Below are 245,491 nucleotides of genomic sequence, written 5' to 3'. Positions count from 1 at the left end.
CCAACACTGATATGTAGCAGCTGGGCGCCTTGCTGTGAAATCTGGCCCAGATGTCCACTCTGACAATGGATCTGAGGGAAAACAAATGCCAACCAGGGAGGGTGGAAGGCTGGAGCTAGGGGCGGTCTGGCTTGGCAGTGGGGGGAGGGTGGGCTCCAGTGCCTGCTTGCTGGGTAGATGCATACAATGTGTGCAGGCACACATGTGAGCCATGTGGGATTCCTCTTGTCAAGCCCTTCACTCTAAAAGGACAAGCGGATTATAGTCTATGGAGTTGGGTCTGTGTGTAATTCCGGAGAGTCTCCTTTTGTCTCTCATGTGTCCCCCACCCTTTGTCATCCCCAGGGGTGTAACTCCTCTTATCACCGGTCCACATTACTAGCCTGGTGGTCATGATCACTGAGAATTTAAGAACACAGAAAAAATGAGACACGGAGATTGTGGACTGAAGGCTGAACAGAGCAGTAACGTTAATGTACATGGATGGGATTCACTAGCTCCGAGTTTTAGATTAGATCTACCCATGTGTTGTCTCCAGGAGACTGAGAGGGTTAGGGGTATGTTTAGTGCCGAATAAAAGATTTTCAAGACATTGAACAGGGCAAGTGGGATATTAATATATTTTGGTAAGAGGAACACCATATTAAGATGTGATGATAAACACCAACATCTTAAATACATAAAATAAGACAATGGAGAAATAGACAACAATAATTAGAGATTTATTCTCTTCTCAGAAATAGGTCAAGCTCAAAGAAGCAAGATACAACTTACACAATAAGCTGTAGTTTTTACACGCGTAACAGTTGTTCATTGAGTGGGTGTACGCACTCATGCATGTGTAGTGTAGATGTAACAGTTGTTCAGTGTGTGGGTGTATGCACTCATGCATGTGTAGTGTAGATGTAACAGTTGTTCAGTGTGTGGGTGTACGCACTCATGCATGTGTAGTGTAGATGTAGGTGTGTTTGCAACAATCAACTGTGTGTTAACCCACAGAATCCCATGGTTTTAAAGAATACAGGTCACAGTTGGTCCTAATAAGGAGATAGAATAGCCCCACCTCTCAAATCTCTGCTTACTGATAGAAGCCAAAAACTCACTATTAAAGGGCTCTTAGGACAAAGAAGGAAACGAAGAAGTCAAAAGTACTTAGCACCAAAACTGAGAAATTTCAAAAAGTAAGGTCATACTTAGAAAAAACAAGTAAAAATAAAGGCTGAACTTGAAACAAAACTTGTGAGTCTGTGCAACAGAGGACTGAAACCACTTGAATTAAAACAAGAAGGGCGGGAATGGTGATTAATGTGTAATAGCAGGAGAGGGCAACACAGTTAAGTAGGAAGAGAAAACTTAGGAAGGTCCAAACTGGGTGGTGGTGGCTCACACCTTTAATCTCAGCACTCCAGAGGCAGAGGCAGGTGGATCTCTGAGTTCAAAGCCAGCCCTGTCCACAGAGTTCTAGGACAGCCAGGGCTACACAGAAAAACCCCATCTCTCCACTAAATTTCTTCAAAAAGATTGCTGAAATTATAGGCATGCAGGAGAAGCCAGGAGACATGGAGAGGAGACAGGAGGTGCAAAATGGAGGAGAGGTAACCACACGATAGAGCGTAGATTGATATAAATGGGTTAATTTAAGTTGTAAGAGCTAGTTAGGAACAAGCTGCATGCCAAGCTTTCATGATTAGTAAGAAGTCTCTGTGTCATTATTTGGGAGCTGGTTGGTGGGACGGAGAAAGACTTATTATACCAAACAATGGCAGAAGAGATGCAAATGAGGGGTTGAGCAGCCATTGGGTACATCACAGTCCATGGCAATAGGGGCATCCCCATGCAAAGTGGCCCAGGGTGGGGTGTGGGGTTAGCGGGGCTATGGGGGAACGCCCTCCATGCAGAGGAGTTGATTTAATAAGCAAACAGCAGGGTAATGACTGTCATTCTCAAGACAGGGTGCTATAAACGGGAATGGAAAAGGTTCTGTTCTCTGATACTGCATGGGGATGATGGTGTTACGGTGAACTTTTGGGTTTATTTGAGTGGGTTAAAATAGGAAATCATACATATTTCTCAATGTTATTATATTTAATTACCCTAATACCTTTAAAAATATTAGAATAGAGAAATTCAATGAGATGATATGAAGGTAATTTATAGCAACCATAGTGGAGAACCTGGGTGTGTTACACCTGAGAGACCAGCAGTCATTTTGCTGCCACAGGAAGGTTGGGTTAGGACAAGCCATTGCATTAGGATGGGAAGGCACAGGCTAGGCTGAGGGAAGTACCCAGGGTCAGCCAGCTATGAGAACAAACACGGGCCTCAGCACAGACACAGTGAGAGAGTGTTCTCATTCGCTGGCACTCATGGAGTAGGGGGCAGCTAACAAGTTAGGACTGGACTTTTATGCAAATTCCACTACGGAACACAGGAAGCCGGGCAAATGAAATGTGTTATCACTAGAAATTGTAAAGATGTTGACTTTCCCAGAATGTATAAATTAACTCTAACCCCAGAATCTTCAATTCCAGCAAGACTGCCATGATTTAAAATTTCTGCACTAGCGTTACTAACTTGAAAGTATTTAAACCAATTTGGGGGTGGGGAGGAGTTGAAAGGCAGCAGGGAGCTGCTGTTTTCCTTGCTGATAGGAGACACTGGGAAGTCACATGAAGAAGGTGGGATCAGACAGACTACAGCAGGAAATGGTCTCTGAGCAGATGGAATTCACGGAACTAAGTGGAAACCATGGTTGACAAGCCGAGGAATGAGCAAGGGAGGGGGTTTAGTGGGAGGTGGCAGGAAAATTAACCGTCTGTAAGGAGAGCACCTGAACCCTTAGACTAGACAGGTGGACTCCGGGACTTTTTTGTTTTATTTTTGATTTTCAAGACATGTTTTCTCCATGTAGCCCTGACTGTCCTGAAACTGACTCTGTAGACCAGGCTGGCTTTGAACTCAGAGATTTGCCTGCCTCTACCTCCCTAGTGCTGGCACGAGTGTCACCACCGGCTTGATTCTGGGACTTTTAGAGACTGAAGAGTGGAAAGACAAAGCCATAAGGCTGGAGAAGAGAGTGCAGGAAAACAATTCTGCATTTGGGATGAGACAGCACTTTAAAAATAGGACCACTCATAGTTAAAGAAAACACAACCAGAGTTGACCACGAAAATCAAGGATTTTTGTCCATCAAAGCATTCCACACATCAATGTTAAGAGGGAGAGAAAATTACAACCAAACTGACTGGGGACAGTAGAGGAGAGAGAATGCAACAAGAAATAGAGAAATGTAAAACTGATCCTGAATGAGGACAGCTTTATAAGATAATAAATGGACACATATGAGTAATAGCCTGTGGCTGGAGAGTTGGCTCAGTAGTGAAGAGCACTGGCAGCTCTTCCGAACCCTGGTTTGGTTCCCAGCACTTACATGGTAGTTAGTTGCAACCCCTGTTCAAAGGCTCTAATGCACTCCGCTGGCCTCAGCCAGCGCTGCACTCACGTGTACAGGTGTACAGACTACACGCAGGCAAATCAGCCCGTCCACAAAGAAATCTTAAAAATATAATGCTAAGATACAGAAAGCTAGGGAAGCAACCACTGCTGTGAGGCAGACACAGAGACAGTGAGGGTAACTCGCCATCCCATGACCCAGCATCCCCATCAATGAATGCTAATCCAGGCAAGTCCTGCTTGTGATGTTACACATCCCCTGTGTGCCACAACTCCACAAGGTTCGAGGCCGGCCTGGTCTACAAAGCGAGTTCTGGGACAGATTCCAAAGCTACACAGAGAAACCCTGTCTTGAAAAACAAAACAGAACAAACAAACAAGCAAAAAGGAATCCAAGACAGTTACTATGAGCTAGATGTACATGTAGGAACACTCACAGTAAACGGGAAATAGTTATGCTTTTAATGTAACTATACAATTAAAACACTTTACAAACATACACATTCAGTTCCTGTATCAGACCGTGATGCTTTGGGGGAAGATTAGAATTGGGATGGAGAAGAAAAGAGATTAAAGCTGCTGAGAACATCATAGCATCCTGGCTAAGAGCCTGGACCGCTGAGGCTGGCTACCTGACTTTCGACCCCATTTGTGCCTCCTACCAGCTCTGCTAAGCCCCCCTATTCACAAAGCCTGAGAATCTCTCCCTAGATGGACTCCACACAAGTTTCTCTTCTGGTCTATAAGCTCCTCCCACAGGAGGCAGAACCTATGACTGATTTGACCTAATGGATGACTAATAGGATGCTAAGGCAGGTCCCGCTTTTGCAGCTCTGGGAAGGACAAAGGGTGACATAAAACCAGGTTGCTGGATCGAGAGATCGTGGAAGATGACCTGTGCCATCCGACCCTGTGAGGCTCTGTGCAGGAAGCGCATGGCCCCGGGGAAAGGGATTTAGTGGTGGTTTTCGACTTCTAAGTTTTGTTACTGTAGCCTTAGATAAAGTTGCAGTGAGGCTGTTTTCCACTTGCTGGTTCACTGGAAGTGCCTGGTACTATGTGCAAAAAGAACCAGGACCTGTGCAGACTAACAGTGACACAGTGTCTGGGAATTCGCAGGTAGCTGCAGGAATGTAATGAGGCTCTGTGTCCCTTAGCCGGTACCTAGCCATATGCATTGCTTCTGGCGCTCATGGCTAAACATTGTAACCCTCTTTGCAATAAGCCAGTAACAAAATGCTCCCAGGCTCCAGACACAAACTGACTGATGTCCCAGGACTAACAACCTGAACAACTCCAAGGAAGGAGCGTGAACCCAGCACCCAGGAGCATGACATGTGAAATAAGAAACTCTTCTCCTCCCAGCCCAGCACCCCAACACCCCAATGGGGGTGCAACCACAGTAGTGACACCATGGACCTAAACGTATGCCTAATTCTTTGTATTTGATATTCAGAAAGAAATAAAGTCTTTGCTAGAGAAAAATGCGTAGGCAAATTCATAAAGGAAAGAGTGTGCCCCACAGAAAGATTATCTTGGCTGACAGGATGGTTTAGTGGGTCAAGCCTGACCACTTCAGTCTGATCCCAGAGATCCACGTGGCAAAAGAAAGAATTAACCTACACACATATGGCATGTGTGTGCCCACACACATACATTCACACATAAAACAGATACATACATGTCGGAGGCTTTTTTTTTTAATGTTTAAAGAGATATCTCTAAGCAAGGCAAGGGTCTTCAGTCCTGTCTCCCCTGGGGACCTTGGCACAGAATTTAGCCTTTAAGGAAGCCCTAGCTGTGTGACCTCATTTCTGGGCATGCAGACATGGGTGAACTATTTGTTTTCCTCTGGAGTTTAGAAGAGCTGGATTTTTATCTATAATGAATTCTCAATTAGCTCTAGGCTCTATGATAAATACAATCTACAGATAATCCAAAGATCTCAGGTCAGTGATTTCAGAGTCCAGGAGGGTCTTTTCATACACAATGCTTAATACAGAGATGTGGTTTATTTTAAATGGGTTCCTCTTATTTAAAAAATTTCAACAGAATTTGTTTATAGTCTTTCAAAAGCATTACCGAAATTATTCATCAAAATCTAGGCTAGGCCCAGTGTGGTGGTGTACAGCTTTAATCCCAGCCCTTGGGAGGCAGAAGCAGGCAGAGCTCTGTGAGTTGGAGGTCAGCCTGGTCCACATATCAAGTTTCAGGCCAGCCAAGGCTACATAGTGAGACCTGTCTGTCTCCCCACACCTCTAAAGGAATTCCAGTTAGGAAAAATGGCTCAGGAGGCTATCAGCGGTGAGTGACGGAGTGCTTTCTGTGGCTGTGATAAAACACTGATCAAAACCAACACAACACGCAAAGGAAAGGGTTAATTTCATCCTACAGCTTAGACCAGTGGTTCTCAACCTTCCTAATGCTGCAGCCCTTCAATACAGTTCCTCTTGTTGTGGTGACCCCAATCATACAATTATTTTCATCGCTACTTCTTAACTGTAAGTTTACATTATGACTCGTAATGTAAATATCCGTGTTTTCTGATGATCTTAGATGACCCCCGTGAAAAGGGTCATTGGACCCCAAAGAGGTCACGACCCACAGATTGAGGAACACTGGCCTAGAGGCAACAATTTATCCCTGAGGGAAGTTAGGGCAAGGACTTGAAGGCAGAGACAATGGAAATTGCTTTCTGCTAACTGGCTTCCTCCCCATGGCTTGCTTGGTTTACTTTATAGAAGCAGGACCCTGTGCCAGGGGTGGCACCCCCTCTTAGTGGTCTGGGCCCTCCCTCATCAACCATTAATTAAGAAAACGCATCCCAGATGTGCCTATAGGTCAATCTGAAGGAGGCAATTTCTTATTTGCGGTTCTCTCTTACCAGGTGACTCTAGTCATGTCAAGGTGACAGAAACCAAAGAGCATAAGATCCTTTTTCCGTAATTGTCAGCCGTGGCATTGAGGAATCAGGGTCTGAATTCAGGTCATTTGGGTTTATACCCGGCTCTCGTCTACTCTTGCTTCATTGGGAAACGGCTTCAGTCACCAAAATCTACCATAACAGCAAACAGAAGGACAGAATGCCCCCAAGCCAACTTCTAGACACTGAGGCTGTTGCTTAGCCAATAAAAAACAGCTGCCTGGGAGCCCACAAGTTTCTGCTGGACTGCCTCATCTCTGAGTGGTAGCAGTTGCCTAGGTATCACTGTCCAGTGCCAATTTCTCATGACTCCATCACTGAAGCATCGGGCTTCTGTTGAGAGGTCTTCTATTCTTGGCCAAGAGCAATGTCAACCCACTTCCATCACGGTTCCAACTTTCACTTCCGTAAGCAATTCCAATCCCTCCCCCCAAGCCTGGGCCCAAGACCCACCCTACACCAAGCTTCAGAATCACTATTTTTCTCATCGAGTATTAGGAAGTATAAACTGTGTGGTTGGTCTTCAGTGGCTTCTAGAATACTGGATTGAAGTGGAAAGAAAGCATTTGCTGACTAATTTCTTGCCTGTCATTTCCTTATGGGGTTCTTTTGGCCTCTGCCTTTTTAAGTGTGGGGAGCTGGGGAAGCTGTGTGGGGTATCTTGGAAGGCTGATGGGATTCCAGTCTAGGGTAAGGAAGTAGTGTAGGCCATAGCTGGATGGAGGGCCGTGTGTAGAAGGACAAGGAGCACCTGGGAAAAAATGGGGCTGGCCACTGATCTCAAGTGTAGAACAAGGGTTTCCTATTTCTTCCTCTGCCTCCTCCATGCTTCAGATGGCTTTCACTGACAATGAAGTGGCCATGGCTATAGCTCAGGAGAAGGTGCCAATCCGAGGCAGCATCCTGGCAACTGGTGCAAGGGGACTAGGACAACTCAGGGCAAAATCAATTCCAACTCAGTCCTTTTTATTGACTGTTGGACCTTACAGTTCATCTGGGAACATGCTGTAGAATTCGTGTGCATGTCCCTTGTCCTCTGCTCCTTGCCCAGGTGAGGACACTCGGAAGCACATGCAGGCAAGGACATGCTGGACTTGTTTGCTGTCTTCCTGTCACACATGTTTGTTTCTCTGTGACATCCTCAAGAGAAATGACGAGGGAGAGAACATGGCTCTGCTCAGATAGAAATCATGGGTCTTCGACAGCTTCTGTTTGCCTCCGTATTTGGAAGCAGAGCGTGAGGGCAGCAGGAGTGATGTAGCAGCCGCTGACACCTTCTAGCGTAACAGCACTCCTGTAGACCGTGGGAATCTGATTCTTGGTCCTACAGACTCACCGTTCCTATACAGGCCCAGAAAACTGGGACTCATCGTCCCCTGACTAGCTGGCAGAGAAGCTTCCGGGCAGGCCTAGGTATCAGGATCCCTTTTAGCCTCGGGTCTGAGATTCTTGGCCCTAAAGCCATGACAGCCTTCTGGAACTCAGGGTGAGTAGAGCCTGCAGTGTCTTCTCTGATCCATTCCCACCTTGTATCCATCGTTCTCTCTGCTCCCTGACCTTTCTTCCTGTCTCTCTCTGTCTTCCTTCCCTGTTCTCAACCTGTTCAGTCGCCGCTGTTTCAGCTGTCAATCAGCCAGGCCTTGCTGCTTTCACAGATGGACGTGTCGGCCGCTCGGCTCTTCTACTGCTACTCTGCTGTCTTTCCTTGGCTACAGCTCACCCTGCACCACTGGAGTGCACCAGAAAAGATGAAGCCTTTTACGAAACTTCCCATTGCTGGACCAGGGGAGGCAGCACAGGACTGCCTTAAACGAGTTCTAGCAGCCTTACCCAGGCTGAGACAGGATCATTGGCCCAGCCACAGCCGGTTTTTGGTTTTTGTTGTTTTAGCCAATCATAGCTTTGACTCTTTAGCATTAGTCACAGCCACGAAGATTCCTGTTTGGACCAGTCACAGCACTCCCTCTGTTAGGTAACCAGAGGAAATGCCCTCCGCTGTCCCGGATGGAATTGGTTGCAGGGTCATCTAGGTGAAGGCTGTGGTAGTAAAAACTTCGATACAGCCCTGGATGAGGCTGTTGCTGTTTTGTTTGCTTGTTTTTTCCAGACAGGGTTTCTCTGTGTAACAGCCCTAGCTGTCTTGGAACTTGATTTGTAGACCATGCTGGCCTTGAACTCACTGTTGCTTTTGAGGTGAAGCAATCAGCTGTGATTTTTGTGTAGTTGTTTCAAGTGTCTGTGGACTGCTAAAGACAGCTGGTAACAGAATAATGGTAGTTTGACTGACTGTTTGATGGACAATCCTACTCAAGATGGCCAGGGAGCTGCCATCTAGGGAGTCATGTTGTAATCCCAGCACTCGGGAGGCAGAGGCAGGTAGATCTCTGTGAGTTCAAGGCTAGCCTGGTCTATAGAGCGAGTTCTAGGACAGGCTCCAAAGCCACAGAGAAAGCCTGTCTCAAAGAGAGAGAGAGAGAGAGAGAGAGAGAGAGAGAGAGAGAGAGAGAGAGAGAGAGAGAGAGAGAGGGAGGGAGGGAGGGAGGGAGGGAGAGAGGGAGGGAGGGAGGGAGGGAGGGAGGGAGGGAGGGAGGGAGGAAGGGAGGGAGAGAGAGAGAGAGAGAGAGAGAGAGAGAGAGAGAGAGAGAGAGAGAGAGAGAGAGAGAGAATCAGAAATGGGTGCTGATGCTGATGGATGATGGAGGCTCTGGGACTCTCACTAGGAAAGCCATTCTCAACCTGTGGGGCATGACCCTTGGGAGTAGCAAAAGACCTTTTCAAAGGGGTCACCTGTGACCATCAGAAAACACAGATAGTTACATCACAATTCCTAACTGTAGCAAAATTACAGTTATGAAGTAGCAACAAAAATAATTTTATGGTTGGGGGGCTCACCACAGCATGTGGAACTGTATTAAAGGGTTCCAACATTAGGAAGGTTGAGAACCACTGCACCATGAGGTCCAGGCACCAATGCTATTCTTGACTAAAGAGGTGCCCTCCTCATCACCCCACATTCAGCCTTGTAGGGGGGCCTCTGCTTTCCTTCCCGGTGGTGGATTCAAATTTATAGGAAAGAGGCCTGGTAGAGGTATAGTACCAATGTGCACTCCTCCCCAAAGCCCCAGGGAGGCGCTAGGAACAGCCCTAGATTTAATACTGTTTTAAATCTCATGACCCAAGGCAGCAGGAATTCTCAGCGACCTATCTCAGCAGATCTCTCAAAGCTCCCCCCCCTTCCTTAATTCATAGAGGCGGCAGGAAGAGAGGGAATGGACCGTTCATGAAGGTTGTGCCGTTCACTTGAGTGGTGCCACTGCTTCCCCTGACAGCTCAGGGCCCAAGGCTGGATGGACGTCATTTATCAAGTATATTGCAGTGCAGCAATTCACAAGCTACCAAGCTGGACTCTGCTGAGGAAATTTAAATGTGTGGCAGCTGCGTGCAGCCAGCGGTGTCCAGCATTTTAAGAAGGTCAATTAAGAAACGGTTGATGGTGGTGCGGCTAATGACAGCCCAGAGGGGTGAGCAGGGCCGTGTAAACAGTAAGGCTGAGACCTGTATTAGTGGAGCTGAAGTGTCGAAGGGAAACGTGGTGGAGAGGAAAGCTATTGTCATAAGCCATAAAGCACATCTGACTTTTCCAGGGAAGATGGTACAGCTGTTTCCCTCCCTGGGCAGCGCAGGGAACAGCCTGTGAGAGGACGGTTTGGCCCACTAAGGGGACAGACAGATGCAGCAGCTTCATCAATCTGCAGACAAAATCGTTACCCTCCCAGCCTCTGCCTGCCTCTCGGTACTCAGGCTATCCGACTCAGGAGCAGGAGGCGGGTGCTGGAGTGGTACCCAGAATGTAGGTCATGTTCCAGAGATCCATATTTTTAAGCTGGGTCAACCTTCTCACCCTGTGCATGTTAGGAGTGGGTGGACAGGTGGGAACCGCCCCAGCCTGTGTTTGCCTCAAAGACATCTGCTCTTGACTTCAGTGGGCACACAATGCGGGCTAGGGGTCAGATATCTCTGCTGTGGCGGATAAAAGGGAGACAGGGAGCCCTTAGACAAAGTCTATTTTGGCCTGTGACAGAATTGGCTCTGTGACTGGGGAAGGGAACTGTGTGGCACCCTTTTCTTTTTAAATCTGACAAAAGGGTCTTCCACTAAGTGCAAGGCTGCTAGAACGGGCTTTATTGTCACAACTACCTCTCAGGCAAGAAATCCAGGAGAACGATGGGAATGCTAATTGATATGCAAAACAGGTCTAGGATTCCTAGAAGCCACCCCATCCTCGGTTCCCTGCAAAGGCGGAATGAAGACGTGAACTGAGGCGAGGCAGGGACAGGAACAGCCGTTTGGTTTTGACATTTCCATTTTGTAAACCTAGTCGGGAAACTATAAAGGTTTTAGGAATTAAAAACGAAAGAGTATCGCATCAGTAAGGCTTGTCTTTCACACACCAGGTATTTATTATTAGAAAATAGCTTCTATCAGCTGTCAGTACCAAACAAATTGAAAGGAGCGAGCTTCTCCCCCCATTTTCCTCCTTAATAATATTTAAATAAACAGCTCACTGTGTGGCGAGTGGCCACGCCTTTCTTTTCCCTTTAAAAACTGCATAACTGAATGAGGTTTAGTACAAAACACCCCTCAAACGTGACCTGTTCTGCAGTAATTATGCTGTCGCCTTGAGTAAGGGACATGAGAAAGATGAAAAAGACCACTCAGGCTATCAAGTTAGCCACCAAAGAATCCACAGTAGAAACCGGGAACTGAATAAACTAACCCAAAGAAAACCCAATCCAAACCAAGAAACCAGTTTGTACGTTGGCTTTTAAATTTTGATTATCATCTAAATTATATATTTATATATATTTGAAATAGGAATAAAAAAGGAAGAATTGAGTTGCATCCTCAGCAGGACAACCTCCCTCATATGTTAACGAGGTGTTCAGGAAATTCCATACAGTATCTGCTAAATAGACATGTTTGGCAGCTTAGCGAGTATCGTATGAGTGCAGCATCCATGATTTTGAAGTCAAACAGCATTTTGCTTCCTTCTGGCCGGCTCCGTGACTCAGGCGATGTGGTAACATGGCTCCAGATGGTCTTAGACCCACAAGACTAAGGGAAGGGCATTGGGGTGGTGGCCCAGCCCAGGGCCCCAGTGCAGAGACTTCCAAACCCCCACGATGGGTCTCCCCGCTGACCACACAGACATCAAACAATGGTCTCCTTTGAGTTCCTCTTGACTGAGTGGAGCCCCAGCAAGGACTGTTGATGGGAAGGTACGTTGACAGACTTTGGAATGAGGAGAATCACCCTCTGATTGGTCCGACGCCATTCATTGTATAATCGGCAGTGGTACCTGAATGACACCTGGGGCAGGAGAGGAAAAGAAAGAGTCAGAAGTGGCAGAAGTTGACAGTCAATTAAAAAAATAAGCATGCCCATTTAAAACAGTGCTAGTGTGGGGCGAGGCCTCTGGGCAGGGGTTTCCAGCAAGCAGCCGAGTGCTGGGATGCTGGGTGCCCACTAAGTCCCCTGGTGGGGCTGGCAAGGCTGCTTCCTTTTCTCCTCAACAGACTGGGAGAGATGGGGAGGACAGCAGGAAAATGGAGTTCTTTCTGAGTTGGGATTTGTTTCCAGTCTAGTGGTGCCCTGGCTCCCAAAGCCTCAGTTGTGAGGAACCCTGACAGGAAAGAGCTTCAGGCCCTGTGCAGCTGTGGACCCCAGGCGATGCAGCTGTCTGTTCCCCATGTTGCTCAGGCAGAGGGGAGGGGTGCTGGGACTCCGTGCACTCTTCAGCAGGTTAGACACTGCACGGTGTGAAAGATCCCGTTCATACTCAGAAACAAAGGACACCCTTCCACCTGTGCCGTGACAGTCTGCAAAGCTGTGCTCTGAGCTGACCATGGTATGGGGTCCTGTGGTTAACACTGTACTTGTCTCTCCTCATGGACTTCCTCATGAACTTTCCGAGTCTTGGGAGCAGACCCAGCACTTGGGAGTTGGCCCAGCACTTCTCACAGTGTTAGATAGACACTTTGGAAGTTGCTGGAATATGCTGAGTGAATGAGTGAGATGATCCCATGCTTTCTCACCAAAACACTGCTTCAAGCTTCAGGACTTAACAGTACCTTACAGTGCTTGCTTTTTGTCTAAATGCTCTAGAATGAGACACTCAGGCCTGTTTGCTTTAGAAAAGGCCTTCTGAAACTGATGGCCTGCCCAGAAAATTCAGACTGTGTTTTTGAAGGTGTACTTTTTTGTTGTTGTGTCCCAGCTGAAGACATACTTTTATAATTGGGGGTGAGGACTGGGAAATGACTCAAGCAGGCCACCAAGCCTGAGGACTTGAGCTCGATTTCTGGGACCTACATGGTGGGAAGAGTAAGCAGACTTCCCCTGAACCCCTTCCACCCACAAGACAAATAAGTGAATGTCAAAACAAAACAAAGCACCAAACTGGGGGAGGTTTCAGTGTGAGTGCATCCAGATTTCTTAGTTTGTGACCCTGAGCTCAGAGTGACAAATCACCAGTCTGGGCTGTTTAACAGCCCTAGGATGGGGGAGTTCTGAGACCCCAGGAAAGGTCCACGGGAGTGGCCAATCTGATGGTGTGAATGCAGTTTCTCTGTAAATAAAGGAAAACACGAGCTTTGATCAGAAAGGCTTGTGTGGAGGACCAGGAAATCCAATGCTAGGCCTAACATCTTGAGGTGAGGAAGCACATGCCCAGCTGAGTGCCGGGGAGGTCTGGGTATGAAAAGTATAAGCTTTCAACGCTCACAGATGCACTTCTTCCAAAATGCCCCGACCATGCTGGAGTGAACCCATTTTTTTTCCCCCTGGAGGCAGGGCTTCTCTTTGTAGCCATGGCTGTCCTGGAAATCACTCTGTAGACCAGACTGGCCTCGAGATCACAGAGAGCCATCTTTTTTTTTTTTTTAAAGCTTGATTCTCTTGTATCTATTCTATGATGCTGTTGCTGGTGCCTCCCTGCTGCCCAGGGCCAAGAGAAAGAAAGACAGGAACACAAGCAAGTGCTGAAGGAGGGTGAGCAACCCGAGAAGTCCCGACCCCGGAATCTGCTGAAGCTGGCTCTCCAGTCAGCAGGCCCTCAGTGCTCAGCGCCAGCGTCAGCTGGAGGTAGCGCCGCGTGTGAGAAGGGACTGTGGACCAGGCAGGCAGCAAGCAGGCACACAGGGCTGGAGTGTCCCTCCTCCACCTAGTGGCTGCCTACCTTTGTGAAGTTGTCACCTACAAGCTTTATAGACTGTGCACCTGAGGTGCCCGCACACTCTTGCATGGACATCAGTGTTCTGGTCCTGGGTTTGTTTTTTTTTTTCCAGATTAGAAATATGAAAAGGATGGCAATAAGTTTGTGACGGCTTCCTGAGGTACTGGAAAACCGAAGAGAGGTTGAGCTGTTTCCTTTAGGCCAGCTCAACGTGGGAGTGTGTTAGAACTGGAGAATTCTGGCCCCCACCCAGGCCTACGGGATCAGATTTGGCCTAACAGGACCCCAGGTGATCTGAAGGGACACTCAAGTCTGAGAGGTGCTGATCCTAGGGACAGCAGGTTCCCTTGTTCTGTGATCACACACATACACTGGCTCATTTGTGTAGACAAACAGATGAGACCATATCCATCTATTTAATTACTGTTAACTACCGAAATCTGCAGGCAAATTCAATCAATGAGAACATCTTGAAGATGACTTCTCAGGGAAAATAAGGGAAGTTGAATACAAGGCAGAGGAGACCACACGCCTGCAGTGGCCCCAGGCTAATCTTTGCTCCTGTTTCCAGATGCTCCAAGATGCCCCCTCCTTACCGTGCAGTCTTATAGTGGGGAGAAGGGAAGTCACTTTAGAGACTTGAAGAGAAGTGAGAAGACCGCAAAGATGCTGCGAGGAGAGAGTCAAGAGCCTCACTCCAATTTTAATCTCTGGGGTTTTCGGGAGAGGGTGGAGGATTGTTATTTTAAACTACTATTGCTTATGGATTGATTTCCAAAGTTTATTAGCTCAGTCACCTAAGGACATTAAGCTCCTCCGGATGGGGTCTGCTTACAGTGAGCTCTGATCACATGAAGGTTGAAGGAAGGGGATGTTAGCAGCCACACCTCCTTTCAGGGAGGCAGCTGAGGAATTGAAGGCCCGTGGTGACATCCTGGAGCCTTTGGGAAATTTAACAAATCTTCTCTTGGGGAGTTTTGGCATGACTAAAACATGCGGATGAGCCCAGGTTCTGGAGTGTCCTTCCTGTAGTGGGCCCAGCTCACTTGCCTGGCTGTAGCACTGAAAAGGAAAGGACTGTGGGAAAAGTCCTGCTTGTGCCAACTACGCTGACAAAAGCAGGGGAAGATCTCTGCTCTGGCTCCTGCCTGTAATCCCCAAACTGCAGAGACTGAGGGATGAGGATAGCCATGGATCAAGACCAGCCCAGGCCACAGAATCTGACAACAAAAACCTTCAACCGCAAAGAACAGCCACCCCCACCAAAAAAAAAAAAAGCCTGAAGAAAATGTTGTGAGCCAGCTCCTCAGTGAGCGTGGGCTGGCAGGATGTAGAACTAGAGACTCCTTTCACATCCAGAATTTAAATGATCAACCATGGGACGAGGAGTCTAGACAGGGACTGGCCCTTCATTCATTGGGTTGGGCCTTGCAGCATTAGTAATGTGTCTTATGGAGAGATGCCTGGTGCCACGGCACTGGACTCTTCAGCCTGTACGAGGCTGACACCCAGTTCACCAGTGTCTTTATGCTACCTGCTCTCAGCTGTCTGTTCACAGACTTAAATTCGTGTATCTCCCCCTAAACCCTGGGGAGTGGAGACTCTTGAGGGCCTGGCCTCCTGTGTTCAAGGTGGGTTTATAGAACACAGCAGATTGCCTGCAGCAGGCCTCCAAGGCCGCAAGATGACAGGGTCCTTGTCCTTGTGGCCATGAGTTACCAAAGGCACTTGGAGGTTTGTAGTGTGAGTGTTTGTCCCTTGTCACAGCACCTGGCTGAGAGGCTCTTTCGGGAAGGGCTCCTCTGAGGAGCCAGGCCTGGACTGATGCCGTGTTTGTTTATCTGAGACATTTTCACAGCATATTCTCCTTAAGCTTGACAGCTTGTTTACAATGGGCTGCTGCCGGAGGGCACTTTCCAAGTGCTGTCAGCTCCTGAATTACGGCTTTTGCCAGGGCTGCTCAGTGCGGCATTTATCTAGGAAAGAATTATTCTATATTCAGTGACCTATTGCTGAGCTGACTGCACCGTGTGTGTGTGTGTGTGTGTGTGTGTGTGTGTGTGTGTGTGTGAGAGAGAGAGAGAGAGAGAGAGAGAGAGAGAGAGAGAGAGAGAGAGAGAGAGAGAGAGAGAGAGAGAGAGAGAGAGAGAGAGAGAGAGAGAGACACCAGTCAAGGTGGAGGAGAGTCATTCTTCCCCTCGTGTTACTCTGAATCTTCTGGCAGGCTGGGGGAAGGTGGATGTTGGAGGAGTACATTTTCTACCCATTTTCCCCTAACTATTCATCATCTCTCTCCTCATTTCTCCATCACTCCTCCTCGTTTCTTATCTGGCAGGGGTACACTTTACCCCGCATGTTCTTAAGATCTCAGTTGGTTCTGGAGGCTCAACACGTGGACTTCACTTTTCTTCACTTTTCACCGTAGATATGGCTCAACGAAAAATCACAGACCCAGAAAAACATAAATGCGGCATAACAAAAACTCCCCTGCGCTTAACTGCTACTTTCAAAGTAGTTTACTGTGTACTCCTTTGCTTCTACTTCATGATACCAAGGGAAGGGGGTCATGAGAGGGATGATGAAGGCTCAGAGAAGTGACTTTACAGTGGGCAGCAGACAGAGTGGGGTGTAGTTAGACTGCTCAGCAGGTGTGTGTGTGTGTGTGTGTGTGGTGTTTCTGTGTGTGTGGTGTATATATGTGTGTGTGTAGGATGTATGTGTGTGGTGAGTGTGTGTGTGGTGTGTGTGTGTGTGGTATATATGTATGTGGTATATGTGGGGGGGTGTATGTATGTATGCATGTATGTGTGTGTAGGGTGTATGTGTGTGTGTGTGGTATATATGTGTGTGGTATATATGTATGTGGTGTATGTGTGTGTGTGTATTTTTATATGGGGTGTTGGGGATTTGAATTCAGCTCCATTGGACTTATGTACTCTTACCCACCGAGCCATCTCCCCAGCCCTGCTTAATTTCTTATTTCTAGGCATTCTCTTATCACAGTGGAAGCCTGGGATCAGTTTCCTTGTTTCATTTATAGAGAAACAGGATACATTTTAAAAAAGCGTGGGCCATCACAGGAGGAGAAACTAGTAGGGCTTCATTATCTGAGAATTGAATTTCTTAGCCAACCAGAAGTCTCCCTGAGCCCTTGGCATCAGAATGCACCCTGTTTACTACTGTTTAAGTCATGTCCCTCTTCCAGAGGCTGAAATGTGTCTCCTGACTGTCTGAACATCACCATGGGAGGGGAGGGCCAGAGCCGGAAGAGCTCATGATGAGTAATAGGGAAATGAACAGAGGGTCTGATTGGCGGCGGAAGGGGGGGTGGGGAGGGAGGGAGCAGGGAGCCAGGAACACTGTGAGGCGTGGACACGGTGCTATGGGACTTGGGAAGGGCGCACTATTGACAGGAAATACTACTGAATAACAATAGGACGTGCTCAGATTACAACAGAGCCACACAGCAGACTCAAGTCAGGAAGCAGGAGGCTGGCTGGCCCGTGGACATATTCTGGAGGGTGGCAGCTTCCCCCCTCAGCCCTTCAGCTCCCACTGGGCAGCTCAAAGAGGGAGCAAGTGGTGAGCTTTGTGGGGGCCTCCAACTGGTGTCCCAGCAATTGGTTTATTGCATGGAGTTTAATGAATGAAAAAGGGAATGCTTAAAAATTCTTCTTCATACACAGCAAGGACACTTATTGGGAAATTGCTTTTCTTCAGTGGCAGCGAAAGTCTTCTCAACTAGATAAATTAGTGCCTTTATGGGCAGTGGACTCAATATCCCAACGCACGGAATAATCATCAGAGAGTGCAGCATCACGTCCAGTAAAGACTCTAGACTGTCAGGACGCAGGAAGGAAATAGCCAGCAGGCAGGATTCATGATCTGTGCAGGAGGCTGCAGCGCTGCAATCCTTCATAACCTACCACCGGCCCAGCAAAAGCGAGAAGCAGCTGCAGACAGCAACCGCCATGCCTCACACGCATTGGAATCCTAGTCCTCCAGAGAGGACTATGGGGCGTGGGTCTGAGTGGTGAGGGCTGGGAACCTGGTTTTCTTTATTGGATGTGCTCTTCCTTGCAGTGTGTTTACACATACGCTCCCGCTCATATTCTCAGGGCCCCCAGCACCTCCAAACCACACAGGTGCGCCATGCCAGCATTTGAAGGCCGGTTCTCAATTGGGCCGGTGAGATGGGCTGCAGACACGAGGGAGGTTTGTGCCTGCGGTGCTGCCAGCTCTAGCCACCCAAACCCCAGCCACGGACCATACTCACTAGTGTCCAGAAGAGGTAAATAGTGAAGAGTGCCACAGTGAGTGCAATCAGTCCAACGGCCTCCAGCCGACTACTAAAGTGCAGGTGGTCCACGGCGCCCCGCAGGCACAGCCAGCCTGAGATGGTAGCCAGGGGTGTTATAAACAAGAAGCACACCATGTCTCCGAACAGAGTCCGCTTCTCGTGCTGGGGGCCAGGGTTTCTGAGCCACTGCCAGAAAAAAAGACAGAGAGAAAAAGTAAGGAGAAGGTTGGGTAGCAGCAAGGGGTGGGGGCTCTCAAGCTGTCTTTGCTTCGGGGTCTGGGCAAAGGCGCTCTTGACCCACCTAAGATGATAAGGAAGCATCGAGGGCTTGCTCTCACGCCTCCGTCCCTCGAATAATAATGACTACAGTTTGTAATGTCCTTGCTGAGGATGACCTGCTTTCTGTGAAAAGAGTTCAATGGCTGCTGCTATGAATTGCAATGATCCTATGAGGGCAGAGGAAATGTAACTCTACTGTGTTCTGCAGTGAGAGGTCCCCCAGATTTTCATATGCGAGGCCGTGGTCCCAGGGTGGTGATGTGAGGTACTCTGGAACTCTGGGAGGTGGTGCCTCAAATGGAGGCAGCTGCAAAGGTTATCAGGGTCATGGCCTCCAAGGAGGTCATGGAATGTGGGTTTCATTCCTTTGCTTCCTTAGGATGATACCACTTGCTCTGACACGTGCTCTGATCCTGATATGCTGCCTCATCAGAAAACCAAAGCAATATGGCTGTCAACCTTGGCCTTGCACCCTCAGAATCACGGGCTTGAGTAGAACTTTCCTCTTAAGTATTGATTGCTTCAGGGATTGCCTGTCAGTGATGGGGAGCTGACTACTGCAGACGGTAACAGCCAAGGTCCGAGCCCTGTGCACATGCACCCTCGGCTTTCCTGTGCCTTGACTTTGAGAGTGTGTGCAGAGGAGGGTTAGCTCACTTAAGACCACCTGTGACTCCCTGATAGTGCTGCGAGAGTGTGCGGATAGACCAGGATGAGAGCGTCTTGTTGAAGGACTATGAAGAAAATATGGACTGCTGTAACCCCACTTGTTAAAGGATGAAGACCTGGAACTGCTTCCCCAAGCACAGTCTACAGAGGATTGTAATGCAATTCTGCATTTACATATTGGTGTCAGCATTTACCAGAAATGAAGCCCAGTGGCTTTTCTAAGATTACCATGAATGCACAACCTATCACACTTGTCCCATGTAGTGAAGAGGCCAATTAGGCCTGAGAAGTGAGGTTCTGTAGGACAGGTGATGGGGTAGGCTGGATTGACATTGTGTACTCTGTCTTCCATCGTGTCCCCAACAAGTGCCTGCATTGTTTTTCTGGTGGCACATGCCCAGAACTGCCATTTGATGGTACCAAAGAGAAGCCCTGAAGGGTGCTGAGGAGAGACCCTCCACTGGCCAGGGCAGTAGTTCCTACGACACTGTGATGGGCTTACAAGGGAGATGGAATGCCTGGAGAGGAGAGGGAGGGAGAGTCACACGTGAGGACAGAAACAAAACACAGCGGCTGCTCAGAGGGAAGGCAACTGGGGCTGGAGCGGCAGAAGCCTCAAGAATAAACAGAAGGGGCGGGGACAAGGCACAGAAAACGACTGTCCTTCTCTGTGGTTGCCTGGATCCTAGCACACCAGCTTCTAGTGACCCCCTGGAAAACTGGGTGGGATGCCGGAAGAAGTTAACGTCAGCTCAAAAGTGGGCCCGAATTAACATTAGGACACAGACAACAGGGAGTCTGCTTGTTTGTGACTATGAATCCCACATTATGAAGATTTAACACAGATACCCAAACGATCAAGAGCAGTTATATTAACCCTGCCACGTGCTGTCATGCCACCTCACACATTTCAGAAACTTCAAAGAGCTCTCATTAATTAACATTTTCTTGCCTAAATACTGGCATTGCCCCTAAGAAGTAGAGAATATACACAGGGCATTATTATCCCAATTTTACACACTCTGTAAGGCTGAATGGTTGTGCCATGTGACCCAGAGGCTGCAGTGAGGAGATGACCCGTCAGGCTCTCTCCATTCTCCATGTCATCCACATACGATTATTAGTAAAATATTTGGAAATTTAAATTGCAAGACATTACTCAGGCTCCTAAAACAATGGTGCCCAAAGTTTAGCAGAACAGTCCCCTTAGAGCTGGGTTTTCCCAGACAGGAAGTTGGCACACTCACCTCTGCACCCATGGTTACAGGAACACGGGCCTCAGTAAACGTGCTACTGTGTATGGAGACTGGCTCATTTCCTTGGCTGCAACTTCCCTTTCTATTACTGGGGAATTCTGAACATGCTTTATCTATTTAGAGACAGGGTCTATGTATCTCTGGCTGGTCTAGATCTTGCTCTGTAGACCAGGCTGGCCTCCAGTTCACAGAGATCCATCAACCTCTGCTTCCAAACATCAGGAATAAAGGTGTAAGCCACTATGCCTGGCTGACCATATTTTATTACTGTACTATCTATAAGCTTTCTGACAATATCCTGTACAACAGATGGTCTGGATATGGAAGGAAATAATTATGAATCAGTGTTTACTTGATAAACATGTTAGATTTCTATTTATTTGTTTATCTAATCTATCTTTGTGCGTGTGAGTGTGTGTGTGTACATACTATGGTGCATATGTAGAAGTCAGAGGACAGACATGGGTGTTGGTCCTTTCTTTTTACCTTATTTGAGACAGGGTCTCTTAGTTTATACTGGTGGGTGCACCAGGCTAGCCAGTACATGAGCTCCTGGGATTTTCCTGTATCTTGACCCCATGTTCCTGGAGTATGACAGGGGAGGCAGGTTACGGATAGATATCACTGTATCTGCCTTTGTGAGGTTCTAGGGATCCAAACTCTTGGTCTTTACCTTACACATGGCAAGTGCTTTAAACACAGCACCATCTCCCCAGCCCTATATTTATCTGGTAAAACAAAGACACAGGGACTGAGGATGAAGTCAGAGGAAGAGGGAATGAAAAGCTTGCACAAGGCTTGCACAAGGGTTCAATCCTCACTGCTTCCCTTCCTCCATAAAAGTGAAAACAAGTGCGTGACAGACACAGTGGAAACTGCCTGTCCCTGGGTCTTGTGTTGTAACGGCTCCCTGATTTTCTGTTCCCTAGTGCAGCCCACGTTGTATGTCTCCGATTGTACTGTTTTTGGGAGGACCTGCTTACTTTGTTGATTATATTTTGATGAGGTGTTCTTAGTACTCTTATGCAAAGTATGTGTTGTCTTTGAACCCCATGTGTCACTCGCCTCTCACTCTCCAAGCAAGAAGTGTGGCAGTAATTTGCTGTTGAGAAAAAAACAGGGATAAAGACCTGTATACACCAATGCAGAGGTATTCATTCAAGTAGAGTTTGTAACAGAGTATTTGATTAATTTCAATTTCTAACACTATGACATCTAAATCAATTATAGAATTTACTTAAAATCATATTATCAAGTGATAATTTATAAACATGGTATACTGCTGAGCAAAAAAAAACCTCTTCTGGACAGAATACATACTCTGAGCCTATGAATGTAGATATATCTACATGGACAAAGAAATTTAAGCTTACTTAGACATGTTATATTGCATGGACATGACTAGAGGGGTACTCAACAAAATAGTAGCTATACCTGGAATGGACTTATGAGATTATGAGTAGTTTTAAGATTTTATGAAACATATTTTGTTTTTCTGAAATGAACATGAATCATATGGCTGTACCTACATTTCCTTTGTACAGAACACACACACACACACACACACATTTGGAGGGAGTGGGGAAGGGAAGGGGAAGAAGGAGAGAGAGAAAGAGAGGGGGAGAGAGACACAGAGAGAAACAGAGAAGGGGGTGGGGGAGATTGAAGAGTAACAGACAGTGGGGTAGGCAGGTGTCTAGCTAGTGCACAGCTCCAATGCATTAAAACACTGGAGTCACAGCTGGGGCAGGCTCAGTGCTAGGAACTTGGTGTTCATTGTGTATCATCTCACAGAGTGCTTACAACACAGCTATGGCATTGAGCCTGCAGTGTTCCTCACCTCACAGATACAGATACGGGGAGCAGAGGCCTTCATAACCTAGCTAAGGAGAATGAATGTTAGAGGTGGGATTCAGACTAGCCTCCACTTGTTATTCCTCGATTTCCATATTAACATTTTCATTTTACACCAAATGAAAACCGTGTGTGAGTACATGTGTATGCTAGGTGGTTTTCAACTTAGGTGAGACATGGTAAGTCATGCTAATTTTATGGTGTGCAAAGCAGGGTTTGGGGGGATGTAAATAAAGTTGCTGAATGGTTGGCTGTCCAGGATGTGATCATGGTAATTTTACAAAATTTCCTGGGCTGCTGCTTTGATCTGTGTTAATTCTTTTATCTAACCAGAATGGGGTCCAATTTCTGGGCATTTAATCTCACAACATTATCATGCACATTGGCCTAATTCATAACAGGCAAAGGGTTGATCTCAATTACTGTGCTTTGCTTTTCTGTTCTTTGTATGACTTCTGCTTCTCTGTCAGTCACACGTTCTGTATACCGAGGGAGGTGCAAATTCTGCATGCAGGAAACGGCAGCAGGGAAGGTACAAGCAGCCTTGATTTTCCTGCTGGGTGTCATCTATACTAGCATAGCCTAGGACAGTGCTGGCTGCATACGGGGTACTTAATCCTCAACCAATGATAGCAGCTTGTCTCCTGAGCCCTCACTATACATTATCTTATATGTGACATATAATAACTCATACAACAGTTTTTGAAGGAGGTAAGGTGTACGAGAGTGGCCTTGGCTTCTGTCTCGGGTAACCTAGCTCTAGTGAGTGTGCTCAGAACCATTCTACGGTATCCTCTCCTTGGCAAACACCGAGGTGGGAGAGAACGATCACATCCTAATAGTTCTTACCAGTACAAAGAGCATGTGCTCATGGTGCTTACCCCAGTGTGAGACAGCACCATGGTCACCAGTGATGGACGGTTTAATCTCCCTCCTCAGCTCACACCTGGTGGTTAGTTGCATTTTAAAGACTAAGGTCACTGCCAAGGGGATACTAACCAGTTTGGCATCTTTCATCTGACAGGCAGACCCCAGCGGCTGCCAGAGGCATTCTTCCTGTCTTGTTTTCTCTGGCACCATACAAAAAGGAGGCATCCAGGCATGATGACTCATGTCTACAGCCCAGCATTTGGGAGGTAGCAATCATCTGGGGCTACCAAGTGAGATCTTGTCTCAAAAAGCCCAAACAAACAAATGAACAAACCAACCAACCCATAAGGCAGACAAAAGCTTTTTGCTGTTGAAATACCCAGCAGCTAGTGGAGCTGCCCACTTTTCTATGGAAATCCCATTTTAATCACCAACTTGTTCCTGAATCATGATGCTGATCTATTCTTGGAAATAAGTTCAACCAACAAACAAACCAAGGAGAAACCCAACTGTAATTAGCAGATAGGGCTGGAGACAGTCTGGGGAGTGAGTGCAGTGGTCTACTACGGGTGGCTCGGTCTCACTCCCTGACTGCGATGACCCTCTCAGGTGGGTCAGCTGTGGGTTCAACCTAATTACAGTGGCTCTGTGTTAGGTCCCTAACTGGAGGGTGGGTGTGAGGAGATGATAGTAGACTGGGCCTTGAGGACTCCAAGTTAATCAGCTTATGTGTCCAAGCTAGGAAGGACGCCTAGTAGGTGAGTGCACCAGAACCAGATCACATTCTGGTGGTTGATAGTTCCAATCAATTATAACCCCCCCAAATCTCCTTAATGAGAAGCCATCATGAAAATGAAAGAAACTGGGAGAAGGACATTACCACAAGTTCCTGGAGCTGGACTTGAAGCAAAGTTGTAGAGTGCACACCCACTCAGGGAGCTTGTCTGAAAGGCCCTTGGCAGAATTATCAACCCAGCGCTACTGTTCTTGGGGTAGTTTTTTTAAATTTTATTTATATTTCAAGTACATTGGTGTTTTGCCTGCATATATGTCTGTGTAAGATCCCCTGGAACTGTGAGCTGCCATGTGGGTGCTGGGAATTGAACCCCGGTCCTGTAGAAGAGCAGCCAGTGTTCTTGTTGGGATACTTCTTACTTGGGGATTGCACGCATTCTAGGCTGAACTGTCTCAATTTGTCCGTGGAGCTGGAGCATGGAGTGGGGGCAGTGTGATGAAAAGTGATGTCAGGTCTGCTGTAAGTTTAAAAACCGAAGATGAACCTGAAAACCACGCTTTTTCATTTGCCTGCAATCAAGAAGAGGGCACGACCAAACACTCCTACCAGCGTTTGAGCCTCTGAACCCCACAGGCTGGCAGTGTGTTTTCTGGTCAGCTGGAGCTGGGCAGCAAGAAGCCTGACTCTAGGGATGCTGAGGAGATGCTTGAGGCAGATGCCGGTGCAGCCGGGCCTGAAGCAGCGCACCTCACATCATAACTTATCAGAGGATTGCTGAAGCCTTGGCCTCCTTCCAAAGCTCTAGCCATACACATCCGACAGCCCACTCAACATGGCTGCTACGATGAGTAACAGACAACTCAAATGTCATCTGTCTGACGGAACCAGCCTGAGCCTTTATTTCCAAATCTTCTATTTATCAGTAAACGACAGGACTGCTGCCCTCCTCACTGAAGAGTCCTGTTTCCTATCCCACTCTTGTAGCTCTCCCGGAAGTCCTGCTGTTACTACCTTAAAAGGACAGCTATGGTCCCCACCGCTACCAGGTCATCTGGTCCCTATCATGCCCTGCCTGGAGACTATACCTCCTGGCTCCATCCCTGGCCAGCCAGAAACAACAGTGATTGTCATCTGGAAATACAGAACAGAGCCTGTACCATTGATTTACAACTCCCCAGAAGTCAGGACAAAATCCAACCTGCTGGGAAATACCCTGCCATCCTATCCTGCTGTTCTGATAGGCTCCCACTAACTTCCCCTTCATTTTACCCTTTACCCGTAGCTGCTCCCACACAGAGAACAGGGTTCAGCCATGTTCCTTATCATTTAATTCTTAGCTCATGGAAAATGCTTCTTACAGGGCTGGGGGGATGATTTTGGATCCCCAGTACCCATGCAGAAGCCAAGCATGATGTGTGTTCATGTCGCCCTAAAGCTTGGTGGGGAAGGGAAGAGCAAAAGGCAGAGACAGGAGATCCTGAGGCTTACTGAAGAGACCCTGTCTGAACCAATAAGGGGGACGGCAATAGAGGAAGACACCTGGCGTCCCCATCCACCCCACAGTGTTCACACGCACGAACACACGCACGCACACGCGCACACACACACACCTGTGAACACGTGACATATTTTCTAGAGGATACTGAATGACTGTCTCTCTCTCACACACACACACACACACACCTGTGAACATGTGACATATTTTCTAGAGGATACTGAATGACTGTCTCTCTCTCTCTCTCTCTCTCACACACACACACACCTGTGAACATGTGACATATTTTCTAGAGATACTGAATGACTATCTCTCTCTCTCTCTCTCTCACACACACACACCTGTGAACACGTGACATATTTTCTAGCGGATACAGAATGACTGTCTCTCTCTCTCTCTCTCTCTCTCTCTCTCTCTCTCACACACACACACATATACAAATGCTGAGTATATTTAGTGCAGCTTGTAAGTATATGGTTTCAGAAATTCTCCACTTTCCATCCACCCAAATCTATACCCCCCTTTTTCCCCAGTAGAAAACAGTCATCTGAAACAAAAATAAATAAAATAAGACAAAAATAAAAATAAACCAGGATAGTACAAAACAAACAGAAAAAACAGAGCCAAAGAAAAAGGTCACAACAAACACATGTTGGGCCTAAAAAGGCCCGGGCACAAGGCCTGGTGGAATTTCCTGAGCCTGGCTAGAGTTCTCTGCATAGGAGTATCTCAGCAAATCTGCCTCTGCCCAGCTACTGCTAATGTGGTGGAATGTTATTGACCCTCACCTCACCCCATCCTGAGGTCCCCACCCTCTTTCTCAACCCCATATAAGCACCGGTGACTAGGAGGGGGGTCTGGGTCGTCCACACTCACCATGCTGCTCAGCCCCCGGGAAGTGACCGTCTGGACTGGCCCTTCCCACAGCCCTGACTGCCAGAGGCCCCGGCAGAGTGGCGCCCGAACAGGGACCCTGGCAAGCACATAGATGTAGAGACATGGTATGGAAATCCCATAAAAATCAGAGACCATAACATATAAACAACAGACCTATAAGTAATATGAGACCCAAAGTAATCTGAGACAAAAAAACCTCCAAAAATGCCATTCAGTTTGTGTTCTTTTATGTTTTGTTTTGTTTTTAAAAATAATCATTTTTGGCTGGGTGTGGTGGCACACACCTTTAATCCCAGCACTCGGGAGGCAAAGGCACGTGGATCTCTGAGTTTGAGGCCAGCCTGGTCTTACAGAGGGAGTTCCAGGACAGCCAGGGCTATACAGAGAGTAGATGTCCTGAAACAAATATTAAAAAAACAGCTCATTTTTAGTTTATGTGTATGAGTCTTTGTGTGTATACCTGGTTCCCTCGGAAGTGGTGTTTTGGATGGTTGTGAGCCACCATGTGGGTGCTGGGGACTGAATGAACCCTGGGTCCTCTGCAAGAGCAGCAGACATTCTGAACCACTGAGCCATCTCTCTGGCCCCAGGGACTTTGTTCTTGTTTATTTATACTTGGCTTGGCCTGTAAGCAGTGCTGGGACATGTTAGACACTTAGTGAACATGAACCAGTATATAAGCTGTCAGCATCCCTGACCAGAGATGATCCTATGGCATTAGTTAGACTAATTAAATTGACTGGATTTTGCTGTGTGCAGACACCAAGTCATCAAGTTCATTGCTTTTAGTCTTCTAGACTAAAGACAACCATACACAGAAAAATCTCACTTGATTTCTGAGACAAATAGCTACTTTGTTGTTGTAAGATGAAAAACCTTTAGCTTCTATTCAAGCTTTTTTTCTAAGATGAAAATGACCACAGGTCATGAAATAGCATGAGAAACCCAGAAAAATTATTCAAGGTCCTTAGTACTCATTTGATTTCCCTCCCTCCCTCCCTCCCTCCCTCCCTCCCTCCCTCCCTCCCTCCCTCCCTCCCTCCCTCCCCTCCTCAGAAACTGCCTTGAAATAACAGAGAAGTCCACAATACCAAATATCCATCTAAAAATTAAACAACTCTAGTTTAACCAGAAATATGCACTGATTGTTTCTCGAGTGCCCACTGTTTTGCTGAATGTAGTAATGCTGGCTAGTGTCATTATTCCTGTTCTTGATAGAATATTAAGAGGTCGAGTCGCCTGTTCAAGGTCGTCTGGGTGAGGAGCCCGTACTTGAAGGCTCCACTCTCTTAGTGCTCCTTTCCCCTTGCTTTTGCTCTACCTGAACTCCTAATCTTTATTTTTCATTCTTTCCTACGTAGATAGTGTTGAGGAGGCGGTGGACAGAGGATAAAACGCAGGCTTGACAGAGGGCGTGGGACACAGTTCCCTTGTTCCCATGTAGGTTTCTCTGACACTGGACTTTCATCAAGTTCTTTCACCTCTTAGGGAGTAAGAAGTGGGAGTCTTCCTTAGCGGGGAGTAGAAGGAGCGGCTCTTTCATGGAGAGACGAAGACCCTCCCTGCTTGTCACAGAGACGACACAGAACTTGTAGGCTCCCACTTGATTTGGAAACATCAGGCTGACTAAAGAAAGCACATCATCCTTCAGGCCTCCCCTCTACGAGCTCTGGGTGTGTGTGCGTGTGCGGTAGCTTACTCTATACCTCCCCACGTGTGGAGCAAGTAGCTGAAATCTCACGAGGCAGACAACGGAACAAAGAACTCACCATCCACCACTCCAGGGAACCCATGTCTCTCTCAGATTGGGACACACCAGCACGCAGCAGCACCAGTGTAAATGACCCCAGTCCTACTTTCCATTTCTTCCTCTCCTCCCAGCCCACATCCAGTCTATCAGCAAGTCCTGTCTTCTGGATGAGTGCCTGTCTCCCAGTGGCATTACTTCCTCCCCCACCCCAGTAGGTTCTCACTGCTAACGCAAGCCGGCTTCAGATTCGGCATTGGTTGGCCTTGGCCTCCTGTGTGCCGAGAGACTGACAGCAGTAGCACCTGCTGTTAATGCCATTTATTACTTTCCCCCCAAATTTCCTTTTTGTTGCATACTATTCGATAATACTGTGTGAAGATGTTTCTGTCCTTCCTCACCTGCCTGAGGCATCTCCTGATTGGTTTAATAAGGAGCTGAATGGCCGGTAGCTAGGCAGGAGAGGACAGGCGGGACTTCTGGGGAGAGAGAGGGACTTGGGGGAGAATCTGAGAAGCTGAGATTCACTGGCAAGACACAGTGGAATTGGGTGCACTGTACCGAGGAGAGGTAGCACGCCGCGTGGCGGAACAGAGATCGGCATAAACAGGCTAACTGAAGTTGTAAGAGCTAGTTGGGAGCTAGCCTAAGCTAAGGCTAAGTTTTAATATTTAATAAGCAGTCTCTGTATCATTATTGGAGACTGGCAGTCCACAGAAAGACCTGTTATACCTTTTTATTTTCTTTGCTGAGCCACACAGTAATCTTTTTTTTAAAGATTTATTTATTTATCACATATACATGTTCTGCCTACATGCCAGAAGAGGACACCAGATTGAATTGTAGATGGTTGTGAGCCACCATGTGGTTGCTGGGAATTGAACTCAGGACCCCTGGAAGAGCAGTCAGTGCTCTTAACCTCTGAGCAATCTCTCCAGCCCCCACACAGTAATCTTTCACACTCCTCTGTTCCTGTTATCCTAGAAGCCAGTTTCTATAAGTAGCAAAACTGTACCACTTCTTATGCTTAAAATGCCACATTCTCTAAAGATTCTTGAATGTTTTGGTATTTATATACACAGACCCAAGGGATTCATGGTAGGCTTACAGGATCTATGGTTTTTGATAGGGGAAATCTCATTTTTAGTTTTACAAACTCTAACTGCAGAAAATCTCAATGTCATTAGCAGTACTTGTCACCTCCAAAGCCATAGACCTTTCATGTCACATCACAACTGCCGCAAGTAGTTTGAAATATTGCTATTTCAAAGATAATTACTTGGTGTGTCACAAAATGTATTAATGAAGAAGAATTTGCCTTTTATTGCATCACCGCCTTTTAAATATTTTGATAACTACATTTTAATGTAATTTATTTTCTTCACATTCCTATATAGTTATTCTTATGCAGTTAAAAAATACAGGACTCCAGCTGGGTGGTGGTGGTGCACACCTTTAATTCCAGCACTCGGTAGGCAGAGGCAGGTGGATCACTGTGAGTTCGAGACCAGCCTGGTCTACAGAGCGAGTTCCAGAACAGGCTCCAAAGCTACAGAGAAACCCTGTCTCAAAACCAAAACCAAAACCAAAACCAAAAACCGAAAACAACAACAAAAAAACTAAAAAAATAAACAAAAATACAAGGCTCCCACAGACAGCCAAAGGTCCAGGAAGAAGTTCAAGCATGTCTAATCTAGCTCTGTATATTTCTTCCTGTTTCTGCCCTGGGACCTTTAGAGTGTCTTTCCTTCTGCTTGGAACGTCCCTATCCCTGCCTCTTTCCCACAGCCGGGCCTTCACTCGCAGCTCTTATCCACAGGACTTTCCAGAGCTCTACCCACACCTCCGCTGCAGCCATTCTGTACCATGAGTGCTTCTTTCGGTGCCTGTATGACATTTCTCAGCTTCAGAAATGATCTTATTTGCATGCTCTTTTCATCCTGAACCTTCTATCCTAGCCCCTAGGCCCTCTTAGAACATTGCACACATGAGTCCTGTTTCCTAGAATCCTTAACTTCTGCTTGACAAACACTAGCTGAAGAAATAAACAGGCCTTGCAAGCCAGAGAGTTTCTCTGGGTAGAATTCAGGTGAACAGAACACACACACACACACACACACACACACACACACACACACACACAGTAGCATAGACTCATTCCATCAAATATAGTAAAGTAGGCTTTTCTAGCTACACCTGAAGAATGCAAACAGAGACAAATGTTTAGGAAGATGTAGCTGAGCTTACTGACAATAATTACAAAGAGGGCTGGGATCCTCTCAAGGCTCCACTTGAGGCAATGGCTTAAATTCACGAGCTGTGCTGGTGCTTCCTAATGCTGCTTGATAACTCTGCGCTCCAATTTCAGGGACGTCACTACTGCAAGAGTGTTCTGGGCTGTGTTGCACATCTGCATGTGCATTGTGTGAGCTGCTCATGTTCTTGGAGTTCAGACATGCTCCTCACTAGGCCTCACATAGAGACGGAAGATTCTCTCATTTGCTGACCAGCCGCCCATTCTTACTGCTCCCCATGCTTTCTGCTCCCATGGGGTTTGATGTGCAGATTATGAGAACTAGTGAAGATGTGACTCTGTCACTAAGTGGGGCAGTGTTGTTTATTTTGGTGGCATTACCTTATTATGTCCAGTACGGCGTTGTTAAACAGGGGTACTTTCAGGGAAGACATTCTTTTTTAAGACTATTATTGGTCTTGTGTGTGTGTGTGTGTGTGTGTGTGTGTGTGTGTGTATGGGTGCCTGCAGGGGCCAGAAGAGGGTATCAGATTTCCTGGAGCTAGAGCTACAGGTTGCTGTGAGCCATCCTACACAGATACTGGGAACTGAACTCAGGACTTGCATGAAGAGTAGTGAGTGTCCTTAACCATTGAGTCATCTTTCAGCCCCTAGAGAAGATTTTCTTAACGGGTAAGGGTGAGAGCTTATGTGCATAAGAGTGAGGACTGACGTGTGTAGGAGGACTTGGAGGACCCTGACTGGATGAGTAGTTGCTGTCTGGGGGAAACGTCTACTTTGGCTGGGAGGCAGACGTATTTTGAGCTTCAGAGCAGAGCCAAGTCAACCATGGAAAAACCAAATAAATAACTATCCCAGGCTCTGTGTGTGCTTGACTGAATAGTGGACTCTCCACTTACGACCACAAGTCACCCAATCATATGAATGTGGCCTTCTTGTGCGAGAGAAAGCTGCTGTGACATCTGAAAGTTTTTCTCAGTGTTCAGACTTTGGGTATTCTATGAGTGCGGGACTCACTTTTGGAGACAGATGTCTGTGCTCCCTTTCACTTTATAAACTTTTCAGATGAGGACCTCTGACTTAGGGTGAAGAGCTTGAGAAAAGCCATCATTCCTTTGAACATTTTTTGAACATAAGTGTTTACCAGACTCTCAGATACATCAGAGACACAGAAGAGGGTAAGAAGCAGTGTTTGAGAGTATTCCCATTTCCTTAAGATACTCCTTGGTCACAGTTAGGGAGCCTGCATGGGGCTGACCTAGGCCCTCTGCATATGTGTGACAGTTGTGTAGCTTGGCCTGTTTGTATGACTCCTAGCAGTGCAACCAGGACCTGTCCCTGGTGCTTAGTTGGCTTCTGGGAACCTGTTCCCCCTTGCCCAGCCTTGATGCAGGAGAAGGAGCTCGGTTCTGCCTCAACTTGATGTGTCATGCTTTGTTCAAGCCCATGGGAAGCCTGGGCCTTTCTGAATGGAGCCTGAGGGAGTGAATGCGGAGGGGGTAGATGGGAGTTGAGTGGGGAGGGACAGAAGGAGAGGAGGGAAGGGAAGCTGTGGTTGTTATGTAAAATAAATGAAAAAAGTTAATATACTACTACTACTAATAATAATAATAATACAAGATAATCCTTGGTCCAGTATAATCCTCTGGGGTTTGATGAGTTGGAGATGGGTAGTAGGGTTTGGTTACCTTAGAATCAGATTTCTCCTTAGTCTGTGAGCACCACACATCCTCTCAAAAATTAAAGGATCAAAAAAAGGCATAAAATGTGCGGTTTTACAAAAATTAACTCATAGGGCCGAAGAATAAGAAAGCAAGTACATTGAATAAACGAACGTAAGGAAAGAACTTGCTGAGCAAGAATGGCAAGGATTCAGATAATATGTATTAAAAAAACAATGTACAAATGATTTCCACGAAATGAGAAAGGATGTGAACAAGGTTTCATCATCTTAGCATGACAGTGAGAGAGCCAGTCCTGGAGGGAAAACTGCCACCCCTGCACTCACTTTCCACTCCTACCATGGAGGTGGCTGTCCCCATGAATAGGAGAGCAGTAGGTGCTTGGAACAGTGGCACAGGCCACAGCCACAGGAGATAACCGTGGGGACAGTGTGTGTAGAAATGACCAGCAATGAGGAGCAGGCAGGAAGTCCAAGGTCCTTTTCCTATGAATTCAAAGCTGGATCTTGTGAACAATGAGCCAAGAGAAAGAGGCCAACTGCAAAGGGCCTCGTCCTGGAGGCTGCAGGGGGATGACCTGTATGACATTTCTCTGGGAGGCAAGGAAAATTGGTTGTGGAGATGGTTATGTGGCTCCAGGAAAATGCTGAATATCTCTGAGTTGGTATGCTTTAAATGTGGTATTGCATGGCGTGTGACCTCTTACTCAATGCGTAAAGCTGTTACAAAAAAAGTGGAGACACGCCAGGTGGTGGTGGTGGCGCACGTCTTTAATCCCAGCACTTGGGAGGCAGAGGCAGGAGGATTTCTGTGAGTTCGAGGTTAGCCTGGTCTACAGAAAGCGTTCTAGGACAGCCAGGACTGTCTCACAGAGAAACCCTGTCTTGAAACCAAAACCAAGACCAAAACCAAAAGTGGAGACTTGAAAATGCCCTGTTTAAAAACACCCAAAGCCTTCTCCCATGGGTTCCCTCAAAGAAACCGTCCATCTTGCACAATGAGCCTTGCGGGTGTGTCCTGTTACCTTGTCACCCTTTACCTGACAGGTGTGTGTTCAGATGAACACCAGGTGTGTCTTACAGCAGCTGGGAATGTACTGTGACAAATGAGCGACCTCTGGGTTTCCATGCTAAAGTCACAGATTTAGGAATTTATCGATCCTCTAATCTCCACACATGTGTTACAGCATACATGCCAACACAGTCATGTGTACATGTGCATGCATACACACTAACAAATAGTGATGATGGTAATCTTAAAATGCACCAGGTTGAGTGCTGGGATCACAGTGGTTGGTGCTGCGCTCCCCCACCAGTCTCTTACACGCTAGTCTAACTGAGGAATAGATGTCACTGTGCTGCCCCATGCACAGGGAGAGAAACCGTTCTTGATTTCCAAGGGATTTTACCTGTCCTTTCCTCTCCTCTCACCTAGTCAGTCTGTCTCCACATTTGAGTCTCCATTCCACAGAGTCATTACATCTTCCAAAGGAGAGATTCAGTTAGAAAGGCAGGAGACTCCACAGTGTTGGGATCCTTGCCCCTCCTCCTGGGCATGGTGGTGGCCAAACAGAGTGAGGTTTAGTTTGTCAAAGACACTCACTGAAATAACTCATTCTGTCAAACTTCATCTCACAGCCTGTGAAAGACAAGCCCGAGTTTCCTCTGGAATTACTGTGTAATTGACTCGGTTCTCTGCCTCCCTTTCTTGACAAATGCAGCTGATTTGGGACAATCAGTTCTCCCTTCCCCCTTTACTTGGGTGCCGTTTGGATGCAGGCTACCAGGCTTTTGTGGTAAGTGCCTTTACCCACTGAGCCATGTTGCTGGCTCAGGGATTATCTTTTTTTTAAATTAATTACATTTTAGAGCAGTTTTTGGTTCATAGGAAAATGGAATGGAAAGTAGAGAATCCCCACACATCAGTGGCCCAACTCCCAGCATCCAATGAAATGCCCTCCTCCGCATGTTTGAACACTTGATACCTAGCCAATAGCACTGTCGTGGGAGTCTGTGGAACTTCGGGAAGTGAGACCAGCTGTAGGAAATGAGTTATCTGGAGAGGACACAGGCTCTGTGGGTCATGGCCTGACCCCAGTTTGGATCTGAGTTTTCTTCGTGTTTGTTGGCCATGATGTGAGCAAGCAGCCTCATTCTCCTGCTGCCATGGACAGGAGCTCACCCCGCTAGCAGGACTTCTCTGCCATAACGAGCTGTGTACCCCAAACCGAGGATAAATCCTTTTTCCCTTAAGCTGTTCTGTCACAGAAATGAGAAAAGGGATTAACACCTGCCTCTGTCAACGTCCCCTTACAGAATGGTACAGGTGTTAACCAACCTATACCAACACATCACTGTTACTCAAAGCCAGACCTGACTGGAGCTTACTCTTGGTCAGTTTACTCTTGGTGTCACACATTCTGTGGGCTTGGAAATGTGTGATGACATTTCACCATGATATTGTCATACTGAATTAGTTCCATTGCCCTAAAAGCGTCTGTGTTCTGTCTCTATATTGTTCCTTCTTAACAAGCAGCTCTGGATTTATTAGACAGACTCAGTATCAGTAGAAACCAGGGCTTTTTAAACAATGGTTTTCATTTCTCTCCCTCCCTCCTCTTCTCCCTGCCTCTATCCCCTGTATTAGGGGATGAACCCAGGGCTTCCCACACACCAGGCAATCCTGATTCTTCTCTTTCTGAAGTGTGTCCAGTTCTGTGGAAAGCCTGGTGATTGGAAAGGAAGCATGGCTCTGTGTGTGCACATGCATGTGCTCATGAGCAAAGGAAGAAAGAGCAGCAAACGGTCAGTGTGTTAGAGGTGGAGCCTTTGGGGGGTGGTCGGGCCATGAGGATGGGAACCCTCAGAAATGGCATTAGTGCCTTTTTAGAAGAGACCACTGAGAGCGAGATCTTCTGCCATCTGAAGATGTAGCAAGAAGTCAACAAGAAAAGGGCCCCTGCCAGAACCCAGTCATCCTGGCACAGTGGTCCTGGGCTTAAGAGGACCCCATCGTTGTAGGAAATAAATGTCTATTGTTTGTAAGTCACCTTATTTATGGTGTTTTGTTACAGCAGTTCCAACTGGACTAAGACACCAGGTATGAAGAAACAGTGTGGGCTTTGGTGAGAGGGGACCTGGCTTGTTTTTCTTCCTTACTAGCCCCCAGGTTGGAAGTATTTAAGATCTTGGGAGACTTTCTTAATCTTGCTGAGTTGCAGCTTGCTTATTTACCAAGTAGGACAAAGTTTTTGTTACTGTAGGAATACAGGTAACATTGAGAATGGATAACATACAATATTTTCTCCTTGTCAACAGGAAGGGAAAACCGGGGTGTGAATACCTTAAAGTTCAAATATAGGTGGATTCAAAGTAAATTAATGAATCCAGGTCTATTCTGGAAAGCGAGGTTCTTAGCACAATAGGGCACAACAGGGACTAAAGGCCCAAGCTCCCATCACAGCCTGAAAGATTTTCCACTTTGGCAAAGAGAAGTTACCATATCCGTGTAGCAATGCCTATTTCCAACAACAGTTGTCCATTAGGCAGCACCCACCTTTCTCCCAGTATTTCTCAGTGGATTTCTGTAAAGCCATGCATTTCTTCAGAATGGAAAGTCAGTTGTTGACTAAAACTGCCGAGGCACATGGGAGCTGGCATAAGCCCTCAGCAGGGAGCAAGGTGCACACTCTGACTGTGTTCCAGACACTCTGTCTCTCTTAGGCTCTAGCAGGTGCCTTGTACCTTGCACAGGCAATTCCGGAGAGTCATCTGTGCCTTGTTGTTTCAGCAGGATTCAGGAGGAAGATGACTGCCGGCTGCAGCCATTCAGTGACATTTTGCTGCTCCCCTCTTGGACTTCACTTTACAAAGCTCTCCTGCCAGCAGCCCAGGGACATCTTTACCTCCACCTCCCTGACTCCCATGTCATAGAATTTAGCAGCCTGCCTTTCAAAGACTCAACTCCTTAACAGGCAACATTTGCTGTACATACAGGCTCTTATATTGGAGTCAGCCATGGGAGTCCAGTGTCATTGTTCTTTCTCTCCGTCCAGATGTGCTTAAAGAAAATTTGGCTGGATTTTCTCAAACATGTGGGGATGGGTAGGGATGCATTTGTGCAGAGCACAGACACTTCTCTGCCACTGAGAGGCTGTTCTGGGAGAGCATGCTGCTAATATCTGGGCAGCAGATACACACCTGTTTGCTATGCTTTCCTTTGCCCCCTTTCTGCTTTTGGAAACACAGAGAAGTGAAAATAAAGCCACGTGGAGCAATTCTTGGTGTTTTCTCTCTTTGCATCTCATCCCACTGAAGTTTTCAGATGGGATGAAGAAGGGAGAGGAACCAGGTCTTAATGAGAATGTGGTTTCTAAGGCGTATCTCAACCCAAGTTCATACAAGTATCAGTACAATTTAAAATAATAGCATCCTCTCATGTAACTCATTTTATCCAGGGAATTGGATTTCCCCCCAAATTAATCCTTTAGCATCAACAAAAGGGCTGAAGGCACAGACGCTGAGCTCTTCGCTCACTTCCATCTGGCATGGCCATGTGAACACTCCGGTTGGCTTGCTTTTTTAATGAAGTGATTTTTAATGAAGCAAGCTGTGAATTTAATAGATACCTTAAAACGGCTTCTTTGTAGCTAAGCGTTAAGTAACGAAGCAACTGCCAAATTAGCCACCCAAACCAAGAGGAAATCATAAGGCCAATCAACTGTAGGATCTGGGGTTGCTGCAGCTTCTGGCTGTCAGACCTGCCGTCAGAATGACTGGCAGAGTCAGGATGGTGCCACAAGGTCCCCTGGAGGCAGGTAGCCTGATGGAAGGTCTGTTAAGTGACCTTGCCAAAGGTCAAGGGAATGTGTGCCTAGCAACAATTATACACAAGATCAAGGCATAATCGCTACTGCTATTCTCCCTACTGTCCATGCAAGGGTGCTCTTCTAGAGGTCCATTTACTTTGTGGTTATAGATTGTCCTCTCCAGCCTGATAGAGGACAAGAGGGAGGAAATCACTACATTCATCTGGAAGCCCCTCAAAGCAGATGGCAGTAGTAAGACATGCATAGACAACAGCCTGAAAGGTGGAAGAGACCACCCAATCTCACTCAACAGGAGGCAGGCAATGCAAGCCATTGGGAGGCTGAGAGGTGTAAGCAACAGGCAAACTGGGGAACTGGAAATGTGGGTCTCACCTGAAGCTATTCAAGCTCTTCGGTGAAAACCGAAGTTATGAATGGTCGGATTGTGGGCTACATACATGTCTTCCTCCCGGGGTTAACTCACAGACTGCGAGGGACAGAGAAGCTTGCTGGTGCTCCAAAAGCAACAAGATTCACCCCCTATTGTGTTATTTCCCAGTTACCCCATTGCCACAGGGCTTGCTGACGGACACACTAAAGCAAAACTCTCTCCTTTTCAATTGGATGAATATTAAAAATGAAAATAAAGCATAGTAAGAGTACAATATCATTTCTACCTAAGTCTGACATATATGAATAAATGTATATAATCACATATATGCAAAAATTAATACAGTATCCTACACATATACAACTATTCAATATTTTTGAAAGATTTAGTTATTTTTACTTTACGTATATGGACATTTTGCCTGCATGTGTGTCTGTGTAACATATGTGTAGTACCCAGGTGGGCCAGAAAAGGGTGTGAGCCTAAAAGTAGAGTTACAGACAACTGTGATCTGCCATGAGTGCAGAGAATTGAGACCTCGTCCTTTGGAGGAGGACTGCTGTTAATTGTTGAGCTATCCCTCCATCCCCAGAAGTAATCTGGAATATATTAAGTAGCAAGTGGCAATGTATAAAGTGGTTTCTCCACGTGTAGCTTTCTCTGCTCTGTGTGTAGTTTCTTCCTGCGATGTATAGTTCTCCCTGTTGTGTGTAGTTGTCTGCTCTGTGTGTAGTTCTCTCTGCTCTGTGTGTAGTCGTCTGCTCTGTGTGTAGTTGTCTGCTCTGTGTGTAGTTCTCTGCTCTGTGTGTAATTGTCTGCTCTGTGTGTAGTTGTCTGCTCTGTGTGTAGTTGTCTGCTCTGTGTGTAGTTCTCTCTGCTCTGTGTGTAGTTCTCTGCTCTGTGTGTAGTTCTCTCTGCTCTGTGTGTAGTTGTCTGCTCTGTGTGTAGTTCTCTCTGCTTTGGGTGTAGTTGTCTGCTCTGTGTGTAGTTGTCTGCTCTGTGTGTAGTTCCCTCTGCTCTGTGTGTAGTTGTCTGCTCTGTGTGTAGTTCTCTGCTCTGTGTGTAGTTCTCTGCTCTGTGTGTAGTTCTCTGCTGTGTGTAGTTCTCTGCTCTGTGTGTAGTTCTCTCTGCTCTGTGTGTAGTTGTCTGCTCTGTGTGTAGTTCTCTCTGCTCTGTGTGTAGTTGTCTGCTGTGTGTGTAGTTCTCTCTGCTTCGGGTGTAGTTGTCTGCTCTGTGTGTAGTTCTCTCTGCTCTGTGTGTAGTTGTCTGCTCTGTGTGTAGTTGTCTGCTCTGTGTGTAGTTCTCTCTGCTCTGTGTGTAGTTGTCTGCTGTGTGTGTAGTTCTCTCTGCTTTGGGTGTAGTTGTCTGCTCTGTGTGTAGTTCTCTCTGCTCTGTGTGTAGTTCCCTCTGCTCTGTGTGTAGTTGTCTGCTGTGTGTGTAGTTCTCTCTGCTTTGGGTGTACTTTCTCCCTGCTGGATAGCAGAAGATTACATTGAATCCAGAGCACACTTTAAAAATCATATTCCTATAGTGTCTTAAAAGAAATAAAGAGTCACAAATAAGAAAACTGGTAAAAAAAACATCCTTAACCATATTTCCCCAGCTTTATATTCGTTTATTGTAAGTAGCTGATACCTGTGAAAACAGTCCTCAGTTTCAATTTAGCTAAACCTTTGACTCACAGGGACACAATTCTTATCAGTTAGCTAGGTCAGTGTAAAGGAAATAGGAATATGGAAGCCCAACCACGCCCTCTCCGGTCCAGGAAGACAGACTCAGACAGTGTTTTTTCCCCCACACTTCTACCATTTTTGCTGCTTCATTTCAATTACTGCCCTGCTGAGCTGATCTCTAACTCCATGAGTTTTCTGGGCAAGGTGGCTATTATACATGCATGTCCTAGGAAGCCTGTGCTGGCACTCCATCCCTAGAACTGATGTTGCCAGCAGTTTATGTGCACACACACATAGCAATGTGGGCTTCCCTGGCAAAGTGGTCCATCAGAACCACTGTCATAGCAGCGTGGTGGAGCCCAGGCAATCACTGTGTGTGTGTGTGTGTGTGTGCACACGCGCGCGCGCACGTGTGTGTAATCAACTACCTGTATCTTACTCTTTGTTAAAAAGAGAATAGTATCAGACTTCACCTTATCAGGAAAACTAAAGAGGAGCCGGAAGGACACTATCAACTTCCCAGGCTAGTCACCTAGTGGTCCTCTTATGGTTGGTTAGTGAGTTATTTAGTCACTACATTCTAGCGGGCCAGTATTCTGGGGAGTAATTCATCTTATAAACAGCCTCTGGACACATTCTCATTGTCAGCAAACCCACAGCAGCTTGCTGAGGGCCAGGGTGCTTGTGAAGGTATGGGGTGCATGTGTGTTTGGAACTGCCGCCTGCTATGTGTCAGATAGTTTCACCATTTTCCTTTCTTTCAAGCCGTGCACGATTGGACACAGACCTCATGAGACGGTATTGGTTGGACCACAGCAGGAATTCATCCACATCTGACTTAATAAGATAGCTGCTTTGCCATTCTCATGGGTTGGAACTAACTTTTGTTTTACCAGCTTGCTTTGCAACAGCAAAATACTTAGGGCATAACGTCTGCAATGTGGGTGGGCAGGCAAGTTAGATACGAAGGTGAGATGTAAGCGTGCTCATTGAAAGTGTGGTTTGTTGGTTGTGTTGGGAACCCAGAGCCTCCTGCATACTAAGCAAGTGCTCTCCCATTGGACATTATCTAATCCCAGGATGTATTTGAAAAAGAAATCATAGGGACATGTAGCGTTATTGAGACCAAAAGATGTCATGGGAAGCTCCCTGTCTACCCTCTTCCACAGTGAAGCAGAGAAACTGAGCAAACACACAGATGGCCACACAGATGGCCAGTGGCTAAGTGGGAGGGGGTGCCCGGTCTGGAGGTTCTAATAAAAACCAACTATAGGTTTGGCCATTATGAGCAGAAATTCACCCTCTGAGGAGAAAACATTTCACATCACAGCCTGTGTATGCACAATAGTCCTGGGCTCTGGACCTTACATGAATGAATAATAAGTGACTGCAAGGTTCAGGAAAGGAGGCGAAAGAGAATGCCTCAGGAATGGGGAGTAAAGGGCAGTGAAGGGTTGCAATGAGTGAGGGATGGAAGGGGCTTCCCAAAAGTGCAAATCTGAGATGCCAAAGTAATTGCAGCTAGTGTTAGCATCTCGTTGCTGACAAATAAAACTTATAAATGACTTCTAAAACTGCTTCCTCCAGCAACAAGAGCTGTTATTGTCACATTGATTTTAAAATTAAATGCTATAGAATTTTCTTGCTTTAATGAGAAGGCAGATCCAAGTGGTAAACAAAGTAATGATTAAAGCAATTAAGAGAATAAAAATGAGAACTAATGCGACAATACTCCTAATCCTTAACCCAAATAGGCAGCTTTGGCTAGCATACCAAGAAGATGCACGCTCATCTCCAGATGAAATTATTGAGAAGCACTGGCTTCTGTGAATATGCTGCCCTTTGGTAAGTATGGGAAAAGTCAGTTAGCAATGTCACTTGTTGAAAAATCTGCCTGCACCTGGTTCTCATTTGTTCTCCAGCTGAGAAACCAAAGACAACTTTTTATTGCTTGTGGTCAAACAGCAAGTTCACTTCTCCATGGGATGATCAAACGGTCAGCCTCCCCCAGTTGGAGAGGGTTTGCCTTTCACTTTCAACTTGTTCAATCATCATTAACTCTGAAAATTGTCACATTCCATTTGTGCAATGAAAATTTCACCACTGGTGACCGTCTGGGTGAAGTTTTTGTAGGTGAGGCCCTAAATCTTGTTGAGCATCTCACACATTTTCAAGGTCATTTGCCTTGCTTAATGACAGTTGCTGACCATCCTGCCAGACCTGGGACCTGACACTGGCAACTTGGAAGAGCCTTCTGTATGCGTTACACTCTCTGAGATGGGAAAAAGATGGTGCGTTTTAAAAACTACAGTGAGCGTATGAACACACACCAACGGGCTTCTCTCTTTTGAACGTCTGTCAATCTGAAGATCGGAGTAAAGAAGACCATTGGAAACAATCCATAGAAAAGCCTGATTTCCTCACCCCGGGAAGCCAGCTCCCCTGGACAGGCTGCAATGGCAAATTGGGGAGATTCCAAAAGTTTCTGGAAAGGAGAAATAGATTTCTTTTTCCTTTTGCTATTGGGCTTGGAACATCTTTGTGTTCTCTGTTTATTATCTCATTGTATCCGTCTTTGCAAAGGAGCTCTGACATGCTAGGGTCCTGAGAACCTGGTACAGGGCCAGATACTGATGGGCAATCTCCAAATATGAATTTCTGAAAGTGACTGTCAAGTGGAAAAATGGCTACACAAAGAGGCCACTTGATGCAGCTGCCACAAAAGCAGAGTGTGTGGGGCAGGCCAAATAAATGGTGCACCACTTGGCAAGTAAGTCACAGACCAGATGAGCTCCAGTCATAAGTCCTGATTAAAGTTTCAAGGTCAAAACCATGAGAACGTCTACACAGAGCTTTCAATGTCTCAACGTCAGCATCTATTACACAGTCTCCAGGAAGGGCCTCTTGGTTTCAGGTTCTAGTTCTGTTTGCAGTTTCCCTGGGACAGCCTTGACACAGACATACAATTCTCAGCACACCTGTACTATAACCTCTCTGCCTCATAATGCATTAAAATTAAATTGTTGCAATGCTGGGACTTTAATTGACCTGCAGGATTCAGAGGTAGGAGAGAGGGCAGGAACACCCTAATAATCACTGTCCTCCAGTGAGTGTAAGACCAGCCCAGTCCCTAGGTCTCAAGGAAAATCCTGTGTGCCTTAAAACACAGAGGGAAATAGCCTGCTATTTTGGTGACCGAATTGACAGTGTCACCTTTTACAAAAAGAAATCCCAGTGCAAGGCAATTAATTCACTGAGAGATGTCAGAAAGTCCTTTGTTCATTCAGACATGTTCATGTTTCCTGATTCTAATTGTTTTATACTTGGTGATTGTTTAATCCTTACAGTGGTTCCAAGAAGTGAGATGACTTACCCTAGGGACAGAACTCAGGAAGTCTGGGTCTAATCCGCTATGCTACACAGCTATCTTTTCTCAAGATTTCCAGGGTATGCAACCCAAATGTCCCTTTGTGTATTGCTTCAAGGTGGGCAGATGGTATGTGGAGAGGGGTTTGATATGGTATGTTCTTATCAAAGGAATTAACAAATGGAGATCCTATTTCTGAAGTTTCCCTTTCTCTTTATACACCAAATTCTTCTTGCCCCCCCCCTTGTGGAGGTCACTCTTCTGTTGCTGGTTCCTGAGTGAGAAGGTAAGCTGTCCCTCTCTCTTTCCCCCTGCCCTCTCTCTCAGAGCTATCGCTGTGCTCCAGGGAAGCTCTCCAGGGTCTGTGACTGGACATAAAAGCAGACATCATTTACTCATTACGTCTAAGTTTTCGGGACGTGCTCCACTTACTGACCTCCACTAACGGCCTGGGTTTGCGCTCCACTGCAAACCTGAAGTGGCAGAGTTCACAGTAGCTGGTATTTGAGGATGACAGCCAATGCTCCAGGCAGCTCCGATGGATTGTCCCCAAGGTCCCAGTACATTCACATGGAGAGAGCAAATCCTCTTGGCTGCTGCCCTCATGGCAGATCCTGCACATTGGCCGGTCATTGAAGGGGCTGCAAGAGAAGGAGGGCACCTGCTGGTCACTGAGTGACAACCCACTGCCCTGGGGGGGCCTTGATTTGCATCATTTGGGCCCTCCCCAGTGGCAGCTGCTCAGAATACAAACAGCATTAAGCTCCTCTCTTACAGATATATGTGTGTCTGAATATATTTCCTCTAGACACTAGGGACTCCTGATGTGTTTTTGTGTGTGATGTCAGACACCATTGAGTCTTAATGACTTGACCTGTTTAATTTATTGAATAGATAAATGATGGTGTGTTCGTTTCTATCATTTTTCTTCCTTTATCTGTTGAAATAATTTTAGGTATAAACATTGCTTTCTACTTGGTTAACTAGTGGTTTGAATAGGAATGTAAGGACTTATAATTGTTTTATCAGTACTTGTTTGGAAAATAAAGGTGTGGTCCTCTTGTGTTTTCAAAGGGCTTGGTATCCCTGTGAATTGTGAGGTATAAATATGCCAATATGTTTTAATAATTTATAGTTTCTTTGCATGTGTATGTGTGCACATGTATATACAGGCACACATTCACGTGTGTAGCTAGAGGCCAGAAGTTGATGCTGCGTGTCATCATGGATGTTGCTCTCCATCTTATGTATTAAGGCAGGGTCTTTCTCTCTTGAACTCAGATCTAGCAAATAGATAAACTAGTCTGTTTAGTCGGACAGCTTTCACCAGTGAGTTCCCTGTCTCCGGATCTCACAAGAGCTGGGATTACAAGTGAGCAGCTTGCCTTTGATGTGGATGCTGGAGATCCAAACTCTGGTCTGCATGCTTGTGTGGCAAGTGTGTTAGCCTCTGAGCCATCTCCCAGCCCACTTCTTTCTTTTCTATGTTTTCCAGTACCATATTATTTTGTCTTGAACACAGAAAAAGTTCAGGCAAACCACCAATCAAAAAATAAAATTATGGGCTGGGGAGATGCTCCATGGTTAAGTTCACTTGTTCTTGAAGAAGATATGGGTTCAATTCCCAGTATCCACATGGTGGTTCACAAACATCTACAACTCAAGTTCCAGGAGATTCAATATCCTCTTTTGATCTCTGCAGGCACCAGCCACACATGTGGTGCATATACACACACATACACTCAGACAAAACACTCACACATGTAAAATACAATAAATCTACAAAAATCATTCATCACCATGAAGAGCAAATTCTTTCAAAAAGCTTTTAAGAGCTTGGTGATAGTGGCACATGCCTGTAATCCCAGCACTTGGGAAGCAGAGACAGGCAGATCTCTGTGAGTTCGAGGCCAGCCTGGTTTACAAAATAAGTTCAGGACAGTCAGAGCTGTTACACAGAGAAAACTTGTCTAAAAAAAACATTCCCCAAAAAGTTTTTTTAGAGTTTATGATTTAATTTTACATGTGTGAATGTTTTCCCGGCATGTATGTATGAGCACCACATGCATTCCTGGTGCCCATAGAGGCCACTGGATCCACTAAACTGGAATTATGGATTATTCTGAACTACCAGGAGGTTGCCAGGGACTGAACTGGGGTCCTCTGCAAGAGCAATGAGTGGTTTTAACAGCTGACTCATCTCTCCAGCCCCAAGAACAAATTCTTTTGAAATGCATCAGTGTAGTTTCTAGTCAGACAGCATCATTCGAGTCAGATGAAGGTATATGCAAGTTCCCTTCATTTCTCGTTTCAATACCCCAGGAGAGTGAGAACAGGAAGTAAACTGGTGACCGACCGACCCTGAAGCAGCAGACTGAGCTGGGCACAGAGCCGGGGTGTGGACGGCCCCTTGAGCTTGTGGAGATAATCCCTAGGATGCTGAAGGCACTGCAAGTGAGTGGTCAACATGTCTGACGGAGGTGGCCTCCAGAGTTCTGCATTCCAGTGGGAAAGCCACCCTCTCATATTTCTTAAGAGGGCACAGCATCACCAGTGGTTCCCAGCTCTGCAATCCGGCTGCCTGGGTTCAAACCCAAGCTTGAGAACTTATTTGTCAGCTAGCTATGAACAAGTAACTTCATCTCCTCATGCTTTAGTCTCCCGTCTCAATGGAATCAAAAGTGGAACCTTCTGTCTTGATTGTGAAGAGGTAAGAAAAGTTGGTCTAGAGCAGAGGCTTAGTTCTAAAAGACCTAGTTAATGTTAGCAACTGTCACTTGCAGAATGACTTGGGCTAAGAAAAATCAAGTAATATAGCCCTCATCATGTAAGTCTAATGGCAATATCAAATTAAGATGACTTCCTTTTTCAACAAGAGGGACCAACTGCCTCTATGACTGGCATTTTAAAAGAATATTGTCATGGCGTGTGACAACCCAGCCTCCTTTCACACTTTCTCCTTTCTTTTTTAAAGATTTATTTATTTATTTATTATGCATACAGCATTCTCTCTGCATATATGCCTGCAGGGCAGAAGAGGGCACCAGATTTCATTACAGATGGTTGTGAGCCATCATGAGGTTACTGGGAATTGAACTCAGGACCTCTGGAAGAGCAGCCAGTGCTCTTAACCTCTGAGCTGTTTCTCTAGCCCCACTTTCTGCATTCTTTCTCCCATGTTCTTCAGAGATGATGGTAACCTAGGTCCATGCCCCATGACTTTTTAACACTGTCTCTGATCCAAATGGAAACAGCTTTGGAAACAATACGGGTCCCCCAAAGGCTTTTCTGGGAATGACCCTGAGAATGAATGAAATAGAGGCAGCAGGATCATTCTTTCACTTGTGCAAGAGACCCATCCATGCTTTGGGGAGAGGAAGGTGAGAAGGGGACAGATGGCTTTTGTCTCTTAGCCTCTTTTGTTTGCTTTGATTCTTAACTGGGAAAAACTGTAGCATTTTTGTGTACAGTGATGTGTGGCTCAGGAGTAGCTGAAAGAGAGACACAGCACACACACACACACACACACACACGAGAGAGAGAGAGAGAGAGAGAGAGAGAGAGAGAGAGAGAGAGAGAGAGAGAGAGCTCTTGGTTACATTAACCAGCCTGTTCTTCTTGATAAGCAAAGAGATTGATGCCTGCTAGGATGCCTGGTGAACACACTGCCATCCATCCTTGGTTCACAGAGGGCCAATGACACCACCTCTTTATGCTCTGAGCCCTGACCAATTGCTGGAAATTCTCCAAGAAGTGGAAAACATACATTACATATTTTTCTTTCTGTCTTCTGTGACAGCTACACATATTTTAAAGATTGACTCTTATTATCTTATATATATATATAGTGTGTGTGTGTGTGTGTGCACGCGTGTGTGCACGCATGAGTACACTTGCCTAGGGGGGCCAAAGATGTCAGCCTCCTATGAGCCCCAACTGGAGTTATAGAGGTTGTGAGCTGCCTGGTATGGGTGCTACGAAACTATAAGTTTTTTTCTTTCTGAAAAAACAAACAAACAGGAGAATCCAAGGCACATGGTACACCCGGAGTCTGTAGCTCCCAATCTGCCACAGCAGCATAGGAGGAGAATTTAGGGACAAGGAACTGTCCGGAATGAGTGGTCTCCAGGCTGTTGAGCGCCCTTACTCTTCTTCACATGGGGAAACAAGCTGTGGCAGCAGTGCTTCCCATGTTGGGATTCATGGAAGAGGCAGGGGTGTGGCTGGAGAGTGAAGGAGAGGAAGACAGAACAAACACGGCAAGAGGAGAGCAGCCTGGACAGCTAACCCACTGGGGAACGCGGAACACTGGAAATGTGACTTTGAAGGCTTTATCCCCAAAGCCAGGAATGGTGGCACATGCCTCTAATTCCAGTATGCAAGAGGTGGAGGCCGGACCAGGCCTTCAAGGCCATCCTCAGCTACACAGTGAGTATGAGGCTAGCCTGGGCTACTGGAGAACTTATTTCAATCCCAGGGATCCAATCACTTGGGCTCAGTCACCTGAAGTCGGGTGACTTCTTCCTTCTGTCCTAACAAAGTGCTAGCTTTTTAGCTTCTGGGGACAAGAAGACAAAACTAGCCACAGCAGCGACAAAATAACAAATGTAAACAAGCAACCCCACATCTTGTGGCAGCTCTCCCACACCTAGCTCTCTACAGTGGCTTTAGAAGGAATGTGACAACATGAACTTCAGCATTGGCTGTATGCTCCTGCTGCAGTGGAAACAGCAACAACAGAACTTGGGTAGTCTTTGTGTGTGTGTGTGTGTGTGTACCCGCCCAGTATCTCCTTCTCTGACACAAAGACCTGAGCTACTACACGCCCTTCAGCATTCTCCACCTGACAAACAGCCCTTTGGGTCAGTTGCAGATCCCTTTATTTTAACCGTGGCACTACCTCTGGGTGGCAAGAGTCCGCACTACTGTTGACAGCAGCTGCCCGTCCTTGGCTGAAACTTGCATGACATACTGTGGCTGCCCATTCACTAGGCTGCCACAATCCTCCACAGTTTTCACCACAGGCGCGGCTGAGCTGGTGCAGTCTGGCAAGACTTCGGGCAGGTGACTGCAGCGGCTGGTTGTCATGGCAACAGACAGCAATTACTCTGTTAATGGCTTCCACATTCGTAGAGGATTTCCATCTAAGAGAGATCAGAGAACAGTTTACTTGGCCGGATGGTTAATGGAAAATGGAGAATTATGGGCCACCAACATCAGCATGTCATTATTTAATATAAATACTAGGGTAACTTAGATGTGACATTATTATCTTGTTACTATTTAACACAAGCATACTTGCATACATTTGCACACATAGACTCATACATACACAGGTCGCAAGAGTTATGAACACCTGCTTATGAACAAGACAGCAGGCATGTGTGCACACACACACATTCAGGAGCCCTGTTTTCTAGGAGGGGACAGAATAATGGCTCCGAAGCCCAGATCTGAAGAGAAGATAAGCAATTCTCCCACTCTGCACCCGAGACGCAATAAGTCTTTGTTGACACTCTCTAAAAGTTACTAGAATCATTATTAAAACTGTTCGCAACTGTTTTTTCTTGTAAGCAATTTATTCTCTATGCAGTTTTATTCAGAGATACTAAGATTAAAAACAGGGGGAAAAAAGGAAGGGAAAACAAAGAATTTAGCAAACTTGTACATTTTGGGACATCATTCCATCACTTTCGAAACTTGGCCACATCTGTGTCCTGTAATGCAACAATCTACCTCAAAAACCACAGACTAACTTCCTGTAAGAAGCTAACCCCTCTGAGTCAGTCTGAAACAGTTGTTCAGGCAATGATTAATTTGATGAACTGCTTTCTTTTTCAAATGGTATTATAATAAATACAGTAACATCGGCTTTTTGTTTGTTTACCACTGAACAGCCAAAGACACATTCACGAGTCATGAGGAAACCTGCAGGATGCACTGCACCCAAAGGTGACATGACTCGGTGCCACCACCCACTGTGCCCTGTGCACCTCATGCTTCACATGGTTCGAGCTCAGTACATGGGATTGGTTGACAGACGGAACTTTTTGTCAGCAAGAAGTCAGGGTCATCAAAGCTCAAATCCAGCTATTGCAAACTTTGTCATTCCCCCTCAAACTCAGAAAAAGATACTTGGGCACATTTTCACACACAGACTCATACATGCACAGGCCACAAGAGTTATGAACACCTGCTTACGAGTAAGACAGCAGGCATGTGTGTACACACACACATTCAGGAGCCCTGTTTTCTAGGAGGGGACAGAATGATGGCTCCGAAGCCCAGATCTGAAGAGAAGAAAACACCACTCCTGGAGGTGGTTTCTTCCCGGATATGTGTCTCTACTTATTACATTTTACTTGATCCTTACAGGCTGCAAAACAGGATCTTTCCAACTTTCACAATGATGTGCATCAGGGCAAGAACACAGTGTTTTTGTTTGAATGTGAGTGGACAGTTTCCCTCCTGAAAGGCCCGGGTCTCACTATTTGAGACACATGGCCATGATCCTTATCCTTGCTACTGAGGTGTGTGGCTGGCTTCCTTTTTTCTTGTTGCCAGAATTCTCCCAGGGTGTGTGTGTGTTCCTGTCTAGCTGCCTTCTAGAATCTATAATGGAGAAATGGCTGTGGGTACCAATCCTTGGTCAGGGGGTGATGTAGAAACATTTGCAGTGGCTGTCCATTCATGCCATTTATAGCACTGAATATTGAAAATTTGAATATACATAGATAGATAGTTGGTATAGAGTATAGTTTTTTCAAAAATAAGGTTTGTTGCGGGGTCTGAGGAGATAGCTTGCTGGATAAAGTGCTTGCTGTAGAAAAATGAAGACCAGAGTTCAGGTCCCCCAAACCCATATGCAAGCCTGGCAGATATGGTGGTTGCCTATTGTCCAGCACCCAGAAGACAGAATTAGGGGATCACTGGAGAAAGCTGGTTAGTTAGATCAACAGGCATCAGTGAGCTCTAGGCTCAGAGAGAGAGAGAGATCCTGTCTCAATAAATGAAGTGGAAAGAGACTGAGGCGTCAACTTTGGGCCTGAGTGACATACTCATGTGCACACCACATACACATGCTTATACATTTTAACATGCATGCACACCTAATAATAGGTTTTGTTGCTATACTATATATACTTATACATATATATATATATATATAATATCCTAGAAAGCATAGAGAAACTAATTTATGATCTCACTACTCAGAACCATAGAACTCTTACAGGGCAGATACCTTTTTGGGTTTTGGGCAGAATTTGCAGTGCGGAGATAGCTTGTAGCCGAACTGGGGAGACTTTTTCCCACTTTTAAATGGAGTTACAGTAGCTTTCAGGCCAGTAAACAGAAGGATGTGAAAAGATGGTCCTCCTCTAGAACAGTGCATAACCTACTCCTGTAGCCTATGCTGACAAACCCTCATTGACATGATTTTAGATTCTCATAATGCCTCCCAATCACAAAGTGCAGCTTCCTGGCACAGCTCTCTTGCTTCACAAAGCAGCCATAGATGAAGAGCCAGGGGTGTGTTGGCAGGAAAAGCAGACACAGTGACCTTCTGCTGCATGGAATCATTATGTCTGGGTGCACTCTGAGAGTCTATTTTTGGCTTTTGCATAACTCTGGCCCAGCGAGTAGAGTGCTCTCTCTCTATGCTTGATGAACTAAGAGGGGGGCAGGGAGTAGTGCACAGTGGCCAGTGGGAGCCAGGGCTACCCCTAGTTAGGTTACCCACTTCAGGCATGGCCATTCATTAGTATCGGAATAAGTTCTCCTGAAAGGAAGCAGTGAGTGACCTACATCCCCAACAGAATGCCTTTAGAATGTTCCAGAAGCAGTTTCTCCTGGGCTTGTTTTCTTCTGTGATTTAGCTTCTGAATGATATACTCCATTTCACACCTCACAAGCAAAAACATCTCATCGGCCTCTTGATCAGTAGGCACCCTTTGTAGTGGGTTCTGGGCACTGTGTTCAACACGAAGGGACACGGGGACCTCTACCTTGCCTCTCCTCCAAGCAGGCCTTGGCTCCCTTCTCATGTACCATGTGTATAGAGTCATGAACCCAGATCCTCTAAGCTGTCACTGAGCTTAGGAGTCAGCTGAAGAGCTATTCCAATGTAGCACTCTTGGAATAACAAATCAGCATTCCTGCTCTATACCACTGAATACCTTTGAGAGTCAAAGACTGTCATGCTGGCAGAGAATCCCACTAAAAAGGCTATTCTCTGGATCAAACTGGGGTGGGAGGATCAGACAGAGCATGAATGTGCTTGATCACAGTGGAGATGGTGGAGTGGTTCCAGCCTCAGATAAATGGATCCAATCACTTACTCACGAGGAGGAGGAGGGAAGAGAGCACGTTGTGCCCTGATCTTAGGAAGGAGGATGTTCAGGGGTTCAGACGAGGCATGGGTGGGCAGGAGTGGGCCTGCAGGCTGTATGCACCAATTGGCATGCGTAAGTTGCACCTGGGGCAGTGACAAATGGCCCAGCGCATTTCCCTGTCTTGGTCGGAGTCTCTTGGGAAAACATCAGGCTGTTGCCTTGGCTGCTCAAAGGAGCCGGGCTGTGGGTTTGCAGCTAGCACTGGTCTTCCACTGACCTTTCTGCAAAATCTCAAGCACCGTTTGACCGAATTCTTAGCAGTGCTCGCACACTTCTCTATGGGAAAGGAAAGTAGCTTTCAAGCCCATCTAAGAATTTTCATGTCTACAGTGCTGGGAAAGTTGGGTATGTGTAAGCTTGAAATCTCAAGCTGCACTGGTAGGATGGGTCCTTTGTTGGCTGGGTTTGACACTTCATACAATTTCATTCTCAGGTTGAGAATAAAGGATGATTTGGTACTGGACAAACTCAGCTGCACAGTGGGAAGAGTGGGCGTAGGTGGATAAGGGGGAGAGAGTGAAAACGGACCAGGAGGCTAAATAAATGAAAGCCTGATTAGAGAATTGTTAAAATAAAAAGGCTTGTCTGTTAAAACTGTGACCCTTGCAAAGGTCAGAGTACAGGTTTTTACAGAAGCAGGAGCCCCAACTAGGCTGCAGCTAATCATTGCTGGGTTTCTGGAACAGTGTGCCACTGGTAAGTGATTTCCATGGGAACGTGGCTGGCATCATGAAGATGCAGTCTCAGGACTGGGGAAGGGGAAGGGAAGCTTCTAGAAAGCATAACCAGGCTCACCTCTCCAACCCAGTGCCTCAGCCTCCAGAGAGCTACATGAGGATCACAAAGTAAAACAACCCCCACCCCCTAAACAAAAAAAGTTCCATCTCTGTTCTCAGAGGCACAGCATTCAACTGGCGTATCCAGTATGACATAATGTCACTTATAATATGTTGGGCTGTATTATCCTAATGAGTACTGCACCTCAGGTATGTGCAACCTGCTACCCAGACCACGTGTGTACCCAAGGTACACCACTTATTAGGATAAATGATGAAGACAGGACAGCCTTTTAGACTTCTCTGGGCTCTCCTGAATGTCTGACCTTTGAATATTCATATTTCCTGAGCCACCTTACCACCTTACCTGGTGGTTTGTGAGGCCTGAAAATAATTAGTGAGTTTTCCATTGCTATAACACCATACTTGGGGTTGGGTAGCTTGTAAGGAAAAGAAGTTTATTAAGATCATAGTTTGGAAGCACAGCGCTAACTAAAATAATGGCCTCCCTGACTGACAGCATCATGGTGGAACTCTTCTAAGAGGAGAGATCACATGAGGAGATAGCAAACTTTAGATCTTTCACAGGGTAAGCGCTTTTTAAACACAAAGCAAAAATGCTTGTACTCAGAGTGGGGACATGGCTCAGAGGGTTAAAGTGCTTGCTAAGCAATCCTCATGGCCTGATCTCAGAACCACATAAAACCCTGATGTAGTGGTGTGTATCTATAGTCCCATCACCACTCTGGAAAGATGGGAGACTTTCCCAGAAGCTCCCAAGTCAGCTAGCCTTGGTGTATTTGTAACAACATAAATAGCAAGAGACATCTCAAAGAACGTGGAAGACACCAACTTCTGTGAAGTTATCCTCTGACCTCTACATGTGCCTCCCTACACACATGTGCCTGCACACACACACACATACACACACACACACACACACACACACACACACTCACACACTCACACGAGGCCATGGCATGTGTATGGAGGTCAGAAGACAATTTGCAGGAGTTGGTTCTCTCTTTTGTCCATGGGAATCCTGGGGATTGAACTTGAATCGTCAGGCTTGGTAGCAGGCACCTTAATCCTCTAAGCCAGTGGTTCTCAATCTTCCTAATGTTTCGACCCTTTAATACAGTTCTTCATGTTGTGGTGACCCCCAACCATAACATTATTTTTGTTGCTACTCCAAAACTATAATTTTTCTACTGTTAATGAATTGTAATATAAATATCTGAAATGCGGGCAATCTGGTATGTGACCCATGTGAAAGGATCATTTGATCCCCAAAGGAGGTTCTACTTCTGTAATGTTTACCACCCACTGTCATTGCAACACCAAGGATCAAGCTTCTAACACGTGGTCTTTTGGGGGTACAAACTATATCCAGATAATGGCACAAGAGAAGAACATGCTTTTAGAGTTGGGGTCTAGAGAGATGGCTCAGCGGTTAAGAGCACTGGCTGTTTTTCCAGAGGATCCAGATTCATTTCTCAGCATCTACACGGCAGCTTGTAACTATAGCTCCAATTGAAGGGGATCTGATACCCTTTTCTGACTCCTTAGGCATGAGGTACACACGTAGTACATAGACATACATGCAGGCAAAATACCAATACACACAAAATAAAAATCTTTAAAACAAGACAGTAAAAGTTAAACAAAATTAATAAAGTGGAGACATGTTATGTTCATGTAATTTATGTTTTTAACTATGTCAACCTTAATTCCTATTCTTTTTCTAGCCTGGACTGCACTGATTTCTGTCTTCCTCCATGGTGTTCAACCTATTTTGTGCTGTATTTTTACACTGTACTTGAACTCTGACATCATGCCACTCCATGTGTTGGACAGGGAACCTTGCCCATATTCACTGACTTAATGTAGTGATGAAAATGTTATGATATCTGATCAACACTGCTGTAATATTGAAGATACCTGGGTCTACTTGCTATAGCAACCTCTTACTTCTACCTTAACTAATCTAGCATGTAAGAATGAACTAGAAAACAAAACATAAGCCTCTCCCAAGTTCCTTTGGTGGCTTGATTGTACCAGAACTGAATTTTTAGTACAAAGTCAACTTTAGTCTCTTGGGCACAGATTGAGAAGCAGGAGAAATCTGTTCAACTGATGATCTCTGGGTTTCTAATTTACCCACGAGGTTTACAGGTAGAATCACAAGCCTAATAATGTGAGTGCTGGCTAGTATTGAGCTGTGTGTGGTGATCTGGAGCCACAGTAGGACTTCACAGTCAACCTTAATGCCTAATTGTAGAGGTTTAAGAAGTAGTAACAAACTACAGCAATGGCCCCTGAAAGAATTGACTAGTTACTAGTCAATGGACATCAAGTCAAGCAAGATGAGTGTACCCCAAAGATCTGCTCTGTGATCCTGTAATCACAGTTAACAATAATGTATTAAGCACTTAAAAGTTGTTAGGATACCAAAATGAAGTACAAAGATAAGAGAGGTAGGAGTTACAGGTGCAAAATTGTCCTGGAAGGGTCTTGGGTCACCTTCACAACCAGAGCTGGCCAACAAAGCAATCTAAGAAAATCCACTAATTCATTCTTCCAGCTTAGTAAATCTTTAAATAGCTTTTGAGGACGTGTTAGCTAGTCCTAGGAATTTTCTGGCACTGTAGGGTGCAGCTATCTCAAATTGTACTTAACATTTCCCACAGAGAAGTGCAGGGAACCAAACATTCTGGAGCCCCAGGCCTCTTCCAGGTTGCAGATATCAGGACCTTCTCATTGCCATCTGTGTCCTTGATCATTCAGTGGACCCCGATGCCCTGACTTTGAGGGGAAAGACACCACAGAACTATGGAATGACTGGACATCTTCTTGTTTGCAGAGCTCCATGCTATCAGCACTGGCCCAGGATTCAGAAGCCTGATCTCAACTTCCCTTCAGAAAGGAGATGTAAAGTATCACCTAGCTTTCTTCAAGGGATGATACTCAAGGAGCATGCCTCCTCTAATGAGACCAATGAGTGGGCAATGTAGGGCAGAAGGTGGTTGAAATGAGAAAGCAAATACTGGTCTGTCTGTGAACTTCCCTTCTGAGGTATAGCTGGGCAGATTGGATTCTAAGAGAAGTCCCTGAGAATAGAAATGCACTTTGATGGAGCATTTCCTTGACTTCCCAGGCATGTTAAAAGCAGACAGTGCACTGCATGGCTGATGAACTTAGAGTATCTTGAATGTTCAGAGCAAATAAGGGGAGGCAGAAAATCACACAGTGACCTTCCTTTCCAACAAAAATGGAGCAAATGACTAATTTCAAAACCATTAATGCGTAAACGTCGCATATTTCTTCTGAGAACAGGACACAAAGGCTCTCTAAGGAGATTGCTGGGACACTATTACCAGCAACATTGAAGTTCTCAAAAACACGCCAAGGAGGCCATTCACTATGTGTGGAACCACAAAGTAGCTGCTTCATTACTTAAATGGCCACGGCAGGGCTGTGCTTACAGACTCCTGCTTCCAAATTATACATTTCTTTCTGGATGCTTCACCAAGCTCATTATGTAGAACACAGAGTATGCCATTCCAAATAAAGTGACCATCCAAGTTTTAATAAACCTGCCTGTCAGGCACTTGATGAGTCTCTAAAGGGAAACACTGGCTGACCCAGTAAGTGAAAAAAAAAAAAAAGACAAAACAAAATAAAACAAAACACCCCCACTCCTTTCTGTTTCATTGTTTTCTGTTATGTGCTTGTTGTCACACATACAGAGTATAGTATGCAAGTGAATTGCTTGTTCCTAAGTATAATGAAGGTTTTGACTGGGGGTAATGGTATTTTCTTGAAGAATGTGTAAATATCAGTGATGAGCTATAGGGAGGAAAAAGCTATAGACCAGTATAAGGGAAGGCAGCACAGAAGGAGTTCTGAAAACCCATTCCTAGTGCACTATGTTAAAGTTATAGTCAGAGTTATTTATCATTCCTTGTCCATGTAATTAATTCTGATTTGTAGCCACAAGAAGTATCAGAAGCATCAGACAAGCCTTATTTTTCTCATTAAAAATGACTATATTTTCTCTTCACTCAGGTAAAAACCTCCTCATTCTGCTGAAGGCAAATAAAGTACCAATTATCATATTTATACATATTTTCCCCCGAAGAAGTACTCATGAAATTAATTCAGATTTTGGAGGCTATCCATTTTTTCCATTTAATTTTAATTAGATAGATGAAAATGGCAATTAAAAAAAAATCCCATAACAGCCCCGTGTGTTCAAAGAACCAGCGACAGCTGAATTACACTTGTAAATAACAACTGGCTCCTACACACAGGGCCCCCCGCTGAGCTGAGGAGGAGGTGGGACTCTACAGATGAGTTTTGAGGGCAGGTCGGGAAATTTAAAAACACCACATTAGAAAATAGTAGGGGGGGCAGACAAAACACAGAGAGATGCTTATATGATGTCTCTTGGAAAGGAAATGTATAGTATATAATTTTCAAGTGACTCTCAGTGCCTTATGCCAACCAAACACACTCCTTGTCCAGCATGCACGAGGAAAGGGAGGCAGGGGACAGTATGCTGGCAAGAAAAGAAACTCCCTAGTAACAAGGAAGCTAAACACATTCTAAATGACAAGTTCCTAATCTGTTGTTAGATTCATGCTGATGCTCTATCAGCATGCAAGAGAGTGCCCGGCATTGAGGAAGTCCATCTGGGACTGGTCCTCAAGCTGTCCCGCCTTGCTATCCTCAAGCAACCCAGCATTAGTTGCGCAGATGTGCCAGCTCTTCATTTGAGTCTCCCGTGTTCCCGGATAGGGCCGACTACTGGCTTATTTTAAGCAAGGGTTGCGTGTGATCTTTCCTTTCCCCTGGTGCACTGAGACCATGGAGACATCCCTTTCTTGCCTCTTCACAAGTCCAAAGTTCTGTGTTCCACTAGAGGTGGGTGGTGGCTGAGGATCCATGAGGATCAAGCAAGACATTTGGTGGCCTGCCTCCTGTATACATAACTATAGTTACTCAGCTTGCCCAGGAGAATAGGGGGAGTGCAGAGTGAAGACCTGTTTGGATTTTGCGTTTAGGCCCTGCCCTTAGCATTATAGAGATGGGCTTCATATGAACAAGAGTCCTCAAAACACTAAGCTTCATATGGTCAATAGATGTTAATCTGACTAGGTCTTCAGCTGCGTGCATGTGTGCGTGCATGTGTGCGTGCGTGTGTGTGTGTGTGTGCGCGTGTGTGTGTGTGTGTGCTCGAGAGTACATCTGTTTTGACAGCTTTTATAAACATAAGGAAAAAATCACAGAAATACCTCCTCGGGGAATTGCTTTTCTTGGTCATAGACACTGCTCTCTGCCTCTCCTCTTCATATCCCCAAATTCACCAGTACTCTTTTGAGGGGTAGGTGGGGTTTTGCTATATATCTCAGGCTGGTCTCAAACTCATGATCCTCCTGCCTTACCATACCCAGTGCTGGGGGTGTGGGCATGTGCCTCACATCCCTTGGACTCATAGACTCTTTTCTATTGGTTCCTTAAAATGGCTCCATTTTTAAAAAATAAGATAACAACAAGCACAAAGTAAAGTAACATACAGCCAAAGGAGGCAGCCACCTGAGGTCACTTTATCACTTAGTCGCTTCAGTTTGCATCCTGGATTCTTGTGAAGCATGAAATTGGCCAATACAGTGTCTTCCTTGATTCTGGAACCTATTTCATGCCTACTTCGATGCAAAGCGTTTGCAATCTTTTCATAGCACCTCCCCACTCTTCTTTCCAATGAGCTCATCATTGTGTCTCCCCAGTACTTGCACCGTTGTTGACACCTGCCCAGCTCTCACTGCATGCCATCCCTTGATCTAGGAGCTTGCAGCAGTTCCCTGGGCCTCTCTTATTCCACACCTCTGGGGTGGTGGCTCCATCTGGTCTTTTTCCATGTGAGGCTGGGTCTGCATTCTCCCTGATCTTCCATGGTCATCACCCGTTGAATCCTGGTAGAAGCACCCTAGTGCACGGTCAGCTTACACAGAGGGCTGTCACCCACCAGAAGACCCCCGAAAGCCCTTCAGTTCCACAGAGGAAAGATCCTGAGTCAAACATCTGGTCTCCCCTTTCTCTGTATGTTCAACCCTATTAAAATTAATGACTAAGGCTCCTTAACTCAATTCAGCCTGTTTGACAGAAAGTGAAATAATTTTATATTGATATTGAATTACATAATCATCCCAAACAAAACAACTAAATAATGCACAGAGGCCCACATTTTAAATTGTATGCAGATTTCCTTCAAAAAAGACAGAAAAATCACATTATTAACGGCAACAGTGTGAGCATATTTTTCTACATTCATAACACTATTCATTTCCCTTTTTCTAAGTGCTTAATAAATACTGCAGGTCTTTACTGCCTTCTAGGGTGAAAATAATAGCCATGCCCCCACAGAGCTCATTCATTTGCTTTATGGGCTAAAAAAATCTCTGGTGTGTCACAAATTAACACAATGTTCCTGAGGACAGTGTTTTATTCTTGAGTCTCCAATTTCACTAATAAATGTGAAAAACATATGTAGTTAGATAAATCTCCAGGGACCAGCCACTGCAGATGCTGAAAAATAGAAAGTTATTCCAGCTAAGATCAGCACTAACACCCAAGACAGGTGCCCAAATTCTGCTTCAACTGCCTGGTGTGAAAAAATGAGTGCTTTGTAGTAAAGAACCCCAAAATGAAGAGTTTATTTAACTTTATTTTTAATAAAGGTGGTTAAAAACAATAAGAACACAACATCTCCTAATCATTAGATAATAACCTTTATCAAAGTCATAGGTCCTAATTTGTCTATAGGCAATGTGATCCCTACTGTTGTCCCTCAGAAATATTTCAAGCTTTTAAGACTTTTATCATGAAAACATCAACTAAATGAACATTGCAGCAAACCCACAGATACTGCATCATTTCCATGTAAAAGGTAATCAGAATTTTGCAGCTCTCATTTTGCCTTTCCTCTCTCCTTCTCTCCTTTTCTATTCCTACATCTTTCCTTCCCTCTCCCTTCTTTCCTATTAAGACTTCATAGCAAATTCCAGAAATCATGCCATTTCACTTCTACATCCTTCAGTATGTTTCTAAAAATATGAGCATTTCTGATTTCCTCCGAAAGTAATTATAACTAACAAACTTTATAATAAATGTGTTACTATGAGATATTTGTATCATATTCAAATTTCTCCAACTACCTTGAAAAAATTCATTTATGACAGGTTTTTAAAAATGATTCAAAAGAGTTGTACAAATCAAGTTGCATGTGTGTGAGTGTTTATTTGCCATGTGGAGGCCAGAGGCCAGCCTGCAAAAGACAGCTCCCTCCTCTCAATATGTGGGTCCTGACAATTGAACTCAGGCTGCTAAGCTTGGCAGCTAACACCTTCCCCGAGTCATCTCACTGGTTCCTTCCTTTTGCTGAAAATTTATAGATGTCCTCTGTAAAGCCCTATCTCAACTTACACTTTCTTTATTTCTGCTTTGTCTTGTGGTATCTTTGACTTATTCTAGCTCCTTTATTTTCTGGAAACACATGACTCAGCTTAGTTTCAGGTTCAACTCTTATTGAGAAGAGCTCATGGTGGGACCGTGTATGTAGCTTGTGGTATATCACACCAGGAGGCCAACTTCTAGTGAGTCCAAGAAAGTTACCAGTGTGGGCATTTTTAAAAAAGATCTAATGATCCTACCCATTAGTAACCTGTGCGTAAATTATTTCAATTGTGGACTATAGAAATAAACCCCAGTTATGCATCCCTTCTTCAGTTAGTTGCTGGAATTCTTTTGCAACAAAGAACTTTTCTTCATCAACCAATGTGACATAATTATCCTGAATTGGAATTTGTACACAGAAGGCAGGATTCTTGTTCAGTTCTTTCCTATGACTATCAATCTTCAAAGTGAGGAATTGGTGTCTTCCTATAGGAATTGGTGACAACCTATAGTAACTGAGTCATTTTATTTAGTTTATATTATTATTACTTGGTTTTCCAAGATAGGGTTCTATGTGTAGCTTTGGAGCCTGTCCTGGAACTCTCTTTTGTAAACCAGGGTGGTCTTGAACTCACAGAGATCTGCCTGCCTGTGCCTCCCAAGTGCTGGGATTAAAGGTGTGCACCACCGCTGCCCAGCTAGTTTATATTATTCTTAAAGGGCTCATTTGTGTCCAGTGAAATAAAGAATCAGATCATTCCATAGTAACAAGCTCTTCACTTTGCAGGAAGAGAACAGAGGCTTGCTGAGCAAGTCTGATAACTTGGATCTCATCATGTCCGAATTCCCAGAACTGCAAGGAAGAAGGAGAGTCTCCCAGAAACTCTTAGGCCAGCTAAGGTAGAGCATGTAACACAGCTCAAATAGGAGTGCTTCAAACAAGGTGGCAGACAAGGACTGACACCCCAGGCTCTCTTCTGACCTCTACACAAATGCCAAGGCATGCGCATGCCTTCATACACAAACACACACACACGTGAACAAACAAACAAGACTAGGAGAACCTGACTGTGGCTTTATGGACGTAAAATAAACTAGGGTCATGGTCTCATCATATCATAGCACTCTAGGCTGGAGGGCTAGACACGGTTTCCTTCGCCTGCTTTGGCATCTAAGACTGTTTCCCTTGTTGTTGGTGTTGTCTTCTCTCAAGCCTCATACTCTTTGTACACAGAGTGTAGGGAAAAGGGACCAGGCAAAGAAACACACCCTGAGCAGAGCCAAAGGAACACACTTTGGCCCTGCAACCAAAACTAAAGGAATGTACCCTGACCCTGAAACCAGGGCCAAAGGAACACACTTTGGCCCTAGAATCAGAGTCAGCGAAAGAAATGCACTCTGGCCCTAAAACTAGAGCCAGAAGGCTAAAAAGGACCAGAGAAAGAAACATACTTTGGCTCTGAAAGCAGAGCCAAATCTGACCCTAATCCTGTGCAGAAAACTTTTATCAATCTTTGAGCAGAGCTCTAGCCAATCTGAGCTCAGCACTAAAATCTAACCAATCCCCACCCTGGAAGCCCTATATAAACCCTGCGTCTGTTCAGCTTGTGTCTGTTCATGCTACCTGGCTGTCCTCTGCCACTCTGGCAGCCACTCTCCTGGATTCTTCCTTCCAATAAACACCTTTGGATGAGCCTCGGGTGAAGATCTTCTTTTGTGGCAGCTACAGAGCAGAGGCGACTCTGGGCAGAGCAGAGCAGAGCAGAGCAAGCAGGGCTGTAACACTTTTGCTGGGGGAAACCTTCCCTTGGCAGAGCTCCACTCTCCGGGAGCAGAGCTGAACTGTAGCAACTTCACCCGAGGAAACCTGCTACACTGGGCGAACATCCCCAGCTGGAAGACCCTGTCCTGCCGGAGAGGAGCCCATACACTGGGGAAGTCTTTCTCTGAGGCAAAGCTGTAATCAGCTAAACTTACTGCAACCTGTGGTGGTCCTTGGCTCCAGAGCTCCAGGATACCTTTCCATCTGAGCTGTGTAACACTCAGTATCCTGTGATTGCCGAGTGCCAGAATACCTGACCCACTCCTGTCCCATCCCCATCCTGAGTGTCCGAAATGCCAACACAGAGACCTTCTAAATTTACTTCTTCCGCAGGAAGGGTGAGACCAATCTTAAAACAGCTTTTCTTTTGCTTGCTGTTCTACATATCATTGGTGTCTCTTGCCCCTGAAGGCCTGTAATCTCAGAGTATTTATTACATACATCTGGAGGCACTCCAAGTTCATGGATAGTATCGGCAGAGGGATCAGTGGAGGCCACTTTGTTTGAGTGTTTAGACTTTGTGTTCCTGCTCAATGAAGCTTGCAGGTGGCCATACCCTGACCAGTGCCATGCTGGTTAACACATTAACATCCTGGGCAAGCTTCCACCAGGGGAAAAATCTGCACATGTCTGGGATACATTTCCTTCTCTTTTAACAAGGGGGAAAATGCTTATACACGTCATAGATAACCCCTGCAGAGGCATACATATGTCTTTTTAAACCACGGTTGACAAGTGTCTGTAGGGCAGGAACCCAGGATCTTTCTTTTATGTTCTCTTAGCGAGAGCATTTTTTTTGCCTATTATCTCCTTGTTTTACTGACAGGCATCTGTCAGTTAGACATTAAGACAGAATGATAATGGGAAGATAATATGGCGACTCTGTCCACATAGTTCAAGAAGCACTTATGAAAACCGTGTATTTTGGGAAACCTAGACACTCCAGCGCCCATCGGCTTTTCCAGCTAGTCTGAACTGAATGTAGACTAGCAAAGCAGTGGCAGGAGGGATAAGAGTGGCGGAATCGGAGGCCCTTCCTACATGGCCCTGTGGACACCACTGTGAGCACGGCTGCTCGATAGAGAGGGGAATAATAGCACAGATTCCAAGGAGGTGGGGCAGGATGGAGGAGTGTTTTCCTAGCTTCAGTGGAACTTACTAAGAGCTGTTGAACCAAGAAGAGGCAAGACACATCTTGCCTCTGTAAGTGAAGACTTTGCACACCTTACAAAAAGGCCAATGCATTCAGAAGTGAAGAAGTGTGAACTTCTCTTTTAGTCTGCTGTCGCTGAGAAACTGTCTAGTGAATGGCTCTGATTGGAGAGTGATGCTACACTTTAGTATTTACACCTCCAGGTCCTCACTTCTTTACTGATGTAAACAAAAGCATAGCATACACATGGTCCTTCTATGAGGCTATATTTATGCTACTATTAAGCATAGACTCTGAAGCATCACAGATTTAACCACAGACTTTGGGGACTAACTGAAGTATAATCCCTATTGTAAAATTCCAATATGGGCACATGGGAGGGAAGCAGGCGTCAGCAGTTAGGTGACTGGCTTAGTCAACTTGACTAGCACAGAAACCAGAAGACACCAGCTGCACCAGCAAGAAGGGGTACATACCCACCCTCTTTTGGACAGGGTCTTACTATGTAGCCCAGGATAGCTTTAAAGATCCTCCTTCTTCAGTTGGAATTCTGAGTGCTGGAATTCCAGTGTATGCTACAACATCCAGGTACAATTTCCCTTTTTGAAACAGCAGGGAAAGATTACCTGGTACAATGATTTGACATGTGAGCCTGCAGGTTAGGCACTTTGGGTTTGGATCCCTTTGCTCTTCCACTTATCAGTTATTTCTCTGTAAGCTGGGGACGAAATGGTGGCCATCACATCTGTTTGAAGATGAAGTGAAATACTGTGTATGAAGTACCTAGCACGGAGGTTGGTGCAACAGCAAACACTGCTGGCTGTGATTACTGTACAAGGGCCACCTAACATCAAATATCTCCAGGGGATTCACTTGTTTTCGGTATTTCTGTTTGAGCCAATACACATATCCTGTCTACTGACATTCATTAATATGGAATGCAAAACAGTACTTTGAGAGGCAAAGTAGATAAAGAGAAAAAATGTGGTTGGGAATGAGGAAATGGGGCTTTTGACACCAGATAGTAGGGCTCAATTATTTAACTCCTTCATGTATTGGAGAAAAAAGGAGATTGTCCTTGCTGTGAGTATTTACAGGGCCTTACCTGAGTAGGCCTAGGGTGAATGCTTGCTCTCTTTACCAGCAGAATGGCTGAGAAAACCTGTCACTAGGGTATGATCTTGGTTGGGCTGGTGAGGACCAGTCAGAACATGCCAGGGAAACATCTGGGTAAGATCAAACGCAGACGAGGTATACGAGAAACTTATGGACATTGGGTGTTACTGGAAGGTGAGAAGTGAGGAGAATGTTCCCCGACAACACAAGTGTCACCACAGCACAGGAACTTTCTCCCTGTGGTTATGCCTCGGGTAATAAATAGGAGGCTCTGGGAAGAGACAGATGGGCCACCGTAGTGCTTGGCACTTTCTCTTTGTCCTCTCTAAGTTTGCAGAACACCTGTGTACCATTTTGACTTCAGACTGAGGTAGCTACTCTGAAGCACTCAGTGTATCTGCACTTTTCTGATAAACAAAGCAAAAAACAAAACTGAATTCAGACCTGCCTTGGAGCCACCGATCCTAGCTTTTCTATAAGCCAGGAACACTCTTCACCCTGTTTACACAGTGCTTGCGCAGGCCTGCTTCCACGTTTACTAGGTATACTAGGGAGGAATGTATGGCTTCAAGAAACAAAATAGGGGCCTTTGCAACCCTTGGGTCTGGGTCATAAGAATATGTACTCTCGAAGGACACTGGACTACACTTTATCATGACTCTTTATTAAGCTCTACTTCCAATGCGACATAAGATATGTGGCCAAAGATAAGCCACAGCAGTGCGTATGCACATAGCAGTCCTTGCTTGGCTGATTCTTCCAGCTCCCTCTGTTCATAAACTGGACTCATTCCTCAGATTTACAAATGATGATCACTGTGGCAGATCCAATAACAGAACTTTCTGCTGTAAACATGGCATGCTCCTCAGCATCTTTTTACAGCCCTTAAGTGGTTCTGATGTACATGGAACTAAAAGCTTGGAGAATTAAAAATTACACAAATAATGAAAATGAGTTCCTAGGTGAATTACCCATTGCTGTGGTGGTTTTGGAATATTTTCATTAAAAAGAGAAAAAAAACCATCTAAAGATGTTTGTGTATCTATCTACAGATGATTGTGAAGTCATTTTCTTTATTTCTTTCTAATTCCCATAAGCCTCTTTTATTAGTTGTGAGGGAAAGAGCTCCAATCTGCTTCAGTAAACTGCATTAGTTTTTAAACTAAAGAAGCATTCATGGTTTCCTTACGTGAGCAATCTTTTTAATGTCAATGCAGTGATTGGGAAGATGGCACTCAAAGGCAGATTTCATGGGATTTCTCTCCATTTGATTGGTCCTTTCTACCGTCTTTTCTTATTATATTAGGACCTATTGCTTTTTGCAAGTTCCTGACATATAATGGGCACTTAAAGGTATTTGCTGGCTCAATGAATGAACAGATGAATTCACTATCTTAATATCAAATTTTGTTGTCATATACTCGTATGGGTGACACAGTCTTCCTACTTTGGAATATGACTTTTCTGACAATCTTACACATTCTTGTATCCCTTCTGCTATCTGAGGGCTGTCCTATTTCTCTCTTGAACTTTGAATGGCTTTTGTATTCATTTGCATATTGGGAATCAGTTATTCTTATTTTTTCACTGAAGAAAATGAGTAGGCAGGCCATGAATTTAAACTCAGCATAATAATGGCTGGCATATCTAAAATAAAGCTTTTTACCCCCACTTACACAGTCTTCTTAGTTGGCATGAAAAGAATTTGTTGGAAAAAAAAAAGCCTGAATGAGTGCAGAATTTATGGCTCATATCTGTAATACCAACACTCCGAAGCCTGAGGCGGGAATATTGCGAATTTGAGGTCACCTTTTTTAAAATGAATTTTTTAATATATGTTTTTTATTTAAATTAGAAACACGCATGCTTCAAATGTCTGTCCCGGCTCCCCCCTTCTCCCTCCACCAGTCCCCCCCCCAGCCCAATCCCCACATCATTTCCCAGGGAGGGTAAAGCCCTCCTTGGGGGGATCTCCAAAGTCTGTCATTTCATGCAGGGCAGGACCTAGGCCCTTCCCCATGTGTCCAGGCTGAGAGAGCATCCCTCCATGTAGAATGGGCTCCCAAAGTTCATTTGTATGCCATGGTGAACACTAGTCTACTACCCAAAGCCCCAGAGATTTTTGAGGCCTCCTCACTGACACTACATTCATGGAGTCTGGATCAGTCCCCTGGTGGCCTCTTAGCCATCAGTCTGGGGTTCAAGAGCTCCCCTTTGTCCAGTCAGCTGTCTTTGTGGGTTTCACCAGCACGGTCTTGACTGCCTTGCTCATGACTATTTTATTGCAATTAAAAACAATCTTATTTTACATACCAATCCCAGTTCCCTCTCCCTCCTATCCTCCATTCCCCCCACCATTTCCCCATCCCATCCCCCATTCACTACTCAGAGAGGGTGAGGCCTCCCATGGGAGATAATCAAAGTCTGTAGCCTCATTTGGGACAGGACCAAGACACTCCCTGCTGGATCTAGGCTGAGAGAATATCCTTCCATAGGGAATGGGCTCCAAAAGCCCTTTCATGCATTGGGGATAAATACTGATTCCACTGCCAGAGGTCCCATAGACTGCCCAGGTCCCCCAGCTGACACCCATGTTCAAGGAGCCTAGTTCGGTCTTATGCAGGTTCCCCAGCTGTCAGTCTGGAGTCCCTGAGCTCTCACTTGCTCAGGCCAGCTGTTTCTGTGGGTTTCCCCAGCATGATCTTGGCCCCTTTGCTCCTCACCCCTCCCTCTCTATAACTGGATTCCAGGAGTTCAGCCCAATGTTTAGCTGTGAGTGTCTGCTTTTGCTTCTATCAGCTACTGGATAAAGGCTCTAGGATGGCATTAAAGGTAGTCATGAATCTCATTATAGGGGAGGGTATTTAAGGGAGCCTGTCCACTATTGCTTAGATTCTTAGTTGGGGTCACCCTCATGGATGCCTGGGAATTTCCTAGTGCCAGGTTTCTCATTAAGTCCACAACTTAAGGCCAACTTTAGCTATATAGTGAAATCCTGTCTCAAAATTCAAGCAACCAAGCAAGCAAGCAACCAACCAACCACTCGCTCACCAACCAAAGAATAACAGAACATGTAGAAAAAGAACAGAACACTTCAGAGGGAAGGGAATCCCCATTTTCCCATCAACTCAGAATACTTCGATAGTACAGAAAAGGGAATTGCCATGTGCTAAATAAGATCATCTCACCCCACATAAGACCCAGGGCCTTTGTTTGCTGTGTGAGATGCGGTGTGAGCACAGGGGAGTGGTGTTTCCTAGCGTGGAACTCAAGGCTACACTCTCCCACTGGGGACAGAATGGCTGGGGAGAGTTGAAATGGTACCACAACTTCCATACTTTGAAATGTTATTTGTGATTGGGCTTTTATGAGCTGGTTTTAGTATCCAGTCACCACACAAGCCAGTCTTTTTTTTTTTTTTTTGTGGTCTCATACAGTGCCTGGCAGTGGAGGGAGGCCTGCATTCTGTTTTTGAATGATGTGCTGTGGACATGGCAAAACCACAAAAAAAAATCAACTGTTACAAAGAAAACAAAAAACTACTGTTTCAAACAGTCACCTGTAACTGTAGGCTGAAAGGACAGGCAGACAAAGGTGGCACCGTGCTGTGATGTATAATTTTGCATGTCATCTTGACAGGACCACAGGTGCTCAAATATTTGATTAAACATTATCCTGGGTATTTCTGTGAGGATGGTTTCTTTCTGGATGAGTTTAAAGTTTAAGTTGATAGACAGATCACCATCCTTGAAGGGGAAATCTAGAGGCCGGAATAAAATAAAACCATGGGAGCTCCCTGAAGAAGATGGAACTCTTCCTCTCAGCCTGCTCTCTACATGGACAGAAACCATTAACTGCCCTTGAGCACAAAGGCAAACACTGGCTCTGCTTGTGTCTTCAGCCTGCTAGATTTCAGACTAATGACATCATTGGCTTCTTGGGGGTACCAAGGGTGGTTCTCTCACACAGAGAAGCAGTCCAGGGTATGCATAAATAGTCTCGAGATTTTAGGACAATGTTTGAGGCCTTTCTTTAAGAAATATATTTTAAAAACATATTCAGAGCTGTTGGTGGCGCATGCCTTTAATCCTAGCACTCCGGAGGCAGAGGCAGGGGGATCTCTGTGAGTTCGAGGCTGGGCTGGACCGACAGCCTCCAAAAAAATACAGAGAAACCCTGTCTCGTAAAAACAAAAAAAACCCATATTCAGAAATACAAACAGAGTTATGCATAATCAGTAGTGCCTCTTTATACCCTGCAGTTTTCTTTTCTTGTAGCATGGTATGACATAATTGTCCAACAGTTAGGTAAAAGTTAAACAGAGAACCGCAATATCATGGATTATAAGTGGGACCATGTTTAACAGTACTAGGAAATAAAACATAAAGACTATGTAAGGAAAAGTAGGATGTGCAGTATTTAAACTTACACTTTCAAGACTAATTTATCAAAGAGAGAAAGATGCTTTATCAGTGTGTGAACTGATTCTCCCCAAGCAGCAAATGCTCCCTAGCTCACTTTTGTTGTTTATGCTTTTTACCTTCTTAAAAATAAAATATGTTTTTATTATATTTTAAAATATGGATGAACAAGTAACCCCCTTTTTACAGATCTTATAGGGGAAGCACATCAGACCACTTCCTGGGAAAACAGTAACTACTGAAATCAAGCCAGAGCTAGTCCAACCCAAACTTGAAAAGTATACACTTCCATCAGGGATTTCTTTTATCCCAGAGGTACAAAAGGACATTATAAATCTCTGGGGAAGAAATCCAGTAAGCTCTTTCCATGGTTGCCTGCTCCAGGAAACGCCCGAGTTAGTGAGTGGGGAGATGCTGGGTTGGGACCCACAGGCCCCTGGCTTTTTACTGCTGACTGGTTTTGGGACCACCAGCATGTCATTTACTGTCCCTTTGCTGCAGGTCTTTCATCAAGCACACAGAGACATTAAATCAGACTCTGAGCTATAGCAGATATTGTCAGAATAAAATGAAGTACAAGGCACTTCGGCCGTGTTAGCAAATGGTTATCAGAGTTCAGCACCAGGTTCACATTTATGTCCTCCTGTTCCTTGGTGGCAGCCACAGATGCTGGTAGTAGAAGGACAAAAAAGGATACTTTCTCTCTTTTTTTCCTAGCACAAATACAATGTGCCTAAATTAGAATTTGGTTGACTTTTTTCTTTTCAATCAGAAATATGCCAAATTAAATTAAAAATCCATATACTTAACTGGAGTCATATTCGTGTGAGAGGAGACAAATCTATAAACAGCAGCTCGCTGCAATGATCTGCCAGGCTTTTATAAGGCCACATTTATCATTCCTCTGTGGAATTTATACATCCAAATTGCCTGGCCAGCAGATGTATATTTAAATACATGGCCTCATGTGAATTGGCGGGCCTCTGTTTCATAATGAGGGAACTAAAAGCAAAGGGATTTTATGGTTTTCTTAGCACCCTAAAGTTAGCAGAACCTGATTAATTCAATTTCTGACCTCAATTTCTATGACCAGCTACCATTCTTATTATTCTCAGGCATGGATTAAATAACAGGGGCCTTCATATTTTTGTTTGGGGGTGGGTAAGGCTGGGATGAAAAGGAAACAATGGGGAGAGAGGAGCCCCCCATAAGTGAGCACTGTTGTTGATAATTCTAGTAATGACACACATAATCCACAAAAATTCTCCCAAGTTTCCTAACCACACTGAGTAGGGTTGCAGACTGAAGGAAAGCACATGCTCTTTTGATAAGACTTGAATTTCAAAAGGGGAAGAATCTTGGTATTTAACGCTTGGGCAAGGCAGTGTGAAAGGTTGTGGAATGTCCTGAATAAATTCTACAAAGTGTCCTGTGGTGCCGATCACCAACATGATGAGCACCTCTGCTTCCTCCAGCATAGTGGAGGAGTGTAGAACACAATCCTGTTCCACTGGTCTGCTTCTCCAGAAATCTATTTATTTGAACTAGCAGTGCACAAGCAGAGAAGAAAAACAAAAACACCCCACAAACACAAGGAACCTTCAAAGCAGACCCCGGATCCCCTCCTTAGTGTTCTCAAGGTTTCACACTGAAGATGCAGTCTCTTACATCTGTGAGTCATCGCTCATTTTCTTTAAGACATCAAAACTCATTCATGCTCCATCTTCCTCAATGATTTAGTTTCCCCCACAGCACTTTAGAACTGCAGGCAAGAAAGTTCTTGGAGCTGTCCTAGTGAATTACAGAAATTAGAATCTGGTTTGAGGGAAATAGCTTCATATGTGCATTACAATGAAGAAAATGTAATATTTCCTCAGTTTCTCAGGGGCCTAAACAAATAATTTCCCTTCCTTCTTACGCATAGCATAGGAATGCAAGTGATCTCCTCCAGCTTTTGAAATCACATACTTTGGAAGCAGAGGAGGAAGTTGAAGGCTATTTCTCACTGGGTAAAAGTGTACCAGAAACATGACAGATGGTTATCTTTCTTCACCTTACAGACGCTGCCAGAGTTTTCTTTTCCTCGATTCTGTGTAATAATTGAACACTTACAAGCTGCTCTTACTACCAACAAAAGTAACCCAATGCTATGGTGGATTTCAACAGGTAATGTTCAATTTAGATGGTATGATTATTATTTATGATTTGACAATGCCACCTCCTAGACATGTCTTCGGCACAGAAAAAGGTTACCAGCAACATGTCACTTACAAAACTCCTACTTTTATGCCTTTTCATTGGAAAAGAAGGCTTCCTCACATGGCATGAAGTGGCCATGAATGACAAATGGCCTAGGAGTCATCTGTATGAGAGCACACTAGTTTAGCACTACCCATTATTCCTCTTCTTCTCATCCCTGACCCTCTCTGTAAATGAGTACCAGTAATCACCCCTCACTCCGATTACTTTTGGAGCATGCTATAGAATTAATAAGAAATAGCACCGTGATTTTGTAGAAGAAATTTTTACTAGCATTTTTCGAAATAGTTGTAACTCTAACATTAGAGATTCTTCTGGACTAAGAGCATGTGAGCCTCAAATCTGAGATGAGAATAGAAAGAAATCTAAATGTTATGACTTTGTGTTATTTATCCATGGTAATCATATTCTATAAATTACAACAAACACTGAAAAGTGGACACTGAACCATTGCTCCTAAGGAAATATGGGGTTAGGTTCCTGGCTAGACCATGTTCACTTACAAATCAACATATAACATTGTTCTGTGAAGGATTAAATGTTAGTTAGCATACATTGGTGAGTCGTTAGTATTGAGCCCATGGTCCAAACACTGTGGGTCACAGCTGAATGAAGCTCATCTGTCACACTTACTTTCTCCATAAGGCATTAATCTTCTTGTACTCTGTGATACTCAATAGCACTTTAGCACAGTCCATGGAGGCTACTTTAAAGAGTGAGATCACCAACCCAAAGCCCAAAACTGTGAAAAATGGGGGAAAACGAACCACAAAAGGACACTTACAAAGTCCATTAGAGTTAAAACAAGAAGGCATTCGTTACCTTGCTTGACCTCAGCTGGACCATGTACATAAGGGTGACTCAAACTTTTTGCCACTCCATGTTTGTCTGTGAAAGACTGTGAAACTGCCTTGAGTATTGACTCGGGAGTTATAAATACATTTGAGTGAATAAGGGAATTTGCATATAGGGAAGGCTTGAATAACAAAGATTGAATGTGTGAATCCTTTTATTCAATAGCATATCCTATATTCTTTGTTTTTTCTTCCTAAAAATTTCTGATTCTCTTTTTCTCTGATACCCTCAATTAATCTTTCATGCTAAACAGAAACATTTTTGTTCTATGCAGCCACACAGTTGCAGTGCAACGGTGTCTTACTGATTTCTTTACACGGGAGTTAGGAGCTGGGATTTTTCAAAAGGGAAAGGATAATGTGGAAGGTGGAAAATACAGAGTGACAAGCTTACAAGACTCCATTTTCCTGCTTTAGAAATTAGGCAGTGTTGTGTCAATAAACAGAGTTTATTTTGTAAGCTATCAATGTTCAGTAACTTATTTGCTTCATAATTTTACAGAATGACAAGACATTACTAAATAGCACAGGAGGGGTGCTGAAAGGAGCACCTGGGGAAAAGCAAGGCCTCTGTTTCCTTTGTGTGCTAAACCACAGTCAGGAGCTTTCTGATACCTGGTAAGATTAGGAGTTCAAGCCTAGTTTTTTAAAAGTTGCCTTCCCTAAACCATTGAGGAAGGTTTTGACACCACCCACCCAACAAACAAGTACAACAAATAAAAACAAACAAAAACAAGTGAGAAAATTCACACTTGTTTAGAAACAGCTTTCAGAATTGTGCTTAGGTTTTCAAAGCCAAAATGCATGTTGTATGTGCTAATGGTTCCCTGAAGAGAACATGAATAAGGTAGGGTGGACTGGTACTTCCTCTTAGGCAGCACTGAAGTCAGATTCTGGCAGAGTGATTGTTTACATTTGGCCTGGGTCCCAGGAAACTGTATTCATTCTTTCAGTCATTTATTCGCTGGTTCATAGGTGAGAGCACCACAGGACTGGCTGTGGTCCCGTTTCTTTGTCTAAGTGGCCATCAGATTCTGACCCTATTGCCATCCATACCCACTGAAGATGGACACTAGTCCTTGTCCTGTGGATGGAGGCGTGAAGGAAAGAGAGGCACATCCTGTAAGGGCATGCCCACAGCTAGGCTACCATAGCTTCTAGCAATGCAGTTTGTCTCAGTGACTCCATAGAGTCAAACTCCAGAACTGCACCATTATCCCTGGCTATACAACTGCGGTGCTTCTGTGCTTCTGAGACCCCATGGTGCAGTCTTCCTAGTGCTTCATACCTAAAATAACTTCATAACCCCATTACAGTTCTCTTAAAGACTGAACGGAAACCCGTGAGTATTTTGAGCTATTTAATCACATTGTGGTTTTAGAAAATGGTATCAACACTGTTCCCACCACTTCCCACATGGGTTAAGAAGCAATAAAAACCTTGAAAGTCTCAGTGTAATCACTCAGTGTAATCACTGAGGTTTTTACTAATGACATCTTAACTCTTTAGGGGATCTGTCTTAGTTATTCCAGCCAGGACTTAGCAAACCTTTAGAAAACACTTTAGGTATTGCATACTGTATGGTCTTTGTCACAGTAACCTTACTATGACACAGTAGCATGGAAACAGTCACAGACACTGAACAACTGAGTACAGCTGTATTTCAATAGAATTTAATTTGGGACACTGAGATTTAAATTTCATATAAATTGCACATGCCACACAGTGTCAGTCTTTGTTTGAATTTTGTAAAAAAAAAACTAGGAATATGAAAATTATTACCATAGTCTGCAAAAGCAAATATAATCCTTTCCCAATAGGAATTTATCAACCAAAGCAAAGAACAAAGATACAGCCATAAAATAGAGAAATAACTACATACACAACATGGTAAGATAATGGTGAACTATTTCTACTAGATGGTTAAAATCTCATGGTTTTACGGGTGACAGTATTTTGCAAGGAATGTCTTAGGCCACTCAAAATCACGAGAAAAATCCACGTGTTTATTGGCTCTCATTCTAACTTGGTGACTGTCTTGAAATTTCAACAGAAGCACTTTATTAAGTGCCCAAGCACAAACATTGCATAGCTTGCGATCCCTGCTGTATTAACAGTACCATATTATTGGCAAGCCTTTTTTTTTTCTGGGATTTACATCAAGAAATGATGCTAAAATGTAACAGTATCTTATAGGAAACACTGGAAGAAGAGGAAGTATTGGAGGACATAAAAATAACAGTGCTCCTTATATGCTACTTGTAGCTCCAGACATCTGACTCCTATTATCTCAGTTAACCCTGTAATGATCCTGATACAGGAATTTAAAAAATTGCTATTACTGTATTAGTAGAAAGCTGTAGCACAGAAGGGTTAAGCTCACTGTCCATGGTCACACAGCAGAGTCTGAACTGAACCCATGCTCTCAGGAACTAATAATGCCACCTCCCAATACTGAAGGAGGGGGTCTGATAACTGGTAAAACTCTGTCTACTTGCTTGGCATTACTTTGCCAAACTCTTTTATAATATCCACTCCCCACACCATTTTCCTCCTAGTTCATTCTGTAGGGATCGAGTGGTATAATTTCTAAGAGCCAAAGTCAATTTGTAAGCTCCACCTGCCCAGGGATCAGGTAACTTCCTTGAATACTGGGAGTTGTAGTCACATGGGAAAAAATGGTGGCTGATACAGTTTTGTCGATAAGAAAGCCCCTACAACACCGAGTCTCATCGCCCTGACTGTGATTCCAGGAAGTGGTCCTGACCAGAGTCCATCCTGGTCAGTATTTAATTAAAGTCTGCTTCAAATTTGCCTCAAAACTGTGGAACTGTTTCCTTTCTCCTGAATCTCAGGATTAACCATTTCCCACTGGGAACAGGAGTGTTGTTCATAGGAACGCCACTCTGAATAGCAAGAGTGTGGGGCTGGGACTCAAGAGACTGCTTCCTGCTTAGATGTGAGCGCATGACCCTGCTTAGACCAGTTTAACTCTGGGGATCTGATTTCTTCACGGACAAAACAACAGCTGCTCTTATGGACGTGGTCAGACGGCCCCACATGTGTGGAAGTGTTTTATCATCTACAAGAACTGAATAGCTTTGGTAGTTATTTTTACTGCATGCCCAGTCTTCACTCCTGCCTCTTCAATTCCTTCTGTATTCACTATAAACAAGTACTACATTTGACTACCATACTATTTTGCACACTGTTTTTCTTGGCTGACCCTTCCTCCCCTATTTCTCCACTGAGGAGACACGACTTCTCCTCCTCATTCTGACTCCTATTCCTCATTAGAGATGACCAGACAGACACATCACGGTATTCTGGAGTCAGTTTATACTGCCTCCTCCAGTTCTTCCCAACTTCAATTCAGGGAAACCAGGCCTTGAAACTGGTGATGGAGGGAGTATTTATACAATGGAAATGACAAATTGTACACACCACCCTCCCTTTATCCTCCCAACTAGAAAACTACTTGCTACATACTTTGCAACAGACATCTGTATTTATAAGCAAAATGATAAAATATTACAAGTACTAAGAAGGAGAGCACAGAGTGGCTTGGAAGTGGGTAGGGGATTACCAGAGCTATGAGGGATGAACAGATGAACAGAGGCAGTCGGAGGAGTCCTTGAGGAATGGGTCTTAAACTGAGACAAAAAAACGGGGGTGGGGGTGATGGGGGGAGCCAGACAGACAAAGGAAATGGAAAAGTTCCAGGTGGCGGTAAAGGAGAGGGTTAGAGTAACTGAAGAAAATTCCTTAAGGCTTTGGTGTAAACTTCTTTGGAGAAGAGAAGAAGGAGGCTAAAGGGGTGAAGGATACAGCTTACCCCGAGGACTGTGGTTGTCTACTAGTGGCTTTCAGCAGGAATATGAAGGCTATAAGGATGGGCTCAGAGTCAGAGGCGTGGCATTTAGATTCTGGGTGTTCTAGCTGAATGATTTCAGAAGTACATTTGCCTCAGGTGACAGCTGAGCCTCACTTATAAAAGTGTGTGTGTGTGTGTGTGTGTGTGTGTGTGTGTGTGTGTGTAGGGTAGCCACAGAACTCTCACACCTGCTGGGCTAGCCCCCAAGGAGCAGGTTCAGGGCTCATCACAAAGCTTGGCTCATAGGAGTTGCTCTGGAGGTATCCAAGTACAGGCCAGCTAGCCAGCAAGCACAGGCACTCATTCTGTAGGGTTCTGTCTGTTATCCTCCCCTACCTAGAACACCCCAGGTCAGTGTTTCTCACACTCTGGGAGCTGCTGATTCATTTATTGAGCTGTACAGCCAGTTTATTGAGTCTTGACTAGCACTTTAACACACACACACACACACACACACACACACACACACACACAGAGAGAGAGAGAGAGAGAGAGAGAGAGAGAGAGAGAGAGAGAGAGAGAGAGAGAGAGAGAACAAACACCAAAGCTGGATGTGTGGTTCAGTGGTACAGCACTTGTGTAGCATGCATGAAATTCTGGGGTTCAATGCCTAGCACCACAAATATCAATCAAGCTGGGCGAGGCATTAAGGACCCCCCCCACCTTATTTTAACTAAAGTCATTCCCAGCTGTGAGTCAGTCTCAGAGACTAGAAGAATCTAAGGCAAGACACGACCTATAACTTGGCAGATGAAGGGACCGAGTATATGAAATTGCTTTTGGTTTGGTGTATCCCAGAAAGATAATTCTATATATGAACTGATTTTAGAATAATTTATTTTCAACATATGTCAAAACATATCCAGTTTGCCCTTTGGAGTTACAAACGCTGTTTGGCATTTCTTTTTCCTTTTCAATTTTAAAAATGGAAAACAGTGGTGGGGGCCTGACTAGTGCTTGGTAGAAAAATAAGCACCCCATGATGATTTAGTTTCCTGAGTCTCCACAGGGCTCACTCCCCAGGCATATGCAATTGGCACCAGATTAGCTGCCGACATTTATTGACAAAGGAATTAATCTTCACCAATGATGTTTCTTAAAGCCCATTCTTTACAGGAAGCAGGGACCGACACCAGGGCTCCTTTATTTATTTTCCTCTTTCTCTCCTTTTCCTCCAGATTAAAGTGGCTGAAAATAGCCCCTTAAGCCCTTGATTTAACTGAGAAAGGTACAGGAGAAAAAGAACATGGTGGCAGGGTTGGGTGACTGGTGAGCAGAGCATGGGTGCTTTTGCGCAGTGAAACTATTCTGTGAGGTACCGTATGGTGGATATGCATCATTACACATCTGTGTAAGCCCATGAAATTTGCTACACCCAAATGAACCCTGATACGAACTCTGGACTTGGGGTGATTATGCCACGGTGGGCTCAAGAACAGATGTGCCACTCCAATGGGAGATGTTGCTAATAGATGAGACTGTGTGTGGGGATGGGGACACTTTTCAAATATTTCTGTGAACCAAGAATGGACTTAGAAATAAAGATTTTAGGGGCTAGTGAGATGGCTCAGTGAACAAAGGCACTTGGGGCAGAGCCCAATGACCTGAGTTCACTTCCCAGAATCCACATGGTGATGAACGGGAGAACCAGCTTGCATAAGTTGTAGCCTGACTGCCACACTGTGCTCTGACATGTGCATGCCCTGTCCCCACACTAAATGTAGAAAATAAAATGAGATAATTTTAAAGTTAAAAACATAAACAAAAACAATACATATTCACAGATGACCAGCTCCTCAACCTCAAATCATCTTTTCCCTGGAGTACAATAACATATGCCCACTTCAGGCGGTCACCAAGACCACATGTATCATGACATGCCTCTCACACGGGTTGCAAGTGTGACTGGGGATAGACAATGTGAGAATAGATCTCAGCATGCTAACTGTGTACCTGGTCAGAGACATCTCACTTGTGACCTGCCTATGCCCAGTTCCTGAGTTAAGTGCCTTCTGCTAATAAGTGCCTCACTCATAAAGAAGCCACACCTACTTTCCAAATCAATAATAACTGATCTGGAAAATTCCCACTTCTATTGCCTAGACATCACCTGGAGCCCATACAACCTTGAGTTCATGGACAACTGCCATAGTCCTTGGATGTCTTCAGTGGGACAACTCATTTTTATACTTAGTGGTACAAATGTTCTGCTGAACATTCATCATGTGTACCAGGCTATGGCTTGTGCAGAAAAACACAGATGAATAAGAATAGAAACTTTACCCCTGATAAATTCCATATACTACAGGAAAGGAATGGCAACAATACACAGAACTAAAGAATGAATGAAGGAAACAAAAGCTGACAGCATTGTCAAGTGGTTGCCCTAGAATTTCCTTGTTACATGAAATTCTGTGTAATGATCTTTGGGCTAGTTCCTGGGTAGGGGATTATTTCTTAAGTGCCATGAATTTTATTAAGTCTGTAGTATAGGCCAGCAGTGTAGAACTTAGTGATGGCTGTAGACAAAATCTGGTGTGCAAGGAAGTCAGGGTCCTCAGGAAAATATACCTGTAGGTGTGACTACCATAGTCTTGCATTGATGTGGTATCTGAAGGAGACTTAAATATCCGCAGCCTCCATTACAAATGTCTGCTCAACTGTGCAGATGTTCAGTGAATTGAGTAAACTTTGAGTCTGGTTAATCTAGGTGTGTGATATTTTTATTTGTTTGCAAGTTTTTAAATAAAGTTTATTTTTTAAAAAATCCAGCATTTAAGAAAACCATCTATTCTTCCAGAGGTCCTGGGTTCAATTCCAGCAACCACATGGCGGCTTATAACCATCTATAATGGGATCTGATGACCTCTTCTGTAACGCAGGCATACATGCAGACAGAGCACTTGTACATAAAAATAAAATTTTTGTGGGGGTTTTCGAAACAGGGTTTCTCTGTGGTTTTGGAGGCTGTCCTGGAACTCACTCTGTAGACCAGGCTGGTCTCTAACTCACAGAGATCTTCCTGCCTCTGCCTCCTGAGTGCTGGGATTAAAGGGGTGCACCACCACCGCCTGGCAAATAAAATGTTTTTTTTTAACTATATTGGCAGGGGCAATCTGAGAAAGATGTCATGATAAGAGTGGCTTTCCTGGACAGGCAGCATTTGTCCTCAGTCTTCAGCATTTTTGAGGTTGTCTTTGTCAGCTTACATACAGCTAAATTGTTGGGGGAAGGTGAATCTGTGGGCATATAGTGAGAAGAAGGATTCTCCTTGTCTTGAAATAAAATCTGCCATGTTAATCAACAAAGCTTCTGGTAAAAGCATAAAAATTCTTCTGAATAGAAGTTTAACCCTATTAAGAGGAAGTCTCAGTGGAGAAAATACCTCAAAATACATTACTTAGGAGGTAAACGCAATGATAAATGCCTTCAGATCTAAATGCCAACGCCTACATGAACATATGTTAACAGAAACAAGACACTTACAGCTAATAAATAATGTGAAATCTCAAATTCATCCTTCCTAGAGGATTTAATTATCTTGTGAAATTGATTTGCCATTAACGATCACAACACACAAATCATTTAAACCAAGAAAAACACAAGGATATCATGATAGTGTTTTTACAAGTCACATTTACAGTGACTCTGAACAGGAAGCATAAAATGCCATCCAGGACAGAGTGGCAGATGGCATTCCATATTGCAAGAACTCTTTGAAGGTAGAACTACATCAGGGAAAATCCAAGCTCTTTTATCTTTGCATTCCTGGACCATGGGTCTAGAGCCCAAGCTGTAAAAGAAAAACAACAACAATGAAAGACTCTACCTTGCTCTCTTCTAGAAGTCCTTCATCTAAGACCAACAAGGAGGAGAGCTGCTTACAAGACCTATGAGGGACCGACATGTAACAGGTTGGCTTTCTTTTACTGCCCTTGTTGTTGAGGGAATCACAAGGTTCCCAGCATAACCCAAGGGCAGCCATCCACAGGTAACTGGGATCAGGGAGGTAAAGAGGGTTAGAAAGAACAGTTAGGTTTGGCTTGGGTGGTCTGAGAAGGAAGGGAATGAACTCTGCAAAACTTTCTGTGATCTAAGACGGAAACAGACAATTCCAAGAAATAGGAGGTAGCATTAGTAATAAAGACGTGTGACTTCCATGATCCTCCTGTCATAAAGGAGTCTTTGAGTGGTCAAATGAAATCTATATACTAAAAGCCGATGTATGCATATAACAGAATACCACAGGAAGCATCCTGTCCTGGGTGTCTGCCGCCTTTCTAACTCACTTCTACTACCCCAACACCAACAATCTTTGTTTCCTCGGGATCTGTGATGCATTGGTCTTCCCTCCTTTTCACCTCATGGCCTTCCATCAGCATCTCCCTCAAAACCCAGTGTAAACAGTGTGTCCCATCATCAATCAATCTCTTCTATGCACATAGCTACTTTGTCTAGTCTCCTAACAAAACAATGATCAAGCTCTTTGCTGAACCCATGCCTTTTTTTCTTTCTGAGGAACATGCTAGAGAAAGGCATCGGTCTTGAATCATACTTTAGATTCATAATCAAGAGAACCCTAATGTGAGGAAGCATTCCTTACTCCATTCACTTAAACTCGCTTTGGCAATTTCACATCGACCTTTCCTGACCCACTCTCAAATATCTTCTCACTCTTAGCTGACCTAAGTTTTCATGGAGAAAACCTGGGGGATCTAGAACTTCTGCAGACTCCCATGATCCCACTTAGCACAGATGGTGATATCTGTACTGGGGATGTTGTCTCTTACCTGTCCTCAATTCTGCACTAAATCTCATCACTCTATACGCCTTTCTACTCTACAATACCACTAGCAACCTGTGATAGAATATTATTTTCAGGTGTGACTTTTGTTTATGCTGCATTCCTTTAACTCTGTGAAGCTGTGTTACTGTGTCTGTCAGTGGTCCTAATAAAGAACTGAATGGCCTGTAGTGAGGCAGGAGCAAGGATAGGCAGGATTGGCAGGCAGAGGGTATAAATAGAGGGGACCTGAGAAGAAAAAGGGTAAGAGAATAAGGAGAGGAGGACATCAGGGGCCAGACACCCAGCTACACAGCAATTCATGGAGTAAGAGTAAGATTTACAGAAGTAAGAGAACAGGAAAAGCCTAGAGGTAAAAGGTGGACAGGATAATTTAAGATAAGAAAGCTGGCTAGGAACAAGCCAAGCTAAGGCTGGAGATTCATAGCTAAAAATAAGCCCCCATGTGTGATTCATGTGGAGCTGGATGGTGGGCTCCCAAAAACAGAAAAAAATCTTACTACAGCAACCATCTCCAATATCATCAATTTCTCCTTATTGCTGGACCATTCTTAACAGCACACAAGCATGTGGTTATGTCTCCGAGCTAAAAACAAGAGCTTGTTTTTGTGATATGTCTTTCTGTAGGTAATCATCTCATTAATCAGTTTCTTCTGCAGAAAATCTCCTTGGACAGTTTTTCCACTTCTTTCCTTCCATTCTTTTCTCTTTTCAGCTTTACCCAGATATCACTGACACATCAGAAGTTCACTAGTTGAAAGGATACAGTCTGATCACTTCTGACACATGTATGTGCTGTGAGACTTTGCCGCAATCAAGATAATGAACCTCCCTACCATGCCGCAGAGCATCCTGCTGCATCCTTCTCTTCTTTCCCTCCCAACCCCATATGCATCTGTCGTTGCCACCCTACCAGAACCACCTTTGTCAAGGTCACAGACTGTTCCCTTGGTTCCAATTCAACAGTCAACTCTGGTTCCCATTTGACCATGCTCCAGTTTGTGGCTGAGTTGTTTTCTCCTTGCATTGTGGTACACTTTCTCCACTTGTCTTCATTTCACTTCTCAGATGTTACAGTAGATTGTGTTTTCCTTTTCCCTCATGGATGCTGCCTCCTAACTTCTCCCCTTCTTGCTAATTATTTTTCACTAGAAAGGCACAGAGTTAAGTCCATGCCTTTTTTTTTCTTTTTCATGTGCACTCATTCCTTTGTGATCCTCAACTAATAACATGGTTAACTTGACAGATAATAGGCATTCAGTAAAACTTCAGCCAATAGCATATTACCCTTTATAGTAATCATGGGGTTGAAAATGGTAGAACATGTATAGTACTATTACAGGATTTGTACTCATGGAAGGTTTTGAATGATACTTCAACTAAAGCATCATCTTTTGAGGAATGATGAACTTGACTGGACAGCTTCGTCTTTGTTATTATAACTCTCCCCCTTCAGTGTGAGCTCACTCATTTCTCTGTTGACTGTATTCACATGACTCATCTCTTCTTTGTTGATGTAGGTAACATTTGACACAATTGGTCTAAGATTGATAAAAATGTACAAGGAGCTCAAATGGGAACATTAAAGAGTAGTATTATAGAGACGGAATATTAGGTTCAACCCGAGATACAGAGAACAGACTGATCTCTGAGTTCAATGCCTGCCTAGTCTACAGAGTGAGTTCCAACACAGCCAGGGCTACTCAGAGAAACCCTTTCTGGAAAAACAATAAACAAAACCACCACCAACAAAAAAGTTGGTTTCACCAATTGTTCAAAATCAGGACACAGGCCCATTTGCTTCATAGTCAAACTGCACATTTACTAAGGGGTTTTTTGTTTTTCCCAGTGATGCTTATTGCTTTTATTATTTTGTTGTTGCTGACAAAACAGTATATAGTTCACTTTAGTGCTAAGATCATGCAGATGTTTAATCAAATCATTATAGAAAAATCTATGTTCTTACAGACCCTGACTTCATGCTGTATCCAGTTTTCTAAACTTGGTGCTAGCCTGAAGGTTGTACTTTTATCAAATTTCTTGGGGTTAGGATTAAGATTCCTTTTTCTAAAATGTGTCTTCTAGGTCCACAGACCCAGGTTTTGGCATTGCATAATGACCACTTTACCGACTGCCTCTTTCCCCAGCTCCATGATTAATATATTATGAATGCTTTTTTTCTCTTTTGTAAGTTCCTTGCTTCTTTGGCTAGAGACTATTTTCAGTTTTTGGAAGAAATAATTATTCCAAAGATTTCCAAATTCTTTATTCTTCATATATACTGATGGATGTCCCAATAGAATATAAAATATAGGTTGGAAATCGTCTCCTTGAAGAACTTGGAGTTTACTGCCATGTCTCTGTAAAATATACCAGCACTATCCAGTCTGATTCTTATTTTTTAATCCTTCTCCTCAATTCTGTTAGCATCTTCTGTATCCTTGATGTTTAAATTTTCTTGTGTATCTTAAGGGCTTTTGTCATTCCTTAGTTCAGGGACATATCTTAGCATCTCTTACAGCTTATTCCTGCTTTGTGCCTTTGTTCCCTATTCCTGAGGCCCTTGCTAGCCAGATATGGAACTCCTGGGACTGGGTATTGATGTCCATTAAATATCTTATTCTATATTCTATCTTTTTGTTCTACTGTCTAGGGGTCTTAATTAACTTTCTTTTAAACCCAGGAAGTAAATGTTGAATTTCATTCACATTTAACTTATTACTTCTGTTTTTATTTATATATTTATATTTAATTTATTTCTTGCATGGAAACAAAATGTTCTTTTTATTTAAAAAGTCTAGTAAACAGAAAAAAAGGAGCCCACATATTTATAAATTAGGATTTTCAGGTTATATATTTTTGTCATTTGTACTTCAACTGAGTTTTCTATTCCTTAAAAGAGACAATATCTGAGATACACCCTGAAACTTCTGTATTCCTTTGCATCCACTGTCAGCCTATAACTCCTTCTTTCTAACCATTCTTCCCTTCCTTTCTAGGAATAACCACCATTATAAATTGTGCTTTTTCTGGCCCAAATTATAATATATTGGTGCATGTATAGTAGCTATGGATAAGACATGTATAGTTGCTTTGTATATTACAGTCACACAGTAGTATACATATTCCAAAACACCTTAGTTGACTCAATGCTGTTTCTGAAATCTATCCATGTTGCTACGTAACAATATACACATTTAATTATTTTTAACTGCTGTGTGCTTTAACAAAAGTTTATGTGCACCAACAGTGCTCCCCAAAATGTTCTAGAGGCTGGGCATCCCAAAGAAGCAAAAACCACAGTCATTTTGATTATCTTCTGACCCCTTCATTAAGAGGCATTGGGTTTTGGCATGGCAAGTCCACTTAGATGACTGTCCCTTTACAAGGGGTAAACATGGTGGAAAACATACATATTTCCACTTTTTCCAGGCATTTCCACCTTACTTTCCAAATAGCAGCAAGCTGGGAAAATTCTCCATTCTGTGTATCCTAGGGGAAAGCATCACTTCTTTATTTGTGCCTTTATGATGGTGAAGAGGGTACCTTTCAGTCTTAGTGTCTCTCCTAAGTGTCAGCAAAGGCCAGCAGCTCTTCTTCCAGTCATTGCGTAAATCTCCTCCCTTGTGTATTTCCTGATGATCTTCTTTGCTTCCCACTTTTGTAGCCAGTTGTTTCTCTTTTTATATTGATTCACAAGGATTCTCCAACTATACAGTATACTTTTGGTTTTATATGCTAAAAATATATTTTCTGCCCAAGGCTTGTCTCTTAACTTTATTTATAGAGGTTTTTGCATAAAAGAATTTTATCTCTTAATGTAATTTTTCCTTTATGAGCTATATTTTTTGTGTACTGAGAAAAAATCTCTCCTCTGTGGTCATATTCTTCTGCATTTCCTTCTAATCATTTTAAAGTTCTATTTTTCACATTTAGATTCATACCATATTTAAAATGTATCTATTTGTAAAGGATGAAACACTGCTACACTATTCTTTTTCATAATCAAAGCTAAATCATTATTAAGTAATTCCATCTCAACATTTTAACTCTTTGTCCACCATAAGCTAAGTTCCTACACATATTTGGGGGATTGTTGCTGGGGTATTTACAATCACAAATAGATTTCAGATACTTTTAAAGCAACTTTCTTCTGTTCTCTTAATCCAGCACTTCCCCCAATCTCAGCATCTCTCCACTTTACTGACCATATTTTAAGTCAAGTCTCTGTTTACAGGTAGGGAAATGGGAGTTACAGAGGTCTTACACTGCCATGCATCTTCACATAGCAATATCCTTATAGTGCTCTGACCAGATAATCACTGATACTCTTTGCACTAACATTTCCCTTCCTAATTGCTTTCACTATCTGTCAAATTTTGAATTCCACTAGAAGCTGAGTAAAGTTGCCCATCTCTCCAAATCTTTGCTAAATCTATTTTTAAAATTTTTATTGTTTACTTATATTTTTATGTGTCAGTGTTCTGCCTGAATTTATGTATGTGCATCACATGCATGCTTGGTGCCTGTGGAGGTCAGAAGAAGGTATGGGATCCCTTAGGACTGGAGTTACAGATGGTTGTGAACTACCATGGGGGTGCCAGGAAATGAACCTGGGCCCTCTGAAAGAATAAGTGCTCTTAACTGTTGAGTCATCTCTCCGTCTCCCAAGTGGGTTTTATCATTTGTAATATGCCTTTAAACAGACAGGTAAAGAATGGAGTTTCATTATTACAGTTTCCTGACATGAACATTTAAACTAATAACTATATGTAGCACATATATGTAACATATAACAGTTAGGTCTTTAAAGATTTGTTGTGTAGTTCTTGGCCATAGTATCTAGTCTTTGTCAGTCTACTCATGTCTTTTGTTTTGTTTTCTATTTTGTTAATGCTGCTTAAGAATTCTATGCAGATTTTAGCTACTTGTCACATGCATTTTTTTTTTAGCTTTCAAAAAGTTGTGGCATTTGCTTTTTAGCTTTTCCCTCAGTGTGAGGGATCAAGCATAGAGTCCTGTGCAAGCTGGTAACACCAAGTAACATGCCAAGTACAGCCCTTGGTTTCTAACATCAAGCTAACATAAAGCTTAGAATTAGGCATATTCCCATTTTCTCTGCATGTCTTCCATTATTCCTTTACCTTCTGAAAAACAGTTGTCTTAAATTATCTATCACTTTTATGATTCCATGAATTCTTCAATTCTTTTGTAGTTTATTTGGTGTGCTTTGTGATGTTAAAAGCTTATTTAATTTTCTACAAATAGTTTAAAAATTGTGTCAATTTAATTATTAACTTTCCTTATGTCACTTTTATCTATAGTAGATTCATAGACACAATAGAGTCTATTTCTAGATTCTTATTCATTTATCCAGATATCCTTGTGAAACAAGAGTTCTAAAATCATTATAGCTTCATAATTCATTGAAAAGTATTTTTACATTTTTTTTAGTATGTATGCATGTTAGAAGACAACTTGTAGGAGCTGAGGTTCTGTCCTTCCACTACTAGTGTTCTGGGGATCCAATTCAGGTGTCAAGCACCTTTCCCTGATCAGTCATCTTGCTGACCCTGCTTTAATATTTGCAAGAGGAACATGACTAATCATGTCATCTATAGTTTGCTGATGATTACTTTTGATTATTTTCTTGAATCACCATTTTAAAATTAATACTGTATTTTAAGTGGATAAACCTCATAATAATGTAAAACAATTAAACCTTGAAAATATTCTGGCCTTTTCATTTAGAAACAACTTATTTATAGATTTAAAACAATTTGCCAAGTATTTGTTTTCTAAATTTAGATATAATACTTTGAATTCCTGTAAACAGGCTTCTTCTATTGTATTCCTTAACCATTAATTGCCTAATATGCAATAAAATCACTGACCTTACTTTGATAGTCCAGTTGATTTATTGTTTGTTTTAAGTGTTCAATTTTTAATTTTTAAAGCCTCATTGCTTTTTATATTCTGAATTGTTTTTATTGTCCAATTCTTATAATCTAATCTTAACTTCCTAGTTACTCCTGATCTAAGTTTATTTTAATGATTTTTTTATCATTTAAAACTATCACCCTTAAATCCATAAGAGAGCATCAGAACTGGGCACTGTGTAGTAGAAAGACCAATGGAACTGACATTGTCCTAAAATGCTCTTTAGAATAAAAATTGGTTGTTCTTTGTCATATGTAACAAAAATTGACAACTATCATTTATTTGATATTTTTGAGTGCAATATAAATTTAACTTACAGCAAATAATCTTTAAAAAAAGACAAGAAACTGAGTCTCACAATATGGAGCCGTATCAGGGTGACATAGGACCAAGTGAAGGAGGTCATAGTGGTCTACAGCAGAACAATTGCTGACAAAATAAAGTGAGATTATATTCTTTTGTTTTGTTTTTTGAGACAGGGTTTCTCTGTGTAGCTTTGGAGCCTGTCCTGGAACTCGCTCTGTAGACCAGGCTGGCCTTAAACTCATAGAGATCCACCTGCCTCTGCCTCTTGAGTGCTGGGAATGCCAATGCTTGGCTCAGAGATTACATTCTAGTTTGAAGTATAAATAAATAGCGAACACCTTTAACCCCAGAACTCGGGAGGCAGAGGCAGGTGGATCTCTGTGAGTTTGAGGCCAGCCTGGTCTACAAAGTGAGTTCCAGGACAGCCAATCCTACACAAAACATTGTCTCAAAAAAATCTGTTTAGTCCACACTGATTTGAGCAAATGATTGATTTATGGAATCAACAAAAGTCAGGAGAGAGAAAAATTTCTGTGGAGAACAAACTACAGTTATTTCTGGAGAGGTAGCACATACATCTCTATTTCTGAAATGTGGGCTGAACACTTCTTCCAGTAAGTAGTGATGAAAAAGATTAAATGTACTAGGAGAAAAGCTGACAAACACTACCTCAGCCAAGCGATCAGGTCAACATCAAGTCATTTGATATCATGTCCCTTTGATATGATTGGATAAAATTCCTTCCATGGTCTTCCTTTACAAGTCTACAACTACAGACTATATACTACTGTGATACAATCTGTGTATGTTATATGAAGTTTGAATGTATTTAAAATATCTTACACACCCTCATGTATTAAAGTCTTGTTCCTCAGCTGGCAGAAATTTCAGGAGTTGGGCTGGAGCTGAGGAAGTAGGTCACTGGGTTAGGGCCTCTAGGAAGGGGGACTTTAAAGGGCATATCTTCTGCTGGAGCCTTAATGTCATCTCACTTTCCTCGAATTCTAGTCACTATGAAGTGAGAAACTTTGTCTGCCACAACCTTTTATTGTGATGTTTTATCTTGCTATGGTCAAGACACAATAGAGCCAGGTGTCATATACTGAAACCTCTGGAATCTTAAGCCAAAATAAATAATTCTTTTAAAGTTGTTTCTCTCAGGTATTTGTCCCAATGATGTCAACCTGACTATAAAGTACCTGGGCAATAATTTTCACAAGTGCAAAGTCATCAAGAATAAGAACAATCTGAGAGACTAGTACAGCCAAGAGAAGCCCAAGCAGGAAATGTACCATTAGGTCTTCTATGGGTCCTGGAATAAAAAAGGGTGTTAGGAGTCAAAAGCTAAGTCACTTTACCTGGAGGACCATGTTTAGCTGGATTTGAATATTATACAGTGTATGTGAAAAAGACTATATTACATATTTTCTCTCAAATGCAGAATCTATGTTTAAACACACACATGTGACATGAAAGTAAAAGAGTAACTATTTGAGAAGAGGATGAAAACAGTAGGGGGAGGGTAAGTGTGGATGAGCAAATGCATATATAAAAATGTAATGAGAGCTAGGTGTGATCCTGCTCAGCTTTAACTCCAGCACTTTAGGGCAGAGGGAGGCAGATCTCTGCATTTGAGGCCAGCCTGGTCTACAAGAAAGTCCCAGGACAGCCAGGGCTACACAGAGAAACACTGTCTTGAAAAAATAAAACAAACAAACAAACAAACAAAAGTAATGAAACCCATTTTTGAACCCTACACAATAATAACAAAAAGCACATAACATCATATAGCACTCTATTTAACAGAAATCTCATGTTTTTAAGTATTAACCTAAACATTACATTTAAATCTTAAAACCCTAAGAAAATTTGAATTATCATTTATTCAATCTCTGTTCACTAGCTGCAACAAATATATAATACTGATGCAAGGTGTTAATAATAGAGAAACTCAAGAGTTCATTATAAGTCTGTCCTGTCTTTGAATGCTTTTGTAAATGGAAAGGTTTCTAAAATAGAGGTTGGCTTTAAAGGTCATGCCTTAAATGATCACAGCCAATAATGTCTGTGTATTCTTTTACTTATTTATTTATTAAACTGGTGTATGTAAGTGTTTTGCCTGAATGTATGTCTGTGCATTGCATGAGTGTTGTTGAATATGGATGCCAGAAGATGATGTCAGATGCCTTGGAACTGGAGTTAGAGACGCCTGTGAGCTGCCATGTGGGTGTTAAGAATGGAACCCAGGTCCTTTGCAAGACCAGCCAGTGCTTTTAACCTCTGACCCACCTCTATAGCTCTTCTGTGTAATTTTAAAGCCATGATTACTAAGTCTCTATGGAAAATTACTCAGCAACTAATAGGCAGCTCATCATACTTGGTACCCTGGCCAGCATCGTAATCTACACTATCAATGTTCCTTGTCTCCTAGGTTACTGTGTAATTAGAGCTGCAAAGAGGGCACCTGGTAATGCTTGTAAGGGTTCCTCTGAGGAAAGAATGAGAACAAATGGACACAAATTGCTGCTGGATTCTGGCGTGCTGTGAAGTCCAGTTATCTAATATTCCTTGGTTGTTGTCTTTTAAAGTATGAGCTGAGGAAACCGTGGCTTGGTCCAGTCTAACTTTAGCCCATGTTGGAGTGATTCTGGCAAAAGCATGGGTTTCTACAGTTTTCAGGGTATCCCAAGACTTGTAATATCTTAAGCAGCACATTTCAATAAACTGAAAGTTGATATAAGTGGAACAACTCACCTAGAATTGCTCGTCAAATGTTTATTCTGCACCATTTATTCCACTGACATGTGATTTATTAATTTTGTTCTAGAGATTTGAGTTCAAGCTGTACAAATCATGAATAAAGATTAGTTTAATAATCACAGTGCCTCCTGGGACAATACTTCAAGAAGAGAAAATTCAAAATTGTCTCAATGTAGAAATAATATGACAGTTGTATCAATATTTGCAAGTTGAAAAGATATTCAATACTCTGTGGAGGCAGTGGATAGATCTTATTCCTACTTATTTTATGCAAACTCTAAAACTTCTCCTTTTAATTTTATATTAATGCTTATTAACATTTTCCCAATGAAAATGCTTTAAAAATTAAATCTAAACACTTCCTTTTCTGTTTCGAGCCATTAAAAACACTAGAACCTCTTGTAACTGTTTTGATGACTTAAATTCTTCCAAAAAATAATATATTTCCAGGGCCTCAAGCCATTTACAGCAATATTATTTTGTTATTTTTCACAATTAAGAAAGATAATTATGTGGCAATACCATAGTTTAAATACTCAAAATTAAATTCCATTGTGTTCACTGGCTTACTTTGTCTATCTCCTTAACCCTTAGGAAACTCCAATTTTTATACACACACACACACACATTTATATGTATATATATATTGGGAAAATGACCAGACAATAAATATCCTGATTAGAAGCTAAGTACTCACAATCATGTGTTAAAAATGGCCAAGGAACCTTAATGTTTCTATGATTTATGTTACTATTATGTAGCTATTGGTGTGGGTGGTATAGATACTATCATGTGTTGGAGGCGATTCCAGTTATGACTTCATATATTCAGTGACATCTCTTGCAATATTTATTGCAAATACCTGAATCTCATACATGCTAGATAAAGAAAAGAGAGAAATAGCAAGTAGAATTGAGCAAGCCAAAAGCATTCCTTCACACTAAATTCTTTCTCATTCACTAACAATATTTTATCAGAAAGTTTTCAACTATTCTCCTTGTCAAAAATGAGGAACACTGATATACATGTAGGGCTTGGATAGAGGTTATTAAAATAAGATTTTAGAGAACTGGTGGGTAGAATTCAGTGTATCAAACCCAGAGGTGCCAAAACAGAGAGCCAGGCATCAGTCTTTCAGAAGTGACCAAACATTAAGCTAAGCAAGGATACTCAAGGAAGGTCAGAAAAGGTGTCAATAGCTATACTTCCTAATATAGAGATATTTATGATAAATGATATAATTTGTTCTTCTTTTGGTTCTATGTTTTCTATTCACTTATGTGACTACAGTACTGAATTTGTTTATTAGCTGACATTTGGGAATGAACAAAATGATTAAAATTCAAATTATATTTCTATCATGATGTTGTCTGTATTAGTTTTCTCGATATCTAATAAGAAATTGTGCCTCATCAAACGTATATGATTTGGCTTGATGTGAGTAAGAGTGGGAAGCCAAATTTATAGTCATAATAAAGTTATCTAGGCTAGATAATTTCATTTCAGAGTGCAGCAGCATTGGGTAACCTGTCCCCAGGCAATTATTGAGTCATTTACACACTCTCTGGGAGGGGTTTGCTTACATCCTATAATTACATCATTAATAGTCACTGCTAAATATAAAAAACAAAGAATAATATTACTGGTTATTTTGCAACCCTAGCGAAACCACAACACAACTTCACGGACATGCTCGTGATCAATGCTGAAGTAACCAGGACTCCCAATCACAATGTCAACCAACAGGTACCTGCAAAACATGAATGTATAATTTGTCTCCTTGACCTACAAAATGTGGGAAGCCGTACCATGTGAAGAAACAAGTATGGGACTGTGACATTAACATGTGGTTTTGCAATGTGGGAAATAAGAGAAGGAAGTTTTGGACATGCTGCCAATATTCAGGGAATTTGTGTTCACAGGAGGCACATGATATATATCTGATTCTGCATATCAATTAGCTGGCTGTGTCCCTATGGGCAAATTATCTCACTCCCATGGTCCTTAATTTTGTTTGGAAAATGAGAGTACTAGATGTTTCATGGCACCTCCCTTCTAGTCTAAGAATATGTAATAATAATCATGTGTGTTTGTATGCATACACATATACATAAACTATATGCTTTTACTAAGAGCAACTATAATAAAACTAATATGCACCCGCAATGCTATAACTTGCTACTGAGTTCACGTTATTATTTCCTAATAATAAAGGAATTTTTCTGCTTTCTATCAATGTCACTATAGGAAAGTTGATGCTTTGTTAGTTTCTTTATGTATAAGATTTAAGTAATAGTGCCCCATCATTGTTTATGGCATGCTATGAGCATTAACTAGGCAATGTATAGATCAGTGCATGGTACCTGGCAAACACTCGTAGTATTTTTCTACTCTTTTCTTATCCTTATTTATTTCAGAGGGAAACCTGTTGGAATTATTGCAATTTTGGTAAATTACAGGGATAGAAGAAACACTTGAATTTTGGTAATATATTTTTTCAGCAAAGAGAAGGGACCCCGCAAAATAATTTAATTTTTCTTTAAAAGATAAGCTAAGATTATATCATTTATTTATGGGATAACTTTTTATTTACTCTGGAATTTTAAGATGTGAGCTCAGAATTTCCTCTAGCCCTTTGTCATACTATGGTTGTTTCTTAAGAGAAAGTAAAGGTCCCATAGCGTCACTAGTCTCGGGTCTATATGGCAGATACATCATAATTCCTCAACCCATACTCCCAATGGAGTATAAAAAGTTGAGACTACTTGGGAAGAGAGTTTGGCAATTTCTTAAGAAGCTTAGCATCTATTTGTCATGAGCATGCGAGAAGTCAGAAACAGCTTCTGAGAAAGAGGATGCTTCCGTGTGAGAGTAGTTGAAGCAGCTGAGACAGATATCATCATCATGAGCCATCCTGGATCCAAGGTCTGAGTAGGAAATGCAAAGTCTCTCACCCCCCTCTCAAGAGCAGAGCAAGGAGGGGATAGCCTGGAAGAACGTGGTGTTCATTAGAAGATAATAGAAGGGGAGCATCTGAAACCAGGAGAGGGGAAATGGTTCAGGTCAAAGCAAAAGGAGACAGAATTTATATTCTAGAAAACATCCCTGTGTTTATGATGACCTTGCTTTAATTATATTGGAACACATATGTTTTAGTTTCCATTGGCTGAGCAATAAATATGATTAGCAATACTGTCAAAGGTTTTACATCAATGAGATCATTGTCATCATAATAATCGCATGAGATATGGGTAATTATCACCCCTACTCTTGAGATTATAGATGAGGAAAGCAAGGCTCTGTATGGTAGATAATGGTCAATGGAAAGAAGCTGAGATTCTCACACTGGTCTCACCACCTCTTCCAGCTCAAGCAACTTATCACCTCTCTTTCATGAACAGAGTGCTCCCAGGAGTGGTGGTATAAAGCTTTCATACCAGCACTCAGGAGATGAAGGTAGGTGGATCTCTGTGAAAGGCATACTGGTTTATGTAGCAAGTTACAGGCTAGCCAGGGCTCTATAGTGAGACTCTGTTAAAAACAAAACAAAACAAAACAAAACAGAAAACCCCGAGGAGCTGACTTTCATAGAAAGGCAATATCAAAATGAAAAAAGTAAGCAACAAAAATTGCCAAGATGGGAAACGGCTCAGAACTCACATCCCTCCATTGCCTACCTGCTAGAGAATAACATAAAACAAATGCAGTTTTAGAAACTATTTTAACCATCATTGTTCAGGAAAAAATGTGTTTAAAACTTTCCCTGAGATATTAACAGCATTCCATTAATATTAATGCTGGAATGAAGCTTAGGAAGGTTTATAACCCTACTGGGGAAGGTTTGCAGAACTACAAGGTGATGCTTCTAAAGCAGTAGGCAAAACAGCAAATGAATAAGAGAAAAAAACAGAGGAGAAGGGAAGGGAAGTCAAGGTCACAGGCTTTCACTGACTTTTTTGAATTCTAGTGGAGTTTAAAATGTTGAAACTACTTGGGAAAAGAGTTTGGTAGTTTCTTAAGAAGATTAACATCTATTGAACATGAACATTGTGTATTCATCGAGAATAAATGAAAAAAGATCCATAAAAAGACATATACATTTTTACTCACACAATAAAAAATACAGGTTAAGGGATAAGCCATTTGTGCTATATTCATATAGTGACTTCATTTCAACAGTAAAATGGAATGATCACTAATTACATGTAAAGGCATGGGTGCAACTCAACAATATTCAGAAACAGAGAATCCAGACATAAGAAAACACATAGCTTAAGTCTTTTCCTGTACAATTTATGTGACAAAACTAATGGATAGCTTTGCTTAGTCTAAACATTTCACATTCATGCACTCATGCACTCATGCTATCATGTATGTAGTCATGGTGATGAAATCAAAGCATTGGTTTCTTGGGGGAAGAATAGTATTGGGACAGGGGCCTGACTATAAAGGGGTGCAGGAACCCTAAGAAGGTAGGAATATCCTATATACTCATTGGGATGATGGCTACATAAGTGTGTACATTTATCAAAACATTTCCACCAATATGTTTAAAATATTTCATTACATTTAATTTTATCCCAGTACTGTTGGTTTGAAGAAAGTTTATTAAAAAACAACAGTAAAACCCCTTTCTTCTCTGTTTGCCTTCTCAAAATGTTTAGTGTATCAGATGCAAGGTAGATTTTTGTTTACAAAAGTCAAGCAAAGGACCTGGAGAGATGGCTCAGCAGCTAAGAGCACTTGTTCTTGTCAAGGACCTGGGTTAAATTTTCAATAACACCTGATGTCTCACACTGTCTATTATTCCAGTTCCAGGAAACCCAGTGTTCTTTTCTGACTTCCAGCACCAGGCACAGACATATGATGTGAGTAAAACACACATATATATATATTATATATATATATACATACATATATGTATATATATTAAATCTTTAAAACATTTTAAAAGTCAAGCAAAAAATCAGAAGCCTTAAAAATAAAGCTATTAAGGTTTATAAGTCAAAATATCTGGCCAATCAGATTTCTTAGATATTTGAGGTTTTAAAAATACAACATTTTGACAATGCTGTTTTCTAAAACAATGATTTACCTCCATTTGCTTTAAATAACATTTCCTGAACATAATCTAACCCTTTCTGAATGTTTCCAAGTCATCATCATGGATAGAAAAACCACACCACTCTGTGAACAGTAATGGTTTCCAAACTTGTGATGGTGCACAGGGCTGTTGGCTTTTAAGTGAAGTGGCTCCAATACAATGGCCTTTTAAAGTTCTTGTATTTGCATCTTACTTCTTTCTGCTGTTTCTCTTGTTGAGCGTCAGAACTTTCTGTTTTCCCTATTTATCTACTTGTTCCCTCAGTAGAGTTACTTTCTTCTCTTCAAACCTGCTAAGGGAATCATGATTACAGAAGTGCATACACAACACTAGTCCCTGTGGATTGATTTTCAAACTAGCAACTGATTGATTTTAAGAATAAAGTAGAAGCGGGATGTGGCAGTGCATGCTGGTAACTTCAGCACTCAAGAAGGAGACAGGAGGAGCTGGAGGTCCATCGGGCTGCATAGTGAACACCAGGCCTGAAGGGTAAGAGCTTGCTTTCGGCTACACCACTACCAGTACCAACACCGCTGCCATCAGAAACAAGCTGTTAGCAAGTAAGATGATTGGATGCCCAGGCTCTGTCCTTGGAAATTTTAACATCCAACTCAGTAGGCCTCATTCATGATTTTAAATTAGAGAGACACATTTTCATAAAACAAAAGTAAATAGTTTAACAAGCCACCAGTCCATCACATGGCTTCAAGAAGATTTAACACTTGCCAGAGGTAGAGTGAGAAAAACCATGACTTTAAAGAGTTCAGATATAATTTACAAACCATAAACTTCAGTTCCTTAAAGTGTAGAGTTCAGTGTTTTTAACATTTCACAATGTTGTGAAATCATCAACAGATTCCAAGATATTGTCATCACTCCGGAGAAAACTGTATTCACTAGAAGTCACTTATTCCCTATTCCCCAGTCCCTGGCAACCACTAATTAACTTTGCCCCTATGACTTTGCCTAGTCTGAACATTACATGTGCACGAGGCCATAAAACAAGTAGCTTTTTTAATGTGGCCTCTTTCCCTTAGCTTAATGGTTTTGTACTTCTTCCATGTTTAGGGGGATCTTGAGGCAGGTTCTCATTAGCATGCACTAACATTGAAATCAGTATGAACTTCTCAGCTTTCTGCCCCCCCCATCCCCCGCCAAATACTTTGCCACTGTGTATGCCAGGGGTGGTGGTGTATGCTTTATAATCTCATCATTCAGGAGGCAGACACAGGAGGATATTTGAAAGTTCAAGGCCAGTATGGTCTATGTAGGGAGTTCCAGGACAGCTAGGGATACATAGGAAGCTCATGTTTTTGCTTTGCATTTGTTTGTTTGTCAAATCTTTGCCAGTTTTTTTTGTTTATTTATTTATTTATTTTTGTATTTTTGAGACAGGGTTTCTCTGTGTAGCTTGGCTGTTCTGGAACTTGTTCTGTAGACCAGGCTGCCTCCTAACTCAGAGATCCACCTGCCTCTGCTTCTCTAGTGTGGACAGGTGTGTGCCACCACTGCCTGGTGAGTTTTTTGTTATTTTTTAACTGTAAGTTACAAATGCACTCTGTGTGTGTGTGTGTGTGTGTGTGTGTGTGATATTCTAGATATTAGACTCTTTTCAGATATACAAATATTTTCTTCCTCCCCGCAGGCTCTGTTCTTACTTTTACCTTGATAGTGTCCATTGAAGCACAAAAGTTTTAGATTTTATTATTTTTTCATGGCTTGTACTTCAGGGGATATATCTAAGAAATCATTGACCAACCCAAGGTAACAAATATTCCAGATTCTTCAAGAATTTTATACTTTTAGCTTTTATATTTACATTATGTGCATCTAAAATTTAAAAAAGGTTCTCATGTGCTTCTCAGGCAAAAGACGTTTTGGAAAGTGAGTGAATGGATTTTGACAAGAATTTAGGAAAAAAACAGGTATGAACTTTGGTGTAGTTTTATTTTTTGAGATAGGGTTCCTCTATGTAGCTTTGTAGACCAGACTGGCCTCGAACTCACAGAGAACCACCTGCCCCTGCCTCCCGAGTGCTGGGATCAAAGGTAGGCACCACCATTGCCCGACTCTGGGTGTAGATTTTAATATATATGTTGAATGATAGGAGGCTTTTTTACTCTCCTTTTGGTTTCTGTTTCTATTTTTTTGTCTTGTGCAGAAGGCTGAAGTGTTCAGCACAGAGGCCCATAGTTAATTCTGTTATCATATAATAAATATATCAATGTTTTTAGATCAGTTACTCATACCAATAAGGTATCAAACATGGTTAGGAGATGCTCATTATAGTTTCAGGTCTAAAAATACACGTTGGTATCATAAGGGAGGTTCAATGTGTGACACCCCACAGTTTCTGATCCATGGATTGAGAAATGAGGAGAAAAGAAAGCAAAAGTAAACTGCTAAGACCTAGTTTTCTCCCAAGAGATGGCTACACTTTTGTCACTGCAGAAGGAAAGATATCACGAGCCCTAGCCATCAGTTGCTGGCTGACTGTTCCAGGGATGCAGAGGTCAGGATCTCAGGCTGCAGTGAGGATCACAACCATCTCAAGAGTTTTTAGAGCAGAATCCTCTAGAGATTCTGCTATGGAAGGCTGGGATAGGGGGATAGGGCCATGAACGAGCATTGCCAATGGGCTTCCAGAGGCTTCTGCTGCTGGTGTAGTTTTCCATTTCACTTCAACTTCCAAATCATCGACAGTCTCATTTCAATGTATAGACGATGCTTCTTTTTCAAAAGGTACTTGGTCATGTATGAAAGTATCTTGATTTCAAGAATATTAGTATGAATTATGCAAGTGATACTTTACTTTTTCTGTGTTTCCATTTAATCTTGCTCAAACTATGTGGAGATCAACTGTGGTTAAGACTGCTATTCAGGAGAGGGCGGAGGTGAAGGGATGGGGAGATGAGTGAGATCAGGATGCACAATGTGAGATCCACAAGGAATCAATAAGGAGTTGATATAAAAAAAGATGCCATTCAGGAACATCTTCTGTTTTTGAGATAATGTATTTGACCTGTGGCCAAATGAGATTCTGGAGGGATGTGGTTGTGACTTTGACTGACTGAGCCAAAGTGATATTCTGATGATCTGCAAAGGGATTTTATCAGTCCCAGGGTGGCTGCCAGCTGAATTGGGTACAAGAGTGACTTTCCAGACATGTCCAGAGTAATCTACATTTATTTTGTCACCTTTACTCTCTATTAGATGTTGGATAAGAATTTTATTTTCTAGTCTCTGTCTTTTGTAGGTTACAGTTTAACCCTGAAAGCCAAATATTAAGCCATGCTTCTGCCTCTTACAAATTGGTCATGACACAGATCAGTAAGCAGGGCCTTCCCAGCTTGCTGATGTCACATGATGCAGACCAGGTCCTCAGCTTACTTGAGTAAAGAAAGATAAGCAGAAAATTTGTTTCATTGGTAAATCGAGGAATTTCAAGAACAGAGAGAAAACCTAAAAAATTATAATGGTTGAAGGTATTATAATTCCTGATTTTAATATCAAAACGATGTGGCACTGGCATGGAAACAGACATGCAGACCAGTGGAGTGGTATAGAGAATACAGAATTAAACCCACACAACCACAGCCATCTGAGTTTTTGACAAAGAAGCCAAAAACATATGTTGGAAATATATAGCCTTTCCAACAAATTATGCTGGGAAAACTGGATATTTTCATGTAGAAGAGTGAAACTAGATCCAAATCTCTTGCTTTGTATAAAAATCAACTCAAAATGGATCAAAGGCCTTAATGAAATACCAGCAACTCTGAAACTGTTAAAGGAAAACACTCAAAGACCCAGGTACTGGCAAGGACTTTCTGAAAAGGACCCCCAACAATTCAGGGAATTATACCAAGAACTGACAAGTGGATTTCAGGACATTACAAGGTTGCATACCGATCTGAACAATCAAGTGAAGAAGTAGCTCAAGGAATGGGAGAAAGTGTTGGCCATGTATTTGACAGAGAATTAATACCTAGAATACAAAAAGAACTAAAAAAAATCTAAACATCAAAAAACCACACAACCCAACCAACAAATACTAATGGAATGAACAGTTTTCTAAATACTAGGTACAAAAGGCCAACAAACATAGCAAAGAAAATTCAATATTCTTAGCCATCACAAAAAATGCAAATTAAAATTATATTGAGGTTCCATCTCCTCCCAAGCAGAATGTCTTTCATAAAGAAAACAAATATCAATAAATGCTGGGCAGAATGTGGGGAAATGGGAAGTTCTGTCACCTGCTACTGGAATGTAAATTAGTTTAGCCGCTATGAAAATATATTTGGAAGTTCCTAAAAATTGAAATCAGAGCTACCATGTGACCCACCACAGAGTTACCTGCACGTGAGTGTTGAGTGCAGCACCATCACAACAGCTAAGTTAGGGAATTAGTCTGGGCATCCATCTCAGATACACAAAGAAAATGGGATATATAAACACAATGGGGTTTTGTTTAGCCATAAAGAAAAATGAGATGATGTCATTTGTTGGAAAATGGATACAATCAGAGAACACAGGATTAAGTAAAATAGGCTACACTTGGAGAAGACAGATATCAGATATTTTTTCTCATTTGTGGCTCCTAGGTTTTTATATAGAAACCCAAAACCATAGGGTTATGAAAGTGTTTGTCTATATGTATGGAAGAATACAGAGGAGTGAAAATGGTAAAAACAAAAACAAACCAAAACGAAAACTACTCATGATATTATTGAAAGAAATTGTCTTTATGAAACTAAGCACTATGCACAATGAACACACATCAATTAAAAAAAAAAGAGCAGAGAGAACAGAGCAGGCTGGCCACGAGAAGACAATTACACATTTACGCTCTTAGAGTTATCTGTACTTGAAGTCAATGAATAACGTTTGGAGAGAATTTTGTTTCAAGAAGAAAACACAGTTCTCCACCAACCCTCTCTACACCTCCCTCAGCATGTTGTCAGACTGGACTCTCGACTATGCTCTTTCTATTTGCAGACTCTATTCCCATGCCTACTATATCACCCATGGGAGGACTTCCCATCCATCACATGGCGGCCCTTATAATGCTCCAAGGAGGAAGCAAAGGCTTTCTTTCAAATAGGCTGTAACACAACCCAAAGGAAAGCCAGTTATCTCAGTGGCCATACGTCCACCGGGGGAAAACACGTGTAGCATTTTAATCCCAGAGAGTGATGTTAGTCACCGGGCTTCTCAGAAGCTGACATTGTCATTCCTCCCCCACTTTTCTAAATTACAAAGGCAATAACCCCTTTGCATGGAAATCACCCTCCCTGGCTAGCTGCTTCATTAAATTACCATATGATTCCTATTTTATGGGTAGAAAATAGTTGATCTCAGTGAACTGGCAACTTAGAAACTTAGGAGGCAAATTAGAGCAATTACTAATAAATTATACATGTGGTAGCTAACAATTTGTCTGTCACTGGGAACTGTGAGGGAGAGCTGCCAGACTCCCTGGCTCTGCAATTTTGAACAAGTCTTTTAGTTTTTTTCCCCATTCCTAGACCGGAAGCTTTCATTATCCACACTGGTTACACCATTACTGTTGTTGCTTTCATGGAGTCCAACATTTCCCATTCCCGTCAGAATACAACAGATAGGTTTGCACTCCCTTTGGAACTGAGAGATTGAATACTAAAAAGAATTTTTTTTGTTAAAACAATCACCTCCCTCATAAAAACCCCAAGTAAGAAGCGAGTACCAAGTCAGCTCCCTCTAAGAAAGTTTATAGTGAGAAATGGCAAGAGATAGAAGCACGATATTTCTGCATTCACAATTGCGACTGCACTCCTGACTGAGTTACTATGATGAAACTAGAGCAAGTTCTGTACTATAGGTGTGTGGTTGTAGGGCAGGAGGTGGGATGAGGTCAGGAAAGGATAGGATCTTTCTCTTCCTGTCCTGCTCGTTTCACCTGTGCCTTGGGTGTGTCATACAGGATGAAAGAAAGGTGTTGATACCATTCATTAGCCCAGGGCCAGATTCCTCCATCTGCATATTCCTCCCACAGGGGAGTGCTTTTCCTCTCTCCACACCCCAGCACCGAGCTGTGTGGCTGCTGTGACCAGCTCAGTGGAACAGGCTTTCTTACTGCATGTGTGAATTTATTGTTCAAATGGGAATAAAAAGTACCCGCCCACACTCCTTTAAGCGACCGTTCACCATGATCATGTAAGCAACCCTAGTTAAACTTGTTAGTCATAGGAAATGAAGATGTGGAGGTAGAGGGGTTAGTTGGAAAGAGGAAAGGATCGGTGGGAATGAGAGGAGGACAACAGAGGGTGATGGGCGAATATGGTTCAAATGGTTTATGTCCATGGTTGAGAATGCCACAATGCAACTTGTTGTCTAGGCTCTAGATGTTAAGATAGGGTGTTAGAAAAAAACAACAAAACCTAACAATAACAACCCAGAACTTGTTTTAAAAAGTAAAACAAGAACAAACAGGGCCTTAGTCTATAGCCCAGGCTATCTCAAACTCACAGTAGTACTCTTGTCTCAGCCTTCCAAGGGCTGGAATTCAAGTATAAGCTACAACACCAGGTTCACGGTTGAGAGTTTTAATATCAATCCTAAATATCCTCAAGAAACAGAAAACATTATTTTTCTTTGTAATTTATGTGTGGCATTCCTCCTATAACCAACCAACGTTATGTACCTCTTTCTCTACATGACATGGCGAATCATCAGTTTTAAAGTATTCTCTCTTTATCTGCATCGGAATACAGATGGCCCATGCCTTTGTTCAGCCTCACATTTCTGCTTTTACTTAGAAGTGAAATTTCAGTATCTCTTCCCTAGCTCTTTTGTTATTTTTGTCATACACTTGGTTACAGGGCCTACTTTAAAGCTGCCACGTTTCCCTGGGGGATCATGTCACAGGTATCTCCCCAGAGAAGCACTAAAGTTTGAGAGAATACAAATGTAATCAACACTGTTTTCCACTAGTGCAACAAGCATAGTTTACAACAAAACCAATCTCCCCATGACACCCAAGTACCCTTCTGAATAACCTGAGGTGCTTCCAAAACTTGACACGTGTAACTCCTTTGCGCTGCTGTGAGAGATATGTCCAACCTCTGTCTACAGGTGTGCAAGCTTGGTCACACTATCCTAGCAAACATATTATAAAGCAGCTAGGACTTGTGGAGATCGAGACAATTATCTTTGTAATCCCTTCTCTGAGGTTTTGACTACATGTAGCTTCTACCACTGGGGACCGTACTTATAGCCCAAGGTTACCTGCTCTTGATCATGTCACATCAACTTCTTGCCTAGAGATGTGGTAATGAACAATTACAGGAGTGCAGACAAAGCAGAGAGTCCAGGGTTATGATTCTTACTTCTCACATCCCTTTGCCTAACATGCAGCATAGCGAGTATTCCTTGTCCTCCACAACTACAGAAAAAAAAAGTGTGTATAGATTACAGCTTTGAGGGATTACAAGGCAGTGAATTATCTGTGCGAGAACACAGATAATATATCTCTTGCAGTTTATCACTAAACAAACTACTTACGTGATGGCACAAAAGAACATCATTTCAAAGCATTAATTCTAATTTGGGGACAGAAGGGTGATTTAGAACGATGGATACTCGGTATCTGCAATCCTAAGCAAAAGCTATTTGTCACAGCATGGATCAGAAAGGGAAGCAGATGTAGGGAAACGGTTCCTTCCCTAAGAGCGTCTGATGGATAGGAATGATGGCACAGGAACCTGGTTGCTACTTTGTCCTGAAGAACACAGCACAGGAGAAAATTCTCCCCAGTCTGCAAGACTTCTGAGTTCTGTGCTTGTCAAAGATCTCCTCCTCCATATTTTGGCATGGTTCTCTGGATAATCAGAGGCAGATGGAAAAACAAACCACCTTGGCCTGATACTCTTGCCCTTGCATTCTGTGTGAGACTCTCTGTTACCAGGGAAATGATTAAGAACTTCAGCTGCAGGTTTTGAAATTAAAATCAGTATGATGATCAAAGGTAGGACCTTGAAGCACCGTTCTTCTGATGAGCTCATCTTCAAACCCAACTCAGGAAATCTTGGCCAAGATTTCAGATCACCATATTATAGTTATGAACATGCTGATTGTGTAAACAATAAGAAAATGGTTTTTTGTAAGCTAAGTTTTTTTGAGTTTTTATAAATGCAATCAGTTTGAGTATTACTTTATTCCAATAAATTAACTTTGCCTATGACTTAAATGTCTTAATGAAAAGCTGTATAAGATAAATGCAACAGCTGAAGTCATCTGCCTGCCATTCATCCTTAAATCTATTTTAAAGTAGAAAACAATTCTGGTGTTGAAATTTTATGATGGCAATTTCATGTTTTCTACATATAAATTCAAATTATTTTTAACTCGCATAATATTTTGGTAAAACAGCCTATGCTGCTCTATATGCTGTGTAAGCCAGATGCCCCAGGAAGCTCCTCATTGCCATCTGGGGGAATGCTGAATGCAAGATGAGGAAGCTGTTCCTCCAGGCCAAGCAACAGCAGAATCCCACGGTGGCAGCTGACTAGTGTGTGTGCGTGTGGGGGGGTAGGCTTTTACGTAGTAGATACTGAGTCTATTTTAGGGTGCAAAACCCCAGCATTGTTCTGACTTGAGTTGTGAGGATTCAAAACTTAACCCTTCACCTGGATGTAGCCAAAGGAACCAAGCAAATATAAAGCCCTTTAAATACATCCATTTCCCTACCTGGAAAATGTGCCTCATTTTCTCTCTGACCCACATCACACCCTCAACAGGCCTGTCTTGGTGCCTCTTTTGATTTCTCTTACTCCCTCTGCAGCTGCCTGCAGTCTTTTTGTCCTTCTCTTGTGGTTCCCCAGGGAGACACTCTAACACAGCTCCTTAGATCAGATTCTGCTGTCATTTTTTTCCCTCCTACTCTCCCCCCCCCAAGAACAACCAAGCAGGAAGCTATTTCTCCTGCATTCATAGGGCCGAAGAGCACATTCTTAACTCTTTTTCTCTTTGTTCAAAATGCATTCCTGGTGCCATATGTCCTATGGTTCACATCTATGTGTCCCCACAGTAGAATGGAGCACACTGACAGTAAGGGACTTTGAAGGCAGAAATCTCCCATGACCCAGTCACCTTTGCTCTGCATTTGTCAGCCTTGAGCTTGGCTGTTTTCAACCCAGGTCCCACTCAATAGAGCTCTTTCCAGCTCTGCTGCCTCTGCTTAGGACTGCCTGTTTTTTTGTAGTCACCTGGCCCTCCGCCAGGACATTTAGGTTCTTTGCAAAGCTAAGCTTCTTTCTATTTCCTATCTGACTAGGCCTTCTTACATCCTCCACCTCTACTCTGCCTGCCCCACCCAGAGCAGCTAATCACCTCACCCTGACTTCTTCCTACCCCCTGTTCTGAGGTCGGAGGCTAAAATGTCCCTTACTCTTTAAGCAGATGCTCCGTAGCATCTCCAGTTCCACTGGAGGCCATGCCTCCTCCCTTGTCCTAGAGTCCTGGACCGGATACCCTCCCATGGGCAACCAGGAGAGTACCCTCTGGCACTCTGCCCACTCATCTGGCAGGTAGTCCACATACCTGCTAGGAAGTACTGCCTTGACCTGGTTTCCATCTACTGATCCCAGATCTGCTGCTACTCCCAACTCTGAAGGAAGTTCCTAGAGGCTTTTAGGAGGCAGGGAGGCCTGAGTGTACGAGCCGCAATGCTTGCCCTGCCCACCCTGCTATCTAGTCGCATTTGAGAGACAGGGGTAGGTTATCAGACTTGGCCAGACTGTTTGCCACCCAAAAGAAGCAGGCTGTACGTGACTGAACACAGAGCTCTGTGCTCAGGTGACATGTTTTAGGTCTAAGGCAAAGAGCAGATACAGGGGTGTGGTGGGGGTCACACTGGGATGGCTTTGTTTTTAGTAGTATATTCTGTAATCAGTTTCTCCTGCTTGCATCTGTCTTCAGAAAACTCAGTACTTCAGAAAATAAGAAAATGAACTTATGTGAATCAAAAAGTTTTAATCATCAGTTTACTTTATGCACTTACTTTTGTTTTGTATCTTTCTGCTCATCTTCTGATAATTTTTATTTCTTTACCAGCCACCTAGTATCTTCCTAATCAAGTCACGGTGTGAATGAACAATCATATAAAAGTAACTTATGGAAAATGGAATCAGTGTCTCTTTTACACAGTAGGTAGGGATACAAGTTTCTGCAGAACAATATTGCTAAATGTTGCAGTACATATTCATGACATATAAATACCATTTCCAGAAATTTATCCTATAGTTGTGCTCATGTAAGTGTACAGTAATTGTTTGATCACAGTATTGATTTTGATAAAAGGAAGCAAGTTAAATGTATAATAGTGGCTAAACACATTATGCTGCATGTACCAATGGGAGCATCATGCAGCTATTCAAAATTAGAGAAGAATTTGAGGGTCTTAAGATAAAGGAATTCTTCAGAGGATTCAGTGAAGAACAAAGAAACTGTGGCTACGAGTGAGCGGTATGTGTGTTTATTATTTAAACTTCCTCCAAACTTCACCACCAACATGGTGAATTTTAAGCAGAGCTTACTGTATGTTATCATGAAATTGTCATCCTCAGAACAGAGGCTTTCTCATAATTCAAGGCCCTGTTAAATAAAGGGCATGATGAAGAAGCAAAAGCAAGAAGCCAAGGGAGCTACATTCACTGAACTAAAGAACACTAGTTAGATACTGTGGGCAGGATGGTTGGTACGGTACAGAAATGAGGGACTGGTTTTTTGGGATAGCTCCTGGAAGCCAATGGGAACTCTGTTAGGGTTTCTGCCTCATGTGGTAAGTTTTTCCATTTTGTGTGCATTGGCACAGCAAAACATATCTATTTGCCAGCACGTTTGCAGTTGGGTTTGTTTTGAAGGGAATGTGGTAAAGCATTGCATTTGACCTGAAGGTCTGAGATGGTCACCAGCCCCATTTGTGCCACCATAGATAATCAGGTCCCACATGGATGCAGTTCTGTGCATACAGAAATCTGAACACTCAAGTCCAGGAAGAGACTGGGGCATATTGGGTGTGGTGGGAGAACAGCCACAGCAGGCCTTTGGAGGTGGTTTACAAGTGCTGGGATCTCTATTCCCGGCTGGATGGTGACTTAGGTAGGGGTGAATTGGGCATAGCTGAGAAGACAGTTCCAGAACTTAATATAGCCACAATTATACATAGAATTAATGCTAGCTCTGACAACATTATTTGCCAGATTATCTGCTTTACCTAAAAAAAGACACAAAAAGAAAACAGTGTTCTCCTTAAAATTCCTTACAGCCCACTTCACTCCTGTGCACTGGAACCTCTTTCCTACATACACAGTTACCCCATCAGACAGTCCCTCTGTGTGGCATCTCTCTTTGTAACTGACCATGTCTTCAGAACTTGTTTCCTCATTCTGAGCAAGGAGCAGGTGTCATGGACTTTTGGGAATCTCAAACACTGATATGATATGTAAGTTACTGTCTGCATGCATCCAAGCTCCCACCTCACCCTCTGGAGGAGGGGCAGCTCTGATCCCACTATCAATGAGGTAATGGACTCTGCTTTATAAGTCTCATGTACAATTGTCTTAAGAAACTTGTTGCAAACTGTTTTACCTCTGTCATTTGTTATATATGTGCATACGTATTGCTGAAGGTCAGTGCCATACATGAAACATTCCTTAATGTAATATGGTGTTCAATAGGCTGTGACTTTACCAGTCTATTTATGCTTCATCAACAGTGCAGTCATCTTGAGGAGTTTTCTGTATGTTACTGATTCCATTTGCTAGTCTAGAATTTTTTCTTTAGTAAGAATGAATTTTTTAAAAATATTTTTACTGCCCGGTGGTGGTGGTGCACGCCTTTAATCCCAGCACTGGGGAGGCAGAGGCAAGCGGATCTCTGCGAGTTCAAGGCCAGGCTGGACCGACAGCCTCCAAAACAATACAGAGAAACCCTGTCTCGTAAAACCAAAAAAATTATTTTTATTGTTAGTGTGTGTGTGTGTGTGTGTGTGAGAGAGAGAGAGAGAGAGAGAGAGAGAGAGAGAGATAAAGAGGGAGAGATGTTTGTGTACATGCAGTATGTGATGGAGCACACATACAAAGGTCAGAAGAAAACTTTGTGAAGTCAGTTCTCTCACCACCTTTCCATGACTTCTGGGAATTGAACTCAGGACATTAGGCTTGCACAGTAAGTACTTCTTCCTGCTGAGTCATCTCATCTGTCCAGGACTTAATCTTTTTAGGACATGGACCACATGTTTTCTTTTTCTAAGGCCTAGCATAAAGCCTAGCAAACAGTAGATATTTAATAAATAATAAAATCCCATAGTGAGTATTCAGAGTATACCAAATTCTGAGGTGTTAATTAATATGATATTATTTTGTAGATGAGGAAAATACAAGTATAGACCCACACTTGAAAAACTCTAAAACCATTCTATAAATTACATTGAATGGATACATGCAGAATGAGATGGTGTGTCATGATATTACCTATCATTTAGATGGAGAACCGGACTGGAGATATGCACATAGGAGACCAGTAAGAGACTGAGGCACATAGGGCTGTGTGCTAAAGCAATGGTTTGAGTTTAAAAGTGCTTCGATCTGCCATGTGTGATGGTATATATCCATCATTCAGGTGAAGATCTGCCATGTGTGATGGTATATATCCATCATTCAGGTGAAGAAATGGGCTGGAGATGTAGCTTAGTGAAAGAGTAACAGTCTAGACTGTACCACCCCAATTTCATTCCCCACTACTGAACAAGCAAAAACAAAACACCCTGTGAGAAACTTGCTATCACTTAGGAGAAAGGGCTACATCAGAAGCTGGGATACGTGTCTTCCATCTATGGTTTCCTTACATGTTTCAAATAGTCTTCATTTCTTATCAGGAAGGGAAATGCAATCCTGTAGGTCAAACTGAACTCATTTTACCTGCCTCTGATTCCAAAATTCTTGAGTTTGAATGAGACTCTTGTTCCTTAGCAGATCCAACTGATATTTGATTCACAAACGCTTGTCATCATGGTCATTTGTAAGGAGAGCCAAAATATTTCTTCTGGGCTCCTTGTCTTATTGAGGATCACAAACTTAAATGCCACAGAACCCAGTAGATAATGGAATTGACACACAAGGTCTTGGTGGGACCTAGGACAGCCAGGAGGCAAAGCTTGCATTCATACTGTAGGAAGAACCAGAAACTGGTCTTCCAATTTTTTCTGAGAAGCTAGAAACACAGATGGTATGTGGAATGCCCGAGTTTCAGATGATCACAGCTTACATAAGTGAATTTGAAAACTCATTATGGCCAAATAAAATAAACTATCAATGGCTGAGTAGGCCTGTGGGGTTCCAGCTTGCAAACTGGGTTTCATCTGGGGAGCTTCCAGAACCACCTTTTGCCTACTCTGACGGATTAGGGGACTGGAGGAGGGGTGAAACTAATGCTTTCAGTTTTACTGCTTGTTAGCATGCTTGGTGAGGAAAGGGGTTGGACGATGGGCTAAATTTTATTTTAGACTATCCGTGGGTTTGGAATATGCTGTTTATGGCCCAGATCCCAAGTCAAGAGTGGCTGGTAAGAGTTGTGTATTATTTTCTCCTTCCCAACCAGACAGGCTTTATGCTGCACAATGAACTGACGTGATTTCAGCATTCTTCAAGCTGATTGTGAGTGTGCAGAACTCTGCTGAACTTGCAGAAAAACCCACAACCCCAATGCATGCCTTCCTTACATCGCACATGCTTCTGAGAGACAACAATTTATCCTCTAGCAACATACATACAATACCTTCCCCCAGAGTGACCTGCCTGGTTAGATTTTTGTTGACTTCCCATAAGCCAGGGTCAACTGGGAAGAGAGAACCTCAATTAAGAAAATGTGCCCAATTGGGCAGTGCTGGCGCAGGCCTTTAATCTCAGCACTTTAGAGGCAGAGGCAGGTGGATCTCTGTGAATTGGAATCCAGCCTCATCTACAGAACAAGTTCTAGGACAGCTGGGGCCATACAGAGAAACCCTGTCTTGAAAAACAAACAAAATAGAAAAGAAAAGGCAATGCCTCCATTAGATGTACATTGGATTGTAGACAAATCTGTGGGGGCAGTTTCTTGATTGATGATTAATATGGAAGGGTCCGGTCCACTGTGGGTGGGGCCAGCCCTGGGCAGGTAGTCCTGGGTTGTATAAGGCAAGCTTAGTGAGCCAAGGAAAGCAAGCTAGTAAGCAGTGCTCATTGATGGTCTCTGCTTCAGTTCCTGCCCTGCTTGTGTTCCTGCCATGACTTCCCTTCATTATGCATTGTAAACCACAAGAAGAAATGAACCCTTCTCTTCCCCAAAGTTGCTTTTGACCATGGAGTTTGTCACAGCAACAGAACCCTAACTAAGACACAGAGGCATCTCTGGGCAGTTGGTGTCCTGTGAGGGGAAGAAGCTTTTCTGAAAAATGCAGCTTTCCTGACAATGGCTGACTTCCCCATTTACTCAAGCGAAGCTGTAAAAACACCAAACAAACTGGTCTCTTTGGGGACCAGCTTTTCTGGAACGAGTCTCTCCGGCCTGCTGCCTACTCTGTGGATAGCAGTCCCTGGTTTTGATGGAGGAAGCCGTATAAACTCAGCAAGAGGAGACTTTAGAGACCTTTAAAAGGCCATTCCTGGCATGGATATAAGAAGCATATTTGGACATAGCTTCCTAGAATCTCACTTTCTTTAAATACACGAGTGAAACAATGCGGAATATTAATGGATTCTGTGAGGCTTGGGGGAGTAACAGTTTCTCTTGAAACCGGAGGTGTTACATGCAGTGTTAGTAGCAGACAGCTTTTTGTTTGTGCCTATACACAATTTCCCTCCCTCTGTACAGTGCCAGTGGAGAACTTTCTAATCTTTTTCTCTCTAAGCAACAAAAGAAAGTACTCATCAGGTATTTAAGCCACCACCACCAGGGTCCTGCAGTGTGGGCCACATCAAACATTCTGAGTAGAGTGATGTGTGTCTGATCACAGGCTTCCAGGTGAGTGTCTTTTTCTTTTGTAAGGATCATGTGCTTGTCCCTTGGCTACCATGACACTCAAAAGCTGTGAACGGTCTGAAGTTGTTTCTAGAAAGCTCATCTGCTTGTGTCAATGCCTTCCTTCCTCGTTACATTTACTTGGTAGATAACTCCATTCTAAGATACCCTCCTTTCGAGCTGGGTGGTGGTGGTGCACGCCTTTAATCCCAGCACTCGGGAGGCAGAGGCAGCCGGATCTCTGTGAGTTCGAGGCCGGGCCGGACCGACAGCCTCCAAAACAATACAGAGAAACCCTGTCTCGTAAAAAACCAAAAAAAAAAAAAAAAAAAAAAAAAGATACCCTCCTTCCCCATTACAGTCACTTGGTAGATAACTCCATTCTAAGATACCCTCCTTCCCCATTACAGTCACTTGGTAGATAACTCCATTCTAAGATACCCTCCTTCCCCATTACAGTCACTTGGTAGATAACTCCATTCTAAGATACCCTCCTTCCCCATTACAGTCACTTGGGAGGTAGCTCTATTCTAAGGTACCCTCCTTCCCCATTACACTCACTTGGTAGGTAGCTCTATTCTAAGGTACCCTCCTTCCCCATTACAGTCACTTGGTAGGTAGCTCTATTCTAAGATACCCTCTTTTCCCATTACACTCACTTGGTAGGTAGCTCTATTCTAAGACACCCTCCTTCCCCATTACAGTCACTTGGTAGGTAGCTCTATTCTAAGATACCCTCCTTCCCCATTACAGTCACTTGGTAGGTAGCTCTATTCTAAGGTACCCTCCTTCCCCATTACAGTCACTTGGTAGGTAGCTCTATTCTAAGGTACCCTCCTTCCCCATTACAGTCACTTGGTAGGTAGCTCTATTCTAAGGTATCCTCCTTTCCCATTATATTCACTTGGTAGGTAATTCCATTCTAAGTTTCAGGATGCCCCAGACTTTTCGATACCAATCCAATGAGTCCTAAGGACAGCCAAGAGATCACAAAACTGGTTTGATTGTCCACGCATGTTGAAAAAAACTGTAGACCTGGTTCAAATTCATCTATCAGTGTAACCCCTCCTCCCTCACCGAATACTCTACCGTTTCAACTCCTGGATATAAAAGAACTTATCCTTTAAACAGTGGGAAGTGAAATGTGGTTCAATGGACCAAACAAGGCCACTTTTTAAATTGCTATAGACAAATGAGGAAAGTTTAACTACACCTTAAGCTGTTCTCTACCTCCTAACTCAGTTAAGGCAATCTGTATCTCTGTGTGTTTCCTCTGTATGAGAAGCTCAGCTACACTCAAGAGCTAAAGCTTGAGTGTAAGTTGCACAGTTTACCTGGAGTTTATTTTCAGTTAAGTAAATAGCTACACACTGAACAAGATATATGTGTGTGTTTTTACTTTAAAACTTAAAGTGGATTGTAGTATATTCAGAGAGCTGTGCATAGTAATCAGTTTGGAATACACCACTCTAAAAAGAGACTCCATAGTCCTCAGCCACCCTCTTTATTCTCTTGTTCCCAACCCCTGGAGTCCCCATGAATCTACATTCTGTCTTTACAAACTTGCCTGTTCAGGACATTTCATATAATTGGCATCAACAATATGTGGTCTTTTGGGAATGCTTTCTCTTTTCAGTTCACATTAAGTGTTCAAGACTCAACCACATTCACAAATTTAGACTAAATGCTATAGACACACAAGGGCACTGGATGCTTCATAAGACCTGCAAGCACTTGGTACGTTCGTACCTTCCTTGGACAGTTTGCACCACACTTTGATGTACTTAGGACATAGACAAAGCCCTGTATTTCTGAATATTTCACACACCAGCAGCTATCTCCATGTTGTAGTCCACTGCACCTCAAACTCACATATACATACATACAAAATAACCTCACTATTTTCCCTCTGTATACACAGTATTCCTCACCATTTACTCATTTTTGTTAATAATAAGACTATGTGCCTGAAGTTACTTTAAAACCAAGAAGTTTGTACTTCATTCAAGCCCAATCTATTCAATATTGTGCTAGAATAGTTCTCAACTCGACTTCTTAATCAACTCTCTTCTGCCTGCCCACCACAAACTGCAGGCTCAGGGACACCCTTTGGTCCATTTCTCACCCTGCCCCAGTCTCCTCTGTCATGACTGAGATATACTGCGTGAATACGGCAGTGACTTTATTATGAAGGAAAGGATGGGAAGGAAAAAGAGGGCAGCTCATGATTTTCTTCAGTTTACATGAGGGCCTGAGATGGCTGAAGAATCAGGCATCCTTCCCAGGCTGAAGAGAAAGCTGGCCTGCTTCAAGCTCCTCCTCAGGCAGCCTGAGTCCCACCTGCACAGATTCTGACAATTATTTTTAGACTGTCTCACCTACATGATCCTAAGGGGCAGCCTTGGCAGGGAGGTACACAGGATAAGTGAGGGTCCACCAGAGGCTGGGCGGGGTCCTGGAGCACATTAGCTCTTCTCCCTCTGTGGTGGTTTGGGTGAGAATGCCCCAAAGAGGCTCATATATTTGAATGTTTGGTACCCAGATGGTGAACTGTTTAGAAAGGATTAGGGGGTGTGATCTTGTTAGGCTTTGCTTTGAGGTTTTGAAAGTCCACTCGATACCAGTCTCTCTCTCTCTCTCTCTCTCTCTCTCTCTCTCTCTCTCTCTCTCTCTCTCTCTCTCTCTCTCTCTCTCTCTGACTGCTGCCTGTGGATCGGGATACAAAGCTCTCAGCTACTGCTCCAGCGCCATGCCTTTTTTCTTCCTACCATGATGATAATGGACTCACCCTCTTAAACTGTGGGCAAGTCTCTGATTAAATGTTTTCTTCTTATACTGTTGCCTTGGTTATGGTGTCTCTCCACAGCAACAGAATATTAACTAAGACACCCTTTATTTGCTGGCACATAAAGACACTTTGGAATGGAGTACAGATACCTTGTCCTGGATTTTCTTTGTTACACTGCTAATCTGACTGAAATGACAATGAACTAAGTTCTCCCATAAGGACCCACATGAAGCTGACTCTTTTGATGGATGAGAAGAGGCTCAGGTGTCTGAGCATACTGGGTCCCCCGTGCCCGACACAGGCACAACCATCAGTTTCTCCAGTGGTAAGTAGAACAGAGCATGGGAATAGTGAGGTCATCTATGTCCTCCTTCACTATGTATGCTCCCACCTTCCCTCTGCAGAGGCTCTAGTTTAGGAAGCAGGGGGAGGAATGCCATGTATACCACTCTGGCACCCCTAGGACTCCAATGGGGAGTTCACTTCGGCGTTACAAGAATGTTGTTTGTTTTCAGTTGTGGAGACCCAGATGATCTGTTCTGAAAAGCCAGCTTCAGAAGGGATGGGGGATCTGGGATAGGTGAGGAGAAATAGAATGGACAAGAGACCTGGCTGGGGTGCCTCTGTCTTTCCCTGGAACTAGCTGGCTGTCTGCCTATGACCAGGCTTTGCTGAAGTCTGAGGTCACAGGCTGGTCACTTCCTTAGTGCAGGATCGTGTGTCGGAAACAGCAAAGGAGCCCCTCAGAACTCTGGCTTACAAGGTAAGGATCTAAAAATGGCAGGGCTCAAATTCTCTCCTTTGAGTATCAGAAAAGGCGGTGGGAAGTGTCAACAGGCTCAGAATGCAGACCTGTGGGGAGATAACTTTGGGCTGGAATGGCAGTTCATATGAGGTTTCAAATCCATACGATTTAGGATGCTGGACTCAGTCCGTGGAGGCTCGTAAGTAAGGAGGCTAGATCCCCAACTTGCTTTCCAATTGGATTGCTTTCTGCTTGATACTCTCCTTGGGAGGCAAAGTAGAGGAAGCACGGGACTCAAAGGATTCTTCCATAAAGGCCTGAAGCAAACACTTAAGCCAACAGTCTATAATTCTTTATCTTTTTCTCATCTTCAGCTCTCTTGATCTTTTCATATTTAATCAGTACTATTGTTTTTCTAACACTGAGAAGTTAGCTAGAATATGCAAAGGCAACTGTAAAAGAACTAAGTAGGAGACAAATTTTAGCTTAGATTGTTGCAAGGAAAAACCTTAGGTTCTAGTTAGCTTGCAGCTAACTCTAGGTAGGGGAGGGGAAGGCTAGTCTATAAGGCTGACAGGGGATCTTGAATTTAAGGTTGGAAGGAGGGGAGACAGGTGGAAAGAACAATGGACGGGTGTTCTGGGAGAGGGGTGTGCTACCACTCTTCTGAGGTCCACTGTTCTCTAAGGAAGCAACGTGCTGGTCTCTAGGTAACTCTGGGGTGGAGGAGGCAAAGAAGGGGTAGGGGAAGTTCTTTTTGGTGATATTCTATATTTAGAAAAGAATCCTGGTATGGTGGTGTGCTGTGGGAATAAATGTCTTCTACAGGGATGTGGGAAGGAGGAAGGGTAGTCAACCAAGCCAGGTCAAGCTGAGGCGGAGAACTCTTAAAAAGGAGGGTAGGAGGCCCAGCCCAGTGGCCAGGGGAGGAGAGGTGCACAGAGGAATCACAAGGCAGCGTGCGGCAGCTCCAGGACCTGCAGGGTCAATGTCTAAGCCTTGGCCAGGATTAAGCAGAAACTGAAGGAGCTGGTTAGTCAGGGCTCCTATGGCAATCTTGCCAAAAGCAGTCTATAGATTCAATGCAATCCCTATCAAAATTCCATCACAATTCTTCAAGGACCTGGAAAGATCATTAATCAACTTTATATGGAAAAACAAAAGGCCCAGGATAGCCAAAACATCCCTATACAATAAAGGAACTTCAGGAGGCATCACCATACCTGATTTCAAGCTCTATTATAGAGCTATAGTCCTGAAAACAGCTTGGTATTGGCACAAAAATAGGCAGGTAGACCAATGGAACCGAATCGAAAGCCCTAATTTTAACCCACACACCTATGAACACCTGATTTTTGACAAAGAAGCTAAAACTGTACAGTGGAAAAAAGAAAGCATCTTCAACAAATGGGGCTGGCATAACTGGGTAATGGTATGCAGAAGACTGCAGATAGATCCATGTTTATCGCCTTGTACAAAACTTAAGTCCAAATGGATCAAAGATCTCAACATACATCCAGCCACACTGAAACTTTTAGAAGAGAAAGTGGGAGATACTCTTCAACGAGTTGGTACAGGAGACCACTTCCTAAACATAACACCAGTGGCACAGGCACTGAGATCGACAATTAACAAATGGGACCTTCTGAAACTAAAAAGCTTCTGTAAGGCAAAGGTCACAGTCAAAAAGACAAAAAGGCAGGCCACAGAATGGGAAAAGATATTCACTAACCCTACATCTGACAGAGGGCTAATCTCCAAAATTTACAAAGAACTCAAGAAACAAGTCTCCAAAACACCTAAGGATCCACTTGAAAGGTGGGGTACAGAGCTAAATAGAGAATTCTCAGTAGAGGAGGCTAAAATGGCCAAGAGACACTTAAGAAAGTGCTCAACATCCTTAGCCATCAGGGAAATGCAAATCAAAACAACTCTGAGATACCATCTTACTCCTGTCAGAATGGCTAGAATCAAAAACACCGAAGACAATTTATGCTGGAGAGGATGTGGAGAGAGAGGATCACTCCTCCATTGCTGGTGGGAATGCCGACTCATACAGCCTCTTTGGAAATCAGTATGGAGATTCCTCAGGAAAATGGGAATTAATCTACCACTAGACCCAGCAATTCCACTCTTAGGCATTTATCCAAATGAGGCAGGTTCATACAACAAGGGCATCTGCTCCACTATGTTCATAGCAGCATTGTTTGTAATAGCCAGAACCTGGAAGCAACCTAGATGCCCCTCAACTGAAGAGTGGATAGAGAAAATGTGGTACATTTACACAATGGAGTATTACTCAGCAGAAAAAAACAATGGAATCTTGAAATTCGCAGGGAAATGGATAGCACTGGAAGAAACCATCCTGAGTGAGGTAACCCAGTCGCAAAAAGACAAACATGGTATGTACTCACTCATATATGGATTTTAAATATGGATCAGGATAGTGCCAGTCTGCACTTCCACAGATAGAGAGTCTGGGAAACAGGAAAGAACCTAAAAGATATGCATATATGCATAGTACCCAAGAGAAGAGGATGGAGACAAGATCCTCTGAATGGATGGGGAACAGGGCGAGGGGGGTAGTGGGACCTGGGAAGAGTAGAGGGGGTAAAGAGGAAGGGAGTTGGTCATGGGGGAACAGGAAGTTGAGGGGGTGGGGGTAAAATAGGGGGAAGAGGGAATCATAGGATCGAAGACAGATCAGGCACCAGAGTGACCTCGAGTGATCTAAAGGTATAACATCAATTGGCAAGCTAAGCAATAGTGGAAGGACCACCTCGAATGCCCATTCCTGATAATGAACTTGATGTCTATAACTATCCGGGAGCCTTCATCCTGGGACTGATGGAAGCAGAGGCAAACACACAACTAAGCACTGAACTGAACCCAAGGAACCCAGTGACAGAGAGAGAGGAGTGATGAGCAAATTGGCAAGGAATGGGCTGGCAAAACCAGCAGAGACGGCTGATCTGAACAGGGGAGTGCTCTTGGACCCCAGACCGACAGTGGGGAGGCCAGAATGGGACTGATCTGGACCCCCCAAATGTGAGTGTCAGTGAGAAGGCCTGGGCAACCTATGGGGCTCTGAGCTGTGGATCAGTGTCTATCCCTGGTATACAATCTGTCTTCATGTGCCTATGGCACAAAGAGAGATGCTCTCTCAGCCTGGACTCTTAGGGGAGTGCCTTGACCCTACCAAGAGTGAAATGATAGACTCTAGACATCCCCTATGTGGAGGGATTTGGCAATAGGGTGGGAGGGAGGGTGGAAGGGGAGTGCGGGAGGAGGGGAGGGAGAGGGAACTGGGATTGACATGTGAAACAAGCTATTTAAAATTAAAATAAAAAAAAAAATAAATACAAAAAAAAAATGAAAAAAAAAAAAAATAAAAATTAAACTCACTTTATAAAGACTTTAAAAATATTTCAAATCGGATGGGATCATATACAAATAAATAGGCTAAAAATAGATCCATCTAGACACATGGCAAATAGAATGAATATGTGAAAAACTTGAAGTAAGTATAATACAAATAGACACCTAAGAATGCATACTTGCAAATCTGTAAACCTATAAAATTTGAGCAGAATCATGGGATATCTTTATTTATTTCTGTTTTTTTTAACTATTAAAAGAACTGTGGCCTCTACCTGTACCTGGAAGAGATATTTGTGGGGCTGAGGATCGAGTTCAATGGTAGAGTACTTGCCTAACAAGCAAGCATCAGGCCACAGGATAGAATTAAAGGGGAGATTTCCATTCAGGGATTACATACATGAATTTTGGTTTCTACCAGTCAATGGTGGGAATGAATACACAGTTTATATCCTAACTCTAATAAAATGACATTTGGGCTGGAGAGATGGCTTAGTTTGTAAAGGGCTCACTGTGCAAGCCTAAGAGCCTTGGGTTCAGATTCCCAGAACCAACATAAAAAGTTCGGGACAGTCCTAAACTATCAATGCTAATAGCTCTGGGGTGAAGAGACAGGAAAATCCCTGGGGCTTATTAACCATATAGTCTAACTTGTGAGTTATAGTTTCGATGACAGACCTTGTCCCAAATAATAAGGTGGAAAAGTGACTCAGGAAGACATCCCACGCTGGCCTCTGGCCTCCACATGCATGTGTACCCACACACGTGTGACTGTACACAAACAACAAATGTTTATATATATATATATACTGTCTTAGGGTAACTATGGCTGTGAAGAAACACCTTGACTGAAGCACCTTGGGGAGGAAAGGGTTTATTTGATTTACACTTCCATATCACTGTTCATCAATGAAGGAAGTCAGGACAGGAACTCACACAGGGCAGAACCAGAGACAGTAGCTAACACAGAGGCCATGGAGGGGTGTTGCTTTCTGGCTTGCTCTTCATGGCTTGCTCAGTCTGCTTTCTTACAGAACCCATAACCACCTTCCCAGAGAAAGCACCATCTATAATGGACTAGGTCCTCCCCCACCAATCACTAATTAAGAAAATACAGGCTTGCCAATCACTCATTAAGAAAATACTCTGGCGCACGCCTTTAATCCCAGCACTCGGGAGGCAGAGGCAGGCGGATCTCTGTGAGTTCGAGGCCAGCCTGGTCTACAGAGTGCGTTCCAGGACAGCCTCCAAAGCAATACAGAGAAACCCTGTCTCGAAAAAAAGAAAATGCTCTACAGGCTTGCCTATAGCCAATCTCATGGAAGCATTTTCCTAATTGAGGTCCCTTCCTCTCATATGACTTTAGTTTGTGTCGTGTGTGTGTGTGTGTGTGTGTGTGTGTGTGTGTGTGTGTGTGTGTGTGTGTGTACTAAAAGGGGGGAAAACTAACATTTAAGAAGCTGGAGTGGAAAGTATGTCAGGGAAAGAGCAAGTTAAATTTTTGGGAGGTCAGGAAGACTTCCTGACAGAGACCAGTAGAGGAGAGTACACGATGTATCAAATTGACTGGGCCATGGCACTCAGCTGTTTGATCAAACACTACTCTAGATGGTGTTGTGATGTAATTAACACTTGGAAGCAGATTATCCGTTATAATCTAGATGGGCCTTGTACAATCAGATGATGGTTTTATAAGCAAACCTGAGGTTTCCTGGAGAAAGAATTCTGCCTCAAGATTATAGCACAGAGAAGAGGGAATTAATAATCAATGGGCAGAAATTTTAGTTAAATGAGATAAATATGCCTTAGAGATTTTCAGGCCAATGTTGTGTGTATAGTCAACACTGATGCATGATGTATTTAACAACTTGTCAAGAGGGTAGCTAATGTAGTTACCACAACAACAATAATAGTGATAATGAAGAGAAAATTTAGCATCTACAATCTTGCTGGCTTTTCTGCTTGCTGTGCCCTGCAGATGTGGATCTCAAGACTACAAGATTAATTTTTACTTGAGTCTGTTTACCCTGTGAATTTTAGGCTTCCCATCTCACACAACTGGTGAGTCATAAAAAAAATCAATCACCCTCACCACCACCCCTTCCCCCTTTCCCTTCTCTGCCTTTGCTCTATCATTCAGTCTTTTATTTTGACTTTCTTTCTCTGGAGAAAACTGACTGAGATGGACAAAGTAATAGAAATAGAATATACAGGAGAAAATGAGCAACTGAGATAGTAGCAGTGAGCTGCCTAGCCACATGCCCCAAACACACCAAGCACACTGGGCAGCTGCAGTGAATACTGGGGCTTTGAATTGGGGTAGAAAGAGAAACGGGAACTAATGTCTATCCAAGGTCTACTGGGCCTGTGGACATTCCTCACTCCTCCTCCACCTCCTCGCCTATCTTAGGCCCATGCATTGTTTTGGAAACTAGGATTGCATTTAAGGGGGAAAAATCAGAGAATTATATTTGTAAAGAAACTTTTAAAAAAATGCCAGGAAGTTATACTGTAGGTAAGACAATAATATTAAGGGAAGTTGAGTGAGGGGATGCATAGAAAATTTAAATTGTTTTTGTAACTTGTCTCTAAGTCTAAAATTAGACCAAAATGCAGAGTTTAATTAAAACTGGCAAGAATCAGGTGGGCCAGAGGATGTGTAAGCACCCTTACCCCCGCCCCTCATATTTGGACCATCTAAAATTCAGTTCACTCTGAGGTTGATCCTACAGTGAAATTACTAAGGTCAAAGTTCCTCACAGACTTCCTATTCATGGGCAGCTATAACAGGAAATCAGATCCACATACAGAACAGCAGGGGAAACCCACATCATCTATAAAGAAAATAACTCCTCCACTGCTGGTGGGAGTGCCAACTCGTACAGCCACTTTGGAAAGCAGTATGGAGATTCCTCAGGAAAATGGGAATCAATCTACCACAAGACTCAGCAATTCCACTCTTAGGCATCCAAAGGAGGCAAATTCATACAACAAGGGCATCTGCTCCACTATGTTCATAGCAGCATTATTTGTAATAGCCAGAACCTGGAAGCAACCTAGAGTGGATAGAGAAAATGTGGTACATTTACACAATGGAGTTATTACTCAGCAGAAAAAAACAATGGAATCTTGAAATTCGAAGGTAAATGGATAGCACTGGAAGAAACCATCCTGAGTGAGGTAACCGAGTCACAAAAAGACAAACATGGTATGTACTTACTCATATATATGGATTTTAGACATGGATCAGGAGAGTGCCAGTCTACACTTCCACTGACAGAGAGTCTGGGAAACAGGAACAAACCTAAAAGATATGCATGGTACCCAAGAGAAGAGAAATGAGGCAAGATCCTCTGAACAGATGGGGAACACGTCGAGCGGTGGGGGGGAGGGGGACCTGGGAAATAGAAAGGGGGAGAAGAGGAAGAGAGAGTAGGTCATGGAGGAACAGGACGGTTGACTGAGGGGATAGGATAGGGGAAAGAGGGAATCATAGGTTAGAAGACAGATCAGGCACCATTGTGACCTCTAGTGATCTAAAGGGATGACACCAATTGGCAAGCTAAGGAATAGTGTAGAGACCACCTCGAATGACCATTCTGGGATAATGAACTTGATGTCTATAACCATCCTGGAGCCTTCATCCAGTGACTGATGGAAGCAGAGGCAAACACCCACAGTTAAACACTGAACAGAACCCAAGGAACCCAGCGACAGAGAGAGAGGAGCGATGAGCAAATTGGCAAAGAATGGGCTGGCAAAACCAGCAGAGACAGCTGATCCGAACAGGGGAGAGCTCTTGGACCCCAGACCGACAGCTGGGAGGCCAGCATGGGACTGATCCAGACCCCCTGAATGTGAGAGTCAGTGAGGAGGCCTGGGCTACCTATGGGGTCCTGAGCAGTGGATCAGTGTTTATCCCTCGAATACTAGTGGATCAGTGTTTATCCCTCGAATACTAACAGACATCGTGTGTCCATAACACAAAGAGGGTTGCTTTCTCTGCCTGGACTCTTAGGGAAGTGCCTGGACCCTACCCTGAGTGAAATGACAGACTCTAGATATCCCCTATGCGGAAGGAATTGGCAATAGGGTGGGAGGATGGGGGGGATAGTGGGGGGGTGCGGGAGGAGGGGAGGGAGAGGGAACTGGGATTGACATGTAAAACATCTATTTAAAATTAAAATAAAAAAGAAAAATAACCCAAACCCTTATTCTTAAATGTGAATGGTGGACAAAGCTTAGCACTGCTATTAGAAAACAAAATAGAAACATCATAGAGAAAAACCAAGTAAGTAATGAAGCAGTGTACACCAAACAGAAGAGACTCAAGAAAACCCATGCTTCATTTCAAAACTGCAGACTAATGAAGAATCAAAGTAGACCAAATAAGTGAACACGACAAGGTTCTGAAACTTAAAACTCTCTATTAAGACATAAAGATGACTAGTAGAGTAATTAAAACAATAACTACCAAATTAGGAAGAGCAAAACATAAGGAAACAAATAGCATATGTAGGCCATTATTATTATTACTAACTACATGAGACTGTAGCCACCTGCACATATCTATTATAAGAGACAAATGTCCTGGGAAAATGGACTTTGGCTCATGTTTTGGGGTCAGAAAACAACCCATGGGAGTTGGTACTCTCTTTGCATCCAGGGACTGAAGTGATGTCATCATGCTTGGCAGCAAGCAATCTCACCTACAAGCTGCCTCACCAGACCCTCACTGGAAGATACTTTTAAATTTTAACCTTGTTTTAATCAAGTAATGTAGCCATGTGAAACAGAAAACTTTAAGGCAATTCAAAAGAGCACTGGTTTAGTACCAGACTGAACAGTGTGTGAAGCCCAAAACCTTTGTTCAGCACTGAGAAGCCATGGCTGTTCCCTTTGGACTCTAAAGTTTAGAGTAGCAACAACAGTACTAAGAAAAGTCTTACCAGCTTGTCTCTATTATGATGAGGATCTAGTAAGAGGATCTCAGAAAATAGCAACAAACAGGCTAGCTATGCAGCAAAGAATTTGAAACTTAGAGGATATGTGAGATTGCAAACTTTCTTTTTGGGGTGACACAACACATCTCTTCTGAGTATGTGGCTCCTATTCTGTTCCATGCTCACCAGAGTGTTACGGAGGTTTTATTTTTTATCAAATGCCTCTATAATGTCAATGTGAAAAGTTTTAAAAATATATTTGTTATTAAATTCTAACAATTTGTGAGATGGGTGACACCATGAATAAGATACAAATGATATACGAGGTAGGATGTCACACAAATTAACCACATAAGCTCTTAATTTCCAGAATGCCTGTTTGAGATAAGGAATAATGTAGTGTTTTTGTGGGTCTGTCTGTCTGTCTGTCTGTCTGTCTATCTATCTATCTATCTATCTATCTATCTATCTATCTATCTATCTATCTATCATCTATCTATTTATTATTCAGGTTTTTCAAGACGGGGTTTCTCTGTGTAACAGTACTAACTGTCCTGGAACTTACTTTGTAAATCAGGCTGGCCTCAAACTCACTGAGATCTGCCTTCCTCCACCTCTGAGTTCTGGGATTAAAGGTGTGTGCAACCATAGCCCGGCATGTTTCTGTGTGTGTTTAAGACAAGAATTCAAGTATAGTTAGGAACCCATACTGAGTTTACATAAGCTAGTAAGGAATTGCCTTTTGTCTGAAGTCAAAGGGCCCTCGAATGAGCTGGTCAGGCTTTAGTTAACTATACCCACTATACATCACTCAGACTTCTGAGGTGCCCAGATATATGTAATATGAAGTAAAAAAAAATCCCAAGTCTTATCCCAAAATACAGACTCTGAGTCAGAAGCATGATTTTTTACCTTTCTCTCTAAATAAGACAATTTGAGAGAGAGAGAAAAAAAATCAAGCTTGAAACACAGTAACACTTATTTTGGCAAGACAGCAACCAAAATCTAAAGTACAAACTATATGCCAAAATGCTAAAGGCATTGAGGAACAAATCACAATATTGCAGGATAACACACCAAACACAAGATACTTAAATTATAATTTAACATTTTCCTAGTTAGGTTTTTGTCAACTTGACACAAGCCAGGGTTATGTAAGAGGACTCTCAGTTAAGAAAAATGCCTGCATTAGATCGCCTGTAGGCAAGTCTGTAGGGAATTTTCTTGATTAATTACTGATGTTGGAGGGCCTAACTCACTGTCAGTGCCACCTCTGGTCCTGGGCAGTATAAGAAAGCGGACTGAGCAAGCCATGGGGAGCAAGTCAGTAGGCAGAGTTCCTGTTCTCTGCTTCAGTTATTGCCTCCATGCCTGACCTGTGTGACTTCTTAATGATGGGGCAGGATGGTGAGTTGTAAGATGAAATGGACACTTTCCTCCCCTAGTTGCTTTTGGTTATACTATTTATTACAGCATCAGGAAGAAAACTAACAAATAGGATACACTATTGAAAAACTATGCTCAGTTTTAGCTAGAGATTAAATGTACTTCTTCATATTTTTCTCAAATAAAATCATAGTTTACTGTTTAATCTCAACTTACAGCTCTTCTCTCAGGGCAAAGCAACCACTACATACACATCAAAAACTCTCTTGTTAATGTAGCCATTTCCTTGGCTCATTCAACATGCAATGCACATGACTCCAAGGACTATAGTCTGGGGCAAGTGTACACAGACCAAAAAATTACAAGTTTCAAACCTTGCTCTTAAAATCATAGGACACTCAGGCTATTTTTACTTCTAACAGGATGTCACACTGTCATTTGATCATCAGACTACCTTAGTATGACAAGAACTACCTGTTGCCAGTTTGAAGGGACTGGAAATGAAACTTTTAAAAGTACTGTATCTGTGAATGGTGGAATAAGGTCATGACAATTGTTGGTTTACATTCTTCTATAGTTTCAGCACTGAACAGTCTATGAGGCTCAAGGACTTTATCAAGTTAAATGATGGTGTAGCATCCTAAAAAGTAGAAAAATCACTTCGTCATAATCCATTTACAGTCTTAAGTCTGAGGAAGAACCAAAATCAAATTTTTATTATTACAACTATATGCATGTAATCCAAATTCATCAATAATTTAGTTGCCGTACTCCTCCTGGTGATGGCATGGATCTCATTTAGGGGATGCATGTCAGTGCACTGGAAATCTAAGTGCAAAAATGAACCAATAGATGTGTAAACTGGGGCATAGAATTCATCTCTATGCCTTCCTCTGGCTGAGAAGGGGGTGAGATCTGTGGAGTGTTTAGTGAATCTTCCTGTGATCCAGAAAACTATAAATTGCAACACATTTCAAAGAAAGGAACATTTCATTGGTACTACCAGTATGAACATTTTAATTATAATCCTTAAGGCTCATCAGTGGTAATTAAGAATCACTTCCTATTGTATTATGGCCACCCCCTGGTGTCATCTGCAGTCATATCAACTTGTGTTTACAAAAATGGAGTGGTACCTCAGCTTCTTTAATCAATGCCTTTCCCTTGGCAAATGAATTCCTTTGTGAATTTTCCACATGCCTCACAATAGTGCTCAAAGACATTTCCACTCTCTAGCTTCCTTTGAACTGGCCTCTTGGCTCTGCTGACTGGGTATTCTTGAGGCCATGTGGAAAATACAAAGTTGGACAATTCACTTGGTCTACAAACACTAGTAGTCTGAGAAAACTATTTACTGAATAATGAAAGGGCACACTATTGTGTAGGCTTAGGTTATACTAGGTAGACAGTTGCAAAACTACCAGGCATTTGGTACAATCAAAACCTGTGACTTTTCCCCTACTTTTTCTCATACTTACATGCTGACAACCCAGCTCTAAAGCATTCACCTGCAGTGGGATCATGAGTTGAAAACAAAAACAGGCCTCTCTCTCCATCTTGCTAGCACAGGATATCCCACTTCTTGCTCTTTACGGCCTTGTCCAAAATGACATTTGTAAGAATGTGAAATCAGCCCCCAGCAAAAGAACTTACTAATGATGCCTGAGAATGATCTCTCTCCCATGGCACCTCTGAAGAAGCAGGCAGGGGAGGGTGCATGTAGCACTGTGACCAGTAGGCAGGTGTTTGAATGGGCATATTCCTGAAGCAAAATCACACAGAAAATAGGAAGTTTCCATTTGTTGTCTCCACTCTTTTCTATTTGGCTACAGCAGAGGTGTGAGAAAACTATAACAACCCCACAGAGTCCTGTGGCCTGAGTTGCACATTTTCCTTAGTCAGGATCCTTTATTGTCTCTGGTATAAGCACTGCGTTTTAGTTATATGCTCTTGGGGTTACTGCCCAGAGTTCCCGGTCAGGGTGCTGAGTTGGCTACTGAAAGTTACCAAGGAACATGGAAGGTCCATGAATCTTTAACTTTTTCTCCTTGTTTTTTGACAGCCATCTGAATAGATTGATCAGGTCACCATCACCCACAACAAGCCACATAAGGGTGTATCAGCTTGTCAACTTGATACACCTGGGAAGAGGGAGCCTCAACTGGGGAATTGCCTCGATTAGATTGACCTGTGGGTAAGTCTTTGGAACCCTTCCTTCCTTCCTTCTACCCTTCCTTGCTTCCTTTCTCCCTTCCTTCCTTCTTTCCTTCCTTTCCTTCCTTCCTTCCTTCCTTTCTTCCTTCTTTCTACCCTTCCTTGTTTCCTTTCTCCCTCCCTCCCTCCCTTCCTTCTTTTCTTCCCTCCCTCCCTCCTTCCTTCTACTCTTCCTTGCTTCCTTTCTCCCTTCTGCCCTCCCTCCCTCCCTTCCTTCCTTCCTTCTTTTCTTCCTTCCTTCTTTCCTTCCACCTTTCCTCTCTTATTACCAATGTGGGAGGGCTCATCTCACTGTGGTAGTGCAACACCTGGGCAGGTAGTTCTGGGTTATAAACAAAAGCAGGATGAGCGAAAACACAAGGAGCAGTCAGTGAGCAGTTACTCCATAGTTTTTGCTTCAGTTCTTGTACCAGGTTCCTGTCTTGTATTTCCTCAATGATGGACTATGATGAGGAACTATAAGCTGAATAAGCCCTTTCCTCCCCATGTTGGTTTTAGTCAGTGTTTTATCACAGTAACCAAGAAAGCACAACATATCGAACACAGCAATACATCCTCAGATGAGTATCTAAAAGAATGAATTCTCAGGCAATTGAGAATTTGAATACATCTTGGAAAGATCACCCTGTTACAAAATGTCCATCTTCAAGTTTCTGACAGATGACGTCTTTAGAGGTCATCAATACTACAACTTTGGTGATCCTTTGAAGGACCTAGGAAATCCTAGTTTTCCTAGATCATCTGCAAAACTTCTCCAGTCTTTCCTGATTATCAGGGTACAGTCTTACCAAACAGTCAAACATTCTCATTAAACATTTCTGAGGAAGAAAAGAAGTTCTGTATATAAATAAAAAACTTAAGCTATTAAGACGGGGTCTACAACCCTATTCCACATCTCTCTTCCTCTCTTCCTGAGGCAACAAAACCCAAATAGAACTTTTAAGTGCCTTTTAATCTACCTAACATACACATCCTACTGAGATGATCTAAAATAGTGTAGATGGTTACATCCATCTTAATTATAGACCTTTTGAATTCTCATGAATATTATAGAAATGCAACATACTTCAGCTACTCTAGAGGAGTCAGTAGTTCCTCCCCACCCAAGCCCTATTCTCAGACTCCCCAGTATTGATTATAGGTGTGTGATACCATGCCGGGCTTTTACTGTTTTTTTTCTAAGAGTTGAACTAGCCAAGGGTAGTGACACCTATAAACCAGGTTACCAAGAACACTGAGGTAGGCTGTGTGTTTGAGATTAACTATGACAACTTAGATATTGTTTTCAAAATAAACTTTTAAAAAAGAACTGGGAGGGAAGCTCAGTGGTAAAAGTTTGCATCTAATCCACACTACTGAAAATAAGCACGTTGATATTCATCTGTTAGCCTACTCAGTAAACCCATCTCTTGGTAATTAAGAAATGCTAACATGTTCACTTGCATGCATGTACACACAAAAAAGGCATGAGGGACTGTGTATGTAACTCAGATATAGAGACCTTGTTTTGAATTCAAGAAGCCTTGGGTTCAGGTCCCAGCACAATATGAGTGTGACATTGGATTCCTGCAAACCTAAGCATTTAGGAGCTGGAGACAGAAGGTTGGGATAGTAAAAGTCAGGCTCAACTACACAACTGAGTTAGAGCCTAGGCTGGGCTCCATGAGACCCAGTCTCAACAAAACAAAAACAAAACAAAACATTATGTGAATATTTACTGCGGCTTTATTGATAGTGAGCCAAATCTGGAAACAATCCAATTTCCTATAGCTGATCACCAGATAAAGAGTAGAATCATAATTGAATATTACATAGAAATGAAAAGGAAGTGTCTATTGTTACACACAATAACATGGACACACTTCAAATGAAAAGGCTTTGGGAAAGAAGCCCAACGCAAACCCGGATATATATGATTCCCTGGCAAAGGCAAAACAATAGAGTTAGAAAATGTACCATATAGCTGTGGATGTAGCTCAATGCTAGAATGTTTGCTCAACATGTGCAAGATCTTGGATTTGATCCCTAGTAGAGCAAATCATCACCACTATTACCACCACCCACCACCACCAAACAAAGAACTAGGTCAGAGTGAACAGAGGTTGGTTGTGGAGGAGGAGCAGACTCCAAAGGGCATGAGAAAACTTGGGGTTGTGGTAATAGCTACACAACTACATGTATTTGTCAAAGTGAACAGCATCATTCATTGGTTAAATTTTAGCCGGGTGGTGGTGGCGCACGCCTTTAATCCCAGCACTCGGGAGGCAGAGGCAGGCAGATCTGTGAGTTGGAGACTGGGCTGGACTGACAGCCTCCAAAACAATACAGAGAAACCCTGTCTTGTAAAAACCAAAAAAAAAAAAAAAAGGTTAAATTTTGTGAAGGTAAACTGTGTCTCAATCAACCAAAGTGAAGTCTCCGTGTAAAGAATTGAGCACAAGAGACACAGACTTCTAAACAACAGGTTAGTTTCCCACCATCATCAAGATCTGCTGTCCCCATCTTGAGAGCTGGGGGTGGTAGCATCTGAGAAACAGACACTATTTACCTAAAGCATTAATATGCAAACCTCCTAGCCAATGGTTCTGAGGACATTAAGTCTGTTCTTTGGGAGGCTCTGGCATTCTGATACTGAGGTGCTGTCCATTTAGCTGGTTGCTGCACATGTTCCTTTGTATAGAGTCTGCCTGAATGTCAGTGTTTTCACAATCATGGGAGTCAAGAGATTATTGCAGAATGAGAAGTTGAACTTACTTCATGTGCTTTTTATGAAATGAAACAAATTAATCTTTACTATTTTGTCTGGACATAATAGGGAAGAATCTCTAATTTGGTGACATTATCATAGACAATTTCCACAGAATTAGTATTTTAGCAGAAAAATATGCCCACACCATCAGATACTGTCTCCACTTTGAATGGCTATGACTTAAATTTAAGTCTTATTTTTTTCCTCAACCTTCCCCCAACAAATACATCAGTTAAGCATAAATGGAGAAACACCTAGCAGAAGTAAATGCCAAGGGAAGACAACATGAGCAACTGACTGAAACGTTCAGCCTTTGGCAGCTGCCAGAGCTACTCAGATGCTGTCAATGTAAGCGTGGTGTGATATGTTAGAAGCAGGGGTCTATGTGAACTGCTGAGACAGCAAGGGGAGGCAACTGGAGCAGCCTCAGAACGTAACCTTCACTCTGGGTCCTTCAAGGATGGATAAGGTGTGAGACTCCAGACGTTTCTGGCTGAGGGACTAGCTTTGCATACCTTGAGTCCACATTTCTTTAAGCAATCCATCATCTGCTGGGTTGGTAGAACCTAGAAGTTATGGGTATTTAATCTTTTCTCCCAAATTCAATGCCTTCAGGCCTCAGGACTCCCCATTTCTCCATGAGTCCTAAAGACTCTACAATTAATGGGAACAACAAGAAATAGAGATGGGATAATAAGTAATTCTAAATTCTGAAACATGGTCAAAATGGTGGCATTTTCTTTCACAATTAAGAAATCTGATTTGGCAATTAAGAAATCATTAAGCAGCCTTAATAGGGAAACTTTTGGTAGACAATGAGTGAGGTGTCCTGATGAATCATTCTTGCTACAGTTCTACCGTTTGAGTCACCCACATTTTTCATTAGGGTATTTTAGCAGGCAGTAGGTGGGTGTGCACTGCTTGTGGCTGACCATAGAGATGGGCAGAGCTGAGTGTGAGAAGAGTAGGAAAGGGAAAAGAGGGCACACTGGTGGCACACTTTGAGAGGGACCAGAGACCCATCGGGGACTTTAATTCCACGGTGAGGGACATCAACAAAATAGCACTGATATGTAATTCAGGAGGATCTTCACTATAGCATTACCATTGCAAACTAAGATGGATATTATCTACATGTTCAATGGAGAGCTGCTAAAATCAGTAATTGATTATTTATACACAGTGAATTCAACAGAGTCAGAAAGAAAAAAAGTGTGAAAAGAAAGTTGTCCAGTATAAATTAGTTAAAAACCAGAGTCCAGAAGAATAAGAGCAACAGACTTCTACTGCATATGCATACACACTTAGAGCAGCACACATTAAAATGCTAATATTGATTATTGGTTATAGTTGGGAAGGAAATGAGAGGCAGGAGAGAAAACTTTATTACACAATTTACATCTGTCTGTAACTGTTTATTACTAAAACCAATTCCAGAGCATTTATTTTCATCTGTTAATAAAATGAGGGTAATTGAAACAACATGAGCAACAATCTTGGAGCTAGCCTCCCAACAAAGGGCACCTAAAAACTGTACTGCCTTCTCAACAATTTCTCACTTCATTGAGCATCTCTGGAGACAACTTGGTTACAGAACATTATGTCCTCTGAGCATGATCTGACCAGTTGTTTCCTTGACTTTTAGAATGAATATCTTCTGCATCATCTACTATGAGCTTCAGGTTCCTACCAAACTAATACTACAGCCCTCTCTCTGCATATTCATATGCTCACAGAGCCACTTACATCTGGGATCTGTTCTGCAAGTATCTGAGGATGAAGTTAATGGGATACATTGTGGTCTTCTGCTGGTTTTCCCAGCAATAGTACATGAAGGCAGAATCTCACTTTATAATGAAGAATGCTAACAAGTACTTTCTGGGGCTAACCTGAAGCACCATCTGAAAACTGGGTGGAATAGGGATACTATTACAGGATAGAAGTCAAACTTAACTTTAGCCTAGGGCTGGGGAGATTCCTCAGTGAGGAGGGACACTTTCTTCCCTCAATGTGAGCATCTGAGTTCAGATCCCTGGTACCCACATAAAAACTGTGCATGGCTACACAGTACTGTAAACTCAGTGCTAGGGCAAGGGGTTGCCAAGACCACAAGATCAAGATCATTGAGCACTGATGGCTAGCCAGCCTAGCTGCAAAACATGTTTTCAGGTTTCATGAGAGACCCTATCTCAAGGAATACGGTGAAAAAGGAGTAAGGACTCCCACATCCTCCTCTGGCCTCTACATGCATGTCTATGGGTACACACACACACACACACACACACACACACACACACACACACACACACACACACACACACCCCAAATAAGAAGCTTCACTTAATAAGTGGTTACTGACATGTTACTGCAATCCTTGAGCAACTAACACTAGAGTATAGTACGAAGTTTAGATCCAGAAAGGAACAGACATGGCATGAAAGCACAAGAGAGCTAGTCAGAGACAACTTCCCTGGTAGAGAGAGGACAGGTTTGAATTGTCCCAGCAGAAGAAACACAAGTAGACCGCAGAATGAGAAGACGGGAACAGCACACGGTTAGCTTCCATGTGACATGGAAGGGAAGGCAGAGCGCTAAAAACTCACTCCGGAAGGGCTGGAATGCTGCCCAAGGAGACTGAACGTCCTTCGCCCAGGACTGCACTAAGATTTCTTGGCATAGTCATGATGGAACCACTGTGAACCAGAAAGGAATTTTGGTGCTGGAGAACTGGATGGCTCAGTGTTACAGTGTGATGAACCAAAATTAGATGAGTGACAATGAGAGACTTTAGTCTGTGTGAGCCACTGTGTGTCAGTTAGGGAATATGCATAACTAAGACAGAGAAATTCGTTAACAGAGGCAGATGAAGCAGTCCAGGAGATCAGATGTTTACAGAGGGATACCGGTTTGTTGTTTATTTATTTATTTGTGTAGACAGGGTTTTCTATGTAGCTCAGGCTAGCCTGGAATTCTCAATCCTTTGCCTTAGCCTCTTGGAAGCTGTGATTATAGCTATGTGCCACTGTACCTGGCTTTTGATTTTTCTCATCCCCCTGAGTTTGGGGGATGAGATTTGGTCAAGAGTCAGTGAATCTGCTTGACACGATCCTTGAGAAAGATTCTGGATTTTTCCTCCTCGTATCTGAGGATATGATTCCAAACACACAGATATAAGCCCCTTCTAGATTCTGTTTCAGATTCAATTAGTACTAGAAGCAAGGGGGAAAAGTCCCCAAATCTGAAAAATCTCAATCCCTTCCAGTCATAAGCATATGCACTATTGGAACAAAAGCTTTAAAGATGGAAATGAAGTGGCTCAAGACTCATGATGAACTAGCCTTAGTGAGAAAACACTGATTAAGGAATTGTTTCCCTGCTCTTATGCATGCCTGAGTGTGCACTTTAAAGCAATTTCTGATCTTTTCTTTGTCACAGTTAGAAAGCTTTATTGTTTTCTGAAGCAGTATTTTAACTAAAGCTCTACCTTCTGTGCCTCCTTGAAAAATGACCTCATTTTTGCAAGCCAGAAGATGGGAGTATTCCTACATATTAGGGGGAAGTTCTTCCCTAGCCAACAGGTACATTGAGGTACCCAAAGCAGGGGAGTCCCTAGGGCAATCTGTCCTGTAGTTTTAGACTTGCTTCCTTCCTTTATTTAAAGATCTTATTTATTATTTTAATTTATGTATACGAGTGTTACACCTGCATGTATGCATGTGCACAACATAGGTGCCTGGCACCCTGGAAGCCAGAAGAAGGAGTTGTATCCTCTGGAACTAGAGTTACAGGTTGTTGATTATTAGCTGTCCCAAGTGGGTTCTGGGAAATGAACCTGTTTCTCTATAAGAGCAGCAAGTTCTCTTAACCACTGAACATCTCTCTTGCTCTTCTATTCTGTTTCTATAGAAATGGTGTAATAACCTATCTAGGTTATCTTTCTGAATCCATCTTTGTCTCAAATTGACTGGATACTTTCTTTTTTATGTAAGATTATCCTTTCTCTCCTCTCCCCAATCTCCCTTCTATTTCTCTCTTAAATTATGTTAGGCCACCCATAATGCCTTTGTCATTTCCTACATTAAGTTAACAAAGATGACAGTGTAGGCTTGACTCTTGGGGAATTAACTGAATTCTATTACTATCACTAAGAAGAACAAACACTTATTTTGGAAATGATCACAAAGATAATCTTCTGATTTTTTTCTCAAAAGGAAGAAAATCACTTTGATTATAGAAACCATTAGAGGCTATCGGTAGTCTAAGAGCAATTAAAAATATTAAGAGAGTCGGGCGTTGGTGGCGCATGCCTTTAATCCCAGCACTCGAGAGGCAGAGGCAGGTGGATCTCTGTGAGTTTGAGGCCAGCCTGGTCTACAGAGCGAGTTCCAGGACAGCCTCCAAAACAATACAGAGAAACCCTGTCTCGAAAAAACAAAAAAATATATTAAGAGAAAAAAGGAAGATTAGTTTATTCTTCAAAACTTTCCTCTTAAGCAGTAGGAAGTTATGTCTTCATAACAGGGGAAATCTTAGGTCTTTGTGGGTTTTTCCCCTTTAATTTTGTGTAAGTCACAGAGTCAATAGAAAACCCCAAGCACAAGGAAATGGGGATTGGTGAAACACAAGCCAGCAGCTTCCATGTATCCATGTGCCAGCCAGTAAGCTCCTAACCTGCAATCAACCAAGCCCATTGGCTGATCAGAAAGTAGAAAATGCTGACTTACAGTGTTCAGAATTCTGCTTCAGGAGCTAAGGATAAAGTGTTGAAGCCCTGGTCCCTTTGCAAACCACTTTGACTTCCTCCAGCTTGGAGAAGGTGCCTCAGCTTGCAATGACAATAAACTGGAGAAACTACACTAGGCGGGCGTTTGGCCTCACCGCAACATGCTTGTTTCTTGACTTGGCTCCATACAACCCCCATGCAAACATTCAGCATTCCAAGGCTCTGGTCCCACCAGCAGGAAATGAGCCAATGCACTTTCTCACACTGGGCAGAACAGACAATTAGATGAGGTGGGAGAAAATCCACAGCAGGCTGGAGAAGGGACCCGTATGAATGCTTTAAAGACCAACCTGAGCAAAAGACAATTCAGATATTTGTTTTCCTCCAAGAATCCCTCCTCTCCTCTCTTGAGAAATTCTATTAGGTCAGCGATAATGCCTTTGTCCGCTTGGTATTCAAATTGACTAATCTGACTAGTATAGGCTTGACTAGGCTTGACTCTCGGGGAGTTAACCAGATGCTAGTATCACTATCACCAAGAAGCACAGCCAGTTGTTTTGGGAAATGATCATAATAGTAACCTGCTGAAATCCATCATTTAAATGACAGAAATCTCACTCATTCCTCTGTACCACTCCCACCCTCCCTGTCAATCCTCAGACCACGTCAGGACAAACTGAGAGACTGTAAAAATCCATTGGGCGAGAGAGGAAAGCCCTGAGATATCTATGGAGTTACCTGAAGAAGCTCTAAGTGATAGAGTAGAGTCAAAACCAGGCAGGTTAGATGGCTCAGGGGATAAAAGCACTTGCTGCCACCAAGGCTGATGACTCCAGTTTGATCCTCAGACTCCATGGTAGGAGAGAAATGACTCCTGAAAGTTGTCCTCTGACCTCCACATGTGTTCTGCAGCACATGCATGTGCACACAGATGACAACAGCACCAACAACAATAAACAAATGAGTGAAAACCTTTGATAGAGACCTGGAGGAATATTAGCCATGCCATATCAGGATGAAAGCATACATGCCAAAGTCCCAGAGGCTCCTGGCAAGCTTCTCCTTAGCAGCCCTCAAGGAGACACAGCATACTGTACTTTCACATAATTGCTTTTCAGGTCTGCCTCCTACACAATCCTTCAGTGAATACCTAAGTCAGCAAAACAACAGGAATTTTTATATTGATCCTGAAATACTGGCAAGTCTGTAAGCTATGGGACTCAGTTGGAGCAAAAACAAAATATTGCCAACTGCATAGGAAGTTCTTATTTAATAAGATGATGCAGAAAACATGTCCTTTTTCTTCCCCTTTCCAGATGGCAGATTTCTTTTTCCTTACACAATGCCCATTTGTGTGGCAATTATGCCCTAACCAGCTTTCAGTGAATGCATTAGAGCCATCTAGTCCAGCATAACTTCCTGAGTACCCTGCCCCTTGGAGACATGGAGTGTGTTTACTCCTGCATCTTGTGCTTCCAAGTTTCAAACTTCATCCTTGTTACCCCAGTTCACTCTCTCCCTGATATTCGGATTTTATCCACACTTACGGATTCCAAGCCACCAATTTACTCCCATGACAGTATCACCATCCTATTCAGTCACTACAGAAATGTCTTTCAAGCTGACCTGGTCTTTGGTACTCTGGTCACTTCAAGGTGACCTCAAAGAAAGATGTACTTTGAAAACATGTTGTTTTTTTTCCCATATGGTAGACTTTTCTAGAAGTCACATATAGGGCATAACTTGTTCATTTAAGAAATATATTGAGCATCTATTATTATAAGGCTCTCAATGCTGAGGCTACAACAAATGAGGTATTGTCCTTTTGGCCTTCTTCCTAGAGTACTAATTTACTACTGATGTACCATAGGGGGTATATATATATATATCTGTCCCAGCAAAGCCAAATTACAGTAACAAAGCAAAATAGTAATAATACTTTAAAATCAGGCTAAAGCTCAGTTTTCAAAAAACATAAAGGGCTGTTATATGTCTTTTAATATTTATGATCCTAAGTTCAATTCTCACTAGTGAGTTGGAAGAGACCTTTAATATCATTTAAACAAACTTGATTGTGCTATTCCTGTTCCCCTGTAACATAAGCCCCTCATCAATCTTCCTTTCTCCGTAGCTTCAACAAGACTCTCTTGGAAACAAGGTACCTAGGCTTCCCATCCCCAAATTCCTGCTCTCATGCACTGATTCTCACTGATAGGAGAATCAATTTTAGGGCCCAAAGTAGCATAACAGTCAGTTCTAGGCTGCCGAATCCATTGGTCTGGGTGGACTAAATGACTTAGTCACTGAGTTTGATGTCAACAGAGCCTCTCAATCTCAGATCTCTCAGTAATTCTAAGCCCTCAGATAGACAGAACAGCCCTAGATCTCACACTGGAAGGAAGAACAGGTAGGATGCAGGAGAAGCAGATGCTGCTGAGACAATTTACTGCACAGGATTACTAAGCAATCAAGAGACCTTTGGAGCGCCTTCACTAACAGGGCAGGACACAGGAATTTATAAACATCCTTGAGTAAATGAAGTGCTGACTCATGTCTCTCAAGTTGTTCTCTTAAAAAGCCCTAGAGTGTATGTAATTCTATTTCAATAAAAAACATATAAAATAAAGTCAATTTTATTATAAAAATACTAATACATGTTCATTGTTGAAAACATTAAAAACAAGAAAATACCATACACACACATACATATCTATCTATCTATCTATCTATCTATCTATCTATCTATCTATCCATCTATCTATCTATATATATGTATATCCCTGCGGCCAACCTACTAGAGGTTTTTTGATATTGTTTGACAAGGAAAGTAGACATTTGGCAATTCAGTTTTATTCTTGCCACTTTATTATAATAGGTCAGAGAGATGATGATTCTTTCTGTTCAGATATCCTAGCTAGACTCCCTGGACATAAACTATGTATAAACCAAACTTCACTGTTGTGCATAAAGCACTTTGACTTATCATGGCTTGGGTGACACGAAACCTGCCTCTCAACCCTACCACCATGACCTAAAACTTGGAGTCATCTTTGCTTCCTTTCTATTCTTCACCCCACATACAAAATCTATCACCAAGTCTTGTTTGTTCTGCTCCACTGAAGTCATTTCTCACGTTGTTGCTGCCTTACCCAAACCACCAAACCAGTATCAAGTTTTACCTGGTCCATAGCAGTGATGATGCTGGCTGCTTTGCCTCCACTTTCTAGTCACTGTATAATCTATTCTTCTTTGCAGCAACCAGTGATCCGAGTGTCCATAAAAATACAAATAAAATCGTGATGAATTTGGCTCTAGAAAAAATATATATGAGATGAGAGGCCATTTAGATGTGTTACATCTGGAGATCTCACGGCAGCACTGTACTTTGAAAAGTCAAGAATGAATCCTTTTACATGGAAATCAAGGAAGACAGCTGTAATCATTTGGACATATGCCACTCAGAACACTACATAATGGACACTACACATAGTGACACATTCCAGAGGATAGAGAGTAGGAAATGGGAAGATTGAGGAGGAACTGAATAGACTTTTTGAAGAATGACATGGCACATAAGGATTTAAAGAATGAAGCTGGGAAACCAACCCAGTCACCAGGAAGATGATAACTCCGTGGCAAGTGATGAATCTGGTTAAGAATTCCAGCCATACCACATGGCCTTTAGGGGAAAAGATCTTGCATTATCTCAGCCCTAATACCGTTTGTCTGCTGATTATCAGAAGATGAAGTAATGGAGATGAGAGCTATATTTAAATGATTGTTTTCAAGTTCTACCTCACCACTTAAGCCCAACCTACATACAATGTGCATCATTTCGTGACTATGAAAAACATACCTGCCTGTCTCTCTTCTTGGTGGCCTTCTCACTGAAAGAAGCTTGATGCTCATTGCATTCACATGGGCAAAGGCACTTGTATACATAAAACATCTAAACAAAAGAGATGGGCATAGACAAGAAAAGCGATTTCACTAACTCCAAACTGGACCAGTTGTTGCTATGGTTAGTCAGGGTTTGTTTTCTGTAATGAATGTAAAGATGATTAGTTGTTGCAGCACTCCACTGCTGCACTGGCACTAAGAGGGAACTGTCAAGAAACCTGGACAGCTTTCCCTCAGGTGAAGTAGCATCATTCAGGTGTTTAGCAGTGGCTGGGTCCATTAGTCTCCTTGTGGTGTGCTTCTCGTACAAGAATTCATGACTACTTGTACCATTTTTTTGTTTTCAGGCTGGGTGAGCTTCTTTCAAAAAGCCAGTTTGTAAATCAGACATTATCAGGAGTTTAAGATGGAATTAAGTTCTACTGGGTCCATGATTAGCTGTTGCTACAATAGAACGTGCTGGAAGAAACTCTGTCTGGAGGGAGTAATCGATAATCAGAGTAGAGGAGAGAACAGAACAATGACAGCAAGTCCCATGAGCCGGAGCAGCTGGGGAGCAGAGATCCCATCTTACTTATCTCCTTAGTCTTGGAACCTATCAGGTGCCTTGCATTCACGAAAACGCTTGTTGAACTGAATGGACAATTAGACTAAAAGAAAAAAAAGTCCCAGAGAGGAAAAGTTGGTGAGTGGGGTGGAAAACTAAAAGAATAATTTGTTAAGGGTACTGGAGAAAAAAAACTCTAGTAGCAGAGGAGTGGAGAAAAAAAATATAGCCATTTACAAAAAGTAGGTGGAGAATTGAATGTCAAAGGAAGATGCAACAAAAACTTTACATTTGTACACAGGTCTTCACAAATATAACATGCACACATTTATACACACATGTGCATATAAACATGGTAAATACCACTGGGGAGTTAGCATTTGCTACAAAGATGAAGGGCAGGGGGCTCTTGACGGTGTCCAGGTTGGTTTTAGCTCTTTTTCATGAGACAGGGATAGCTGGGGAAGCTGACTTGCAGTCAATAAGGGCAAAGGTCAATTGGAGGTGGTGCACACTGCAGGGGGGAAGCATGTCCACCAATAAGGCCCTCAACTGTAGGTTCTTAGTTCCACAGAAATGTCACTTATCCTAAAGGAGGTCCTTTCTAATTCTACTTCCTGATATAACCTCAAATCTACCTGAGGACCCACCTTGTTTTTATCATCTATATATAGCAGTGAGTATCTGTTCTCTATAAATAGGTTGCCAAGCTGTGCTGTGCTTTTGCAAACATTAAAGCAGAAACAGTCCTAACACAGATCGATGATGTTTGCCCATTTCCTCATGCTGCTCTGCTTATTTTTAGCCCCTATGCAGAGCCCAGTATTTATAGGAAGAAATTTCACATCACCTTCAGGAATACTACCAACTGATGACCAGGGCAGCAAAAAAAATAATGTACTTTAGTCTTGTCATGTCTTTAAAAAATAGTAATAAATTCAGACTCAGTAGGCATTTGTTCTACTACCTCATCACATGGATTTAGGCCTTTGGGAAAGAAGATCATGAAGCTTATAAAATTCTATCCTGATTTTAGTACTCCCTGTGTTCTTCCATCTGCCAATTTATCTAAGGTTCGATTCTTTATCCCACAGGCTCATAATCCAAAGAGAGAGCTCTGAGTTGTTCAGAAGTGAGAAGAGCTATAACCCTCAGCTTTCTTTACTAAAACATCATTTAGTACACAGACAAATCACAGTTGCAGAACCCCAGTGAGCAGGGCCACAAGGCTCAGCAATATAAAAGGCATATTAGAAATAGCACTGGACGCCCAAGCAAGTAATTGGGATCTGACTTTCTCTAGGGTAACTTTATCATGTCCTTGTTTCTTATGGAGTTTCCAGCATAAAACTCACATATGGTTGGTGTCAAATTATACTGGCCAAGATTAAAAATCTTCTCTAATTCTTTCAACAGCATCTTCTGATAAAGACACAGACATTTATATAACAGTTTTCAACATCTCACTTTATCTTATATTAGGACAAGAACAAGGAGACAACAAATGTGTGCAAAAGGTAAATTGTTTCCCTACTTTCGTAAATAAAAGAAGGATCAGGAATGGATTCAACCATATCATTTAGTTTAATGAAGCTGTATTAGATTCACTGTGATGGAGTAAATATTTGGCTCGGTGAGAAAGTATGTGTCTAACACGTTCAAGGCCCAGGATCAACCCACAGCACTGACACCAAAAGACAACAAGAAACTCCCTCAAGGATGCTCTCTCAGCCTGGACACATGGGTAAGAGCCTAGGTCCTGCCCTGGATGAAATGACAGACTTTAGAGATCCCCCAAGGAGGGCCTCACCCTCCCTGGGGAATGATGTGAGGATTGAGTGGGGGGGGGGGCTGGGGAGCTGGTGGAGGGACAAGGGAGGAGGGGTGGGAGAGGGAGTTGGGATTGACATGTGAAGCATTCATGTTTCTAATTTAAATAAAAACATTACAAAAAGAAGCTCCCTCAAATTATTACTGGAATTAAGCAATATTTTAAAAAATACAGCAAACTGAAAAGAGCCTGTGTCTTTCTAATGACAGCTTAATATTATCATCAGCTAAACTGTATAAATCCAGCAAGCAAATAAGGGAATTACTTCAAGCTCTACATGTCTAGGGCAACTCTTACCCTCCTTTAACATATTATGGGAAAGGGCAAATGCCAATTCACCTACATATTACTGTCATTTTCATTGTTTTTGTGGATTAAAAGTGGATTAGGGGGTCTATGAGATAGATCAGTAGATAAAGGTACCGGTTACCTTCTAAAAAAAGATTTTGTATAGAAGCTTGGTGACTTGGGTTTGAGTCCCCAGAACCCACATTGTAGAAAGACAGAATGGACCTCTATATACACATTACGGTACACACACACATACACACACACACACACACACACACACACTCACTCACTCACTCACTCACAATGAATGATGATTAAAATTCCAGTAGTTTTCCTTATGCCTTCATTAGTAAGCCTTGCAAATTCTGCTCTGAAGATTTGAATCTAGGTTATCCCTGGTGTCATATCCAACATTGAAATTAAAAGAAGCAATTGGTCTGTGCTTGAAGGGCACTGGCTCTCAGTTTTTGACTGCTTGAAGAGTTCCTGGATCATCTGTAAGGTCATATTTCCTTCCTTGTAGACTCAGAGAAGGCTAGCCTTCAGAAGGCCCCAGTGAATAACCAAAGAGTGTTACTTGGTGAGTTCTTGCTATGGTTATTTAGTGAATCCACTCTGGGAGTTGGATGAATCTGTACCATGTTAGAAGTAATGCTGGGTAATAGGAAGCCTATCTCAAAGCAAAGTTATTCAGCACACACAAATCACATTAGGAAGCCTTAACAGCTACAAAGTGGAGAGATGTGATGGGGTCATGCATTTTTCATACTCATTTTAGTTTTCTGGACAAGTCTACTTTGTATGGGAAGAAGAAACAAATTGCATTTTATTAAGTGGGGGAGTAAAAGATTTCTAAATTTAGAGTCTTTAGCACCTGGATTCTTTGCTTTGAACATGGTTTCCCACATGTTCCAGCCTGGGGGCAGAACTCCAGTGTGGACAACACAGGCAGCCGTGACAAAGTCATGTGCCAGACAGAAGCCAGACAAGCTGGTCTGATGATCAAAGCTGTTATCAAGAAAGGACAGTCATAAACATGTAAGATCAATTATTTCTAGGCAGGAGTATCTGGTTATCCAGATAAAACAGTTTGTAAAGTCCTTACACAACAACTTAGTAGGTTTTAGAATAAAGGACAATAGGAGCAACAGATGACCTCCAGAACCCTCCTGGCCACATTTCCTCCATCAAAACCATCTTCCCTTTTGTTCTTAGAGAACCCCTCAGAGTTTCCAAGGTCTCCCATTCCTTCCAGAGGCTATCTGCACTCCTAACTAGAGGCCTTCACAGAAATCAAGGATAATCCATTCTTGGGAATTTAAGTAGGCTAGCTATGTCTATGCCTGTGCAACAGGTATACTGTATATAACTTTTCAATATTTCTTTGGACAAGGTTTTGTTAGCAAAAAGAAATATAATTAAATCTAAGTTGTGATTTCTGTTTCTTTAGAGACTCTACTGATATTGCCTATCCAAAAGACTACAATAAATCATTAAAGAGCTGCATCTCATTTAGAGCTGCAATAACTGTTCTCTTAGTCCTCTAGGACAGTGTTAGGGTGGCTCTTATAGCTTTTCTGTTTGTGCTACTTCTCATACCAATGTTGGTTTATAAGCACTGGTGTTGTATTTCATATGTGAAGGGACAGAAGTAGCTAACTATGTGAATCCTCACTGGGATCTGGTTACATGTTTGCATATTGAATTTCCCCTCTTCATTTTCCTATGAAGCCAAACTCTCCACACCCCATCAACTCCAGTCACCCTATTCATGTGAAAAATGGTTTTGCTTCTTCCTGCATTAAAGAATGAAATTTACCAGCTATTCTTTTATGATCAGACGCATTTAAATGAGTTTTTTAATATAACATGGGCTAAATAATGAGTCAAAATGCTAATTTAAGCAACCAGCTAGTCACCTAGCAAGTACTACACTTAATTAAAAGCTACTAACTAGATACTGATTTTATACCTTCCTAACTACAGGAAGGAAGCCAGCCAATAGGGTTAAGACACAAACAGTATTGTATTGTTAGCACCAGAACATGTCTATAGAAATGATCTAGGGTTTTGTTCCTTTTCCAGAAAGGAAACATAAGACCTTGAAAGGAGTCTGGTGGCTTCTATATCACCTCCAGACAGAGGAAGAGTCAGAGCCAGGGGTCAGTATGACTGGGGTCAAAGCAGAATAGGACACATGACCATCTGGTTATTTATGTCAACTTTAGAAATAAATCTCATAGTAGAAACCCAAAACAGGTAATTAATTCTGTAAGATGGTAAGTGGTACAAAACACAGAAGGATTTAAATATTTATTATTCATGTATTCTTGAAACTAGGAAGATAAACCAACATCTAAGTTTCCCTTTAAAAGCAAAACTGACTTTCAGACACACCTAGATCTCTCCTAGGATATTTCCACAAACTGTCACCTCATGTTATCTGCTCAGGTCTACACAATGAGCTGACCCTACAGCTCACAACCAACTCACACTGTAATGGCTGGGAATAGGCACATGAAGAAACAAAAGGGCCAGATGTCACACAGTTGTCATACTTCCGGTGTTTTCCCCAGTCAAAATCCAACAGCCGTTTCCCATACTTCGGATAGGAAACAAACTCCCAGAATTTTCATTCTCGAGGGTTGTATTTCCAACCTGTTCCCCAGTGTACTCTTCTTGGATCAGATCTAGGTTCTGTGTTTAAGTTGCAGAAGGAATATAAACTAAAAATACTGTTGATATTTTTCTCATTTATGAATATTACTCAGCCTTAAGAGGAAGAGTCTGGTGAATAGAATAGCATGCATGGTTGCCGAGACCATTATACCAAGTGATGTCACTCAGACACACAAAAAGACAAATACTACATGGTCCTACCTAAAATGAGATGGAGTTGTCAAAAATACAGAAACAAAAATAGGAAATGGTGCTTGCCAGGGTGTTGGGGAGGAAAGAATAGGTGGTTGCTGGCAAATGGGTGTAGATATCTAGTTGTACAAGACAACATGGGTTCTGGAGATAGATGATGTTAACAGTTGCACATTATAAAGGTATTTAATGCCACTTTACTGCAAACTTTAAAAGTTGATATGGTAAATGTTATGTTTGTATTCTACCCCATTAAAATAATAAATTTAAAACGTACTTATTCCACTGAGATTGTCTTCTATGTCTCTGTCCTCTTCAAAGTTATAACCTACACGAAATAATCCCAGCACAAAATAGAGTGTTTTAATCTGCATTAATAACTTTTGAAAACCCAAGCCTAGGGAGGCCTCTGAGATTTGAGCAATAAGGCTCTCCACTCAAAGTACAGTGAGTCTGTAAGCCAGGGTGCACTTGTGAAGGACTCTGTGCAGGAAGTGGATGCATAAGGCTCTAATGACAGATCCAAATTCAGTCATCACGGCATGCCTCTGTGTACTCGTCCAAATAACCACGGGCTCTTTGGGCATGTATTCAACTGCTCAATGTAGCACGAAGGAGTGGGGATGTTCAGAATCTAAGGCTCCATTTTGGTGTGAGCCCTTAAAATATAGTATTATCTGTCATCAAAACAAAGGCTTGAGAGTACTGCTCCCTCCCTCTCAGCCTTTTGCTTAACATTTAGAATACCCAAGTGTCTCTATAAAACTCAGGTACTCCAGTGGTGAAAATTCCCACTTAGAAATACTAAATGTTCTCCTATTACCCCCAAAGAGAAAGAAATGGTAGCTGGGTTTCCTAAAGGCACCCCTGCCATGTGCCTACACTACCACACTTTCAAATATGAAGACAAGGGAGGCTTTTAGGAGACAATCTATTATCCTTGTTAACAATTTCAAACATCAAATGAACCCATTCATGTAAGTGTATACAACTGATTATGGCTTTCTGTGTACACTTACAGAATGTAATGGCTATTATTTTAATTGACATTCTGAAGTCTGTCACTATGCAAACCTAAGCAGCTCACTTATTTCGCCCAACTAGAAAAGGGCACTATCTAGAAACAAATGAAAATAAGACATTAAAAGGCTATCCTTGCTAATGCTTTCAAATTGGGCTAAAGTTAGTTATATCCTGTTGAGCCTTCTATTTCTTTGGACAGTCAATGCAAGCATAGCGAGGCATACTGCTTGGGTCTCTAATCTTAACTGTGACATTTCCTGTCTCATGTTTTACCATCAATAGTGACCTACTTGTAAGACCATGTGGTTTTCCAACCAGAGCGTTTGATTCTAACACATGGGAAACACAATTATTTTTATATTTAGCACAAAGTGTAGCCATGAAACATTGAAAATGATTTCCAGCTTAAGCTATCTGCACTAATCTTGTTTTGTAGTAATTTTTTCTTTGTCATTTAGAAATACATCAGTTATGGTATGCTAAAAGCAAAGCATTCATCCTTTGTTTTCTAAGCAACCTGTGAAGATGCTAAGGTATGTTAGTATTTAATAAATAGAAAACCAGTAGAGTCAAAGAACCATTCCCTAGTTACTCAAGAGGAGAACTAGTAGCAAATGACTTGTTGAAAACAAAAGGAAACAATGCTACTAGTATCATTTAGAGCTGAAATCCTTAGAAAAGTGAAGCTAACTCACTATACGATTAAGAAGAATAGACAAAAATCTCAGATTAGAAACACACAAAAGAGCCCCACGTTTGATAAGGGAAAACTGGGAAAAACCCAAAATCTCACTCAGAAACAATGCACTAGGGGGGTACAAATCCCTGGGAAGACAGTCTGTCCATACAATGAAATATGTCTAAAGGCAATTCCATAATGTTTTACTAAACAAGTAATATTGCTGTTCATACCTTTTCAAATTAAGAAGAAAGCCATCAGTGAAAATTTACATTTGTATGTAACATTACAAACACTGCTTAGAATGTAGTTTTGATATACAAACCCCAATGAAATGAACAAAGGGCCCCAGAATTCTAACAAAGAATATTCGCTCCATGTCACTTGTGAATAAGTAGATTCCCAACATGCAACCAAACCTCCAAATGGAAGTCAGGAGTTTGCAGTACATATATTTAAGTGAATTTCCAAAGCCATGGCTACACCAGCTCGAAAGCAGCTGCTTTTGTGAACCATGAAGGACCTTTCCCATCACAGTGTTCACACATGGAAAAGCACATGTTCCACATTGCCTATGCCAAAGCAACCTCACTGCCACCCTGCAAAGTACTTGGGAAATACTCCAGCAATGTGTGTGCCCATTATGAGTTCTTTCTCATTGCTACTGTGTGTGCTATACATTTTCTATAGCCCCATGCTGCTTCTCACCTACACAGCCTTGACAGGGAAAAAAGGAGAGAAAGAAAAAGAAAGAATTCAGTTGATCCATAAAAGGGTCGATCTATTATATATGGAAACTAACCTGCCTAAAGCAGGCCCCCAAGAGCCATAGACCATAAGCCTATAAAACTTAAATAATGTGACACATTAACCCAGCCTTTTAATTCCTGGTCTCATTTTCACTAAGATCCCAGTGAACACTCACAAATTTATATCTCCAACTTTACTCAGGTTATTGTGTGAATAAGGCAAGAAGAAAGGGCTCTCCACCAAGACACATGATGTATGAAGAAAGTATGATGTGAACATTCAAACATCCTCCTTTCATTTCTTCTGACTTGGTTCTGAGGCTTAATATAAAACCAATCTGCAAGAACTTAACTAAAATTTGTCTGAAATAAAAACATATTTTACTCACCATAAAATTTAAATCTGTATTTTGGAAATCAGATGCAGGAAGTTTAGCCAGAAATGTATTTCATAGTAAGTGACTAGCAGATTTTCCTGACAAGGGAACAGCTGCTGACAAAGACTCTTAAAAAAAGCAAGTGATTTGACTCATACTATGGGCCAAGATACCTTAGCTTGTGAGGTCCCTGGGGAGAAGGGCCTAGGGAAAATGAGCAGGAATGAAGGGAATGCAAAGTTTTGTCAAACTTAAATGATGATTTATTTAATTGCATGCCAATAAAACACTGCAAGCCTCAGAAAATAATGCCTTACAATGTAATTAGCATGACATGACCCACAGAACAACAAATTAAAAACTTCACATATTTACAAAAATACTCACTTTAATGAAGAAAGAGAAGCCAGAGCAAAAGGACTTTGGGAGAAGATACCGCTTCAGGTACACCAATTGCTTATGAATTAACATATGCGGTGAAGCTATTTTTCAATTTGCACCTCCATAATTACTTCAGAACAATTAAGAACACAATTCCGATAAAGGAGCCATTTAAGTACATATATGAGTTGAAAAATTAAGTGTATGCAGAGAAATCAATTTTAAGTGAATTTACCATTATAAATGCAACTATAATTCTCCCACTTTACTGGTATAAGTAATTTCATTCTTTAACAGTTGATACCAAATTAAAAGTGTTGGTGTCAATAAACTATTCTAAGTAAGAAACCCAGAATTTATTACTCAAATGCTCCTCTTCTATTAGATGATCTTAAAATTCATATGTATATAATTATAGTAAGTGTATCTTTTCTCCAAAGAACTTTGATATATATTTCTTTTGCCCTTGAACAGAATAAAATGTAGATTTAATTAGTTTTAAAAATTTACAAGAAAAAATTTGGAGCTTGATAGATTCATGCTCAAATGACAACTGGCATCTTTACCTTAGAGTGGGAAATAAAGGCTTATTCTGGGTTACTAGAAATCCAGACTTGTACGTACTCATTCATTAATTAACTTACTCACTAGCTTGCTCATTCATTTTAAAATATAGGTTGAAGGCAACAGGACAAAAGCTAGATAAGGAAGTAAATTATATGGGACTGTTGTAAGTACCACAAAGAAAACAAAAGTGGGGAGGAAACAATCAGGGCTAGGGAGGAGGTCTAAACAGATAGATGGGCAAGTCCTTGAATATAGTTATAAAGAAGAGATATTTCAAAGCCTGATTAGAGAGGATGTAGTCACAGGAATGGAGGCTGTGTGATCCAAGCAGAAGGAACCACAAATACGAAGGGTCACAGGTGGGGAAGAGACTGGCTTATTACACCAACAATAAGAAAGCCGTATGGTTAGGAAATTGGGCAAGGGCCATGGGATAAATAATGAGGTCATGGAGATGGGCAGTGTCCAATCATTTAAAACTCAGCCAACTGTGATAGTCCTAGGACTATCTTTCAAGAAAATGGGCAATCATGCTCATTAGGAAGGGCCATGAGCAGGTGAACTCATGTCTGAATCCTAGCTCAGCCACTTATTAGTTCTGTGATCTCAGCAAATTACTAACTCCTCTTGGATACTAAATTCTTACTTTACAAAAGTGTGCATAAGAAATCATGTCCAGTTATATGCATCCATAATTATCGATCCTGTTAGCAGAATGATACATAAAGTTAATATTGTTTACATTCATATAAACCTATACTGTAAAATATACCAGATAGAGTTACTGAGAAATAAGCAAATTATCTTAATCTTTTTTTTACTAATCAAAGAGCATCTACCTCTTGAGTACAAGAAGACATAAATTAGTACATTCAAACTCATTAGGGTTTATTGTTGCTGTAATCAGAATAATTATTGATCTTGGCTCACTTCTCTGTCCTTAATTAGTTTGCATTGTATCTTTTTTTGTTCCTGTCCATCAGTGGTACCTACCAACTACATAGCTTTCATGACAAGGAGTTTCACAATAATTTTTAAAGTAATAACATGTAGTAGACATTTAGATATGCCTCCTAGTGTCTATCCTGTACTCCACCTCTCCCAATACCCATATCTTCCTACTTCTAAAGGAATTTTCTTATAATCTTCAGAAGGAAACTCAGCAATGATGGAGGTTGTTCCATTTTTCTGTGCTCTAGATGTTGTCATGTTTACAAGTGTTATCTGAACTGCTACAACCAATTCACAAATACAAAAAGAATTAGTCTTAGAATGAAATGGTCCATGACAACTAAGGCAGGGGAAAATGAGAGGGACCTACCTTGAGGATGCCATTGCATCACTTAATCAGCCACTCTTGCTATATGTCCTAACTTTAAATTTGAGATTTACATTTATTTACCATGCATATCAGTTTGATTTGGATGCAGAAGATTTGCGAGGGAAAAAGACCCTACCCATTTCTGTTTCTTTGATAAGGTTCAAGACCAGAAGCAGGACTCTCTCATTCAGCAAGGTTTAAAATCTTGGAACATAGGATAATAGAGCATTTTCCTCAGCATCACTGAGACATCTTACAGGCAAACACATGGGTAGCCAGTACCAAATGCTCTCCCTACCTGCTTCAAAATTTGTACTTTTGTCTCCCACCTGTCTGGGACATTTGTTTTCCCAAGACGTAAACAAAGTATAGTTTTCATGGATCTTTTTGTTCCATAAGGTGGCCAACTAAGCCTTTATCCAATTACAAGATTTTCAACAGAGATCACACAGTGATATCGCAGATCTGCAAACACAGGCCAGATGTTAAGAAGCAAAAATTGCTTCATATTCTACTTAGCCCAGAAGACTAACTAGAAAAACAAAACAAAACACTTCAGAGAAGATTAGGATTTCAAGTTAGAAAGCAGATTTATCTGAAAAGGAAAATATCTGACAGTTTGCTGTTTTTTCCCTTTGTGTAAGATTTTATTAAATATCTTTACGGGACAAGGACAACATCCAGCCTCCAAGCAGCTGTGAAGACCCTGTCATGCTGTAGGCACTGGCTGGGGCCTGGCAGGTGGCTCTGGATTCCCACCTTTCTGTTATGAGATGAGTGAGGTGGGAAGGATCTCATCTTTTGGTTCCACAATGCTCATATTATCAGGCAGAGACTTCTTAGGGCTGATCTTACCACTAGGGTTTCAGGGCAGCATGATCTTTACTTTGATGCCCAGGACACCCTCTCTGGGGAGAACACGGAACATGGCAGTGTCAACATGGTAGTTAACAGAGTCTCCACTGAGGATCATCAGTCCACCCACAAACTTCACAGACGACACAACCTTGCAGACCTTGACTCCACTCTCTTTAATGAACTGCAGCACACCATAGTGGGCTCTTTGCACAGCAAGCCTTCCTAGGAGTTTGTAACATATAGACTGCCTGAGCAATGGTACACAGATCTGTCGTGGCTACCTTTTCTGTGTGAAGCTCTACACTACTCTTAGGGACACCAAACCTCTTCTAGATTACTGAAGTCAACTCTGATCCCACGACCCTTCTCACCAAGATCAACCTACATTCTGAGCTTACAGTGAAAAGGAAAAAGGTCAACACCAGACAGCAAAGATGCTAGCACTTGTTCCTGGAGTTCCACAGCTCTAGACTTGTGGGCAATATATTTTAGTTGCTTATAAGTCATTCAATATCAAGGATTTTGTTATTGCAGCCCAAAGAAAACCATCAAAGAACATTGTTTACTTCTCCTAGCTATGCGGAGTTTCTTCTTCTTCCTCTTCTTCATCTTTCTCTTCCTCTTCTTATGTGAAATAAATAGTGGGGGTTGGGAATATACTCATTTTGTAAAATAAACCATATGCCAGAGGAACTGGAACAGGTTACCCTGTGTGAGAGCTGATGACAGGGACTGGGAATACATTAAGAGATGGCATAATGTCTAATGGTTCATAATTTGCCAAAGCCAGCATGGCTTGAAACCAAATTAACCATTTCAGCCTAATGGTTAGGCTTGTAGCTTTCCTACAAGAAAATTATAGAATTATAAATTAGAACATAATAGCAAGCATACATTTTTTATACATATTTTTATAAATTCATACAGTTTTGAAGAAACACTACTTGGAAAATGGGGTAAGCATCATAATGGGTAAAAATTGGCTAACAGACCACAATTAAGACAGGAATACTAAATGATGCGTCAGCTTGCAAAAGGGTCACTATCAGAATCCCACTTAGTGTCTTCATTACTAATGTGCAGCAAAGGTGGAAACTCATTCAATGTGTGAATGGTATCTAAATGTGTAGATGTGGCCGGAGCAAGAAAACTGTAGAAAAATAGATGAATGGGTTAGAAACAATACAACGCAATTAGGCAGATCAGGGAGAGCAAACTGAAACATCAAAAAGAAAAATGAAGTAAGACAAATGAGGAAAATTGAAAGTTACTGTCAATATGTTTTAGGAGAAAGAAAAAAAACCCAACAGATAAAGGGGAACGTCACCAGCATTGGTAGGAATGGTGAAAACTGAAGTTATGTGAAGCTATTTACTCTTGTGCTGCATAAGGTTCTCAGAACATTTAATATCCCACCAGAAACATGCATGGAATGCTTGCAGAAGTCCTTTGTAAATGGTCATAATTGCAGTTACTCACAGGGAAAAAATTAATGGTAACACTGACTGTGAAAGAGCTTTTATCAGCTAAGAGTTTTACCTGAAAATGGCAGAAAATAATACATAGGAAGGAAAATACTAGAGGGTGGGGACTGAATTATGGAGAAAGGTTGAAGTTAGGGATGCCTAAAAGCATAAGGGATAACAGCTTTCTGACCCAGGACATCTTGTTTGTGAGGTATATATACAAAGTGTAAGAAGAATAATGTTCTTTAAAAAATGCATAATACTTTAAACAGATTCTTCAAGAATCACACACACACACACACATAATGCTATAAAAAAATTTTAAAGACAAGTAGCTTTGTAGACCAGGCTGGCCTCAACTCACAGAGATCCACCTGCCTCTGCCTCCCAAGTGCTGGAATTGAAGGCATGCGCCACCACCACCTGGCCTTATAATGTATTTTTATCATATCATCTACCTTACGCCCCTTCCAACTCCTCCCAGACTTCCACCACCATTACATCTCTGCTGCTACCACTACATACCCTGACCACACTACATCCACTCCATCACCAGTATATACCCTCACAACTTCCAGGAGAGGAAGACATTTCTTATCTAAAATACAGGAAAAGGATTTGAGAAATTACAAAGCCAAATACCACTAGTAAGATGCTTATATGTTGCAGGGAAGAATGTGAACGTAAATGTACCACAGATGTTGGCCTCTGCACTTTACCTGGGGATCCCCTCAAGTCTTCCAGGCATTTAGATCCAAAGGTTAAAATATAGGCGCTCTTGTATGCAGAAAGAAACAATCCTGGTTTATAAGATCCAAAACCAGTGTCTGAGCTCATCTTGCTTATCTTGGTGGCCTTGAATATCTAAATTCCTTTGGATATAGATTGTTCAGCTTTCAATGTCTTCTTGGTAGATACAAGAAGAAAGCACATACATTAAGTGAGACTCAATCTCTCAGATAAGACAGATAATCCCGGTCTGTGATCTCCTGAATCCTCTAAGGTCCCATAAGATCTAACAAGAAAGAACTATATTAATGGCTTTATTTCAGACAGTTATGCTTAATTCTACTTGAATGCATGGTCTGTACATGACTTCAATAATGTAACTCCTTGAACTAGCTTACTGAAGCCACTAAACTATTATGACTATGTTGAGGGCACTTCCTCAAGGGAAGGGAACTTACAAATGAAAACTATTATAAAACTTAGTCTCTAAGATAAAAATATACTTCAATTATTATTTTTAAAAGTTTCCCCATCACAGTGAACGTGGATGACAGCAGCCTCTCAGTTCATCAGGATCTTCCTTCTCAAAGGGCCCTTAAATCTCCCTACCAATGCTACCTAGTCATTTACACAGGACAGCAACAGGAACCAAGCCATCAGTGGCTTCAGAAGACATGTATGAGGCAGTCTCAAGAGGCAAAAAGGAACTGCCTTTCAAGATATAACAATGAGTAGGAGAACAAGAAGAGTTACAGGGGATGGTTTAGAAAGGGAGGGAACTTGAGGCATTCTTGAAGTCATACAAGCAGTAGTAAGAGAAGTAGGTAGGGCAGGAATGAAGCAGAGGGGTTTTGAAGGTGGAGCAGGAACGGATGAGCATCCTATGAAATGCCAAGACTGCTCCTACAATTCAGTTGCTGATACCCTTGTACCTTAGATGGATGTTTTTACACATATCCTTTGGAACTACAAGAATATCCATTTGTAGTTCTTTGTAGCATCTAGCCACCATTTCTAACAAAGATTTCTTGAGATATTATTAGATGAAAAATAGGTTGCTGCCATTAAGGGGCTTCCAGACTGAAGAGGAGAATGCAGGATATTAAGATGAGATCATTAGTCCAAATGGGGGCATGGACAGAAAAGTTTCCCCAAAGTGTTAACACTTCAAATGAATTTGAACCAGCTAAACAGACAAGAGCTAAAAGTCAACTGCAATTCTTTATAAAAAATAATGTCTGCCCATGACATGTACTCAATTTTAGCTTATTTTGATTTCTAGACTGGGAGCTACTTTTTATCATATCTGTATTTATTGTCAACTAAAAAATGAATACAAGGGCATAATATTTAAAAAATATTGTATCTAGGGGGCTGGAGATGTTGATCAGCGATTAAGAGCACTAGGTTGCTCTTGTAGAGGGCTCAGATCAATTTCCAGTAACCACATGGTAGCTCACAACTGTCTGTACTTCCTGGTCCAGGGGATCTGATATCTTCTTCTGGCCTCAGTGGGCACCAGGCGTGTATGTGGCGCACATCTACCTATACATGCAGACAGAGCACTCACGCACATAAAACAAATCTTGGAAGCAGACATGGTGGAGCATGCTTACAATCCTCATATTCAGGAGGCAGAAGCAGGTAGATCTCTGTGAATTTTAGGCCAGCCTGGTCTATACACAGCATTCCAATCCAGTTGGAGCTCCACAGTGAGATATTGTCTCAAAAGAAAATTCTTGGGATATACACTCATAATTTTTCCAATTATGTGGCATCTTCTTGCCCTATTTATTTCATAACAAAAAAGTTTTGAACCTTCAAAAAGAGCACATTTTGCTCACTTGAAATATGTGTGTGTGTTAGCATAAAATATACTTGGCAGGTCCTAACATAATTGGATGGCTACGCCTTGCAAAAACTTGATTTCTTTTTAATCAAATTTTTAGAACCATACTGGGTTTCTTGCCAGGGCTGCAATAGTGAGCAATAAATACATCATTAGATCAATGGTGGTCTGATGATAGATTACTTGAAAGATATTTCCAGCCAAGAAGAATAAGATCAGACGTCTCATTGTGTAAAGATTAATAAAATATTGTTTAAAGCATAGATACCATGTTAATATAACAGGGAAGGAAACATTGCAAAACAGAATGGAACAGCCAGGGGTTTATGATGTAGTGTGATATTGATCATGGATTTTCCTGAGTACTTGAGACCAGCCACACTATTATATATGCCTCTGATTAGACCTTGAGATGAGAAGGAAAAAAGTTATAAAAAAGAAACCAGGGGAAGGCCTGCTGCTATAATAAATTATTAAAAGCAAGCAGGGTGAGTGGGTTGTAAAGACAATATAAAACAGAATCAATGCCCGCAAGAAACCCCAAACCACCCACACTTCTATAAATTTCTTACCACTGTGTCTGGCATTTCACTGGAGGTATTTCTTTCCCACACACTCCCCACCCCACCCCCACCCCTGACCCTTCACTCTCAGCCTCGTTCTTTTTTCAGAGCTAAGCATTTGTTTTTCTTGTGTAACCCAGGCTCTGCTGTCTGCAGTCGTGTCTTCAGCTTGTATTAGCAGTGTCTGTAAGGACACAGTTGAGTGCATCTGTCACTTCATTCATCTGGACCTTAAATATAACACTGACACTGTAAGCCGGGATACGGAGTGAGTATGAAACACATGTCAATATTACTTCAATACCATCCTTCACCAGTTTTCTTTTTCCTTATTGTCAAACCCACAAAGCTAAAGCTACATTAAAACTTCTCTGGCTCGATTAACACTTCCTATGAGATAACACTGCTAGAGTAGCAAATGAGGGATTCAATGGAGCATTTTGGGAGAACAGTTAAAATGGTTAAAATTTATACATTAGGAGTTGTTAAGAGAGCAGATTGACTTGAAAAGTGAACCCCCTTTTTTTCTTTTAGATGATTTCACTATGGGAATAAAGGTGAAGGAAAAAGGGTCAAACACTTGAAAATAATTTGTCAAATGAAAGTTAGATACCAAAAATATGCCATGGTTAAAAAAAAAATTGTTGCATAGAAGTTTGTAATGACCTATGACCCAGTTTCAAGAAAGGCAGCATTCTACTGCAGCTGATTGTTTTCTCTTTCCTTTTCCTTCCTCCCTCCCTCCCTTCCTCCCTCCCTCCCTTCCTCCCTCCCTCCCTCCCTCCCTCCCTCCCTCCCTCCCTCCCTCCCTCCCTCCCTCCCTTCCTTCCTTCCTTCCTTCCTTCCTTCCTTCCTTCCTTCCTTCCTTCCTCCCTTCCTTCCTTCCTTCCTTCCGTGTGCCTGTTTGTTTAAAATGGGCAGAAGTCAATGCTGTTGTGTGTCTGGGGTTGTGATACACCTCAGGTTTTACAGCCACTCTAAATCAATCAAATCATGCAGAAACTTGGAAAAAATGGAATGTAAGTAACAATTTTGCTAGTGTAAAAAACAGTAGTATTAGTATAACATGACAGTAGACAAAAATAGTGCAAGGCTATGGACTCTTGGGGGAGTGCCTGGACTCTGCCCTGAGTGAAATGACAGATTCTGGATATCCCCTATGTGGAAGGAAGTGGGGATTGGGTGGGAAGCTGGGGGTGGGGGTGGGGGGAGTGTGGGAGGAGGGGAGGGAGAGGGAGGGAGCTCGGATTGACATGTGAAGCAAGCTCTTTTCTTAAAAAAATGTAATAAAAATAATGGAAGAAAAAATACAGAGAAACCCTGTCTCAAAAAACCAATATACAATAATATTATATATATACATATACATGTATATATATATATATATTGATAGGTCACTTAACAATCTTTGGAGGACAATATAAAAAAATAGTGCTAAAATGCTGGTCCAAAGAATTCCCCATGTAAGCTTTGTCCCCAATTGTGCTCTGTGACCTTTAGTAAATTATTAGCCTTCCATGTCAAGGTTGGCTGGTTAAGCTCAGGGTCATCTAAACAATTATCATATATGCTGACTAACTTTATAAGGAAAACTTATAAAGTCAAATCTAATAACAGGAAAAATGGAAAGACAATGGTTAAAAAAATCAAAAGCATCACAAACTAAACAAAGGCAGCTCTCAGTGTAAGGTCATCATCTCACTTATTGCTATTATCTTTAAACATGAGAGCCAGAATTCAAGTATTATCCTTTTGTGGCTGCTGTTTGTTCATCTGAAACTAAGTGGGAAAAAATCATTGTCCTTCAAAGATTGTTAAGTGACCTATCAAATGCCAAGCCTTCCCCTTAAGAGAAATTGCTCTGTAAATGTCTCCGTGATGATCCAATGATCTGGAATGATATGAGTTCAGTGTCTCAACCTATCTGCATCCTTTTGTCATCAAGGAAGTAAATATGCTCAACATTTCTGACCTCTGTGAAGTCTTTTTCTTTTTTATTAACTTGAATGGGAGAGAGGGCAACTTCTGATAGAGATCTATTCTCTTTCAAAACTTACCTAAGAGTATAATATGGAGAATTTTATGAAATAGAAAAACAGAGCACAGAACACACATGGCAATGATCAGAAGGTAAATAAAGAAAACCAATCAGTGATATTTGTAAATAAGAACTAACGCCAATTTCAGTAAGAATACAGGTAGCAATCAATTTTTAATCTAGCGCTGTGGTAATGGGACAGCTTGAAATACATCCAAGGTAACTTTTAGAATGTGAGTGTTATGGTGGCTGGTCAATGAAGTAGCTACAGTTTCCTAAGGAAACACTTGATTCTGGTTAAGTCTGTACTATCCTTGACTTGTGCATGCTTCTGTCCTATCACACAGACAAAAAGGCTTTCTTTGCATCCTTCAGGGAAAAATGGTCAACAATGTCGATTAGAACTGGCCAAAACACCTCACAACATCCAGGAATCTCTGATACAAGGTAATGGAGGAACCAAGGCTGAGGAGAACTATTAACTTTATTTTGTTTCTCCAAGAAGATTTCCTCAAAAGGAAGATTACAGGCTCAAGACAAAAGAGGCCCATAGTTGAGGAGAAAGTTAATAACTATCAATTTTATAAGGTCAGTAAATACCAAATTTCTGGATAATCAATTGTGAAGTCAACTCACAGATCATGTTATTTTATACCATAGACACCATTACAGTATTTCTTGGAATATGTTCAAGAGGTCCCTTGTAATAGAACTTGTCTTGAGTGCTTAGAAATGAAGGTACAAATTTAGAAATATATATTAGTGATTTGAATATTTTCTCCCAAATGTTTATGTACCATAAAATGGAAATACTTCTTGTGATGAGTTTTTAAAACCTCTTCAGTTTATAATGAACACCACTATTAAAATGTAATTAAGAACATAGAATTATTGTGAAAAAGATCAACTATGCTTCTTGAAAGTATTGTTCTTATTGTCATTAAAAGTAACTATACTATTAAAGGAATTTATAGCATTTTAAAGTATCAGTCACTGGCCTTTAGAAACTTAATAAGCTGTTGTAGTAATACTCCTCCCATATCTTTTTAGTCACGAGAAATTTTATGATAAATCCTTTTTACTATTTTTAAACTACAAATTGTGAACCATTGTTACTAGTGATTAGGGCAAATATAACTTATTTCCAGGGTATAAATTCCTAAAGGCATGCTTCATTGGAATTACTAAGGCAATCTTGATTTCAGCCTTGGCAACAAAGTTCTATTTACTTCTATTAAAGTGTGTGTGAGCATGTTTGTATATATATGTGTGTGTTCAAAACAATTTATTTTTAGTGCATTCTCTGAAGCAAAATAAAACAGTTTGTGATATATGTGTTACTGCAAGACTGTAAACCAACCTTACTGGCAACATGACAACCACATTTCTTCTCAGGGGATTATTTTTTCTCCTGTAATTCCCCCTCCTCAAATTATGGATACAGCTCTATCAGAAAATACAGTCTCCCCTTTCTAGAGACAGCATTCCCTTCAGCTCCCTCAATAAAACTGCAACTTCAGGCCAAATAGTGGATGAAAATAGAAGAGGAAGGCTTTGTTTGTAGCATGCTGTTTTGCTAAGGGTTGCCCCCTAGTCATGATTCACTCGATTCTCTGGCTGAAGTGTACATGCTATGTTTTAACAGATGGGCTGGCTGGCGGCTGCTGGGCTGTAAACAGGAGCATGGAATCTGCACTGAGTGGTATTGAACTGAGTGCTCGTAAAGTTCATGGCCATATACTGACCCAGACAGACCAGACAGATGCAGACATGCTTACACATACACGGTCACATACCTCATAGCTAAGAGGGTTCATCTCTGGAATCCAGAGGAAGTTCAAGACTGAGTCAATCCTTCATATATTTCTACCTCATTCCCCTATCAATCCTGCACACACACACACACACACACACACACACACACACACACACACACACGCTCAGATATGTGTATATGTGTGTACACTCACATCTACTACGTAATCAATGTTTTGCATATTTTAAAATATCCCAACTTCTGATCCAACTATCTCTAGTACTCTTAATGAGCTTTCATTCATATCAAATAAGAATGACAAGACAATACTGCCTTGAATTTTATTCAGTCCATACAGAGTATAAGCTTTATGCAACTGCACTCAGGAAACCAAGGCAGCATTTTACCACAAAGAGAGGGAAGGAAGAAGAAGAAAAAAAAATGCAACCCAGGTTAAGTCACAAACCAAGTGTCAGGTTTAACCTTGAATCCTCCGTTGTCAGTTCTTGTCCCAACTTCATCGCTTAAACACACAGGTGCAAACACACTTAAACAAACACCACCACACCAGGGTGGCAGACTCGCAGCCTGTCTTCAGCTCCCTGCTGGTCCGAACCAAGTTCCTCAGACACCGTGTGGTGGATGCGGGGGTCTGAGCACCCTAGGAAGAGGGGCGCAGATCCAAGGGCTGACCGGAAGCAATTACTTCCCAAACTTTAACGTTCAGTATTGCTGTCAATTTCCTGGAATCTGCAGAGTTGGGAAGGGGCCTGCTAAGGTCCCCGGAGGGTCCCTCCAATTCTCACTCAGAACGCGACCAGCGCTTGCTGCGCTCGCCGGCTCGGGCGCCGGTTAATGTTTAGAAACCAGTCACAGCCATCTAGGAACTGGTGTGCGCGCACCGAGGCGTCCCTGAGGGCCGTGTGACCGCCGCAGAGGGGCAGGGGCGCGCCCCGGACCTAAGGGTGACAGCCACCAAAGCCAAGTCGGTACCCACGCACAGCCGCGTCCCGGGCCGAGTTTGGGATGCTTTGAAAACCAGAAGTTCGGAAGCCCGGACGCCGGCAGCGAGAGAGTGTCCCCTGCCCTCCCACGGCCGCCACGCTCCCACCCACTAACACCGACGCGGTCCCCTGCTCGCTGGCAAAGCGGCGCCCAGGAGCCGCCTGTACGGCGCGGCCACTCACCCTCCTGGCCCAGTCCTGACGCCCAATCCACGCCCCTGCTGCAGATCCTCGGTCCCAAGTTGCTCCGAACCGCCTGCTGCTTGCGCCCCGCGAGACCTGGGCTCATTGGATCTAGTGGGCACCTGACGGGGATTCCTGCAAGCCCGGCGACCGCCCGGCTCAGCAGTCGCCCGGAGCGCGCTGACAATTCACAGACCGCTCAGCGAATGAGGCGGATCGCCGCGCTGCGCTGACTAGGCTCCTGGGGGGGGCGGGGTCGCGGGGGGGCGGGGTCTGCCTCGGGACAGCCCCCGTAGGGCGGGGCGTCCACTAGCTTGTGACTGGCGTAGTCCGTACCCAATTGTCGGGGCACCAGGACTTTCGGAGGCCGTGGGAGGTGCCCACCACGTGGTTCCGCCCCTCAGTCGCTGTCCTATCGCTTACAGCCGAGCGTTGGCCGGGAGACGCTCTGGCGACCTGTAAGTTGGCGGTCGTCAAGTGCGGTGGTGGTGGTGATGGTGGTGGTGGTTGTGGAGGCTGCTGCCGGCTCCAGCGTGGCCTGAGGCAGTGGGATCGTCCAGGGAACGAGGCTGCGGCCAGGGAAGGCCCCTGCTGTGGTTGACAGACAGACGGCAGGAGCTCCCAGAGCCGTCGCGAGTGGGCACGCAGTGGAGTACATCCCTCGTACCTGGCACCGGTAGGAGGCGCGGGACTTGGCCCCAGAGACGCCCCAGCCATCCGAGGACTCTGAGTACCCTACCCATAGAGGGTGGGTGATTCCCACCACGTCCAACCACACTGGAAACGGCTCTAAGCTCCGAAACAAAAAACTCTGGTCCAGCCAACCTCCGGGAAAGTACGAAGCAAGACACTCTTCCTTTCCCTCCACACCGCTAGGGACCCTTCGCCAAAGCCTGATTCTTCTCACGCCCTAAGGCTCCCCACGCACTTCCCATCCTCCACAGTAGGTTCTGCTGCTGTCGGCTTGGTCCTCCAGGAATATCGAGAGGCCAGAACCATCCATCTTCTTGGACAGAAAACCGCAGAGCAAGCTACATCTGTCGGACTCTGTATTCCCTTCTTTCCCCTTCGGAAATCCTTGATTAGGATGAAGACAGGAAGCAGCTCCTAGCTGAAAGTGCATTGGAGCCTTTAGGTCACTGTCAGCTTAATTCACAGCTGCAGTCTTGCCAGAATGGTCTTTTCGGCCAGTGTTAGGGCTGTACACACATGAACGAGCACACACACACACACACACACACACACACACACACACAAACACGGGGCTGGGGGGGGAGAACATACAGCCAGAAACAGACACTGGAGCATTGCTGTCAAACCAAGGCTTAGAATATGAGCACGGCCTAGACTGTTTTCTGGTGAAGGAAGAGCCTATCTGTGCCTAGACCTGTACCTGTGCACCCAAATTGTGCCAACAGGAAATCACAACAGTACAGGAAAGAAGCCCAAACCTGTTGCTATTCACATGTACCCCCACCGCACCCCACCTCCACACTTTTGCTTGCAACCCAAGCACTTCAGATCACTGCCTCGGTTCTGAGAGACCCTACAGGGTTTATGCTGTCTTTCAGTACAGGTGACTATTCATGTGTGAGAGCGCTGCAGGTGTCATTTCAATGGCCACCTGGCTTCCACCAGTTCCTGCATTATAGCTCATGTCTCTTGACAGGACTCTGATGAAGTCAGCGGGTAGGAGGAAGGTAAAGTGGCAAGGAGTGAAAAGGCACCTGTAGCAGGCAAGGCTGCGACTCTTCGGTGAGTGAGCTCTGGCTTGGGTTGTTTTTAACTCTGGGGGAAGAGGTCCATAGGCAGGTTGTCAGAAAGGGTAAGAATAGGAACTGGATAGTCCTTAAAAAATATTGATGCCAAGCCCGAACCAAAAGACTGGTACAAATGCGGTAGACTGTTTAATTGCAGCAGTCACTTAGTAGGGGCAGAGTGGCTAAGGAGAACGGCCTTTGCCTACAATTGAGAGGTAAAGAAGATTAATAGATCATATGAATATCTGCTCATGTTGCGATGGGGTGAGGTTGGGGTGGGAACAGGTCTGGGGATATCAGACAAAAGAAGAGAAAGCCCGGACGACTACTCCCCGGTTCTAGTAGTGTGTCAGTCAGATTTCGTCACTGTGACAAAATACCAGAGAAAGTGTGCTGTATAAGGAGGAAGGGTTCATATTAGCTTACAGTTAACTCTGGCATAATTCCATGGTCTCGTGACCTCTTTGGACCTGTGGCAGCACGGTGCCGGAAGCACAAGGTAGAACAGTGCTGCACACTTCAGTGGTGACCAAGCATGGGGGGACGGGCAGAGAAGGCCGATGGGTACAAGTGCCCTAAAGTCCCAACGTCCAGCGGAAGTTCTACCACCGCTCTGGAAACCAGCTCTCCAACCATGGGTCTTTGATACAAACTGCAGTAAGCCGGTGCACTCTGATCTCCTTTTAAAACCGTGCTCTTCTGTTTGCGTTCATGTGACCCTCTACAAGTCCCTCCCTTGAAGGCTCTCACGAAACATTGTATTTGACTGGGACAATAGGAAGCTCTCATGGAAGAAATGCACGACTTTGGACTTTGTCCATTCACATTTGTGGATGTAACCAGAGACTGTGGTCACGATCACACGCCGTGAGGGGTTTTCACGGGTGCTAATTGTTATTTTAAAAACCATCTTTGGGCTGATAGGATGGCTCAGACAGTAAAGGATGCTTGGTATAAAGTCTGAATAACCTGAGTTCTATCCCTGGGTCCCACCTTGAGGAAGAGAACTTATCACCCCCAAATTGACCTCTGACCTCCATGTGTTCATCATGGTAGTGGCATGCTGGCATGCACACGCACACACATACACATAAATGCAATATTAAAGAAATTAAAAATCATGTTGGCAGAGCTGGTGAAGCACTTGTGAGATATGGGTGAGGCCCTGGGTTTGATTAAGAGCACTAGAAAAAGTTTACAGCACCTTGGTAGTGGAGCCAAACTCTGGCTGATGACTCCGTGTAAAGTTACATTTACATTAGCTGTTGAGGAGGAAATAAAAGACATTCATTTAGTAAATAAGATGTATATAGCTAATGTTTAGATTTCCATTTCTTTCATCTATAGATATATGCATTCTTAGATTAATTATACACCTCAGTTTCTCTTTAAGAATGGATGGCATCTTTGTTAAGGTTTCTATTGTAATTTAAAAAAAAAGACCAAACAACTTGGGGAGGAAATTGTTTATTTCATCTTACAGTGTATATTTCATCACCTGTGGAAGTCAGGCCAGGAACTCAAGGTAGGAACACGGAGGTAGAAACTGATGTAGGAGCACAGAAGAGTGATGTTTGGTGGCTTGCTTTGCTCATGGCTTGCTCAGCTTGTTTTCTTAAACCAGCCCAGTGGTGGCACCACCTACATTCAGTCACTAAGAAAATACCTCCCAGTCTTGCCTACAGGCTGATTCTATCTAGGTATTTTTCTCATTTAAGACTCCTTCTCAAATGACCCTAGTTTGTGTCAAATAGATATAAAACTAGTCAGCACAGATGGAATGGAAGACTGACCATTTGTACTATTTTCATATGTACACATTACCTTTTTAAAATTAAATATTTTTGAGACTAAAATGTATACATTTCCCCCTTCCCTTTCCTCCCTCCAAACCCTCCCATATACCCACTCTGCTCTCCTCCAAATTCATGGCCTTTTTTCACTAATCGTTATCACATGCATATATATATATGCATACATATATTCCTAAATATGATCTGCTTACTCCATATAATGTATGTATTTTTTCAGAGCTTACCACTGACACTGGACAACCAACTGGTTCCTTACCATCTTCTATTGTTTGCATTTTTCTACAAGTGCCTACCACTTGGACACAAGACAGAACATTTCTTTGGTTGCTAGCTCCCATAACCCTATAGAGTTTGGGTTACCCTGATATTCTATGAGGGGAAACAAGACCTCTTCCTATTTCAGGATCTTAGGCTTAACACTGCCTGTAGGAAACAGAAAGAAACCCCAAAAGCCTGAATGTGAAAGTCACTTGTTTACTTCCAGCCTATTTCATGAGATTTCTTTTATTCAAAGGGGTGAGGAAATCTGTGAATACTTTAAGGGTGAATAAAGTGGTATAGCTGTGTTGGATGGTAGATCTACTTTTAGATTTTTGAGAAATCTCCACACTGATTTTTAAGATGCACCAGTTTGTAATCTAATCCCTCTATAAGTGAATGAGGTTTCAACTTCCCACATCCTGGCCAGCATTTGTTCTCACTTGTTTTCTTGGGTTTGGCCATTCTGACTCTCAAAGTAGTTTTAATTTGCATTTTTTTCTAATTGCTAAGGATATTGAACACTTTTATAGATATTTCTCAGCCATTTATAGTTCTTTTGAGAACTCTGAATCTGTAACCCATTTTTAAATTAGGTTATTTGTTTTTTATTAAAAATTTCTTTGTATATTCTGAATAGTAATCTACCAGATGATTAGATGCAAAGGCTCTCTCCCACTTTGTAGGCTTCCCTCTCACTTGCTTGTGCCTTCTGTTATATAGAACCGTTTTAATTCTATGATGTCTGCTTTGTCCATTGTTGGTCTTATTCCTAAGGGAATAGAGTCCTATTCTGTGAGTCCTTTCCTACACCTATTTTTTCAAATTAATTTATTTCTTACATTCCAATCCCAGTTCCCCTCCCTCCTCTCCTCACACCCCCCTCCAGCTCCTATCATCTCTTTGAGGCCCTCCCTTCCCGCCAAACTGGACAAAGTATCTCTCCATATAGAATGGGCTCCACTAAGTCAGTTTGTGCATTAGTGTTAGATCTTGGACCCACTGCCAGTGACCTCATATATTGTCCCAGCCGCATCATTGTCACCTATAATAAGGGAGTCTAGTTTGCTCTTATGCAGGTTCCCCATTTGTCAGACTGGAGTCAGTGATCTCTCACTAGCTTGGGTAAAATGTTTCTGTGGGTTTCCTCATCATGGTCTTGACTCCTTTGTTCATATTATCACTCCTCCCTCATTTTGATTTTACTCCAGGAGCTCAGTCCAATGGCAAGTTGTAGATTTCTGCATCTGCTTCCATCTGTTTCTGAAACAGTGTTCTAGCTTCTCTGGGGTTTCCTACACCTATATCTTATAGGCTACTTATGTATTTTTTCTTCTAAAAGTTTTAGCATTTCATGTTTCCCTTTGAGATCTTTGATCATTTGTAGTTGATTTTCATGCAGGATAACAGATATAAGTCTAGTTTCATTCTTCTCCAATGTGGACATGCAGTTTCCCAAGCACCACTTGTTGAAGATGCTATCTTTTCTCCAGTATGCATTTTTGACATCTTTATCAAACATCATATGGCAATAGTTATGCGTACTTGTATTTGGGTCTCATATTTTGTTCCATTGGTCTACATGTCTGTTTTTGCGCCAAGTACCATGATGTCTTCATTACTATGGTTGTGTAATATAGCTTGTAATCACTCCAGCATTGTTCTTTTTGTTCAAGATTGCTTTGGCTATCTGAAGTCTTATGTTTTCATATGAATTTTAGGAAATTTTCTATTTCTGTGAAGAACATTTTGGGGATTTTGGCTGGGATTACATTGAGTCTAGATTGCTTTTTGGTAAGATGGTTGCTTTCACAATATTAATTCTGCCAACCCACAAACACAGGATGTCTTTCCATCTTTAGGGTCTTCTACAACTTTCTTCTTCAGAAATATGGACTTAACATTCTACTCCAGAGATAAATTGCTCTGCTATATTCATTGCTGCTCTATTAACAATAGCTAAGGAATGGAAACAAGCTAAATGTCCTTCAGCTGATGAGTAGATAATAAAGATATGATGCATATACATAAGGGAATTCTATTCAGATATAAACAAAAACAAAATTACAAATTTGCAGTAATGAATGAAAGTAGAAAGTATTATACTGAGTGATATAGACTCAGAAAGACAAATGACATGTGTTCTCTCATTTTTGTCCATCCCAGATCCAAATCTTTGGATATAAAGTATATAACTTGGAGTAATTCCAGAAACTAGAAAATAAGGGGACCAGAGAGATAGGTAGAGGAGTAACAGAGAAGGGGACAGGTGCTATGAAGGGGGAAGTGAGGAAAAATGGAGATTTAACTAAAAAGGGGGGAGGGAGGACAACACAGCAGGAGAAGGATGGAGAAGAGATAAATAACACTAAAGATATTTGAAAATGCCAAAGGGAAACATTATCTTATGTTAACTTTAAAATACATGCAACTATATATATAAAGTTATAAAGGTAAAAATGCTCACCCTAAGAGAGCCATAGGCTAGCTAATAAAAGCTAATTGGACTTATGGCCCACTCATTAGAAGGGAATTCATGCCTGGTACTGTAAACCTATCCAACCCCCTGTGGTTGGTGAGTGTTATTGACCCTAAAAGGAACCCACTGTGCCATTTTCCCAAATCAGTACAATTTCTAACAGCATTCTAAATACTTATCCTTACACGCACAGATAAGTAGACCTCTCACCCTCATAAGAGGAGCTTTTTGCAGTGAATGGAAACAATTACAGACATCCACACTTGGTCAAAATGCAGAGAAAAACTGACCATTGGATGCTCAACCCCAACTGATACATCTACATCGCAAATCCCACAACTAAGACTTGGGAGACATTGTAGAAGAGGGGGCAGAAAAGTTGGAAGAGTCTGAGGATCAAAATATCTTCTGTGAGATTGTTTCTTCTGTATGGCAGAGAGCTGTGCCAATAAAAATCTCAACAACCTGCAATGACAATGCCATTTGGCATGCTAATGTGGAGGAAGGAATCTCATTAGGCCCTACCCTCATATGAAGAGTTACAGGCAATTAGTGGCTGCTTTGAGAAGCAGGGTCAATCTTCTTCAGAATGAGCCTCATAGGTTATCCAATCCTAAGCAGTCAGCCTTAAACATGTACACATAAGCAACACTAAATGGACTCAACAGGAGATATACATACATATATATTTTTAACAATAATTAAGAAGTCATGAATTTGAGAGGGACTGGGGAGGGCACAGGCAGAGCTGGCAGAGGGGTGGAAATGAAGTAAATACAGTATTCAAGAATAAAATCCTAAAAACCACATTTTAAAAGAATGAGAAGAATCACAGATGCAAGATTTTTCCATTGTGGATGGTAAGGAAATTTGTGGTTAGGCAGTGCGGTCCCTCTCTGACAAGGTATGCTTTAGAACGCTTGAACAGGCTGTGACTAGTAAGAGCCATGAGTTCCAATCTGAACAGCTGCCATGGTGAGTGCTTCTGGCAGTCACTTAACCTCTGTTTACCTTTCTTCCTTGGCTGTAAAACAGCTGGCAGAATTGTCCTGCTGCTTTTAGTTGCTCAAGGGAGACCCCATGACAATGGTGACTATGCACTGCAAATGCTTTGCATTTATAGTAGTTCTGACTGCTGAAAAGGGGGAAAAATGTGAGGCTGAAAGGGGAAATAGTGTGCTCTAGACAATTGCTTACACATGCAATTTCTATCTATTTAGATCTCACTGGATTCTTGTCCTATAAATGGAAATGAGGGGAAAGGGCCCTTTACCATCCTTTGATTGCCAAGTATTTCAAAAGATGTTAGAGAGAATACATAATGGTTGGTTAGGTTTTGTCAGCACAAGAGTCATCCGAGAAGAGAGCCTCAACTGAGAAAATGCCTCCATCAGACTGACCTGTAGGCAAGCCTGTGGGACAATGTCTTGATTGATGATTGGTATGGAAAGGCTCAGACTACTGTGGGCAGTGCTATGCCTGGGCAGGTAGTCCTGGGGTATGTAAGAACATAAACTAAGTAAGCCCATAAGCAAGGGAGCAAGTCAGTAAGCACTGGTCCTCTATGGTCTCTGATTCGGGTTCTGTCTTGACTTCCCTCAGTGAACTGTGGCTTGAGATATGTAAGCCAAATAAACTCTTTCCTTCCCAGGTTGCTTTAGGTTATGGTCCTATCACTGCAAGAGAAATGCAAACTAAGACACACACTATAGGGACTGACAAGAGTGCTCATCGGGTAAAAGTCCTTGTTGTACAGCCTGATGATAACTTGAGTTTGATTCCCAGAAAAGTGGAGGGTGAGAACCCGCTCCACAAAGTTGGCACATATAAAATGGCTACCCATCTCACCACCCCCACCATGTTGTGAGATATCCACCCTACCCGCACCTGTGACCATGGTTGTGGTCACAGGTGTGGATGGGACGGAGTGGGTTTAGGTCTGGGGTTGGGACAGGTGGCGCTCTCTGGCTTCTGGTCAGGTCACAGAGGGCATCCTGTGTGGATCCTTAGAGTGGGAACTTGTGGCTGTCACCTGCTTCTTGTGTAAGTGACTTCTCCTGGAATAAAATTAGATTTAACCTATATTGAGCCTAGTCCCATGAATCTTGATACATACACACACATACACACACACACACACACACACACACACACACACACACACGCGCGCGCGCGCGCGCTTTTAAAAGGAGAGAATGCAAAATGGAAAGAGTTGAAGCAGAGCTAGAGCTGAAAAATTTGCTTAACTAAAGACTATATTTCCCCTTCTTCCATTCCCACCATCCCTTTTAACACAGATTTACTTTGAAAACTGTTCACACTTTAAAAAGGACCATCCAAAATATTTTGCAAGGAAATGCAGACATTTATAAATTCCTGCCAGAAGCTAGACACTCTAAAATCATCTTTGCCTGGGAATCATTCTGAAACCTTGAACAAATCATCAACTTCATTAGTAGTTTCCCATGAATGACAATGCAGTGATATTTCTGACCAATTTCATACAGATGGGAGGGATAACTAATGACAAAGTAGTCTGAGATATTAATTTCTGTGTAGGCCACAAAATATCATAGAGGTGTTTTTGAAAAATGGAAGTATGGTATTTGTTTGTACATATCAACTAGAATATATTTTTGGAAGAGATTTTGATGGCACAGCATCTTCAGCCTGTGTGTTATCACGCACAAGACAATGTAATCTTCTACTTGGATGTCAAAGCAACTTCTCCATTGGAGAGATAGATTGGTACAGGTCCAACCGAGATAAAATGTGCTAACAGAAATGGGTAGGGAAGAGCATTTTTGTTTCATAAACACTTGGGATTTCAACATACATTCTCAGAAGAAAAATTATGTTGAATTTCTTAAAAATTTATACCACTGAGGACGAGCTTGATGGAAGACTCTAATGATCTTGAAAAACGATGACCTGGTATAAAACTACACAAGATGGTCAGGAATCTACCAGGGGAAATTCAAAACAAACACTTCTAGTTTTAATGAAGTCAGGCAGAGTGGCGCACACCTTTAATCCCAGCACCCAGGAGACAGAGTCAGGTGGATCTCTGTGAGTTTGAGGTCAGTTTGGTCTAATAGTGAGCTCCAGGACATCCAGGGCTTCATAATGAGAATGAGACCTTATCTCAAAAAAAAAAAAAAACAACCTTGGGGGGGGGAGACAAAAACCAACCAAACAAAAAACTTCATAATGAAATGAGTAACCCTGAGGGGTTAGGCAGCCATTGTAAAAGGGATATGCTCAGGGTGGATATGGGGAGGATGGAATCTACTGTAGGGCTCTCCAGAGAGCAACAGAACCTATGTGATCTATAAATGCATACACAGGCAGAAATTCACTATGAGAAACTGACTCAGTTATGAAGGCCAAAAAGTACCCTAATCTGTTTTTTGTAAGCTGGAGACCCAAGAGAGCCAGTGATTTAACTTCACTCCCTGAAAAACCAGGTGAGCTGGTGATAGAGAAGGCTGTCTAAAGCCAAGAAATGGGCGTTCCAGCTCAAGCAGGCAGGCAGGAAGCAAAACTGGGATTTTTCTTCTTGTGTTTTTCAATCCTGCACAGATTGGGTGATGCTCACATTAGGGAGTTAGTCTACTGAATACACCTGTTAAAATGCTACTCTCCCCCAGAAACCTCTTTATTTCAGCTTACAATTGTAGTCCATCATGCAGGGAAGTCAGGGCAGGAACTCAAGTCCAGAATCTGGAGGCAGGAACTGAAGCAGAGACCACAGAGGAACACTCCTTACTGGCTTGTTCCCATGACTCACTTAGTTTGTTTCTTATCCAACTCAGGACCTCTTGCCCAGGGGTGACATCCATAGTGGGCTGGGTCTCCCATATCAATCATTAATCAAGAAAATGCCCCACCACCTTGCTTATAGGCAGTTGGATGGAAGTGGTTTCTCAACTGAGGTTCCCCTTCCAAGATAACCATAGCTTGTGTCAAACTAACCAAGACATCACCATAGAAAGATCCAGAAATAATGTTTAATCTCACTATTCTGTGGTTTGGTGAATTTGACACATAAAATTAACTGTCACAAACAGAATTAAAACTGGAAGAATTTCTTACTATGTGAAGAAATTCCATTCTTTGAAAATCCTATTGCTGAGACTGGGAGTGTGGAGGTAATTAGGTTTGCCCTGTTAGCTTGTTATGAAGCTTGAATTGAGAGCTAGCACAGGACGAGGCTTATGGAAGGCCCTCTATTGATAATACTTACTGATTACTTACTAAATACTATATTCTACTTTAACATGTGAGAACTCCATTGATCCCAAGAAAAGTTTGTCTTATCACTGTCATCTCCTCTTCTTCAGAATTTCTAAGTTGAAAAACTACTATAGGGATAATAGTAGGCTGTGTACTTACAGGTCCAAAGCTCTTTATAGGAACTAGAGATAATATAGGGTAATTTATTTTTCTACTGGCAACCTCTTGAACACATCAAGGAAGAAAAAATCATCTTAACCTACCACTGCTCTGTTTTCCTGTAGAAAGACCTAATCCATATCTTTCCTAATGCCTAGGTTATCACATTGCAATGACAGCTTGGTGACACTCAAATCAAAACGGAGATAAAGAAGGCCATAGAAAACAAACAGTGCTTTTAAAACCAAAGCCATTTTCAGGTCTCATTGTAAAGCTCCTAGAAGATTTAGGCTTCTAAAAAATCTATGTTCATCACCCAGATTTTAGATTCATGGAAGCTAGTTCCCTGGAGGCAACCCTATTGGAATAAAATGGCCAGTCAAAGATTGAAAAAATGGATTATCCCTCGAAATGAATTGTATCATTAGTTATTATGAATACCCTAAATTATGACAGATTCATGTGTAAGTGTGCCAAGGAAAAGTAGATGTGATCTATAATACACAAAATTGTTTATTACCCAGGAGAATCTAGGTACTAATGTGAATGGTATTGCATCTGTGAAATCCTGAAACCCACAAAGGATTTGAAGATATAAAGCCAAATAAAACATAATACAGAGGGAAAGGATTTTGATTATGTAACATTTATATATAGCATCTCATTTTACAATTTTAAATTGCTTTTCAGTCATTGGTTTATTCTTCCTGCACACCTGGGGAGTATGCCTGTGCTGTTATCCTCTGTTCATAGCAAAGGCATCTGAGAATGAAAGAGGCAAGGGGTTTTGTCCAAAAGCACAATAAGGGCAGGGTGAAAAATTGTTCATTCAATCAGATGCCTATTCAGTACTACTTACTCTTAGCAAGACACCAAAGTCTGTGTGGTAGTGGTGCACACACATGGGTACCTTATGTGTGACCTCTGTCTTATAGGAACTTGCATTCTGCTGGATCAGGAAGTGATCTGTCAATAAGGAGTGCCCTGTTGAGAAAGGACCATAGTTTAGAGGAGGAGGAAGTGAGAGTTTGCTAAGATTCCTGGAGACAGTGGAACTCAAAGCCACTTGACAAATGGGGGCTGTGGGTTGTGGGAATGGCACAGGGGTTTTAAGATGAGCAAATAATTTAATACAATACAGGAGAATGCCCAGCTCTAGCAGTCATTGTGGGGAAGGGAACAGAAGGTAGCAAAGGAATAGGTTTTCCAGGTCATTTAAATGCCCAAATAAAATATATGAATTTCAAGCCTGTGGGTAGGCCTAAGGAGCTGGACTTGACTGGTCTCTGACTTCTCTTATTTTCAGATCAGGTTCTAAAAGCTGTCACAGGGTGAAAAATGAAAAGTATATTTCAACTTGCCTATTGTCAAAGGTTAGTCTAGGAATCCACATAAAACTGGCATATTAGCCAACCAAATCCTGGGGGTGTCTGTGGGAGCCTGGTGTTCTTATAAGTGAAGGTCACCAAATTACAGGAACACTGAGGCATCTCAAAGAACTCAGGGTAGCCTCCAAAGCAAGGACTGTGGTATTGCCCACAGATGTTAGGATTCAAAAATATTTATTACATAGAATTTAATTGTTACAAATCTTGACATTAACCAAGGAAACCAACTGTCCTCAGGAATTCAACCTAAACTTGAGGACCCAAAGAGGTAAGAGTGAGATCAAGCTCATGTGCTAGGAAGGCCTGGATCCTGGATCATCTTAGCTAGTGTGCGAAGTCACAGGAAACATTCAGCTGTGGATGCAAAGTGAACCTGGCCCTTTAAACAGTGATCATTTCAAGGTAAAATGTAGAGAAAATTTAAAATACAGGTTAAAAACCAGGTTTGTTCTCTTTCTTCTGAGAAGCTGTACACACACAAATGAGCTCTTAGCTGTGGACCAACATGTTTATAATACCTATCCGGATTCCCAGGCTACACAGTTCTGTCTCATTCACACCCAGTCCCATTGTGAAACAGAGGTGAAGGTCTCATTTGACCACATCTTGTTTCTGTCACATGGGAGAAATGAGGTTATTGTTGTTATACAGAAGATATCAGTAAAGAACATCAAGAAGTACCAACTGAAGGAGCTGTGCGAACATGTATAAATGTTTTTCCCCCTATGTGTGTGTTTATAGGCATAATCACAAGTCGCACCTTATGCTGATAAGAGACAGTTAGCAAACTGATCTCAGGGCTTCTTTTTAAACTTATTTACTGCATTGTCTTCCTGTTACCATAATTTGTGTCTGCTTGTTAGTTTTTGGTAGTAAGAAGGAATTGCTATACGTTGGTGCTGGGAAGTGATGTTTCAAATGATGATAAAGGCTGCAGGAAGGCCTACTTAAGTATTTCTTTTGCTATTTGTCTCATTTAAAAAGTCTGTGACTAGACTTCATACCTGTCTAATAAGCATGCATGGGACATTCTTGTGTTTGGTGACTGCTTTATAGGTCTCCATTAGTCTCCACGGTACCCCTTGAGGGTGAGTCAGTATTACCACCTACAGTTTACATATGAGGAAATTCAAGACACAAAAGGATTATGTGATTTGTACAAGGTCACCCAGCATGTGAGTCTAGCTAATAAAAGATGACTGCAAACTCTTTCCAAATAAAATGGGCTTATAAGTGGGAGGTAGCCTTAGTAGTAGCATCATCTCAGGATGAGTAAAGTACTGTTCAGGACTATGGAGCTTGCACTCTGTAAGATGAAGATTTTTAAACTGCAGGCTGGCTTTCAGACAGTTATCCTCAAACCAGAAATGTCTACATGTCCACATTTTTAAGAGCATGTGAATATCTGGCTCTTTCTGAGCTTCTAGACGCTAAGCTGGGGAAGGGGTGGGAACTAGATTACCTGTACCTGGGAGTTTCAGAAAGAGGTCTGATGCTCAGCCAGAATCAAGAACCACCACTCTAAAATTCAATCATAGGCTAAGTCTAAGCACAAAACACTGTGGTTCAATTCAGGGAAGGAAGACTGGTGTCTTCAGGCCTCCATCAAACTAGATCACAGGTATGATCAGCAAAGGAACAACATGCATGAAATAATTAAGATAACCGCATGTTGTCCCAGGAAGTCATGCAGAGATTAAGGTTTATTTGAGAACCATCAGTCTTTGGGATTTGTAATTTACTGGGTAACTACACTGATGTAGTCTTTAGTTATTATTTGGTTTACTTTAATGTTTTAACTCTAAGTACCTTGTGTTCCTTCAGAAATCTACATAAGGAGAACCAATAATACCTGTTCATGCACCTCCCTGTCAAACATGTATTAAATTCTTGCTATTGTTATAGGTAAAACCAAATAAAAAATAGGACACAAAACATCCTAGAATATTAAGACACACATTAAATGTTAACAAAAAGTAAAACTGTGTTAGGTAGGCATTCTTCATAACTGTTTAAAGTAGAAACAACTCAAATGTCCATAATCCAGTAAAGCATAAATAAATGTCACGAACAATAAAAAGGGGCTGCAGATGTAAATCCATGGTAGAGTTACACACATCTAGCTTGCATAAGGTTTGATCCCAAGCACAAATTATTACTACCAAAAGTCATAAGGAGGTGTAATGGAGTAAGTTTACATGCCACAACATGGACGGACCTGGAAGACATTATGCTAAGTAAAAAACATCCACAAGGAGTGTAAAAAATGACACAAGGAGTACATATTATCAATGCCACTAGTATGAAATGTCCAGAATAATGGACAAATATAATCAAATATATGGTTGCCTCAGGCTGGACAAAGAAAGCAAGACTATGAACTGGCATCTAGTGAATATGGGCTTTCTTTGAAAGGTGATGAAAATCTTCAAATTAATTTTAATAGTTGTACAAATGTGTTGACTACATTAAAACTACTAAATTTGATACTTTAAATGAGTAAATTATGTAGTTTTAGAATATTTCAATGAGGAAGGGAGGACGAGAAGGAGAGAGGGAGAGGGAGGGAGGGGAGGAACGGAAGGAGAGAGAACGAAAGAGAGAGAGAGAGAGAGAGAGAGAGAGGACTCCTAAAGGAAGGAGTGATTATTAATATGCATTATATATAAGAAAGGTAGTAGAAATGCTGTGAAGGAAGTAGCATTTGAGCTGGGTCAAAAGGAGACTTTTAAGGTATATTGGGTAGAGTTGAGTCATCTCAAAAGTGACATAAAAGTGGTAGGTGGTGCTGTCATGCAAAGGCAAATTAGATGGAATAAATGGAGTTTAGGACACACAAAGCAGACAGTAGGTGGGGTCTAGATGACACCCTGAATCCCAGAATTATTTGGTTTCCTCTCTCTCTCTCTCTCTCTCTCTCTCTCTCTCTCTCTCTCTCTCTCTCTCTCTCTCTCTCTCTCTCTCTCTCCCCCCCCGCAGGGGAGCCATACGTTTATCAGCAGTGGTTTTGAAAGGATTGTTGCAGACGGGTAGTTGATGGGGTGAGAGATCAGCGAGAAAGGTTATTGAAAGGTGTGAGTGAGAGATGGATTGAAAGAAGGAGACAGACGTGACAAGACAGCTAAGAAGCAGAATTATAAAACCCACCAACACTGGGGAGTAGGGGAAAAGCCCAGGTGCTTACCTCACCATCTCAGACTTCACAGGGGATTGGATCCAGTTTGATTTGTTATTTAGAATCATAGTTCAAAAAATATTGTTCAAATGACACCTAGCAACCAAACTGTAGCTGTTTAACGCCTTGCCAACCAAGGTTTGATTATAGAAACCTTTACACTTTTAAACAAGGGTGGGCTGAAGAGGAAATAGCATCCTACCATTTTGTGAGCACTTTGAAAACAGACCTTCCCTTGTTGATGAACTGGCCATTTATGGCCTGTCCTAAATGACTAAGTATTTACCACTTACCCAGATAGCTTCCCTAGAAACACTGCCTTTGGTGTGAGCAACTTGGATTTACTGCCTGGGCAACACCTCCCATCCACCACCCACACTGAGACTATTTGGCTCAGTCCTCATCAACAGGTGTCCTTAAGTATAATTTTGATTTGTTTCTAATAAGGGTGCAGACTCTGAAAAGCATGGGCTGTGTATCACACATTTAAACTTTCCCTTACAAGTGTTCAGTAGGGAAGATGGGAAATCAAGACCTCACAAACACAGGGGAGAAAAGGGCTGCTGTTTCTCTAATCACATCAGGCCTTACCTGTGTTTTCCATTAGGAGGAGAGGCAGCCAGATGTGAGCAACAATAGAAGTAGTTCCTTCCAGTGAATGCTGGTATGCCCTCTGGGGATCTGTCAGTGCATCCCTTATGGGCTTTGGAAGGTGTTGCAAGGGCACTGACTGCTGTCTGTAGAATTTGAGAACAGCGTCCAAGAAAGATGCCTTACCGGAGTTTACCAAGCAGGCTGCACCATTTAGGACACCCCTCAGTGAGATGTGCTCACCTGAGCCTGTCAGTGAACAATGATTACAGGTCATTCACAATGACAGTTGCCAGCAGAGCTAAATGACGGCAGTCTCAGATGAGAAGAATATATATAAGCAGTCACCTTTGAGGGCTGGCATCACAGCTTCAAACCAGGGAGACTCGCATAAGCAATGGCATTCTTCCAATCAAAGACTGCTGTGGAAATAAAGAGGGAAAAGACTAAAAGGTTCAGATAAAGGTTTAAATAACATGGATATCTGAAATGAGTTAGTTAAAATGGTTGCCACTGACTGTGTGGGAAACCATGAGTAAACAATTAACTTGACTGTCACGTAATCTGCTTTGTAACTAGTTTTGGCAAGAGGCCACTTTTGTGTGATTTTTGCACAAATGTCCTTGGTACCAAGGGCACATTCTTTCTCCAGCTGTTGCATCAGTCAGTGGCTTGACCCATTTTCTTTAATTTCTCAGCTCTTTGAGACCCTCAGACTTTGTCTCCTCCTAGTCCCAAGCAGTTTCACCAGGGAGAACCTCAAGCTTTGTTTTCCATTAATTCTGAATAGTTCTGTGATTTGTTCATATATTACAGGCTTTTTATTAGCTCATGGTATATTGGGAATTGATGTAACTTTCTACATGATAGGGCCCAGTGGGAGAGAGTTAACTCGTTGGGAGCACATCCTTGAGAGTCCATTATGAACTTGGACTCCTGTGTTTTTGTTTCCTGGCCACTATGAGGCAAGAACTTTGCTATACACACCCTATATCTATATAGTAGTACCTTGCTGTTGGCCCAAATACAGCAGAATCAACTAACGATGTACTAAAACCTCCAAAATTATGAACCAAAATTAGCTTTTCCTCTTTTAAGTGTGTTATTTCAGATGTGCTATTACCATAGCAGAAAGCTGACTACCACACTCATCTTTGGATTTGTCTCTCCTTCCCCAGTTACTTACTTGAGGCAGGATTTTACTGTGTAGCTTTGGCTGGTCTGGAACTCGGAGCTCTGCTCCTGAGTGCTGGGATTAAAGGCTTATACTATCACATCTTTTAAAATGTAAATTCATTTCCACTATAAGGTGTGGACGAAGTCACTAGAAATCAAAAAAGACCAAGACCCTGTGCTTGGTTTGAATGTGAAATGGCCCCTATAGCTGTAATTATTCAAATACTCAGTTCCCAGGGACTTTAGGGGAGATGGGACCTAGCTAGGTCTTATGTGTTAGATAGAGCCTCTCCTCACTTGTATTGTCCTTCCTGATCTACTGAAATATATGTAGGAGACCTGCCACAAATTTCTATGTGGATGGAGCCCCACAGCCATGTTGTCCTCACCATTAAACCTCCTTGACTTGCTTTCTTCAGGTATTTGGACACAGACGGAAAGAGTAACCACTACCTCTATAATCATCCTGTCTCTGGCTTCTGTTTCTCTCACTTGGAGGATGTCTTTTTTCTATGGGACACCTGACTTGGCCACCAAAAAGCATTCTCTTTGTCAGTTTGGGGTTTCAGAGCACACTTCCCGAACAGAATCAAAGAAAAGTCTGTAATGACTTATGCTGAACATGTCTTAAATGAGGTCTACAACTACATTCCTAGTCCTGATGAAAATCATAATATGCTTCTAATTGGGAAAGGCATGTTCTCTTATCTGCTAGTGCCATGTCAGGGATAGGAAACGATCATGTTATGGGTTTGGTGAGAAAAAAAAAAGGTCTAGGTTCAAGGTTTGAAGACTTACCTTTTTCAGAGAGCAAAAAAGTCAGAGCATTAAAAAGATATCAATGAAAAACAATCATGCCTTGTGAACAGAAGAAACCAGTCTTGATTTCAAAATAATAATGAAGATTTAGAAGGATTGCAAATCCATGGTTTAAAGATGAAGATTTGATAATAGCATGCCAGTGGGACAGCCAGACCCTTAACTGCTCCCTTCTGGTAAGGCAATGTCTCTATTTAAATGAACATCTTGTGTCGAGTGCTTAAAACTCCCTTCTTTTCTCCTCCCCATTATTTAGTTTTTTTCAATGTTCAGCATAACTAAAGATTCTTAAGCAGGGAATTGCACATAATTACAGGTTCTACACCAGTGGCAAAGTGATGTATCTTAAGTATTCAAAATCATCAACTTTACTCTTCTTCCCTCAAGTGGACAATTTAGTTAAAATGGCAATAGTGTCTTCTATTACCGTTGAAGGCATCATTTGGCCTCACTCTGTACATTATAAAACATATCAAGAACTATACAATATGCTCTCCATGTATAAACAGAAAATACCACTGTACATGAATAGGGTAAAGGGGGGTTATCTCAACTCTTATCTGTTAATAAGGCGAGGTTTAAGACTGTCTAATTCGAAGTCCCTGACTTGGCTGAATAGGCGATGGCCTGCATCTTCCAGCTGAGAGGTTATCGTGCTGTAGGTGAGAACTCTGTAGCACTGTTGTCCTCCCCAACTTTCCACTTTTTCTTTATTACAGCCTTTGAGAAATCTGACATTGCTAAAACCCCTAACTTGAAAATGCTTCACAGAGGAGGATCCTTGCCAAATCCAGGGATCTTGCTAGTTTGCAAGACAAGAGATGTCATGCAGAACAAAAGACATTGTAGTCACAATGGGAATAAATCCTCCAATCTGTTTTTTTCTGAATATCTTAATTTCTCCATCCTTCGGAGTGAGGCTGGTTTAATTTCTGCTAAGTTTCAAACATCTGGACAAATGTCTGAGGTGTCTATTTAACATATCAAAACAGATCTGGCCTCCTGGTTCTCCCAGCCTCCCTCAGTTCCTACCTGTTACAGGGTATGGCTGGCATATCCTGCCCTCTACCTGAACTCTCCAACCCAGGGGCTGGGCTGCCCTCTCCCAAAGGTTCTTCCCTACATAATCCAGACATTTTGGTTATTCACCCCTTTTTGCACCTTTGGTCTCCTGGCTGCTGCACCTGCTTCCCCTCTCTCCTTTCCCCTCCTCCATTCCTCACATAAGCCAACTCAGTCTGGTCATGTCCACTCAGAATTCTCCCAGATGTCCCTGTCCCTGCTTTTTCCTATGTCCTCCCTTTTATCTACCATAAACTTTCTCCTCCACCATACCTAGAAGCAGTCATGACCTTCCCTTCTTATTTTTTTTGAAATTCAATTTTGAGAATACACTTACAAAGTAATATTGGATGAGCTATTGTTAAGTTCTAAACCTCAGCTCCTCTGGCAGTCCTTTTTCACTCCCTCCCCCAGCCACAATCTCTGTCATACCCGCTTTCTTCTCTCGCACTTAATTCATAACAAAGAACACAGAGCAATGCTTAACTTACCAAGGCAAGGAATAGGCTCTCCTGTGTAAGGGAGCTTTCCAACTGATAGTTATATGCCATTATGTATTTGAACACTTGTGACTCATTTTTCATGAGTTTTCATTTATTTATTTCTCTCTGTGTATGCACATGTGTGTCATGCTATGGAATCAAAAGATAACTAGTAGGAATTGGTTCTCTCCCACTATGTGAGTCCCAGATACTGGATTCAGGATATTAGGCTTGGCAGTAAGTACCTTCACTGCCCCTTTATTCATTTTTTGAGGACGTTTTAAAAATAAATTTTGTTTTTCTTGCCTCAGTGGCCAGAGTATGGGTTGACTTTGTTGTGAGGACTTGGGATGGCTGGGATCTTCTGTATAAGCCTGCACTGCTGTTACGGTTCTTCTGGAGGGGGGTTATAACATGTTGATGCATATGGGTAGCTTACTTTGGCCATAGACTCAACTTGCCTTTAGCTCATATCATCTCCATATCCTGCTCTTACAGAGTTTCTTAAGAGTCTCTATTGATACCAACCTACCCTTATTCTAGGGACAGAAGGCTTTCTATCACTAATACCTCATAGAAAACATTTCAATATGCTCTTGACTTTCCTATGGCAGACTGGTTTCTATTCCATTGACTGGCACTGTGTTTTGGTGGTAACTATTCTCCATCTTCTGTATGACTCTAATATTTCTCTTTTTTCCTGAAAGCTTACTTTTCAGGTTTTCCAATTCAGAAGCTTATCTTTGATAGTTATTTTCTTTGAGTCAGAGGGGTGGTAAAATGTAAAGTATCAGTGCCCAAAGGCCAGCTTTTGCTGGCTCTGCCTCCAAGGTCAACATGTATTTGTGCTGAGAAGATCTGTGGCAGGTACAGGATTTAGGGTCACAGTATAATGTATCCTGGTCTCCATGGTGAACAAGAGCCATGTATCTGTGGACCAAGAAGGGCTATCATAGTTTACTTTTCATAGCTAGAGCCACCCTGTGAACTCTTGAACTCCACTGTTGGGCACTAACCTTTCCTAAGGAAGGATGAGAAGAAGGCTGCCTGTCTTGGTACTGCCTGGGACTGCAGAAGTAATCAGCCTTTCAGATCTTTTCTGAATACTTTTTCTTAGAGGCTCAAATGAACTTTTCTGCTCCAATGGGGTTTTTCTGTGAAAACTTCTAAGAGGTAGATACCTTCTGAAGCTTTGCCTCATTCTACTATAATTCCTTCCACTCTGCCTCTTCCTTCCCACAAAACTGTTCTTACAGTGTCAACAACTGCATCTATTTCCTATTGCTATGGTAACAATTGAGCACAATTTTGGTGGTTTAAAAGAGCACAGATGCATTATTATATACTGCTTGTTAGTTATTTTTCTGCTGCTGTGATAAAATATTAGACCAAAAGCAGCTTAGAAAAGAGTTTATTTAGGGTTATAGTCCCAGTGGGGGTGTCCATAATAGTGAGGAAGGCACGACAGCAGGCAGCTAGAGTAGAGACTGAGAGATCACATATCAAACACATACAGGAAGCAGAGAACGTGGAAGTACAAAGTGCAAGAAGGCTGTAACCCCCTAACCCTGCCCTCAGCGATGTACTCCCTCCAGCAAGGCTGCACCTCCAAAAGGTTCTTTAACAGCACTACCAAATACATGAACCTGTGGGCAACATTTTCCATTCAAACCACTTCTGTAGAATACAAGTCAAAAATAACTTTCAGTGGATGTGAGGTATTAACAGAGCTGTTCACTCTGAAGGCTCTGTGACAGTGGTTCTCAGCCTTCCTAATGCTGCGACCCAGTTCTTCATGTTGTGGTGACCCCCCCAACCATAAAATTATCTTTCTTGCTACTTCCTAACTGTAATTTTGCTACTGTTATGAATAGTAGTGTAAATATCTACATTTTCTGATGGTCCTAGGAGACTCATGAAAGGGTCATTTGACCCTCAAAGATTGGGAACCACTGCTCTGGGAGACTGTTGACCTTTTGCTTTTTCTACACTCTGGAAGCCACCAAAATTCCTAAGCTCATGACCACTTTATTGTATCAGGCTAACTTCTAGTTTCTATTTCCACATTTCCTCCTTTTCTGCACTCAAACCTGCATTGTCCCTCTTATGTAGACATGTGATTAAATGCGGATAATAGGATTTCTCTATGTTGGAATTCAGCACACTTTCAACATTCCTTTTCACTATAAGAAACATTCCCACGTCCGGGGACAAGGACTCAAGTATCTTGGAGAATGTTTGGTTTATGGCAGCACTGACTCCCCTGTTTTAAATCTGAAGTCTCTTCAGTCCCTGTCCTAATTCTCTTGACATTTAATGCATGTAGGTGATTTGCTTACACGCATGTGTCTGGGCCCCATGGTATACAGTAAACCCAGACACAAGAAGAGGATGTTGGGTCTCCAGAACTGCATATAGTTGGTTGTTAGCCACCGTGTGCATTCTGGGATTGAACCCAGGTACTCTGGCAGAGCACCAGTGCTCTGAACCACTGAACCACTTCCTCACGCTTTAGGCATTTAAAGCTCAGTATCTAGGAAAGCTCCCTATCTTAGGAGACAGTTATTTCCACTGATGTGGTGCTTTTCCTTCTCAAATGCAAGCCCTTGGGTTGTGTGCTATCGCCAGTGCTTAGAGCAGTGTTGGCACTATCAAATCACGGCTATCATATAACAGTAAATGGACCAGGTCCTACCATTTCCAGTTCTGTCATCTCTCATCCCTTCACTGGCAACTCCCACTATTTTGTGTATCAAGATGGGTGTCATCCAGGTCTTGGTACTTGCTTGCTTTCCTCCTAATATGCCAAGTGGATGAAATTCCCACCATACCCTGTGGCCCTTAATTACCTGCATCTCAAACCTAGACCTGTGTTTTGCATTTTAGATTTTAATCTTTACCGGGATGTCCCACAGCATGGCAAGTTCACCGTGTTCCATTTTCCTTAGGCATCATACACAACCAACACCTAACTTTCTCATCCTCTTACACAGCCAAAGCAAAAGCACTGGTCATCAACTGAGACCTCACAGCCATGTTTTCTAACCCTTCACCACCACCACATTCCCAACAATTCAATCAGCCATGGATTTCTGTCAACCTGTCTTAAATCCTGCCTAACATTCTGGGTCAAGTCTTCTTCATTTCTACAAAGTGGGACATAAATGAACTCACCATCCTCTTGACTTTTGATGAGTATACCAAAATGACACATTTAAATGTTTTGGATGCATAACAGTTACTGATCACTGTTGCCGGCCCTGCTTCCATTCTGATGTATGGACAAGGACTATGGTCATGATCTGCATGCTATATGACCTTGGTCACCACAACCAACTGGGCCAGGGACTGGCTCTGTTCCAAAGGTGGCATATAGTTTCAGCTCTCTTGTAGTTCCAATCACCTTACAATTTAGGTGGCTGATTGTAAAATAGGAGTAAAATTTCTACTGAGATTCCAAAACAGAGAAGCTGAGGGGGGGGGGCTGCCCTTGAGTTGCTCAGAGCATTGTACTGTGGGATAGGAATCTCAGAAGGAATTATGGGCATGGGCAGGCTGCAGCTTTGTGGAAGGAGGTCCAGTGTATGAGCAGGGGAGCTCAGAGCCTGAAGAGAATGAAAGAAAAGGAAGCCAGGGCACAGTACAAGGGCAGTATCTGTTTCCCATGTCTCATAATGGCATGGCGTATTGTGATTTCTGTTGCAGATGCACATGGAGTTGTTACATTATTAAACCAAAACCCTCCTCTGAGTGAATCCTGCTTCCTTAAAAGAACTGTCCAAACAGTATGAGTTCCAGTAAGTTCTTATGGCATTACAATGAGTGTCTGTAAAGAGACTGTATGGCCACTTGAGAGCAGCAACAGAAGACCCCAAACTCAATGTTCCTTCTAATCCTTCTTAATGTATTAGCTTAAAGGAAGGGGGGGCTGCATCACTTTTGTGGGTAGACATTGAGCTTATGGTATAAATCTTTACATAAGAAAAATCAGTCTCCAAGAACATAATTTCAGACAAGTACCTGCAGCTACAAATATCACAGGAAAACGACTGTGACATTCTGATACCTGTCAACAGTAGCATAACTAAATTGCTCTTTAGATACCACATTTCTAGGTATCTGCCTTTCTCTTTGCCAGCTACTGGGACCGGAGGGATTGCTGAAGAGTTCCAGGAATTTTCATCACATAACCACTGCTCTTTCAAACGAGAAGTAAATTTGTTGACATTTATAAGTAAGAAACATTAGGCCTATGTAAGCAATGCTCAGATTATGGGATAGCTATAGTGAGCTTATATATGCTATAGTATATAAACAATATATGTTCATGTACTTAATTTTACACTGAAGGTACTTTATACTAACCTTCTTTCATGCTTGGCCACATTTGGTCAGGGAAGATAGACAGGCAGACACGCACACACATATGCATATGCACACACACACTTCTCTGGATAAACAAAATTGTAGCTTCCTTCGTAACAGCAAACATGCTTTCTAAACCATCTTTCAAATGACTGCCAAAGACATAGACCACTGTGTTCTGACGATTCTCACAGTCCTCTCTTGATTGCAGGTAACTCTATACCTTTGCTTTTGGTGGAAACTAAGTGAGAGCCCACCTTTCTTAACTTTTTTTTTCAAACCCTCTCAATAGCCTCTCCTTAACCTTGTGCAATCCGGGATGTGACCTAAGACTTTCTGGAATTGGCATTATAATTTTTAACGCCTTAGCCAATATTTTAGTTTGAATATCTTGAAAGTAAGTACAATGCAGATTTTTGTTTTTTGAACAAAGGGTATTGCAATGTAAACTCTGGCTGTCTTGGAACTCACAATGTCGAGGCTGGCCTTGCACTCACACAGATTTGTCTGCCTCTGCCTCCTGAGTGATAGAAGTAAAGGAGTGCACCATCACACACAGCCACATGGTAGAGTCATTGCTTGAAAAAGACCATACTGTTGAAACTATTCTGATGAGGTGCTATTTTACCGTTAGCCTCTGCTCTTCCTATATACCATAACTACTTGGTAATACTCAGCTGAAGTTGAGCTGCTAGCTAGGGCAGCAGTTCTCCCACTGGGCCAGGTCCTCTTCGAGCTCACTGATCACTGGCAGAGCTCACTTCCTTGAAGTTATGAGACTGATGCCTTTATTCTCCTGTTGGTATTATCCCAGGAACTATTTACTTCCTAGAGACTTCCCCCAGCTTTTTGCTATGTGGCCTAAACAGGGAGTTTACAAGACAGCTATTTTCTTACTTCCAGGATAGCTAGAAATGACCTCTTTGACTTCTCTGAAGCTTTTCAATGGCTTATCTAATTAAAACAGGAACACCCAGGATAATCTCTCCTTTGCCATATAATATCACACAGCTATACCAAAGACATTTCTATTCACTCACGGGGGAGGGACGTATACACGGCGAAGACACTGGTGTCATTCTAGAAGTCTGTCTACTAAAGGCTTGTGTAAAGTATGAACACTGTTCTTCAGTTACGAGGCCTTTTTGATTTTAACTTTTTAGATTTACTTATCTTACTCTACGTGTATGAAGGTTTTGCCTACATACATGTACACGCACCACACGTGTGCCTGTTGGAGTCCCTGGAACTGCGATTATGGATGTTGTGTGCCAGCATATGGGTGCTGGGAGAAGAGCCTAAGGCCTGGAAGAGCTGAGCCATCTCTTCAGCCAATGTAAGGCTTTTTGTTTGTTTGTTTTTTAAATTGTGATATTGCGATTTTTGGATGGCTTATTTTGTGTTGAACCCACAATGGCTACAGATGCTGTATTGGAAATAATACAATGGAATAGCTACAGTAAGTTCAGAGAACATTAGAAATGCCATAGTTCTGGCAAGAACTGACCGAGTGGCTGAGTAGCTGGGTTACTATGAACTAGGTCATGAAAATTCCCTAAACTTTAGGTTCTTCCTTACATATAATATAAGGACAATGTCTAAGGTTAGTGGATTATAATACTCAATAATTCTAAGATCAAATCACACTGATCAGTTACGGATCTAGTGGCTCATGATATACAAACAGTTCAGTTCACAGAAGAACCTCATAATGATATGATTTAAGAGAAAGTAGAGTTTTGTTTTTAAGTGAATCCATGCTTAACAAACCTGCAAAATACAAATAAGGGTACAAACTAAATCTTTGGTATTTTATATAAAATAGTACTTGACGTTTAGATGGTACATATGTGCAGTTATGATTAAAAATGGCTAAAATTTGACAGAGTTACTATCTTACAATGAGTTGAATTAACTTAACTGATGATAGCTTATGTCCTCCACATTACAAATCAATTCCACAATGACATGTACAGCTGAGTCTATTATATTCATTGTGGAGGATTAAGGCTCCTTTGTCTTTCTCAAGTGAAGCCTCTTTGGCTAGAATAATTATTCTCTTCTACTCCACAAAAGTGAACGCTAATTTTAAACAGGTATTATTAAATTCCACTGAAATAGGCTCCATGCAGATGTATTCGCTAAAAAACCTTTTATTGACTGTGCACAGTTATTAACAATTCACACTTCACTTTACTGAGGGGGAGAGCATTTACTCCATTACAAGTTAGTCTCCAGGACTGCTTAGCGGCAGACTGCAGTGCCTTCTTCCCATCAGGACACTGCTCAGTGCATGACAAGGGCTTCCACATTCACAGGCAAGGGAAAAATAAAGTCAACAAATAGACCTCTCCCTCCCTGCAGCTTTCCCCTCCACACAATGTGCTCCCAGTTTACAAAATGCCCATAAGTAAACTGTTCTCATGTGGGTATTTGCATCAATCAGAAGAGTAATGGCAACATATTTATGTGATACCATCATAAGGGCACTGTGATAGTGATGAGGAAATTAAAGACCCTAGCCATACCCTCAGGCAGATGCCTTCTGACAGAGAAGGTGGAAACCATGAGGCATCAGTTTGTCTCCAGCACCTGCTGCTCAAGTTTCAGAAGCTGCTTTTCAAGCTTTGAGGTATTTACTCGATGCATCATCAGAAACTGGCCATTCAAATGGAAGACGGGGATGTCAAACTTATACCTTTCATACCAAGTAGAATTTTCTGGAAGTGTAATGTCCACCTCCTGTAAAATAAACTAAAACACGGATAGGTTAAAGCACTGTGTATTATAGGTCACAGAGCCATGCAGCAACTGCAATGATGTGCCAAGCCCAGACTTTGTAAAGGAGAAAACACATAGCTTTTCTCCTATTTGTTGTAGGCCTACAGTAATCCAATGGACTACATTTCCAAAGCCTGACTGGTTTCTTTACCTTTACTCTACCTCCCGAATTCCCTACTTTTCTGTTGCACCTGCTCCATCCAGCAGCAGGGCTCTGCTCTGTTCCTAATAAAATAAAACATGTCCCAGATGGGAAGTTGCCTACAAATAAGGATGTAAGAAGTCTTGGTGTAAGAATGGCCCAGCTACAATGGTTTGCTAAAGGAAAAACACATCGATGGAAGTTACAAGGTAAGACAAAGGAATGGGGCTGAAGGTTAAAGTAAGCATGAATATTCTGATAGTTAACTCTGAATCACAGTGGGCATCAGAGAGGAAAAAAGTCCAGTAATAGAGAAAACCACTTAGGGGTAATGGGTTTCATGGAAATAAGTCAATACTAAACTCTCTGAGGAATAAAAACGAACTCTAAATGAAAAATCATTTAATCTCTTTTCCTACAGAAAGGATCTAAGCAGATACTTTATGCAGTAAACTCTATCCATCCCAAATACATGAAAGTTACCCTGTGTTTATACGGTTTGAGGACTTCTTTGGCTTCATCACAGAGCGGGCATGGATCCTAGAGGAAAAACAAAAGCTGTTAAACCTAAAGGCAGGTATTTGGTATAACACCCCACCCAGGAAAAAAAACCAAACACACACCGTAGACATGTTGCATTTTCTTCAAAGGAAAGTTTTCTACGAGATAGATCACATGACTTTATTTCTAAAACAAAACATTATCACAGACTCTCATAAACAGCCACTATTTCATGACAGATGCTCTCTGCACTTTTTGGTTGTTGTTGTTATTTTCCTTATATGTGTGTCTATACCTGTGTGTGTGTGTGTGTGTGTGTGTGTGTGTGTGTGTGTCTTGTACATTACATACTCCCTATTTTTCACTGACCTATCTACCTAGCAAAGGGTTCTGTCCTTTCTAAGTAAGGAGAAACGTGGTGGCTTCATACAATTGACCTGAATGGTTTAAATCTTTTCTGACTGGGAAGTACTGAACTTAATCAGCCTGTTTTTCCTAATAAGTCCAGAGGAATATTTCTATCAGGGAGGAGTGAAACAGTGACTATTCTACCTTTAAAAGAGGAAAAAAAAGTCTCTTCAATTCAAATGAATGACTGTAGCACTTCACAGTGTGTTTTCAGTTTTACTATTAGAGGTATCCACAATGACTAACGTTCTACATAAAGCATAGGGAAATACTAGGACCTGCTGTGGTTTGTATTCTTCAATTCCCTTATGGGGAAGATGGGGGAGAACACAGACTGGCAGATATTAATGGTCTTTTAGCCACTGTGCATAAGAAGAAAGTCCAGCTATAGGTTCTAGTATGTGAACACAAGATATCCAGCATTACTGTTACTTGTATAAAAGCTGCTCAACATAGATTCAGTATTAGCTCTGCTTGAGTAAAATATATTAGGAAGAGATAAGTTATTATGTACAAGATATACCTTTTCTTCAGCTAAACTCAGGGCATGTTTTGAAAATAAGGGCTTGGATATTTCTAGGTCTTTTTGGCTGGATTCACCTCATCAAATTGTTATTAGCATTAACAAAAAAACAGACTGTGGATAGTTTGTTGCTGTAAGACACTCATGCTAAAATTTCCTGAGAAAGTATCAAAAGAATAACGTAAGAGCCTGAAAGTAAAAACAAAATAAGAATATGCTAAGTTGCAGATGTACTGAATGTACCTCTTTATAGGTTGCTTTTATAGTAAAAGCTTGCAATGAGACTTGTAAAGGTGTTTTGCTTTCAAAGGCAGGGTTGTGGAGGTTTGTATAAATTGCTAATGCAAATATGTGAGGGCATATCTATGTGTATCTTTCCAAAGGCTCATCACCCTTTGGAAGGGATAAGCAGCCCAGACAAGAAAAGGCCCATGGTCAGGATGGCCTTTCTGAAGATTCTCTCTGGTACTTGTCACTCTGTTGTTCTTGAACTGTTGGATGGCCATCTAACACCCACCCATTCTTTCTTGTAGCAAGAAGGTTACAGTTTTGTTCCACAGGAACTTCTCTCAGCATGTGGCTAATTCTGTCTCTAAACAAGAAAGGGGGAATGCTTGACACAGGTGCAAACATTCAGGGCATTCTATCTCTTTTGCCGATGATTGGTTCAGGGATGGGCCAATCAGAGCCATGAATAGCCAAGGGCCTTCTGTTGCTATTTCCATAGATACCTGAAATGTGAGATCTGGCTTAGGGTTGCTGTAGTCATAAAGGAGAAGAGCCAAAATGAAGATGAATTTAATCCAGAAGATTACAAAACTGAAGAGACTGGTAACCTTGTTTTCTGAATCAAGCACTGGCTGGAACCAGAAACCAAAACAACCCCCAAACCCTTTGTTTTAAACTCAATCTGGAAAGTGCACTATTCCACTTGCCTTAGACAAAGAACAAATTCTTGACTTTTACATTTCTTTTACTGGACCATGCGTTACTTATATCTTATGTGCTTCACAAGGTTCAGTATACATATTAAGATGAATGGAAGACTGGGTTTTTGTTTATTTTCTGCAAATGTTCAACTGCTGTTGAAACCAAAAAAGAGGGCATGGCAATCATAAGCCAAGAGAGTACAACTAGTTTTGTGGGCTATTGTCTCAGATAATGGAATATTTTTGGCTCTATAATTTCCAACAGTACAATATTATTGATGATACAAAATCTAGATGAAATATTCTTAACTAGAAGTTTAATTTTACCTTTTGGGGGGTACGATGAGATTCAGATAAGGCCTTACATGTAAGCCCTGACTGATTTGGTATTTGCTATGTAGCCTATGCTGGTATTAAACCTGCTCCTGCCTCTCTCTGACTCCCAAGTACTGGGAGACATAGGTGTGGACCATCCCAACTAGCAGACTTTGTTATTAGACAACTGTCAGAACTGGTTTTAAATTGTCAAGTGGCTAAAATTTGAAAATCAGCAAGATTTTTTTATTTGAATTGATGTGCTTAAAAAAGTTACTTCTGTTGTCTTCATGTTTCTTTTTGATTATAAATTCCACAAAGTGATGTTAACTAGGAAGAAGACATTATTGATGCTTGTACTACAACATTACAGGGTGAAAACTTAAAAATTTTAAACTAAGGCAGGGAAGAGATGGCTCAGTGGTTAAAGCACTTGCATATCCCTAGGACCCATGGAAATGCTGGGTGGGCATAACGGCTTGCCTGGAAGTCCAGTGCTTGTAAGGCAGAGAGAGGAGATTCCCCAGAGCAGGTGAGTTAGATCGACTGGCTCTCTCTCTTAAGTCGGAGAGATCCTGCCTCAAAGACCAAGGTGGAGAGTGACTGAGGGAAGACTCCTGATATCAACCTTAGGCCTCCATTGCACCTGCACACACGTGTATTCACATAGACAGAAAAAGACACACACACACACACACACACACACACACACACACACACACACACACACACACACACACCACTGTGACTTAACAGTAATGCTAGGGATAAGAAAGCAAGTACAATCAGTCTTCATTATTTGTAGGTTATTTATTTGTAAATTTACCTAAGTGATAAAATTTGTAACTCCTCAAACAATACTGGAGGCACTTTTTTTTGTTTGTTTTTTTGTTTTTGTTTTTTTTTTTTTTGTTTTTTGTTTTTCGAGACAGAGTTTCTCTGTATTGTTTTGGAGGCTGTCCTGGAACTTGCTCTGTAGACCAGTCTGGCCTCGAACTCACAGAGATCCGTCTGCCTCTGCCTCCCAAGTGCTGGGATTAAAAGTATGCACCACCAACACCCAGCATACTGGAGGCACTTTTATAGTCAGTCACCAACATGCTAATACACAAAGCTAGAACAAGTCTGAGTTGCCAGAAGTATTCATTTCTAAAATAAGGTCTAATAAGATAATGCTTTGCCTTCTTGTTTTAGCCCCCATACTGTAAACATAAGTTAGTCTCCTTACAGGTAGTTTCATGGGTGTGACTACTGTATGGGTAATGCCAGTTTTGTTTTTTTTTGGTTTTTTTTTTTTTGTGGCTGTGTATTTTGTTGGTGATTTAAAAAAAAAACAGCCCCTAAGCATGGTGTTAAAAGAAAGCTGTGATGTGCCTCACGGAGGAAATACAAATGTCAGACAAGTTTCATTTAGACATGAGTTGTAGTGTTGTTGGCCATGAGCAAAATGCTAATGACTAAATAATAATCACTGAATAAGACATCTTTAAACAGAAACACACATACACTAAGGTTATACATAGTTGGTTCACAAAAAAAATACTGCGATCAGAGGCTTACTGGAATGCAATTCAGTGCTTTTCTTAGGTTTACTATTAGCTATTTCAAAGTTTATAGTGTTTTTAGGACATAATTACCACAAATAACAAGAACTGACTTATTTCTACATAGCACAGCTTTAAATATCATAATTATAGTCTATAGTTCTTTTTTAAATGTGGGGTTAAATGACCATTGTATATATTAGTGTACCTTCAATAACAGAAAGAATGAAATGCTAGGGAGGAAAAATTGAAGAACAAGTCTAAAGAAAAAAATTCCCATTGCTTTTCTTTACAGATTTGACCCTTTTTCATGGATATATAACTTTTTTTCTGCCAACAATGATAATATTTTATTTTTGAAGTGGAATTTTAGTTTTTCACTCAGTACCTTTGTGAATAAGGTCAGCACAGGCAGAAGGGTGTTAGAAGCAGAGAGATTTCGCAAGAGTCCAAAGGAGGATTTGGCAATCTGCAGGCTATTTCCTTGAAACCAGAGCATTTTAATCCTGCCAAAAGAAAAATAAGCCAGTAAACTTACGCACCATCAACTATGCTCTTAGAATACAAGCAGTAACTTGCAAGCTTATGATTGGATATGAAAGTTTCAGAATTGTAACTTTGAGTCCAAGAGTGTCAGAGAGGTCCAGATGTTTGGCAAATGTCCATAATAAATTCGCAGTACTCCAGGCAAAACAGAACTTAGAATTAAAAAAAAAAGAAAGAAAAAGAAAAAACCAAACCCTATTTATGGATTAGTTTTGAGCCTAATCACTTCGTTTCTGTAAGCAAACTGCATGAGTTTGTTAATTTGCATATGAAATTAAATTTCAACTGCAGATGTTGCCAGCATCCTGATGACTCCCTAAAAGTGGAGGTGTCCTGAGATGGTTTTTAGTCATAAGGACAGTTTAATTTTATTGGTAAGCATCCAACACCACCCAGTCCTCCCATGGTAAAAGAAATAAATGGCATACAGTTCCCAGCTGATAGTGTGAACCATCTCTGAGATCTCTGCTCCTACATTGGAAGTTGCAGGTAGAGAAACCATAAGAGAGACACAGTCTGAGTTAATTTGTTCAACGCCTTAAGAAGTGCTTTAAAAGGAGAGTGCCATGATTTTCAAAAGCTTCATACATCAATGCACCAGTGTTTTTATTGGAGAGATTCCAGAAGGAACAGTTTAATAGCAGCATGTCAAACATTGGGCTTTGAAGTTCCCCCATTCTGCTCCTCAGCTTGACTAAGACACCCTATTATTCCTAGTTGTTCCACTGAGCCTCCAGCTTTGTCTTTAAATCTCTAAATGTTACAATTTTACTTCTAAAACACACGTGTATGGTTACCTTTACCATTTACCACTATTCCCAAGATGAACTCATTCCTGGGATGATTATAATTTCTTAGTTCCTTTACCTCTCTAACTCTGTCTACTACTTTCTCCTCCTTTATGTTGGCAAGTGGCACCTTTGACAATTTCCCTCCTTGTCTTTGAACATCCAAAGACCATTCTTCCCCAGTAGCACTGCGCTGCCCCTCTCTCTCTCCATGAGGATATATAGCTTCTCCTCACTTTGCCCTAGGACTCAAATTACCTCCTTGAAGGGTCTCCTGACCACCTTACCAACGGAGGCTAGCCTATAATTCTGTATCCTCAGTCACAATATTTTTGTGAATCAACCTAATGCATAACCTTATTATACACGTTTCCATTTCAGGATGCCCCTGACTATTTACAGTTATTTATGAGTCTTCTACTACAGTGCAGTTCTATAAGATCAGGTATTATTCACACCAGTACTTCTCAGCATATACAATCAATGAACACATAATAGGTACTTAAATAGCTGCTCAATTGTTAAAATACTAGAGTGAGCCTTTCCCTCGTTCTACAATCTCACATCCACTCGATCACTCTGTGTGGACAGCAGTCATTCTTTAGGCCTGTCTCTAAACTAAAAGTTACTGCTATTGAGGGTATCTACTGACTTTGGACTGAGACACTGCAGTTAGTACTGCCACCACTTCAAATCTCCTGTGTGCGACTTCACAGAGCATGACTTTATTAACTGCTACTCTTCTCTGGCAACTAGGTTTCTCGGTGTAAATTAGCCTTAAATTTATTTCAGACAGAATGATAAGACTTTAGAAAAGCTACCAACTCATATCAAACTACAAAAAAATCACAGGACAAAAAGTTCAGATACTGATCCATAAAAGCAATGATCCCTCCTCTACCCTTTTCATAATCCTTTGCCTTTCCACTTCTACCCAGATTTCCCTGCTAACTAAATGATCTGGCAATCCAAGAAAAAGGAATGTAGTATGAATTCTGCATGAATCTGCTATTTAGAATTACTTTAGACAGTGAATGTAAAGAATGCTACAGCAGTCTGTGAGACTCGAAACTAAGTGTTAAGTCTTGATATCCATATAAATTATAAAATTAGCTTTATAAACATTAGAGATATAAGTCTTGGAAATGGAAAGTATGGGATCTGATATAGCAGTGTACCAAGACTGTGATCAGGATGGTGAACTACAGCTACATGCATTTGGGGGAGGCACAGACGATTTATTGATGTTTGGCTGGGATGGTAAGGAAAGGAAAACTTACTGCTTCTACCTAGCTAACTTGAGACTGAGGTGTTAAGGCTTAAAAAAAAAATTCACATCCACAATGGAAATTGGCTTCACTATTTCCAACATGACAAAGCACAGCATGTGGTCTTGGCTGCACCCAAGACAAATAAAGGCTGCCATAGTAAACAGAGCTGCCATTCTTTTCAGAGTTGTTGGAATATTTGTTCAATCAACCACAGAACTAAGTAGAGTCTTCAGTGATGCTATGGCCACTCTGCTTACAACTACTGCTATTTTCTACTCTCTGTTTCTACTTTCCCACACATTTTTAATTACTTAAACCTGACACATTTATTTACTGAGAAAGGCATCAATACTATTCAATTTTACAACTTGCGTATTTTTAATGGTCTAAGGTACATGCATTTTTAATACATTGTTCGATTAACTTATTTTTTTCACGTAGTGTATTATAAATCTATATTAGAGCCCAATATAAAGAAAAAGTCCCATATTCTTCACCTAGACAGACATTAAAGCTAAATTCCTTAATTCTTGAAGTTCACTACAGTTGTAAAAAATTAAATGTAAAATTATATACTCCAATGGGAATACTTGAATACTCTTCTGAGCTCATTTTACTAACTCTGTAAACCCTAATATCATGGCTATCAAAGTCACATTCACCAAATTATGTCTTTCTGAAGTAAAATCTTTATGTGGGCTACTCTATCAATGTGACATTTTCATTAGTTTGATTATGTTTGAACCCTATCTTAGTACTATTAAAAAACATTCTGAAAAGTGCTCTCTGACTATTAGGTCCTATCGTGAGCTGCCAAAATTCCTCCCCGATTCCCTGTACTAGGAACTGAACCTAAGGACTCATAAATGCTGGGCAAAAATGTGATAGAATATTGTTTTAAGGTGCGTGGCTTTTGTTTATGTTGCATTTGTTTAACTCTGTGAAGGTGTGTCACTTGGTGGTCCTAATAAAGAGCTGAATGGCTAATAGAGAGGCAGGAGAAAGGACAGGTGGGGCTGGCAGGCAGAGAGGATAACCAGAAGGAGAAATGAGGAAGAGGAGCAGCAACAAGAGAACAAAGAAAGGAGGATGTCAGGGGCCAGCCACCCAGCCAGCCATGGAGTAAAAAGAAAAGTAAGGTACACAGAAGTCAGAAAGATGAAAGCCCAGAGGGAAAAGATAGACCGGTTAAGAAAAGCTGGCTAGCAACAAACCAAACTAAGGCCAGGCATTCATAAGTAATAATAAGACTCTGTGTGTGATTTATTTGGGAGCTGGGTAGTGGGCCCCTCAAAAAGCCAAGAGTAAAAAACATTTAACACAACACAAAGCTTAAGAGTCTCACTAAATAGCTCAGGATGTCCTTGAACTCACTCTGTAGTCAAGGTTGGCCTTGAACCTGTATTCCTCCTGCCTTAGCCTTCTAAACAGCTGAGATTAGAAACTTGTAATAGTAGGCCTTCCTGACAACATTGTTTTAAAATTATGTTCCTTTAGTCATGAAATAGGTATTCCTGTTATACAGACACAATTTTATCCTTTGTATTTTGTTATATGTCTCTGTGACAGGAACACAAAGAACTGTGCTCATAATATCAAAGAAGCACAATTGGGTCACCTTTGTCACAGACTGAAGAAAGTAGAAAAAGCATAAAACTGGATTTAGAATGTGCTTAAAGAAAATTCTGAAGCCTAACAATACAGACAGTGACTCCTGCTGTTTCAAGTCTAGTGCTGCTCAGAGGCTCTGAGAGAGAAAGGGAAACTGGCTTGATAACACAACCGAGGCAGACTTCATTGGTCTTTATGGCAGAATCAAATACAACATGGGGGGAGGACTGATTGGACCAATTCAGCCTTCCTTGAAGCAAGAAAGAGAAGGTAACTTAACTTTATAGCATTTCCCTGTGAAGCACTCAAGGGCACGCCATGAAAGCAACTGATTATAGTACAGGAAGACACTATGGTTGTTTGAGCCTTTATTAAGGATTATTCATTTCAGCATGACGAGCTACCCAGGCTATGGCTGCATATCACTTATGTGGGACTCCTGATTTTTCAAACACCGTGTGCTTCTGATTAGGAGGCAAACAACATTGTTCTCGTTTGAGTAGAGAAACTGACCTTCACTGACCAGAATTTTATTCATTCAAAGAGTCCTTTGGCACACCAAAGCTCTAAGCTCACATGATCATTCATCAGCAAGCTGCAGTGTTAGCTCATGTGCAACATCAAGAAGTCTATATAAGCCCAGGTACTGCCTTGGTTATTAACAGATAATGCTGGAGCTTGTGCACAAGACTATAATGTAAATTTAATGCTGAGCTGACATTAACCAAACACTATTATCATAGCTCTTGCAGAACCTGTGTTCTATAAAGTGAGCTCAAGGCTTCTGTTTAGTCATTTGTGCCATGTGAGAAGTTAAGTGCTCCTCTTCATATTCATTACCATCCATGTATAACATTCCTGTTTTTACCCAAACGAAAAGAAACACACACCCCTTCTTGGGGAACAAATCCTATGTTTTAGCATATTGAAAGTTTATGTAATTAGGTGAGGTTGCTGAGGTGACAACTCAGGTCACTGGGTTCTACCTAGCCTAGGGATGCAGGGACAAATGATGCCTTCCTGGCACTTCTCTTTGAGTTTGCAAACAGCTGTATTTGAACCCCCACTTCTTCAACCTAAGATCTTGGATGCAAAATCAGGAGAGGGAGGGAAGGGCCCTTGTGCAGCTGGAAGTGACAAGGAAAGGCACTGTACAGGGACAAAACCTAAATGTCTCAGTAAACAGACACTGAGGTGCCAATTCCAAGGGTTAAAGAATATGGAGTGTAGGTAGCAGATAGAATTGCAGGTAGTTTTCCAGTATCTCAGACCCACAGTCATGGGACCTGGCCTGGAGAACTAAAAACGTGGCATCAAATCCGACAAGGCATTACAGCAATGATCCTGATATCTACTCGTGGACCACTGTACATAGCACGCTGCCCAGCTTCACTCTGACTATGCAGTTTGAGGTGATGATTTGCTTGCCAGTTTCCCATGCATCGGGGCATTTATCTTTGACATTGTTGTGCCCATGTGAACAATACACATCCACTTAGGACTTCATCTGCTCTTTATACATTCCCTCAAGGATTCATTGGCTCTCCACGGAGCATGGGATAGAGATCTGGATAGCTGTTTCTACGTTCAGACTCCATAGGTGCCACATTCAATTGCATTCACACATAATCAGTTTGCAATAACTTTTCGAAAATGTTCTTTAGCTGTTTCAAGTTAAGGACTTATCTATACAGTATGATTATGATTACAATTTCACTAAAATTATAATTTACATACCTACCATTTAATTCATGAACAACCCCTCTAATTCTCAGTAAAATTAAGCCATTACATTTTCCTTCATCAATCCTAGTGTTTAGCTTACATCAACTTCATACACTATATACAAGCAACAAAAATTCTAGATAGAGTTTGTGGATTCAGAAGGGTGATTCTTAATTAAGATAAAAGTTATATCATGCTTTATAGTATTAGCAAACTAATGACCATTAGCTCCACAACAGTGAGGAAAGAAAAGATTGAAAGTAAGAGATGAACTTCATTCATGAAGAGCCAAAATCTGGTCAGAATATTAACATACACAGACAGGTAAACTAGAAAGACAGGAAGTATAACAATAGGAGCATACAAAATGCTGTGAGAGAGGAAAAAGCAAGTATTGTGGGCTAAGACTGGAGATACTGTCACAAGAGAAGGGCTTCAAATTATTTGGAGTTTATGAATAAATAGACAAAATAGGAAGTACTCCAAATCATGGGTTGGATATTGATGGTGGGAAAAACATGAACCAAGCAAAGAAAAAGAATAGTGGAGGAACAGTATGGGACTTTAGAGAGAATTTGTAATAGTTGTCAAGCCATGTGTAATTTGTCATGTATGTCTTTGGAACCACTGATGGGTTTGAACAGTGTTTTGTTTCCAATATTTTAGAAGATTAATTGTTAACAGTTAGAGAAATGTTGAGATTCAAATGAACAGTGACATATGTAGGTTTGGTACTCATGTGAAGAGCCAGAGCTAAAGATAAAAATTAGAGTCTTTGTTGGTATAAGGATTGTGTCTGCAGCTGTGAAACTAGATGAGATAATCTCAGCAGTACAGAAAAGGAGGGCTCAAGATAGATCTTTAAGGCAATTCAACTGATCCAGCAGAGAGAAGCCAGGAAAAGCAGCTTGACTGTGGAGGTAGGAGGAAAGCTGGAAAGAAGGCTACCGCGGAAGCCATTGGGAAAGGGTGTTTCCCAATGCAAGCATCCATTGCCCAGCAGTGAGGAGGGCTTGTCTAGAAAGGACATACATGAACCAGAAGAGATGTATCTGATGTTGCTCCAAAGGCATTACTCCTATAACCAATGCCTGATACTAACACATACCCTTGCTGGTTCTTGCCTGATTTAACAACTTTAAGGGAGGAAAAGAGTGGAGACAAATATTGACTGTCTTAAAAGAAGCTGTATAAATCAAAACATAACATAGAACCAAAGCTTAATTGTTGGTTATGGAATAATTCTTAGAGGCATTTTATAAATAATGACAATGATTTGATTTTTTTTTTTTTTTTGCTGGAACTTTGCTTTTATTGGCCGACAACAGATTTACATTTCTACAACAATGGTTTCAGAAGTGAGAAACTACAGGACTGAAAAATACTTTGGATATAGCTCAACATTTCAGACAGTGAACACTACTTAAATGGACAGTACGGTGTCTATGCAAAACTGGACAGCAAATACCCTGGCATGAGGTCATGGTTAAATTCACTCAGAAATTTCCAGAAATTCAAACCAGGACACCCAAACTGAGCTTCTCAAGAATCATTTTTCCGTTGACAGGTTTTAAACAGTGGCTCTTTTTCTGTACTTGTCCTTATTTCACAGATGGAAACAGTAGTCATTACCATTAATACTAATGATTTCCTCAAACTATGTATATCAGAACAGAAGCCTCCTAAGGAAAGTGTTAAGTTAGGAGCATTAACTATCTTTAAAGATAAAACTTGTCCCAAGCAGTTCTGAGTAAGTTTGCTGCAGATATCAAAAATATTTTAAATAAACACAATTCATACTCAAACATATCAATCAGAGGAACTAAGCATAAATAGTATAATTGTTCATTTAGAGCTGAAAGTTCAGTTTCCTGTAGAGTTTACATAGGAATTCTATGTCTGAATTCCCTAAACACGTTTTCTTTGGGGAGGATTCTGTAAACATAGATCCTAAAGAGAATCGCAGCTGCCACAAAGTTCGGAGATGCAGGAAAACTCTTCATCTATTTGGACCTTAGTTTTGCCAAGTGTGAAATGGAAATTCTACTACTTGGCCTTGATCTCTCATTTTCTTGAGACCCAAGAGAAGCATGTTTACAGGCTTTAGGTCTCAAATGTCCTTGTGACCCAAGAAAGGGCAATCCCATACTGAAGAAATAGCACTGGAATGGCCCATGCTTGCATAAGGCTTTGAACACGTTTCTGTCTTTGGAAGCTTAAAAAAAATGCAGAATTCGCTTTGAGATCCATATACAGGTGTAAATACACTTGCTTACTGTCAATTGCTTTCTTTACTCATAACTGGGAGGCAGTGGTTTAAGAAAGCACTAAACTGGAAAATGGGGGGGGGGGGGGCTGACGTTAGAGTGGCCTGGCACTTGTCTAGAAACTGTTTAACCATGGGAGTTGGACATACTATTAGACATACTTAAAATGTTATTTTAAATGACATATCCTCTTCATCTTGGCATTCTTCCCCTCATCTAGAAGCACCATTGCGCTTGGCCTGTAGTCAGCTGACAGCCGTGCAGCAGGAAAAGAATCTTCAGTGCATGCATGCAAGAGTTTTTAGAATCTCTAGACCTCAGCAGTCATTCCTTCTAGATTATTATGGCAGAGGAGTCTACTCTGTAATGCGATGGTGCATGTGATAACGTCAAGGGTCAAGGAAGTTTCCTTGGAAATATTCAACTGAGAAAAATAAAACATGTTAATCAAGCAAAGTCATGCACTTCACAGAACATGCCTCATAGTATCTAGGAGTAGTCTAGAGGGAATTCTGAACTAATTAATACAAAGGGGTCTTCACAAGGTGCCCTCCTCCTTCTAGCCTCAACTCCAAATGTACTGACTCAGCAACTGGCCTAGAGTCAGAACAGCTCAGTGCTAATTCAAAGTATAAAATAATGTTCAGTTCAATTATGACATAATGACTGCAAACCCATTCTTGAAATCAAGAAAACCTGAACAATACAGTTAGCTTATATTAGACAGGAGGGCTTAACAGAGTTTAAAAACCAATTTGAAACGTCCATTCTCAAATAAAGATAGCGTTAAGACTGAGGGCAAAACCATCTAGTTCAAGGAATGGGAACAAAGTGCATAAGGACTTATGGAGCCTCTTTTTGACATTATCCTTCTTAACCAAGATGATCCAGTCCCTCTGATATTTAATACTGAGCCAGAAAGAAGACAATTTCAATAAACATTTTAGTCACATTATGCCCAGATAGTAATACTAGTTTCACTGCTAAAAACAAGTTTGCAATTCAAAATATCTTTCATCTGTCACTAGTATTCTATTTATTTTCAATTCATCTTTCCAAAGACGACCACAGAAGACCTGCAAGGTGTTTGTTGCAAATCCATCAATTCATTGGTCTTTTAATATCAATAAGTCATAAGCTTGTACAAAGCAGAGTTTGATTCGAATGTTGAGAACAATTCACTCTGTGACCAGGCCCTGGCAACTCTGAATTGTGTAAGAGTCTACAATCTCCTGAGTCTTAACTTTGTTCTTCCATAGCTACCATTAATAAAATATTTTCAAATTTTGGAACTGGGAAGTGACTTTAGGAAACTATGTTCAATTCTTTTATACATTATATGTTTTGTTTATTCCTATTTTTTCCTTGAACAAGGGCATATGCTTATGTATATGTTTTGTTTAACACTACTTTAAGGTTCATGGGAAGAAAGAACTACATTTCAGGTAGAAAATTCTCTTAGCATAAAACAGGGTTCTGATCTCTAAATCTAACAAGATCCACATTAGTTTCTATTTAAACATGAAAACTTTTTTCCACAGTATATTTCAGATGGCCACACCTGACTTTCTATTAAGTAATATAATAATTTTTTTAGCCTAGAAAAACCATATATATTTAGAAGTAAAAAAAAAATCAAATAATCCAATGTCATGTCCTTTCCCCATAATTGAACTAAAACCCATTTTCCTATTATTTCATTATTAACAAGAGAAAGTACTAGAACAATAAGAGGAAGTTCATTTGTTTATAACATTCTAGTTATGGTTGTAATCAAGTAAATAGAAGGAAGCAGTATGTACTCCACAACTGTGTGTGTGTGTTGTGAATTTTGAACTCCACTGGGATATTGTTAGTAAAGGAGGGAAAAAACAAACAAAAACCACAACTGTGGGTTTTCTTCACTGTTATTTAAGCAATTTAGCTTAAAATAGTAATGTGACAGGTCCTTTCCCCTTGAGACAGGATCAAATTAAGATGCCGATGGCCCAGGTAAGTTAGTAATTTAGCATACCTTCACAGATAATTCTGCAAATACCTGCTGAACAGATATTTGGGTGAAGGGTTGAGCATGGTAATCCTGGAAGGAGTATAGATACAGAACTGTGGAGCCTTCCAGGCTGTGTAGTCAACTCAATACAACAAATGCCTACAATTCACCAGACAGATCTGCTTAGAGAGCAGTTTGGCGATAATCTGTGGATTTTCAAACATACCCTTCCCTGGTCCACGCTGTTAATCAAAGAGTTCCTTCTAACTTCGTTTAGTCACTCTGTGGAAGGTGATTCTTGGTTTTCTTTTCTCTCTGCTGCTTTCCCACTGGTGTTTTCATGTTCTTTATAGGAGTAGCCTTCCTCCAGGGATATTGCCTTTTGTCTATAGCATGAACTGAGTGTATGAAATGTCAGATACTAGAAACAGAAGTGATTAAGACACTGTCCCTGCCCTTAAGGAACAAAGTAACCCAGTCATTGCAGGATAGTACTGATGTTATGTGTTGGATACAATCTGACAGAGTTCAAGTGCAGGAAGTTCCATCCCAATACTGCAATGGCAAGGTGACGAAACCTTTAAGAAGTAGAGCCAAGAAGATATTTGGTCATGGAAGATTATGGTGAAAAGGGGAGGGGGAGTTAATGTTGTTCTCTCTGACTGAAAAGGAGCCCTTTCTGTACAGGATTGGTCCCCTTTCTAGTTTTCTAGTGTGATGGGTCATGGAGGGGCGGGAGTGGGGGTGGGGGTGGGGGGGTGGGGGGTGGGGTGGGGTGGGGGTGGGGGGTGGGGTGGGGAGGACCTTGTCAAGCCTTTAGCATCAGTGTATTTACTTCTTCCGGCCTCTAGAATCACAAGCCAAAGACTGACACCTTCTAAAAACAGCAGACATTTTAAGTTTTGTTTACATCTCTGGGAAGTTAACTCTTTGATAAGAATTAGAAAAAGAAGAGAGGTACTGTCTTTACGCTTTCTGATCCCTGTGCCTACCTGTACAGGAATGGGTCAGAGATGTGGAATCATGTATTTGTGTGAATTAGCCACAATGTCTCATTTTATATACCCCCCCCCCATAATGACTTTGTCCCTAGAACTTGCTAGATATACAAAGAGAAGAGCTGGAGAAGCTCACTTGGTCCTGCTACATGTATAGCCACACATACCTGAGCCAGAGGATATCCCTCTTCCAAACAGCAGCAAACAGAAATAAAATCTCATTCAGGAACTATTCCAGGTGGCTTTTGGTTTCTTCTGATATATATCCCTTGAATAAAACAGTGCAAAATTTGTATTTACAATAAGGATCATAAAAACCCCTGACTACATCACACATCACCTCAACATCTTACTATATTTGAAGTCCCAAGCACGAGAAATAGTAACTAAATATATTGGCCAGTTAGAGCATATAAAAAATATGAAATACAAAAAAACCCTTTAATTAAAACAAACTTATTTTGAAGGAATCTCTCCATAGTGTCTCTCAGTACAGTGCCCCTGTGAATACAATACTGTACTGGAACAAAACAGAAACATAGCTCAAAATATTCTCAAGTTAGAATAATATTCATTCCTATTACTTACCTGCCAATAGTCTATCTAAATAAAACTGCATATTCCTCTAGCAAAAGAGACAAAAATTACTGATCCTTCTTCAGCAGGTAAAGCTTCAAGTGGACCACAGCAAACAGGGAGGAAAATGTGGAGCCTGCTTAAAGTACTCTATAAATTTTAATTTTCACAACTGTACCTTTCTGGTTCCAGGAAATTCCTCATATAGCAGGACCCCAGGTTATTAGATTTCGACACCTTACACAGAACCATGATTAGTTCTGCCTTATCTCAGGAAAACAATAACTCAGCATTTTCCAGGACATACTTGTTTCCATGCTTTCTGCTGCTACTGGTAGTGGTTTGTTCAAACAAGGTCACTATGTCTTCAGGCTGGTCTAGAACTTAAGACCTGCCAGCCTAAACCATAGTGCTGGGATTGTAGATAAGCACCACCACCAGGCTGCTTCCCTTGCATTTTATTCTCTGCTGTTTACCTGTTAATCAAACCATGCTAAATATTGGCAGAGTGCATCATGTGCATTTTAATCAGCTATTCCACAGAATCTTACTGAATGAGGTAACTGTGGCCTCTAAGAGCCTTGGTTAATTAGCCACTCTGGCTGTCTCAGGAGAACCTTGAACAAGTTGAGATGGCTCTTAGAAGCCACAGGTTGGGAAATTGACTACCAATGTCAGGATATAACATATTCTAAGTACCATCCCTGGAAATGGGAATTTTTTGGGTCATGCCAGACCACGTTTTTGTTTTTTTTTTGTTTTTGTTTTTGAGAAGAACACTAGAAATGTTTTATATAAACGTGATTAGTAAGGATAAGGCAAACCCCATTTAAAGGGAGCCTTAGAAACAATCAGATACTTATTCACATCAGTGACAACTGTCAGAGACTTTATACCCTTGGACTCATTAAAATTTGTATTAGTTGGTATTTGTCAGGGGTGAGCGACAGGGCTAAGTATTTGTTGAGCACTGTAATGTCTGATTTATTCTATTGTCCACAGCCCAGAGGGCTGCTTCTGCCCAATAAAGCAAAGTCGGGGTCCAGACAGCCGGGTCCGGAGGGGCCTGGCACTCACAATGTCCCTTCCTGCACTTTTCAACCTTTTCACCCCAATTGAAGGTCAACATGGCTGCTCAAAACACTTATTTAAAAAGGCAGTCAACTCAGCAGGCTGTCAAGTGTGATATGGCCACTTCATAGAATTCAATTAAACCCGGGACCAGGGCATCTGTGAATCACTGGAAGAAGCATGAGTTGAGACATTTTCTGCTTTCTTCGAAAAGCTGTATTTTTCCCTCCCGTCATTTATTCGGTTCCCAGAGCGCCATCACAAGCGCGCGTTTACAATCTCCCCCCAGTGGCTCAGGGATTTATAGCTCTCGGCTTAATTAAATCCCCTCTAACTGCAATGGAGGTCTGCGGCGCGCCGCACGGCGAAGGGCTCGCGGCCTCCTCCAGCGGGGGCGAGCTACCACCCGGCAGACAGAGCGTTCGCCGTAACGCCAGCGCCATAACCCACCTCAGCCTCAGGCCGCCCGGCCGCCGCTTCCGCCCGCCGCACTTCCGCCGCGAGCAGCACTTCCGGCCCGCGGGCGCCGCCCTGCCGCCTGGGCTCCTTCCTGTGGGTCCTTGTGTGTATTCCCGGCGGCGGGCAGCACCTGAGCCAGGCTAAAATGTATTGGAAAGAGAGAAAAGAGGGAGGGAAAGAAAGGAAGGGAAGCAGGGAAGAAGCAAGAAGAGGCCCTGTGTGTTAAGGAAACAACCTGCGGGCTGAGGCAGCATTTTGAGACTGGCCATTTTAACCTCTCCCTGTATGCGTTCATTCATTTATTATGGTAGTATTTACTGTTTTCCTCTTGCCTTGGGTTGGGGCTGAACTGGGTTATAAAGAACAGGATGAGCAAAACTGGGAGATGTACCTCCCAGGTTTACAACCTTATAACCTTGGAGGCAAGGCAGACATGGGGGAAATGATCCTTTAAACAGGTAATGCATTTCAGGCTAAGCGGTTTTGAACAGAAGGAATATGACTTGTGAAAAGGCAGGAGTTAGGAGTGTCAGCCAGTTAGAGAAGTAGCTTTTGGACTAGCATATGACATACCCCGGGACAGGGACAGAACTCTGTACTGCATGGGCGGTGCACAGACAGCTGGCTAAAGCATAAAGGGGATTGGGGACTAGAGGTGAAAGGCATAGGAGTATAGAGTCAGGCCAGGTAGCCAAGGCAGGCTTGTGTTATAGGCAGCTGGAATACTTCCTGATTAACTATGTCCCTATGCAGAAAGGGGAGCTGGAATAATTGTTTTTGTCTTAGTAAAGGTTCTCTCAGCTTTGGGAAGAGAATGGCTTAGTATGGGTGGGAGAAGCAGAGTCATCCGGAGATGACTAAGTAGTATAGACTTCAGGTGTGGTAGTATTGTAAGTAATAAGAAAATGATGGGTAATAAGTATAATAATACTCAAATTAATATTTATTGATGGCTCATCCAAAGCTTGGTACTCATTAGCATGTTTAATCCTGTGAATGGTCTTATTAAGTACCGTCTTGTGGATGATGAAATGGAGGCTTAATAACTTGTCCATATCCTCACAGATAGAAAATAGTATATTGGGATTTCATTTCTGCTGCCAGTACTTGTGGGCTCATCACTGAACAAAAATCACTGTGTATTTAGTGCTTAAAAAAAAGATAAAATAGGTCAGAAATGAATCCCTTAAACAAATCATATTGATTATATGATATTGGCAGAGGACACAATTTGAAAGTAGAATTTTCAAGTTCATACTTTATCATTTCAGCATTTGTTAGCAACCCAAAGAGGATTTGGGGCCTGTAAATAGACCTATGATTATTGTTTTTTTGTTGATACACTCTTGATAAATCCTAATCTTTCTGAGCAGGAAAATGTCATTCTATAACAGTTACAAATAGAGTATTTCTTAAGAACTAATGTTGTGTCTAGCTATAAGTATCCTGGTAAAGCATGCATATTGTACATTTTGTGGAGTGATAGAAAGATTGTCCTGGAAATGTAACTTTAGGTCAGCTTCCAAATTTCATTTTTATTTTGTTGGAAAAATGAGCTTTGTGTAGTCATTGGATTTATGAAATTTGATTTTACAAACTGAAGATGAATGGTTTTCCCAAAGGTCACAATGAAAGCTTTGCAGCATTGGTTACAGGCAAATTTCCCCAAGGAGTCAAAGTTCATTTCCAGAGTTTGCATTTAACTAGTAAGATTTTTTGAGTGGCTATACAGTTTGTAAGTGGTAGCAGAGGACTTGAAATGCATACAAACAGTTTCACTTGAGAGTGGGAGTTCCTTGAAATGGTTATGAATCCCTGAGGCTTCAGGTTATCAGTGTCCAGCCATCTTGGGAATGTCTGTGTTAGGCCCTTTATCCCAGAAGAATAGTTTGGCCTCTAGGTCCAGGTTTCCTGCCTCCCTGTGCCAAGCAAAGGACCTCTGTTTGAAAGAATTTCTGGTGTTTGAACAGGGAAAATAATTATCTCAAAAAATTGGTCAAAGCAAAATTATAAACATTTATTCAAGGGTAACATGTAGAACATGTGTGGGTGTTACTAAGGACTGGATTTGGCACTCATTGAGAACAACACTCGGAGTCTTGTGACAGGAAGTTTCAGAGAAGCAACTGAACTGCAGGGACACCCGGGCCCCAGGCGAGAGACATGCGGGTCTGCTTAGACGTGGAGATTGATCCTGTGAGAGAAAGGGTTACTCATGGCCGATGATCTAAAGTGATTCCTGTACAAAAAGTTGCCAAGCGCTAAAGGGCTCCATGCATTTGTTGTATCAAGTAGAGACAGGGTGCCTGTCATTACAGTGGCTAACACAGTGCTCCAGAGGGTGCCCTGAGGCCTGGCTTCTTATCTGCTTTTGCCCTTAAAACAGACCAAGGCAGCAAACTCTGACTTTCAAAAAATAAAGGTATCATCTGTTACTATAATACCTACCAGGTGAGGTGGTTCATTTCAATCGTTTACTGCTGGTGGTGAGTTTCATAGCCAGCAATAATGCCAACACAGGACTAATTGTCAGCCTAGAAAAGGAACGGGCTCCGTTATTTGAAAACCTGATAGAAAGCTGTAGAAGTGTGTTAATGTAATGGTGATTTTGATGTATACCTTGTCTTCTTTACAACAACATTGTACCAGTCAGCAATCTTTAGACCACAGTAATACTTTATCTATGTATTCAAAGGACTGCTTTTCCACCTTACACTAAAGAAGAGCCTATAGTTATAACTGATAGAAGATTCTATTGTTATATTTACCTGTATAAAGTCATTTCTTACTTAGTGAGATCTGGGAACACCAAAAAATGGTTCTTTACAGTTCAGCTCCCATGAAGTTAGTGTGGATGCCTGATAATGAGAGTGGTGTTCTGTCCAGTGCATCGGGATCAGAACAGTAGTACCCTGATGCTCCGGGACCAGCAAGCATACCTACTTCACTGTGTTCCCCACACCTGCTGCACAGTGTTCCTGCTCTACAAGACACAGAGACTCTTTTCCTGAGAATAATAATGAGAACATGTTTTTCTTACGATTATATTTTATTTCTTCGAATTGAGTGTGAGGAAGATGAATGGCTTAGAAAAATAATAAAGTAAGTACAATCACCATCTTTCCTCTGTATATGATCTCAGTGTAGATGAGTATTATAGATGGATTTGATCTTCGAGGGTGCTACTCTTCAGTGAGAATGAAAAATCACTGCTCATGATTTCTCTTCCACTTTCTGTAACAGTGCTTCCATGATTGTGTTCTCTCTACATTGGAAATGCTGTGTTACTGAATTCTGTTTCCAGTATCAGTATGTATATAAAATGACAGTATAGCCATTTTTCATTCACAAATATAAATAACATAGTATTTTTAAAATTACAAAAAAAGAAAACAGCACTCTATTGAGACAGCTTAAATACATGAGAGCTACTACTGAGACATTGTAGTGAATTTGATGGTGACTCTAGCTAAATTAAAAAACATTACAAATTTATTTTTATAGAAAAAATATTAAATAGGAGTTATTCACAGTTTTTCTTTTTAGGTTTCAAACGATGTAAAGGTAAGATTAAAGGTCTTGAGACAGCACTGGGTCAGTATATTTTGTTTATTGGAAGTATTATTTTCATAGGTCTTCTATGGAATGCAGTTGTAGTGTTTGTCCTGAGAACTGAAGCAAGTCTGTGTTCTGACTACTGCAGGACCTGAGTTCTATACTTAGACCTCACGACTGTTATCTCATTGGTTATGTCTGAGGCTTCAGTCTAACTCTAGAAACAGCCTGCTTAGAAGGGCTGGTCTGTAACTCCTGAGATAACTCGAGAATACTTTAGACGATACCCTATCTGTTCTTCCAGAAATGACTTGGGAGTCAGGCCTTCCATTTAAGGCCTCATGAAAGCTAAACATGTGGGTGTGGGAGGTGGTGGCTTCACTCATTCCCCTTGGGTTTGTCTCTGAGAAAGCCGAAGTAAAGAAATGGCTGTTGGTATGAAAGTGTTCCCTTCAGAATGCTTTAAAAAAATAATGTCTTGACAACGAGTGATTGTCATGCCTGCCCTATTTTACTGTAACCTGGCTTTATGCTGTCACTCAAAGAACATGTAACCTGGACTTTGACTAGGAGGGGCTATCTCAGTAATTGCCACAGCTGGGTGATACGATGGTAGAAACATTCAGAAACCTGGGAGGAGTTCCCTGGTGTTTTTCTGGTCTTTATGATGAGCATATTTGTTTATCTCATCAGTCACTCTCTCTAGGTACTGCCAACTGCAGGAAATGATCTGAAAGGGCCAGATATTAGGTTATGTTTAAGGTCATAGAGAAAAACAGTGGCAACTTCCCAACGAAAAGATGGGCTTCTGAGTCTGAGATGTGTTGGGTTATTGGGTCACTGCTGACTGCCGCCAGGCCAACTATTGTAAGAGGAGACAGAATTATAAGCCTGTTCTACTAGGAAGGAACAGACTACAGAAACCTGATTTTTATATCCTCTATGACATTAAAAAAAAAGCTCTGCTCTTGTTCCAGACATTTAGAGGAGAGTGAATGAAAGTTTCAAAGGGGAAAAATGCTTATTTGTTTTAAGGCTTGCTCAAGTAATCCACTTATGCCATTTACATTAGTTAAGCAACCTTTCCATGTAAACACCATTAATTATGTAGTATAAGAGTCAAATAAAAATGCTAAAAAATAAACGTAATTGTAGAATAAATTAGTGTAGCTTGAGTGCTCATACATTGTAGAGAAATTGTAGACTTGTGGGAATGGATGTGTGATTTTTCTATTGTTTGAGCTATAAGATGGAACCAACAGAAATGACATTTCACAGATGGATACCAGTGCTGCTAAGGTTTAAACTCACACTGGCAGTGAAATTACAGTTTTCACAGGGGCCTTGACTCCAGCCTCTCTATTTAGCCATCTTTAAAAGACCATGAGGTGAGATGGGGTTTGAGTGCCCCGTGGATCTCCCCAGAAGATCTGTGAGAATCAGACCATTGTTGTCAAGTCCAGAATGAGTAGCCGCCACCTCCTTTCGAGTGTAATAACAGGAGATTGCTGTGTCTGTGCTGAAGGAAATGAACTAATGTGCTGCCTGCTGGCCACAAAGGGAGGGGGCAGGGACTGGCGCCCCCGAGAGAGGAGGGTGTTGGAGATACTGCCATGACAAGAGCAGTGTAGACTCATGCCGCCATTTGTTAATTGATTGCTTACAATTCCTCAAGACAGGATATACATTTTTTTGTCATCCCATTTTACAGAGGAGGAGATCTAAGCTTGGAGAAGATCACTAATGAAACAGGGACTGGAAAGCTTTTACTCCCGTTGTGTTTTTTCTGCTACCTCATTCATGTTTTTAAATGTGAATGAAAAGAACTATGGCTTATTTCAAAAAAAATATTTTGTGCTAGGATCTTTTAAGAATATTTGAGCAAATATCCACCATTCCTCAGGGAAAGTTCTGTTTTGCCTCAGAAGGCAAGAGAAGGTTTTCACTTTTATGGGTTAAGCCCATCATCTATTATAATCACGAAAGCTGGATCCTGGAAGAGCAAAGGGTTCTCACAGCATGAAGAGGAGGGTACGAAGCTTCTCTTCTGGCTTCCTGGTGTACAGCCACACCATCCAGGGAGGCCTGCTCAGACAGACAGGGAGGCTAGCTACCAGGAAGAGCTGTTCTGTAAACACACTGTGACATGATATTCATAAACACATCTAACAACTTACTGCTGCGAAGAATTTTAAGGTACAGTTTTTCTAAATCTTGAGAATTTGACCCTCCAGAGAAATATAATAAAATACTTAGCCATACCGTCTGCTATGTATGTATAGCATAAACTAAAGGGAAATTGTCTTTATTTATTCAGAATAATACTTCCTGTGCCAGCAGTAAGCACTAGTACTAAAATAAACATGAATACCTCTTCTAGTGGAACTCACAGTCTAGTGGAGGAGAGCAATTTAACCAAATGGCCATGTTAATAAATATTTACTACTGGGCTTGGTGGAACGTGCTAGTGATCTCAGCACTTAGGAGGCTGAGGCAGGAAGATGAAGAGGTACAGGCCAGCCTGGGCCACAAAGCAAGACCCTGTCTCAAAATAAAACAAAATAATATTTATTGTTACTATCCCTTTCTCCAATGAGGGTAATATTTGTAACTAACTTACTAGAAAAAGACAATGGATATATATATTATACCTATACATATTTTATTTTTTACTGAAAACACATAAACATATACTTGCCAAATTTGATCCAGCTAAGATGCCTTGTCTAAGGACTAACTGAAATGTCACCTCATCTTTCTTGTATAAAGCCCACTCGAAATTATACATTTTGTGTACAATTTTCCATTTCGCCTACTTTAAAATGGAAGCCATGGAGACACTTGTGAGGTAAATTTTATTCATTTAGATTTTATTATCCTCCCAATCTTTTACACTTCTCTTGTTTACAACTAATTTACGAACCATCCCCCACCCACTTCCCAGACTTTGAATGTCTTTCCAAAGCATTTAACTTAGCTTTCATAGAAACAACAACTCTCTTTTTATGCTCATATTTGAACAGTTTATGTGATACTTAATTAAACCATATAATTATAGTAATCAAGTACGACTGTCATAAGCAGGTTTAGAACAAAAACAAGCCACTCTGAGTAAGCATGGTGCTCAGCTGGTGGGAGCATCAGTGGTGAGGGCACAGGCTGGCAGAGGTCACAAGCATCTGTCTCACTCTGGACAATCAGTCAATACATCTGACAAAGGGATTTGAAAACATCAGTTAAGTCTCAGAGGAGCTCAATTAAAAGCGGTTCTATTGTAATTAAAACCTAATAAATATTTCAAGGAAAAGCAGTGTGTGCCATATAGGTCTGTACTGGGAGACGTGGTCTTGCCTTGGGAAGCCAGGAAAGGCCTCAGAGGAGCACCTGCTTGGGATGAGACTGAATTAGAATTGTCTCAGAGAGGGCCTGAGGAGTTCTGAGGGAGAGTATGGCAGCATAGTGGCAGCGGTAGAGGACTGAGGGAGTATGTTTTGGAAATGAGGAACTGAAAGGGGCTGGTTGGGTGAAGAGCAGAGGCGGAGGACTTGTACAGGACAAGAAAAGACTGAGACAACTTCATGACAGCTCTTAGGCCAGTGGTTCTCAACCTGCTTAACGCTGTGGCCCTTTGGATACAGTTCCTCATGTTGTGGGGACTCCCAATCATAACATTATTTTTGTTGTTACCTCATGGCTGTAATTTTGCTTCTGTTGTGAAGCATAGTGGTTTGATCTCCAGAGGGGATCACGGTCCTACAGGTTGAAAACGACTGTCTCAGATCTTTGACAAACATAGTTGTTTTCACCCTGTCCACAGTGGAAAGGTACCAGTGCAGATGAAGCAAGGGTCTGCTTATTTTATAAAGAGCAACAGCCAATTTGTAGAGACCTTCAAGTCTAATTTGGGAGCTTTGATTTCCTTTTTTTTCCCAATGTAAATACATCATTGTGATACTTCATGGCAAAAAAAAAAATCTTAACCTCTGGCTCCAGGATTTCTCTTAGGGAGGTAGCTGTGCTTATTGAGGAAATTGCATTCACCAGCAGCTTGTGGGTTAAAGATGAGCATCTAAGGGTAAATGTCAAGACAGTAAAAGGGGTGCTAAATATCTTTGCTGAGAAAATAGGAGGGAGGGAGAGAGAATTTATTTTCTAGAGCTTCCATAGGCAAGGTCCACTAAGTGGGTAGCTTAAAACAGCAGATATTTGTTAAATTCTGTCATTTTGGAGGCTAGAATTTGAAAATCAAAGTGTCATCAGGACTATGTACCCTCTATGAGGCTCTTTCTCTTTGTTTTTGTAACGTTGGTGGCCAACAATCCTGCCATTCCTAGTTTGCAGCTTTGCCCATGCAACTCTGCCTCTGTTGTCACATGGCATCCTCCCTGTGCCTTGATATCTCTTTCTTATAAAGAATATTGTTATGTTGGATTAACATCTGCTTTAATAACTTTACCTTAAATTGCTTATTTTTGTAAATACTCAGTTTTGCATTTTCAGGTATTGGAATTCGGGGCTTTAAGGGTAAAACCCTGGAGCCTATAACAGACTTGAAGGAAAGGAGTTAAGGAGAATTACATGAAATTAGGTAACTGGGGTAGTTATAACAAGAATTTGCAAGTGTAAAGTTAATGAAAGGATTAATAAGGAGTTTTAAACTACTTTTCTTTCAGAGTAAGATACAAAATTGTCTCTTTAGAGCACTCATGGTGGTGATTTACTCTGTCAGCTATAGATGTGTTAATAGTGTTTTGACAGTGGAGATGAGAAGGCAAATGACAAGTAGAGACACAGAGATGTTCTTGGTCCCCATGTTGGAGTCTCTGACATGAAGAGTATAATCATAGAGAGTCTCTAGAAAGCAATTCAATACAGACAGGAAATCAGGAAAAAAGACCATTGAACATCTGTGTGGTAGTTTGAAAGACAATGCCCCCCAAACTGAGTGGTACTATAGGAGGTGTGGCCTTGTTGAAGTGGGTGTGGCTTTGTTGGAGGAAGTGTGACACTGTGGGGGCAGGCTTTGAGGTCTTCTATGCTCAAGATACTGGCTACTATCACTGTCCTCTTCCTGTTGCCTTTTGATGAAGATGTAGCCATCAACATGTCTGCCTGGATACTGTCATGGTCCTCACCAGTACTGAACCTCTGAAACTGTAAGCAAACTATTAAATATTTTCTGTTATTAGAGTTGCTGTGGTAATGGTGTCTCTTCACAGCAACAGAAACCCTAACTAAGGCAATCTGTATTACCCTTCTGTACCTTCAGAGTCATATATGTGTGTGTGTGTGTGTGTGTGTGTGTGTGTGTGTGTGTGTTGGCTTTCCTTTCATAGTCTCTGGTCTGGGACTTTGGCAACTTTCTTCGGTTGGACTTGGTCTAAAATGTATAATATAATTATGAAAATAATCTTTCCTGTCACTCGGTATTGTTAGTCTCTTTAGGGTAAATGAAGGATTTTAGCTATATTAGGAACATTTGTGAACAAAACAAAAAAACTTTTGCATTCTGCTTCTCTTGCCCTGGTATTTTCTAAATATAAAAACTGCAAGGAGATTACAGCTTGACTGGAGAAAGGATGGTCTGTGAAGTTCTGTGTCTGTTCTGTTCTTGTCACTGTCTCCTTCACAGCAAACCTTTGTGTTTTGTTTCTGGGTTGGAAACTGAGACACAGTTCTTCTACTCCCTTCACTCAGGTGGGTCTCCAACTCACAACGATGGGAATGATTTCCTGTAGTGAGTCCAGATGCTTGTGTTCAGCGTTATTGCTATTAGCCATCAAGTCTGAATTGTACAAAATTAAATCTGTCCTTGAGGCCTGAAGGGAAGACAATCTTAATAATGGTTCAATGTCCTCAGAGTGAAATAGCCTGATGTGGGGGGAGGACCCACTATCTCCGTGAACACAATGCAGCCCAACAGCATTTCTGATCATGTCTGTGGCTCATTTACGTTGGTATTTAACACAAATGTGGTTTTAAAGCGCATACCACCCTCCTTAAAACCTAAGTAACTGGCAAATGGTTAGAATAATTAATAAAACAATTGTTGAAATTCCTGTAAGTAGCTCATGGAAAATGGCAAAATATTCAATGAGCAAAGGTGTTAGTGCTTAATACACAGTGCCTTTGTAGGGACTTTTGCCCCCTGCATTATAGATACTTCATAAGCACTGAGCTTGTTTAGGAAAAAGAAACAAAAACAAACTAACAAAACAGCAGCTATCCAGAGATTGAGAGACCAGTATGAGACCATGTTTGGATAATTAGGCAAAAGACCTCTTGGGTCTTCCTCCACTCTGTAAGTCTTCAATGTGTTGCTCATTGTAATGTTTACACAATGCTCTTCCCTAACCTACCCATCCCAGACATCACATCCAGGCTAATCTTGCCATCTGGTTGTGGATGAGAGGAGCAGTTATTTTGGTGAAGCTTGTCTTCCTTTCCAGTTTTTGAAAAACAAATGGGTCTCTTTCTTACAAGAAGTCCTTTCTGAGTGTCACCTGCAGCCTGGAAAGGTGTTCTAGAAAAGGCACTGGTGTTGAAGCTGAAGGTCCTTGAGGAATGGCTCTGAGAACCCCCTTTGGTTCAGTCCTATATCATGGGCCAGGCTCCATAGTTCTGTGATATATATATATCACATATATATGGTTCATTTATTTTTATCTTTGTCTGCCCATATGTATGTGTGCCACATGTATGCTTGCTGCCTGTAGAGATGGAAAAAGGTGTTGGATCCCCTGGAACTGGAGTTTACAGGTGATTGTGAGCCACTTTGTGGGTGCTAGGAACTGAACCCAAGTCCTTTTCAAGAACGTCAAGCATTCTTAACACCTGACCTTTCTCTTCAGCATCCTGCATATGGCTCTTCATCATGGTTTCTGCTCCACCCTTATTAGTCATTTCAACAACCTTCTAAAAGAGCTGTCTAGTGAGTGTAAAAAGTGTCAGGCTTCTGTGGCATCTTGCTTGGGTCATATTCCAAGCCAAAGATCATCTTCTCATATTTCTAGTCAAAGTCTCAAAAGCTATCACACATTAAAAAGATTAAAATACCAAGAAAAAATTTCAGCTTGAACTAGTCACACAGCTGTCCCTTGGTGCTCATGACCTTGCAGACATGAAGTGTTCTTGAGTTTTAAACATTTCTTTCTTTTTTAATTTTTTCAGTAGCAGCAAGAGAAATTGGCCAAGATTCAGGAACTAAAAAAAACCCAAATGGCATAAATTTTAAAAGATTCTTTATAAACTCAAGAGTGACAACTACTTTCTGGGAAAAAGCAAGAAAGATGAATGATAACAATATGCTGGCAGATATGAATGCTAGAAAGAAACTGGGGGTCAGTTATTCTCGTTAGTCAAAGAGACAAGACAGGAGAAATTGGCTTAAGTTTGGTGGAAAAAATGTAAGAAACAACTCACTGTGAGTACAAAGAAACTTTAGTGTTGCTCTCCTGTACTGCTGGTGATAATCATAGTGAGGTCATTTTCTTATTTAGCAATTGAATTAGTTATGGACTTTCCATGCCATTTCCTTCTCTTCCTGAGCATGTATGTATGTGTGCATGTTCGTACTTTCATTTGTGTGTGCATGTATGTGCCTCTCTCTCTCTCTCTCTCTCTCTCTCTCTCTCTCTCTCTCTCTCTCTCTCTCTCTCTCTCTCTCTCTCTCTCTCTCTCTGTGTGTGTGTGTATGCCTGTGCATGTAAATGAAGAAAAGGAGACAATAATAGAGGCCTGTTGTTACCAGTTCCGTTAATCAAAGAAAGCTGAAAACCTAGAGTTGCTCTTTCTGCTACAGCTTGTCTGCTATGGTGACATGGATGGTCACTTTAAAGATTCCTACTATAAAGTTTTTATTTTTTTGTCACAACAGTCCTAGTTCGAGGTTATTTGTAACTTCCTGTTATAGTACTTTCTCCTTTTTGATTATCATTGACTTTAAAACAGGCAGATGAGGGCAAAAATCTAACCCACGAAATAGTTTATGTTTGCTCTATCTAATCCTGTATTATCTTTCATAGGTTGTCTGATTGTTTATTGTTCTCAAAGCTTACATGAACTCATCTTTGCTTCTTGGTGGGGGAGCAGGGGATCTCAAGTTACTTTGTCATCTAATGTCTGTGCTCTTGCAGATAATTTACAGGTCTCACAGTCTCTACCTTCTGTGTTCTGCAACTCAGTGGTAGTGTGACCTTCAGCAGCTGCTGAACCTCTAAGTAGGGCAGAGAAAGGAAATAACATGTGGCTTCTCAAACTGCACGAAACCTATGGTGACTAGATGAATTATGTATTCATGAACATTGAGAATCAAAGACGGCTTCCCTTGCCAAGTACTCACCTTGGCTGAGCACAATGCCTAGCAAACAATGCAGAGCTCTGGCCTGCTCATCTGTTTACCTGGCCAGAAAGCATGTGCTGCATGATTAGCGATTTATGCAGCATGTTGTGGGAGGAAAACTGGGCAGAGACGTGCATTTCCAAAGAAAACCGAATTCCATCATTATTGCAATTTTATTTGATATCAGCTAGTGCTTGTTGACTAGCAACTGTTCTCCAATTATCCTAACAAATTGTGGTACTGTATTATTGTGAAAGGAACTTATTGGTTGCAAAGAAAGTCTCTACACAAATACTATGCAGATCTTCCTTCACCCCATTAAGTAGACTGTTTAGTTGTTGTGTGTACAACTACTTACAACTTTGATGATTCCATTTCTTGTTAAGTCCGGTTAGCAGAGAATTATGGAAACCCTCCCTGTTTTACCAATGGGAAAACTGAAGCCAGAGATGTTAAGTGACCTCTTGGGGGACATTACTAGTGGAAGAATCAGGGAGAACAGCGGCACTGCTCTTTCTCAACTCTTTGTTCATATTTATTCCACCAGAACACAACATTCATGTGGCTTTTAGTTTTACAATGTCAAGACTAATGATGACCAAAAATAATTGAACTTTTATAATGGGGTATTGGGTTCTGTTCAAGCTCATCAGAGCTTCCTATTCCTCCTATCTTTAGCTTATCCCCCTTCCCTATATTATCTTCTGCTCATCAATTGAGTATAATGGCTTATTACAACCATAACTCTTAACAACTCTTCGCGAGTTCCTTTACTGCAGATGTTGGAAAGAGACTCCTTTGCAGCTAGGTTTCTGGATGTGACTTTGGGCTCTTCTCAGGAGCTGTATTCTCACAAGACAAATTCATATCAGAACTAAATAGTGAGAACAATGGTAATGTTAGCCTTTATTCCCACTTCCTACTCCTAAGTGAGAAAATAATGGGGATTAACTGTTACAATGAAGTGTGTTCCTGGGACCACTGGTTGCATTAGCTAACATCTTGATTCCCAGGCCTCCTGAAGATGGCATTGAGTTGCTCTTATTTTTTTATTTTTATTTTATTTTTTGTTTTCAAGGCAGGGTTTCTCTGTATTGTTAAGGAGTTTGTCCTGGAACTCGCTTGGTAGACCAGGTTGGTCTCGAAAACACAGACATCCACCTGCCTCTGCCTTCTGAGTGCTGGGATTAAAGGCGTGCGCCACCACCGCCTGGCTGAGTATTGTTTTAGGAATCACTTCTTCGGAGCCCTAACAGATCTTAAGATTTCATTAGCATTTAATTCACTAAATCTCGTTCTACTGAGATTTGCTGGGGTGATTTCTCAGAGCTGTTACATGCTCATGACTGATAACCTGTGAGCTCACAACACCCTGAATTGTCAATCTGTGATCTAACATATAGTTGTGCTTTTAAATATTGACCCCAGTATCTCACACCTAACCTACAAAGTTATTATTCTCTTAGTTCTGCTGTAGTTCAAATAATGCCTAGCACAGCCAATTCACTTTTTTTTTTGAAAAAGTGGCTGAATGACTAAGTGTATAGGTGCAAGCATCCTGTGATGCTTATTTCATGTGAGAATGAAAAACTTGGTAAAAAATATAATTGTAATTCATATATATGCCATTAGCATATTTTATATAACAAAGTGTGGAATGGCACATACTTTTAGCCTGATATTAATCATTACTTCTTACTTAAACAGTCAAACGGGATTTGCTGCTTGGCAGTTAAATATTTTACTGTCCCTGGAAGACTAGAAATGTGCAGTGATGAATGTGAACCTCTTCTCCTGGCTCTGCCTCTTACTCATTACATTTCTTTCTGAGCAAATTTTGAGCAGGTGCTACTAGACGCCTCATTAACTGCACAGAGTTGTAGAAACCATGGGTAAAACGATGCCTTTCCAGAAAGTAAGCCTTGCATTCTTTAAACACTGCACTGAACCAAAAGCATTGTGATTCATCTGGTGTTGCCACTAGCGACAGATATTGGCTTAAGATGCCAAGAGCTTGAATTGATGTTATGTCTTACCTCTTTTTCTGATCCCCTTTTCTTGTCATTATTCAGCATGCTCTCTGTCATTTATCTGTATGTTTATATGTTTAATTTTCCCATTAATATTTATTAAATGCCTACAGATTGCATTATAAACACACACACACACACACACACACACACACCACCCTCCTTTTAAGGGCTCATTTGCAACTCATTTAGTTATGTTTTTTTATTTTGAGGATGGGTCTCAGTTGTAGATCAGGCTAGTGCTGAGGTCACTGTGTATCTACCCGAGGCTGGTCTTGAATTTTTGTGATCCTCCCAAGCACTCCCCAGCCTCTGAGTACTGGAATTACAAGTATGAGCCACCACACCCAGCTTGTTCATCTAATTATTATTAAAAACTTCCTGAGATCTAGAGGATAGTCACTAATATTCTCATCTTAATTGGGGGATTTGAGGGCCTAGAAAGTATCTCTTGAAGGTTCTACAACAGTGTTGGTCCTTCACTAATATCAATTGATGTGTAATCCTAGTTTTAGTGTTTGTTTGAATATCCTGTTTTCCATGGTAACACTAAGAGTGAGACAATAAGCAGATAGCATGTCATTAGGACTGTGTGCCAGTATATTACATCCATGTTGACAGCAGGAGTGTCTTGAAGAGAGCAAGAAAATCCTTCAACTTGATTATGAAAGATATTTCTGCACAAAACACCCACACAGACAGCACAGGCAAACATAATCTGGCGATGAGCAATCTCTTTGGAATTAACAAAGCCACTGCAGCAATCAGAAGAGGTCACACACCTACAGCTCTCTGACTTGATCTGATGGCATATATAGGCAGGGTATAGGGCTACTTGTCAAAGTAGGAGCAGACAGGAGAAGGGGATGGGAATGGGACAAGCACTGTAGAAACCCAAACAAATAGGCATGGATTTAAGGGTTTAGGGAGGATAGAGGCTGTCTTAGTTACGGTTACTATTGCTGTGATAAAACACCGTGACTAAAGGCAACTTGGAGAGGAAAGGGCTTATTTGGCTTATATATCCTGAATCACAGTCCACTGATGGACTCCAAGGCAGGAAATCAAACTGGGTGGAAACCTGGAGGCAAGAGCTGATACAGAGGCTTCTTACTGGCTTGCTCTCCCTGCTTTCTTGTAGAACCTAGGACCACCAACCCACAAGTGTTGCTACCCTAATGGGCTAGGCCCTCCTGTGTCAACCACTAATTAAGAAAATGCCCTAAAGGCTTGCCTGTCTCCAGCCTGATTTTATAGAGGCATTTTGCAACTGAGGTTCCCACCTCTCAGATGACTTTAGTCCTCAGGTTGATATATAACTAACTATTCAGGACAGGGGGGGATAGGAGATACAGAGTAAAATAATTCAATAGTATAAAAAACTATAGAGAAGGAAAACATACCTTTTGACAATCATGGCTATCTAATAATGAGGTAGATTGCATGGGAAGGTCACTAGCTCTTTGTCTTCAGAGATGCTTAAAGAATATGGCCACCTGTCAGAAGTATGGTCCAGGAACCACGCGTATTGGAAGTGTAGATAGCTGTCAAGTTGCTAGGCTAACACATGCTGAGTGGAGTCGCAGTCTGCACCCTAGAAATCTGGTGTAGAGTCCAGAGAATCTTCTTCAGTAAACTGCCGAACCAGAGCAGCGGACTCCATAGTGGAAGGGAGAAAAGAAATGTTGTCTCTTGTGTATTTATCTAAAGGGGATGAGAAAGAAAGGAAGGGAGGGGAGGAGGAGGAGGAGGAGGAGGAGGAGGAGGAGGAGGAGAGAGAGAGAGAGAGAGAGAGAGAGAGAGAGAGAGAGAGAGAGAGAGAGAGAGAGAGAGAGAGAGAGAGAGATCTGGTTTTTAAATTAAATGTTTAGTGAATCGTATAGTGTAGCCTAGGATACCCTAGCAAGGGCTTGAGTTCCCTAACACCAAGGGCTGCAACAGTATCTTCATTTGTTCATTTATAACATGTTTCCATGAATTGTAGTAAATTTGGGTTTTGTTATCAAATTTTATGGACTACATCATCTTAAGTAGCAGAATTACAAATATAATCTTCATGATGATTTTTTCACATTTTTCTTTAAAGTTTATTCAACACAACATAATCTCTAACTTCACTGAAGTGGTTGACCATGTCCACAACCAAAGCCACCTCTAGCTGGAATTCCGTGACTGAGCCAGCCCCAGCCTTAGCTTTCTTGCCAGCCCCGGGGGCACAGTGCCCCTTCTGCAGGTGTTTCCATCTGCCTCCCTTCTTGACAGTCTTGCAGGTCATTCTCCCTCTGGGTTTTTGGACTGAGGTGTATGGTGACAGGCATGATCTCCAAAGGTAGGTGGAGGTCATCTGAGAGATACTGGATGCCCTCGTTTGTAAGGTACCAATAGAAAAGTCTCCAGGCAAATTTCCTTCACATAGCCTTTAGTCTTCAGAAACTGCACAGCCTTCATTAAGTGAAGGATGGGCACATCCTTGTCTGCAAGATAGGGGTGTTTGGGCATGTGGACATGTTTCTTGGCAACCATCATTCCTTCCTTAAAGAGGAGTTTGGAGATAGCAATCTGATTCTTCTTAGGCATTAATGTCATGGAGGCTGCAAGGTCCAAGGCGAAAGCTAGACATTTATGATAATTCTAATGCAGGGTTAACTGTTTCATCTTTTACTGTGTCACAAAGAGGTTTGTAGATCATATTGGGTTAAGCTAAGCTAGTCAAAGTTGTACTTTAATTTTTTTTGACAAAAGACATGTATACATTTGGAGATTATCAGATATGGATTTTTTCAGGGTCCCCTCCATAGTTTTCAGTTTTTGATTTATAGGTAAATAATCTGACTAGTAGGTGAGAAATACGGATGCTAGGTAGACACTCTATCAAAGGCAAGGAACATTCCATTATCCAGCTCATTCCCTAAGATCACACTAAGCATGCATGCATGTGCACACATGCAGGCACACACACACACACACACACACACACACACACACACAAAACATTGCTAAAGATCCACATTTTTAAGTGAGCTAGTTTAAGATTTGTAGCTGTCTGTGTTGCAGACATATAATGCACTGTTGATGCTCAATAAATGAAAAATTGTGATATTAATAATTAAGAATTGATGGTACTGCTCCTGTGAAATGATTTTCAGAAGAATTATCCTCTCTTCATCATAAAGAAAAATGAAAGGAAGAGACAGAACAATAGTTTTTAAGGAACTTTAACTGGAGCTATTTTGTGTGTGAATGGTGTTTCCCTCTTTCTTTCTGGCAAATTTGATGAATCACTGAGCAAGACAAGACCTCTACCTAGCCAAGGCAACTCTCTTCACCAATTCTTTGTCTTGCTATCTTTAGGTAGGAATATTTAGGCTGCTGAATTATATGACTTTAAAGTTCTTGACAAACATTAATTAACTGAGGTTTGTTCTTTGTTTGAAGAATTTTGTCTAATTGTGACCATATCTCCTATTACTTGCTCTTCTTTTTGGACTATATTATTTTCTGAAACGTGTTAGCATCTGGTTTGCTTGCAGGTAAGTTAGTAGGCTTTTTGAAATAGGTGAGAACCATGAAAAAAAGATACATACTGTATACCTTAATACCATAATTATAAGAGATTTGTGTTTATGTTGATGTATACTACACTCTATCTACACACATTTTTGTCCCTCCCCCTTTCTGGTTGCAACCAAGCTCTTTTTTTTAAGCCATGGATTTTGTCAATTTGATCACCCATACTGAGCCAGATTCTATTCCTGCTGAGCTAGGGGAATTGTTGAGATTGGCTTTTTAATAGCAGACAACTAGAAAAACACTCCAGAAAAGTGAATTAATCCTCCTGCAAAAACAAGTGTAATTAATCAAGAGAGAAAACTAGCCGTGCATGTCAACAGAGTCCAGGGACTGAATGTTTATTGATTCATGACCCATCATGGACCCTTCCTCCTACCCCCTCCTCCCACCACCAAAAGAGAAGGTAGGTAGTCTTGGGGACAGCAGCTATACCTGACAGTAGTATGTGGGCCTGGAGACCAGATGGGTTACAAACTGTTAGAGATGCTGGGCTCATGTTTCCGGATAGGCCATGCACAATGTTAATTAGGAGCACCTCTTTGAACAATGTCTTAGATAATTAGCCAGGGCAGGTATATGCCCGTGCAGGGGTGGATTGCAGATTTTTCTGTTGCTTAGACAGATTTTCTATAGTAACAAAGAAACGTAAATTGATCCACAACTACAGGGCTTATGATTTTATGCATTTTGTAGCAGTCTTCTTAGCAAACCATTCACCCAGACCCTTCTGTACATGTGACTAACCTGTAAATACTGATGTTTGTCACTCAGGCTATTGTCTTTGCACAATTCATCAGCTTTTAGAGGCAGTGTTATATGGTGATGGTAATAGACTTTCATGCCAAACAGAAATTGGGGTGGTTTGAAGGAGAAATGTCCCCTCCAGGTTCAGGTGTTTAAACACTTCCTTTCCAGTTGGTGGTACAGTTTGGAGAGGTTATAGAACTGTTAGGAGGCAGAGCCTGGCTGGAGGGAGCCTGTCACTGGGAATGGGCGTTGGGAGTTTCTAGCCTTGCCTCATATCTAATTCACTCTCTTTGCTTCATGTTTGTGGTTGAAGCCGTCATCTCTCAGCTTTCTGCTTCAAATATCTGGTGCCATGTTTCCCCTACCATTATGGAATCTCCCTCTGAAACTGTAAGTCCAAATAAACTCTCTCTTCCTGAATTTGCCTTTGCTCAAGGTACTCTATCACAGCAACAGAAAATAACCAATAAAGACTTTAGTTGAAATCTTTCACTCGTTATTTTTGCACATAGGAAACTTTAGGATTCTTACCGTTAACATGCAAGTCGCAGTGTCAGCTGCAGTTAAATTGTGGCAAACCAATAATCATATAATAAACCCTTACATTTGGGCTGGGGAGACGGGCTTGCTCTGCAAGCCTGGTGTCCTGAGCGTGATTCCCTAGAACTGACATAAAAGTGAATTACAGTGGCATTCATCTACAATCTCAGCACTCTTACATTGACTTAGGAGATGGAGACAGAAAGTCAGTGAGAAGCTCATGGACCAGCTAGCCTGGAGTATGCAGCAGTACCTCAACATAAACAACAGGAGAGACCTTGCCTCAAAGTAGGAGAGAATAGACTTCAGAAAAGTTCCCTCTTATCTTCATACATGTGCAGTGGCATCCATGTACCCACATTCACTCCACCGCCACACTAAATAAATAATTCCTTAGTGTGGCATTATTGTATGATTGTATTTGGAGAGAGGCCCTTTAAGTATATATATCGGGTGGTGGTGGCGCATGCCTTTAATCCCAGTACTCAGGAAGCAGAGGCAGGCCAATCTCAGTGAGTTTGAAGTCAGTCTATAGAGAAAGTTCTAGTACACAGAGAAACCCTGTCTGAGAAAAACAAACAAAAAGATATATAGATGAATATATGTGTATATAGTTTTTTTCAAGAAATGATAAAGGAAGATATACATACATACATACATGCATACATACATTTACAAAAGAGGTAAGTTCAAGTGAGGCCACTAGGGAGCCTTTATTCTGACCTGACTGATAGTATACAAGAGCAACTGTGGACACAGAAAAGGGACATCAGAGGTGCATGTACATCTCCAGTGCCAAATGACAGTCACAGCATTCTGCCCTGATTTGAGCTAGAAAGAGTTGGTGACTCACGGCCTGTGAGTCCAGCCCTTCACCTGGGAAGTCTGAGTGCCCTGCCCAATGCTCAGAGTCCTTGTCCTGGTCATAGTGAAGGGAGGAATTGGTGTGAAGATTGCATGGCACATGAAGCCCGAGGTGAGGCACAAGGCCACTTTAAAGATGTTTGGGGTGGCTGTGCCTGGTAGTGCAGGCTTATACTTCAAGCTATTGGGGGGGCATGTGGGTTGAAGTAGAGTGGTCTACCTGAGTTATAGAGTGAATTCAAGGATAACATATATCACTTAAGGACATGTTTACTAAAATTTTTTAAAAAATAGATAAAGTCTTGAGATACAGTTCTGGGATTGAACACTTGTCGGGGTGTGTTAAAGGTCCTAAAGTCCTAAATTCAATTCCTAGTGTACTGTGTATGTGTGCATGCATGTGCTGTATAACATTCTTTTTATGCCCAGTCAGGATGTAAGAATTTCCTTTTTTTCCCCCTTGGGAGAAGAGGTGGGGTAGGTGGATGTCAACTAAGGGCTCATACGTGCTAGGTGAAGGCTACCTCTGAGTTACATCTACAGTCTTTTATCCCTTTTTACTTTTTATTTTGAAATAGAATGTCCCTAGGTTATGTGGATTGACCTTGAACTTTCTCTGTAGCTCAGGAAGGAATTCTTCCAGAAGGATCTCAGGAATGTTCTCTCCTTTCTATGAATTGAATAGCTCGTTGGACACACCATTTGTATATTCATTAGTTTAACCACTATTTATGAATGCCCTCTGAGGAAAAATCCCTGAAGTGCTTTCTGAAGAATGTAATAATAATTGATGTTTTATTATGTCAAAGGCAGTTGTCCAGTTCTTTTATGCATTAGTGTTGATTTTATTTTATGGAAGTCGTTGGATGTCTGCCAAATAACACAAACAGTTCTGTAGTTAACGGGCATTTTTGCAGCACTTCATGGGAAGGTACTCACATCTCCATTTCACAGATGAGAAAACCAAGGTTCAGAGTCTCAAAGCTGGTAAAAGCTTAAGCCAGCAGTAAAGCTCTAGTGTTCCAGACTTAAAGTATATGCGTTCTTTACTTGCACAGGAGACAGCTGAGAGAGAGGTTGTGCCATAGTCACGTATGGGAAGTCAGCTACTCTGAAGAGCAAGACTCTTCACAAACTGTGCTTACTTTAACTTCAGGTCTGGAATATTCAAATCGGCATGCCACCACTTACAACTCACTTTCCCCAGACATTTGAGAGCTTCCTGGTTACAGCTGTGCCCTGTTGACCTTCATGTGAATGTGTTTTCCATAGTCCTACTCAGGAGTTGCTAGGGAGCTAGTTCAGTCCAGGTCTGGCTGGGAAGGTAGGGACAGCTAAGGCTAAAGGATGTGAGAGATGGGAGCTGGTGGACTGCCTGCCTTGTGCCTTTGGGAGCTTGGCCTTCCTGAAACCCAAGGCCGATCTCTTTTCAAATCCTGGATGGAGATGTTAGCGAACAAGCAGATGCAGGTTTCTTGGTGGATTAAAAAGACCCCCTCCCCCGTTTCCCTGAGTTTATATTTAATGCTGTTCTTTTGTATCCACCCACATGCAGATCATGGAATCCTATGCGCTCAATTTAATGGAAACATGATTCTTTCTGTTTAACTACAAGTGGATGTTGCTAATAGCATGTACTCGTATACCAACGGTCATTTTCAAAGTATTTTAACAGGTGTCGCCTTGTTGCTTATTTCAGCAAATTCTGGAGTAGATAATTTTCTTCCTTTTCCCGCTAAGGAACCAGAGGCTCACAGGCTTTATGATTTGCCCAGAACCGTGGGTTCACACAGTGGCAGAGGCGTGGGAAGTACATTTCGTCTTGAGGTTGACAAGGCCGAGCACCCTGGCCACATCACATCTAGCGGCCTCCTCCATAACATATCCCATAGAATCTTGAAAACGCCAGGCTCCCAACTCATAGCTTATTTTCACTGAAAGACTGTGGGCCTTTTTATCCTTCCCAGGTATAGACTGAGTCAGAAGCCCCAGTTAGGAAGGCTCCCTCTAATTCTCTTCTCACTGGGACAGCGTTCAAGGACTGTAGCTGGCTGTGGGTCAGCTCTGCTGTTGAATGGGCTCAGTGGACACTAGCAGTTCTCTGGGCAGACCTGTAAGATCCTTTTTACCCTTATGTTTCAATGGGTTTGGTGCTTTGCAAGTGAAGGTGCTTTGGTGTTTCTTGTGGATACAGTGCTGACTGACAGGTGTGAAGATATTTCTGCTTAGAAAGCTCTGAAGTGTAGTTTGCTCCTCCCTCTCTCCCCAACACCAGGCTCCCCCACAAGATCTGGGCATCGCTTCTTGGTTATTTTCTTCCTAAGATCTCATACTTGACTCTCTGACCTTCCCCACTTACTTATTCAGTGATCCTGGGAGCACTTCCTCACTAAGTCAATCCTCAGGAACCAGTATCCCAAATGTAATTTTAGGGAAGCTGACTTCAGAGAAAGGGTGTTAAAGGAAGAGCGAAAGAGATAGCTCCCCAAGTCTATGGGTCATTCTACTTCAATATTCATTTTCCATGTCCTCAGACATGGAAAACAGCTTACATTATTCAAATGGTAGAACTTTGACCATATCTAAAATAAGAGAGAGAATTATAGCAACTGGAAGGTGAAGACTAGAGGAGCATGAGTTCTAGGGCAGCCAGGGCTAAATAAGGAAAGAGAGGAAGAGAGGGAAGGGAGGAATAAAGAGAGGGGAACACACTATTTCTTCTTAGGACAATGCTAGGGATTTAATCAGATAAGGTAGTAAAGCATTTAATCTAACAACCACAGTCATTATTTAGATATTATTACCCATGGTGCTTGAAATGTTTTGCATGAAAATTTCTTTCATAGCATTCCAGGAAGTAGTGCCAGTAGAATGAGTTAAAGTCACAGAATAATTCCACAGCAGTGCAACCTTGTATCTTTGTACATTTCATGGACTTAGAGACAAAAGCCGTTTATAGTCATGTAATCCAAATATCTCAGGATTTGGCAGCTGCTGATTGCAAATGCAGTCACATCATATTAAACCTGAATGTCAATAGCAGTCAGCAAACCCCCAGTTGACTGGCTTCTTGTTGACTCAAGGAAACACAAGCTTTTGCAGAGCCACCTAGAAAGGGTGCTCACACTATTCACAATTATTCCTCACCACTATTTGCTGAGCCCAGATTTGTAGCCATAAGCCTCTTTGCTTCCCCAGAGTTGCTGATCCTAGCCTACTAGACTGTGCCTACCATCCCTTCTGTTGGGCTACTGCTGCTGAAGGTGGATATTCCCATGCTAATGTCTTTATAAAAAATGGACAGCACCACTGGTCAAGGCTAAAGCTCCTCTTTGTGAGGATGGAGGATATTTCTTTTTTATTCTTTTGAATCCACCTGTGATAGCTCTACTAGGTTCCTTGTCAGTAGTTGCTGACAAGAGTTCTTAACCTTCAGCAAGGGCTCCAGAGAGGCCAGGTTCAATTATCCAACAGACTGTGTTGTGCTACCCCCCCCACTGCCTTCATTCTCAATGCATAAGTCTTCATAAAACTGGAAAGCCACTGGTCTCTGCTGAATCTGGACTAGTTCCATTTTGCTTCAGTGTCAGGGAGACTGATGGCCACCATATCTCGTGGCTACCAAAGGAAGAGTATTTCTCTCTCTCTCTCTCTCTCTCTCTCTCTCTCTCTCTCTCTCTCTCTCTCTCTCTCTCTCTGTGTGTGTGTGTGTGTGTGTGTAGATGCAGGAAAAGTAAAAAGGGCCCATGATGACTTATCAGAACCAGCATTCTAATGCCGTTTCAATCAGTGTATCCTTTGCTGTCAGAGACCTTGAGAGTCAGGAGCCCAGACACCTGCTACCACTCTGTAGCTATGCCTGTCCTCCAAATCAAACCCTATTGCTGCAACTTATGACCAAGATAAAGCAATTACTATTTAAACCACGAGTGACTGCGGCAGCAACAGCCTGGAAGGAAGTAGCATAATTTCTCTCTGGAGTAAATAGCCTTTTATTTAGCAAAGATGATGCCCCCAGGGCATGATTTGGAAGGAGCACTGAAACACAGCAATAGCCAAACCAATCAGCATAAAAAGTAAACGAGGATTTTCTGGATGAGAAGGCAGAGAAAGCTAGAGCAAGGAGCAGAAAAAGCTAGGGAAAAGCCACACAGCAGAAGGCTGTCAGTCTGTGGAAGCAGCACAGGTTAGACATCACCGGTTACCTGCTGAGGATGTTCAAAGACAAAGGAAGCTTGTGTCCCTGGTTCAGGGACGAATTCCATGCTGAAAGGTAATGGTCTGCAGTGGGAGTGTTTCAAGGAGAGCAAGGGAGAGTCTCTCTTTTGGGGATCTGCAGAAATATTTTGCAGAAGATTGTCAGCTAATTTTAGGATGAGATGAGTTCAGTTGATATCGGATGACAGTTCCCTTCTGCATGTGTTTCTGTTTGCCCACCTTGGCTGTGTGAGTGTTTACCCAGGAGGCGAAGTCTGAATCATAGCACTTTTAGTTTTGTTTATTTGTTGTTTTCGCCCCCCCCCAAGGATGTGCCACAGATTCATGGAAATCATTTCGGGCCATGGATAAGAGGGAGGAACAGTATGTGCAATTGATGCGGTGACCCCGCCAGTCCTGGATAAAAATTTCACATAGGTACCCAGCCATGGAAAGTTCAACTGTATTTGGGAGGCAGAAGCAGGAGAGAGAGAAAGGGGGGAGGAAAAGTGAAAGAAAGGGAGATGGAGGTCAGAAGAAGGGGAAATGTGATGATATTTTGTTTGTGCTGTAACAAATAAAGCTTGCCTGAAGATCACAGTACAGAGCTAGCCACACTAGCTAGCCATAGAGGCCAGGCAGTGGTGGCACACACCTTCAATTCCAGCACTTGGGAGGCAGAGGCAGGTGGATCTCTGTGAGTCCAAGGTCACCCTGATCTGTATACACTAGCTTGATCCAGTCTAAAAGAGAATGGCTCAAACCTTTAATCCCAGCACTTGGAAGTCACAGCATTTGGGAGGTGGAGACAGGCGTAATATGGCTGGGCAGAGAGAAAAATAGAAGGTGGGAGGAGACAGGAGCTCATTACATTCAGCCTGAGGTTTCTGTAGACAGCATTTACTCTGAGGATTCGTAGGGACAAGATCTGAGGACTCAGTGGAGGTAAGAACTAGTGGCTGGCTGCTCTGCTTCTCTATCATTCAGCATTAACCCCAATATCTGACTCCAGGTTTTTATTATTAAGACCTATTAAAATTCGTGCTACAGTGGGGACTATGATTCCAGCTTGGTGTGGTGGCATACATCTATAATAACAGCATTCGCGAAGCTGAGGCAGGAAGACCTTAAATTCTAGGCCAGCCTGGGGCACTGTAATGCGACTCTGGTACAAACTGGCAAACAAACAAACAAACAAAAATTTAGGTTGGCAAGTAATCTTTCTTTTGCAAGTACAGCTAATAAACTGTCAATACTCCAAAGGTGATTTAAAACCAAATTTCTCCCTCAGTTAAGATCCCACACAGCAGTGCGAACACACACACACACACACACACACACACACACACACACACACAATTTAAAGCTGTTGAAATGCGGTCTTTACTCAGCAAGTCCAGTTCATAGAATGTCAATGCAGCACAGACAGTGGGCGGAGTCAGGTTTCTCCTTCAGGCTTGGAATGGAGCAGGGAAAGGAAACTTAAAAGGGGGGCAGGGATTTCTTACTTGACTGACAGTCTTAGATGGGTTTGCGGTCTGTGGGTCTGACAGGTGTTTGGTACAGGCCTCTCTATTAGGGCTATAGAGCGTAGAGAGCTGGTGATGTCCTCAGGTGCTTTCCACTGAGGCCTGTTTGTCCCTCTGGGAAGTCTGGTTGGAAAGGACAGAAAACCAGCCATAGCATTTCTTTGTTATATAACCCATGTCTGCATGTGGGAAATACTAATATTTTCCTCTCGCAAACTCTCAGAGTATGGGTTGTCCAGTAAGAGGTAGTCCTTGATTTATTCATCAGCTCAACTTATCTTTTAAAATGAGAGTTAGACATGAGCCTACATGCTCCCTAAGTGTAGTCCATCACTGAACTTGAGATTAAGGATAGACAGCATCCTCCCTCCGTGGGGGACACACTGGTCACAGCACAGTTCTCTTCACAAATGGCAGACTGCAGCAACTGAGTCCAGGAAGCTATGCGTTCTGTAAAAGTAAAAATATAAGAGATATCTCACCAAGTCTTGTCACCATCCAACTTTTAGCTGTAGCTGACATTCCCCCAGAAGCACTGTCACTCCCCTTAGAATGTGGCTTTCAGTAGGGCCACCCCACTCCTCAGACATGAAGGTGTAAGTCTGCATTCCTCTAGTACAATGGTGATATTTTTTTCTCTGTCTTGGCAAGTAATGACAGTAAGTGGGTGCCAGGCTAAGTGGGGAGAAGGCTATTTGCTAGGTAAACTGTCCAGTGGGCTGCTGATGTATGGTGTTGTTGACCAGGTAGTAGCTGAAATCCCTGGAGGCATGGAGATTAGTGCCAGCAAATCAGGGTCTCAATTGGGTTTTCAGGTTCAGTGTACACATGCACCCACTGGACGAATTGGCAGGGCTCAAAGCTAAAGGCAGATTGAGGATGATTTGTTTAATTTGATTGATTGTACAGCAAAACTGGGCCATTTGGTCTGTACAATATCTAGGCTGTAATGATCTGGTATTGACTGTCTACATTCATCAAACTAAGTAGATAATCATCAAAATGCCATTTGACTTCCTGATGCATGAACAATAATTGGGTCTCACTCAAAGTCATGGCTTTGGTGGTCACATCTGTGCAGATAGTTTCAACATTTATTTCTACTTCTAGCTTTGAAACTTTTTCAACGGGCAATATTATTTTCCAAGAGTCGTCAGTTATCTTTAGTATCCTCTTACACTCACATATTGCCTCCTAAATATCTCATCCTGTAATTCTCATTTCCCATCTCAACCAGTCAGTCTTAAGCTCTCCTGGTCAACTCTGACTACTCCCTCCTTTGCCCTTTTCCTCCACAGAGCACCAGATACCAAGTCCTGATGGGGGATGTTCTATCAATTTTGATTTCAAAATGTCTTGAAATCTTCCTCCTCCTCTCTAATTTTCCTGTCATGCTACCCTATAACTTCCTCAAGATGCAGCCTACCATTATTAAAGTACTGTGTGGTTGACCTTGGCATTCTAGCATTGCCTCATTCCAAACCTTCCTTTTCCTCTGCCTACCATCCCCTGGAGGATTCTCACTGGTGTAGACTTCCTTATGGTAGTCTCAGCATTGCAAGACCTGGCTTTAACCTGTCTTTCCATTTGATCTCCACTCACACCCCTTCATGTATCCTACTGAACAATCTAATCTTTGGTTATCTGCATCAACTCATTTCCTTCCTATGTGGATGCTACTCCTACTCTGGCAACTCCACTCTCATCATTTTAGTCTTCCAACCTCTCTCCAGATCCATCCTTTTCCTCGTGAGCCAGTTAGCTACCATGTCCTCACAGCCTTCCTTTCAGGCTCTTGCCAGCAAAAATCTTTCACCAGTCTATGCTCCATCGTACCTTAGCAGGTACTGGTCTACTCTCTCCCCTCTAGACTGTAAGTTATTTCAGAACAGGATTTGTGTAGGCCTCTCTTTCTCTACAAGCTCCATATAGTTTATATATAATAGCTGTATTTTATTTGTCTGTTTATCTTTTAAATTAACTTTTAAAGTTAGCATAAAATGTAACGAGATTCATTGGGCATTTTTATACATATATGTCATTATCCTTTGTTGTTATTTATCCTACTTCCCTGTAGGAGCTGTTCTTAAAATAATTGTTGAATAAATGAATGCTTGTCAAGACTGCAGACTTTCCAATATGGTTGTTTCTTTTCTTCTTCTCTTATTTGATTATATTAACTGATGTGATGAAAAATTTCCATCAAGAACATGGAATATGTTCTCGTGGCTTTCTGTTCCCTGGCAATATTGGTCTTTTAACCAATGTTTATGTCAGTAATTACAAGGAGAAAGGGAAGTCCTGGGAAAGAGTTCACTGCAGAGGAAACAAACATGAAAATTCTAGCTATAAATGGAAAATAATCGGTTTTCCAGGAAGGACGTTATGAAAGGCAATAGTCCTCTTGGGCAGTGTTGTTTTCAAGAGAAATCTGTTTTTCAAAGTAACATCTTGGAATTTTTTTAAAGAGCAGAAACTGAACTTGTAGGAACTGTAGGATAATCAAATCGTTGCAAAATCTGGCCAGACTTTTCCTGGAACTTTGTAATCCATTGAATTTCATGAGATTAGACAAGAGAGGTAAAAATGACTACTGCACTGGAAGAGAGGACTGATAGTGACAGATTACAGGAGGGCAGTGGTTTAGCAGAGGACTGTGCCCTGCAGACATTGAGCTGCTCTCACTTCTACCTGCCTGCCAAGTGCATGAAAGCCCAGGGCCAAAGCAAAGCAGGATACTTGATGCAAAGGAAAACGTGGGAGGTATATGAAAACTCAAGGATAGGAGTAGGATTTTCTTTGGGAACATTTCATAGTAATAAAATGAAATGAGCATTTAAGGGTTTAGTGTCAAGTTCAGCTAGAGTCTGAAGTCATCAAAGTGTCCTATACTGATAACTCCCTGAAAGATTTGAATTAGAGCCTTTTCACAGTATAGTATAATAGGTCATAGAGGGACATGCACATAGAGAATGAATCTCAACATATTACTGTACCGTATAAATAGCAGCTGCTAGGTTAAATGCTGTTAAGTTAAAGGACAGAAGTACCTTATATTGTCTTGAGACAGGAATCATTTATATAGGCAAATATTCGTACAGGTTCAAATATGCTTGTGCTTAAAGACAAGCACACGAACTCTATGCAGGCATCACTTGCTTCAAGAAGGGTCATCTACCATTGTCTTTTGAGATAAGGTTTTTCACCAGTCTGAGTTCAAATATTAGACTAGGCTGACTGACCAGCAAGTCATTGGGATTTTTCTGCCTGTGCCTCCGCAGAGCTGGGATAAGTGAGCAATAAGCATTTAGAAAACATTAATTATTCTTTGACAATTCCATATATGTATACAATGTACCTTTATCATACCAAACCCCAACTATTCCTACCAATTCTCCCCTAATCTCCTTACACATGCCTCTATCTCACCTTGATATCTTTTTACCTCCTCATCATTCTTCTAACACTTTACTAAATCTGACTAGTGCTACCTACATGAGCAAGGAAAATCTACTACTAGACACACCCCTGAATAAAAAAGGCTTCCCCTTCTCCAGAAGCCATCAGTTGTAAATAGCTCTTCAGCTAGAGGTGGAGCCTCATGAGACCTGCTATACTTTTGCTAGAATGTAGATTGGCTTAATTTTGTGCAGATCTTGTGCAGGTAACCATAGAAACTATGAGTTTATGAGTGCTATAGCGATACCATGTCTGTAAGACAGCATTTCACAACATTTCCACCCATCCTCCAGCTCCTACATTCTTTCTGGTCGCTCTTCTGTGATATATCCAAAGTCTTGGAATGATTAATATAATGTATGGGTATAAACATAAATGTTTAGAAGGTAGCTTGACAACATTCTGGTTTAGAAAAACAACAGCACTTGATTCTTTCCCCTAGTCTCAAGGATCTATGATTTCCCTATCTATGGGCTTTTGACATATTTACAGTACCAGACATCAATTCTCTCCTATGGATCTCAATTCAAATCAGATAATAGTTGTGTTACTTCCATAACAATCATGCCACTATTGCACCTGTGGGTGCATTCTGCTTGGCAGGTCAGTGTTGGAGTGTGCAGGGTTAACTGCTACATAAGTCCTTGGTCATCTTTATCCTTCAGTGACCTGCATATCACCTTGGGTACAATGAAAACTAGCCAGCATGGAAGAAGTTTTCAGGTCAGTTCCAGCTTGACTTCTCTTTGTACTAAAACCAGAGTATGTTGTGTCTTCAGCAATAGACTCTTACCAACTAATTATGATTGACAGTCAAAAGCAACAGCAATAGCCTATGTTGTTTTGAGAACCTCTGGGGCCTCATTGATCAAAAGATCATAGGAGATATCCCACACCTGGTATTTTCACTTAATAATCTTTGTCTTCTGGGATAAACATCATGTACCCATGAAGGGTTCTACTGTTAAAACTCCTTTCTATTTATTTTTATTTAAATAAGAAACAAGCTTGCTTCACATGTCAATGCCAGCTCCCTCTCTTTCCCCTTCACCCTTGCCCCTCCATCAGTCCCCCAGGCCCCACCCAACCCCCGCACCTTTCCCCATGGAGGGTAAGGCCCTTCATGGGGGATCCGCAAAGTTTGTCATTTCATCTAGGTAAGGGTCTAGGCCCTCCCGCATGTGTCCAGACTGAGAGAGCATCCCTCCATGTGCAATGGGCTCTCAAAATTCATTCGTATGCCATGGTAAATATTGATCTACTACCCAAAGCCCCAAAGATTGCTGAGGCCTTCTCACTGATACCCACAGTCAGGGGTTCTGGATTAGTCCCATGTTGGCCTCTTAGCCATCAGTCTGGGGTCCAAGAGCTCCCCATTGTCAGGTCAGCTGTCTCTGTGGGTTTCACCAGTGCAGTCTTGACCACTTTGCTCATCACTCCTCCCTCTTTGTCACTGGGTTCCAGTTCAGTTCAGTGTTTAGCTGTGGGTGTCTGCCTCTGCTTCCATCAGTCACTGGATGAAGGTTTGACAGTGGGATTGTATGCTGGCACTCCCCTGATCCATTTCTAAAATCCATATATGAGTGAGTACATACCATGTTTCTCTTTTTGTGACTGGGTTACCTCACTCAGGATGGTTTCTTCTAGTGCCATCCATTTGCCTGCAAATTTCAAGATTCCATTTTTTTTCTGCTGAGTAATACTCCATTGTGTAAATGTACCATATTTTCTCTATCTACTCTTCAGAAAACTCCTTTTTAAAAATTACATTTAAAATTTTCTTGCAAAGTAGCAGGTTTCTGTAAGACTTTCTCATAAATCCTTAGTTTTGGTTAGTCCACCTCCTCCTTTTCCTTATTTCTTCTTCTAGCCTGATTAAGCCTTTAAACTCCACTATTTCCCCCAAATTTCACATCATGTGTGTGCTTAATATCCCTTCTCCCTGAAGGCCTTTCCCATTACTTTAAATCCTGGACCCTTTCTAGCTTCCTGACTTCCATAGACACTCCAAATTAAATATACATATAAATGTGAGCCTTTGAAGCCAAGATGTGGTGTTTGTCTTTCTGGGCCCTCACCAGGCATGTTTTTCCAGATAGGTTCTCTTTCTGTTGTGATAAAAACCATGACCAAAGCAACTTTGGGAAGAAAGGGCTTATTTGGCTTACAGGTTATAGTCCATCATCCAGGGAATCCAGGGCAGGAACTCAGAGGGAGGAACTGAAGCAGAGACCACAGAAGAATGCTGTTTAATCGGCTTGCTCAGCCTGGATTTAAAAAATAAAACCCAGGGCTACATATCCAGGGGTGGCACCATCCACAGTGAGCTGGGCCCTCCCACATCAATCATCATTCAAGAAAATGCACCACAAATTTGCCCACAAGCCAATATAGTGGGGGTATTTCTCAATTGAGTTTAGCTGGTGTCATGTTGACTTAGCACAGTGTGCATGTACATGAACATGTTTGAATGTCCCCTTAAGATTCATACTGGGTAATGTCTAATTCCTTCATTAAAAAGAACCAACAGATTACTACTCCAACCTTTCAGCTTGGCTTTCAGTAATAGCTGTAAGCTGGTGCAATGTGCTATTCTGTCAAATCATAATTGTTATTAATAAAATATTTGTGTACTGTTTAGTCTAGATCTATACCACATAGAGAGCAGCACATCAAGATGGTTAATTGTTCTGATGTCCATTAATATGAATATCATAAACTTGAACTACTCAGAATTTCACAGGTTCATCCTCTATCATGGGATGTGTTTTGTTTGTTTTCCTGTGGGTGACCCTTTGGAGGAGCACAGCACAGCTTTTCTCATGAGAAGACTCACTGAGGGAATGTAGTTGGGGGACAGCCTTGAATGGCTACAGATCTACACCTCTGCTAAGGTGACATTTCTTTTCCCTGGGCTGTTTCCGTCAATGACTGAATGTAGGTGAGTTAACCAGGACAGCTGACTTCTCTCATCGTCAGTCATGGCATGGGGTGTCCACACTGGCTTGCTTCAGAAATTCTCAGGACTGCATTGCGGTCTGAAGCTTTTCCTTCCCAACTTCCTTCTTCACAGATGTTGCACGTGTAGTGCTGGCTCTCAGATGCTGCACGTGTATTTATTGCTCTCAGATATTACATGCATATTGCCAACTGAAGGTCTCTTTGCCTCTGTGCTCCTTGACACCTTATCCTTCATTGGCAAGTTCCCCAATAAATATCTCCAGCATTTAATCCTGTCTTGGTGTCTGATTCTCAGAAAGTCTGAATTTTTGCAAGAGGTTCCAGCAGCAGCAGTCCAGGAAAACATTCATGAGAAGGGATCCAGGGACTGGCTCACTTATTGCCTTCTTGACAAGAAGAATTACATCCTGAAAGGAATATGGGATGCGAATGCTCTGCGGCCCAACTGACAAAGAATTTACCTGTGATGACAAGTGGGAAATGTCTAGGTGGAGAATAACGTCTTTATCAGTGTGATGATTCAGGTGTTTGTAAGCTAGAGGAATAATATCTATAAAAGTTACAAGGTTGTCTGGCTATTACTAGATTGGTTGTATTAATGCTTCTGGGGGGTGGGATGAGGAATACTTCAATAAAAACAGCAACAACAAAATATCAACACTCAACAACCAGTGAAAAACTTTTGAGAGACAGAAGCCCTCAGTACCCAATGGAGAGGTCCTCATCCTGCCCTCGGTACTGGTTGGAGAGTTCCTCATCCTGCCCTCAGTACCCAATGGAGAGATTCTCATCCTGCCTTCAGTACTGGATGGAGAGTTTTTCATCCGGCCCTCAACACTGGTTGGAGATGTCCTCATCCTGCCCTCAGTACCCAATAGAGAGGCTTTCATTCTCTGTAGTTGGAGGTAAGACACAGATGGGAAGCAGCCTCAGTATAATAGGATTTCAGAGTTTGGGATACAACTAAGTGCTTAGCAAAGGTAAGGCATGTTACAGTGCTTCCACTGACCAGGATTTGTGGGGACCCAGAGATTTGGGATAGAATTGTATCTGTGGATGTTCCTGAGTACTTTGTCTCTGTTGGAATCTTCACAGTGAAGAAAATGTGGGAATACATCTATGACCATGTGGTCCACCAGTCATATCACAAACTACTTCCTCTAAAATAATTTTGTTTTATGCAGTCAAAAGTTGAAGACTGCCTGAAGTTCTGGATTAGAAATTGTAATGTAAAATAAATCAGAGACTTTATATGGCACTAGGTTTCCAGGGAAGCAACCTGGAGTCAATGTCCCCACCGGCCATCTTTCTCAATGACCAACTGGGGAAGCCCTGCTTCCCATATTCATGACTATAGACTTGCAAGGTTGGAGTCCTTGTCCTCAAAAGTGTATTCTTGCCAGAGGATACAGTAAGGATACGAATAAACTATCTTATTATTGCTCATGACACTTTGAAGCCTCTGTGTTTAGAAAGTAGGCAGAGAACTCTGGAGATTCCCCCATGGAGGGCCTTACCCTCCCTGGGGAATGGAGTGGGGATTGGGTAGGGGGCTGGTGGGGTTGGTGGGGGAGTGGATGAGGAGGGGAGGGAGATGGGACTGACATGTGAAACAAACTTGTTTCTAATTTAAATATAAAAAAAGAAAGTAGGCAGAAAAGAAGTCATCATCTTGGCAGGGACAGTCGTCCCTCATCTTCAGATGACTGCTTGGATGCAGTGAGGGAAAGAAGGAATACCTGTAAAACCAAGTTTACTTTGGTTCCTCTTCACATTTATTGTTTAATTATGACCGTAAGCAGATACCCACAGCAACTGTGACTGACAAGAGTGTGGTTACCAGCAGCTCAGATGCCTCTAAGAAAGCTTGGCTTATATAATCAGGAGAGCCACCAAGACCAGCCCACGTGCTAGCTGAAAGAGGAAGGTTAGAGAAAGAGTGGAGGACGGGCATGATGGGAGTAGCTGTAGCTTCAAGTTCAAATGCAGCCACACAACTGTAGTTCTTCCTGTTGCCTGCCTACTCCTATGTTCTCACTTCACACCCTCAGAGAAAAAGTCCAATGGACCATGGAAGGACCAGCTCAGCATAAAGAGCTGTCACCGAGCTCTATTTCTGTCTGCACTGTTTGTTGTCACAGTTTTATGTCTGTATCATAGTTGCTATCATCTGTCAACATTTTCTCAGAGTTCTTATATATGCTTTAGCTATTTTTACTTCCCCTATAACTTTTATAAATGTTGAAACATGTAAAATGTTCAGAAGCGTGTACAATTATCAGGATACTTAACTGTAGTTCCTTAAATTCAAGAGGTGTTTTGTGTAACCGTACACATTAAAGGAAGTATGAATCCCAGTCTCAGAAGATAAAGTACATAATCAAAAAGCTGATATCATTCTTAAAAATAGTCACTACCCATCTCTTTCTGTCAGTATTGACAAGTAAATGGGTAGGTGTACAATGTCATCAGGTAAGAGAAGTGGTTCCCAACCTGGGGACGTCACACATCAGATATCCTACATATCAGATATTTACATTGTGATTCATGACAGTAGCAGAACTTCCATTATGAAATAGCAATGAAATAATTCTATGGCTGGTGTCACCATAACACGAGGAACTGTATTAAAGAGTTGCAGCATTAGGAAGGCTGAGAACCACTGAGTTAGAGTACACAAAACTGGAACCAGCTGGAACTTGATGGTGTTTGTTACAAAGGGTTGACAATTTATATATATATAGGTTTCTCAAAGTTGGTTTTTAAAAAATGAATCATTTGAGATGCACTGAAAACTCTGAGTTAATTAAGGCAAGCATCATTTTTATCCTGCCAAATATTGAAGCTCAAATAAACTTGGCAATTTGTCTAAATCACAAACTACAAATGTTAGCTAGAGTTGGTTTTTGAACCCTGGGTCCTCTGACCTCAAAATCTATTCCTTTCCCAATAATGTAAATATCTTCCTTCCCATGGCTAATATTGGTTGTCAATTTGACCACATCTGGTATTAACTAAAACTCAAGCATCTGCGCATGACTGAGGAATTTTCTTGACTGGATTATTTGATGTGGGAAGACCCATCCTAAATCAGGGCTACAACTTCTTGTGGCAGCCCCCTTAAAGGATATAGAAGAAGGAAGCATTTGATATTTGCCTGCTTGCCCTCACTTTCAGTGGCAAATTCATCTATCCTGTTGCTAGGTATTCCTTTTCTGGTATTAGAACTTTCTTCTTCAGGATTCCAGTGTAGGCTGAAGACGAGCTGAGAGACGCAGTCTGGTAGACTGATCAACTACTGGATTCATAGCATTTCCTCCTAGAGACAGACATTGTTAGACTGGCTAGGCCACAGTAATACGTAATAAGCCACTCTAATAAATGCCCTTTTAATATGTCTTCCATCAGTTCTGTTCCTTTATAGAACCGCAAATAAGACATGCATCCTCAGAGTCAGGTCCATGGTGTTTTTCAGGTAAAACATATAGCAAGGTCAGAAGAAGAAAGGCCAGTTCTTGTATTTCTAGTTGTCAGTGATTGTCCATTCAATGAGAAAATTGCAGCAAGCTTGTGACCTTTCCCAGGATAAGAAACCTACATTAGAGACCCCATCATGCTGGTGTTTCCTACTTCAAAATATCCTTAATTATCTAAAAGATAAAAAATATGGAACATAGAAAGAAGCAAACAGCATTAATTTTCAAATCAACATTCCAATGGAAAAAGAATGATTTCTCTATACCTCTGGGCTTATACTCTGTGATATGCAGCGGACCAGTGCTCAGACTCATGCTGTTTTTCTGAAGCCCCTTTATTTATTTTTCATTAATCTGTCTCCCTTGTGTGCCTGGAACTCAGTAATCTGCTCATCTCTAGCATGATCTATACTATAATCCATCGTTTCTCTCTTCATGCATTTTAATGAAGCAATTTTTGCCTCCTTTACATAGCGGCTGTCCTGATTTCAAACTACAACATAACCATTTATTGTCACATCACTGAAAGCAAATCTTTAAAAGGAATATGTCAGAACAGGATAGATACAGATTTTTCACTCTTTTAATTGTTTCTTTTTTAAGAAGAGGCCTTTGTGAACTCAGTAGCATTTTTATCATTTAATTTTCAGTAGCTGCTCAGGCTTGGAAATAGATATCCCTGAGACACCAACCCAAGTGGGATAAATGCTGGCAGCCAGAGTCCTTTGTCCCCTCCAGGTCTCATCTGTTGACAGGATGCTTTGAATTGTTGTACTCCCTGAACTGCTCTTGCAGGTCCGTTATGTCGACAAAGAGCAATAGAACAGCTGTGCGGGAAGTGGCTGCTCACTGCTGCCGCGTTGTGTCTGGCATTGTCTCCCCCCTGTGTTTTCTTGGTCATTGTCCTGCACTTGGGCTGATTGCCCCATTCTGCTTACTAGTCGTTCCCCGTCCAGGTCTGTGTTTACCTGACTGCTTTCTGGCTGTTGCCCTCTGTGTGACATCCAACTCACCACTGTGCTCTTTTTCCAGGTATCCTAGACAATGTCCTCCTGGCTATTCTTGGGAACCCGGTCATTTTGGTGTGTTCCTGATTTCACATCCTGCTGTTCCCTGCACCTCTGTTGGACTTTTTAATCCTTGCCAACCTTGTGGTAGATTTATTTTCATTCATTTATTAATTCTTTCAATGACCAGCTATTAAACGCCTGTGTATATAGTTGGCAGAAAGAAAAATAAGATAAATATTCTTCCCAGTCACAAATCATTGACCAGAGGATGAAAAGACATAAAAGGGAGACAGAGAGGGACTTTGAAAGGCTCTTCCACACATTTGGGGGCCCCCACTAAGAAAAATTTGCAGCAGTATGAAGAGACATTAGACAAGTGTTTTGGAAAGGGTTGCTGCAGAGGTGGCCCTAAGCTTCATTAGCTTCTCTTGTGAGGCTATGTAGTTTTTGAGGAGTGCCAAGTCATGGAATGAAAATGCGAAGAGAATATTATGAAGGCGTGAAGGAAATGCAAGTAAATACCCTTGGTGTCAAGGATGGCTTCCTAGAGGAAGTTGACTCTGATCTGCTTCAAAACCTAGCTTCTGTTTAAGTAGATGAAGGAGATGGGAAAGAAGGTAGCAGTAGGCAGAGTTTTTGAACGTAGAGTTTTATATATGGGCATCAACCACAATAGAAAGGTGTGGGTGCTGCCAGCAGCTGCATTTTGCTGGAAGAGAGGGGTCATAACAGAAAGGAGAGGTGATATTGGAGACAGAAATGGAGGTCAAACCACTGGGAAGTTTGGTGCCACAATGTAAAGAGTAGATTTCATCTTGGATAAGTCACCTTGGTGGAAAATATGCTTGTGTGGATTTCAGTTAGGAGCTGCAGCAGTCAGAGAAGCAGGAGATGACAAGTTATGAACTAAAGACATTACAGCAGGAAAGAATGAAGATTAAATATAGGGTTGAGGAAGACTGGAGAGTAAACTCCTAGCTTTTTACCTTGGGTATCAAAGAAACATCACATGCAGAATAGATGGGAGAGGGGGCTGATCTGGGGGGGAGATTGTATGTTTAGTTTTAAGAAAACTTGGCATCCAAGCCTGAAGTTAGGGAAGAGTCTAACAGGAAGTAAACATTGGGAAAACATGGGCACCTAGGGGATAGGTGGAAGCAAGAGGAAGAACCAGATAACCCAGGGAGGTGTGAAGAAAAGTACAGAAAACCAGAAAAGGAGCTCTGGAAGGTGTCAGAACAAATCACAAAAGAGAGAGTGAGGGAGCTGCAGAGTCTGGTACCAACACACAGAGATGTTTAGCATGCTGAAGGCTGAGTCCTGCAATAAAAAAATGAAACCTGTTCCTTGGGGTTTTCAGCAAGATGCAAGTGGACACCAGCATGAGAACACGGGGGAAAGCAGTGATGAGAACAACTCCAACGGTTGTATGGAGAGTTTTAAATGATGGAGGTCTGAAAGCAGTGAGCATTAGCTATAGTGATTAGAATCTACAACAGTGGTTCTCAACCTTCCTAATGCTGTGACCCTTTAGTACAGTTCCTCATGCTGTGGTGACCCTCAACCGTAATTTCATTGCTGCTTCATAACTGCAATTTTGCTACTGTTATGAATCATATTGTAAATATCTGTGTTTTCTATTGGTCTTGGTTGACCCCTGTGAAAGCGTTGTTTTACTCCCAAAGGGGTTGAGAACCACAGGTTGAGAACTACTGATCTAGATGATATTATTTTAAATATGGGGCATAATTAAGCATTTTTATAATCTAAGAGGTTAAATGTTCAGAATATGGGATAGGAAATGGGTTGGGATATGATATGGTTTGGGTCTTAAATGTGCCCCAAGGCTCATATATTAAAGATTACTAGCTTGTAGTGCTTTTGGTGAAGCTTCAGGAGATGAAGAGTAGAACTCTACCCAAGTGAGATGAGTGCAGGTGACACTGAACTTGAACACCTGAAACAATGAGTCTTTTAAAAAATGTAACTTACGTTGTATTTATTTATTTTGCCTGTCTCTCTGTGCAGGAGGCTGCCTGCACCATGGCAGATGTGCATACCTGTCACAGGACAGTTTGTGCAGTTGGTTCTCTCTCTCCATCACGTGGACTCCAAGGATCAAACTCTGTCACCAGGCTTGGAGGCAAGCACTCTTACCCAATGAAGGATTTTGCTGACTCACATTTCTCCTTTTGATTGAGTTGTCACAGCTATGAGGAAGCTGTCCCATGCATGTGGGCTCCCATCATTTCCTAACCTCCAGGCTCTTCTGTTCCTTCTGGGGCATTACATCTGTCTTTCTAGAAGTTAGCTGGTGCAAACCTGAATGCGTAGGATTTTGATCTTGATGTTTTCTGTCATCTCTGAAGTCCAGTGATTCATATATTGATGGGCCAGTGAGACACAAATGTCTTGTTCGCCAAACAAAACGTCGAGTGGTGTGTTGACTTGGGCTTCATGGAAAGAGACTGAGGAAAGGACCAAAGGTGGCAGCAGAATGGATTTGCCCATTCCTCCCAGTTCCCAGGCTTCCTATATGATTCTCATCCTCTTTCTGACTTTCCCTGACAGGGAGCTGTCAGCTTCAAAGGGAATAGAATTATTTGTGAGTAGAGAAAGATCAGAAAGTGTCAGTTTGCCCTGGCTTCTGGAACCCATGATTTAGGATATTATTAAAACCATCGAATCTATTCTAGAGGCAAGAAGATCAAGAGTTATGTCCAGAGCCTGCCTCAAAGCTATACAGCCAGGATTCCTGTTTGTTAGCAGTTGAGGGCAGAGGAGGTGGGCCCTGACAGTAAATGTGAAGATGCTTTTTAGTCCAGAACATGTTCTGCGGATGCCAGCTATTACCATCCTTCCTGAAAAGCCGTTTGCAGGAGTGTTTGCCCGAAGCCCTCTTAGTGCACAAATGAAGCAGCAGTAGCTCAGAGGTGATTCATTTCAGAGCATGTGCCTTATTACAGCAGGGAAAAGCGACCCACATTATCTGCTCAGTGCCCACTTGACAGTATTGGTGGGATAAAAATCACCCACCATCTCTCCTGCACTGCATCGGTATGTGCTGAAGTGATCTGTCCCTGAGCTGCCACAAAACAAAATGCAAAACGATTTGCCACTGAGCCTTCCTGACTGCTTCGTGAGTGACAGACATCCCTTGTATTATCGTTAAATGGACTTTCACCTGTTTCAAAGTGAATGAGAAAAGTATTGCACTGCACAATTGTAATCAGGCACCAATGAGTTGTATACAAGTAAAAAAATAGGAAAATTGGGATTCATGATGGGTAACATATATCATTTGCGCTTAGAGGCACACCAAAATTAAATTAAAACACACACACACACACGCACGTACACACGCACATGAATGTGTGTTATATTGTCCAAATATATCTGTCAGGCATGTGATTGCCTGTAGTGTGCCATGGCATAAATATGTCTTGTTTTCAGGTAGTCTGTAATCTGTGATAGATCATGCAGATAAAGGCACAATAAATATTGAAAAATAATAACTACAAAAGACAAGAATACTAGGAATTTTTGGAAAGAATATAAACAGTGATAGAATGTCTATCTGGAAAGATTATTGCACAAGGAATTTTTGGCACGGCAGCTCACATATCATGTGAGAACAAAATAAATAGGGACAGTCCTAAAACAGCAAAGAGTTTGCAGTGAATTTTGGGCGTTCAGAGGTGGATGCAACTGTCCCTTAGTGCCCCTTATTTGCACACTCCCCTTTCCATGGCTGCAAGGTTGTGTTAGACATATACTTACCCATTCTATTTTGGTAAAAACCAAATCTCTATACATTTTAACATGGTCAGTTTGCATCACTGCTTCTTTCCAGACCAACTTCCTGGGCCACACTTCTTCATGTAACAGCTGGAGATGCCGCTGGGATTTAAGCAAGGTGAATTTAGGATGCTTTTCACTTGCACTTAGTGGGATATAGCTATGTGGGTTACAGTCACCTCCATATGGTGTAGGAATGACTTGCACTCACATTCCTGCCGTCCACCTTTGCAGGACGGTGTGGTTCTCGTGGTCACACAGTGAAATGAACGCTGTCCCACAGTACCCGATACTGGAAGACTGTGGGTGGTGTAAGAGAAGCAGGTTTGGAATGCACAAGAGTAGAAGTTACTCTAGGACATTCTTTTGGTTATCCGGCATGTAATGCTTTTTGCTTTTAAAATTTGTGATAAAATAGACACAACATAAAGCCTCCATTGTGATTAGCTATTATTACCACAGTGCTTGGTGGCATTAAATACACGTCCATTGTTGGGCCACCATTACCATCATCTGCAGTTGAAAGTCTGTACCCAATAAACAATAATTCCCATTTTTTAAGGCTCCAGCAATCAACATTCCACTTTCTGTTTCTACAAATTTGACTATTCAAAATAATATAAAATATAAAAATTGACTATTCCAGGAACTTTATTGTATAAATAGAATCACGCCATATTTGTCTTTTGTGATGGGCATATTTCATTTGTCATGATGTCCTCGGGGCTCATCCATATTGCCACCTGTCAGGACAGCCTTCTCCCTTTAAGTTTGGATTTCTTCCATTGTCTACATGAGTTGCACTTTGTTTTGGTGATAATCTATTTAAGGACACTTGGGTTGCGTCTATCTTTCAGATGTTGAAAAGAAAATGCTGAAATGAACACAGTATCTCTTGGAGTCTCTCCTACTTTCAAAGTTTCAAGTACACCTGATGTGTAAAATTTTAAGAGAATGATTAGATTGTCATTGATGCCTAGTTAAAATGGAAATTCTCATATAATACAAATACTTTTTTATGAGATGAGTTGTGGTGGTGCACGCCTTTAGTCCCAGCACTCGGGAGGCAGAGGCAGGTGGATCTTTGAGTTTGAAATCAGCCTGGTTTACCTTGCCTCAAAAGATACTCTTTATGATGTAGCAGTGCGGTCAGAAATATAACACATACACAGCGTTTTAATTTGTATGTTGGGTAGGTTTTGTCAACTTGGCATAAGCTATAGGTAGCTGGGATAAGGAGTGTCTCACTGAGAGCATGTCTCTATCAGATGGCCTGCAGCCATCTCGGTAGGACGTTTTCTTGATTAATGATTTATGTGGGAGAGAGGGCCCAGCTTAGTGGAGGCAATGCTAACATTGGGCAGGCATTTCTGGATGGTATAAGGAAGCAGGGTGACCAAACCATTGAGGGAAAGCCAGTGTGTAATGTTTCTGCATGGCCTCTGCTTCAGTTCTTGCCCCTAGGTTCCTGCCTTGAGTTTGTGCCCTGTCTTCCCTTCACGGTGGGCTATAAGCTATAAGATGAAATAAACCTTTCTTCCTCAAGTTGCCTTTGGCCTTCTATTCACCATCGCAATAGAAAGCAAACTTAAGACAATATGTTTAATGCAAATTTGCACCAAGTAGAATCTGTCTGAATGTGTATGCTTGCAGCACAATTCTGTTCCAGCATTACAAAAAGTGATAATTTCCAATTGTGGGCTAACATTTTATATATTACAGCTATTCAAAATGTTTTGATTAATCACCATTGAAGAAAGATTACTTATGTTTCTGTTTTCTCTAGAAAGATACGAAATCATTCATATGGAGAGGCCATTAGACAATCTGATACAAGTCTGGGAAAAGGAATGACAGAGATATCAGGTGGCTAATGAATAAAACTTTTTATTATTTTTCTGTTGTGTTTGGCTGTGGTCTTCATCAACTTAAAAATGTGTCTTTAACTGCTAAATATATAACCATAATCTTACCTAGTTTTGTTTGTTTAATGTAGACAATATCAATTTTGCAGTCTTGGCTGGCCTAGAACTCACTGGGTAGAGCAACTTGGCATTGAAAGTATAGAGATCCACTACTTCTGCTTCCTCAGTGCCTGGATAGGGGCACACAGCACCATGCCAGGCCTTCACTTGCCATTTAAAAAATATTTAAAGTTAACATACAAAGGAACGGGTTTCTTTTTAGCGTTTTGCCGAAGATGTGTACTTATACTTTGTTCTCATTTGTCCTGCTGGGCTCTTGCATCCCTCTTGCTGGGTATTTCATCTCAGATAGCCCTCTTCTGCTTTCAGGTCATGTGCATTCCAGTGCTCTTTCCTTCCCAACCCTCCCTCACTTAACCTCTCTTCTTCTAGTGTTATGACCTGCAGAACCACCCACCCACACACACACACACACACACACACACACACACACACACACACACACACACACACTTAATCTCTGAATTTTTCTCTCTGGATCTGATTTAACTTGTTTAATGTAAAGATTTCCCTTTCCAACCACTTTCCTGAAGCTGTCACAATTTTGTTTTTCTTTAGGACAATAAAATTCTGTTGTGTATATGTGTCGCATTCCCTTTATCCATTTATGCGATGATGGGCATCTAGGCTGGTTCCATTCCCTAGGTGTTGCATATAGTGCAGCAATGTACACTGATGTGTAAATTTCTCTGTGGTTTGTTGACCTAAGACTCCTCTGGTCTGAAACCAAGAATGGCATAGCTGGGCTGTTTTCTTACTAGGCATCCAAGAAACCCCCACACTAAATTCTGTATTGGACAAGCCGGTTTCCATTCCCAACCAGCAGTGTGTAAAGGATTCTCTGTCCCACGGCCCTTCCAGCATTTGTTATCTTGTTCTTTTGACTCGGCCATTCTGATTGGAGGATGATGGAATCCAAGGCAGCTTTGCCGTTTCCCTCATGGCAAAGGATAGTGAACAGTTTAAAAATAATTGAGTGGCCATTTGTGTTTATTCTTGTGAACCAAATTTATTAACCTATTTATGATTCATTGTTTTGGTGTTTGATTTTTGCATTTCTTTGTTTGTTATAGGGCCAGAAAGTTGATTTAGCTTGCTGCCAAGCCTGATGACCTGAATTAGATCACTGAACACACATCATGGAGGAAGAAACTGATTCCCACAAGTTACTCTCTGACCTCTACTCAGTAAGCAAATAAATGTCATTTTAAAATCATTATGTAGTCTATATATTTATTTTTATTTTATTATTTTAATTTTAAATAGCTTGCTTCACATGTCAATCCCAGTTGGAATTCAATGAGAATGAAGACACAACATATCTAAACTTATGGGACACTCTGAAAGCAGTGCTGCGAGGAAAGTTCATAGCACTAAGTGCCCACATGAAGAAACTAGAGAACAGTCACACTAGAAAATTAATAGCACAGCTGAATGCTCTAGAACAAAAAGAAGCAAACTCACCCAGGAGGAGCAGACGCCAGGAAATAATCAAACTGAGGGCTGAAATCAATCAAATAGAAACCAGGAAAACACCGAGAAGAATCAATGAGACAAAGAGTTGGTTCTTTGAGAAAATCAACAAAATAGACAAACCTCTGTCCAAACTAACCAAAAGACAGAGAAAGAGCATACTAATTAATAAAATCAGAAATGAAAAGGGGGACATAACAACGGACACTGAGGAAATCCAGAGAATTATTTAAATTAAATTCAAAAATTTAAAGGAAATGGGCAATTTCCTGGATAGATATCACTTGCCAAAACTAAATCAAGAACAGATAAACAATCAAAACAGACCTATAACCCTTAATGAAATAGAAGCAGTCATTAAAAGTCTCCCAACCAAAAAAAACAAAAACAAAAACAAAAAAAACAAAGCCCAGGCCCAGATGGCTTCAGTGCAGAATTCTACCAGAAATTCAAAGAAGAGCTAATTCCAATACTCCTCAAAGTATTCCACACAATAGAAGCAGGAGGCTCACTGCCAAACTCTTTTTACGAGGCTACAATTACCTTGATACCCAAGCCACACAAAGACACAACTAAGAGAACTGTAGTCTAAATATTAACCCCTGTCTAATGCAGTCAGCAAAGATATGCTTTTTCTTTCTCTAGGCCACCTGTTTGCTCTGGTGATTGTTTCTTTTGTTGTGCAGAAACTTCTTAATTTTATATAATCCTATTCTCTAATTCTTTGAATTATTTTCTGTCCTGTCGGAGTCCTTTTTAGAAAGTTCCTGCTAATGCCCACATCTTGAAGTATTTTCCCTTAGCAGTTTCACAGTTTCAGGTTTTATATTAAGGTCTTTGATCCATTTTGACTTGAATTTTGTGCTAGGTGAGAGATACAGATCTAGTTTCATTCTTCTACATGTACACACACCGTTTCCCCAGAACTGTTTGTTGAAGAGTCTGTCTCTCATTGAATGTGTGATTTTGATACCTTTTGGGGAAAAAGGCAGCTGAAGCTGTGTGGATTTATTTCTGAGTTTCTTTTTAGTGAGACAGGGTTTCTCTGCATTGTTTTGGAGGCTATCGGTCCAGCCCGGCCTCGAACTCACAGAGATCCGCCTGCCTCTGCCTCCCGAGTGCTGGGATTAAAGGTGTGCGCCACCACCGCCCGGCTTATTTCTGAGTTTCTTAGTCTATTCATTTATCTGTCTGCTTTTGCATCAGTGCCATACAGTTGCTTCTTAATATTTTTGTTACTTTTATTCACTCATGTGCATGCATGTACGTGTGCATGTGCATGTCATGTAGGACTTTGGAAATTAGGGCACAACTTGTGAGGAGTTGGTTCTCTTCTCCACCATATGTATCATATGTGTGTAGACATGTATGCATTTCTTCCAGAATTTCCATTTTTGAAATACAAGTTTCAAAATATTCTGTAATGCTCCTTTGGGTATCACTGGATCTGCTGTAATATCCTCTTCTCATCTTCAGTTGTATGAGGTTGGGGACCTTCTCTCTGTTGGCTAATTTTGCTAGAGGTTTTGCTTATCTTTAAAAAATCTTTTTCTTATTTATCCAAAAGCTCTTTTTGATAATTTTATATAGTAGTTTAGTCTCCGTGTCATTACTTTCTGCCCTGATCTTCACTTCTTGCTGCCTATTGCTGTTGGGCTTGGCTTGCTTAGGTTTTCTTAAGACCTTGGGTTTCATATTTGTATGTTCTCTGATTTTTTGTTTTAATTTAAGCATTCACAGCAATAAGTTTCTTGGTATAACTGCCTTAAATCTTCAATCAAGGTTCTGGTAAGCTCTGTTTTCATTTTCATTTAATACCAGGAAGTTCTAAGTTTCCTCTCTGATTTCAATGATCCATTAGTTATTCAAGAAGTA

General features: G+C 41.9%; 2 protein-coding genes, 3 long non-coding RNA genes and 3 pseudogenes across 8 annotated transcripts; 3 read left to right on the top strand and 5 right to left on the bottom strand.

Annotated features, from left to right (window-relative positions):
- Positions 1 to 10,812: 10,812 nt before the first annotated feature.
- On the bottom strand, positions 10,813 to 156,093 carry Marchf3 (membrane associated ring-CH-type finger 3). Its single transcript, XM_005069097.4, has 5 exons — positions 155,873 to 156,093; positions 46,788 to 47,031; positions 42,324 to 42,528; positions 17,887 to 18,096; positions 10,813 to 11,746 (listed from the first exon to the last, which is right to left on the bottom strand). The coding sequence occupies exons 2-5, from the start codon at positions 46,973 to 46,975 to the stop codon at positions 11,588 to 11,590; spliced, it is 762 nt and encodes a 253-aa protein (XP_005069154.1). The 5' UTR covers positions 46,976 to 47,031; positions 155,873 to 156,093; the 3' UTR covers positions 10,813 to 11,587.
- Positions 137,258 to 148,587, bottom strand: LOC101827568 (annotated as a pseudogene).
- On the top strand, positions 151,002 to 238,505 carry LOC121138861. 2 transcript variants are annotated; one of them, XR_005875735.1, is made up of 5 exons: positions 151,002 to 151,159; positions 153,305 to 153,517; positions 157,542 to 157,627; positions 236,383 to 236,504; positions 238,389 to 238,505. It is a non-coding gene; the product is annotated as an uncharacterized LOC121138861 (long non-coding RNA). The 2 variants fall into 2 exon arrangements; XR_005875734.1 differs by lacking the exons at positions 151,002 to 151,159; positions 153,305 to 153,517 and having other exon boundaries at positions 156,337 to 157,627.
- On the bottom strand, positions 167,209 to 170,888 carry LOC121138862. Its single transcript, XR_005875736.1, has 2 exons — positions 167,438 to 170,888; positions 167,209 to 167,340 (listed from the first exon to the last, which is right to left on the bottom strand). It is a non-coding gene; the product is annotated as an uncharacterized LOC121138862 (long non-coding RNA).
- On the bottom strand, positions 181,774 to 200,132 carry CUNH5orf63 (chromosome unknown C5orf63 homolog). 3 transcript variants are annotated; one of them, XM_021226618.2, is made up of 6 exons: positions 200,073 to 200,132; positions 198,143 to 198,243; positions 197,204 to 197,375; positions 187,168 to 187,285; positions 183,043 to 183,099; positions 181,774 to 182,390 (listed from the first exon to the last, which is right to left on the bottom strand). In XM_021226618.2, exons 4-6 carry the CDS (start codon positions 187,276 to 187,278, stop codon positions 182,211 to 182,213), a joined length of 348 nt encoding a protein of 115 aa, XP_021082277.1. In that variant the 5' UTR covers positions 187,279 to 187,285; positions 197,204 to 197,375; positions 198,143 to 198,243; positions 200,073 to 200,132; the 3' UTR covers positions 181,774 to 182,210. The 3 variants fall into 3 exon arrangements, with proteins under 3 accessions (XP_021082277.1, XP_005069153.1, XP_012968219.1); XM_005069096.4 differs by lacking the exon at positions 197,204 to 197,375; XM_013112765.3 differs by lacking the exon at positions 197,204 to 197,375 and having other exon boundaries at positions 181,774 to 182,378.
- On the top strand, positions 200,396 to 203,598 carry LOC121138860 (annotated as a pseudogene).
- Positions 216,122 to 216,849, bottom strand: LOC101824520 (annotated as a pseudogene).
- Positions 238,506 to 240,211: 1,706 nt separating the features above from the next.
- LOC121138863 lies at positions 240,212 to 243,359 on the top strand. Its single transcript, XR_005875737.1, has 3 exons — positions 240,212 to 240,276; positions 241,945 to 242,024; positions 243,217 to 243,359. It is a non-coding gene; the product is annotated as an uncharacterized LOC121138863 (long non-coding RNA).
- Positions 243,360 to 245,491: the final 2,132 nt, after the last annotated feature.

This window comes from Mesocricetus auratus, unplaced genomic scaffold, assembly GCF_017639785.1.
Source record: "Mesocricetus auratus isolate SY011 unplaced genomic scaffold, BCM_Maur_2.0 Super-Scaffold_6730, whole genome shotgun sequence".
Lineage (NCBI taxonomy): Eukaryota > Metazoa > Chordata > Mammalia > Rodentia > Cricetidae > Mesocricetus > Mesocricetus auratus.
Note: the sequence above shows the minus strand (reverse complement) of the source record. Positions and strands in the feature narration are given on the sequence as shown.

Excerpts from the sequence above, each read along its gene's own strand:
- Marchf3 (XM_005069097.4), bottom strand. The coding sequence starts at position 46,975 with ATGACAACCAGCCGCTGCAGTCACCTGCCCGAAGTCTTGCCAGACTGC. Across the intron at positions 42,529-46,787 it reads CGGACTCTTGCCACCCAGAG|CCCCTTCAATGACCGGCCAA; the intron begins GTAGTGCCACGG and ends CTTCTCTTGCAG. Across the intron at positions 18,097-42,323 it reads AACCCAGGCCGTTAGTGGAG|TGGCTCAGAAACCCTGGCCC; the intron begins GTCAGTAAGTGG and ends TTTTTCTGGCAG.
- CUNH5orf63 (XM_021226618.2), bottom strand. The coding sequence starts at position 187,278 with ATGCTCTGGTTTCAAGGAAATAGCCTGCAGATTGCCAAATCCTCCTTT. Across the intron at positions 183,100-187,167 it reads TGCTGACCTTATTCACAAAG|GATCCATGCCCGCTCTGTGA; the intron begins GTACTGAGTGAA and ends TTTTTCCTCTAG. Across the intron at positions 182,391-183,042 it reads TCAAACCGTATAAACACAGG|TTTATTTTACAGGAGGTGGA; the intron begins GTAACTTTCATG and ends TCCGTGTTTTAG.